Here is a 288,358-nt window from a genome sequence, read left to right as displayed (position 1 = left end):
AATTGTCAACAAATGGAGTAAAAGGAGTAAAGAAGTTACTCTTTTATGTTTTTCCATTATTAGTTTATCCTATGAGCATATAGAAAAGAATTATGATGTTGCCAATGATCTCTCAAAATTTGATATTAAAAGAATTGAGCTAAAAAGGAAGATCATTAATTATCTGGAAAAATACAAGAGTGTTACTTTTAGACTCTTCCCACATGCCATAGAAAAAAATGATAAATTGAAAGATAAAGAGGAATGGGCCCAAGAATTGAATGAATTATTCCGTTTAAGAATGAATAGAGTCATAAATGAGAAAGAAAATGCATGTTGGGTAGGTACTACTAAAGAACTTGTAAAAGTTCAATTATTCTTTCATTCTTTAAGGCAAGGTCTTATTTAAATTGAAAAAGTTTTAGAATATGTTATGAAGAAGTAGCATGAGATTCTACAACTTAATTACCCAAATGACACACTTTTTGACAAGTGGATGGCAAAATTCATTGATGTAAAGTAGTTAGAACATGTTGAAACTAATGATGAAGATTTGGAACAGGATGAATTACAAATTATTGAAACATTAGTAAAAGAAGAAAAGGAAAAAGGTGAGCAACCAATTGTAGTTGTAAGCACACAAATCTAGACTGGCGACTTGGTAGAAGAGAAATTAAATATAATTGTTGTCTTATCAGTTCATGATGATATAAATGGAGAGCCTTGAGTTGAAGTAAGCTTGTAATAAGCAAAGCTAGATATGTCATAATTAATTCCATTTGCTACATCTTCTGAGGATATACAACAATAATAAAGGCAATCACTAGATTTTCATTAGAAAAGAACTAAAATAAAAGGTGTAATAGAAAGCGGTCCCACAAAAGAATATTCATGATGAAAGAAATTCTATTGCATAAAGTTTTATCCCTTATGATAGTAACAATGTAAATATCTTTTTTGTCTTAAGGACAGCTACAAATTTCTCTATGCCTAAAGCTTGTTGCATCTCACACTATATAAGTGAGATCTCAAGGATAGAGAAGAGGTTTGATTCATTGCATAATTTTAGTTTTGCCAAGTTTTATTTTGTCCAATTTTGATGCAAAATTTATGATGTATTTTCTCTACAAGTATCTCAGAATACATTCATGGATCTTGATGCTTGGTATTAAGTTATTTTAAGTTATATTATAGTTGTTATACAAATTTAAAAGGAAATTAATACAAAGATTAACATCCCCATATTTTTTCTTCCTAAATCTTGCCTCCATTTTTATTATCTCATTATCTTGAGATTGCATAAGTAAAGCTTGTTTAACTGAATTCAATTAGGATAAATTATATATAGACTCTAAATCCCAATGGATGAGACACTAATCAATTAGGTTAGTCTTCACATGAAGAAACCATGAATAAGCATCAAGTTTAAACTCAATATCAATTTTACTTTAATGGTTGAAGAATGTCAAAGCTGGTCAACACTTTTTTACATTTAATTTATGAGTCTTAGTTAGCTTCTATTGCATAGAATTACTTATAGATCTAAAGAAGAATTGTGACTAATGTGCTATTAGGGATGTGTATTGTTTTAAAATTTCATGGAATGAATGAAATATTTAATGATGCAAGAGCATCTAGAGGTATAAGGGAAATCCTGTGTCACCCAAAAAATGTACTTAGACTTAGTTTCTATTTCATGCATTTTCATTTTTGGACACCCATTTGGGTCAAATAAAGGTTCCAACTCTCACAGTTCAACTATCAGTGTGCTAGTAAATCTCAAAAAAAATAGGAGTATGTAATTGGGCCATCATTTTGGTAAACTAGAAGGCGTGAATTGGCTAGATGAGTGTAATTATGATTTAGAGCATTTCAGAAAAAGAATCAGGTTAAAAGGCCCCCCGGTTTGAAAGTTATTGCAATTTTTTGGGTTTTGGAGACCTCCTAAGAATGCTTCAAAGTCAGGTTAGGGGCATTAAATGACATCAAAAAGGGCCAAAAAATGGGGGATGAGAAAAGCTGGTCCACAAGACTATAAATCACTTCAAGAGCTTTCTGAAAATGTAAATAATTCATTAATCGGAGCTACGGTTCAAAAGTTATGCCTCCCGAAAGTTCGGTTACCATTTCTAGATTCTTCTAGATTTACGCCGACTTCTAATGTAGCTTCTGGAGCCTTCTATTTGGTTGGTGGGTGCCTACTAGCACTTTCTAGAATGTATTCCTAGTCCTTAACCCTCCAAGGTCTATTTAAGGAGATTCCTGGCATTGTAAAAGGCAGTTCAGAGTGGAGTTTGAGAGGAGGTACTGAAAGGAGAAATTATCTCCACATTTATGCTATTGTAAGCCCTTAGGGCATGTTTTGAAGTTTATTTTCTCTATACTGAATGTACTAGCTTATTTTTTAGTTAAAAAAATTCCCTTTTTTGTTTTTTCCATTTTGTTCTTGGGTTGTGTCCCCATCAAGTGGTATTAGAGCTGGTTTTCCTGAGTGTGTAGACAGAGCGCCGACTGTGAGGCAGTTTGTACCAGGATTGTATGGTTGTGGGTTCGAGTTAGAAGATGCCTCCATGAAGAGAGCATGGTGAAAGGGCTAGAGCTATTAATATTGAGGAGGTTAGAGCCCTCCAAAGGTAGGTACAGGCATTACAACAGGAGCTCCATAGAGGAGCAAATGTTGCCGCAAGTGATGACAGTGAGGATGACAATGAAGAAGAAGAAATGGGACCAGAAGGGGAATTTGATGAGGAAGTTCTAAATCATGTAGAGGAAAGGCTTTTTAGGGCCATTACTAAGCTTGGGAAAAGACCTACAATTGAAGTGGGTGTATTTTCAACAAATCTAAAACCAGATGAGTTGATCGATTGGATCAATGAACTGGAAGAATACTTTGAGTATGAGGATATCAGGAACCTAGATAGGGTTAAGTTTGCAAAGGCCAAAGTGAAAGGCCATGCCAAAATCTGGTGGCAAGAGGTTCAATTGGAAAGAAACAGAAGAGGAAAGGAGAAGATCAAAAGATGGGATTACATGGTGGAAAAATTGAAGAAGCAGTTCATTCCTGTGGACTACGAGCTTGATTTATTTAAGAAGATGCATGGGTTAAAGCAAGTAGGAAGATCAGTCCAAGAATATACAGAGGAATTTTACTGACTCTTGATTAGAGTGGGGCATGCAGAAGCAAATAAGGAGAAGGTTTCTCATTATATCAGTGGGTTGCAAACTAGCATCCAGGAGGAATTAAGTCTAGTAAGAATGACCAGCGTTGAAGAGGCATACCAGTTTTCCCTATGAGTTGAAGAGAAGCTGAATAAAAGGTTTGAAGGAAGACAAAGAGGGTGCGGTCAAGGAGGAAGGGGAAGTAGTAGATCATCTGGAGGCCGCAATGAAACCCAAAAGAAAAATGAAGATGTGGGTACTAGCAGGAACCAGAGGAATGAGGGTTTCGACCGCTCCATTGATCAAGACGTTGGAAATTAGAGAGGAAGAGGTAGAGGATGTGGAAAAGGAAGACGAGGCTTTCGTGGTACCTATTTCCATTGCAATGAAGAAGGTCATCGTGCCTTTGAATGCCCTCAACAACAAAGAAGGATAGATAGGAGAGCTGAGGGCCAAGCTAGGGTTTCTCATGTGGATGAGGATGCACAATAATCACATTCAGAGGATGTAGAAAGAGGAGAGACCTTGGTAAATGAAAGAGTCCTACTAAGTGGTGAGATTGAACCAGGACAACAGAGGAGTTTGTTTAGTACTAGATGCAAGTGTGAGGATAAATGTTGTGACGTGATCATTGATGGTGGTAGCACTGATAACTTGGTATCAGAAGAGATGGTCTCTAAGTTGAAGATCAAGAGGGAGAAAAATCCCTAGCCCTATTAGATTGCTTGGGTAAAAGATGATCATAAGGTCCTAGTAAGTGAACAATGTTTAGTGAAATTCAAAATTGGGAGTTACCATGATGAAGTACTCTGTGATGTTATTCCGATGGATGTTTTCCATCTATTGTTGGGTAGACCATGGCAGTTTGATAGACATGCAGTACATGATGGACATGCAAACACATACTCTCTGACAAAGGATGGAGTTCACCACAAATTGAAGCCCATAAAAAAGGAAGGTGAAAAGGTATGTAGCAGTGCTAGGATTTTTCTTGTTGATGGAAGGAAGTTTTTAGATGGCATGAAACATCAGCATATGTGCTATGCTTTGATTCTTAGGAAAGATAAAGAAGGTAGTAGTGAAATACCACTTGAAGTTTCACATTTACTAGGGGAGTTTGGAGATATTATCTCTGATAATGTTCCAGATGGATTGCCACTAGTAAGACAAATCAGTCATCAGATAGATCTGATTCCAGGAGCTAGTTTTCCTAACAAGGTTGCTCACAGGATGACTCTTACTGAAATAGAGGAGCTAAATAGATAGTTTTAGGAGCTGTTGAGGAAGGGCTTGATTCGAGAGAGCCCGAGTCCATGTGTAGTACCTGTAGTACTTGAACCAAAGAAGGATGGAGAGTGGAGGATGTGTACAGATTCTCGAGCTATAAATACGATAGCCATCAAGTATCGATTTCCTTTGCCAAGCATGGATGATCTTATGGACTGCTTGAGTGGAGCTTAGTACTTCACAAAGATAGATCTCAAGAGTGGCTATCATTAGATATAGATTCGAGAAGGAGATGAGTGGAAAACAGCCTTCAAGACCAAGGAGGGTCTTTATGAGTGGTTAGTCATGCCCTTTGGGTTGACGAATGCCCCAAGAACCTTCATGTGGCTCATGAATGAGGTACTTAAGAAGTTCTTGGGAAAATTTGTTATTGTCTATTTGGATGATATTTTAATTTTCAGCAAGACTTTCGAAGAACATTTACTGCATATCCGTAGTGTCCTTAAAAGGCTAAGGGAAGAGAAACTATTAATTAATCTGAAGAAGTGTATCTTTGCAAAAAGGGAGTTAGTCTATTTGGGGTTTTTTATATCACTCGAAGGTTTCAAAATGGATCCAGAGAAGGTAAAAGCCATCTTGGAATGGCCTACTCCAAGGTCTGCTACTAAGGTAAGATAATTTCATGGTCTGGTTAGTTTTTATAGGAAGTTTATTAAGAATTTCAGTGGCATATGTGCACCCCTAACTGATACAATAAGAGGGGATAGAAAAGAGTTCAAATGGACTGTAGCAGGTGCAAGAAGTTTTGAATTGCTAAAGAAGAAGGTAACAGAACAACTTGTGTTGGCACTTCCAAATTTTAGAAAGGTTTTCTAGGTGGATTGTGATGCCAGTGGTAGTGCTATTGGGGCTGTCTTAAGCCAAGAAGGTAAGTCTATTGCATATTTTAGTGAAAAATTGAATGATGTAAAGAAGAAGTATTCTATTTATGATCAAGAGTTCTATGCAATAGTTCAGGCCTTAAAGAAATGGAGGCATTATTTATTGCCAAAGGAATTTGTTTTGTATACTAATCATTAGGCATTACAGTACCTAAATAGCCAAGGTAAATTGAATGAGAGGCATATGAAGTGGGTAGAGTTCTTGCAGAGTTATACATTTGTGTTGAAGCATAGAAGTGGAAAATCTAATAGGGTTGCAGATGCACTAAGTAGGAGACAGTTGTTGCTTACAGTAATGCAGGTTGAAGTAGTTGGGTTTGATGAACTCAAGAATTTGTACCCCGAGAATATTGATTTTGCTAAAGCATGGAAAGCTTATAAAGAACTTGTTGCTATAGATAGAACCAAGTGGTTAGACTATTTGATTCAGGATGGCATGTTGTTCAAGGGTAGTCAATTGTGCATTCCAAGGAGTTCCATGAGGGAAAATCTGATTAAGGAGAAACATAGTGGAGGGATGGAAAAACATTTTGGTCGAGATGATAAGACCATTTCCATTCTTAGAGAACATTATTTTTGGCCTCAAATTTTACAGGATCTAAAGAAGTTTGTATAGAGTTTCTAGGTTTGTCAAGTTGCCAAGGGGTTTAGTCACAATACTAGCCTATATCAGCCATTTTCTGTTCCATCAAGGCCATGGAAGGACATAAGTATGGATTTTGTTCTTGGATTGCCAAGGACACAAAGGGGTAATGACTCAGTATTCATGGTGGTTGATAGGTTCTCCAAAATGGCACATTTCATTCCATGCCACAAAACTCACGATGTTGTCCATATTGCAGACTTGTTTTTCAAAGAGGTGGTAAGACTACATGGTCTTCCAAGGAGTATAGTTTCTGACAGAGATACTAAATTTGTGGGGTATTTCTAGAGGACATTGTGGAAAAAGTTGAGAACAGACTTGAAATTCAGTTCCACGCATCACCCACAAACTGACAGCCAAACAGAAGTGGTAAATAGAAGTCTAGGCAATTTGCTGAGATGTTTAGTTGGGGATAAGCCCAAGGGATGGGATTTTATTCTACCACAAGTAGAGTTTTCTTACAATAACTCTATAAATAGGAGTACTAGAAAATCACCATTCCAAATTGTATATGGGAATAGCCCAAGGACTGCACCAGAATTGAGGAAGATAGAGCAAGGGGAGATGACAAGTGCTGAAGTGAAAGAATTTGCTGAACATATCAAGTGTCTACATGAGGAGGTTCAGGCACACATAACCAAGATGAATCAAGAGTATAAAGCTAGGGTTTATCAAAGGAGAAGACATAAGGAATTCCAAGTAGGGGATCTAGTCATGGTGCACTTATGAAAAGAAAGATTTCCAACCAGTACTTACAACAAGCTGAAAATGAAGAAATTTGGCCCCTACAAAATTTTGAAGAAACATGACTCAAGAAATGCATATGAGGTGGAACTGCCAGATGGTATTCACATTTCTCCCATTTTCAACATTGCATATTTAACAGAGTATCATGATGATGGTGTAGATGAGGAGCTGGTGTTAGAGCCATGTCTGATTCCTGCTTCTAAGAAGGAGGAGATAGAAGACATTCTAGATCATTGTGTGGGTAGGAGTACCAAAAACAAGCAGTATGAAGAGTATTTGGTCAAATGGAAAGGATGATCGATCGAGGAATCAACTTGGATTTCAGCAGCTGAGGTTTCCCATTTGGGATTTCCTCTACCATTCATAAAGTGACAGGGTCACTTTTCAATCTACCTTGGGTGTCTTATGCAGGAGCATCCAGAGGTATAAGGGAAATCCTATGTCACTCAAAAAATTTACTTAGACTTAGTTTCTATTTCATTTGTTTTCATTTTTGGACACCCATTTGGGTCAAATAAAGGTTCCAACTCTCACAGTTCCACTATCAGTGTGCTAGTAAATCCTGAAAAAATAGAAGTATGTAATTGGGGCATCATTTTGGTAAACTAGAAGGTGTGAATTGGAAAAATGAATGTAATTATGATTTAGAGCATTCCAGAAAAAGAATCAAGTCAAAAGGCCCCACGGTTTGAAAGTTATTGCAATTTTTTGGGTTTTGGAGACCTCCTAAGAATGCTTCAAAGTCAAGTTAGGGGCATTAAATGACCTTGAAAAGGGCCCAAAAATGGGGGATGAGTGAAGCTTTTCCATAGGGCTATAGAGAACTTTGAGAGCTTTTTGGAAATGTAAACAGTTCGTCAATCATAGCTACAGTTCAAAAGTTATGCCTCTCGGAAGTTTGGTTACCGTTTTTGGATTCTTCTAGATTAGTGCCAACTTCTAATGCAGCTTTTGGAGCCTTCTATTTGGTCAGTGGATGCCTACTAGCACCTTCTAGAATTTATTCCTAGTCCTTAACCCTTCGGGGTCTATTTAAGGAGATTCTTGGCATTGCAAAAGGTAGTTCAGAGTGGAGTTTGAGAGGAGGTACTGAAAGGAGAAATTATCTCCACATTTATGCTATTGTAAGCCCTTAGGGCATGTTTTGAAGTTTATTTTCTCTATACTAAATGTAATAGCTTATTTTTTAGTTAATATAATTTCCCTTTTTCTATTGTGTCCATTCTGTTCTTGGGTTGTGTCCCCATCATTTAAGTAGCATCAGATTGTAAATCTTTCATCTCTCAAGTGCACCCACCTTGGTTTTGTAGAGCCAAAAGAGTAGAAAATCTTTCTAATTTTGTTGAAGTTGGGTCTAGATCTAAACTACACATAACTATTTATGGTAATTAACTAATTCTTAGGTTTTTATGATCTTTATTATCTTGGTATTAAGTTTTTTTTTCTTAATAGTGAAAAAACACCAACAAAATGGCAACTCTACTGGGGACTTGTACAACACATGCTTATGTGTGACAATTTTTTGCATTTTCTTTGATTGTGTTAGTATACATTTTATCATATCCCTTATTTTTTTCTCATGGATATAGTGGTCTATTCTAGTGATAAACCTTGAAAATTTAAAAGAAAAGAGAAAACCTAAGTACCACAGGTGTACATTGACATATACAATCCTAACAAGGTGTCTTATCTATCAAGCAAGAGTTGCAGTCCTGGGTTGTGTGTGATTGGTTTCTTTGTATGTGTCAAAATTAATTCATATTTTTCTCATAATATTTTCCCATGAGTCAAAAAGTTATTCTATTATATTTTCCCTAGTGATAGGGTGGTGACTTAGTCAAGGTTTTGAAGCTAGTGCTTATTGGTAAGTAATACCCATAAAATGGTTGACAAGAGGAAAAGTACATGAGCCTATGCAAGAGCCAATTTTGATATACCATTGTATACTATTTCATGCCAAGGTGGTAGGAAGAACCAAAACAAAAAGAAATAAGATATAAATCCCACTTGGAAACCAAGGGGTAATACATTAGTAAACTCTCAATACCAACTAGTTGTAGGAAGATAATTTTCTTCATTAAGCTCTCAATCAGAAACCACAAAGCTCTTAGGAGGAATATTTAGTACCCCATTTTAAGATGAAAAAGCTTATCAAGATAAGAATATGTATCTAATGGGAGATGCATTAAATAGACTAGATGTGATACATGAAATGAATCATAGGTTGGGATATAAGAATTTGATGGAGCATCCTTTTAATCCTAGAGAAATTCCATATAGTGAGACAAAACTTATAAATCTGGATGACCTGTTTGATATAGAGGCCACTTTTGTAGATCCAAAATAGGTACATTCAGAAATAGGAGTTTTGAAGAAGTGGGTTGCAGATGAAGAAGCTAAACATGCTTGTTTAGAGAAAGAAATAAAGTAAGCCACCTTAAATGCCATTATTGAAAGAGATAACTTTCTTAGAAGGATGGTTTCCTTAAAGGAGCAAAATAAAAAGTTAGAAGAAAGGACTTTTTTCCTTCATGCTAATTTCTTTGGGGATATTGGTAGTCTAAGATCTAGGGTTCAAGTATAATAAAATCGCATAAGTCAAAGGCAAGAACCTATCATATCGCAAGTCCAACCTTGCAAGCCTATTTAGACAGACGAAGAAGAAACTAGTGTGAAACCCAAAAATAAAGGGAAAGGTAAGGATGCATGAATCCAAATTAATGAACCTAAAGCTATGTCAAGTAAATCTATAAAACCTCCTATGTCAAAGCTTGATATAGACCTAGAAAAATCTAGAAAGGAGAAAGAGGATCTTGCCAAGGAGCTTGAGAAGATTGAAAATGAAGCTTAGGCAGCAAAAACTAGAAGAAAGATTTAGTTCATCAAGTCCAATTCTGCCTTAGCTTCATGGCCAGATCTGTCCACCCAAGACCTAATTTTTGCACCTACTTGTGGACTAGTAGTCTTTAATCAAAACATATCTCAATCTACCCTACTTTGTCATCTAACACTAGTACTTAGATTCCTAATGTTCAAACAAAGTTGTATCAAAGTGTTATTCATAATCGGGCCAATATAGCAAGCACATCAAATGTTGTTAGTTTTAAGAAGAATCCCATATACCTAGAAAAGTATAGACAAATGTCATTCTTAGGATTCCCTAGTTCTCCGCACCAAATATCATTTGACCTAAGAGACAAAGTTGTAAATTTTTTTAGAAATAATGTTGTTACTAGTGAAGAGAATTTGAGAATTTTCATAGATATTCTAAATGATTTTGAAGTTGAAAATGAGGATTCTCATTCATTGACTGAGGATGCAAGGGATTGGTTTAGAAGACTTCCTAATGATAGCATTAGTTCATGGTGTGATTTAGAAAAATTATTTAAGGAACAATATGGAGATAACACTAATGTTGGTTTTATGTTGAATGACTTCAACAACATCAAAAAGAACCCTAATGAATCTACATTTAATTTCAATGTAAGATTTTAAAAGGGAATGTACAAATTATTCTAGGTTATGAGATTGAATAAAGGTGTCTACCTTAAAACATATTTCAATGCTTTTGATAGAAAAATGGCTTATCAGCTAAGAGATAAAGATCCCAAGACTTTAAGGGATGCTTACAAGGTTGTAGTAAATATTGAAAACAAAATAAAAGCATCTGGTAAGCTAGGAAAGAGAGATGATCCAAAGTTGTTCAATCTCAAGAACAATAAAAATGAAAATTATATTTATCCTATGAATAAGAAGCCTAGGGAAGCCACAATAGGTCTAGTACTAGACTTATTGAAGAATATGAATCCACCAACTTTCTATGCACATAAACCTAATATTAGTGAAAAGGCCCTAATGAATAACAACTATTTTAATAGATAGCTAAGAATGCAGAGTTACCCCTATACCACTCAATGGAAAGATGGTAAACCAATTTCAAATTAGACCAAAAATGTTAAAGAGAAGGGTACCCCTGAACCTCTACAAAGGAGTTCTGGTAATATGAATGATGATGTGCCATGGTGCATCATATGTTAATCACCTCACTCATTGATCTACTATGTGGTTTCTCAATCATTTGCAGAAAATCAAAATTTATAGAATGAGGATGAAGAAGAAGAAGAAAAGGGCCATCATGATGTAAGTTGTAATATGGTTAGCATGTGTGATGACTATTTAGAATCTAGCTTAGAGGAAAATGAAAATGACATTACTATTTAGAGAGAAGTTTACTAGCTACCCCATCATCAAATATTTGTAGATGATGAAAATTATGATGAAGAAAAAGTATGTGTTACATCCTCATCTATCGATCATATAAATTTGATAATGCCTTCTAAAGAAGAGATTGATAGAATTACTACAAAAATTATTTCCCAATTTCATAGTAATTACAACTTGAGTAACACGATAGTTGGTAATGAATCTAGTAAGCCTTTTGATATATTGATGAATGAATTACTCATAATATGAAGGTTGACTACAAGAAAACTAATATGGAGACAACAAAGGTCAAAGATAGTAAGGCTAAGAAATGGGAGCCTAAAAAGAAGGTACAATTTCAAACCAGTGATACACCTAAAGAAATGGTGCAATAGAAGAAGTTAGGATCTGAATTGGCTAAACAAATAATAATGCCTACTATTCAAAAGACTTGCACTCTAGGAATTTTTGTAAAGCCCACTATATTTGAACCTATTGATATGATATCTATGTTATCACAAATAACTATGAAATTACCTTTATCCAAATTGTTCAGAATTTATGACCATAAGAGTAAAGCCTTGTCATGGTTAAATGGAATAGGTAATAATAGAGATACTATTCAACAAAATGTCACACAACTAACCCTAGTGATAGTTGAAGAAAATGGCATTGTCTCCCGAATTCCCCAAATATTTTTAGATGACTTTTCAATAGCTTATTTACAAGATATTCACCCATTTTTTATTACTCTAATTATAAAAGGAAAGGCTTAAAAATTGTACAATGGATGCATGTGCCTTTAACACCATTATTCCTTTCAAAGTCATGGAAGCCTTAGGTCTCAAAGTAGACACCAAACAAGGTAGATGTAGAGTTATGGATGCTAAGGAAGTCCCAATCATAGGTACTATCAATGTAGTGCCATTCAAGTTGGCTACATACCTTGATGCAGAATTGACAATGTTAGTCCTTGTAGTTGATATTCCTCTAGACACTATGTGATGTTTCTCTCTAGAAAATGGAGTGATTCTATGGGAGGTAGCCTAAAATGTGACTTTTCCTATGCAACCTTTCATATAGAAGATAAGGTTGTCAGGGTAGATAAGGAGCCAAGGGTCAATCATATTCTTGGGGAAGAAGTTAATAAGGATTCCTTTTGTTTCTTAGGCACTGTTGTGAATGCATTCAAGGTTGAGCTGATTGTTCAAGAAGTTGAAAAATCCCTACTATAATTACACATAAAATTGAATGCTACATGGACTCCCCAATTCTGTCAACCATGTACTTTGATGGGGCCAGTTCTAAAGAAGTTTAGGTGCAAGAGTAGTCTTTGTTTCTCCTAAAAAGAACACATTTAGATACTCATTCACATTAAAAAAAATTATGGACCAATAATATAGAAAAATATGATGCTCTTCTATTAGGATTGAGAGGTGCAACCCATCATGGAATCAAAATGTTACATGTCATAGGTGATTTTGAATTGGTTAATTCACAAATAAAGGAAACCTATGCCTCTAAGAACAAAAGGTTGAAATAATATAGAAATGTTGTGTGGGATCAAATTAAACTATTCAATTCATTTGGTATTTCTTGGAGGGATAGAAGTCATAATAAGATGGTCAATCTCTTGGAAAATGTAGCTATTAAGCCTAAGGATGTGTGATTTGAAATAATTTCACAGATTAAGGTTCAAAATTGGCCTTCAATACCTAACAATATAGAGCATTGGCAAGTCTTTGAGGATGATAGAGATATTATAAATTTCTTGTTAAGTAAAGAAAAATACCATGGTCAAGAATTAGATTGTAGTGATTTGTTTTGAAACTAGAGATGGTAAGGAAATAATGTTTGGTCAAGTGATCATACAATTGAGGACTAATAAAGTACAACCAACATAGGGTAAAACCTAGAATTAGAGCTCATAAGCCTCGAGAACTGGAACAAATAAACCTAGGTACCTTGGAGGCTCTAAAGAAGGTTTATATTGGTCAAAATTTATCATCTAAAATTAGAAAAACTTTGAGTGCTCTGCTCTGGAGATATAGGCATGTCTTTGTATGGTCATATGATGATCTTAAGGCCTATATAGAAGATTTATTCCAACATGTTATTCCACTAAAAGAAAATGTTAAAACTTTCAGGAAGAAGCAAAGACCAGTGAATCCTAGCTTAGCCCCTAAAATGTAGGAAGAGATAATGAAGCTAAGGGATGGAGGGATAATCAGATCAATTAGGCATTCCACTTGGGTTTCAAACTTGGTGCCTATCAATAAAAAGAATAGAGACATAAGGCTATGTGTATATTTCAATAATTTGAATATTGCTTCCTTGAATGAAAATTATGAGTTACCAAACATGGAAGCTATGTTGCAACAAGTGTCTAGTTCTAAATTGATGTCCATGATGGATGGATTCTTAGGGTATAATCAGTTCCTTGTGAAGGAAAATGAACAATTTAATATGGCTTTGACAACTTCATTGGGTACTTATGTATATATGAGAATACCATTTGGGTTGGTTAATGCAAGTGCAACTTTTCAAAGGGCTATGGATGTAGCCTTCCATGATTATATTGACAAGTTTATGGTAGTATACCAAGATGACCTCATAGCATATTCCAAGAAGCCTAAGGACCATTATAGACATTTAGATAAGATTTTCATCAAAGCCTTGGAATATGGGGTATCTTTAAATCCAAAAACGTGTACATTTGGGGCGATAGAAGGAAAATTATTGTGATATATAGTGTCAAAGGATGATGTGAAAATAGTTCCTAAAAGAGTGGTTGCCATTAACAAGGTCCCTAAGCCAAAAAATGTGAAGGGAATACAATCATTCTTTGGGAAAGTCAATTTTCTAAGAAGGTTTGTTACAAATTTTTCTAAAATTAGCAGACCAATTTCCAAAATGCTCAATAAGGGAGCTATTATTAATTGGAATGGTAAACCTTCAAAAGCTTTTTAGGACATTAATACTGCTATAAAAAATTCTTTAGTCCTTAGGAACCCATATTACACCAAGCCAATGTACATATTTTCTTTTTCATCCTTCCATACTATGGCAGTAGTTTGGTTACAGAAGAATGAGGAAGGATATGAACAACTAATAGCATTCTTTAGCAAGTACCTATAGCTTGTTCAATTGAAATATGAGATTAATGAGATATAGGCTTATGCCTTGGTAAAAGTTGTCAAAGCCTTTAGGTGCTATTTGGTTGCCATTGTCATTTCCTTTCTAACAAGTGTAACTATTAAAGATGTATTTTCCTAGCAAGAGGTGTTAGGTAGAAGGTGTAGATGGAACAAAATCATCCAAGAATTTAATATTGATATCCAAATCACGAAATTGGTGAGAGGTCAAGGGCTAGAAAATCTTATGGCTGAGTCCAACTTGGATGCTAATTAGATAAATGTAGTAGTAGGTCACTTGAGATCAGAATTATGTGATATGGATCAATGTTAATGGTGTGCTAATATCATATATTATTTTCAACACATGGAGGCATTAGGTATATCATTGTTAGGAATAATTTATGGTGTATAAACTTTGAGGGAGTGCTACTAAAATGTGTTGATCAAGAAAAATAAAAAGATATATTGAATGAAATGCATGTTGGAGTCTATGGAGGACATTATATGGCTAAAAACACTTCCAACAAAGTGATGAGAACTAGGTTCTAGTGGCCTTCCCTTTTCAAAGATGCTCAGGTAATTGTTAGGAAATGTGATGCTTGTCAAAGATTTGTAGGTAAGTTAAAATTTTCTAGGAATGTTCCATCAAAACTAGTTGATGTGCAAGTACCATTCTAAGAATGGGGGATGGATTTTATAGGTGAAATTTATCCTAAGTCTAGCACTAGTTATTCATGGTTTCTGGTAGTTACTAACTAATTTACAAAGTGGGTAGAGGCTATTCCAACAAGGAATGCTACTAGAAGGGTTGTGAATAATTTTCTTCTCAATAATATCATTTCAAGATTTATATGCCCTTAGGAGAGTGTGATAGATAATGCAATGTGTTTTAGATTTGAGGAATTCACAAAATTCTATGACAAATATGGTATAACAAGGTCAACATCTTCCCCTTATTATCCCCAAGGGAACAGACAAGCTAAATCCACAAATAAAAACTTTTTAAAAGTCATTAAAAGGACTCTAGAAGATAACAAAAAGGACTAGGATTCCAAATTGCAGTTAGCAGTATGGGTTGATAGAGTAACTATGAAGAAAGCCATAGGTGTAGCAACTTTTGTCATTGTATATGGAATCTAGTCAAGGATGCCTTAGAACAACCTAGTAGGTCTATATAACTACATTCAAATGTATGATGAGGACATTATTAATGATATGCAAGAGAGTTTGGAAGAGTTAGTAGGGTTAGCTAAGAATAGGAGGGAAGCTTCTCTTAGGAATAAAAAATTGCAATTACAAGTCAAAGCACTCTATGATAGAAGAACAATGAGCAAGAAATTTGAAATTGAAAATCTAGTCCTCATGTGGAATGGCAAGATTGAAGATAAGGGAAAGCGTGGGAAGTTTGATCCTATATGGTGAGGTCCATATCTAATTGAAGCCACATGGGGGGAAGACTCTTATATTTTGAAGGATCTATTAGACAATATTCTAGAACTACTAGTTCATGGACAATTTTTGAATAGGTATTTTAACTAAAATAAATTTTTCTCCCATCAACACTAGTCTAGGTTATTTCCTATACATTATATAAATCCTTTGTGTCTTTTTCTATAGAACTTTCATATTTATTGTCTTGTGTGGTCTCTCTCTTAGAGTTGTTAAGAAAATTTTTGGGAAAAGATTGTGGTCTACTTCTCCTATGAATTTTGAGCCCTCATATGAATCTTGCATATTCATCATCCCTATATAGAGCCACCATTGGTCATGTTTTATGATTATACTTCATTGAGAATGTTCCTAATTTTTATGTGTAGCTTAGGGTTTGGTATTTTATAAATTGATTAACTCTAATAAAAACCTAATTAAACAAGATTCATGCCCTAAGAAATTCCTTTAGGTCATATGTTTCCACCTTATAAATTGAGTGGGAAAAATAATTTTTGAAAAATCTTTTTCAAGAACCTTTTAAAGAATTTTCATTTTCGCTTCATAATCTCTAGAAATGATCTTTATCATTAGATCTTTTAAGATCTATGGGGATCATTATGTTGCCACCAAAAATCACAAGAATTTTATAGGTCATGACATGGCAACCTCCCACAAAAGAGAAACATAGTGGGGTCAATACTAAATATGGGTACCATAAATTCTATTAATCATTAATGAGCTGCTTTAACATGATGGGATGACAAAACTGTTAGGCAAAGTAAATGATGTACCACAAAAAGAATGTAATATTATTTTATGATGCCACATATCTATGAAGTCTATGGTGGTCATTATGTGACCACAAAAAATTATCAGAATTTTACTAAACACAACATGGCAAGCCCCCTATGTAATTAGAATGTGGTTGGAACTAGTTAAAAGATGGCACTGTAGAAACCACATGGCATAAAGAGCCTTGCTAGCATGTCATTATGGTATTATGTCATTTATCATGTGGATTCACACTTAGAAAATAATATTTGTTGATAGGTAGCTTCAGATTTCTCCCTAATTGACAATAGGTGCCATGTTATTATAGGAACTTTCACAACCTTTAGTGCATGTAACATGGTAACCAAAGGAAATTTAGATGGACCCATCATAGTTGCAATAAAATAATTGTGAAGTGTGCATTTTTTGATCAAAGTTGCATCAATGATGGTCACTATGTTGCATGTAGGAGTTGCTCCATGTTTATGCATAGTGACATAGTGAGAGTTTGACACGTGTCCAAAAGTGGGTCTAGTAAAAATTTCTAGTGGTGGAAAGAAAGGCTTATGTGGAGAATTTTGATTAGGTTGACTATCAATCTGGCTGATTGAAATTGAGTCATTAACAATCCTATTCCTGGATTGTCAGATTTTTTGAAATCAATGGCTTGTTTTCAAATTTAGAAGGTGATGCCACCTTGTGTTCCTTAAAAACCATTTATGAAAATTAAGGCCCCTCATGCAAAGTAGAATAAGGGATATATTGAAATTTTTTTCCAAATCTTCTCTATGCAAACAAATTTTAGATTCTCAGAAAGCTTAGAGCCTATTGAATGCTTTTCTCATAGTGAATAAAGTGCAAAGGAATTTCTAGTGTCCACCTTATGTTGTAGAATTTTAGTTAAAAAGTAGCAAACAACCAAGTAAATATCTTGATCCATTAGACAGTAAAAAATTCCAATATTTTGCATCATTAGTAAACATGCCTCCAAAGAAGATCTTTTCAAGAAAGGTAGATTATGCAAGTAGAAATATCCATGATGACTTTCTTGAACAACTGCCTAAATCAACAATTAAGTTGCCCCAAGTTAAAAAGTTAATTCCTGTGAACCCTATGCTCAAAATTGTAGATAGCTTGTATGATAAAGGGAATTAGATTAGGTATGCCACCACTTCCAAAATAGGGCTCTATCTTTTTAAGAAGTGGCTTTCAAAAAGAAAACTATTTGCTCCCCATGACAATATCTACAATTTTGATCAGGGAAAACTAGTGGTCCCTAGTGCTTTCATAGATACCAACCTACTCACAACCATTGAAAAAAATTATGACCCTGTAGTTAGGGTAGTAAGAAGAATAGATGGGGAATGCCTGGTAAGAATAAATGCTGAAGAAATTTGAGAAGTTTTTGGTTTGGAACCACTTTTGAATTATCATGAGACCATTGATTTGCTAGGACTAGAAAAGGAATACTTCTCTAAAAGGGATAAGGCTAGACAGGGTGCATTGAGAGCACACTTGGGCTCAATTGGAAACTTTCCATTGGTTACAACATCTACTAAAGATCCTTTTAAAAAGAAATTTTTTGATGTGGACATTATTTTTTATTTTGCATCCTATATAGTAGAAGAGATCCACATAGGATTAGTTGGAATTGCAAAGGGCAAGGTGGAAAAAACTTTTGGCCATTATTCACTATTGATGCACATGTTCTTTTTTAAAGGGGTAATAAATTTTGAAAAGGAGATGGTCCTGAACTGAAAGTATGAAGGAGAGGCTTTTCCAATCCAATTGTGGAGTGTAGACATGACCTAGAATGCAGAGAAGGCCATTTTTGTTAGGTTTTATAGGTATTTTGCTTCTACATTAAGATGCTTCATATTAAGTGACAATTCTAGAATCCCCAAGGCATTGATGGATTTTATCAGGCCTATGGATAATCCTTCTAATTTTAAAGTATCCAACAATTGAGCTAATATCATACCTTACTGTATTTCTACAATTTTTATGGTATATGATTTTTAAGGGCCTCCTCTTGTATTTCTCTACGAAGTACCTTTGAAGGTAGAGATAGCTAAAATGCTATGGCAAATAGGTGGGTTGGAAGAAACTCAGTTGGTTGATAGATCTAGAGGTTCAATTTCCCCATTTGTAGCATGGTTCACCATTTTTATCACTAAGGGTGGTTGGGTATTTTTGTATAAATTTTTGTATTAGTGCAAGATGGTTGTATCTCATTCTCATTTTTGTGATAGTGAGGGATTTGAAAAAATATTGAGAAAGAGCTAAAATTGGTGCAAAAGACCATGAACAATATTTCCTAAAGACATAGTAAGAAATGAGTTCTCTCTACAAGAGCATGAGATCAAGAAGGAAAAGTGGAGGGTTTATTCTAGAGTTTTTGAATTCATTCATTGTTTTGATAAAGAGTATAAGCCCTGTAGATGATGCAAAAATAGAGGCAGACAAATTGAATAAACTCATGATTACCTTCCCTAAAATTATGGAAGTCATGAATGAGAAAAATTTATTCTTTATTAATTCTTTCCCAGAAAAGGCTAGAGAACTCAAGTTATTATTAGATCTTTCTCAAGTGCACCAAAACCCTCTTTCTAATGGCTAGTTTTAGAAATGAAGCCCTAACTTGCACTCCCACTATGAGATTTCCAAAACACCTAGTAAAATACAAGTTAGGATGTTTTATTATAACATTCCTAAAGGATGGGAGATAAAAGTCAAGGATTCTATATTTTCTAGCAAGCCCTAGCCCAAACATCTCTATGTGTTTGGTCTAGGACAAAAGATATTGAGTGCTACAAGAACTTTGGTGATGGATGAATCCAACCTAATGGTAGATATTGAAGCCTAATAGTTCCCTAAATGTTTTCTCATTTCTAATTTTTATTTTCTAGACATCTAATTAGGATTTCTTTCACAAACCCTAGCAAGTAGGCTTAAAAAAGGAATTTATTGTATTTTTGGTTTGGGCATCATCTAAATAGTCTAGAGTTTGCAAGTTTGGAGCCTTTTACTTCTTCCAAAATGGCATCCATATATGTAATTTTTTCAAGGCCCATTGGAGGATTTCCAAACCAAGTCCTAATTACCTTGTTGATAGGGCTAATAGATGCTCCTTTACCTAAAAGGCAATATGACTTTTTAAGAACCTTGGAAATAAAATGGGGCTTACCAAACTTGCCAATTTGAGATGGTTGATAATTAAGGAATTTTTTCATTTCCCCCTATCCTAATAGTTTTAATATCTAAGCATAACCCTAGTTCTAGTAGATTTTGTGCTTTGAAGCCTAGTTGTGCAACTTTGAGCCCTAGGCTATATTTTGGATTAGAAGTGTTTCAAAGGTGTTGACCCCTCTCTTGAATCCATTTTAGAGTGTATGGAAGCATCCTATTAGCCCACCGCTTCCTAGTTATAACAATAGACTATATATTCTAAAAAATGACAATCTGACATTTGAACAAATGTAAATTTTCCAAGATCTATTGGCTTGAAAATCTAAACAAGAAGAAATGAGAAGGGGGCTACAATAAAAACAAGTGCTACAAGATATTAAGGACATTTTTGTTGAAGAATTTAATGTAAAAAATCTTGATAAGAATTCTCCTATAACATCTCAGTTAGTTCATATTATTGAGAAGGTCAATAAAGATTATGTGGATGCAAATGAAAAGATGATGGAGTGGAGTTCCAAATGTTTTTAGAAGAAAGTCATTGAAAAGGTGTCCATTGAGATTACTATAAGCAAAGTACATTTTTCAAGTCTTATCAATATTGTAGAAGATGTTATAAAGAACATTCTTCCTTTGTACAAAATGTTATGTGATGTTGAATTATTTACAAAGGAATATCAAGGTTTTATTAATAGACAATAAGTAGATTTTCAACCATCAATACATTCATTTAACATAGAGACAAGTTCCAGTTTAAATTATTTTAGGAAATTAATAGTTACACAAGTTAGATCAACAGAGCTAGTGTCTAATAATTGAAGAATAAGAACTAAGATTATATCTATTCAGATAATTTTGTTACCTCAGTTAGAGAATATGTAGATAAAGCTTATCACAGCCAAGGAGGTAGCACAAATAGATTGAAATCTCTTAATGATCGAAAGCTTAATTGATCTAGTTGCTACAATCAACAATCAAGATCAAGATTCAATTGTTAGAATTAGTTAGAAATGGCTAGGATCATGGCCTATCCATGATAATCCAACTTCATAAACCATTTTTGGATAAGTATGGTTTGAACCCTGCACCTCAACAACCATAAGTGACAAAAAAAAGGGGGAGATATATATTAGGGAAATATTTCATGATTGGGATATGAATATATAAATTTACATGTATTATTCTTCAAACATTTCTAGAGATAAAGTGTATAAATATCATGTATATATATTGTATATTTTGAACTCTTTATGAAGATCAAGTGATAGTCTAAGGGGGAGCACTATTGTTGATCACTATATTTTTTTGTCTATTAGTGTCAAAAACTTAGTCATTTATTTGGAATCACTTGGTGATCATCACTATGACAAAGCTATTCTACTAAGGCCAAGCAATATGTTTAGAATCATCCATATTTTAGTTAATGTTGAGAAATTATTATTACCAAGAAATTATATGGTGTGTTCCTATTCATGTTGAGGAAGAAAAAGGTTAGTTTATGCCAAGCGAAAATGAGCTATATAGTAAATACCAAGAATTTAGAAGCTAATGCATAACATGAAGAGTTAGTCATGACAGAGCGTTAGAGTGTCCATTCATCGAGTAAACTAGTTTTGATATATTAGTTCAGAATTGCATAGACATTGAGGTAAATAGTTTTTGGCAGACTTTTTATATGTTTTAATGACCAAGGAGTAATTTAAGGAGTTGATTACGCATTATGAATTGGATAATTAATTAGAAAAATGGAAGTTTTAAGCGGCAAAAGGGAGAAATCTAGATCATTGAGCTTGATCTAGAAGCTTCTCCAGTTGGTTATAGAAGGAGGATTTAAACCCTAATTTCAATATGTAGAGTGTATGTGCAAGAAGAAAAGTTTGGATTAAGAGTTTGAAGGTGAAGCAAGGTAGACTGACCAATTATAGAAGTGATGTGTAGAACCAAGTTATATCAGATTAGAGAAGGATCAAACAATAAAATAAAGAGATCTATAATCAATCATTACAGTGCTAATTGAAGGATAAAGTACAGATGTATTTTAGCAGAGTGAATTAGGATAAATCTCTCAAAAAAGTGGTCCTAATGGGCCTCTATAAATATCTTGATATAATGTTTACTTCATTGTAAGTTTTCAATCATTTAACCAAGGTAGACTAAATAAATCTTGTAAGCTCTTCGCAAGGCATAACCTTCATAGGTTAGATCATCTAAAGTGATTAAAATTATAGCCCTGATAGGAAAAGTTTTTTACTACAGTAGTGATGATTTATGGGTCTCATCCCCACCTAGTTTTATCTTCACCTTGGAGGGTTTATGGGAAACCAAATATTTGTGTTATTTTTTGATCATTTAAATTTATGTTTATGGTTGTGATCAGTGGATTAGATCTATTATATAATTACAATATATGTTTATGTAAATTGTGATATTGATGAAATAAGGGTTCATGGCCAAAGATATCAATTTGATAACTATTTATAAGGTTAATTTTGTTATAGATCTTGATTCACCCTCCACCCCCCCACCCCTCTCTCAATATCACATATTGCAAATAATAATAGGAAAGAAAACTTTAAGAGGGGGGTGGTGGGGTGAATCAACTCAAAACTTTAAACACAAAAATAGTCACTATATATCCATCTCACAATTTAACATGTAAATTGAAATAGCTAACTACAAATGTTCATCCATAGCATGAAAAAAATAAAACATGACATGATAAATTTTTTACCCAAAAATACTCTAATGAGAAGATAAAACTAGGGTAGGGATGGCACCCATAAATCTTCACTGTTGCATCTATTAAGTGTATCCAATTAACGTTACCATAAGTTTGACCATAAACTATGATCTACCCTAGGAAAGGTCCACCCTATTAAAGGCTTACAAAGAATGTTTGGTCTCACCTTGTTAAAGGATTTTAACACCCTCCTAAAAGTGCGCCTTGTTGGAGGACTTTAACTTACAATAAAACAAGCACTCGGTTAAGAGATTTACACAAGCCTGTTAGGAGTACTATATTAGGAGACTTTCTCTATATCACTTGTTAGAATGATTCAACACCTTGATCCTTTGGTTAGCAATCTTCTGCTAGATGTTAGATCTTCTCTTTGCTTGTAAGTCCTTGACCCTTCTAATTAGATCTGTCTCATCTATCTTTTCTCTGATTTCCTATATTCTCTCTAACTAATTCTAAAATTCATATCCTTATCACAACCTCCATAGTCACCATGAATGCTCACTCTATTTTTAGCATTCACCTCCTTCTTTCCTTCTTTCTCATTAAAAACTTCTTAGGTTTTCCTCCTTATGTAAACATACACGGACTAGGGTTATTTAGGAATCAATGGCTAAGGTTGATACATATTTTTTCTTAAAACATCCCTCAATTTTATGGGTTGCATGTACTACATAGAGATTCATAATATACCTTTGTATAGATCTTCTACAATCATAAAACAATTGTTAAGTTTTCCCAAAAATGGTTTAAATAAATGTTTGTGCCATCACAAACAAATACGTCCAAAACTATTCACTCGACACTTGAAGTATTTGATACCCTGTGTTGGTATTTTGAAACAACATGGTTTCAAATTACTCCGATGAGAACAAGATACATCTAGGGGTAGCTGCTCCCCATTTGCAACATATCCTTTCAAACACTAGGCCAGTTATAAGGCTAGACCCTTCTTCTAGTTCAGGCTTTGCAAAACCTAGGTGAGTGTACCTATAAATTCTTTATATGGTATAAGTTGTTGAAAATAATTGACAAAGATATGCTGTAGCAAATTGCAACTCTATGAAATCTACAAGCTGAAGTGAGGGTAAAATTTCTTAGCTCTTCAACATTTGAAGGGAAAAACATTTGATTAATGATGTTGATTTCAAAAAAACATGACATGAGCAACATCACATTCTGATCCTATAGTTGATCAGTGCCTTATCTATTGGGAAATCACACAAAACCCTAACACACATCCCTAAAATTCATTGACATATCCCATACATCAAGACTTCCTGATCTATCTATTCACCTTGTGAATCAGACATCTACATCTTTCTAAACCTCATACTCGGCCTATCCCTTCATGAGATCTACAATCCTATGATGAAGAATTAGGAATTTACATTACTCCTTGAGTAATAAGAAAAATAAATCAACATATACAACCAATAGATTGCAACTAAGTTTCATACCCTTTGTTTACAAAATACAAAAGACCACAAACAACATGAATGCGAGACAAGATATTAGAATGAAGATTAACTTGCTACTGCATTTTTATTCATTTCTTTGAAACAAATACAATAAAATTAATGAAAATGAAATATAAAACTACCTAATAGATCAAAACTATTTGTATTCTTATTTCTTGCTATTCATTACAAGAGAAATTTTTGAAGAATGTGGTATCACTGTCGTGAAAACATATCAAGAACTAGAACCCTAGTTTCACAGTGAAAACTTCCAACCATTCCAATGGATGAGAAAGAGAAAGATATAGAAGAAGAATGAAATCTTGGATTTGATCTCAAAATGAGAAGTGTCTACTTGAATCTCCATTCTTTTCTATTGTAAAACCTCTTACATCTTTCTACCCATCAGATCTAATTTGGTTTTCATCATTATTTTGTAACAAACCTGAAATATCTCCTCTTCAATGATGAAAAACCTTATCTTGCCAAAATATTTGAGGTGCATCATAAAATTATGATGATACCTTGATTCAACTAATTTGGATGTGACAAAACTCACCCATAACAGTGGTCATGCTACCTTTTATGTTCATTTAGTTCACCCTTTTACCAGAAATCAAATCTAAATTGCCCCAACAAAATGAAACTAAAAATTGGGTACCTAGGACAAATCCTCACAAAACTGAAACTAGTAACCTTGTGTGTGAAAACAAACTCTAGAAATATAAATTTCACTCTCTCCCAATTTTAGCAATATATAATACTCCTATATGGACTTACTAGAAATGCCCAATATCTTGCTTTCAAAATTATTCTCCTTTCTATGGCTTCAAACAACATCTTTGCAAATATTTAATAATTTCTAAAGTCTCAACTATAGCTCTAAATTCAAATGTATTTAAAACTTTCCTATATGCTCGGAAAGGAGAATAATAGAACATTTTTATTTTTTGAAACTTAATTTTTCCCTCCTTTTCTTCATCTAGGTCAAACCTAGTTGACTAGTTCTTTGTCATGTGTCATCACTAGATTGGCCTATTTCCTGCCTAGTCACCTTAAAACCTCCACCTGGGTGCCATGTGGCATTATCTCATTGGTCTCATGTCCTACCACATCATTGAGCCATGTCATCACAACATGTCACTACCACATCATTGGTCACTATGTTGCTATCCTAGTCAGCATTTTGCCACATCATTATGACATAGTGACCACATGGCACATGTCATTTTTTGCCATGTCAACACCCAGTCAGCATGCCATGTCACTATCTTGTCATCATGCCACCTCAACTTGCCACATCACTACACATCATCTGGTCACCATGTCACATGGTTATCTTCCTTACATATTTCCTTTGGCGACATGGTGATCACCATCCAATCTATTACATGTCACCATCGTATGCCTCATTGAAATCTGACTCAATCCACCTAGCTGCCACATATTACCACTTGTCAATCTACAATTTTTTCTTGGGTTCCATGTCATTTTATTGATTTGTGTGTTCATTCAAAATTTATCTAAGATAGCCCTCTAGCTAGCCAGACCCACCACATGAGCTCTGTCTTTCAAAAGGCCAGTATCCTTGAGCCATTTTAATGAATGAGTGATTTGGGTTTTAAACACATGAAAATTTCTTCTCACAAAGAATGTGGGATATTATTTTCCATTGAATTTCATTCTTCCTATGGGTGTTTTAGGTACCTTGGCATTTTCTACTTGTGCTCACTCCTTGAGCTGCCTAGTGCTCTATATTGTGATACCCTCTACAAGAAGAATATGAAAACAAGTAAGAAGGGTGTGGTGTAATATTGCAAGCCAAACACTTGACCAAACCTTACACCAATCTCCTCCAAGATTTTGATGAATTTACTACTGACACGGATGTCTCCTTTTCTTGCTCTTGCATGGACTACTCAATTGACTTCCACCATTCATACTACTACCATTGCATATTCTGAAAACCACCTCCAATGCCATGGTCACCCTTTCTTCTTCCTGTGTGGAGATCATCTTTCATGCACATTGAATCTCACTTGTGGCTTGCATCTTATTTCATGTCATCTCACCAAACATCTTCCAATGGCTTCTCTTTCTTTGCATGGGGATTCACTTGGAAATCATTAAAATTACTATTTGATCTACCAACAGATTAGGAGAACATGCTAAAAGAAGTAATATTCTTTCTACAAGGTGACGCCAAGCTGTATGAGTTCTTTCTTACATTACAAAGTTCCTTCCTTTTAGTATTCATATTCCCCCCCCCATTATCCAATGATCGATGTAGCCTCTATTGCATGATCTTTCAAACCACCTGATACATTTGGAATTGGATCTTAGCAACAAAATTTGGGGAATGTATAATAAATTGGTGATGCAGGGAAAATTCATGTAGAATATATATGCCTCTACTTATAGTTGTATATTTATGTTTGGGCCCACTTTTTTAATTGGTTTTGTTAATTCATGTATCTTGTCAGTGATTTTACAGCCATTGCTGCCTACCCAATAAACCATATACTTGAGTAGTAAGTCGTCATGCACTTATGTTGGCTTTCAATTGCTTCTTCTTGGAGTTTGTATTTAAATTTTTCTTTGTTTCATGTGGAGTTTCAATTTATATTTTTAAAGAGACATTAATGGAAGGAAAAAAGGAGACCTTAATCTTTTTCTTAGAGAGATCTTGCAAAATTGTAAAAATCAAAAGAGGTCAATGTTGTTATACTCTGGCACTTGAAAAATTTCTTTATATGTACTATCTACTACAAACATTGAGTGAAAAATCATTGTATTAACATTCCTAACCACTACAAACATGTCACTCCAAATGTGTATCAGACACATTGCTAATTCTCCCCCAACATTCAACATCCTTGTTAGGACTAGTTCAAAGGAATTTCAACACATAACAAGCACACTTTCCACCTTTTGAAACAAAATCACCAATAGAGTGCAGAAGTGTTTTAAGTCAAAAATTAGTCTCCTCAAATGAAATTATTTTATCATATCATCAATTTGGACATTTCATATAACCCTACAAATTCCACCTTAAACTGATCCATATTTGAAAAATAATCGGATGCTATAATAGCTTGGTGAAATTAATAAGGCCCCAAGTGGGTCTAGCTAAAAACAATTTTTGCTATTAAACAACTAAAATTTCAAATTTATCTAATAAACACCTAGTACCAATCAAGATTGGATTTTATCATTGAAATGACAATTAAAATCCAACTTACCATTTTCTACAAATTGTAAGATTCAGTCTAAGGGGTTATCTGACTAGCCTTAAAAACTCACCAAAACATCTAACTGCACTAAAAAATTAGACATATTGATTCTTTGTTCCACATTATTGCACCATGTCAAATATTTTCTCATGAAAAATTCTCAATCAAAAGACATTGACTAAAAAATTCCCCAGTCAAAATTGCCTACAAGCAAACAAATTGGAAAACAATAAATTGTGCTTAGATTTGGCTTTGAAAACTAGGCAAACTGACACTTGGGGGCATAAAAAATGGGGCACTGGTTCACTATCATGAGGAGAGTATAAATTTGAGATTTAGGCTCATGAAAAATAATTAGGCATGTATGGCGAGTAGTCAAAGTGGGCTACTCAGAGTTTGTAGACTGGAAACACTATCAAAAAAGTGATTTTTGCAAATAGAATCAGCTTGGGAAAGTGTGTAGACAGATTCATCAAAAATTGAAAATTTGCACACCTAAAGTGTTTTCATGGTAGAACATGATGGTGAAATCCATTCAATCTCACCTATCATAGATTTAGAGATATGACATCACAAACAGGGATACCAACTAATCTACACTTTATCACACCAATAAAACTTCACAAATTATTTTTGGAATCATGTTTGAAAATTGATCAAACTAATTTGACATAAGTTCAAAATTGAAACATAGAAATTCTTTGATCTCTAGAATCCAATGCAAAAGGAATTTTCTCTTTTTAGTCAAATGGCTCAAAGTTATAACAAGTCAACTAAGGCCTCCTAAAATTCTAAACAATTAGCATCAACATGACAACAATAAATGACCAAAATTGAGGGATTCATAACCTAGTAAAAACATGTAGAAAAGATTTGAAATATAAAACATAGTTTCTTTTTTGTGGATACTAAACACTCCCAAAGTGGTGAGTCATGAAACATTATTGGGTGCAAGATATTCAATTGCAAACACAACCTCCTGTCGCTATTTAACACAGGCAAAAATGCAGATGTGGACATTGTTCAAAATGGAACTTCACAAAATGTTTTGCAATAGAAATTTATCTTCATGGGACAAGTGGATATATTGAATGCAAGGTGTTAGAAACATTAAACACCTTTTAGTCCTCAAACAAATAGTCAGGTACACATGCATCAAAAAGTGTTTATAGGGCTTGATTCTTAGGATGTTACTCAAAATCAAGGCTTCAATTTTGAGTCCCAACACCTGGTATGTACTATTTACTTAATTCTAATACTCACTTCTATAGGCTGAACATTCACTATTTACTCGACACCTTAATCACTTTTCATGTATTTTCTGCTTGGCTCATGATTGATTCGACACTATCTTCTCAGCACACACTGGTGCTCGACACTAACTAGTATATTACGTAGCATGTATCTTTTAACAACTTATGTTTTGCATGATTTGATTACTTAACTTGCAATGAAATTCTTTTGAATAATAACTAAGTGTTTTGTCAATGCCTTGTCAAAACCAATCTAAGATCAATAAACTCCATCTTTGACATGAGTGATAAAAATATGGTGTCATGAATATATAGTCTTTATTATGAGCATAATTCAGACAATTTATATCTATGACTCGGCTCTTATAAAAGAATTTAAAAATTCAAAATTCTACAAAATGGATGACTAAGTGTCATACCTTATTTCTCTATAACTCTCCCTAAGTAAATATTTCCTTACTCTCTCTAAATCTAATTCTCCTATTGAGTATATTAATTATACTCTATTTCTACATAATTACTCACACTTACTCAAAACTTCATAAGATCAAAAACTCAAAAACAAATTCACAATCCCCCTTTTTGTACATGTATGTCATTTAGGTGGTACAGTGATAGTGTGTTTATCCAAAAATGATTTATGGATCTCTATTATGAATTTCAACACTACATCCCAATTGTTGCATGCTACCTCTAGAGAATAATATTGAATGTCTAGCTTGGCAGTAAGGTCAACTAAGATATCATGAGTGGAAAGATGAGAATCTTTCTTCATCAAGTTCTTAGTATAGGGTAGTTCCTTGTGCAATACTTCCATGTGTGGAGTCAGCATGGATTGGATGTTGATCAAGGTAGCTTGAATGTTGGCATCTTGTGCTTTTAGCTCCACAAGTCTACCTTATGTGGATAGTAGTTTCTAAAAATGTGCCTGACTTTGACTAGGAGATAGTTTTATGATATTACCTATAATATTTATATCTCCCTCTAGTTGATCAACATCCCTCAGAATCTTCTGTGTGAAAATATTTATATCACAAAACTTGGTGTAAAGAGAGAAAAAGCTCTCCAACACCTTCACACACTCTATCTTAGTTATTAAATCAAACTATCATATTGCGATGACACTACATATCTTTTCAAGTACCTTAGTGTGAAATTTTCTTTCAAACCATTCTAAAAGTTTAGTATTGGAATCTAGGTCTTCATCACTAATATTATCAACAATATTTAATAATTTCTCAATAATTAATTTGTCTTCATTAGTAGCTGGAAGGTTGAAAGAATCAAGAAAGATATATTTGATGTCATGAAGCACTTGCTTCCTCTTATGCTCCCTTCTTAGCATTTCTTGTTGTTTCTTTCCCTATAGAGCTTCCTATAGAATTCTCATCTACTCAATGATTATTGTATTAAGGTCAAACTTTAGTATTTCAATCATCTCATCTAGGCTTACACCTCCATAAGATATTTCATCTAAGTTCCTTTATGTTTCTATACTTGGCCTTAATATCTACTAGGGTGTGGCATGAGTCCTTGACCTCTAAAGAGCTTGAGTACTACTGGTAGGAGTAAGAGAAAATGGTAAGGTAACTAGATTTGGTATGGAAAATTGTTCCTCTGGGGTAGTAGTCACCTCAACTCTTTAGACTTATCATCGTGTCTAACCTCTATCTAATGTCCTTCACCTTGTGTTTGTAAAGTAGGTGTAGGACTTGATTCTTGACCTATTTTAATTTTAGTTTGATCTTTCTCAACTATGGCTAAGTCTTTCTTAGTTGAAATGAGTGGTACTAGAGATAATGCAACTTGTGTTGTAGTAGTAACAATTTGTTGTTTAGTGCTTACACATTATTCTTCTATCTCCTTTACCTCTACATTTGGAGAGGGTACATTAGATGTGTCAATTTGGTTTTCCCTTTTTGATGCCACTAATTCCTTTTCAATTTCATCTATTCTAACCAATATAGGATTTGGGCATAATTGTGCTACCATGGTGGAATCCCTCAATATCTTCTTCAAATCATCATCGATGAAAGGAATGATGTTCTGAGAAACATTATCAAGAACATCCTTTATTTTAATTGAGTCCTATTCATTCACTTGGTCTACACATGGGGGATTATTACTTGGTACTTGTACATCTTACACAAATGTTGTGTTTAAATTTTTGTTCTTCTTCATTTGTGGTCTCTTCTGCTACTACTTCCTTAGTGCCTCCCACTCTACCATCCTTGAGTGATACCTCTTGTGCAGTTTCTATTGTCTCTTGTTCATCTTTTCTAGGGTCTTGCATTTCTTGCTCACCTTTCTCTTTTATAGCAAGATTGGGTAACCTATAAATAGATTTCCAAATATTTGTGTTTTTAGTTACCATATCCCCTATGTTCTTCTTTAAAATATGGAATACTCTATATTTGGGAGTAAATTCACTTTTGTGCAATTCCATAGCCTCATCAATAATTTTCTTGGGAAATTTAGGCATGACTTGGGCTAGAGTTGTTTCTCTATTCTGTCTTTCAATTTGTAATTTGAATTACCATTTCTTCACAATTTGGTCATATAGACTCTTTAGTGGTCACTTGGAAATCTCAATAGGTATTGTTTTAAATGTATCCATCATCTCATATTTTGCTTCCTCTACATTATTCATATCAATCTTTCCTTACTTATCAAATTCAAGATGCATGAATCCAGACAAATAAGCATTACACTTAATATTAACACACAAGTTATCTAAGTCAAAGGAGGGATTGTGGCTTACCACATTAAATTGACTCATACCATCAAACTCTATTTACTCATCATTTGACTTAACTAATGGAATGTATTTTCTCCTCTTGTGTGTCTTCTTTGTAGGTTGGCCTAGCTTTGCTAAGGTAATAGTCATTTTTCCTTTTGGTTTCTAAGCTACCTTAACTTGCTTGGTGTCTACCCTTGTGTTAGACCTGGTAGTAGGTACTTTTCCCTTCTATTGTGAAACTTTCACAAGCTTCTTTGATTTCTCAACTACAAGCTCCTTTTGCTTTCTTTTCTTCTTCTTAGCCACTTTAGGTGCTTCCTTGGCTTTTTCATCCTTGGCACCTTCTACATTAACTTCCACATATTCTCCTTGTTCTTTAGTGAGTACCAATGGGGGTTTCTCTTGTTATTCCTCTTCATCATCTTCTTCTTCTTGTTCCTCATCTCCCTTACCAAATCTTTTTATCATCTTTTTTCACAAGTTTGTTCTTCTTCCTAAGAACAATAGCTATTTTCAAGTCAATCTTAATGCTAGACTTGGTTTCCTAATAGTTCCCAAATGAGGTGGCACTTTTATCAATTTCTTCTACCTATAGAGTTGTGATACTTGCAGAGGCCACATCTATAATTATCTCATATGGCAAGGGCTTAAGCCATTTGACCCTAGGAATAAATTCCTACATATATGTATAATTTGCATCAACTAAGAAGCAAATATCATTATAATGTTTCTCCACTAGTGACATAGGATTCCTTAATCTTTGTTTCATGGATTTCTTAAAATCCTCAAAATAGCTTTTCATTACTGACTCAAAATTATCTCCAAGTTGCTCTATGAATTCTAAAGTCTAAACTGCAATAGATCTATTAGTCTTTGAAGCAACCTTTCCAAAAGTTGGAAATGTGTTTTGCACATAAAAGAATATGCAGACTAGTAGGGATCCAAACTTGCAAGATGCACTCTTTTCTTTTCCTTATGACCTCTAATTTTTTAGATAGTTATTGAAGTTGCAACTTGGCAAGGTCATAGGTGTAATCATTCTTCACTATATTTTCTCCCAAATCCATAGCCATGCAAGAAACATAGTTTAGTCAGCTACACTAAAAGAACTTCTGAGAAATCACTCTCACTACAAAGGAAATTAAAGGATATGTGATTGTGTAAATAAACATCTCTCTCTGGTTCCATACTACTCCTATATTTTTCTTAATCACCTCCTTTGCATCAATAAGCATTCTCTTAGGTTGATCAAGGGTAGGACACCCTAATAATTGGTTAATGATCCTCTTTGTGAGTTTTATCGATCCACTCTCCAACTAGATGAAATTGTTATGAATATGGATAAAAATAATGCTAATCCAGTCTATCTTAAACATTTGAGGAAAATATGGGGCATAGTTCAACCCTTTTCATTCAACTATTTTGTACTCTTCACTCAAGACTCTATTATCACACAATTTTTTGTATGCATCTCTTAGCTCCATGTCACTTACTTCTCCTATCTTTCCTATGTAGCAATAGCTAGCATCTTGAATCATGAGAAAATTCTATGGAATCATTGACAATGCACCAGATATGTCTCCTTTATATTATATTTTAGGTATGGCTTGGAAAGGTGGTTGTCTTACATCATTACTAATTAGCTAAACATTAAAAACTTCCTTTTCTTCCTTCCTAACATTTGTAGAAGAGCTACCTGCCATATTGACTACTTCAGGTTTACAAAAAATAAAACATCGCAGCTTGATAGTAGTTAAATACCTTTCAATCTGATGAATTATGTCAAGTAGTAGTTAAATCTAGATCATAAATTCGAGAATCTCCTTTTCCAATTCTCCTTCATACTCTTTGTGCTCTCTTCAATTATTGATGGATGCAAATGAGTTGATAAATGACTATATAACCCTTGAAATTATACAATAAATGCTTAATGCTTACAAATATATAAGCTTGACTACCATAGGGTTTCCAACTCACTTGGCTTACACATGATTTCCAATATGCTCAACTTATATAGCAGGCTTAGCGAATACTAACATACTTTCATTCCTAATTCCATTCATGCTCGATAATAACTGTGAAACCTTCCATGCTCAGAAACAATATGAAAAACTAACAAAATAATAGATTTCTTCCAAAATCTAACAAATACATTGCATATTAATTCATGCATATATTAACTTTTCATATCTTAGATTTTCAAAACTGATGTATAATATAACATTCGAAATATTAGTCCCACACATACCTTTTGATTACTTAACTATGGGTGATGTGATCACTTTATCCATTGGATGAAGTAACCTCATCTAAGCTTGATGTGTTAAAATCTTCCTTATTCTTCTATGTCTTGTTCATGTACACTTTGACCTTCTCAACATTTACCTTTCCTTTGCCTTTATTATTTCCATTACTCAATGCTTGTGATTTAGTTGGCTAGTATCTACTAAAATGACCAGGCTTAAAACAACTAAAGCATGTAGTCTCATTTAATCATCTATTGAAGTTGCCTCTAAAATGTGTTCTAATGTAATTTTCATGAACATGTCCACATTATTGGCAATAGTGACAACTATACCTTGTGTTGTAATGCTAATCATAAGAATTTTCATTGTGATTTTTCTTCGATGGTTTGTTTAATGTCCACTAGGCCCTAGATCAGCATTCATATGCTTTGTGTCAATAATTCTAGTAATTGTAATAGTAGCCTTGAAATATCTAAGTGCTTAAGGTATTGGTCTTTCATTCATGTGCTTGATGTCCTTGTTTTTTTCACTTGTGATAATGACCCTTGAATTTCTTCTTAGGGTTCTAATTTAAATTGTTGCTCTAGCAAACATTTTTTATATGACCCAGCTCTCCATAGTAATGACAAGTGGGATTGTAGTTCTTACCATTGGTATTTCTATATTTACCACTTTAAGATAATTTTACTTCTTCAGTATGGTCTATCCTAATCCAGCAATATTATTTGAGATCTTGGAGATCTCACTAGTTTCTCAAAGTATTTGATGGCTTCACTAGGTTTTTTGAAACTTTTAGAAAAATCCTTTTCTTCTCTCAGTTCATTCCTTGGTTGTTCATTCTATAACTCAAACTTGTGATCTTAGTGTTCGTTACATTCAATTCATGATTTTCAATCATTAGTTAATTCATTTTGTCTAGGTGTATGTTAGCAACCTTTTTCACATATGATGTCTTCTCCTCAAGTATATTAGTCAATATCCTCTTGTCATCTTCAATCATGGCTTTGTCTTCATTGGATTTATTTTTATTTTCAATCACCTCACATAGTAATACTAATTGGACTTCTTGTTCTATATTAATATTTCTAACCTCTTTAGTTAGAGCATTTTTCTTTTCCACAAGATCTACATTGGCTTCATCAAACTCTCTAGAGTTTCTTCTGCAAATAGTCTAGTGGTATCAACCTCTTTTTATTGCGTGTCATCTTGTTGGATAGCTATCTATTTCCTTCTCTTCAATGAGCACTACAATTCATCTCTTTCTTCCTTCAACTGATGTGGGATGAACTATATTTCAATCTTCTAGTTATCAATAAACTTTTCCATCTTCAAAATCTTTCACTGCTACATTTGCAAAGTCTATCCAATTAAGGTTACAATAAGTTTGACTATAAACTATGATCTACCCTGTGAGAGGTCTACCCTATTAAAGGCTTACAAAGGCTATTGGTCTCACCATGTTAAATGATTTTAACACCCTACTAAAAGTGTTCATTGATAGAGGACTTTAACTTACAATAAAGAAAGTACTCAATTAAGAGATTTAAACAAGCCTGATAGGACTACTCTATTAGGATATTTTCTCTACATCAGATTTTAGAATGATTCAGCACCTTGATACTTTAGTTAGCACTCTATTGCTAGATGTCAAATTTTCTCTTTTCTTGTATGCTCTTGATCCTTTTGAATAGATATTTCTCATATGTCCTTTCTCTACTTTCCTCTATTCTCTTTAAGTAATTTTTCAATTTGTAACCTTATCACAACCTCCATATCCACCATGAATGTTCAATCTATTTTTCACATTTGTCTCCTTTACACATTCTCACTCATTACAAACTTCTTAATATTTGTCTCCTTATGTAAACATAGGTGGAGCATAGTTACACAAGAATCAATAGCTGAGGTTGATCCATATTGCCACTTAAAACGTCCCTCAATTTGATTGGTTTCATGTACTGCATAGGGATTTGTAATATACCTTTGTATACATTTTCTAGAATCATAAAAAAATCATTAAGTCAACCCAAAAATGGTTTACATAGAAGTTTGTGCCATTGCAAACAACTATGTCCAAATCTATTCACTCAACATTTGAAATCTCCATTGCATGACATTTGTTGTTTACTTAATATTGATAGATAGCTTATATAAGGCTTGGCACGCATTATTTGTTGAGCACCTAAATCACTCAACATGTATAGTTTTCTTGTCTCATGAGTGACTTAGCACTAACTATTTTCTCAAAACACACTAGTGCTCAACATTTACTAGGTATGTTACTTGGCATCTATTATTTGGAAACTTATGCTCGGCATGCTTTGATCATTTAGCTTGCACTAAAATTATGCTAAATAATGACTATGTGTTTTTTCACTTCCTTGTCAAAACCAATCTGAGATTAGCATCTCACTTTTCTAATAGACTTCCAACATATTCCATTTATAGGTCAAATCTGTAGATATTCTACCCTACAATCAAAATCAATCAAGGTTCTATACGAGCCAATCTCCTCAAGGATGAACCTCAAGCTTTGATACCACTTGACCCAGGGATGGGTGGAAAATTAGGGCCAAAGGATACAATGATAGAAAATAATAGAGAACAACACTAAGGAGAGAAGAACAACAAATGTTTTTATTGATTCATAAAATAATCCATGAATATGCCCAGCTTTGAGGCCTTCTAGGTTATGGTCAATACAAGGTCAGATATTTATCAAAATGTATCCAAACTAATAAGAATCCGATCAAATATGTATACTCTCACTAGCTAACTTCTAGGATTCTTCTACATGATCCTTATGTCATGCCTCTAAACCTAAACTAGACTCACTACTTATACTTGCCAAAAAGGCTTACAAAAGAATATATATCTTTACATAAGAGAAGGTCAACCTATAGAGATAATGAGTGTTCCATACATTATATAATATTGTTATATTGTATTATTTTATTTTATTATGTAATGTTGCACCTAGATGAAAGTACAACATGTAAGGATTCCCATGGAATATACTTGATGAGTTGTATTGTAACATTGTAATAATATTTGATGTAAATATTTAATATTGGAAAAAAATAATTAGATGTCTAATATTAAATGTGAGGTCAATGGATTAGGTAGAACATGGTTTATTTAATACAACTTTGTGGTTTTCTGGGAGCTTTCTAATATCTAAGAAACCACAAAGGTAGCTGTAGAGACAAGACAAAAGGGAAAAATGTAAAAAGGAAAGTTGAGCAAGACAAGGGTTGATAAGTTAGCCAAGGGGGTGTTTGTGAAGGTTGGAAGCATTAGATGGGATGTATATGTGAAGCTTGGTTGTGGATATAGCTTTAGAGGATTCCATGGTAGTATTGAAATGGTGTTTATCTAAATAATATATAGTAATGGATGCTTTTTGGAGACTAAGTTTTTCCCTCAATGAGAGTTTCTCAGGGTATATCTTGTGCAACATTTTGTGGGTATGTTGTCTATTCTCTTGCATGAAGATTTCAGTTACATATTTTTTTAAGATCTATTATAGGTTATGTGAAAGTTGTTATATTTTTGGTTGCAAGTTTCCTTACTACTAGTATTAGAGGTATGGTTTTCTTTTTGTAACCCTAGATTGAATTCATGGGAATGCATGAGAGGATAAAAGAAAGGGAAAGATATATGGTTTTGTAGGATGTTTATTATACCTTTGAGGATTTTGAGTTGGGATGTTGGAAGATTTTAGGTATGTGAAAATATTGTCAAAACTATTTTTTGGATGTTTCATTTAAATTAGTTTTTTTTTTTTTTTGGGGGGTTGGGGGGGGGCCTAGTGGGGGGCTTGGAAAAATGGCCTATACTGAAAAAATAGACCTCATCATTGGATCCATGTTGGATTTTCCATGAATTATGATATATAATATGCCCTAGTTTGGCCATGTTGATAAAATATTCAAAAGATTTTCAGTTTCGTCTTGTGACGATAGTTAAATTTGTTAGATTGTGGTGACTGATTAGGAAAGTATTCTACACACTTCATAAATAAATTATTTGGTACTATTTGTAGATTCGCCATTCATCGATTTTCCACTAAAGTAATGGCTAATATTCACCAATTTATGGATGACATGCAATAACCCTAAAGTACTTTAATACTTGTATAAAAGGGCTTAGGGTTAGGGTTGTTTTATAGTGGTGATTCAAAATTGGTTCTTGCAGTCGTATTGAGCTATAAGCGATTACAGATTGTAATTAGGTTGTAATCACTAGATTGTAATAATATCAAACTTGATATTTGGTGGATGTAGCCCAAGGATTGGGTGAACCATGTTAAATCTTGGTGCCTTGTGTTCTTTTTTATGTGATCTATTATTTTCTATTATTGGTTATATTTTCATTTAATTGTTATTTTTTCTTTCCGCAATTTAATCCTAACAACTTGTATCAAAGCAAGGTTGTAATTTTTAGTTATCCTCTACAAGAAAGTCTCATGGTTAAGTGGGAGTCTCACGGTTGAGTAGGAGTGATGGCAAATGAGGGTAATCTGAGGGTTGATAGGTTTAATGAGCAATACTTATTTATGGAAGACTATGTTTATTAGAAGGATTTATGGAAGTTGTTGGAAGGCAAAGCCAAGAATCAAGTATCTATGTCAAATGATGAATGGGATCTTTTAGATAGAAAGGCACTTAGGAGCATTCGATTATGTTTGGTACCATTAGTGGCATTTAATATTACAAAAGTGAAGATGATAGAAGAATTGATGCAAACCCTAGTAAAACTATATGAAAAGACCTCCACTTCAAATAATGTATTTCTCATGAAGCATTTATTTAATATGAAAGTGATAGAAGGTGGATCTATTGGAAATAATTTAAATGAGTTTACTACTATTACTAGTTAGTTATCTTCTGTGGGTATCAATTTTGATGAAGAAATTAGGGCTCTCTTGATTTTGTCTTCTTTGCCTAAAAGCTGGAATGGCTTGATAATGCTTGTGAGTAATTCTATTCCTAGATCTAGTACCTTAAAATGTGAACATGTGATCGATGTTTTTTTGAGTGAGGAAACTCATAGGAAAACTTAGGTGGATCTATGTTAGGAAGTGCTTCGAATGCACAAAGCAAGGGTAGAATGACTAAGAGAGGAAGTAATTCTGAAAATTGTGGAAAATCAAGAGGAAATTCAAAGGGAAGGAGGTATCAATTGAGAGGACCAAATGACTACTAGTATTGTGGGAAACCAGGGCACAAAAAGAAAGATTGTTGGAATCGAAAGAAAAATGAAGGAGATAAATTAGATGGAGACAAGGAAGCAAACGTGGTAAGTAAAAAATTTGAAGAGGATGCTTTGCTTCTATCTTTAGAAAGTGTTGATGATTCATGGGTTTTAGATTCTAGTGCTTCTTTTCATACTACACCTCATAGAATTTATTTCATTGATTATGTCCAAGGGGATTTTGGACATGTTTATTTGGTGTATAATGAACCCTATTAGATTGTTGGAAAGGGAAACATTAACTACTACATGAGGTAAGACAAGTTCCAAGGCTGACTAGGAAGGTTTCAAAAGGTTCCCTTATAGTAGCAAAAGGTGTGAAAGTACATACCTTATATCTTTGAATAGGTCATATTGTTCCTTCTACTTTAATTTTTTAAGAGAAAAATGAATGTTTAAGAATAATTGCTACAATTGAGCAGGGAGAACAAATAGTTGCAATAGATTTTGATATAGCATTGTGGCACAATAGACTTGAGCACATGAGTGAGAAAGCTATGAAAGTACTTCATTCAAAGAAAGTTTTACCAGGTCTAAAATGTGTTAATATGATTTTTTATGAAAGCTATGTGTATGGGAAACAAAAGAGAGTGAGTTTTGTAAAGATTGGGAAGGAAAACAAAAGGGATAAATTAGAGCTTGTGCATACTGATGTATGGGGGCCAACTTAGGTATCTTCCCTTGGAGGCTCTCATTATTATGTTACATTTATTGATGATCCAACAAGAAAGGTATGGTTTTATTTTCTTAGATAGAAATATGATGTATTTCAAGATTTTAAGAAAAGGAAATGCTTGGCTGGAAATCAGACTAGTAAGAAATTAAAATGTCTTAGATCTAATAATGGTGGTGAGTATTATAGTCATGAATTTGAAGATTATTGCTCCACTAATGGTATTTGTGGACTTAAAACTATTCCAAGGACTCCATAGGAAAATTGAGTGGCTGAACATATGAATAGGACTATAATGGAGTGCATAAGGAGCATGAGGTTGCATGCTATGTTGCCCTTACACATGTGGGTAGAGGTTGTCAATACTACTATATATTTTATTAATAGAGGTCCCTCTACTCCTTTGGGCTATGGTATTCCAGAGGAAGCATAGACTGGTAAGAAGGTGAGTTATTCTTTTCTGAAAACTTTTGGTTGTGAAGCATTTGCTCACATATATTCTGAAAATAGAACCAAGCTAGAAGCTAAGTCAAAGAAATGTGTATTTGTTGGATATGAAATTAATGATTTTGGTTATAGGCTTTGGGATTTTAAAAATTAGAAAATTGTAAGAAGCTGAGATGTCATATTCAATGAGAAAGTGTTGTACAAAGATCTATTGCAGCAACTTGAGAAGAAAGAACATGATTATGTAGTGCTGAATGATACTCTAAAAGCTAATGTTCTAGCCATTCCTCATGATGTGCAACAACCAAAAAAAAAAAAACCACACACACTAGTGAATGTTAGATGGTCAATAGGGAAAATTAGACCTCCAGCAAGATTGTCTCCCTCTTTGTATTCTATTTTACTTACTGATGCTAGTGAACCTGAAAGTTATGATGAATTGTGATATTGCTATCAGGATTTAACTGTGTGATTTTGAGTCAAACTCATTGACCCATATTTCATGAGTTGTGATTCAACATGAATCCATCTCTCATGAGAATAAATGGAACACTTATCACCCATTTGATCTAGGTGATGCTAATAGGGGTGAAGCACTAAGACTTCCCAAGAGGTCACCCATCCTAGTACTAATCTAGCCTGAGCACGCTTAACTATAGAGCTTCCTCCATGGTCAAACCCAAAGCTTGAAAACCCATTTTAAAAACCTTCACCAAGTGTTGTGCCTTATGAATTGTGGAAATTATCTCCTACTTATCAAGTTATGATGAAGCTATGTAGGTGGATACTAAGATTCAGTGGGAGTCTACAATGAAAGAAGAAATTGACTCTTTGCTGAAAAATAAAACTTGGGATTTATGCAAGTTTCTTGCAAGTAAAAGATCTTTACAAAATAAGTGGGTTTATAGGTTGGAAGAAGAGGAAGGAGGTAAGAAAATATTTAAAGCCATGTTAGTTGTAAAAGAATTTTCACAGAAAAAGGGTATTGATTTTGATGAGATATTTTCTCCTATTCTTAAGATGACTTCTATCCATACTATTTTAAGTCTTGTGGCTACTGAAGATTTGCATTTGGAGCAACTTGATGTTAAAACAAACTTCCTTCATGGTGATTTGGATGAAGAGATATATATGGCTCAGCCACAGGGACGTGTGGTCAAAGGTAAGGAGAACTTAGTATACAAATTGAAGAAAAGTTTATATGGCTTGAAGAAAGCACCTCGGCAATGGTATCTAAAATTTGATATTTTTATGGATGAGCATGGTTATAGTAGGTGTCATCTAGATCATTGTGTCTACTTTAAGAGGCTAGATGATGATAGCTACATTATTTTATGTTTATATGTTGATGATATGTTTGTAGTTGAGTGTAACATGGATCACATTAATGGGCTGAAACACAAATTAGCACATGCATTTTTTATGAAGGATTTGGGGGCAGCAAAATAAATTATTGGTATGAAGATTTACAGATATATGAAGAACAGAGCATTGATACTATGTTAGGCTGATTATGTAGAGAAGGTGTTGCAATGTTTCTCTATGGAGAATGCTAAAGTTGTCAGCACACCTTTACCTGGTCATTTAAAGTTAACTAAGGAGATGTGTCCCAAGACACAAGAAGAGAAGATTAAGATGTCCAAGGTACCCTATGTTTCAGCTATAAGAAACTTGATGTATGCCATGGTATGTACTAGGCTAGATATTACACATGTAGTGGGAGTCGTTAGCAAGTATATGAGTCATCCAGGAATTGAGCATTGGAATGCAGTCAAATGTGTTCTTAAGTATTTAAGAGGAACATCTAATAAGTGTTGACACTTTGGGGACTCTACTACAGATTTACAAGGCTATGTTGACTCAGATTTGGTAGGGGATATTGATACTAGGCAAAGTACTATAGGTTATGTCTTTACTATTGGTGCGGTAGCCATGAGCTAGGTTTCTAGATTATAGAAGATTAATGTTCTATCCACTATAGAGGTAGAGTATGCTGCTGCTATAGAGGTAGCCAAGGAGATGATATGCTTTCAGTACTTCTTGAAAGAATTGGGACATCCTTAGAAGAATAATTATTTGTTCACAGACAGTCAAAGTGTCATTCATCTTGCAAAGAATTCAGTTTTACATTCAAAGACCAAACACATACAATTGTGGTAACATTTCATTCGGTTAGTTTTGGAGGATGGATAGTTAAAGCTAGAGAAAAAATATACAAATGATAATCCAACAGATATGTTGAAAAAGGTAGTAACAAGGGAGAAGTTGAACTCCTCTTTAGTTTCAGTTGGTATTCTAGACTGAACATGAATAAAAGAATAGTAGAGTCCAGGGTGGTTTGATCTAGTCAGAGCCTCATGGAGTAGCAACATAGCTATAGGATTAGTTTTCATGTGGGAGATTGTTATTTAGTGTGGAGCCTAATTAGTCCCGAAGTGGGAGATTGTTAGATTGTGGTGACGAATCAAGAAAGTATTGTACATAGTTCATAAATTCTTTGGGGTTCAAGGCATCACCCCAAAAAAAATTTTTTTGGTACTATTCATAGATTTTCCACTAAAGTAATGGCTAATATTCACCAATTTATGGCTGACATGTAGTAACCCTAAAGTGGTTTAATACTTGTATAAAAGGGCTTAGGGTTAGTGTTGTTTTATAGTGGTGATTTAAAATTGGTTCTTGCAACGATATTGAGCTGTAAGGGATTATAGATTGTAATTAGGTTGTAATCACTAGATTGTAATAATATTGGACTTTTTTGTTGGTGGATGTAGCCCAGAGATTGGGTGAACCATGTTAAATCTTGGTGCCTTGTGTTCTTTTCTATTTGATATATTATTTTCTATTATTGGTTATATTTACATGTAATTGTTATTTTTTCTGTTTGTGGTTTAATCCTAACAAACTTTAATTTGTCAAAATCTTTGTCACCAAAAAATATATTAAAAGTTAGTGAAAATGATAAAAATACTGTCTTGGTAAAATGACCATATCATTATCATAGGATGTTGATTTGTGGACTTCTTATAGTCATTGTAAAGATACTTTAGAGCACTACAACTTTTTGTAGGTTTGAGTCTATCATATTGAAATTTTGTCAAATTTTAAGAGCCGAAAAGTTAGATGTTATTTATTTTTAGCATAGTTTTGGGCATAACTTGCACATATAGAGTTAGATTTTGGACTTTGAGTAGTCAAAAGAAAGCTATTGGAGAGATCTACACATTGGTTTAGATTTTGAGTAGGGTTGTTATAATTTATTTTGTAAAATGTTGGTTTGAATAGTTTAGAACATATATATTGACTATGGTAGCATTGTGAGTTTGTGACATTGTATATTTTAAATATTTTTATAATGATGTCATTGTATACTCAGGATGTATTTATAGATTGGTTTCATGATGATATGGTTATCAGTGTTTGGTTTAAATATGTATGATGACTTGTTAAGTGTCCACATTGTTTAGTGTTTTTAAGTGATCTATACTTCTAGGTTGCATTTATGGATTGGCTATGGGTTTTCTTTGCCAGTTGAACATTCATTATTCATATATATTTAGATTTGTGAGTTGGATTTGGGTTTTCTATGACCGTAGTCACACAAATTTCTAATTTATCTTCATGTATAGGGGATGAGATGACTTAGTTTACACTAAAATAAATCCCAGATCCCTTAGATGTTAACACAAAATATAGACTTCATTGAAAGTATTAATGCTTAGTAAACACACAAGCACTCAATTTATAGTAGTAAATATGGTAACTCGGCAAACATTGAAATAACAACTATAATTTGGAAAATTGTCTATTATTAACCTTACTTAACTTAGTTGAATACAAATAAAAGAAATAACATGAACACAAGTGACACCAAGATTAACATGGAAACCCAATTTGGGAAATACCACCAATTGCAACTAGTTATTGATTTTCACTCTTCTGAAGTGAGCCCTGTTAGGAGCAAACCTTGTTAAAGGTTGAAAAATAAATTGTTAGGTATGACCTTGTTATTATTAACAATTAACTAATGAAGATATGTAATTTTTTTCATTTATGGCAACAAATGATGTACATGCTTGTAGATAACCTCAAAAATAAAGATACTTAGCTTTTGGTACACATAAAATTATCTAAGTATGAAATTTGTTTATGGTAGTGTATTGTTTTGTATGTAACTTTTTACTGACATCATATTATGATTGCTAAAGTTAAATATAGATAGCATACATATTGATGAGTATGTATACAACCTTGAACATCAGTACAGACTGTATGGAAAAGAGATCTTCACATTTTACCAATGAAACAGAATAGTGGAATTAAAGGTAAAGGAATTATTTTTTCTACAAAATAATTACTTGACCATTTAGCGCCAACATCCTAGATGTTTACTCTAAGTTTTAAAAGTATATTATGGTCTTAGCTAATGTAACAACAATTTGTGAAAAAGAATGGTATTTATGCAAAGGACATCTTGAGAACTCAAGTGTATTGTAAGAGAGAAATTATATTGTGATAAATGATATGTGAGCTTTTGTGAAGCAATATGTGGGAAGTTTTGAGAACATAATTTTGTAATCTAGGATTGAGTTTTAATCAAAGATCAGTCAAGAAAGAAGTTACAGTACCTATATACTAGAGGAAAAATTACATGTTTGGGTAGTGAGCTCTTCTTGTAATTGGGTGCATGTTTGGGAAGTGAGCTCTTCTTGCATCTACTTTAATGTAACTCCTAATAGGGAATCTCTATACTGAATTTAGTCATTGAATCCTAATAGGATCCATAATCTAATAAGCAACATATATATTAGTATATTATATAGTGGGTATCATCCCCATCGGGGTTTTCCCTTGGCCAACATTTCCGTAGTTAACAAAATATGGTGGTATGAGTTATCTTTGTACATGGTTACTATTACCTTTTAGCTCTACTTGTTGACTTTCTTATGTATGGTTCAAAGTAATAAATAATATCCACTTGGTAACTAAATTTTTCACATTACTAATTCACCCCCCTTAGTAATTCCTATTTCTAACAATTGGTATCAGAGAACAATTACTTAGAAAAGGCTTTACAAATTTATTAAGATCCTTCTGGATATGGAATAGTTGATGAAGAACCTTGAAGAGGCACTTGAACAAATTGATCTCCTTATTGAAGAAATAGATAAGCTGAGAGATAGATATGAAGACTCCCAAGTATATATCATGATAATTGAAGGACAAGATTGAACATCCCAAATCCAAGCCTGAATCTATTGAATCTAAAACTAGTGATGATGATTATTAAAAATTGAAGACATAATACAAGATCTTGAAGCATGGATTAAAGATTACCAATCTAAAGTTAACTCTAAAGAATGATCCTAGCAAAGTTGAATCTAATTTGAAGACTGAAAATACAAATCTTAGAGCGAGTTTGGCAAAGAAGACTGTAAAGAACTTCATAAGTATGTGAAAGGTGAACTAACTCACTACAAGCAACAACTTGAAAATTTTTATTCTAATAGAGAAAAGCTTGATGATTCAATGTCAATATAGAGACCTACCTATGATAAGACTAATCTTGGTTATCTATTTAACATGTCTGCAAAGAAATTTGAAAAATAGATCAGATCTAAAAGAAAAAGATAGATTTGATGATAAGATTAAATCTAAAGAATCTTCTAATAAACCTAAATAAGTTGGACAAGGAAACTATGAAATTGGATAAACCTAAGAAAGTGGAATCTCCTAAGGAAGCTAGATATGAATTTGAAGGTAAGTGTTTTTCATGTAATGAAATAGGTCATATGAAAAGAGATTGTACAAATAAGTCATTTAATCATGCTATGAATTTTTATTTTCATAATTTTCATGGTATTGGTCATAAAAAAATTCATTGTAGGAAACCTAAATATGATAATGCTAGAAGGAATAGTAGAATGTTTGGAAATACTAGCCCTACAAATAGAAGAAGATCTAATAAGAGGACATAAAGAGAAGGAAGACCTTATGAAGAAAGAAGGTAGATCATGTGTTATAAGTGTAACAAATTTGGACATGTAGCCCAAAATTTTCATCCACCTATTGATTAGCAAAATCCTATAAGTAGAACCCTAGTATATTAGTCATGCAACAACTTTAGACATACAATTAAGTATTGTAGAATGGATAGAAACTTCAGCGATAGAAGGAAAAATGGAAGGAACTTTGGAAATAAAGGGAATAATGGAAGAAATGTCTAAAATGATAGAAGGAACCATGAAAGGAACTCCAAAGCTAAGAAAGAGAATGAGAAACAAATAAATGTAGTCATTGATTTTTGAGAAGAAATCAATAAGGCATTCATAAAAGGATTAGACATCTTAGAAGAAAAGTTAGAAGATGATGAGATGGGAAGATGGAAGTCAATAATGTACTTTGATTCAACTAATTTGAATTAAGCTTCTTTGCAACACCAAAATTTGAAACTTCATTTAAAGATCAGACCATGGGTAGTGAAATTTGGAAAAAGTGTATCAAGATAAGTTTAGACTATAGTTAAGCTCGCTGCAAATTTAGAGCTTATCAAAACTAGTTATGAAGGAATTAAGAGTTACTATTGTAATAGAGAAAGTTAATTCTACAGCAGAAGATGAAAACTATGTTTTTACATAGAATTTCATAGAGTGAAGATTCTTGGAGCATTGTCATGATGAAAGGAAGCTATGGTAAATTTTAGGTAGCATCTAAAGATCGAACAAAGATTTGAAGAAAATATTTGATTTTAGAATATAATTGATAGTTTTTTCATGTTTGCAAAGTACGTAATTAATGCAAGTTTGAATTGAATGAATAAAATACATGACTACCACTTCATTGTGATCACTTTAGAAGAATAAAGCACAACTTGACAAGATGATTTTGAACTAAAATCTATTTTAGAACGAGGTATTTTATTATTTCTACATAAAATTTCTTCGATAAAGTCTATATTTGATAAAACTATGGATATATAAGTAGTTCATAATGTTGGGAATAAGGAGAGACTAAAATTGAAGGTTATTTTTGTGAAACCTATAGAAGGAAACCCTAATTTAGTATTATCTATTAATTTGAACAACACAATGTATATGAAAGACATAGGAAGTTATCTTAATAGCAAGTTTGAAACTATTAGGAGAAAATATATGAACAAGGATATGGAAGTTGTCTTTAACCATGATATGTTATCAAAGCCCTAATTTGAACATTTGAAAGAACTAGACCCATTTAAATATTACTTCTACCAATAATTGCACACTAAAGAAAGGACACAGATCATACTAAATAGAATTCATGATGGAAAATTATGGATGGAAAATAATGTAGTTGACATTTCAACTGACCTTATTCATGAGGTAACTAGTCTTAGCAAACAAGGTAGTGTACCTATATGTGAGAAACTAGTTAATTAGAAGTTTGAGAGCTACACTAAGATAGTTTATAATGGAAAGGCCATGGTGATCAATACCATTAAACAATATGATATGAGATTTATAAGAAAAATCATTGCCTATTCTATATGTGAGAGTTCTACGATTGGTGAATTTTCAACAAGATTCATCTATGCAGATTATAAGATTTGTGTTGAGAAAGAACAAGTTAAACTACATGATTTTATGAGAGTACAACTCCTTGAAAACTTGGAGAAAATCTAGAGGACTAAGAATGGCATGTTTAGATTTTAGTCATTAATAAATCATATATTCTTTGATGTACTTAAGATATTTCCATACTTATCAGTTATAGAGATTATGAGTAGTGAGAGATGTACCATGGAAAATATTATAGATTTATCTAGAACAAACCCAAAAGATAAAATCTTGGATAGTGGAAATTTTGATCATGAAAACATTTTAGAATGGGATGAAACAAAGATTCAAAATTACACCTGTAATTGTAGAAAGATTCAAAAATGATATATTCATTATAGTTGATATAGATTTAACTCATATTCAAGTAGTAGAACCTTAGGAAACATTCCTTGATCCCTTAGGTTATGAGTTAAGTGATGATGTAGCAATTGGATGTATTAATCTATTGTTGAACTTTGAGAAGGACCAAGCTAAGTACATATTTGGGACATATGAAGAAATTACCCAATCAACTTATCAAGCATCTATACAAAAAGCATCTCACAAAAAGTATGAGACAATAATGAAGAAAGCTCTAACTGAGGTTGGTATGATAGAAAGTGAGATACAGGCAGTTAGGAAGATAATAAAATAAGGAATAATGTATGTGCAACCACTATCAGTTGGGCAACCATCTGGTGTGCCTATTATAGAAACATCTTCATAATAAAGCATTCAATATGCTACAGTATCAACTGAACAACCAAGTAATTCAAAGAGAAAATCAAAAAGATTAGTGGAAGTTATGACTACCAAGACTAAACAAGTCAAGCAATAGGCTACTAGACCAAGAAAAAGAGAAATGTCATTGTTGACAATTATGGAATCCAGTGAAGAAGAAGAATAGGAAGCAAAAAAGGTAGAGAAAGTAACTATTTATAAATAGATAGTAGGTAAAGCAAGGCAACCTTATAAACCAAAGATTGAGAAGATCAACTTAGCCATTTAAAATAAAGGGAACTTTGTTTAGATGAAAAAATTCTATGACTTAAATAATAATATTGAGAAAGATCAGATTGACATATCTATTGTGAGATATATGATTGTCTAACAATCTGAAAATTAAGGATATTGAAGGCACCATAAATCAAAAAGTTTATGGAAAACTTATAGAGAAGAAAACACTAGCTCGGGAAGAGGATATAAAAATTTGGAAGTCTATAATAAGGACTATATGCAAGATAGATGATGAGGAAGAAGTCAAGAAATTGTTTAACAATCTGGCACCCTACTTGAGGCACTAGATGAGACCATTTCTACTTATGGTGTATGAGAAGGATAAAATAAGGAGTGAAACAATTGTAGCTATATGTTAGATGATAACAAAGTCAAATTAAGATAGCACCTAAGCAAGCACCTAAAACTTTAGAAGTGTCAGTAAGTGGTGACAATATGCATATTGACTAGACCAATGTTACTATTAACATTTATGACACTAACCCTTTTGAGAGTTTTGAACAACCTAAATCTCAAACAGAGATTATTCAAGATCAACTGAAACTAATTGAAGAGGAAAAGTGGCAAATAGAGGTAGAAAAGAGAAAAATTGAAGAAGCCAAGAAAATTATTATTGAAGAAGAAATGAAAAGAAGAGTTGAGGAAGAAAAGAAAAGGAGAGTTGAGGAAGAAAAGAAGAAAAGAATAGGGGAGGATTAAAAGAAAGAAAATGGAAGAAAAGAAAAGGAAGAAAAAGACAAATAAGAGAGGAAAACTAAGGAGGTAGAAGAGAAGGAACAAAGGGAAGATGAAACTAGCCCATCTAGTTCATCTACTCCACTTTTGCTTACTAGCTTAACAAGTGATGATGATGATCAAACTAACTTGATCTCATATTTGACAAAACTCATTAAGAAGAATAGAAAAGTAAAGAGCTTACAAAGAACCTTAATAGAGATAATTGACAAATTACACAATACTATGGCAATCAAGCATACAAATGTAGATCCTAAATAAAGGGCACAAGTAGTGTTAAAAAATTTTGATGAAGAATTCACAAATTTGTTGAATGTTGCAGAATCTAAGGCCTAGTTTTAACAGTTTTGAAAATGACAAAGAAACCCAACAGATGCATCTAAGGCTAGAAAATTCCTATGACGGATACACTTGACTGTAGTCTTGGGCCAGCTATAATGCTAGATCCTTCTTCTTCCTCAGGCTCTGCAAAACCTAGGTGGGTGGACCTATAAATTCTTTATATGGTACCAATTATCAAAGAATATACTAAATTTAATATAAACTAGATAAAATCATTATTTCTCCTATTAACTCATCTAATAACATAGATCTATAGTAGCAAATTGCAACTCTATGATATTCACAAGCTGAGTGAGGATTAAAATGTTCTAGCTCTTCAACATAAAATGTAAAGATGATTTGAATTTTGATTTGATTTTATGCAGGTGGGGAAAGCAGATGAAAACCAAGTATAGACAAAAAACTAATGATCCTATAGCTGATCAATGCTTGATCCATTGGGAAATTCATGAATCTCCCTCATGCATTTTGGATATCTGATACTTATTCATATATTCAGATATATGATCTATCCATTCACCTTGTAAATAGACATCAATGTTTGATCTAAATCTCATTCTTACCTAATATCCTCCTCAATAAACCTGCAACCCTATTCAAACTCTAAAGCATTTACATAATTCCTTAAATTACAAGCAACAATGAAGCAACATACAACCTTAAGGGACTGCACTTATGATCCAGGCTCTTTGTTCAAAGACCATAAAACATCATAGCTCAACTCAAAAAGGAGACAACATTTAAACTAAAACTAAACACTTGTTGTTCCTTGTATTGATTTCTTTGAAACAATACATAAAACTGCATGAACTTAACTCATAAAAAACTCAATAAACTAGACTACTCAATGAACAAATGTTGTCATACAAGAGAGAAAATGGCAGGAATGATAAACTAATGGGATGAGAAGGGGGTATCATAGCCAAAGCAAAGCTTCATGGTCTGGAACCAGCACATCCTAGATCTTCCATTTAGAGTTTATCAATTCCAAGGCCAGTTCTACTAAATGCCTTCATTCCAGAGAAGCTTTCCAAATTTTCCCACACCTACAATGAATGAAAGAAAGAAATATATAGACTAGATGAATTCCTAGCTATGATTTTAGAATGACATGTGTCCACTTGGAATTCAATCTTTTTCAATTGCAAAACCTCCTTCATCTTTCTACCCCTTTGATCTAATTTTTTTTTAAGCATTACTTGTAACTAATCTGGAAATATCTCTGTTGGAATGATGAAAAATTTTCTACAACCAAAATATCTGATTTTCCTTATGAAGTGCTAGTACAAATTGAGTTTTTATTGAGTGCATCTAATCAAAATTTGACCTGAACTACATTTTTAGTACCCTTTAATCACATTCAGATCATTACCTTATTAGAAATCACAACTAAACTTTGATACCTAAATGTAGTTGCAAATTGGGAACCTAATAAAAAACCTCTTATAGCTCAAATAGACTGCTTCTTGTGTAGAAACTAACTGCATAATCAAAAAAATTGGATTCTCTTGATTCTGGTGATATATAACATCATATATTTAGCCTACCAAAAACCCCTTAAATCTCCATTTCAAAATCGCCCCTTTGGTAGAACACTCAGCTGAGTCTACAACTCTGATTTTGAATTTTGAAAAATTTACAAGTTCTAAAGTTAAAACTTTAGAAAAAACCCACTTAGTTTGCAATGTGCATATGGCATATTTGGAAAAATGATAAAAATTTGATATTTTGAACATTTTCATTTTCCCCTTTATCCTTGCATTTCAGGTCAAATAGGTTTGACCACTCTTTTGCCACATGGTACTCTGTGATTCATTCATTTTTGCATACCGGCCACTAAACTACCACACCATCATTTTAAACATAGTGCCACATTATCATCTAAGCGAGCTCATTGACACATGTTAGCATCCTGCTTACCCACAATATTTAACTAGTGAGCACTTTGGAGATGCGAGCATGTTGTGTCTGTCGAGCTTTTCTAGATCGATGGTGGGCCAAAGTTATTTTCTTTGACAGTCCACTCAACTGGCTTAACCAATAACATATCATTCTTTTACCAACATGCTCTGACAGATTTGACTGTGGCATTTAGAGTTTCTACACCCATAACATCATCATTTCCAACTCGGCATACTTATCATATTCCACCAATGAGCACAGTTTACTTCATCTAACCTTTCTAGCATGGCATGACTTAGCATTCCTTTTAAGTCTTGGTCACACTGTGCCCATTTTCCCACATTATTTAAATGTCAAGCAAGTCCATATTGTGGGTAACTTCTAACCCTGGATCTCATTTAAATCTATAGCAATCAAAAGTCTTCTATGACTGTATACTTAGTTAGCTAGACGAACCTATGAGGCACTTCCTTTGTATTTCAACTCTCTTGACAATTTTCCATGGATGACAAGGTGTTATTTCCCTCTGAGAAAGGCAGCCCCATGATGTCACTCTGTGCCATGCATCATGAAGGGGATTGCCCAGATTGCTTAGAATTCATTCATTTTCATATTGTGAGCAAGTGCCAGCCCTTGATGCTTGCTGAATCAATGATCACAAAATCTAAACTAGAAAGTATTAATATCATTAAAATACCAACCAATGACATCACAAGAAATTCAAAATGTGCACCAGGAATACTGACAACTCTACAAAAGGTCTGACTGCTTCTAACAACTAAGAAATTTAATGATACACTGAGGTTTGAACATCAGTAGGGGCTATGTGCCATCATAGTGCATGCCCGCATTGTTTAAAAGCCTTGCATCTTCTTATTGTGGTCATGCGATGCCTATTGATTTGATCAAGATCAATAGTCACACAAAATCTATGTTACATAGAACCTTTTCTCAATAAAATAATCAAGTCAAAAAGAATGTGGTCAATGATTTTAAAACAAGCTTTTAATAAAACTATGCTCACGTAAGCCCGACCTTAGGGTAAAATGATATACCATTAAAAACATTTTTCTTAAAATATTTTGAGGGTTTTTAAAAACTAGGGTAAAATAAGATAGGGCACTAGGGTTTTTGAGAAATTCTTTGAAGAAGAACCTTGAGAATTTAATAAAATTTCAAAGGCACAGAGACCACGCTATGCATTAGGGTAATCTAAGGGTTTTAAAAATACAAGAAACAAAACCCTAATTTGCACGACACAAAGACTCAAATGACTTTTCAAAAAAAAAATTCTAAATTTCTACATTATGAAAAATCAGAACAACAATATTCATGCAAAGGATATCTTAAAAATTAAAGTGTGATGTAAGGGAGCAATTGTATTATGATAAATGATATGTAAAATTTTATGAAGTGATGTATGTAAAGTTTTGAGAACCTGATTTTATGGTCTGAGATCAAGCTGTGATCAAAGATCAGTCAAGAAAGAAGTTACAACACCTATATACTAGAGGACTAATTACTCTTCTGACCAATGAGCTCTTCTTGCATCTACTATACTGCAACTCCTAACATGGTTGGAATCTCCTAACAGGGATTCAAAGTCTCCTAATAGGGACTCTCTATATTGAATTCACTTATTGAATACTAACAAGGTCCATCCTCTAACAAGGAACACACACACACACACACACACACACACACACACATAATCTAGTAGGTATCATCCCCACTAGGGTTTTCCCTTGGCCATGGTTTTCATAGTTAATAAAATATGGTGTTATGAGTTATCTGTGTGCATGGTTACTATTGTTATTCAAAACTACTTCTTTACTTTCTTATTTATGGTTCAAAGTAATAAATAATATCTAGTTGGCAACTAACGTTTGAAGATTACTGATTCACCCCCTCCCCCCTCTTAGTAATTACTATTTCTAATAGTTAGAGGATTTAATCACCCTATTAGGAGTGGCCTTGTTATATGTCTTTAAAAACTTCAATAGAAATGCCACCTTGTTATAGGATTTACAAATAGTTGTTAAGACAAATTTTTTAAGAGATGTAGAATCACTACTACAATGGTCAAAGAGTAATAGTGAGATGACCTAATTTCTTGTGCAACTAAATTGCTGATTATAGATCTTAATTCTAGCATGTATACTTGATCCTTTTTGATCGAATATATCTATATAGCTCCACAAGGATATTCTTCTTATCCTTCTAAGTCACTTCCTCTAAGCATCTTATATTATTCCATACACTTTTTTTTCACACATCCAATTCTCATCTTGACCTTATACTTATACCCTATGCATTGTCAAGTCAAATTGAATACAACTTAAAAAATTAATATTCATCTCCTCGGTGCACTAGAACCAACAAACAAATCTATTAAATTGAATATGCCAAAACAAAAGAATCCTTTGTTAGCCATGTTGAAAATATAAGATAGGCAAGGTTACTAAGAGGGGAGGGGAAAATCAAGAACCAAATAAAGCTTATTCTTATTTCATCAATTAATCCCTTATGTGTATTATAATCTAATTGCATGCATGCAAAACTAAAAGCATTAAAACATTCATAACACTTTGACACACAATATGGTGACCCAAAAACCTTCCAAGTAGAAAGAAAAATTGGGGTGGGGATGATACCCACGAGCTTTGGTATTGTAGTATAAATTTGTGATATAGGGAGCTCCCCTTAATACCATAAACTAATAATAAAAGAATAAAAACAAGAAAAAATGTGAGAACAAAATATGGACTTCTTATTTGCACCACAAACCCAGAATTATAGAATTTATAAGTATAATATGCTAACCCACATTAGAAACTTTAATAAAATAGTTTGCAAGATAGGCTATGAACTATGAACCAGAGTTATCCTAGACAATGTTTGGGCCTTTCTTAAATAGGCAATTTTATGCCACCTAGGAAGGTTTTAGGTGCCCAAACTTAATACCTAAGACCAACAGACCCTAACAATACACATAAAATTTGCCAAATACATCTTTGACAAATTATTTTAGAAATTTAGTTAGCCCAACTTTCGAAGGCCATAACTCACAAACTATTGCTCTAATTGGCTAGTATAACCACTATATAGAAATGCTAGCTCCTGATCTACAAACTTGAAACCAACCTAGTACCATTGCGTCAAGTTTTTAGATCTCATCTAAGAATGCTAAGGCCTGCAATGGTGAGCCTAAATATTTTTTAGCAAATTTCTCCACAAAAAATCTGCAATAACTTCTCTGATACTAATACTTGAGCAATGAGATTTTCATGGTAGGCTTACAACTTTAAAATGAACCTTCTTGTAGAAAATGAGAATATTCCAAGCTCATATGAAAAACTTACTTAAAAATAGTAAGTTTCCATAAGTAGTAATCACCCTGTCTACTAGTCCTTATTAAAATAGAAAAGACTAAAAATAAAATATTTTTGGCTAATGCAAGATTTCCCTTGCACCCAAGATGCTTCTACATTAGACAGCCAAGGTAATTTGAGAAGTGACCCTATTACGTCTCAAGTGTTTAGAGGAAAATTAAGATGATTAACCTCCTCCTTTGCTAGCCATGATGAATCCTGAACTAGTCTCCCTTTCCATTTGACTAGATATTCCTCATAAGTTTTTTTTTTTGAAGATTTTTTAAAATGTCTATCTAATATCTCCTCAATTTCCTTTGTGGCCAAATTAGCTGCCAAAATGCTCCACTACACTTCTATAACTTCATTTCCATCAACACTTTCATAATACTTTGTCAAATATAAAATATTAAATATTGGTGAAATATTCAATTCAGCAAGAAACTCCACTTCATATGCATTGCCAAAATAATGCCTCTTCACTATCTTCAACTTATTATATGTACCTACTAGAAAATGCTCCTTTCTCAAATGAACCATGACTTCATTTCCAATTTGAAATTTGTTATATCTCCTTTTCACATATGGCTTAGCCTTATACTATGTATTCCTCTTTATGATGTGCTTCCTCACCTCCTCATGGATGTTCTTTAAATGTTCAGCAAAATCTTCTACTTGAGAACTACTTATCTCTCCTTTATCAAACTTCCTCAGTTCAGAAGCATTTTTGGGACTACTCTCATATACAATTTGGAATGTTGATTTACCAGTACTCCTATTAATATAATTAGTATATAAAAATTCCAGTTGTGGTAAAATTATATCCCATCCTTTTGGTTTATCTCCAACCAAGCATCTCAACAAATTTCCCAAACTATGATTCATAACTTCTATTTAGCCATTAGTTGTAGATGATTTGATGAACTAAACTTCAAATCTATCTTCAACTTCTTCTACAATGTATGCTAGAAATACCCAACAAATTTGGTATCTCAATCTAAAACTATACCCTTGGTAGACCATGCAATCTCACCACTTCTTTGAAAAACAACTTTCCTACATGAACAATATCACTAGACTTCTTGCAAGGAATAAAATGCACCATTTTTGAAAACCCATCAACCACCACAAAAATATAATCATGCATGTGTTGTGTCCTCAGTAATCCAAGAATAAAATCCATGCTCATATCTTTCCATGGCTTCCTTGGTACAAGTAATGGCTAATACAACCTTGTATTATAATTCACTCCTTTCACCATCTAAGATACTCTACAACTTTGTACAAACTTCATCACATCTTGTTGCAACTATAGCCAGTAGTAATTTTCTAGCTAGAATGTCTAGCCAATCCTCCACTATACTTCTCCTTGATGAGATTTTGATTCATTGAACTTCTAGGAATGAACAACTAGCTTCCTTTGGGCAACATATTATCCTAGATCTTGAAATTCAACCACTTTTTCCTTTCAAGTGTAATAGGTTCTATACAAGCCTTCCATGCTTCACCAAAATTAGGATCATCTGGATACAATCTATTGAGTTCCTTGAACCCAACCACCTCTATCTGCATTTTTGTCAGCAAAAGTTGTCTTCTACTAAGAGCATCTGCAACTTTGTTAGACTTCCCACTCATATGTTTCAAAACAAATGTAGGTAAAAGCACAAATTTGTGTCACCATTTGTGATATCAAAACGCATTTTGGTCAAATTTTATTTCTATATCAAAACTCAATTTTTTTCAAAAACTAAAAATATTTTTTTATAGATCTTAGATTCAATATCATCATTATATAAATTTTTGAGTGTTTTGATTAGTTATAATATGTTAGAATTTCAAAATATTATAAGTCGATATTTCAACATTTTAGAAGATGCTCACTTGTAAAAGGAAAAAAAATAGTAAATCATACCAAAAAAACAAAAAAAATATTTATCTCTAGAGGAAAGAGTCCTCTTCATGAATATGTAACTTTTTCTCAAGAAGGTGTAGATTTGATTGGGAAGTTTTGATGGGAGGAAAAAATTGTTGGCTTCTGAGAAGGTCGAGCTTGAGTACTTATAAAAAAGAAAATATAGATCAAAAATAATTATTTCTTTTTTTGTGCACTAGATATACATGTCATCTATAAGATATTTTCAAATCAAAACAAAACAAGATGATTTGCATTATTTTTTTTTATGGGAACTACACCTTATATTTTTTATAGTTAAAAGAGGGACTTCAAAATAAAAGAAATGAATAAATTCTTACTCAATTTTTTTTAAAAAAATGATAGGCATAAATTTCATCCAATTCTACACATTTCATTAGTTTACATCATTTTCAAATTCTAAACACAAATACCATTTTTTTTGTCATTAATGTTGAACTGTCGCATTCTGATATCATGTTTCTTCATAAAACCTCAACCCACTTTAAATACCTTTGGTTAAATTTTCCTTGACTATTCAAATATTGAAAACCTTGATGATTGGTATACAAAACAAACTCCTTAGGAAGAAGATAGTGTCTCCACTTCTTCAATGCTTGAACTATAGCATAAAATTCTTGATCATAAATAGAATATTTTATTTTTTCATCATTCAACTTCTCACTAAAATATGCAATAGGTCTACCTACTTGGCTCAAAATAGCTCCTATTGTAGTACCACTAGCATCACAATCTACTTCAAACAGCTTGCTAAAATTAGGAAGTGCTAAAATTGGTTGCTCAATAACTTTCTATTTCAATAGATTGAAACTCTTATTTGCCCCTATAGTTCACTTAAACTCTTTCCTATCCCCTCTCATTGTTTCAATCAAGGGTCCACAAATATTGTTAAAATTTTTTATGAACTTTCTATAAAATGTAGCCAATCCATGAAAAGATCTTACCTCTATCACACTCCTTGGAGTAGGCCATTCAAGGATAGCCATCACTTTCTCTAGGTCCATTTTCAGACCTTCTGTTGAAACTACAAATCCTAGGTACACTAAATATTCCTTTACAAAACTACATTTCTTCGGGTTTATCAGTAACTTTTCTTCACTCAAGTTATCAAACACCTTGAGAATATGAATCAAATTTTCTTCTAGTGTCTTACTAAAGATCAATATATCATCTACGTAAAAAATGACAAACTTACCCAAAAACTCATTTAGTACCTCATCCATGAGCCTCACAAAAGTGCTTGGTGCATTAGTTATCCCAAAAGGCATGACTAACCACTCATATAGTCCTTCCCTTGTCTTGAAAGAAATCTTCCACTCATCACCTTCTTTAATATGAATTTGATGGTACCCAGTCTTTAGATCTATCTTTGTGAAATACTGAGCTCCACTCAAATAGTCCATAATATCATCCATCCTTGGCAATGGAAATCTATACTTTATTGTAATCTTGTTCGGAGTATGAGAATTTTTGCACATCATACATTCTCCATTCTTATTTGATGCTAATACTGCTGGTACAACACATGGACTCAGAGCCTCTTGAATTAACCCCTTCTACAACAACTCATGAACTTGTCTGTTCAACTCTTCACTTTCTACTAGTGTCATCTTTTGTGCTGCCTTGTTTGACAAATTGGCTTCTAGAACCAAATCCATCTGGTGACTGATATTCCTCATTGGGGGCAATCCATCACGTACATTATCCAATACAATATCAAAAAACTCTTCCAACATATCTACAAATTCTATAGGTACCTCCTTTACTTCTTCTTTACTATCATTAGGAATTATAGTAAAACACATATGCTCATGTTTCATACCTTTAAGAAACTCTTTTCCATTCAAAAAATATATTCGAGTAGCACTACATACCTTTTCTTCTTTATCCTTCAATGGCTTCAACTTATGTTTAACTCCATCCTTAGAGTATAGGTATTTGCTTACCCATTGTTTACAACATGCCTATCAAACTGCCATGGCCTCACCAAAACTATCAATATGTGCAACTCTCACCTGACCTTCTATTCTTTGATCTATCCTTCCTTGTCACTAGGTATATTCAAATGCTCTATGCTTTTCTTCTTCGCAGTGAAATCATTTTCCATAGAAGCCTCCTCTTCCAGATCCTTGTCCTTTGCCTCGTCCTCTCTGATCTCTATTGTTCTGATCATGGAAATGATTCAAATTATTTCCCCTTTGGTTTTGAATACTACTTCAAGCCTTATCCTTGTTCTTTTGGTCATCATTACAACCACCATAAGATTGTCCACCAGATCTTCCATCATGACCTCTTCCACTATTCTTATTGTCAAACTTCTTGCTCAGTTTCTCCTCAACTCTTAGGAAAATTGATATGCCTCCTCAATACTATTCATTTGAACTAGACTTAGTTTATCTTAAATGTTGGGCCTTAACCTATTAAGATAATGGGAAACTTTCTCCTTATCAGTTTTTTGCATGGTCAGTTCTAATGATAACCTGGTAGAACTCTTTGGTATACTCTTGAATATATTTTCCTACTTGCTTCAACCCTTGCATCTTCTTCAATAGATCAAGCTCATAATCCATGGGAATGAATCATCACTTTAGTTTATCTTTCATTTTATCATATCTGGTGGTTTTTTCCTTTCCCTTTCTATTTTTCTCCAATTGAACCTCCTACCACCATATCTTTGCATGTCCCTTTAGATTTTCCTTTGCAAACTTGACCCTATTAGGATCATCAATATCTTCATACTCAAAGTACTCCTCTAGTTCATTGATCCAATTGATTAGCTCCTCTAGATTAAGATTTCTTAAAAATGTGGGAAACTCAAACTTAGTTCTTTTTCTAATCTTGGAGATGGCCCTAAAAAGCCTCTCTTCCTCAAGATTTAGAACTATCCTTTCTTCAACATTTTCTTCTACTTCATCATCTTCCTCGCTTTCATCTCTTATGGGAAGATTCATTTTTCTATGTATTTATTCTTCCAATGCTTTCATTTTTCTTTGGAGGGCTTAGAAACCCATAGGAATAACACCTTCAGCTCTTCTACCACACTATCTTCATGTAGGCATTTTCATGCTTCTGCTAAAACCCTAGTGCAAACTACCTTGCAATTGGTGATCTATATACACACTTAGCCCAAACTATAGTCTTGGTGTAAAGTACCTCATAGTCAATGATCTATGCACACACTTAAGAACTCTAGCTTTTATTCCACTTGATGCAAGGAGCTCCCCTTAATACCATAAACTAATAACAAAAACATAGAAACAACAAAAAATGCAAGAACAAAATATGGACTTCTTATTTGCACTACAAATGTAGAATTATAGAATTCATAAGTACAATATGCTAATCCACATGGGCACCTTCAGTACAATAATTTGCAAGATTAGCTACAAACTATCACCCAGAGCTATCCTAGACAATATTTGGGCCTTTCTTAAATAGGCAGTTTTATGTCACCTGGGAAGGTTCTAGATGCTCAAACTTAATACCTAGTGTTGAAAGACCCTAACAATACACATAGAGTTCACCAAATACATCTTTGATAAATTATTTTTAAAATTTCAATAGCCCAACTTCTGAAGGCCATAACTCATGAACTGTTGCTTTGATTGGCTATTATAACCACTTTTCAAAAATGCTAGCTTCTAATTTATAAACTTAGCACCCCACCATCAATTTTTTGGACCTCATTAGGGCACCCTAAGGCCTCCAACAGTGAACCTAAATATTTTTCTAAAAAAATTTCCACAGAAAATCTGCAATAACTTCTCTACTACTAATGCTTGAGCAATGAGATTTTTATGGTAGACTTACAACTTTAAAATGAACCTTCCTATAGAAAATGCGAATATTTTGAGCTCATATGACAAACTTACTAAAAAATAGTAAGTTCCTATAAATATTAACCACCCTATCTACTAGTCCTTATTAAAATAGAAAAGACTAAAAGTAAAATATTTTTGGGTGATGCAAGATTTCCCTTGTACCCAGGATGCTCTTGCATCAAGTTGTCTTGTTAAGGCTTATAATGATAACTTTTGATGATCTACCTCATTAAGAGCAATACGAACTTCTAGGTCCACCTTGCAAAAGGATTTACAAACTATAGAATGAAGTATGTACTCAGTAAAGAGATTTACAAAAAGATTGTTAAGTTTACCTTGTGAAAGTATTTAACTATTCCACTTGTTAGGATGAAATAGTGATTGGTCTCTGATCTACAACTCTCATTCAATAAATGAGATTCCTTTGTAGAGTAATGATCACCTTGCTATGATAGATAAATATTTGCTAGTCCTTATACTGCTTATAGCCTTTTTTTTACTTCATGCTTCTACTCTTTATTAAATAATATATATTTTTTGGATGTGATATAATGCATTACATATATACCAATCCAAGTTACAATTCATCAAAGTTGGCTACAATACAAGTTTCACCAAAATACACAAAGTTGGCCCAACTGCTGGTACTCAAGTTTTGAAGACAAACTCAATGAAGTATTTGTTGGAAAATGAAGATGGGGTAACTGAGAGGGGAGGGGTGAATCAGTTACCACAAAAAAAAATTCAACAGTCCCAAAGATGCCTTAAACTTAGTTGCTGCTGCTACTCGGTAAACACATAAATTACTGCTTAAAACTTGATAGATGTTTAGTTAATTTATTAAGCATTTATTGAAATAAGCGACCATGCAAAAGAAAGTAATCATGAACACAGTAGACACCAGATTTACGTGGAAACCCAATATGGGAAAAACCACCAGCAACTAGTCACCAATTTTCACTCTTCTAAAGTGAGCCCTGTTAGGAGCCAACCCTGTTAAAGGTTACAAAACACACTGTTAGGTGTGACCCTATTAGAGGATTTAATCACCCTGTTAGGAGTGGCCTTGTAAGAGGTCTTTAGAACAATTCAAATGAATTGCCACCCTGTTAAAGGATTTATGGAATGGCTGTTAAACCAACTCTGTTAGGAGATTTTGGAATCATTGTTACAATGGTTAGAAAGCAACAATGAATGATCTGAAAATACATGCAACTTATCTTGCTGAATACAGATCTTAGTTTAGCTCCACAAGATCCTTACTGATTAAATATATCTTTGCAGCTCCAAGATTTCCCTCTGCTCAACTCTGCTTAGGCACACATAAGTCTCTTCCTTGCACTTCCTTGAACTATCCGTATATACTCTCTATTCCACACTTTTTCGCATCTTGAGCACCTCTTTATATACTATACATAATACCAGGTTGGCCCAACCAACTTGACAAAACATATTCCAAAGTCGGCTTGAACTAACAATCAAAACAAAACTCTTCACTGGCCGACGCTGCTCTGTCAATACAGAACAAAAAAAAAACAGCTTCTTGTGTTAACCGGCAGAACTCGGTAAAAACTACAATTACCGGGGAATTTGGTAAACCTGCCACTTCCTTTGGAAACCGACTAGACTCGGTAAAAGCTGTCTTCGACTACCGAGTGAGCTCGGTGAAAACTAAGCTTTTCTTAGCTTACCGTGTGAACTCAGTTAACACTAACCGTCTGCTACAAAATCCTTTGATACCCGAGTGATCTCGGTAAGAACTAAACTTTCCTTAGCTTACCGTGTGACATACAGGAACGCTCGGTATACACTGCAAAAGGCTTTACTGACTGACTGAGCTCGGTAGACTCTGTAAACTATTTTCCTGATCGACAGAACTCGGTAGACTCTGTCTGATAACTGATATGGCATTTGTGTAACATCAAAGACAATACACAATTACTTAATTGTATCCAACAATCTCCCTCTTTGGCATTGATGGCAACACAACATGTCATAGCAGAAATGAAATTTGAAAGCAAGTCTACAGCAACACAACACAATTAACAATTCTCCCTCTAAGATAGAGAACTCTCCCTCTTACAGTAATCTCCCTCTGTGAAGGAATTACATAATCAAATTTCGGAAAGATATGACAGTAAAACTCTCCCTCTTTGACAACACATGCCAAAGACAATCCAATTTCAATGAATTTAATTGTACCTTTAGTACTGATTCATATGCAATATTTCCTTGATTTGCTGCATCAACTGATGATTGTTTAATTTTGTAAGAGCTGATGCATCACTAAAACTTATTTTTACAGAACTTCAGATAGGGGAATGACCCCTAACTTACCTCTGAGATACAAAAATGCATCCTTAGGTAAAGGCTTTGTGAATATGTCAGCAATCTGTTCCTTTGTATGGACATATTCCAATCTGATTTCCTTGTCCTGCACCAATTCTCTGACAAAGTGATACTTGATTGCAATGTGCTTAGTCTTAGAATGCATTACTAGATTCTTAGATATGTTGATTGCACTTGTATTATCACAAAACATGACAACTGGTTCCTTGATTTCCATCTTCATGCCTTGTAGCAATTGCTTGAACCAAACAATATTAGAACAGTTTACTGCTGCAGCAACATACTCTGCCTCTGCTGTTGATTGAGATGTACAATTTTGCTTTTTGCTTGTCCAAGAAACCAACCTCTTTCCAAGAAAGAATGCACCTCCACTTGTGCTTTTTCTGTCGTCAAGGTTTCCTGCCCAATCAGCATCAATAAATACTTTTAAGTCTAGGTTTCCTCCAAATTTATACCATAATCCATAATCTTCAGTTCCTTTCAGATATCTCATTATCCTCTTGATTGCCATCATGTGATTTTCTCTTGGTTTGGCTGAAAATCTTGCCACAATTCCAACTGCAAGAGCAATATCTAGCCTAGTATGAACTACATATTGCAACTTTCCAATCATAGATCTGTACAATGTCTGATCTATTTCCTTTGAATCATCTTCTTTGGTAGGTTTTAGTCCAGTACACATGGGAGTTCCAACTGGTTTACAGTCTTCCATACCAAACTTTTTCAATATCTCTTTGATGTATTTTGCTTGAGTGATGTAGACGCCATTCTTGTTCTGTTGAATTTGAAGTCCAACAAAGAATTTGATTTCACTGAACATTGACATTTCAAATTCCTTGCTCATTTGTTCTGAAAATTCTTTGCAAAGATCATCATTCCCTGTGAAAACAGTATCATCTACAAATATTTCTGCCAGGACAATCTTATTTTCTGGTCCTTCCTTGATATACAAACTACTGTTATCATTTTTTCTTTGAAATCCAATTTGAATAAGATAGCTATGCAATCTTTCATACCATGCTCTAGGGGCTTGTTTCAGACCATACAGTGCCTTGTGCAATTTGCAAACCATGTTCTTTTTATCTGGATCTATAAAACCTTCAGGTTGTTCAATGTAGACCTCTTCATCCAGTATACCATTTAGAAATGTTGACTTGACATCCATCTGATAAACTTTAAATCCTTTGTAAGCAGCATATACTAATAAGGTTCTAACACCTTCCAATCTAGCAATGGGAGCAAAAGTTTCTCCATAATCTATGCCTTCCTCTTGAGAATATCCTTTGCACACTAATCTAGCTTTGTTTCTTGATACTTTACCATTTTCATCCAACTTATTTCTGAAAACCCACTTTGTACCGATTACATTTTTGTCTTTAGGCCTGGGTACAAGAGTCCATGTCTTTTTTTTCTCTATCTACTCTATTTCTTCATTCATTGCTTCAATCCAATTATCATTTTCTAATGCATCTTTGACAGTTCTAGGTTCAAAATCAGCAAGTAAACAAGTACCTTTCAACTTACTTCTTGTGATGGTTCCTTCAGATTTATTTCCAATGATCTGATCTGCTGAATGATGTCTCCTGACATACTTGGCTAGAACAAGTTCTTTTCCTTTTGGATGAATCTTGTTGTTATCTTCTTGCATTTCACCTTCATGCTCGGTTTGGTCTGGCTCGGTATGCACATGCTCGGTTACCTCTGGCTCGGTAATCTCTAACTTGGTAGACGTTGGCTCGGTAGATGTTTCCTGCAACTCGGTTAGTGATGACTCGGTAGAAGAAGGTTTCTAATTCTTAGATGCAGTTGATATTATATCTGATTCACTGAAGATGAATCCTTTGTAATCTTCTGGTTCTCTTCTACTTTCTTCTTTAGTCTTTTCTGCAAACTCATCAACTTTCACATGTATACTTTTTATGACTTTGTGAGTAGATAAGTTCAAGCATCTATATGCTTTACTCTTGCATGAGTATCTAAGAAATATACATTCATCACCTTTTACATCAAATTTACCTTTTCTATATTCTTTCAAGATATAACATTTGCTTCCAAATACTTTTAGATAACTTACATTAGGTTTATAGCCATACCATAATTCATAGGGAGTTTTGAATGAGTCTTTTTTCAACTGTACTCGGTTTAAGGTATGAACTGCTATACTGATAGCCTCCTTCCAGTATTTGATAGCAATATTCTTTTCTATCATCAAGGTTCTTGCACAATCCATGATGGATCTGTTCCTTCTTTCAGCTATGCCATTTTTTTCAGCAGTACCTGGTGCTGAAACCTGTCTTTTGATTCCTCTTTCAATACAAAAGTTATTGAATTCATGTGAAATAAATTCACCACCTCTGTCTAACCTTAGGTATTTCAATCTTTTCCCTATTTCTTTTTCTACTCTTGCCAAATACCATTTGAACTTTTCAAATGCTTCTGATTTGTTCCTTAGGTACATGACGGTCATCATTCTTGAATAATCATCAACAAAAAAAATAAAATATTTTTCACTAGTATAGCTTTCAGTTCCAATAGGTCCACATAAGTCAGTATGCATAATTTCTAATAAATCTTCAGACTAATAATTTTTCCTTTTGAAACTAGACTTACCCATCTTTCCAATTTGACAATTCTTGCATAAACCGACCTCTAGTTTCTTTAAATCAGGAATGCCTCTCACTTTCTTGAATTTTCTTATCTTTACCAATTTTTCAAAATTCACATGACATAACCTTTTATACCATAACCAACTCTCTTCTACTTGAGCAATAAAACATGAATGTTCACCAAGTTCAAGATAGAACAAGTTACCTTTAGTTTGAGTACCAGATCCAATCAGCTTTTCTTTACCGTTCAGCAGTCTTGCTTTGCCTTGGATGAATTCTACTTTGAGTCCATTGTTGAGTAACTATGCCACACTCAACAAATTTTGCTTTAGGCCTTCTACCCAATAAGCATTATCACATACAAGTTCCTGGGTTAGAGTGATTCTTCCTTTTCCTTTGATGCAACAAGGTTCATTGTTTCCAAATCTTACACTGCCACCATCATACTCTTCAAATTGATCAAACTTTGTTTTAGCTCCAGTCATATGATGTGAGCAGCCACTATCAATGATCCATGTATCATTCTTACTTATGTGAGAGATGAGTGCCATTTCTTCATTGTCAAATTCATCTTTTACAACAATGTAAACAATCTCATCCTCTTCTTCATCATTAGAATCATTAGAATCTTTAGCCATAAAACATGATTTCTTACTTTTATCCTTAAATGATTTGAGATCTTTCTTACTGTTCCATTTATTATCTTTCTTTTCATCTTTATCTTTCTTGTTTGGACACCTTGCAGCAATATGACCGACTTCTTCACATGAAAAGCAGACTAGGGGTACTTTACCTTTGTATTTACCTCTTCCTCTTGAATATTTCCTTGCAAGTAGAGCTTCAATTACTTCAAGGTCGCTGTCAAAACTCTGATCTGATTAATCTTCACTCTCTGACTGAGATTCCTTCTTCTTCTTTCCTTTGTCCTTGAGTGAAAGCTTGGCTTCAAATGCAGACTCAATGTTCTTTGCAGCCGGAACATAATTATCAAAATTATCTAGTTCAAATGCTATCAATCTTCCAACTATGGCCTCTAGGTTTATCTTGTGATTGGCCTCACACCTTCTTTCTTTAATGGCTGATACCCTGATGGCATAAACTGGAAGTAGAGTTCTAAGAACTTTACTTATGACTGTCTCTTCACTGATACTTCCTCCAAAAGCTTTGATAGCACTGTCACATGCTTTAATTCTTTCAACATATTTGGCAATGTTTTCATCTTCTTTCATTTTCATCTGATCGAACTATCCTCTTAGACTTTCAGCTTTGGCTCTTCTGACATTGTCATCTCCACCATAGATCTCTTTCAATCTTTCCCACATTTCATAGGTAGTAGTGTAGTCCTTGACATCATCAAACTCTTCATAACTCAAGGCAGATGCAATATCAATCATCATAATGTTATGAGTCTTCTTTATAGAAATGTCATTGACTGATAATGTACCTGATGGTTCTACATATTTCTCATCAAGATATTTTAGACCAGTGTCACCAATGGAAGCTAGATGAAGTCTCATTAATCCCTACCATGCTAAGAAGTTGTTTCGGTTAAGCCTTGGGATTTCCCTCTTGTAAGACATCTTGATCTTTGGCTTAGATCTTTGAAATCTCCTCCTGCAAGCACCAAAAGCTCTGATACCAATTGTTGGAAAATGAAGATGGGGTAACTGAGAGGGGAGGGGTGAATCAGTTACCACAAAAACAAATTCAACAGTCCCAAAGATGCCTTAAACTTAGTTGCTGCTGCTACTCGGTAAACACATAAATTACTGCTTAAAACTTGATAGATGTTTAGTTAATTTATTAAGCATTTACTGAAATAAGCGACCATGCAAAAGAAAGTAATCATGAACATAGTAGAAACCAGATTTATGTGGAAACCCAATATGGAAAAAACCACCAGCAACTAGTCACCAATTTTCACTCTTCTGAAGTGAGCCCTGTTAGGAGCCAACCCTGTTAAAGGTTACAAAACACACTTTTAGGTGTGACCCTGTTAGAGGATTTAATCACCCTGTTAGGAGTGGCCTTGTAAGAGGTCTTTAGAACAATTCAAATGAATTTCCACCCTATTAAAGTATTTATGGAATGGCTATTAAACCAACTCTGTTAGGAGATTTTGGAATCACTGTTACAATGGTTAGAAAGCAATAATGAATGATCTGAAAATACATGCAACATATCTTGCTGAATATAGATCTCAGTTTAGCTCCACAAGATCCTTACTAATTAAATATATCTTTGTAGCTCCAAGATTTCCTTTTGCTCAACTTTGCTTAGGCACACATAAGTATCTTCCTTGCACTTCCTTGCACTATCCGTATATACTCTCTATTCCACACTTTTTCGCATCTTGAGCACCTCTTTATATACTATACATAATACCAGGTCGGCCCAACCAACTTGACAAAACATATTCCAAAGTCGGCTTGAACTAACAATCAAAACAAAACTCTTCACTGGCCGACGCTGCTCTGTCAATACAGAACAAAAAAAAAATTGCTTCCTGTGTTAACCGGCAGAACTTGGTAAAAACTACAATTACCGGGGAATTTGGTAAACCTGCCACTTCCTTTGGAAACTGACTAGACTCGGTAAAAGCTGTCTTCGACTACCGAGTGAGCTCAGTGAAAACTAAGCTTTCCTTAGCTTACCGTACGAACTCGGTTAACACTAACTGTCAGCCACAAAATCCTTTGATACCTGATTGATCTCGGTAAGAACAAAACTTTTCTTAGCTTACCGTGTGACATACAGGAACGCTCGGTATACACTGCAAAAGGCTTTACTGACTGACTAAGCTCGGTAGACTCTGTAAACTATTTTCCTGACCGACAGAACTTGGTAGACTCTGTCTGATAACTGATATGGCATTTGTGTAACATCAAAGACAATACACAATTACTTAATTGTATCCAACAGTATTGATACTTGGAAAAAATTGTCAATGCTCAGCATCATCATGCACTCAATAGATGTAGAAGCTCTATTTATACTAATCACTTTCAAGTAGTCTAAACTTAATTTGCACCAGTGACTTGGTAAACACTAGAAAAATTGACATATAAATTGAATCACTTGGGTGAAACTGCATAGCTCGGTCAACACTATCACTACAAGCTTGGTATAAACTAAATCACTTGGTTCACACTACATAGCCTAGTCAATACTAGATTCATATTACTAAAGCTACAAACTCAATAAACACTATGAAGCTTTGTTTACAATGATAATCATGAGCTTGGTAGATATTTCTCGGTGCAAACTAAATACTATTCCTAGAATTCAGTAGCAATTGTAGAGCTTGGTAGAGCTTGATTTACTTGGTTAACACTATAAATTACAAGATAAGCTCAATAGATGATAGCCATTTGATTAAGTGTGTGTGTCACTAATAAACAAACTTGACTGTAGTGTCAACAATCTCCCACTTTGGCATTAGTGACAAAAACACTTATCAATCAAGACTAATTTTTTTAGAATTTCAAGTTTAAAACAATCTTTAGTCTCTATTCCATGTCTTCAACTTGATAACATACTCTGTTTTTGAAAAATTTAAAAATTTCTTTTATAAGAGATAATTTTTGAATATATGTATATGAATATGTGTAATATTGTGATACTCCTCCATACACATATATACATTTTACTTTACTTTCTATATACATATATATCATGTCTCTTATATTGCATCTTCTCTTCTCATATTTTCCTACTTTATTGTATCATCACATATTCTCCCCCTTTTTGACATAAATTCTAAAGGTGTATGCTACATGGTAATGTCAAAATGTGACAAGAAGTCAGAATGCACCTCTAAAATTAGTGATAATGTCTTGTCCCAATTTACTCGTAACACCTTTCTTGTATGTAATGCAATTTACACTTCTACTAATAACTCCATCATGTGATCAGCTATGGAGACGTTGTTGTCATGGATGAGTGTTTTGGCATGTGCAATGTGTTTGTGCAATGCATCCATGTTTGGAAGATTCATGGCTTGAATGTCTACAAGTGTGGCCCTAATCCTAGCTTCTTACCTTAATAATTCTACTTGCACATTAGTAAAAAATTGGATCTTTATGTAATGATCAGAACCATAGCTCGGGTAAAGTGACAACTCGTGTGCACTTCCCTTCAAATCTTGATCTATCTTGGAGAGATTATCTTTGATTTCCTAAATAAAGATAGATGTATCACATAATTTACTAAATAGAGAATTAACATTATTGGTAAAGGTTTCTGATGAGCTAAAGATGGTAGACAAGTCTACTTGATATATTGCAATTTTCTATGAAACTAGCTCCAGTACTTTTTTTCCAAATTTCTTCTCTACTCTTTGTAACAACTTTTATTGCCCATTCAGATCTTCATTAAATTTTTGAACAACTTCTACTAACTAAACCAAAATAGGTTGTGTACTATCAACCTCAGTACTAAGTACATCTACAAGTATGTTATTTGCATCTTCTAGCACTTGGTTTTCTCTATTTTTCTACACTCTAAGCCTTTGTTTCTTAGCTTTCTTTTGCATAGCTCACTTACTATGTGCATTTGATTAGGATTCAGAGTAGAGATATCCCAATTTGAGATAACTATATCCTCATCAAGATCAATTTCCTCCTCTTTATATTTACCTTTACTAGAAACCTTATTGCTTGGTTGGGGCTTGCTCTCAACTATCTTCATATTAACTACTTGTATACCAAGGCTTCTAACAATAGTGGAAATAGAAGGACTAGCAACAAAGGTAGATATTACATTGATTGTAGAAATATTGTAAGGCCCACACTAATACCCTATTATAGATATTGATGAAATAAATATGATTAGGAGTTAATTAAGTTATGATTGAAATTTTTGTCACTAATAATGATCTATGAGATCCTATTAGAGACTAAAGTAGATTTTGATTATTATAAGTCTAATACCAGTTCAATAGCATTAGGTTGAATAGGTAAGACCACATGAAAATGAGACTCAATATGTTCTAGCTAAGAACTTGGTCACGCGGTTTAAGGTATGATCCACAAGGCAATTAGGAAAGATAAATTAGCATTCACTCTAGTGAGAACAACAATGAATGTAGGTTATAATGACAACAAGACATATGGTTACATTTGGAAATTGGTTTTAAATTATTATGACATAATTATGGAAACATTCTAATAGTCTGAGTAATTAACCATAGAAAACTCACACAAAAACCCCTCATAATGTGATAAAGGGATATTGCTAGGAATGTCACTATGGTTAACTTGATTGGAAGGATACTAGTTAACAAGTCTGCATATTAGTGATTTTCACTTAGGACATATATACTGAGATCCATTTTATATGTTTTAATGATTTAGCAGATATGACTTTAGTGTTTCATGATTATAAGCATGGTCATAGAGTTTAGAACGATAATTTCGTTATGTTAAGAAAGATAAATGTTGATACACATATTTTTATATTGCAATTTTTTGAATATTTTATGGAAATTATTAGATGAAAATTAATGGTATATGTTAATGCAAATTATGTAATATTGAATCATTATGCACTTATTTGTATGTATTTGTATAATACTTCATTGGGCTACTGATGGTTAAGTTGAGCATGCAGGAAAGTTAAACCATGGAAATTATTCAGGGAAACAAGGTTCAAACCTATATGAACATGATAAAGCCAAGGTGAATCTTTAGAAGATTCAAAACCTTATTGTATTGTGTTTATTTCATAATGTGTCTGTGCATGGGTGTAAAAAATAAAAATTAAAGATCATGATTAATTAGAGACATGTCATCGTGATGTGTAAATTATTTTAATGTGTGTGTCATTTGACACTTGTGTTGTTTGTGTGTAAATGACATGTCATATAGGGTCTTAGGCATGAAGTCACTTAACCTAAACTTAATCCCGCTATGAAATTTAGTCAACCCACTTTGGAGAGTGTTAGGAGGAGTCAACATCTTGTTGGAGTTTGAATTCAAACTTGTTAGGAACTTTGGAGAGCCTAAAAGTGATTCCCAAGTTGGTAATAGTATAGGTTGGGGGTACAAATCTAACCATAAGTTGGTCTAGGGGACCTAGGAGACCCTCTAAACTAGTAATTTTCAAGCCAATTCAAAAATTTGAGTGTCACATAACTTCTTTCCTCATCCCATCACTTGGTTAAGTTCCTATTCATATAAAAGTACAAGGGTATAAGAGGGGTAGGTGGGCATGTAAGCGAAGGTCATTTTAGGGAGGTTGTGCCAAACTTAGTGGTTTTTCACCCACTCTCTAGTTGTAAGAGTGTTTCTTTTAGGATCTATGTGTTTGATATGGTGCATGTTGTAAATGTTTGCATATGTGAGTGAGCATGTTGAATCTATTTGCATTTGGTTTTGTTTTCTTGGATTGTGTTTGTGGATTGAATGTTGTGTTGGGTGTGAAGGCTTCACTCACCCTTGGGAGGGAAGAGAATCCTTGGGGTGGAGCGGGGTGAAGCTTCTCTGGAATTTGTATGGAGAAAGTGAAAATAAGAACTGACTAATACAGGCTAATAAAAAAATTAAGGGAATGTGCCAGGGTATCTTGTAAAAGAAAAACTAACATAATATCCAAAAGAAATCATCTTAAGTATAAACCAATATCTAGTAAATAGGTGGTAAAAAAAAATGGGGTCAGTCCCTACACATGGGTTGAACTGACATTTTGAAAGGACATAAACAATAAAATAAAATAAAAAATTGTATACATATAACTCACTAGGCATGACCTACTTGTTTGACAACCAAAAAGGAAGAATTGAGAGAATTCAATATCATAGGGAGATAATGTAAGTTCAAAGGGAAGAGGAAGGGAAGGGGGTCCCACCTTCCCTTCTCCCTCTTGCAAATCTCCATACTCCTTCATGAGCACTACCAAAGTGCTAACAAGTGGGGACAAGGATAGATCATGTCCTTTACATAATTAAACCTCCATGCACTTGAAAATTGCCACCTTAGGAAAGGCTTGGTCAGCTGAAATAAGGGAGGGGATAGGCTACCATATCCTACATGCTAGTTCATAGGGATAAGTAAAGTGCTAAAAGGTTAGGACATGGGTTGAGTGCCAAGGGTAGTAAGGACTCTTTGGCAAAAAGGAGACTAGGCACTAGTTTTTGGGTAGTGCATATTTTTTTGGTTTGGAGTTGACTAATGTCATTTTTCTATGGTGGTTGGTTAGTGAGATAACAATTTTTTTTGTATTAAATTAGAATGTGGGGTAGGGTTTAAAGGGGTGTTGGTAGTGTATGGTTAGGTATCTATGATTAGGACTATATTTTAATTAGGATAATGGGTTGGTAGTTATCAAGATGGTGTAACCCATCTTAATGTTAATCATGTTTTTTTTTCTTAAATTAGTAAAGTAGATAAAATCATATGTGAAGAGAGAGTTTACATTAGTATTAAGGGAGATATAAGCTTATGTAGGAAAATAAGAATTGTGATTGATAAATAATTTTATGTGATTAGTAAATGAGATAATAATAATAATAAAATTAAATAAATTTAAGGGTATGGGATAATTATGTCCAAGATAAATATTTTAGGAATCATCTATGTAATGCTAAGATTTCATATACAAATCTAATATATGAGAGGATGCACTCTATATGGGATACATTGAGTGGTGTACTTGAATTGATATGATCGTCACCATGATTTTGTAGGGCTAAGATATAAACATTTTATGTCCTAGGATTCATGTTGTTAAATGTGTAAAGACCGATATTGGTTAGTCATAGGAAAATTTTGTACATCATAATTATATCGACCTTAGAACATATGTTATAACAATTTGATTCAAACAATTGGTATAGGATGACTTTATATCATTAGAATTTTGTGGGTTGGAAAGAGTGGTTAGGAACAATAGCATTAGGACTTAGAATTTAGAATTTAGTGACATTTAAATTAACAAATTATGTTAAGGAATTGATTTGTATTCAAGTCTTGAAATATTTATTTATGATATTAGTTCATGCAATTAAGAATTAGCAAGTGATAAGGGAGAATTTAATTTAAAATATAGGGAATAAGTATTTTGTGGTAATCAATTATTTCACTGATTTTAAATAACCATCACTTTATAATAGTAGAATGAAGATATATGTTACAAGCAAGATGGGACATCTTATAGGAGAGGAAGATATAGGATTATATAATACTTTTATCAAACAATTAATTATACATTATTAGTAAATATACTAATTTTAAGTAATAATATTAATAATCATAAATAATAATAATAATAATAATATAAATATTATGATAAGTCAAGACATGCAAAAGATTGATTTAATATGTATATTATTTGATGAAAATTAAGCACGTGTTAAATAAAATATTAGGGTTATCTAAGAGTAGCATAATAAAAACTTAGAAACATAAGTAATTTTTAGTAAATTGAAAAGCTAAGTCAAGAGACATCGACTTGGTTAAAGTTAGTAAAGATTAATACTAATAATAATGATAATAATAATAATATGATTAAATTTTTTATTAAAAAAATTAGTGTGTTTTGCCTTGGAATTCTGGGCATGAAAAATACCTAGTGTTACAATACTTTAGAATAATTGGGGGAGGTGAATCAATTAGCCAAGGTCTAGATGTATAAATAAAACTTTTCATAGCTTAGTAAACTAAGAAAACATTTATCTTCATACATGCATCCATAAGATCATGCAATCACTTAAATCTTGTAGGTTAATATTAAATCAACTTGTAGAAACATAATATATTCAACAATATAGTTGACACAATTATCTATATAGAAACCCAATTTGGGAAAACCACCAATAACATGGTACCCTTTTAAAGTGATGCCCTATCAAAGGTCAACCATGCTAAAGGCTACAATACACACTGTTAAGTGTGACCCTATTAAAGGATTTTAATCACCCTATTAGGAGTGAGCCTTGTTATAGGACTTTAGACCATTCACTTGGAATGTGACCTGGCTAAAGGATTTAAAAATGACTATTAGGTCAACCTTAATCCAAAGGATTTACCCTAGACTGATATACTTATTAGGGAGTAACAATAAGGCTTGATCTAATAACAAATTACAACATCATTTTTAGTTTAAAGATCTCTATTTCAGTCCTCCACTCTACTTGGCCTTCACACATTCTAGCTCTAATAGCTTGTTCACCCTTTAAGCATTCCCTTAAGCCTTCTTTCTTAACATGCCAATGCAAATTCTTCTCTTAGGTCACTTGATGATGCAAAACCCTTGACTCCTTGTCTTCCTTAAGTTCTCACACATGAAAACCCTTGATTTTTACCAACCATTCCTATAAATAGAAAATTAAGATCTTTTGTCGCTCATTCTCCATCATCCAATTTAGGGTTAGGATAGATTAGGGAGGATACAATGAATCTACCCCATATCTCATATTTCTTCTAGAAACTTCTCCTTGAATCCACTTTGAGTTTGACTAAAAATGGTTTACCTTGAATTTTGTGTTAGGAGATCATCAATCTTATCTTCCACCCGGTTCACACAATCCAAGAAAATAAAATTCTCAACTCAAATCCATTGAGTTCACAATCTTTCAAATAATGCAGCCACTAGGTATTAACTTGCTTCTAATTTTCAGCACATATTGAGTTTCTCAACATCCTCTGTAAAATTACTCAACACAACCTAAAGTTTACTAGTGCTTGGCATCAACTAAACTTTACTTGACATCCACTATTTTGCTTGGCATACACTGTAGTGACTTTTACTCGATTCCAACTAATTTTCTACTTGACTTGTACTGACTTTTCTTGGCACCTACTATCCACTCAGTCAAGCTTGGAAGACAAACTTTGTTTAACTTGTTCTTCTATACTTTCTTTGTAAAAACAGTAGCTACTATTCCTCCTCTAAAGACTCTGTCTTAGTTCTTAGTCAAAATGCATTATCTTTGGAGCCTAAAGTATGCTCATGTTGTCCAAACTCCATCTCTTTCTAATGTAAAAACTTGTTTAGCTATATATGTATAATGAATCACACATGATTTTTAATCAATCAAAAGAATATCAATAAAAAAAATTAAAATATTAAATCTAATATACCATGACAATTTAGAATACATGAAATTAGTTATAATAGCAACTAGTACCTTTACTTTGAGATTGAAAACCAAATCATAAGCAAGCCCCAATCATTTGGAAACTGATACCCTAATTCCCTATAAATGCCACCTCATATAATTTTTCCTTTAAAGAGTTGAACTATGACATCGTTTGATTGGCTATCAAGTATGACATTGCATTGAGAACTGCAGAGAAAATATTGTGTCCATCATGTAGTGTAGTGTGATTACTCACTTGGTTTGAATTCATTGTTTGAACATGCATCTTTGTATTCAACTATTGTTTGCATGTTCAAAGTTTTGTGTTTACTATGCACAATTAATATGATAACAATTGCACTTATTTTACATGTGGCATTGAAGATAGTTTGGAAGACAAACTTTGTTTAACTTTTTCTTCTATACTTGTTTAACTCAAACTTTCCTCTAGATGCTATTGTTATATCTTTTGATCAAATCCTCTTCATTATTCAAATAAGTGATAACACCCTAAACATATAAGCAATTGTCTTACCAGTAAACAATAGGTTTCACATCATTGACAAAATAATGATTAAAGCATATTTATCATACTTTTATCAATCTTTTCTCAATAATCTCCCTCTTTGGCATTGATGGCAACCCAAACTAATCAACCAATATGACTAGGTTAAAACATCAAGACAAACAAAATCCCAAAACTAATTCCTTGCATTGAAATCTCTCCCTCTATTAGCAATTTCTATCTTCTGTATAGGTTACAAAACTCTTCCTTATAACTTCCTCTTAATTACTTCTTATATCCCCCTCTTACTAGTTAACTATCTTCCTCTTTGACAACAATGCCAAAGACTTGTCATCTTAACATGTAGTTATAACCTTCTTTAGTTTCTCCCTTAGTCACCTTACTTGTGACTAATTTGTAGTTTTAGTTATTTGATTACTTTAGGCAGCTCCTAAAGTGGGATGCACTCCATCAATCTGTAACATACAAAAATAAGCTTGTTTGATGCAGGGCACTCCTTTTGTTACTTATATAGCCTTTGACATTGGTATTACCCCTAGTTTACCTCATAGATACTCATGAGCATCCGTAGGTAATGTTTTTGTGAAGATATTAAAAAATTTCTCTTTTGTGTTAACATAGTCCATCTTCACCTCTTTAGCTTGAACAAATTCTCTCAAGTAATGCTAGTTTATTATAATGTGCTTAGTCTTTGTGTGCATCATAGGATTCTTTGATATATTGATAGCACTTGTATTATCACAATAAAGGGTCATTGGTTCTACAATTTCATCCTTCATACCTTTGAGTAACTATTTTAAAACATTGATATAATTAGCAACTTATTCAACTTTAGTAGTAGATTGTGAGGTGTAGTTTTGTTTCTTGCTAGTCCATGTGACTAGCCTCTTTCCTAAGAAAAATGCTCCTCCACTTGTTCTCTTTCTATCATCAATGTTTCCATCCCAATCAACATCAGTATTGGCTGTTAATTCAAATTTATCATTTTTCTTATAGTATAGACCATACTCCTTTGTTCCTTTTAGATATCTCATTATTCTCTTTATAGCCATCAAATGATTCTACCTGGGATTAGCAAAGAATCTTGCAACTATCCCTGTAGATAATGTAATATCAGGTCTGCTATGTACTACATATTATAATTTTCCAATTATAGACCTATATAATGTTTTATTCACCTCAGTTGAATCATCATTCTCTGACAACTTGTGTCCTATCACCATAGGTGTACTTAATGGATTTGAATCCTCCAATCCAAAAGTTTTCAATATTTCCTTGACATATTTTTAGTGAGTGATGTTTATACCATATTTCATTTGATATACTTGCAAACCCATGAATAATTTGATCTCTTTGAAAATAGACATCTCAAATTCTTACTTCATTTCATTTGCAAAAGCCTTTCATAAAGCATCTTGACCTCCAATTATGATATCATCAACACAAATTTCTAATAACAAAATACCATTTCCTTTTTCTGTCTTCTTGTATAGATTCTTGTTATCATTGGTCCTTTCATATACAATCCTCACAATATAATTATGAAGTCTCTCATACCATGCTCTTGGTGCTTGTGTTAAATGACATAGAGCTTTGTGTAGTCTATATATCATGTTCTTATTGTTAACATCACAAATCTTTCTAGTTGTTCTATGTAGACTTCTTATTCTAATATGCCATTCAGAAATGTATATTTAACATTCATTTGATAAAATCTGAAACCTTTGTATGTAGAATAAGAAAGTAAAGTTCTTACTCCTTCCAATCTAGCAACAGGGGAAAATGTTACTCCATAGTCAATTCCTTCTTCTTATGCATATCCTTTTCAAACTAATCTTGCCTTGTTCCTTGTGACTTCACCAATTTTATCTGGCTTATATCTAAATACCCACTTGGTGCCAATTACATTTTTGTCTTCTGGTCTAGGAACTAAAGTCCATGTTTTATTTTTCTCAATTTGTTCAATCTCTTATTTCATGGTTTTATTCCACTCCACATCTTATAAAGCATCTCTAGATTTAGGTTTCTCTATGCTTACTAAACATGTATCATTTCATAGTTTATTTCTTGTCATTGGTCTAGCATCTTGTTGCCCCACTTTTCACCCTATAACCATTTTGTAAAAGTGGAAAATTTTGTGTCTCAACTAAGCCTAAGTATGTCTATGTCTAGTTTTAATTCCTCTTAGGTGAAAAGAGTCTCCATCAAATTTTTCATCTTTCCCTTCTCCCACATTTCATGGCCGAGTGGTTTTCCTTGATGTTGTGAATTTATGGGTAGCTTGGTACCTAATTCAATGAGGATGTTTAAAACATGCTAAAGTTATTCACAAATCTAGGATTGTATGAGGCTTATCATCTTTTCGATGAAAGAAGGGAACTTACAGAAAATCAAGCATCACCTTCTCCTTGGCAAGTTTTCTATCCATGAAGGTGATTTGCCACAAAGAGAAATAAATGAGGTTCATAGATCGATGTAAGAAGATAATGACCTATATTATGGAAAATCCCTATTTTCACTATAATATTCCACCATGGGAAAAATTCAAGATTCATCATAGTGGTCATAACCATCTTTGGCAGAAAACTCAAAACTAACTTCTCCTCGGCGGGCTTTTGATCCATGAAGTTCATTTTTTGCTAAAGGCAATTGTAAAGGAAAGAAATGAGAAAGTGGGCCCCTTTTTGAACCCAAAGGAAATATTAACTCAAAGGATAAAGTTTAAAGGAAAGCCTACACAAAAAAATGAGAATCACCTTCTCCTCGGTGGGTTTTCAACTCATGAGGATGATTTTTCGCATTCAAGAGAAAATCAAAATTGTAAGTAGATTGGGCCTATAAATTACACACAAAACATCTTAAGATGATAATGGAAACAATCTAACCATTGTAGGAAAGGTATACTGAGCATAATTCAATTAGGTAGATATTTCCTTATGGGGTACTCTATTCACAATTCTCTAAAACTTAATGGAAAATGGAAAAGTAAGTATAAAAGAAAGGAAAGTTACTGTTGGGCAAATAGAAATAGTGAAAAGACACTGAAATATTTTTTTAGAGCTCCTACATTTACTATTTCAACAAATTTATCCTTTAATTCATTTGTGTGGCACAAATCTTGAAGATCAACAGATGAATTGAGACTCCTATATAGATGAAAACAAAACAATGATTCAAACTATTTATTTTTCTTGAACTATTGTTCTATTAAATTGCACAACACTTTCAAATAGTCTGTATATGCAAATTCAATATCCTATTCTTCATCTAGATTTGAAATTTCAATTTACTTCATTCTCAGACATAATGACAACCAGGTTTGTAGATTTTGATGGGCTAAATAGAATCAAGTCTATGTTGCAAAATTTCATGTTTACTTCATTTTGTTTTTATGATATGCAAGATTTCCAAAGAAGGCAAAAGTGTGAGCCAATTCATCCAATGACTAAGAAGCTCTAAGGAAGTAGACTAGTAGAGGTAGTTGGTTTCCTAGTGGTAGTCCAAGCTCTAGAATTGATTTATGAATGCATAAATCACTACAATCCAAATACCAGATAGATTGTGTTGCGTAATCATATAATACTAATCTCCATTGATAGGAAAACTGTGGTGAATTGCCTCCAAGTTCTAGAATGAGAGGAGATTTTGGACTTGATAGTAGGAGGAGCAGTCTCTAAGTTCTCCACAAAGAAGATGGTGTGGAGGAAGGATATTATGAAATCCTAGTTTCAAAAGCCATAGAGCACCAAGAGTAAGGTCTACAAAACACTATTTGCTATTAATCTCAAACCTAAGATTATAGACATTCTGGTTCTCCTACATAGACTAAAAGATGAGGTAGAAACTCTAAATATTGTTGAACAATATCTCTTTTTGGTACAAGTTATTTGTTCAAATACACAATATATTGATTGGGATCATGAGGTAAGTGAAAATATTTCCAATGCTCTCAGTGTTGTGAAGTTCAACAACACTTTCTATATGACTTCCTTTCTTATTTACATTCTAGCATCCCTACAATTATGGTCAGGCCTTCCAGGAAGAGGAAACTTTCCTAATGATGTGAAATGTTATGAGTTCTATCCATGTTTGCAATTGCAAAATAGTTATGTGGAGTATGTAAAAGTTAGTGACATATTCACAATGAGAATTTGTAGGCAACTCCAAGGATGCCCAGAGAGAAGATTGAGTCCAAAGGAAATGGTGGCTATTAGTTAGCTTGGAAGCTACTTTATCTAGTTCTCATCTTTCCTATGTTTGCATCTAGCATCTTTCAATGGATTCTCTTTGAAGTTTCCCAAGTATCTAAGTGACATGATCGTGCTGATAGAGATCATGAGGTAGGTAGTCTAGGTGAATGTGCTAAGTGGAATCTTGAAGAAGAAGGGGTGTGAGTTCCCTATGAAAGTAGGAGCTTTTAGTTGCGAGTCCTAATCTAATGCAAAGAATATGCTCAAAGTGTTCAAGATGAAATAAAAACTAGAGATGTATGAGGTCTTGAGACTTATGTTTAATTTGAATGGATATGCTAGGGAGGTATTGCAGATTGGGAGTGTGATCAAACACATTACCACGATTGAATATTATTGGGTGGATTGTAAAGATGAATTTGAAAGTCAAGATCATGCTTTTTCCAGGCTCACAATGGAGCAAATAAAAACATATAATATCAATCTTAATTTTGCAGGATTGGAGGATGATTGGAAATATGTATAGTAACACATATCTGAGTAAGTTAAGAAACACTCCTATCAATTCAGAGCCTTATGAGGATGTTGAGGAATATTTAGACACTATGATGGCCCAAAATCATCAAAAGAACTAGGAAATGGGTCAACTGGACAACCAAAATAAGTTAGAGTAAAGGCATAGCCACTCAAGCTTCTATAGCAACTACAAATCCCTCTTCCTCCCAGAGTAGTACACTAGGTGTTGTTGGGACTAAAAATTTCATGATTCATTTTTATTCACATTTTAAAATTTTGAGAAATTAAGCCCCATAAATGCCTGTGTACCCAGCTGTGCCTATAAATCCCCTAAGGTGTTTAATGTTTCTAACACCCTACATTCAGCCTATCTAAGCATTCCATGATTATAAACTATCATTCTGAGTCATTTGGCGAAGTCTTGTTTTGAGCAAATGTCAAATCTGCATTTTTCACCAAAGTGTCAAACAATGACAGGAGGCCTTGTTTGCATCTGAATATCTTTAACCCAGAATAGTTTCATGACCTACCACTTTGGGAGCATCTATTGTCTATACCTAAGAACCTATGTTTTAGATTTCAAGTCCTTTAAAATTCGTTTGACTAGGTTTTGAATCCCTCAAATTTGGTAGTTTATTGTTTTCACACATTTGCAAATTGCACTTATTTCTGGGAAGCCCTCTTTCACTTGTAATAACTTTTGACTAGTTGATCAAAATGCTAAAATTCCTTTTGTGTTGCATTCTAGATGTTAGAGACTTTTTATGTTTCAAGTTTGAGCTCTTGACGAATCCATTTGATCAGTTTTCAAACGTGATTCGAAATGGAGTTTCTATCTTTTTACTGATGTCAATATTTGTAGATTGATTGGCACCACTATTTGGGACGTCAGAACTTGAGATCCATGATTGGTAAAGTCAAATGGATTGTACCCTTGTGTTATCTACTAAAAATACTACAAGTGTGTTAGTTTTCAAGCCTTAACAAATCCATCGTCACACTTTATTGGCGTCATTCAATTCGTAGAAAATGATATTTTACTACTGTTCACTCTCTTGCAAATCCAGGTGGCCAACTTTGCACCTTCACCAAATTTGACCCATGATCCGTCATGAGCCCAAATCATATAATCATATTCTCCTCATGAAAATGTACTCATGCCCTAGATTCTAGATCCCCAAGTGCCCATATGTCCAGTTTTCGGCCATTTCCAAATGCACTTTCCAGTTTTCTAACATGTTTATCTGTAGGTGAATTTAAGTTGGCAAATTTAGAGGTCAATATCTTTTGACCCTAATGTTTTCATGCAACGAGATCTGGCAAGCTTGTTGAACATGTCAGAGAGAACATAGATCCTGAGTTTTGGAGCTTAGTTAGATATTTATGCCAGTTTTTAAAGCCATGCAACAAGCCTCTTGACAAAGATTTCACAATGGTGAAAAAATGATTCAAAATGAGTTTTCAGTGTTGATTCAGTGATCATTTCAGTTTCCAATCAGTTCAAGATGGTCAATGAATTTTTTTTAGCCTAACCCACTTTGGGGTCCGGCTGATTTCATCAGACTAATAAAGATTATGTGAAAGTTGAGGATTTTGAGGAAGAAATGATAATGATTTTAACTAATCATGGTGTTCCTCAGAAGCATTGTGATCAATTGAGTTTGGTAATTGTGTGGAATTGGAAACTTTGTAAATGATGAGGGAGTCCAATAGGTGAAGGAGTGTGCTAAATGATGTAAAGAAGGACGTAGTTTTCAAAATGTTTGAAACTTGAATATGATTGGTCCATTAAAGTTCAACACTCAACATCATCATTTGATTTTAAATAGGCAATGGTGTATGACATTATGTAGGAAAATATGACTTGAGGAAGCAGTCATGTCCTTGATAAATTTTATTTTTTATATCAATAATATGCATCTTGTTATTAGTGAGAATGTTTAAAGCATGGAGCAGACCATCACCATAATTTGTGATTAAAAATAATCATGAAACAGGAGCCAAGCATATAGCAAGGAGAACTCACGGCGGGGAAGCTTCTGCCTAGGCACAAGATCTCAACGTTTTTGAAGAGGAGACACATAAGAATGCATTCACGTGCATAGTAGGCTGGGAAGGCTCACGTGTTCAAGCATAGGCAGCCCACATAGATCCAAGAGTAGACATTAAAAGAGCCCACACAAACAAAGTTACAAACTCGCAGACCAAGCAATAAAGCCCCACGCATCATACATTGAAAAATAGAGAAGTCCCCCTGCAGTATAAGAGGACTCGCCAAGACATAAGGGAGAAGCCTATGGAGCTCGAAGGTTTAAGAAATGCTCATGTATGTGATGGAGTTGATGTTGTGAGTTTTTTTTTTTCGCTTTCCAAATTAGAAAGCACAGGTAAATGGCAACAAAAGTCTGCAGGGCCCCCATATTTTTGAGGTAGTGACATCCATATTTTACAAAGTTTCCAAGGATGCAGGGGTTGGCATTGGCAGGGTGCTCACACTGAATGCAGAGGAGCTCCAAGAAATTTTGATCCCCATCTAGGAAGGAGAATGGATAACATTTTGTAGCAGTCTAATGTGACTTTGAAGGGGAGAGCTTTGAAACAAGATCTCACAGCCGGCTAAGAGAAGATGTCAAGCAATAAAATGCAGCTTGGGAAAGATTTAAAAGAAACTTCTTAGGCAGGGAGCATCCACACATCATGCATGAATAGTCAATGTTTTTAGAGGAGGCCACCTAGCAGTAAAGAAGGCCATAGCAACAACAGGGGTACATGTGCCCAAATCTACAGGGGTGAGCCATTTAGATTTATTCAAAGGATGAAAAACACAATCTACACATAAGACATTGGGCACTTTTGTCCCACATACATTCCACGATAGAATTTTGTATTGTTTAAAAGTGCACTAACACAAACTCATTGTAAACAAAGAGACACATCTCTTATGAGACTGCAACCCATGTGTGTGTGGGGCCCACTGTGGCTAGGTGGAAATAACCAAAAAATTTGACTGGATGAGGATATAATTTTAAATGAAGTTGCCCCCGTGATGATGTGGCAGAATCAAAGCAAAGACCATAGGATTGTGCCATGTGGCACATCCTGTAGTGCCTTCTTCACTGCAATATCAAGTTGCGCGGAAGATAAATAATGTGAGAAAGTGGGCAATTACCAAGTGATAGCATGGCCTGAACTGATGGTGAAGTGGCACTGACGTCACAGGTGAATAAGCAATCAGGCAGCTAGTAGAATAGAGCCATGTGGTAGTTCGCATGACGATGGGTCCTAATTGGAAATCAGGAGCAAGTTGAGATAGGAGGTGCTTAGATCATGACACGTGTCATGATATGATGAATGGCACTTCCCTACAAAAATAAGATGCACGTTAGTTAAAAAATGTTGGAAAGCAGGATTTTTCCACGTGTCAGTGGGCCCAGAGTAGATGGTGATGTGGTAGATGAAGAAGAGGTGGATGAATCATGAACTGACATGTGTCACTCAGTCAAACTTAGTTGACCCTAAAATTGGAGGGTGAGGGTAAGATAAAATAATTTTGAAATGTCTTTTTTAAAAATGTTTTATCAAAAAATGGATGATGTGCAACCTTTTTAATATCAAAGGAGTTATAATCTAAAGTTTATACTTTGGAACATTTTAAATTTTTTAAAATTTTAAAATTTCAATGTTGCAAGCCTAAACTTTCTATCAGGGTATTGCTTTTCAAATTGACGTTTAATGAGTTTTTGATCAGCAAAGATAGTGATATTATATATTGCTAGATTCGGCAAAATCTGAACTTTCTGATTCCAAGATTGGTTTTTGCACAGGAATCCATCTGTTTGAGCAATAGGAGGTTTTCTACTAGATACTCAAATTGTAACCGTATTCTGGTAATCAAAGTTTAGAACTAATTTTTAAACATGGTGATGACTTGAATAAGGTTAACGGGCAATAAAAATACAATTTGGGTCAAATTCTAATCAGACTCACTTAGCAAAACCTCAATTTCACCATCATTTTCATGGCAGACAAGATATTTTGGATGAAAAAAGAGTTTTCATTATTGAACAGAGGATATTTTCAAGTTTGTTATAGGTAATGATGAAAACAAAATTTGATCAAATGGGTAGAGAGATGAAAGAGGTGATTTAGATGCAAGGGATTGAATTCCAAGTGGACAAATGTCATCTTTAGATCAAATTCAGGAATTCATCTTGCTCTATATCTTTTTATCTTTCATCCATTGTAAGGGTTCCAGTCTTTGGAGAAAAACTAGTCACTACTAAAATACCAGGTTTTGGATCTAGTTTTGATATGTTCCCATACTGTGATACCACATTTTTCAGCAAATTTCTCATGTGAATAGTAGTAGGATGGTTAATATAGCAAGTTCTGAAATGTTAGGTTTCTCTATGTTTTCATTTCATACATATGGTTGTATTGTTTCAAAGAAATGAATACAAAGAACAACAAGTTTTTATAAGTTTCATCTAGAATTTTGTTTTCTTTCTTAGTAAGCTTTAATGTTTTATGATCTTTGAACAAAGAGCCTAGGTTGTAGTTATAGTCCCTTAAGGTTGTATGTTATTTCATTGTTGCCTATAACTCAAGTAGTTATGTAAATGCTTTAGGGAAATAACAAGGTTGCAAGTTTGCTGATGGGGATATCATGTAAGAATGAGGTTTGGATTGAGCACAGATGTCTATTAACAAATTAAATAGATAGATCAAATATCTAAATATATGTATAATTATTAGATATCCATATGTATGCATTTGATTCATGGATTTGCCCAATGGATTAAGCACTAATCAACTACAGGATCATTAGTTTCTTACTGCTGCATATCTGAGGGTTTGTTAAAATCAACATTATTAATTAAACATTCTTTCCATTTTATGTTGAAGGACTTAAATGTTTAACCCTCACTCAGCTTGTGAATATTGTAGATTTCCATTTAGCTACTGCAGATCTCTGTCATTTCATGAGTTACTAGGAGATATAAGGGTTCCATCTACTTTACATTAGATTTAGTGTATGATTTGATAACTAGTACCATATAAAGAATCTATAGGTATACCTGCCTAGGTTTTGTAGAGCCTAAAGTGCAAAAGAAGTGTAGCCTTATAGTTGGCCTATTATCAGGAATGGCATGTTGAAAATGGGAGTTAGCTGCCCCTAGATATGTCAATTTCTTAGTGGGATAATTGAGAACCCTCCAACATTTTCAAACACCAACAAAATGGCAACTCTGTTGGGGACTGTATTGAATCTATGTGACAGACAAACCTTGAGAATTTGAAAGGAGATTCAATACAGTAGGAGAAGGGCATGAAAAATAAACAACAGTAAGTTCTTTGATGTGTTTTTACAGATTTCTTACTTAAGCTTCATGCACCCCAGTATGTTTTATCCAGTTGCAGTAGTATTCTTCAAGATTGAATGTAGATTGTGTTGTTATTAAGTGTTATTTTCAATCAATTTAGTCAATTGTGGTTTTCAGAATACTACTGTAAGATCAGAGTCAAAACTGTTGAATAAAGGTTTCTCTCTTCTAAATGTTTTAAAGATTTGCAAATTTTACAAGTTGGAATTTCAATTTAGATCTGCCATGTTGTAAATCATTGTTTAAAATCTTTCTCACAATTTGTGAGTGGTGACTCTATCTAAAGGATCTCTAAACCAGTGTAGATTGGTTACCTATAAGTTTTTTTAAGAGTTTTCAATTGAAATAGGCAGATCTAAAAGTTATGTAAAATTTTAAGCAAGAAGAAGAGAGTATATAAGTTTCTGACCAATAAGCTTGGAAGTGCTGTTTAATTTGCTATTATAAGACTTTTTTAATGATAAAAAATGAATCACAGTTGTGATCTCATTTAGTTCTTCTCAAGGAGATGGCGACTCTATAGGGTGTGAAGAATTCAAATCAGCACTAGGCCAATCAATAGATCAGTGGTTTCCTACAACAACACTAAAAGGTATTCTCATTTTCATGTATTTTCTTTTCATGAAAATTGATTGGGAAAAGTATGTTCTCCATCAAGTGAGGTTTTAGCACTAAGAAGAGGAGAATGATTTGATAAGTTTTATACACTTCCTTAGATCAAGTTTCAGTTGGTTGTTTTTAAGTTTGTGAAGTGTGTTTAAAGTTCATGGGTAGAAGGCTATAGATTTTCTATAAATTATAAATCAGAAGTTATTATAGGTGAATGAAGTTAAAAATTTTGAATAATGTAAAGATTCAGTTTACCTAGGATGCAGCTGGTTAGTGAAGTTCCTAGATCCATTTCTACCAAATGGTATATGTCATTAAATTTCAATGGAATTTATGGTTTCCCAAATACTATGCCCTATGATCTCAGAAAGTACTTACCTAAGTTTAGTGGGAACCATGAAAATTCAGCTAGTCATCATGTTCAGTTGTTTAGTGACTTGGTTGGCAATTTTGAAATTGCTCATGAAGATGTTCATATGAAGTTGTTTGTTCAGACTTTGGAAGGGGATGCTAGGGATTGGTTTTCATTTTTACCTACATTTTCAATTTCATCCTAGGATGAATTACTATTAGCCTTCATGACATAGTTCAGGGAAAGTGTAAGCATCTCTGATTATTTTGATAAGTTTTTGAAATTCCAAGTTAGGAATGGTGAGTTAGTTCCTCAATTTAATATCAGATTTGCAAAGGTTTTAAATGAAATTCCTAAAAGTTATAAGCCCGATGATCAAATGTATTAAGGGATAAATAACCTAAGACTTTGCATCAAGCATTCATGGCAGTGATAGAGATTGAGAATAACATAAAATATGGCATAACCCGAAGTCACTTCTCTAGAAATGTTTTCTGGCAAGATGAGGTGCAAAGAACAAATCAATGTCATATAGAATGTTCAATTTTAGATCAGCAAATAAGTACCCCTACTGTTGTAAATAGTTTTGTTGAAGATTCAAAAATAAAAACATGTGAAGATGAAATCTCTTTGTTGCAAAGAAGAAATGATTCCATTCATGCTGAATTGAATGCACATGTTTATGGTATTACAATAGCGAATGATAGAGTTGATTCACTTGATGAGTTATTCATGCAAGATATAAATCTAGTCATTCATTTTTTCATTGATGATTTGCATTGTGTTGAAAACATAATGAATTAGGAAGAGGAAAGGTATTTATCTCAGTATGAGGATGAAGAACCTAGAAGTGATGTATCAAGTGATAAAGATGCATTTTTTGATCTGACATATTGTGAAGAAGCATCATGTGACGACAATGGCAAGACTTGTTGCTCAAGTCAAGAAGAGGATTGTGATAGTACATATGCATTTTCATGTAAATCAGATGTTGATTGGGAAGAAGAAAGTAATAACAGGAGTGAGTATTCTCTTTCTAGTAAAGGTCTGAGTAATGTTCCTAAATCTGAAAGTGAAGTCTCATTTTAGAGCTATACAAGTCAACTAGATGTTGAAAGTAGTGAAGAAGATTTGTCTACACAATATGAAGACAAAGAGGTTATCCATAAAGACAGATTACCTAATTGTGTAGAAGAGTGTCTTGAGGATGAGTGCAATGATGATTAGTATATGATTGATCCTGAGATTAATGCATCAACACCAATTGGTAAATTAAAAGATAATTTACTTGCAAGACATTTGAATCACCTACATGAAGACAATGAAAGTAACTTTGATTTATATTCTACATGCTTCGTTGATTGAGTAGAAAGTGAGTCCATATGTAGTTCTAATTTTTTTGCACATGCTAGAAGTCTCCATGAAAATGAGATGGGTAATGGTTTTAAAGTATATACTAACACTTTATATGATGAGAATCCTGATGATGATCGACCCATTTTTTGTCAAAACATTCAAAGAGGGTCATTGCATGGAGTTATCAATCTTTTGTTTGAAGAGCACAAGGAAAATTTAGATTTAGTTGAGAATGAGTTTAATGATGATACTTCATCCTACTACTGTGAGAAATTAAATTATTCTTCTTCCAAGTATAGTGAAACTGATGATTATGTTGCATTTGATGAGGTAAATGACAAGGTGTTTGATGAAGTTTTTTCTAAAAATTAGTATGCACCTTACAATGAGTTTTATGATGAACTCTTTGATGTGAAGACTAATCTGTTTGTTGATTGTGAAGAACCATTTGAAGATTATGGATTAGTTTCAGATTCTATTATGGATGACATATGTGAGTATCAGTCAGATTGTTCATTTGATTCCTATCCGGTTATGCAAAAGGATACACAATTTGAAGGTATGAGTGGTCTTTTTCCCCATGTTGAATATGATGCATTCATATTCAAAATTGATAGCATGCATGAGTCATTTGTTAGAGAAGGTTTTTAGTTTTAGTCTGATATTTTTGAGCATGCTAATTAGAACTTTCATAATGAGCAAGTGGTTGAAGATGAACATAGTTTTTATTTGCATTGTGAAAGTCAAGGTTTAGATTTAGTTTTGCTAAATGAGTTAATTCAGAATGATAATCTGATTGGTGAGACTAATATGAGTGGTAATTTTAGTTTACCTCATGCAAGTTTAGATGATAGAGGTAAATAATTTTGTTAAAGTTTAGTAGCCCGGGGCCATCGTTTGTACATAATCTTGGTAGTTGTAGTTGTTTCCCTATTTTCAATAAAGCTATTGAGGAGAGTTTTTGAAGTTCAGGAGTGTGGTCTACTTCTCCTAGAGATCTAAAATCTTGTCATGCCTATAGGGGGCATGCATCCCCAGACAGAGTCATTGTTGGGACTAAAAATTGCATGATTCATTTTTAGTCACATTTTAAAATTTTGAGAAATCAAGCCCCATAAATGTTTGTGTACCCGACTGTACCTGTAAAGCCCTTAAGGTGTTTAATGTTTCTAACACCCCGCATTCATCCTATCTAAGCATTCCATGATGATAAACTATCATTCTAAGTCATTTGGCGAAGTCCTATTTTGAGCAAATCTCAAATCTTCATTTTTCACCAATGTCAAATAGTGACAAGAGGCCTTGTTTGCATTTGAATATCTTTAACCTAGAATTGTGTCATGACTTGCCACTTTGGGAACATCTATTGTCCATACTTGAGAACTTATCTTCCAGATTTTGAGTTGTTTTGAATCTATTTGACTAGGTTTTGAATCCCTCAAAGTTGGTAGTTTACTATTTTCACACATTTACAAATTGCACTTATTTTTGGGAAGCCCTGTTTGACTTGTAATAACTTTTGACTAGTTGATCGAAATGCTAAAATTCATTTTGTGTTGCATTGTAGATGCCAGATAATTTTTATGTTTCAAGTTTCAACTCTTGATGAATCCATTTGATCAGTTTTCAAATGCGATTCAAAATGGAGTTTCTATCTTTTTACTGATGCCCGTATTTGTAGATTGATTGGTACCCTTGTTTGGGATGTCATAACTTGAGATCCATGATTGGTCAAGTCAAATGGATTGTACCCTTGTCTTTTCTACTAAAAATACTAAGAGTGTGTCAAATTTCAATCCTTGAAAAATTGGTCTTCACACTTTACCAGGGTCATTCCATTCGCAGAAAATGATATTTTACTACTGTTCACTCTCTTGCAAATCTAGGTGGCCAGATTTTCACATCCACCAAATTTTCCTCGTGATCTGTCATGAGCCCAAATCATATAATCATATTCTCCTCATGAAAATGTACTCATGCCCTAGATTCCAAATCTCCAAGTGCACATATGTCCAATTTTCTAGGCCATTTCTAAATGAACGTTCCAATTTTCTAACATATTTATCTACAGGTGAATTTAAGTTGGCAACTTTGGAGGTCAATATCTTTTGACCCTGATGTTGTCATGCATTGAGATCTGGCAGGCCTGTTGAACATGTTAGAGAGAATAGGGATCCTAAGTTTTGGAGCTTGGTCAGGTGTTTATGTCAGTTTTTAAAGCCATGCAACAAGCCTCCTGATAGAGATTTCCTAGTGGTGCGAAAATGATTCAAAATGAGTTTTCAGCATTGATTCAGTGATCATTTCAGTTTCCAGTCAGTTCAAGATGGTCGATGAATTAGTTTGCTAGATCAATTGTTTGTAAAAAAAAAAAAATTAGCCAGACCTACTTTGGGGTCTGACTGATATCATCAGACTGATATAGATTATGTGTGAGTTGAGGATTTTGAGGAAGAAATGATAACAATTTTAATTAATCATGGTGTTCCTTAGAAGCATTGTGATCAGTTGAGTTTGGTAATTGTGTGGAATTGAACTCTTTGTGAATGATGAGGGAGTCCAATAGGTGAAGGAGTGTACTAAATGATGTAAAGAAGGATGTAGTTTTCAAAATGGTTGAAACTTGAATATGATTGGTCCATTAAAGTTCAACACTCCATGTCATCATTTGATTTTAAATAGGCAATGGGGTATGACATTATGCAGGAAAATATGGCTTAAGGAAGTAGTCATGTCCTTGATAAATGTTATTGTTTTTATTAATAAGATGGATCCTATTATTAGTGAGAATGTTTAAAGCACGGAGCAAACCATCACCATAATTTTTGATTGAAAATAATCATGAAATAGGAGCCGAGCATACAACAGGGATAACTCGCAGCAGGGAAGTTGCTACCTAGGCACAAGATCTCCACATTTTTGAAGAGGAGACACATAAGAATGCATTCACATGCACAGTAGGCTAGGAAGGCTCCTGTGTTTGAGCATAGGCAGCCCACATAGATCCAAGAGCAGACATTAAAAGAGCCCACATAGAAAAAGTTAGTAACTCGCAGACCAAGCAATAAAGCCCCACGCATCATACATTAGAAAATAGAGAAGTTACCCTTGAGTATAAGAGGAGTCGCCAAGACATAAGGGAGAAGCCTATGGAGCTCGAAGGTTTAAGATATTCTCATGTACATGATGGAGTCGATGTTGTGAGTTTTTTTTTTTTAGGCTTGCCAAATTAGAAAACACAGGTAAAAGGCAACAAAAGTTTGTAGGGTTCCCACGTTTTTGAGGTAGTGACATGCATATTTTGCAGAGTTTCCAAGCAGGCAGGGGTCGGCATTGGTAGGGTGCTCACGCCGAATGTAGAGGAGCTCCAAGAAATTTTGATACCCACGCAAGAAGGAGAATGGATCACATTTTGTAGTAGGCTCACGTGACTTTGCAAGGGAAAGCTTTGAAACAAGAGCTCACAGCCAGCTAAGAGAAGATGCCAACCAATAAAATGAATCTTGGGAAAGATTTAAAAGAAATTGCTCACGCAGGGAGCATCCACACATCATGCATGAATAGTCAACATTTTTAGAGGAGGCCTCCCAATAGTAAAGAATCCCATAGCAACAATAGTGGTCTATGTGCCCAAATTTGCAGGGGCGAGCCATTTAGATTCATTCAAATGATGAAAAACATAGTCTGCACATAAGACATTGGGCACTTTTTTCCAACATACATTCCATGATAAGATTTTGTATTGTTTAAAAGTGCACTAACACAAACTCATTATAAACAAAGAGACATGTCTCTTATAAGACTACAGCCCATGTGCGTGTGGGGCCCGCTATGGCCAGGTGGAAATAACCCAAAAATTTGATCGGATGATGATATAATTTTAAATGAAGTTTCCCCTGTGATGATGTGGTGAAATCAAAGGAAGAACCACAGGATTGTACCACGTGGCACATCTTGTGGTGCCCACTTCCTTGCAATATCAAGTTATGCAAAAGATAAATAATGCAAGAAAGTGGGCTATTGCCAAGTGGTAGTAGGGCTCGAACCGGTGGTGAAGTGGCGATGATGTGATGGGTGGATAAGCAATCAGGTGCCTAGTAGAATAGTGCCATGTGGAAACTCGCATGGCGATGGGTCCTAGTTGTTGATCAGGAGCAAGTTGAGACAAGAGGTACTCAGATCATGACACGTGTCATGATCTGACAGATGGTGCTTCCCCACAAAAATAAGATGCACATTAGTTAAAAATGTTAGAAATCAAGATTTTTCCATGTGTCACTGGGCCCAAAGTAGATGGTGACATGGCAAATGAAGCAGAGGTGGACGAATCATGAACTGACATGTATCACTTGGTCAAACTTAGTTGACCCCAAAATTGGAGGGTGAGGGTAAGATAAAATAATTTTAAAATGTCTTTTTAAAAAATGTTTTTCTTAGAAAAGGGATGATGTGCAACCTTTTTAATTTCAAAGGAGTTATAATCTAAAGTTTATACTTTGGAACTTTTTAAATTTTTGAAATTTTTAAAATTTCAAAGTTGCAAGCCTGAACTTTCTACTGGGGGATTGTTTTTCAAATTGAGGTTTAAAAAATTTCTGATAAGCAAAGATAGGGATATTATATATCACTGGAACCAACAAAATCTAAAATTTCCAATTCCAAGGTTAGTTTCTGCATAGGAATCGATCTGTTCGAGCAATAGGAGGTTTTCTACCAAGTACTCAAATTGTAATTGTATTCTGGTAACTAAAGTTTAGAACTAATTTTTAAACATGGTGATGACTTGAATATGGTTAAAGGGCAGTAAAAGTACAATTTGGGTCAAATTCTAATCAGACTCACTCAGTAAAAACTCAATTTAACCATCATTTTCATGGCAAACCAGATATTTTGGATGCAAAAAGAGTTTTCATCATTGAACAGAGGATATTTTCAAGTTTGTTATAGGTAATGATGAAAATGAAATCAAATCAAATGGGTAGAGAGATGAAAGAGGTGATTTAGTTGCAAGAGACTAAATTCCAAGTGGACACATGTCATCTTCAGATAAGATCCGAGAATTCATCTTGGTCTATATGTTTTTATCTTTCATCCATTGTAAGGGTTCCAGTCTTTGGAGAAAAACTAGTCACTACTGAAATACCAGGTTTTGGATCCAGTTTTGATATGTTCCCATACTGTGATACCTCATTTTTCAGCATAATTTTCTCATGTGAATAGCAGTAGGATGGCTATTACAATAAGTTTGTATATGTTCAATTTCTTTGTGTTTTCATTACATGCATATGGTTGTATTGTTTCAAAGAAATTAATACAAAGAACAACACTATTTCATCAGTTTCATCTTGAATCTTGTTTCCTTTCTTAGTAAGCTTCAATGTTTTATGATCTTTGAATAAAGAGCCTAGGTTGTAGTTATAGTCCCTTAAGGTTGTATGTTATTTCATTGTTTCCTATAACTCAAGTAGTTATGTAAATGGTTCAGAGAAATAACAGGGTTGCAAGTTTGTTGATGGGGATATCATGTAAGAATGAGGTTTAGATTGAGCACAAATGTCTATTTACAAGTTAAATAGATAGATCAAATATCTAAATATATGTATAAGTATCAAATATCCATATGTATGCATTTGATTCATGGATTTGCATAATGGATTAGGCACTGATCAGCTACAGGATCATTAGTTTCTTACTACTGCATATATGAGGGTTTGTTGAAATCAACATTATTAATTAAAAATTCTTTCCATTTTATGTTGAAGGAATTATATGTTTAACCCTCACTCAACTTGTGAATATTCTAGATTGGCATTTAGCAACTATAGATCTGTGTCATTTCATGAGTTACTAGGAGATCTAAGGGTTTCATCTGCTTTACATTAGATTCAGTGTATGCTTTGATAACTAGTACCATATAAAGAATCTATAGGTATACCCACCTAGGTTTTTCAGAGCTTCAAGTGCAGAAGGGGTGTAGCCTTATAGTTGGCCTATTGTCTAGAATGGCATGTTGAAAATGGGAGTTAGCTGGCCCTAGATATGTCAATTTCTCAGTGGGATAATTGAAAACACTCCAATATTTTCAAACACCAACAGGTGTAACATTGGCTATCACTCAAGGAATAGCTCAACCTTTTGGAGGAGGTAACCAACCTCCAAAAAAGAGCATTCCCATTGCTAAGATTTGTCATGATGGTTCCCTCCCAGTTATTGGAACCCAAATTGATACTAAGGAGAAGAAGACAAAGGAGCCAAAGGATAGTTAGATTACCTTAGTTCCCTCTCCTCATGTTACACTAGTCCCCTCTCCTCATGTCACCCCAGTTTCCTCACCTCATCATAGCTCATTTCTACAAGTAAATGCTACACTTTTGCAACCAAGTGGCTCCCTAGTGTAGATAGTAGAATTGGGAGATGGAAAGAGCAGTAGCAATGAATCTACTGAATCTGATGAAGCAACAAAGAGAACCTTAGAGGTAGAGGAAGGTTAGAGCTCTTCCAAGCTCATTTCTCAAGCCCTAAAGAATCCCTTCTCTTCAACTATAATGATAATCACTCTAGTCAAGAAGAAGATGTGAACTAAGGTGATATGAACTAATTCCTAGTTAGGGGATACTCTGGAGAGAAAGAGAAAAATGAAGTATGAAAGTGCAACCACCAAGCATACCATATCCCTTGAAATTCATTCTAGATCTACATTAACCAATGTGAAGAAGCATAAAATATTGTCTATACTTGGGCAAGAACCAAAAATAGGGCACCTAACAATGGAGATAGCCAAGCCCAACAAAGAAGGAAGAATTGAAGATATGACTACTGATGATTTTACTTTGCACTCAGTGGACCTTGGAGAGGCCAGACATGACACCAAGGTTGGCTTGTGGAAGTCAACCAATGAAGTAATTGAGGGACAATAGAAAAACCTAAAGTTGTCAAAAGTTAGGATGAAGGATGAGATAGCAGAGTTGAAAAAATTCATTAGACAATTGGTCACTCTATTGGAAACTATCTCTAGAGTATCAGTAACAAAAAATCCTATTACTGCCGAAGTTCAAGTCCTTATATCTCAACTTGGGGATGATAGACACTTTGGTCAAATTTTTAAAGACTAGACTAGGAAGCTCAAATTAGAGGGAGTCTCTATTATAGAATAAATTGGCAATGTTATCTTAAGATTAAAAATAGAGAATGATAACTTCTTAGCAAAAAACATTACTTTGGCTGGAGAAAGAGTGAAGAGTGATGATTGTATTTCTCTTCTGAAGATGATCATTCAAATGAAGGAAAATAAAGTTGTTGAAGAAAAAATCTTGCTAAAGGGAGATGAACCTCTATTTGAATGGCTATAGAGCATGCAGTTCAAGTCATAAATGATCTTATTAGCAGAAAAAAGGACTTAAGGAAACAAAGGATAAAGTGAAGAAGACCCAAGATAGAGGATTTGACCTCATGAGGGGACTACATACATATTCATAGACTAGTGGCCAAGGGAAAGCACTCATTGGGATAAACGTCATGAAGGAGAATTTTTCCAAATTCTTAGATAGTTTGACTAATGTATCTCCTAGTAATTAAAACAAAGTTGTAGAACTCTAGAAACTTAGTGAATTCATACACATGGCCATAGTGGAATTGCCAAATCAATTGAATGTTGTGAAGGAGTTTGCCAAGGAGCATTTTAAGTGGCTCTTGAGATGTACCAACATACAGAGCATGAAGAGCTAATCTCAATCATAGTTGCTGCTAAGGCCTATAGAAAAAAATTAGAAAAGGGGAAGAAGATGAGGTGATTCACATTCCACCCCCTTTTAACTTTCTTATGTAATTATTGCAATACAACAAACTAGTTTCTTGCCATTTGTCATTCTTTAAGGAGATGAACCAATTGAACTTCTATTGTAATAGTCATCTTAGAATCCTATATATATGAAATTGAAAGATTAATAAAAGGTCAAAAAATTGTTGGTGTGAAGTACTTGATGTTGCAGAGATGATTGAATGGTATTTTGTATCAACTATTTTGTGATCCATTTATGTTAGTTGTTAGTTATATGTTTTCTCTTCTATTTGAATTGAAGCAAGGAGAAAATAAGATTCATTCCCCTATTTTAAGGTAGCAAATGGATGTGATAAGTAATTTCATTGCATGTTCAAAGAGGAATCTTTTAAGAATTGTCTCCATTTTAGTTAGTTTCTTATTCAATGTAGTTCAGATTCTAGTTAACTCAATTTAGTATTTGTTGTTATGCTATTTTAAGTCATTAAGCTTTGTGAGTTCATAAGATGTGTGGGTTCATGAACTTAATCAATTCTTCATAAGTATTTTTCTACCCAAATTAGATCTTGTTTGGGTCTAGCTCAATTTTACCTCTTTTGTTCTCAGGTCAAGAACACATCCCCATATTAGTTTTAGGAATAAAATATAATTCATTGCAAACCCACCATAGGGAGTTATACCTATTAATTCAGAGAAAAGCCAGTCTACCTAGAAGTGGCTTTTCAACTACTTGTAATCAAATATTGTTCATAGTTTGGGCATTCAAGAGTCATAAAAAAAAATTAATAAATCTGTTTGCAAATAGATTTTTGGTGACTCTGCTAGGGATATGAATAGTCAGTTGACGAATAAGCCTATATCATGAGGAAAAATGGTACTACCTCATGAGAACATTTTGTAGTGCTCCAACCTAACCTTGGTTTTCAAGATGACAAAGAAGACATAATTTCATCCCTTAATACATTTATTTGGAGACATAGGAGGAATGCTGAACATTATAGGAATATTGGCCAAGTATTGGAAGAGGAAGAAAGAAGAGTCAAAGCTTTAGAAAGAGCTATTCAAAGGAGGGACATCCAAAGAGTATAAATACAATCTAGACATGAAGCTCAAAGACAAAACTAACCTAGCACCCTAGAACAAACAAGGTTCCTTAGAACTACCATGGAATAGGGTGGGAAAGACACTATTTTTTATCAACTTACAAAGCTTGGTTTTCCCATCCTAGACATTACAAAATGAAAAGGTCTAAAGAAAAGCTAAAGTAGACCACCTTCCCCTATCAAGAATCAAAGTGCTTCACATACTATGTGTTATAATTCTTTAGAATAACTGAGAGGGGGGGTGAATTAGTTATTCAAGGTCCAAATGCCCTATTAATACCTTTTTACTACTTTTAATGAATCCATACCCTTTTTATCTGTTCAAACTTAAATCAATCATATAAGCAAGGTATAGTAAATCAACATGCAAAGATAAAACACTCAAGATCAACACATGACATAATGATTTACGTGGAAACCCAATTTGGGAAAAACCACTAGTAACATGCTACTTGATTCTCACTCTTCTGAACTGATGCCCTATTAAAAGCCTACCTTGTTAAAGGGTTAAAACACCCTGTTAAATGTGACCTTGTTAGAGGATTTCACCAAACTGTTAGGAATGGGCCTGGTTAAAGTTCTTTAGAACATTCACTTGGAATGTCACCCTATTAAAGGATTTTTCTAATGGTTGTTAAACCAACCTAAGTCCATAGGATTTAGACTTATAGTTACAATTGCTAGAAAGTAACAATAATGGTCTTTTGATCTGATATAACTTACAACATAATTTGCAGATTTCATATCACACTTTCAGTTCAATCCTTATGCTTGGCTTTAATCTATTTAGCTCTGACTGCTTGTTTTCCTCTCAAGCTTCATCTCCTTGAGTCTTCTCACTCATTCTGCCAATGCAATCATCTTTGTGGTCATCTATACAAATAGAATTTCTTTGCTATCTTCTCCTAGGCACATTCTTCAACATTTCATGCTTTTATGCTTGACCACTATCTCCTTTTCTTCTATCCCCTCTCGCTCTCACTTTCTCTTATTAACTTATGTCTTCTTATATAGAAGTCTGATTTTCCTTTACCACTCAATTCTCCCTCTTCAATTTTAGGGTTTCAAAATTGATTAGGTAGGATACAATGTATCTGCCCCATATCTTGTTTTCTTCTTGAAACTTCGCCAGTTGTATCTTAAAAATGTTCTACATGGTGTTTTGTGCCACCAACTCATCATTCTTATCTTCCTTTTAATTCACAGATTTCTAGATAACAACCTTGTCGGCTTAGATCTAGCGAATCTTTGATTTCCTAAATAATGCAGCAACTCGGCATTATTGAGTTACTGGTGCTCGGCACCTCTGTGTTACTCGACACCTATACCAGCTCGGCAGTTGAACTTGCTCGGCACTTGAACTTACTTGGCACTTGAACTTACTCGACACTTGAACTTACTCGACACTTTGAACTTACTCGGTACTTGAACTTACTTGGCTCTTACTAGCTTGTCTGGCTCCTTCTCTCTAATGAACTTAGTTTGAGCTTTACAAAAGACTTAGTTAAAACCTTAAATCTTTGATATGTTTCAGTGTGCCCATTCTTTGTAGTATGTCATCAAATACATTCTTTCATCAATGGCTTAGCTGATCCTTGTACTTCATTCCAACATCATAACTTCAACCATTCTCTAGATATTTTAGTTACATCTTATTAATTGCCTCCACCTTGACAATCAACTAATTGATAGTATTTGGATCACTAAAGCAATTGTCATCCCTGCAGGTAGCAAGTTTGACATCAATGACAAAACAATGATTGAGGACATTCTTTGCTAGTTCCATATTTTATTCCAACAATCTCCATCAACTTTTCTTATAATTATTTCAATCATTTCCAAAAATCTCACTCTTTGGCATTGATGGAAAACCAAACTGATCAAGTAATCAATTTAGTTACCACCAAGATTGTATACATTGTCTTGTTGTATTTCACTACTGATCTTATATATCTACCTCTTTCATATATATATATCTCCCTCTTTCTTTGCATTGATTAGTTTCCCTGCATATTTCCTCGTTGACATAAATGCCAAAGATGTAGCATTTTTATCATGCAAAATATAAGCTTTGGCTTCTTGTTGTTTTTCTCCCTCTGTCACCATGCTTGTGACTAATTTGGAGTTTTTGTACTTGTTGTCATCCTTTGCATCAACCTATTAATATTTTAATGATTTATTCCTATTGATGCAAGGCAGCTACCTTGTTTCCTTAAACTGCTTGGGTTAGGGGTATGACCCCCACTTGCCTCTAAGATATTCATAGGCATCCTTGGGCAATGGCTTGGTGAAGATATCTATAATTTGTTCCTTTGTGTGAATGTATTCCAACTTCACTTGTTTGTCTTCTACCAATTCTCTGACATAATGATACTTGATTGCGATATGTTTGGTTTTTGCATGCATCACTGGATTTTTGGATATGTTAATAGCACTTGTATTATCACAATACAACATCACCAATTTTGTTACTTCTTCTTTCATTCCATTCAATAGATGTGTGAGCCATACAATGTTTGTACAATTGACTGCAGCTGCCACATATTATGATTCTACAGTGGATTGGGATATACATGTTTGTTTCTTGCTAGTCCAGGTAACCAACCTTTTGCCTAGAAATAATGCACCTCCACTTGTGCTTTTTCTGTCATCAATGTTTCCTCCCCAGTCTGCATCAGTATATGCATTGAGTTTAAATTTTCCATTCTTTTGGTGGTATAGAACAAAATCATTAGTCCCTTTGAGATATCTCATTATTCTTTTTATTGCTATGAGATGATTTTCTTTAGGATTAGCAGAAAACCTAGCCACTATTCCAACTGCTAATGCTATGTCTAGTCTACTATGCACAACATATTGTAGTTTTCCAATCATGGATCTGTACATTGTTTGATTGACTTTAGTTGACTCATCATTTTTGGATAGCTTATTTCCTGTGGCCATTGGTGTGCTTACTAGTTTGGATTCCTCCAATCCAAACATTTTAAGAATTTCTTTGATGTACTTTGATTGTGTAATAAATATTCCATGTTTAAGTTGGTGTACTTGCAATCCAAAAAAAATTTTGATTTCTCCAAACATAGACATTTCAAATTCATGTTTCATTTTGTCAGCAAAGCCTTTTAAAAGTATTTTGTTACCACCAAATACTATGTCATCCACAAAAATTTCAGATACAATAATGTCTTTACCTTCTTCAGCTTTGATGTACATGTTGTTGTTATCATCAGTTCTTTCAAATCCAATTTGCACTAGATACTTGTGAAGTCTCTCATACCATGCTCTAGGTGCTTGTTTCAAACCATAGAGTGCTTTATGTAGCTTACAACACCATATCCCTGTTGTTCTCATCAACAAATCCTTTTGGTTGTTCAATGTAGGCTTCTTCTTCTAGTATACCATTTAAGAAGGCAGATTTTACATCCATCTGATAGACTTTGAAATCTTTGTAGGCAGCATATGCAAGTAAAGTCCTTACTCCTACCATTCTAGCAACAAGAGTGAATGTTTCTCCATAATCTATTCCTTCTTCTTGAGCATAACCCTTGCATACCAATCTGGCTTTATTTCTGGTAACCTCACCATTCTCATCTAGTTTGTTTTTGAATACCCATTTGGTACCAATCACATAGTTTTCAGTTGGTCTGGGAACCAAACTCCAGATTTTTTTTTTCCTTATTTGATTAATTTCTTCTTCCATAGCTTTATACTAGTCATCATCCTGTAATGCACCATATACTGTCTTGGGTTTAGATTTGTTGATCAGACATGATTCATGTCTTAGTCTATTCCTTGTCATTGGTCTTGCATCTTTGTCACCAATTATCTGTTCAGCAGGGTGATGTCTTTTTACATATTTGGATAATCTTGGCTCTATCCTTGTTTCCATGTTTGATCTTTCGAATTTAGGATCACTATGCACTTCATTGTCAGGTTGTTCTTCATTATGTGTACTATCTTCTGAATCAGATTGTGCATTTTCTTCATTTTGTAACTAGGCTTTTGAATGCAACTTGACATTCACTGGTTGTGAATCAGCTGAAACTAACACTTGTTGTTGATTTTCAATTTGATTGTCATCATCCTCATCAGCAGTCATTCCTTCATAAGAATATACAAAGGTTTTGTATTCTTCCATTTTCTTTGGTTCTTCAGTTTGGACTTTTGTGTGCTCATCAAAATTTACATTTGCACTTTCCACAATTTTGTTAGTGTTAACATTCAAATACTTATATGCCTTACTTCTAGTGGAGTAACCAAGAAATACACCTTCATCACTTTTTGCATCAAATTTTCCATTTCTAGTATCCTTCAGGATAAAACATTTGCAACCAAACACTTTGAAATGTTTTACATTGGGTGAGTAACCATACCATAATTCAAAAGGTGTTGTATTTGTACCTTTCTTGACTTGTATTCGGTTTAGTGTATGAATAGCTACACTTACAGCTTCTCTCCAGTATTTTAGAGCAACATTCTTTTTCATCATTAATGTTCTGGCACAGTCAATCACAAATCTGTTTCTTCTCTCAGCAATTCCATTCTGTGGGGGAGTTCTAGGAGCTAACGTTTGTCTTTTGATTCCATTGTCATTAAAGAATAGTCTTGACAATTGAGTGTCAAAACACACAACCATTTTTCACTATACATGCCAAGTACACAATGGATGTTGAGCCAAAATTTCAATAGGATCCGAGCCACAGTTGGTGCCGAGCAAGTCTAAAACTAGTATGTGCTAAGTAATTTAGGGAATGTTTAGATGCCAAGCAATATAGTAAGTAACAAGTGCTGAGTGAACCAAGAAAGTAACAAGTGCCAAGTAAATCAGGAAAGTAATAGATGGCAAGTAATCTAGGAATCAGTTCATGCAAAGCATCAGTAATGTAATGAGTGCTGAGTAACTCAAGATCAACATAAGAGTTTGTGCTTTCATAAACTAAGATGTAAATCATTTTTGGAGCTGACTTATAGAGATTTTGAAGAAGAAAAAGGATAAAAATGAATCATTTGCATTCCCTATGTAATCTACATGCAATCAATTAGAAAAATGGAGAAGGCATGCAACCAATGAGAAAAATCCAAGTAATAAGTAGGTATTTGAGATTCAATGTGGATCGTAGATCCATACCTAATCCTAAGTCTTTGCATTCTTTATAAGGAGGTTGAATATCCATTCCATGTGTGGAAGAGAATAGTGTTAAGGGGAAGTTATAGTGAAATTTTAGAGAGAAAAAGGAAAGACTTAGAGGAACAAAGCAGTAGTTCCATATCCAATTGGTCAGAATAGTACAAGAGTCAAGGAACACATATAGAGATCAAATCAAGCAAGGATTAGAAAAAGAATAGATCCAGTACCTAAACCCAGCAATTTGAGCATGCATTCAATTAGGTCAAATGTTCTAATACTCTCTCACAATTGTATTAGAAGTTGAAATCCTATATTGATAGGTTAGCTTAACAGCTAGGTAGAAGAGCCTTTGGAGAAGGTGATTGAAAATCCTATGTATTAGGTGGGTTTAACAACCTATTGTAAATCCTTTAATATGGTGACAATTCATGTGATTGTTTGTAAATCCTCTAACTAGGTCACTATTGACACAGTGTAAAGCCTTTAACAAGGTAGGCCTTTCACAGGGCAGACCATTAGAAGTGGTTGAACATTGATTGCTATAGTAATTTTTGTGGGTGTTATCCCCGCCCCAATTTTACCTTCTTATTCTTGGAGGATTTTTGGGTTACCAAATCTTTGTGTTTATGAGGGTTTAAAAGGATAAAAATTGGTTACTTCTGATTCACGCCCCCTCTCAAAAGTACTCTTCCCATTTCAATATTCCAAAAATTGGTATTAGAGCTCTAGTTCTCACAAGGAGAAGACTAAAAACTTGGAGAAAAAGGTCAGAAGATGGAAGTCTTCAAACTTGGGAAGATAATTGACAATCAAGTGATTAATGTGCAACTAGCTCAACACAAAATAGAGGAAACTAGAGAGGAACTGAGAAAATCCTTGAGAAGAAGAAAAGAGATAGCCATAGCTGAAAATGACATACACTACAAAGAGATTGAAACCTCACAATTCTTTTCAAATGGAGATTCCAAGGAATTTGATGCAACAATAGCAGAATTAAAGAAGAAAAATAGAGCACAAGTTGAAGAAATCAGATTACTCACACTTGAACACGAATCACAAGCCATAATGCTTTGTGAAGTGACTAAACAAAATAAAAGAGCTATTGAAGATAAGGCCATGATAGAAGATGACAAGAGAAACCTCATGAATAGGTTGGAAGAGAAGACAATTGAATTTGAAAAGGTTTCAAACATATAGTTGGGCACCTTAAGCTAGATGATGAATGTTCATCATGAGCTAAACTTGAAGGACATTGAGATTTCCACCTTGAAGATGCAAAATGAACAATTGTAGAATGAATTGAAGAGAGAAAAGAAAATAGTAGAAAGTTACAACAAATCCAATGAGGCCATCAAGTACTTTGAGAAATTTTTGAAATCACCAAGGGCTAGTAATGATACTTCCGAACTTGGTTAGGTTATATCGACACTAAACAAGGAGAATCATCCAAGGCTACAAAAGAAAGAAGCAACAAAGGAAAGAACACTAAACCTTCTTTTCATTTTTGTGGTAAAAAGAGACATACCTCTAATTTTTGTAGAAGCAAGAATAGTCAAGCCTAGAAATGTAAACTTCTATCACAAATGCAAGAAGCAAGGACATTCAAAACAAGAATGAAGAACCAAGACCATGTGGACACCAAAATTTGAGGGACATTGCTACAATTGCAAAAAGTATGGACATAGAGCATTTGAATGTAGATCAAAACCTATGTGGACACCTAATCAACTTGCAAGAGGAATCAATCATGTGCATCACTACAATTGGGATTATAATACCAGACATAGTTGTCACTATTGCCAAGAGTATGGACACATTCCTGAAAATTGCATAAGGACACATTTCAAGGGAAGCTACATTAGGTGGTTAAATCAAACTACATGTTTTAGTTGCTTGAAGACTAGTCATATCAGCATAAACTATCCTATAAAGTCAAAAGCACCAAAGATTAAAGTAAACAAAGGAAAACAAAATATTGATGTCGAACAAATAAGAGGACAAATGAACAAAACATGGAAGAAGAAAGGTGAATGCAATATATCAAATTGAGAGGTCACTTCACCCAAGAGTGTAGGGCCCATTTGCCGTTGCACCAAAAGCCATGACTGTTAGTGAACATGGAACACCACATAATTAACCACCTATGGGTAGGGGAGCGTGTCGCATCACCCAACAATCTCTCCCTCAACGTGCATACCAGGTGCTTACGCAGGTCAAGAAGGCACCGGGGAGATTTGAACCCATGACCAAGCCAAAACCAGGCTCTGATACCAATTGTAGGGCCCATTTGCCATTGCACCAAAAGCCATGACTGTTAGTGAACATGGAACACCACATAATTAACCACCTGTGGGCAGCAGAGCGCGTCGCATCACCCAACAAAGAGGTCAAGTGATCACATCTCATCCAATTAAGCACAAGAGAAATACATGGGGTTGATACATATAAAGATGTATCATACATCATCCCAAGAAAACATAGAATTACTGCAAAGAAGAGATAAGCATGCAAAAAGATGCCAAGTTCATAGTTAGAAGATGATGCCAAAATACCTTTGGCTACTGAGTGAAACTCCAGTATATGCCGAGTTGAAAATTTTAGTGGATGTTGAGTAAGGGATGTTAGTGGCTGTCGAGTGAACAAAAAGTTCAGTTGATCATGAGTGAAATAAAGATAGTAGATGTCGAGTAGATGAACTTTAGTGGAAACCAAGCTGATAAAATCTTTGGAAGCTGAATGTATAGCTATAATCAAAAGTGCAATAAATGCTAGGTTTTTGAACCTAATAAAGGTGAAAATCATTCATTTTTGAATCATACAAACACAAAGCAAAGTCAAGAAGACTGAAGAGGCAATTCTATAGTGATCAAATAATAATTTGCAGTGATTTCAACCTTGATTCAACTTTGGTTCATTGATTCATTGGTATTCCATTCAAGTGTCGAGCTATGTAGAGTGTAAAAGTTTATTTTATTTTAAACTCTAGTTTGAAAAATAATGGCATCTAGGTCAAGAACTACTAAGGAGAAGGAGAGTCCTAAAATTCAATTAGTCAATAATGAAGTTAAATAGCCAAAGTTTAGGCTCATACCTGAAGTCACTTATAAAAATGATCTTGTTGGTGTCCTATCCATAATTCTTGATAAAGTCATCATGGTTCAAGATGTTTGAAAGTGTTATAATTGTAAAGTTGGAGCCATAGGAGATTTGGACATTTTTAATGCATTTGATAAACTGTGTGAAAATGGAAAACATAAAAATGAATTCTCCATAGTGGAGAAGAAGGGTCTGACCAAAGCCCTAGTTTTCTCTATTATTTTCAAAATAGAATGGATACACATAGTGTTGAGCAGAATCCATGATGGAGCCTTTTGGTTAGAGACAGGGCCAGTAAAGTTTACAAAGAAAACTATATATAGGGTTACTAGTATTCCAACCCTAGATAGGCCAAAGACCCTGAGAAGTGACAAAAAGGAGGCCATAGAGAAGAATATACATGCAAAATGAAATATTAGGGGAATGACAATAGACACCATTACAAAACCCCTACCAGATTTTGATGTGAGAGACATATCTCATAGATTCTATCAATGAAGTAGACTAAATACTGTGCCATGTATTGCAGTTGATGTTGCTTATAAATTGGTAAAGAAAGACCATACATATGATCTTATAGAGCTCATGTTATAGCAGATCAATGAGAATCTTGGAGCTATAAGGAAGTCTAAGGGAGCTCAATGCAAATTTGGCTCAGTTTTGGTTTGTATGTTCTTCTATATCATTAAAGAATTCCCTTCAATAGGCAAGGTGAGATGGGATCCAAATAAGACCATTTTCTAGCAAATAAATGGATTCATTGAATAGATGGGTGAGAATTTTGATGCACAAATGACTAGCTACTTTGAGAACTTCAAGAAGTCCATGAAATGGAGAATGAGGATACTAATCTCACTGGTTGAACAACACAAAAAGGATATTTTTTCTCTTCTGGAAATTGATTATACTTATATAAAACTAGTCATATCTAGAGTGAGATGGCTTAAGCCACTAGGTTATGAACTTGATGTTGACCAAGCCTCAAAAATAATAACAACTCTACTTGTAGAGGAAATTGAAAAGATTGCAAAACATTTTGGAACTTATGACATTGTCAAATCAAGGGTGTTGATAGATCTTAAGACTACCATAGTAGTAAATAAGAAGGACAAATTGATGAGGAAGATCAAGAAGAAATTTGGTGTTGAAGAAGTAGGAATAGCAAAGGAAGAGAAGGCATATGAAGAAGAGGATGACAATAACAATGAAGAAGATAAGCCCTTACAATTGACACAAGGCTTAGGTGAGAATAAAGAGGAAGAATAAGTTGAGGAAGCACCTATCAGAACTAAGGTCACCAAGAGGAAGGCTAAAAATCGACCTACTCCTCTATCCAAAGAAAAGAAAGTGGCAAAACTTGCACCAAAGAAGCCCACTACTAGAGCCAGCACTAGAGCTACAACATAAAAGGCCAAAAAAGAGGTAGAAGAGAACAAGAAAACCACTAAGGAAACTTAGGAGGAGCCAAGAAAAAGAAGAAAATATGTAGCTCAACCTAACTCAGATGAAGAAAAGACAAAGTCAGATAATAGTTAGTTGAAAGTGGTAAGTCATCCACCTAAGTCTACCATAGATAAATTATTTAAAAAGCTTAGGAATGCTAACTTGAAAGATTTGAAGAATTTAGACTTTAATAAGCTCACTAAGGAAGAGAAAAATAAAATAGAGGAATCTGTGTATGCTATGATGGTTGAGTACAAGCACACACCTCTAGAGCTAGATAGCTCAATGCCCAAGGAAATGTACAAAATAGTAGAAGATAAATGGCATCTTTTCTTGAAAATGGAAAAATAAATAAGGGAGTCTACTCTAGCTATAGTGTTGCCTGATTTGACTAAGGGTCAAGTGAGTAATGAATTCAAGAGGCACAATAATAGGTTTACTCAAAAGTATAGAGCATTTAGTATTTTGCAGAATAAAATTGAAGATGTAGTCAGCAAATCCACAAGATTGTGAGAAATAATATACAAGAAAATTGATGATGTGTTTGATGAAGAATACAAGGCAGAAGAAAGTGCCAAGATAATAGGAAAAAAAAGGGGGGAGAAGGAGGAAGATAAGAAGGAAGGAGAGAAGAAGATTGAAGAAGAGAAGAAAGTGGAAGAAGAGAAGAAAGAAGAGAAGAAAGATAAAGAAGAAAATAAAGAGGAGAAAGAGGAAGAAAAGGGTATAGATGAGTAGTAAGAGCAAAGTGTGTAAGACACACAACTATCACCTCCTAGCCCTCCTCATGCCACCATCACACCTGTAGAGATAATCAAAATAAAGGATGGTATTGACTTTTCTAGTCAAAACATATTTCCATTAACTGATGAGGATCTAGCAAAACTCCTTGACCAATTAACAAAAGTAGCTAGATTATGTTCAAACCCAATACTGGTCAGTGTTGAGGAGTTGTATAAGGTAGTAGTAAAATCAAAAGAAGTCAAGGTGCAAACACAAGAACCACTTTTGACCATACAAACTACTAGAATCCTATTCCTTCCTCCACCATCTCTACCAAGAACAATAACAGATGCACTTCAAGTGCCAAGTGCAATAGCAAGGGAAGACAAAGAGAAAATAGAATAGTTAGCTAGCACACCCCCAACCATTGACAGTGAAAAGGAGAAACAAGCTAAAGAGAAGAAAGAGACAAGAGATGAGGAGCAATCTACAATACAAACTTTGGTTGAATTACCAAAAATAGGTGCTCCCACTCAAACTCTTTAGAAGTCGAGCACTAAAACATTGGCATTGCAAATTAGAACACCAGGCTCGAGCTTAGCAAAAGTAACCAAAAAAACTTCATTACAGAATTCCTAAGCTTGATGAAGAAATCACAATACCTTACTATGAATCCAACACTCTCACTGAGGAGAAAATTAATGAAATAAAAAATGCACTGGATAGAAGAAGGTAAGAGGTATTGAGAAAAGAATAAAAATGTAGGCAAGCACTAAATGAGATAAAGGACATATTTATGGATGCCTTCAGCTTGTAGACACCTGATGAGTCAAGGCCAATAGTAGAGCAACTATCTGATATAGCTGACCAGGTATCAAATGAAGACCATGATACAAATGAAAAATTAATGGAATGGTAAGAAAGGAAGTTCCAAGGAAAATTAAATGAGAAAATATCTAGTGATATAGAAATATCACAAGTTGAATTGGCGAAGAAATTAGATAAAGTCAAAATTGTACTTGGGAATATATTCTCCCTGTACAACAAGTTGTGTGATTTTTCCAACTTCACAGAAGAGAATAGCTCGAAAATAATGAGCTTGGAAAGAAATCTAAAGGTTTATAGTATGCAAATCCCCACCAATCTAGCTAAAAATGAGAAGCATTTTACTCAAATGCTTCACACACAAATAGAATTAGTTGTATTAACAATAGAGGAGGCAAATATAAAAGCTAAGTTGATGCAAATTCAGCCCTCTATAACCGCTCACTTGGAGGTACTCCATAAGGAGCAAATGTATGTAGAAATAGTCATCAAGAAAGATTCAAATCTTTCTACCTTAGATGGACTTGTACATCTAGCAACAAAGGTTTCCATCTAGCATAAGTCATTGGACATTGCACTAGAAAACTAGGATGCAACTCTAAAGATACTCTTGGAGGTAAACAACACTTTTTTGGCTAAGCTTGGTATTACTCCATAGAACCCTTTGACATCAGTGTCAAAAGGGGGAGATAAAGTAAAGATGAGACATGTATATATTCAGATACTATGGGAGACCAAATTTTGACAACTTGAATTATTTGATTACATTCTTTCATTTTGAGAATAAAGTGGAAAGTTTGTAAATAGCCAAAAAGGGAGATGTCAAGTAATAAAGTAGAAAGAGGGAGATGCAAAATTTTGAACTTCAGATTAGATACAGCATACAGGGTCAAAAATTAGGACAAAGGACAAAGAGGATCAGACACACTAGCACAAAATTTTAGTTTCCAGAATGGACAAGGCATAATCAACTCAAAGGGAGTCATAAGGTATATTGTTACTCACAATATTTTTAAAATTTTGCATGTACTCAATAAGATTAAGTTCATAAATTCTTAGTTAAGTGTTTTTGACACTCATGTCAAACGGGGAGATTGTTGGTTAAAAGAATAGCCTTGACAATGAGTGTCAACACACTTAACCATTTTTCACTATACATGCCAAGTACACAATGGATGCCAAGCTAGAATTTTAATAGGTGTTGAGCAAGTCTGAATGTAGTGTGTGTCGAGTAATTCAAGAAATGTTAAAATTATGAGCAATATAGTAAGTAACAAGTGTTGAGTGAACCAGGAAAGTAACAAGTGCTAAGTAAACTAGGAAAGTAACAAGTGCCGAGTCAACTAGGAAAGTAATGGATACCAAGTATTCTAGGAATCAATTCATGCAAAGCATCAGTAATGTAGTGAGTACCAACTAACTTAGGATTAGCATAAGAGTTTGTGCTTTCATAAACTAAGATGTAAACCATTTTTGGAGCCAACTTAGAGAGATTTCAAAGAAGAAAAAGGATAAGGATGAATCATTTACATTCCCTATGTAATCTGTATGCAACCAATTAGAAAAATAGAGAAGGCATGCAACCAATGAGAAAAATTGAAGGTATGAGTGGGAATTTGAGATTCAATGTGGATTTTAGATCCATACCTAACCCTAAGTCTTTGCATTCTTTATAAGGAAAAAAAATACCCATTCCATGTGTGGAAGAGAACAATGTTAAGGGGAAATTATAGTTAAATTTCAGAGAGAAAAAGGAAAGACTTAGAGGAATATAGAAAAAATTTCATATCCAATTGGTTAGAACAATACAAAAGTCAAGGAACACATACATAGATTAGATCAAACAAGGATCAAAATGAGAAGAGCAAATCTAGTACCTGAACCTAGAAATTTGAGATTGCATTCAATCAGGTCAAATGTTCTAATACTCTCTCACAATTGTATTAGAAGTTGAAATCCTATATTGATAGGTTGGCTTAACAGCTAGGTAGAAGAACCTTTGGAGAAGGTGACTGAAAATCCTATGTATTAGGTGGGTTTAACAACCTATTCTAAATCGTTTAACTATGTGACACTTCATGTAAGTGTTTGTAAATCCTCTAATCAGGTCACTATTGACATAGTGTAAAGCCTTTAATAGGGTAGGCCTTTCATAGGGTAGACCATTAGAAGTGGTTGAACATTGATTACTACAATAATTTTTGTGGGTGTCATCTCCACCCTAGTTTTATCTTCTTATTCCTGGAGGGTTTCTAGGTTACCAAACCTTTGTGTTATGTTTTGATGCATGCTTTCATTTCATGTTTGTTTTTATGATTACATGCATGTACATTACTTTTAGTTATGTGTTAATGAGGGTTTAAAAGGATAAAAATTGGTTACTTCTAATTCACCCCCCCTCTTAGAAGTACTCTTCCTAGTTGAATATTCCAACAACAAGCTCCTTTTCTTAGACAAATTAAAGATGGTCAAGTAGGCTTAGCTTCTCATCCAAAAATGAAACTCTTATTGACCATTCTAGTGGCAAATATTCCAGCAAGCTAAGGGTTTCTCTTAAGTAGGAGTTTTTTCCAAGACTTAGGAGGAGAAATAAACCTAGACTAGTCCCAAGCTGTCATACATATAGGAAATAAGAAAGTTAAATTGGAACTTGAAGAAAAAGAAAAAATCACTGTGCTAATATTAGATGATCCTAAAGCTCAGATTCTCTATCAAGAGATGGAGTTTGGCAATTACATGTTATTTACTAAAGACATTCTAAATGAGCAAGAAACTGAAGACTCAAAGATAAAAGCCTTAAGTAAAGAGAAAGAGTCATCATCAATATGTAATTAATGTCGATAGGCATTCTAAAATGGCAGAATGGGGGAGTGGGATGGTCTGACTGTGTTAATGTTAACTTTTACTCTTCTAGGTTAAATTTGACAACCATCTACATATAAAAAGTTTAAATCTTATTATAAATAGAATATACATTTAAAAATAATTTAATAAATACCACATAAAATTTACATTTAAATTATAATATTTAGAGGTATAAATCATCAATTTTTTAGGAAATTAAAATAAAAAGCTTAGTTAATAATAAACTAAATAAATGGAGATAAAGGAAATATAAATATTTTTTGATGTAGTAAATTAAATTATAATTATTTTTTAGTGGATATCTATCAACATTTCTTTAGATGGATTTATTTAAGATATCTAGTAGTTTCTGTTTCTTTATTGCTACCTCATCCATAATTCAAAGATAAGAAGTATCAGGTAGAAATCATATACTGAACCTTTGTTCCTGGTAATGCAGAGTCTTGGCAAGTCTTTGAGCATGATAGAAGTTTGTAGTTGTTCCTAAAAAATGAAAAATCTAGTTCTAGACATAAATCCAATAATGATAATCATGAAAACTCTAATGTCAAGAAGAAAAGGGATCAAAATGATGAAGTCCAACTATGAAGTAATATCATTCCCCCATACTTTGTATCTTTAGAAAAACTGTTCAATAGACATGATTCTTACATTAAACAAAAGAGGATAGAAAAAGGTCCTACTACTAGTGAGTATGAAGGGGTGAATATTGGAGATACTCATGATCCCAAAATGATTAATATTGGGAAATGTTTTTCACCTAAAGATAAAGAAGCTACAAAATAAGTCTTCATAGAATATCGAGATGTTTTTGCCTAGATTACAAAAATTTGAAAAGCTATAGAGGTGGGAATATAAACACTAGAAGAAATTTGACAAAAAAATGACCATGTGACAAAAATATTTAGTCACATGACTAAAATTTTTAGTCATGTGACTAAAGTTTATCAAAATCCACTATTTTTTTCTATTCACAATTATAAATGACCAAATAAGTGACTAGTTTGATCATTGGATAAAATTATAACTAAATAATTAGGTAGACAAATAAATATGACTAAATAAATGAACAAATAATTAGTCACCCAAATAAAAATGACTAAATGAATTATTATTAATATTTTATACTAATATTTGATAATATTATTATAATCGCCTAATTTGGTCTAGTAAATGATGTGCCTCTATTCTAAATAATTAAATTAATTTAAATATTAGAATCTATTATGCATTAAATCTATTTTGTATAATTAAAATAATTAAGAAATTTTTAATCATTTCAAATCAAATAGTCATTAATTGTTAATATCTTAAGGTTTCATTAGTATATCCTAAGTTTATTTTATTAGAAGCACCATCACCCCTTTTAATTAAATAATCAATATCTAAAAGAAAAGAAAAGAAAAGAAAATAACACTAGTTTAGTGCATAATTTTGGGAAGCTTCTAAAATATTGAGCACACGGATCACAAACAATTAAATCTCAACCATTGCTTATTATTGCATCTCATCCATTCAATCATTTCTATAATCTATAAAAGGAGGCCTCTACCTCATTTCAAAGGATCTCACATTCATGCTGTTGTTATACTACTAGCTTTACATTTGATTTTCATTGAACATTTTAGAATTTTTTTTATCATTTAAGTTTTTTTATCTTGCATGTTAGCTTCAACAATTTATCATAACTAGGATGGTTGTAATACTTCATAATTTCTAGATCAAACTTACATTTTTCTATTTTTCATCATTTTTACTTGCATACATTTATGAAATTCATCAAGATCTCACAAATCCATTGCATGCTTCCTCTATGAATCTGCTAAATCAAAAAACCAATCAAATAACATAGACCTTTTGCACACTATAAATATGAAGTTGTAGGTCAATTTTAAATTATTAACTTATTTAAACCTTTAAAAGTAATGATGCATAGTAGTATTGGTGTTTAGATTAGTGAACACATATTTATTGATACAATTATAGAATTGTACTATTAGAAATCAATTCAAAAGCAATCACTTCTGTGCTTTTATTGATAAAGTTTAGTAACTTCTAATTTTAAACAAATCAAATCTAACTAAGAATCCTTAGAAAATAAATCAAAGTTAATTTAGCAAATTTCTAATGTGTACATTTTTTTAATAAATTTTCTTTATTTTAGAAATTGTTTGATAATATAATTTTACTTTTGTTATTAAAATTTATTTCAAATTTTATTTAATGAATGTAAATTAGTTTAAATATTTTATTATTGTTATTAATAAATTTTAATTTTTAGTTAATAAACATAACATTAAAATTCAAATGAGATTTCTTTCTATATTATTCTAATTCATTTTTCATCTTAATATTTTTATAGTTAAAAATTTTGTTTGAAAATACTTAATGTGCATTTTTTTATGCATGAACACTTTAAAAACTTAAAATATAATTTTATTTTCGTAAGGGTAACCTATAAATATAAAGAGCAACACTAACTTTATTTATCTCTTTATTCCATTGAATTGGAGTTCTTAACATTGATATGTTTAGCATCTAAGAGGTTCTGAGTAGGGCTTCATTGAAGTTTTGGTGATGATTTTATTTGTACTAGTGGAGTAGATTTATAATATATGATGATTATGATAAGATTAATAATCAATTTCATCCATAATGTGCTAGTTTTTCAGGTCATTTGATAGAGTCATGTGTATGGTTCAATTGAAAAATTGGTCACCATCTAATTAAATAATTTTATAAGATTATATCAAGTGATGTACCCAATAAGACAAACTAAATATCAACAAATTTATCAAAAACTATATTACATATAGAATAAAATAATAAAAATACAATATATGCATTTTTTTCTTGTATAAAATATATATATGTTTGTATACTAAAGATTAAATAATCTAAGAGAAGATAAATAGTTTAGACTAATTATTTTAAATTAATTTAAGACTTCATATTATTATTATTTTTTATATATGTAGTAATTATTAAATATTAGAGAATATACTATTTAATTAAATAGTAAACATGTTTTAAATTATGTAATAATACTAATATTATATTTTAAAATATAATTTAGATTATTAAATAGAATAATACAATTTTTTTTTAAAATCATCAATTAAATACAAAATATAATTATAAAAATGTCTTTAAAATTGAAAATGATCCAAGGGGTACATGCATAGGCTATACATTTTTTTATTTGATAAAAAACTAAGCCTAAAACAACTTCATTTGAAACCTTAAAATATGTAATTAAGCTGAGAGGCTTTCTACAGTGGGAACAATCTTCAATCTAAACATTTTCCATTTTCAAAAAAAATTGATGTTCATTTACATGTTAGAAAAACAAAATAGAAATAGACTAAATATAATTATAATTAAAATTGTGAAAATTACAAAGAGAAATTGGAAGTAAAAATGAGGTAGTTATGGAGTCTGGAACCATTTCCTCATGCCTTTTAGATTTGCATAAATATGCAATGATGAAAATTATGAGATTATGAAAATAAGCACCTCAACAAAGATATCTCTCGACTTATTTTATATACATATAAGCTAGTTAATGCCAATAGGCATTCTAAAATGGTAGAATGGGGGAGTGGGATGGTCTCACCGTGTTAATGTTAACTTTTACTCTTCTAGATTAAATTTGACAAATATCTACATATAAAAAGTTTAAATCTTATTAAAAATAGAATATACTTTTAAAAATAATTTAATAAATACCACATAAAATTTCCATTTAAATTATAATATTTAGAGATATAAATCATCTATTTTTTAAGAAATTAAAATAAAAAGCTTAGTTAGTAAAAAATTAAATAAATGGAGCTAAAGGAAATATAATTTTTTTTTTGATGTAGTAAATTAAATTATAATTATTTTGCAGTGGATATCTATTGACATTTCTTTAGATAGATTTATTTAAGATATCTATACTAGTTACCTTCTCATATTTAATTTCTATTACTTCATCGCAAGTGTCGCTATACTAGATCTCAAGAGCCGCCATGGATTTACCTTATCTATTTTTCTTTGTTACCATAAGTTGGAGTTTGTGTGGCTCAAGTTTGAAAGGTGTGGGGCTTGCTAAATTGGTTTTATGGTCAAGTTAGGTTGTCTTCTTTTCTTTCCTAAATAGATCTTCAATCAATTCACAATAAATTCTATACAATATGATAATGTTTCCATATAGATTTTCCTAAAGGGTCATAGTGTCCTGAAAGATCATCCATCACATTTATCTATAGTTGAATGTTTTTAGAACAATCGAAAGGTTGTAGCTTTCAAGGGATGGCTCATTGGCATTTGATATATTATGAGTTACATACTTTTTAGAAGCTACTTTTCTTCAACATTTTAACTTCAAACCCTAGTTTTAAATAGTTCTAGATTCATGAAAGAAATGGCATATTTTAAAGGCTTGTGCCACTATATCAGTATCTAGAAATGTAATAAAATTTTTCCCTTTCACTTGCCCATGCTGCACAAGGTGGAAAAGTAATTTATGTCTAGGATGTTAGAATTGAACAAACAAAGAAATGAGATTTCTTTTTTACATCAGAGGATAGATTCTTGATGTAAAGGATATGAGAAGGGTGACCAGGATTGTAATTTGACAACTTGCTTCCAGGTATCTCACGAATTTCATCTTCTGAAAGCTTGTTTGACAAAAAAATTATCTCTAAAATTAAGATGCCAGTGAGACTATTGTTGTTTGGCACTTCCATTTATACTTGGTATTTTTCTCCCTCTTCTTCTGAATTTTGAATTACAATTGCATCTTTATTTCTCTCTAATTTTTCTTTGCATAACCCTTGTTTTCCTCCAAATACATACATAAATCAATTACACCAGGAGATAAAGAGCTCCGTCATGAGCATGTTCCTAGGGTGTATTTCCTTTTACAACTTGCTAAGCTCAACTGTATTCAATAAAGGCTTACGAAATGCACTCTCTCTAGAAGAATGATGGGAAATTGCATTCAAATTATCTTTCCCTTGCATTAGAGATGCCTTAGGTCTTCTATGTGCCAGTTATAATTACAATGCCTACCACCAACCTCTGCGACCTAATTTGAGTAGTTTGTGTATTGTTTCCCTTGCTCCTCTTCAAGTGCACACTAAAAAAAGGCTAGATTTGGACCATATTGCTTTCTCTTATTTGCATCATTAATAAGCATGCATGAGGGTACTAAATTGATGCTAGATTTTTGACAATTTCTTCCTTCTTTCTGTTGAATCTCATTTTCTCAAAATTTTACAATAGAAGTTGTGTGTGGACTCCTCAAATACAACCTGCTCCAATCTATTTTTTGTAGAAAGTTGTTTTTGGAGAAGGGTTTGAAGCCTGAGCTCAACCTATGTTCTAATGAGTGGGTCATCACCTTCCTTGTCATTGTCTTCGAAGGAAGTCCCCTATCTTGGTACATGATTTTCTGTAGATGGTTAACTTAATAGATACAATTCCTTTTTAAGATTTATGTGAACCTGAAGTGAAAAATGTTGTTGTAACCTTGATAAAGGATGCCCCCAATACAAAGTATAACATTTCCCACAAGAACTCTTTTGAATTTTTTTTGATAATCATACATTGTTTCAAATCAAATTTACTAACAATAATATTGCACACTGAATCTCCCAAATCATCTAGCACTCTGTTCAAATAATGTTATACAATACTGTAAATGGTGGAAAATTGAGACCACAAATTAGAACTGTGTGATAAATGATTTCATAGTCCACTTTTTGATTTTTAAACACAATACTAATGAATTTCAAAGTCCACTTTCAAACATTGTTTGCAAGGATATTTTTTGAGATATTTACTTTAGAAATTATAAGTGATGTAATATTCAATCTTTGAAATGATATATACAACCTAGAAAGTATTTATAGCTATTGTGTAATTTTAAGTAAATTTTCCATAGGGTATATTTTATTTGAAAGATTACACTATTTTTTATTTTCTAAATTAGACGTTCAATTAACTAAATTGTCTGTCATATTTTATTCTTCAATAAGCAGTAATCATTTTCCAAAATTGTTTAAAATGTAAGAGGTCACCCTATTGCTGCATTTTTTATTTTTCTTACACTAATAACTTAACAATTAAGTTCTATTAAGGAAAGATGATTTATATACTATAGTTTCACAATTACTATGTAATTCACATTCATTCATTAAACATTTTGAGACCAACACATGATTTCATAAATAATTGTAATGAATGAACAATTGAAAACATTGAAGTTCTTAATAAACATAATTGAAACAAATAGTTTACATCATACATAATTTTGTAGCCTTCAACACAACATGCAATAGAGGCTACAAGTCTAAAATAGGGCATTACAGTTTCAAAATTCATCAAATCTAGGACTACTTATGCATTCTAAAGTTCATTCACAAATAGGCAATAGGTTAGGTCACCTTCTCACCTTTAACTACCCCACATAATATTGACTTTGACCCATTATCTATAAGTACTTTGACCTATTCTTTGAATTTCCAAGAACAATCTGCAAAAAATGTTCCAACTCTTAAAATTTAACAAGCAGTATTCCCAAACCTCAAGAAATCTTTTATTTTTAATAAAGAGGATAAATTCATAGCTTCCCTAATGTATTGAAAATATTAATAAAAATAAATATGAACAATGAAACAATGGAAGATTCAGAAACCATGGACTGTGTGGCTCAGGAAAATTTTAATTACACATATATGAAGTAAAATCTGATACCATCTCATATAGATATACTTTGGTGGCACTTCCCTAGAGAGCCCAAACTAAATTATATTTTCATATTCTATTGAGAGAAACACACTAATTCTTTCATTAGTTGTCTCATATAGTAATTACACATTCTTCAACCTCCAAAGTCATACTACATGGGAATTACACAATATTCAACTTTGAAAGTCATATTACACAAAATCTAAGTAATGTGGAAGAGATTGCCCTATAGTTTTTTCTGATTTTGTGCCAAGTAAAGTAAATAACTAATAATTTTTTAGTCCATATATGTTTCTCTTTCCAATTGTTGCACTAAAACTCCATTAGCCCACAAGTAGTTTTAAGACCAAAATGGTGCCCTTGTTCTCCCTCTAATAAGTCTTTTCTTTTACTTTTTTCTAACCGTACCACCAATGTTATTGCTCTTAAGTTTTACCATCACTTGTGATCTCTTGTTGATTACATTGATTACAGTGTCCAAATAAAAAAAATGACATCACATGCTATAGGGAATCACCATACCTTTTTGTGTGGAGAACTATAGCATCAAACTCTACATTTTATCCTTCTCATTTGAAAACAATTACAACCATGTAGAAGGATCAAGGAATTTTCACATTTGATCTCAAATGGAAGGAAATTCAAAGATTGATAATGAACATATTTAGTAAATATGAGAAAGATTATCAGCTTTATCAAAATCCTACAAAAGCTAATGTTGGGAAATGCATGACATTGATTTATTTTCACAAATTCAAAAAACAAGAAATCATTAGTGTTCTTATCAACATTAATAATTTGTAGGAAATAATATTAGAATGTAATCATAATGTCACAAATGCCACTCTTTGTGTGTTAAACACAATTCAATATAATATATTTTTGGACAAGATCATGATATAATCTAATGATAGTGTTTTCCTTTTGCATTTAAAGAAAAGAAAAAAACAAATAAGATTGTTTATAAAGTACTTGAAATTGATGTTACTATCTCAAGTTCTTCCATAAAGGAGATAAAGAAACGTGGAAATTCAATAGTACTATCAAGTAATGTTTTATTTTGGGATGTCAATAACTTCTTTCTATTATGTACTTCAAACATTGTCAAGTGCTTTCACCATCATAATATGTCATTTTTTTTCTACACCTTGAGAAATGAAAGCCTTCAATTTTCTCTCATATCGAACAATAGAAATCAATTCTTTTGCACAAGTTTCTAAAGTAGATGGTCTTATCCAAGACTTCCCAACAAATAAAAAAGCATATTTAGGAAATAAATATCTTCATCTTCAGATATAAGATGATTAACCCATGTTTCTTTTTGTTCCTAGAATTTATTTTTCAAACCTATAACTAGAGAAATTTGGACTTGCTATTTCCCTAGAACCATCTCTTTCATCAATAGAAAAATCTCCATTTTCACCATTGAAGGAAGCTCTTTCCCTTGGGCCAAAGTCTAAGTCACCTTCTAGTTTTACATATTTGAGATGTTCACATCCATCTTGCATGGCCTCTGGCTCAATATCCTAGACTAGGATGCTTCCTCTTAGCTTGTCAAATTCCATGGAGCCAACACTAGGTATGCTTTTTTTTAGTACGATTGTTAATTTATTCCTTTAGTTAATGTCCAATCAAGAGTCACCCTTCTTCTTGGGAGATCCATTTCATTCTCTTTTAAGAGTTAAAATACACAATTTTCTTAGTGCACATGACTTGAGTAATGAAGGATCCATTTTATGATCATTCCATTCCTTGTCTTAGTTGTCAACAATAGTCTATAGTTTTGCATCCTTAACATTGCAGTCATCTATTGGTCTAGCATTCTAATTAACCCAAACCTACTATAGATCTAGAGTTTTTTATGTCTAATTTTATATGCCAAGCAATAATTTTACTGCCCTTGTATTTGATTTAGAGGGTATTTATCAAAAACAACATTGGATTGTACTAGAGTAGAGTGAATATCAATTTTTAGCAAGGTCTCTAAAATGCAACTATCCTCCACATTCCTTATGCACAGATAAAAAACATATGACATTGATAGAATAGATGATGCATTAATCCACATCATCTCCACTACAGACTAATGTAGTTGTTCCAACTAATAAAGAGATTAGCTAGAACATACTAAAGAAATCAACAAACACACCTCTTGATATTACAATGTGGATGTCACTCTGCCACATCAATATTACATTCTAGATGGATGGGTTTAATTTGATTTGGACTTTGAATATTTTTTATGTCATTTGTTTCTTTTTGTTTATGCAGTTGATCATTTTATGTTAAGTGGGTTATCTTGAATGGGATATAGATATAGAAATATGATTGAGAATTCTTTTAAAACCCTAGTTTTTTCCCCAAAATAGTTAGATTTTGAATCCAATAGCTATCATTATTTTTTGTGGATGTGGATGACTATTGGGAAGAGTCCAATTATGATATCAATGTAAGCTGCTTATCACATTTCTATATATATATCTCTCTGAAGCATCATGACTAAGTAAATGTAGCTTTATCATATTTGATATTTGTTATTATTTTATTTATAATGATATGTTATATTTTTTTATTAATTATATTTATTATTATATCTATAATATTAAAATATTGACTTGGGATAAGATTATAATCATAATTTAATAATTTATTTTAATTCTATTCATCATCTTAAAATAGACGATTCATAATCTTATGTTATATTTTACTTATTAATCATATTTTTAATAATAAATTATATTATGTAATATTATTAACAATGTTTTCTTTCTTTATTATAATAATTTGAATAATAATATTTCATAGTGCATTATTATTTATTTGATTAACATGATCATTATTATGATTATTAATATATTTAATTTAATTTTTTGTTTAACTTTGTATTTAGGATCTACTATTATTGAAATATAGCTTTGAAAAGGGGACATTACATTATGATCAAGGATATGAAGTTTATGGTTATGATCAACCATCTTAGAATCCATCAATGTACAGTTTTGGGGCTTATTCTATAATTGGCATTATCAACAGGTGAAGCATAACCATTTCCTACTAGACTTTACTAGTCCATTATTTCCTTTTGTTATAGGTTTTTTAAAGAAATTTATTATAAACATATTATTTAGTTCTTTGTTACATTTATTAATTGGTGCCACTTTCCCTATTACTAGGAATAACTTAATTATAGATCATTGATTAAAATAAAAATTTCTCGTGCCTTATTTTTATCAGATTCCTATTTTTATGTTGTTTGTAGACTAAGGTTCAATAAATTTCAACATCAGGTGTAATCAACACTTTAAGCACCCACTTGAGCATAAGGAAGAGGAAATATTTGATCCTTTGGCACCTCCATATGTTAAAAAGTGAGTATGAGTATTTCAATTGATTGTGTTTCATAGTTTTTAATAGATGTGATTTTTTAATGGGGTTTGATGTTTTTATTTAATGCAAAGGTCTATTTTCTTGACATAAATTGCATAATCATTTGTATCTTTTTCTAAGAAGTTAGCACAAGAAATAATACTTGTGTGTGGCCAAAGTGCTCCAAATTATATTTTATAAGAGTCTATCACTACAATATTTTAGAGAAGTGTAGTTGATATGAAATATAATTTTAAAATGCTTGAACAGAAGAATTTAAATTGTTGACTTGTTATTGATAAAGATTTAGATTTTCTTTTCATAATAACTAAAATTTATATTCTTGAAGAAGAGTATATCATGTTACAGTGACCATGATCATGGTAGATCTAATGTTGGGAAGACAACTTTGTCAAGTTTCTGCATTATTCTTTAAAGGGTACTAGCTCAATGGAAGAGCACCTGCTCTATAAGTAGGAGGATGGTGGTTTAATTCCACCATGCCCTGATATGACTAAATTAATGATTAAATAAACTACCAAATAAACTACCAAATATACCACCCAAAAAATACCAAATATACTACCAAATCAACAACTAAATATACTACGAAATCAACTACCAAATATATTACCAAATCAACCACCAAAATTACCAAATAAACTACCATATAAACTACCAAGTTACAACAATAAATGACTAAATTAATGACATAATCAATGATTCAAATAATTTAGTCATAAATTTGGTTGGAAGATAAATGTTTGGCAATAAACTACCATTGGTCACGTGATCAAAATTAGTCACATATCTATAATCTATAGTAGCTTATTTAGTAATATATTGTTGTTTTTGTACTAGTGAAAACATCAGATTCCACTTAAACTTGATGCAATCCCTTTCAAATAGAAATAGAGGAATTAGAATCCTAAGGTTGCAGATACTATATTTTAGGAAGTTGACAAGATGCTGAAGGAAAAAATCATCTATCCCATCCATCACTCTACCTGGATAACTAATATAGTACCAGTCAAAAAGAAAAATAGAGAAATAAGGATCTGTGTTGATTTCCAAAATTTGAACCAAGCATCACTAAAGGATAATTTTGCTCTCCCCAATATGGAACTTACTACAAATAGTGGCTGGAGCTGAAAAGATGCCCATGCTTGACAGAATCTTAGGTTACAATCAAGTTAAAGTGGAAGAAAAGGATCAGCATAAAACAACGTTCACCACCTCGTGGGGGTACATTTGCATATCATAGAATTCCCTTTCATCTCATTAATGTAGGTGCTACATTTCAAAGGTGTATGAGTAAAACATGTGTTGATCTAAATGACCAGATTATAGTTATATATCTAGATGATCTCACCATGTTTTCAAAAAAGAGAAAAGACCACATAGAGGATTTGAGGAAAGTATTGCAAAGGTTTTAGGAACATGGAATCTCACTTAATCCCAAAAAATCTATTTTTTGTGTGATAGAGGGAAAGCTCCCTAGTCATATATTTTCTCAATAAGGTATTTGATGTTGAATGCATTGAAGCCATTCAAAATTGAGCTTGCCATCAAATAAAACAAGAGTTAAATCGCTCTTTGGGCAGGTGAGTTTTCTTAGAAGGTTTGTATTAGATTCTGCAGAAATCACTAAGTGTATTGTGGACATGATGAAAGGAAATTCAAATTTCAAATGGAATGAGGTGGGAAAACATGCCTTTTAGAATATAAAAACTACTATTGCTAATGCTCCACTATTATGTCACCCAAATTATAAGCAAGATTTCATCATCTACTGTTATGCTTCTAAACACACTTTACCAACAATCCTTATGCAAGATAATAATGAAGGGATACAAGCCCCAATAGCTTTCATGAGCATACCCCTAATAAATCATGAATTGAAATACTCATAAATTGATAAACATGCTTTTTCAGTGGTCAAAGAACTTTAAAAAAATTGATTTTACATCTTGCATTCACATTCTGTCATTTATGTCCCAGATGTAGTAGTAAAAAGTTTGTTAACACAGTAGGATGTAGGATGTAATTTTAGAGGAACATGGATAGCAAAGACACAAGAGTATGATATAGAAATTAAACCTACCAAGCTAGTAAGGTGTAATGGCTTGTGCAAGGTGATTGCAAAAAATAAGATTGCTGAAGAATTAGAAGAATTGGGAGAAAAGCAACTAGTTTTGGTTGTAGGTCTTAATGATCTATGGTTTGAAAATATTACTTATCTGCTAACATATGGAGAATGTCCAGAGGGCCTAATTGTAAGATAAAGGAGGGATCATAAATTGAAAGCAACTAAGTATGTAATGTGGGATGGAAAATTCTTTAAAAAAGCCATAGATGGCACTTTTCTCAAATGTGTAAACAAGCAAAAACAAGAAAAGCTATTGAAAAAATTTCATGATGAAGCTTGTGGGGGGCATTTTTCATCCTCATTCATGGATTTCAAAATATTAAGACAGTGCTATTACTAGCCCAAAATGTTCAAGGATGCCTATTCTTGGGTGGTAAAACGCAAAAAATGTAAGATGTTCATTGAACATCTTCAATTAACCACTCTACCATTAAGACATGTCATCATTGAGGGACCTTTTTAACAATAGGGTATTGATTTCATTGGGTTTAAGCCAAAGCAACTAAGAAAACTACTTCTTAAGTAGTATGTGAATTTATTAAGGAAAATATACTAGTTAGGTTTGGTATTCCCATCAAATTAATGATGGACAACACAGCCTATTTCTCTTTAATTGAGATTACCAATTTTTGATTTGAGAATGGAATCATAGTCAATCATTCATCTGATTATTTCCCACAAGGAAATGGTTAAGCTGAGTCCAATAACAAGAATTTGATAAATATTGTCAAGAAATTGGCGTTAGATAATCAAAAGACTTGGTGCAAGAAAATTCATGAGGCACTATAGGCAGACAGAGTAACACCTAAGAGGGAAATTGGCATATCCCCTTTTGAATTATTCTATGGAACTGAGGCTAATCTCCCATTACCTTTGGAATTTTGTATGAACAAACTTAGAATAGTGATTGAAGATGATATCTATAAAGATGGTTTAGAAAAGAGGATTTTTTACTTAAGAAAGCTTAAAGAGGAAAGAGAAAAAATCATAGATCACATCACACAACACTAGATGTGAGTAAAAAAATTGTTTGATAAGGCAAGACTAGGAAAATTTATGGTAGGAGATTGTGTGTTACTTTGGGATAAGCGAAGTTCTCCAAAGGGTATGCACAAAAAGTTTGATAACTTGTGGAAAAGTCCATTCATAACTCATCAGGTATTTAAGAATAATTCTTTAAAAATTGGCTTATCAGGATGGTGAAGTCCTACCTTTGACCTATAATGGTCAAGATTTGAAGCTTTATGAAATTTCAAACTGAGAACAAGTAACCCTTGTATTGTATTATAGTTATGTTTAGATCCTTTTCATGTTTTCCTAGTTAGTTTTCCTTCATTTCCTTTGCTTCCCTATTTTTCCTTGTTTTAGTTTTGTTGTGTTGCCACCTTTTATTTTTGTGAAACCAAAGATTTTGAGTTCCTTGCTTGGGTATAGTCTACCCAAGTCACTAGTCAGAGCTAGTCTTGCCCCACTTTTCACCTTATAACCATTTTGCAAAAGTAGAAAATTTGTGTCTTGGTTAAGCCTAAGTATGTTTGGGTCTAGTTTTAATTCCTTTTAGGTGAAAAGAGTCTCCATTAGATTTTTTATCTTTCCCTTCTCCCACATTTCATGGTTGTGTGGTTTTCCTTAATGTTGTGAGTTTATGGCTAGCTTAGTACCTAATTCAATGAGGATTATTACAAAATAAAAAAGTTATTCATAAAGCTAGGCTTGTTCATGTCTTATCACATTTTCAATAAAAGAGGGAAGCTTGCAAAAATTGAGCATCGCCTTCTCCTCGGTGGGTTTTCTACCAATGAAGGTCAGTTCCTGTAAAGAGAAACAAATGAGGCTTATCGATTGATGTAAGAAGATAATGAGCTATCTTATGGAAAATCCATATTTTCACTATGATATTCCACCTTGGGAAACATTCAAGATTCATCATAGCACTCAAAATCATCTTAGGTAGAAAACTCAAAACTGACTTCTCCTCGGCATGCTTTTGACCCAGGAAGTCTGATCTCAACCAAAGGCAATTGTAAAGGAAATGAATGAGAAAGTGGGCCCCTTTTTTACTTTCACAATCTTTTTAAGCCTTTATAAAACTAAAGGAAACAATAACTCAAAGGATAAAGTTTGAAGGAAAGCTTGGGCAGAAAAATGAGAATAATCTTCTCCTTAGCGAGTTTTCAATCGATGAGGATGATTTTCTACATTCAAGAGAAAATCAACTTTGTAAGATGATTGGGCCCACTAATTACACAGAAAACATCTTAAGAATATGCTCAAAGTATTTGAGGTGAAATAAAAATTGGAGATGTATGAGGTCTTGAGACCTATGGTTGATTTGAATGGATATGTTAGGGAGGTGTTGCTAATTGGGAGTGTGATCAAATAGATTACCAAGGTTGAAGATTATTATGAAGATTTAAAGATGAATTTGAAAGTCAAGATCATGCTTTCACAAAGCTCATAGTGGAGCAAATAAAAACATATAATATCAATCTTAATGTTGAAGAATTGGAGGATTATGGGCAATATATGTATAGTAATACATATATGACTAAGTTAAGAAACAATCTTATCAATTTGGAGCCTTATGAAGATGCTAAGGAAGAATTAGACACTATGATGGCTTGAATCATCAAAAGAACTGGGAAATGGGTCGAGTGGATAGCCAAAAGAAGATGGAGGACAGGTACAACCACTCAAGCTTCTCTAGCAACTACAACTCCCTCTTCCTTTTATGAAAGTGCTACACTTCTGCAACCAAGTGGCTCCCCAGTGTAGATACTAGATTTGGGAGATGGAAAGAGTAGTACCAGTGAATCTACTAAATTTGATGAGGTAAAGAAGAGAACCTCAAAGGTGGAGAAAGGCCAGATCTCTTCCAAGCTCATTTCTTAGGCCCCGTAGAATCCCTTCTTTTCAACTATGATGACAATCACTCTAGTCAAGAAGAAAGTGTTTAGCATAGACTCACTTGGGATGGCCTCCAAGGTGATAGGAACTAATTTCTAGTTAGAGGATACTCTGGAGAGAAAGAGAAAATGTAAAGATGAAAGCACCCTCATCAATGATACCATATCCCTTGCAATTCATTCTAGATCTACATTAACCAAGATCTAGAAATAGGGCACCTAACAATGGAGATAGCCCTACCCAAGAAAGAAGGAAGAATTGAAGATATGACTATTGATTATTTTACTCTACACTCAGCAGACCTTGGAGAGGTTAAACATGACACCAAAGTTAGCTTGTGGATGTCAACCAATGAAGTAATTGAGGAGATGAATTGATTGACCTTCTATTGTAACTGTCATCTCAAAATCCTATATGTATGAAATTGAAAGATTAATAAAAGGTTGATAAATTTTTGGTGTGAAGTACTTGATGTAGCAGAGTTGATTGAATGGTATTTTGTATCAACTATTTTCTATTCTATTTTTGTTAGTTTTTAGTTATATGTTTTCTCTTCTATCTGAATTGAAGCAAGGAAATAATGGAGTTTCATTCCCCTATTTTGAGGCAGCAAATGGATGTGATAAGTAATGCCATTTCATGTTCAAAAAGGAATATTTTAAGCATTTTCTCCCTTTTAGTTAACTTCTTCTTCATTTTAGTTTAGATTCCAGTTAATTCAGTTTAGTATTAGTTGTTATGCTATTTTAAGTCATTAAGCTTTGTGAGTTCATAGGATGTGTGGGTTCATGAACTTAATCAATTCTTTAGAAGTCTTCTACTACCTAAGTTAGATCCTATTTAGGCATGGCTTAGTTTTACCTCTTATGTTCTTGGGTCAACAACACACCCCCATATTAGTTTTAGGAATAAAACATAATTCATTACAAATCCACCATAGGGATTTGTGCCTATTAATTTATAGAAAAGCCAGTCTATCCAGAAGTGGCTTTTCAACTACTTGTAATCAAATATTGTTCATAGTTTGGACATTCAATAGTCATAATAAAAAGAGAAAAAATCTATTTACCAACAAATCTCTATCTCCAATAATTTGGGCAACAAGGGGATGTATCTTGACATATTTGGACAATCTTGGCTGAGTTTTAGTTTCTTCATTTTGTCTTTCAAATTCAGAGTCATTTTGTACATCTCTTTCATCAAGCTTAACATCTATTTAATGTACATTAATCTTTGAATTATAATGTTCTTCTACTTCATTTTGTAGCTTGGCATCTAAATGTAGCTCATTTCCTAAATGCAACTCGACATTCATAGTATGTGACTCAGTGGTCACTAAAACTTATTGTTCATTTGTAACTTGATTTGCAGCCAATTCTCCAAAAATAATACCATCAATGCAAAAGGGGGAGATTGTTGGCAATGCGTCCAACCAATCAAATAATGTAAGTTATGGTTGTCATTTATGGCAACATATTTGTTTTGCAAATTAGCCCTATTCATTTGCAAAGGAAAATTCTCTAAGTATCAGACAATGTTAAAGTAGCAAGATAGTTTTGATGATAATAGCATATTCCCTTGGAATATTCTCTTGCATAGTTAAATAGAGATGCATGACATCATAATGATGACATGTATTAGTGTGCATGTCTATATAATGAACCAAGTTCGAGTTATGAAGGAATTAGTTATGCAATGATGACATAGTGCAAAATAGAGCATATCAACAAAATGTGTTTAACAACTTGATTTATTATTTTTAATTATTATTTCTTTATGAGCTAACTCTAATAATTTTGTGCGAGTTGAATAATGAAGAATTTAACAGTATGTTTGATATAAGAAAAGAAATTCATTTGCAAATTTAGAAGTGAGATTGATATTGATGATAATAATGTATGATCAGTGATTGTGAAATTGATCTTGTAAAATGAGAGTAACAAGTGAATGTGACATTGTGATGTATGATGCAGATCATTGCTATGCTAGATATGATGTAGATTAGGTTGTGTATGGTCACTCTTGTATGAAGAATTGTCAATCAGAAGATTTTTGAAGTACAACATCTCAAAATTACATTTATACTTATTTTATGAATATCTCATTGTATAGTTGAATGTTAGGGTACTGGGCTCTACTTGTACACATTTGTATATAATCCACCAACTCCTAACAAGGTTAAAGTAGCTCCTAATAGAGTTGAGGCTTCTAACAAGGCTTGGTCTCCTAATAGGGACTGAAGACACTATACATGCTTCATAGACTCCTAACAAGGTCAATATCCTTAACCAAATTCTTTATATAGGGAATCAACTAGTGGGTTTCATCCCCACTGGGGTTTTCCCTTGGCCAAGGTTTCCATAGTTAACAAAATATTGTGTTATAATCTCTCTTTGTGTATGTTTGTTTATACTATTTTATATTACTGGTTTACTTTCATATGCATATGGTAAAGTAATTAATAATATTCAGTTGTGGGCATAAAGATTGAAAATACTAATTCACACCCCCCACCCCCCACCCAAGTATTATCTATTTCTAATGATTGGTATCAAAGCCTAACTATTCAAAAAAGGCTTGATAGCTTGAATAAGATCCCTATGGATATGGAACAATTGAAGAAGAATCTTGAAGAAGAACTTGACCAAATTGATCTTCTTACCAATGAAAGAGATGGCCTTAAGGACAGATACAAGGATGCAAAAGCCTACATTGGTGAATTAAAGGATAAAATAGATGACCTAAAATAGAAAGGATCTAATAATTAGACAAGTGATGATGACACAAAAGAAGAAAGAAAATGATATCCTATAACATGAGTTAAAGATATTTGAACTTAAGCTAAGTCTTAAAAAAATGGTGGAAAAGTTGACTCTGAAATAAAAGCTAAATACACAGATCTAAGATCCTAGTTAAGAAAACTAACATTTGAATTGGAATCTATTAAGTTAGAGTATGTAGAATTAGAAAAATACAAAACCATTGTGAAAGGTAAGTTGGTACAAACCAAGTAGAAACTTGAGAAATTAAATACTAGTAGTGATAAGATTGAAGAACAAATATGTGCACAAAGACCCAGTTATGATAAGACTAGACTTGGATTCTTTCTTGGAAAATCAGCCAAGAAATTTTTTGAGAGAAAAGAACCTGATTCTTCTAAAAGAAATAAGGATCTCAACAATATAGATGATCCACCCAAAGAGAATGTCACTCATTCTGAGAAAGATAAGGAATCTAATCAAGATATGGACAAGAAAAGAAAGGAATCTTTTGCTTGGTGTGATGAACTTGAAGAAACTAAAGCCAATTGCAAAGGTAGGTCTTTCAAACCTATTTCTAAATTTTATTGTCATAATTTTCATGGATATGGTCATTATGTAGTAGATTGTAAGAAACATAAATTTGATGGTGATAATGAAAATATGAAGATGCATAGGAACACTAACCATGCAAGAAATAGAAGAAGAGCTCATAATAATGAAGGTGGATAAAGGAGATAGATTGTTTTCTATAGATGCAACAATCTTGGACACATTAAAAGGAATCCCAAAACACCTAATGATAAGATGAATGAACAAAAAAGATATGTACCTATATGTCAGCTATGTAATAACTTTCGACACATAGTGAAGCTTTGCAGAATGGGTAGAAGATACCTAAAAAGGAATCAGAACTACAGAAGAAACAATAGAAGAAATGATGATAGTTTGAAGAAAGAAATGAAGGAGTAGAAAAATGAATTAAAGGAATCATTTGTAAAGGAAAAGGAACCAAAAAACTCTCACATAGATATAGAAAATGTACCTAACAAGACAATGAAGTCACTTATTGTTTGTAACTCTTCTTTCCAAAATTAAGCATTCTTAGCGGAACAAAGTATCAATTGCTGATAATTGATGCTAGAGGAAGTATCAAAGGTAGCACAATTGACAATATGTAGTATAATTGAAAGAAGTCTATAATGGAGTGCACATTGCCTAATAAGGTTAGGATGAGGACATATAAGAAGATTAAACTCTCTGTTGCACAAAGATAGTATACTGAACTAGTGGCAGACATGCATTTAATGTGTAGTACAAATTGTGAATAATTTAAAGGATGCAAACTGACTTGCATACATCATTTCCTTAGTTTGTGAGTGATATTGAAGCAATATTTTGAGAATTTAAGAGACTTACAATCACACAAAGTCGCCAAAAACCCTAGTTCATGAAATTGAGGTATTTTCCAAATTATTGAGCATAGTCTTTCAAGAATGGAAAAACAAGAAGTTTATAATGTAAGCAATAGGTCTAGGTAAATTTTCAAGACACAACCATTTGTTTCTTTACTTGATGACCCCATTGGAGCATTTTTGTGAGGTCAAAAAATGTTCTTCATGTCAAAGATATCAGAGGATATATTCATTGCAAGATTGAAAGAATAGTTGATTCAAAGATTCATAAAGATTTGGAGAAAATGTGCAATAATGATTTGTCATTAAAACCTGAACATAGATATCTAGAATGTCTTAACCTAGTTAAGCATATTTTCTACATGGATTTTGACAACAACGAATGAACAAGGATAATTCTTAGCAGAGTACATGATGAATTTCTATGGCTAGGAGATTTTATCTTTTGTATTGACAATGACCTAATTCACAAGGTCACAAGTTTGAGTAATCAAGGCAATAACCCAGTAAACATTAAAAATGTGCATAAACTTTGTTGAGGAAAATATCAACACATATTTTTATGGAAGAAACATGAAATTAAACTCGATTCAAGATGATGGAGTGAGACCCATTTCCAAGATTTTGGGATATAAGTATAATCATGGATCCAAGATAGATTCAATCCCTATAGGATTTCTTCATGTAGCTTACTTGTCAGTAAGAGCTAAAGAGTTTAACATGTGTGATATTATCATAACACAATTATTGGATAACAAATCAAGAATAAAGAAATCAAGGAGTGAAATTTTCAGATTTGAATCCCTATTAACACAAATATTTTTCTTTTCTACTAAAAAGTTTCTTAGTATCACAGTTTGGAATGAACATGAGTGTGCAATGCTACTAATCACATGAGCTTATAGGTCAAGACTTGAAGTAGTTAGGGATAGTGACATTGATAGAATAATGAAGTCTTTTCAAAAAGAAATGAAGCAAATTTATATGATCCCTCATGTGCTAGTAGAGAAGTATAGAGATGAAATACGTTTTATGGTTGAGACAGATTTCACATGTATGGAAGTAGTAGTTCCTCTAGTAAAATTCATTGAACCTATGGGATATGAGATGAGCGAGATTTTATTGAAGGATATGCATAGATAATCATTTATTTTGAAGTTGATTCTAACTGTCTCAGATGGGGGACATATACTAAGAAAAAGAGAGCAGTTAAAACTAGTCAAGTAATGACGGACACCAAGAAAAAGGTGGAGAAAGTTATTGATTCTATCTTGAAAGATTATGGAATGGCTAGGAAATGAATACCAATGGCCAATATTGACTTTTGACCCCTACACCCATTGCAGTGGTAGGACCTACTGAAGAGGTAATAGTTGCCTAGTCAAGTGCACAGACTCCCACTATGCCTTATGCAGCAGTTGCACAATAGAAAACTCCAAGAAAATCAACAAAGATAGAAGAAACACTTGCTACAAGAAAGTCTATAAGGATCATAACCCTTCCTAAAAGGAGAGTTAAGTAGGCTACTAGTGGCCCAAGAAAAAAGAGAATAACCTTGTAGACTAGATTGTCTAAATCTAAGGAGGAAACTTATGACAGACCAGTTGAAGTAGTCGATAAAAAAGCCAAGACATTAGGAGGATGAAAAGAACAGAAGCCAAAGGTAGAGAACTTAAACATGAAAATCATTAATGACAATAATTTTTTATAGTTTAATAAATACTATGATTTGTGTAATAATATGGGTAGGAGACAACTAGAAAATGTTGTAGTTAGGAACATGATTTTAAACTATAAGAGATTTGATAGCATAATAGGTCAGATACCCAAACACTTGTATTATAGATTGCTAAATAGGAAGAGTAGAGTTATAGAAGAAGAAAAATAAATAAGAATGAATATGGCGAGAAAGTTATGTTCTATAAATAATGAAGAAGATTTTTTTTTATTCTTTTTGAAAGGTATAGCACCTTTGCTGAGACATAACAAGAGATCCATTCTCCTCATGTGAGGAAATTATGAGGAAGTTAATAAGGAAACTCAAGAGGCTATAGTTTCATACATGACTACTATGCCTAAGGTAAACGTGTAGGCAAAGGAGGAGAGTAAAATGCCTAAAGATAGTACACAGATAAAAGAGGCAAGTTAGATGCACAAAGAAAGTGTGTAGATAGAGGAGGCAAGCCAAACACCTAAGGAGTGTGGACAGACAAAAGAAGCTAGTCCTATAGCAATCAGTCCTTCTCACAGTTCTAAACTAGTAGCTACACCAAGTCCTTCACCACATATCACTATTGGTAGTGAATCTATGCAAATAAATAACACAAAGGTGACAATTGAAAAAATAAAGGATCCCTTCAAGGATTTTAGTACTAGTATTGTTGGAAATATTGTAGATTACAATAGCTCTGATGAAGAAAAGGATTAGGAGCCTATGAAAGATGTATATAAGATTGAGACCTCAAAAGTACCCTTAACATTAGTAGTAGTAACACCATCTACTCAAGTAGCAAAGGTAACAATATTAGTAGTAGAAATTTCCACACCTCCTACCCATGCAGCTATTGTAATATCTTAATGGAAAGAATGCTTCTGAGAGGGGGGTAGGGGTGAATCAGAAGTACTAGCTTTTAACCTATTTTTCACAAATCCTTAATAACATAATATTGAAATGTACATGCATGCATATCAACATTAAGTAATTATGAAAAACACATGTGTATCACCACATAACACTTGAAATTTTGGTAACCTAGAAACCCTCCAGGAATAAGAAGGTAAAACTGGGGTGGGGATGATACCCACAAAATCACTACAGTAATAATATTTAACCACTTCTAATGGTTTTCCCTATTAAAGGCCTGCCCTATTAAAGGCTTTACACTATATCAATAGTAACTTGGTTAAAGGATTTACAAACACTTTACATGAAGTGTTACCCTGTTAAAGGATTTAATCACCTATTTAAAGGATCTACAAAATAGCTGTTAAGCTAACCTATCACCATAGGGTTTCTTTTCTAATACAATTGCTAGAGAGTATTAGGTGTAATAAACCTAATAGCTTACAATCCTTTGATTACAGAATACAGGCACTTGATCTGCTTTCTCTGATCTTGATCCTCTGAGATCTGATATTCTTCACTCTAAAAAATAGTCTTCATTACACACCTTTGTCCATCCACATATACAATGAGATTTAGTATTCCTTATAAAGACATTTGAAGACTTAGGGTTAGATGTGGATCTACGATCCATATTGAATCTATGTTTCTCATTCATTCCTTGCACTTTTATTATTGGTTGCATGCCTTCTCCATTTGTCTTATTGGCTACATGTAGATTGCATACGAAATACAAAAGATTAGATGTAATTATTTTAATTCTTTGAGATTCGTCATATGTCAGCCATGAAAATGGTTTACATATGAATCAGTGAGGTTACAAACTCATTTTTGTATTTTGTGTTACTCAACACTTACTGATTCTAAATGCTCAGCACATGTAACAAACTGGCTTACTCAGCTTCTGTTGCCCTTTTGTATTGCTTGGCATCATCTGTGACTCGACACTCAAATATCACTTGGCACTTGTATCATGCTCAGTGCCTAAATTCATTTAGCACTTGATCTTCACTCGGCACCTAAAGGCTACTCGACACTTGAAGATCACTCAGCACCTATTGGATTTCCTGACTCAGCTCATGTTGTGGCTCGGCATACATAGTGTGCTCAGCTCCAATGTAGAAAATGGTTAAGTGTGATGGCACTCAAATGGAAAGACCATTTTGAGACTAACAGCAGTAGCAACAGTAGTCCAATCTAATGAAGAAAATGAAGTAAATAATCTTATATCTTCTTTAAGTGAAACTCTTGAGAAGAATAAATTAGCCAAGTCAATTTAGAAGAATTTGACTTTGGTTTTGAATAGAATAGAGAAAGTAGTAAGACTTGTTAACACCCATGCAGATATTCAATAGCATGTAGCAATTTTGTGCAAAACTTTTGATGAACACTCATAAATGTGGCTACAATTCAAGCTCAAATAGAGCATGATGGTAAACTCATCAACACTATGTGCATCAATATGAGAAGTGACATAGAAACTTTGAACGTATGTATTAAGACTTTGAGGCAATGTATAGAGGAAGAAAAATAGGCTTATGCTAAGTGCAACTTAGCATACATTAATTTACAAGAATGTGATGATCAGATCAAGGAAAAGTGACTGAGCTTGAGATGGTCATTGACAAGCTTTTGAAATAGAATTAGAAGTTTGACACAGTTGAGCACATAATGCAAATTCTTCATGATAGTATAGGGGAAATTCAATTAGAAAAAGAGAAAACTCTAAAGAGATTCACTATTTTAAGAGAACTCTTATTCCCTCAGATAACATTGCTAGAAAATCAATTGGAAGAATACTTGTCAGCAAAATCTTCATATAACAAGTTTGTGGCTACAAACTTGAATGCAGTAGAATTTTCAACATATTCTTCATGCATGCTTATCAGTGTATCTAATTCACTGAAGGATAGTTGGAAGAAACACTTTGCATAGTTGAAGACAAATTTCAATGATTTCTTTTCCAAGTTTTGACGTGGCTATCAGATTTTTGATAGTCTCTTTTTGATACCTTTGTCATTGATGTCAAAGGGGGAGATATATGGAAAATTGTATTATAAGTAATTATAATTGTAAGGGGGAGCAATAAGTTGTAATAGGAAGCTATAAGGGATGTAATCTCTTTCATAACAGAAATACAATGTTTTTTAACTATGTTATGGATATTTGCTTTTGATTGGTATGACAACATGTTTGAGACTTAGCCAATTTTCCCAAAATGTTTCCATGAATTCCAAAGCGGGAGATTGTTGGAAATATTCCAATTAATCAAATAAGGTAAGTTATGGTTGTCATTTATGGTGACATATTTGTTTTGTAGATTAGCCCTATTCATTTGCAAAGGAAATTTTTCTAAGTATTAGATAGTGTTACAACAACAATGTAGCTTTGATGATAATAGAATATTCCCTTAGAATATTCTTTGGCATAGTTAACTAGAGATGCATGACATCATCATGATGATGTGTACCAGTGTGCATGTCCATACAGTCAACCAAGTTTGAGTTATGAAGGAATTAGTGATGCAGTGATGACATAGAACAGAACAAAGCATATCAGTAGAATGTGTTTAACAACTTGGTTTATTATTTTTAATTATTATTTCCTTATAATATGACTCTAATAATTTTATGTGAGCTAACTACGGAATAATTTAATAGTATGTTTCGTATAAGAATAAAACTTCATTTGTGAAGTTAGAAGTGAGATCAAGATTGATGATAATAATGTATGATCAATGATTGTGAAATTGATTTTGTCAAATGGGAGTAACAAGTAAATGTGACATTGTGATATATGATGCAAATTAGGTTGTGTGTAGTCACTCTTGTATGAAGAATTATCAATCAGAAGATTTTCAAAGTGTAACAAGTATCTTTGAATTGTAGGTATAGTTATTTCCTGAAGATCTCATTATATAGTTGCATGTTAGGGAAGTGGGCTCTATGTGAACACATTTGTATATGATCCACATACTCCTAAAAAGGTTGAAGAAACTCCTAATAAGGTTGAGTCTTCTAACAAGGCCTAGTCTCCTAACAAGGACTTGAGACACTATACATGCTTCATAGACTCCTAACAGGGTCAATATCCATAACTGGATTCTTTATATAGTGAATCATCTAGTGGGTTTCATCCCCACTGAGGTTTTTCCTTGGCTAGGGTTTCCCTAGTTAATAGAATATGGTGTTATGATCTCTCTTTTGTATGGTTGTATATATTGTTTAATATTACTAGTTTACTTTCTTATGCATGTGGTAAAGTAATTGATAATATTTAGTTATGGGTAAAAAGACTAAAAATATTGATTCACTCCTTACTCTCAATATTATCTATTTCTAACCTTTAATTTTAGTCATATATCTTAGCAATCTTGATTTCAAACTCAACATTACATCCCAATTATTCAGTTGTGACACACTCAAGATATTATAGTTAAGTCCTTCAACATAGTTAACATTGTCACATAAAATCTTATCTATGAGTTTGATAGAACCTTTTCCTTTTATCAAACATGGTGCATCATTACCAAATCTTACAGTATTTCTATCATAACAATTTAGGGTAATAAACTTACTTTTGTCTCTAGTCATGCGATGTGAACACCCACTATCAATGATCTATCTATCATTCTTGTTCACACAAGTCACAAGTGTAGTTAGCTCATCTTCATTAGATTCATCCTTCATTGCAACATACACCACTTCATACCAATGTTCATCAAATTCATCTTTTGTTTCCTCTTCAAAAATATAGCAGGAATTTTTTCCTTTGTCTTTGTAGTCCTTGTTGTCTTCATCTCTTCTTCTTGTGTACTTGTCACCACCCATATAGTTCTTCTCTAGACATCTAGCAACAATATGACCAACCTAAATGTAATTGAAACAAATGATAGTATTTTAATTTTGTGGAATCTTCTTGCCAATAGTGCTTCAATTTGTTCTACATCCTCTACATTTGTATCTTTGTCACTACAAACATAGTTTATCTTTTTCTTCTTCTTATTCTTCTATTGAGATTCCTTTACTTTAGCTTTGAAGGAAGATTCAATATTTTTAGGTTTGTAATTATCAAAGTTAGGTAGCTCAAATGTAGTGATTCTACCTACCAAACCTTAAAGTGATAGATTACTCCCTGGTATACATCTCAGTTCTTGAATTGTAAAATCTCTAATAGCATATATAGGAAATAATGTCCTTAAAACTCTACTTAGTACAGTATCATCATCTATTTTACCAGCAACACATCTTATTGCATTAACAACTTCTTTTATCCTTGCAACATATTGAGCAATATTTTATCCTTCTTCCATTCTCGTATCATCAAACTTACCTTTGAGAGTTTTATCTTTTTCTCCTAGAACATTAGTGTCTCCTCCATAGATGGTGGTTAAGGCATCCCACATTTTCTTTGCACTGTTAAGACCTTTGATAACATAAAACTAAACATAACTTAGGGTATATGCAATCTCTAGCATTGCATGTTCATGTTCTCTCTTCTTCATCATGTCCTTAGCAATTGGGGCTCTAGTAGGATCAACATGCTCAGTGGTAATGGTTTATTTTACATGATCTCCAAGTCCTCAAAGGTGTAGCTTCATCAAACTTTATCATGCAAGAAAGTTATCTCTATTGAGCTTGGGTACTTCTCCTTTTGACATCTTGATCTTTGTGCTTCTAGTACCTTCAAACTAGTCCTCTTAAGTAGATGCCTCTAATACCAATTTTTGGAATACCTTAGAATAACTTAGAGGGCTTGGGGGGGGGGGGGGGGGTGAATTAGTTATCCAAGGTCAAGATGTATAAATTAAACTTTTCACAACCTAGTAAACCCATAAAACATTCATCTTCATGTATGCATCCAAATAAATCTTGTAGGTTACTATTAAATAAAATTACAAAAATGTAAGCATGAAACATAATAGATTTAGCAACACACTTGACACAATGATTCGCATGGATACCTTGTAAAAGGCCAACCATATTAAAGGTTATAATACACACTTTTAAATGTGACCCTGTTAAAGGATTTCAATCACCCTGTTAGGAGTGAGCCTTATCAGAGGACTTTAGACTGTTCACTTGGAATTTCACCCAGTTAAAGAATTCAAAAATGACTATTAGGTCAACCTTAATCCAAAGGATTTACCCTATACTAATACAATTATTAGAGTTTAATAGTAAAGCTTGATCTAATAACAACTTACAACTCAATTTGCAGATTATAGATCTTTGTTTTAGTACTCTATTTTACTTGGCCTTCACACATTTCAACTTGAATAGCTTGTTCACCCTTAAAACATTCATACCCTTATTCCTTCTTGCTTAACATGCCAATGTAGACTCTTCTCTTAGGTCGCTTAATGAAGCAAAACCCTTAACTCCTTGTCTTCCTTGGGTTCTCACACTTGACAACCCTTGATTCTAAATAGCCATTCCTATAAATATAAAACTAAGATCTTTTTCTATTCATTCTCCATAATCCAATTTAGGGTTAGGATAAAGCATGTAGGATGGAATAAATTTACCCTATATCTCATATCTTTGAACTAGAAACTTCTCCTTGAATCCTCTTTGAATTTTCGTAAAAATGGTTTACCTTGAATTTTGTAATAGTAGCTCATCAATCTTATCTTCCACTTAGTTTACACAATCCAAGAAAATAAACTTGTAGGTTTAGATCCATTTATTTCATGATATTTCAAATCATGTAGCCACTCAACATTAACTTGCTTTTGATGCATAGCACATACTGAATTGTTCATCATCCTCTGTAAAATTACTCAGCACGAACTAATGTTTACTAGTGCTCAACATCAACTAAACTTTACTCGACATCCACTCTTTTTCTTTTCATATACTAGAGTAGACTTTTATTTGGTACTAACTAATTTTCTACTTGGCTTGTACTCACTTTGGTCAGCACCTACCATCCACTCAGTCAAGCTTGGCACACAAACTTTGTTTAACATGTTCTTCTATATTTTCTTAGTGTAACTAGCCTTTGTAACCTTAAGTAGATTATAGTACATCATCTTATCACTATCTTAACTTATTCTTATACTCCTTTACATAATCATAACTCAACCTTTCCTCTAAGTGCTATTGTTACATCTTTTGATCAAATCCTCTTCATCAATCAAATAAGTGATAGTACTTAAAAAATATAAGTAATTTTCTTACCAAAAAATAGCAAGTTTGACATTAGTGATAAAAAAATAATCAAAGCATATTGATCATACTTGTATCAATCTATTATTAATAATCTCCCTCTTTAATAATCTTCTTTAGTCTATTTTCAACAACTAGTTGTTGAGTAGCTAAATCTAATGAAGGAGGAAGTGCTAACTACTCAGTAGATGAAGTGTTGATCGCTTCAGTCAATGTAGTACTTCACTAAATAGGTGCAAGATTCATTGGATGTATGAAATTATAGTGGTTTCCACAACCAACTTGGTAGAAGCTTTCGTTGAGCTCGATGGCTTTAAAACTTTTCTTGGAGAGTGAGGAAATGAGGACATAACTAGTACTGCAATGTTCTTAGTGTCAGTTTCCTCAATGCTTTAAATCTTAGGGAGGTTCTCCTAGGTATCTTCCTATTCTTGCTCCTCATCATCTTGATTAACATTATCTATTTCTTCTTCATCATCATCTTTATCGCTAACATTAACAACAAAATATCTCTTCTAATGAAAATCATATATATTCTTTAATGTAGTAGTGGCAGTCTTCACCAAATGTTCAATGTCATTAATTAGTATCAAGCAAGTGTTAGATTATAGAGTAAGTTTCTATCCATTTTTTTCATGGACTCTTTTACTTCTTTGTCATTAAGACTCAACATGATTTGCCTTAGAGTCTGTTCATATATATCCTTTATAGTTCTCTTAGCATGTTCCCATCTTGTCTTGATTCTTTCCATCATTTCATTGGGAATTTTCTATGCAAGTTGATTCGTTGAATATTTCCATTTACCTAACTTGGACATAATCATGTCTTCTAATTGTCTCTTCTCTTTTGCAATCCTAGTCTCATATCTTAGTGATTTAAACTTTTCCATGCTAGCTCCAAAATTAGTCTCTTTTATTGTCTCTTGAAATTTAGGTGGAGTCTATTTGAAAATAGCATCCTCTACTTTTTCACCTAAATTTCAATTTCTTTCTAGATGCTCTTTTAGTGAATACTATAATAGATGACTTGGTAGGTCTAGTTATGATAACCTTACCTTTCTTCTTGATTGGCTCTTCTTCTTCTTATTTTGTTTCATCTACCTCATCTTCTACATCATCTTCTTCCACATCATCTCCTTTACCTTTTTTTAATAGGAGAGTAGAACTATCTTGTCTTAGTTCTACTATCCTCTTCTGTCCTTTGTTAATTGCTTGAGGAAACTTTATTTCAAGTTCTAGTCTAGATTTTTTTTCATCATATGTACCAAGATATGTAGCCTTGGGATCCATAGGTTCATTCAATTGTGCCTCAATGATGTCCTTGGTGTCATCAATGTTAACCTCATAGCTTACAGGCTTAACCCACACCACTCTAGGTTTGACTACTTGAATGTATACCTTGTCATAGTGTATTATAAAACAAACATCATTCTTGTTATCTTTTACAAATTTCTTGGGAATTCTAAATCTGTTATTTATCTTTTCCTTAAAAAAATCAAAATAATTATCCATATTACTGACATAGTTATCACTATTTTTGTTATATACTCATTGATCCGGTATAATACTAGTACATATTTTCTCCATATTATTATACCTTTTGAAGGGAAAAACTTTTGCACAAAGAAGAATAAAAAGGTTAAGAGTGAACAAAACTTACACAGGTTATTCTTTGAAGTCCTAATGCTCTCCATGTTTTTTTTGAATTGGTTTAGCATTAGCTTGGCAAGGTCAAAGGACATATTCTTCTTCACCACCTTGAGAGGCAGGTCAACTGCCTCACATGATACACTATTAAGATGACTGGAGCTATATATTTTATGTGCTATCACATAAATTCCAAACTTTAGCTCCATGTTTTCTATACAACTAATCTCCATACCTCTTCCATCCCATTCGGCAAGAGTTTTCCTTTCTAGTTCTACCTAACTTAGGGTTTTGGTAGTATTTTCCTTGGTCAACATTGGGAGCCCTAGGATTTGATGTATCATTTTCTTTGTTATGAGAATAGGTTGTTCCCACCATAGTTTCCCATTGTGTACATAACTAAGGATAAACCTTATCCATTTTGTCTAGAAGTCTCGGGGCATATGTGCAATGTGGGTTAAACCCTTGGTCCCCAAGTGTTGATGCTTTGGTTTCAATGCACCATTCACAAATTTTTTTTCTAGAGTTTCATCCATCTCCAGGGTCCCAATGTCTTGAATTGAACAACAAAAATGTGATTCAATATCATTAATTAGTGGTATCTTTGGTGGAATATATGATTGAGCTCCAGTTGGATCAAGCATTTCCACAATTGTTAGACTTACCTTGAAGTCTTTTGCCTTGCAATAAACTCCTTGAACTAACATATTAGATATTTTCTTGGTGTTTTTCTAGAGGATTGCATGCTCATTATGGTTTATGAAAACATGGAAAACTTCAAAAACAAATTGCACAGATCACTTTGATGAACAAAAATTGCTCTTTGCATATAGCTCTTTGAAAATTGACGGTGACAAATGAATTCAATTTTGATGCATATCATCCTAAAAATAAAACCAATCAATGTGATACATGCTAATCCTTTCAAAATCCATGAAATAAATTTCATTCTTAGACATCTCATGATGCAAAATAAAACTCTTTCCAACACTAGTTTACATTAGTTCACCATCCACATGGTCTAACTTCTATACCCAAGTACATTATTCATAACTTTCAATACTTAAATTCCCTTGAAAAAAATTTGGTTGATGTGTTAAAAATTATTCCTTTTAAAACATATCCAAATCTGAGACCAATCCAATTAACAAATTATAAATTATGTGCTCCGAACCAAGACCCATTTTTTTTTTGTCATAAATCAAGAGCAAAACCAGTAACCCTTCCTAGGGAATCAAATAACTTTCTCAAGATAATTCCAAATAATAAAAAACCAAATTCCAATAAAACTTATATTAATATAGTTTCTAAATCTATAATTCATTAATTCTTACTATGCATAAATAATTCTACAAGCACCGATTGTGTCCTATAATGTCAATGGAGATCCATAAAAACTAGTCTTCATTAAAATGAACATAACTTACACCAATTTGAATGAAAATGACTCAAACCAATTCAAAATAAAAATTAGTTCACATATATTTCCAATTAATATAAGTATATTTAATAATTAATTCAACTATATCTTTACCAAATGTTTCAATTTGACTATATTTGAACATCCTCAAATCTGGAATTTACAACCTTTGACAAACTTAAATAACTTCTTCATTTATACATGAAATAAATCCAAAACAAATCCAAAAGAAATTTTATTGACTAATCTATCTACATATACAAATTTTACATGGTTTCCAATCTTTACATGACCTTACAAGACTTGGAGCCAACACTAAAACTAAAAAACCAATCAAAATAACAACTCAACATTTCACTAAATTTGTTTCAAAATATATCTCTTCCTTTCCATTATTTCTTTGGTTTGACCATACATAGTTTTTTATAGTTTCTTTGGTTGTTTATAACTTCCAAACTACCTTTTAAAAATATCCGTACATTATTTTAATTTTTAAGAAACTTTGATAATATTAATGCACAATATGCACTTTCACATTATAACTTTTGTATAAACCCAACATAGACAACAATTATGACTCAAATGACTATATATCATTAACATATGATATGAATTAAGTAATCTAAACCTCCTTGTTCTCTTGAAATATAGGTGTCTCTATACCATACTGCCAACCTTGAAAAGTTTCCAAGTCCCTTGGAAAAATGGAACCAATAACCTGCAAGAAATTTAGACCAAAAATCTTCATCTTTACCTTTTCCTCTTTATGCCTTTATCACCAACATCTTTTTCTTTGAGGACATAGGACTACCCTCAAAATCACCTTCTCAAATACTCCTATCAATGAAGCATTAATGACTATAACTTCCATGGTGCGTTATCACTCAGAGATCCACCTTTACCATGCTACTTCAAACTCACCAAAACCATGATGCAAGAGCATCCTTGATACAAGGGAAATCTTGCATCACCCAAAAAAAATTTATTTTTAGTCTTTTCCATTTTAACAAGGACTAGCAGATAAGGTGGTTACTATTTATGAGAACTTACTATTTTTAGTGAGTTTTTCATACTAGCTTGGAATGTTCTCATTTTTTATAGGAATGTTCATTTTAGAGTTGAAAGCCTACCATAAAAATCTTATTTCTCAAGAATTAGTTTTCGATAAGTTATTATGGACTTTTGATGGAAACATTTGTAGAAAAATCTCTAGGCTCACTATTGGAGGCCTTAGATTGCCTGAATGAGGTCCAAAAACTCAATAAAAGGGTGGTAGCATAGTCTTGAGCCTATAGATTAGGAGTCGGCATTTTTGAAAAGTGGTTATAATAGCCAATCATAGCAATGGTTAATGAGTTATGGCCTTTAAAAGTTGGGCTACCAAATTTTTTAAAATAATTTGTCAAAGTTGTATTTGGTCGACTCTGTGTGTATTGTTAGGGTCTGTCGGCCCTAGGTATTAAGTTTGAGCATCTAAAACCTTCTTGGGTAGCATAAAATTGGCTATTTAAGAAAGGCCCAAACATTGTCTAGGACAGCTCTAGGGATAGTTCTCAACTTCTCTTGCAAATTATTGTATTTATGAATTATAAAATTCTGAATTTGTGGTGCAAAATAAGAAGTTGATATTTTGTTCTCACATTTTGTGTTGTTTCTATGTCTCTATTATGAGTTTATGGTATTAAGGGAGGTTCCCTACATCAAGTGGTATCAAAGCGAGAGTTCTTAAGTGTGTGGATAGATCACCGATCGCGAGGTAGTTCACACCACGACTGTGGTTTGGGCTAAGAATGTAGATAGATCACCAATTGTGAGGTAGCTTGCACTAGGGTTTCAATGGAGGGTTTTCGATCCCTCCAAAGAAAAACACAAGCATTAGAAGAAAAAAATGTGTAGAGGAATGAATCTTACCATAAGAGATGAAAGTAAGGATGAGGATGAAGTAGAAGAAAATGCCAAAGTAGAGGCAATTCTAAATCTAGAGGAAGAGAGGCTTTTTAGGGCCACCTCCAAGATTGGAAAAAAACCTAAGTTTGAGGTTCCCATATTTTTGTGAAATCGTAACCTTGAGGAGTTGATCGATTGAATCAATGAACTAGAGGGGTACTTTGAGTATGAAGATATTGATGATCTTGATAGGGTCAAGTTTGCAAAGGAAAAAACTAAAGGGACATGTGAAGATCTAGAGGCAGGATGTTCAATTAGAGAAAAATAGAAAGGGAAAGGACAAAATCACTAGATGGGATTCAAAGAAAGATAAAATAAAGCGATAATTCATTCCTATGGATTATGAGCTTGATTTGTTGAAGAAGATGCAACGGTTGAAAAAAGTGGAAAAATCTATTTAAGAGTATACCGAAGAGTTCTACTAAGTTGTCATTAGAACTAGCCATGTAGAGGCTGATAAGGAGAAAGTTGTCTATTATCTTAATAGGTTAAGGCCCAGAATTTAGGATCAGCTAAGTCTGGTTCTAATGAGTAGTATTGAGGAGGCATACTAGATTGCCATAAGAGTTGAGGAGAAACTAAGCAAGAAGTTTGACAATAAGAAACTTTCACAATAAGAACAATGGAAGAGGTCATGGTGGAAGATCTGATGGATGATCTTATGTTGGTTGTAATGATGGTTAAAAGAACAAAGATGAATCTAGAAGTAGCAAGTAGAACTTGAGGGGAAACAATTTCAAGCATTTCCATGATCAGAATAGTATAGATCAAAGAGGAAGACGTAGAGGATAGGGATCTGGAAGAGGAGGTTTTCATGGAAAATGTTTTCAATGTAGAGAAGAAGGGCATAGAACATTTTAATGTACCCATCACCAAGAAAGGACAAATCAAAGAATATAAGGTTAGGAAAGAGTTGCACATGTTGATGAACATGTCAGATCTCCACATTTTGAAGATACTAAAAGAGAAGAAGTCTTAGTTAACTAAAGAGTCTTGTTGAGTGGTGAGAATGAACATGAGCAAAGAAAGAGCTTGTTTTGCACAACGTGCAAATGTGAAGATAAGTGTTGTGATGTGATCATTAATGGTAGAAGTACTAAGAATCTAGTGTCAGAAACCATGGTCACCAAGTTGAAGCTAAAGAAGAAAAAATACACGAGTTCATACCATATTGCTTGGGTGCAAGATGACCATAAGGTAATGGTCAATTAGTAGTGCTTAGTGAAGTTCAAGATTGGAAGCTACCAAGATGAGGTACTATGTGATATCATACCTATGGACATATGTCATATGTTGTTGGGTAGGCCATGTCAATTTGATAGGCATGTTGTACATGATGGGTGAGAAAATACCTACACTTTAACTAAGGATGGAGTGAAACATAAGTTGAAGTCGTTAAAGGATAAAGAAGAAAAGGTATGTAGTGCTACTAGAATATGGTTTGTTAATGGAAAAGAGTTTATTAAAAGTATGAAGCATGAGCATATGTGTTTTTCTATAATTGCTAAAGATAGTAAATAAGAATTAGATGAGGTACTTGCTGAAGTTGCAGATATGTTGAGATTTTTTTTGATATAGTATCATATAATGTACTTGAAGGACTACCCCCAGTGAGGAAGATTAGTCACCAAATGGATTTGGTTCTAGGAGCCAAGTTTTCAAACAAGGTAGCATACAAAATGACACCAATAGAAAGTGAAGAGATGAATAGGAAAGTTCATGAATTATTGTAAAAGGTGTTGATTTGAGAGAGTCAAAGTCCATGTTTCATACCAAAAATATTAGCACCAAAAAAGAATGGAGAATGGAGGATGTGCATAGATTCTTGTACTATTAAAAAGATCACAATAAAGTATAGATTTCCATTGCCAAAGATGGATGATATTATGGATTGTTTGAGTGGAGCTAAGTATTTCACAAAGATAGATCTAAAGAGTGGGTAGCATTAGATCCATATCAGAGAAGGTGATGAGTAGAAGACTGCTTTCAAGTGATTAGTCATGCCTTTTGCGCTAACCAATGCACCAAGCACTTTCATGAGGCTCATGAATGAGGTACAGAAGGAGTTCTTGGGTATGTTTGTCATTTTTTACCTAAATGATATATTGATCTTTAGTTAGACATTGGAGGAGCATTTGATTTATATTTGCAAGGTGTTTGATAAGTTGAGGGAAAAAAAAGTTGCTCATAAACCTGAAGAAGTATAGTTTTGTAAAGAAAGAGTTGGTGTACCAAGGATTAGTAGTCTTAGGAGAAGGTTTGAAAATGGACCCAGAGAAAGTGAAGGCTATCTTTGAATGGCCTACTCCAAGGAATATGACAGAGGTAAGATCATTTCATGGACTAGCTACATTTTACAGAAATTTCATAAGAATTTTTAGCAGTATTTATGGACCCTTGAATGAAACAATGAGAGGTTATAGGAAGGAGTTTAAGTGCACTATATGAACAGATAAGATTTTCAATTTGTTGAAATAGAAAGTTACTAAGTAGCCTATTTTAGCACTTCCTAATTTTACCAAGGTGTTTCAAGTAGACTGTGATGCTAGTGATACTACAATAGGAGCTATTTTGAGCTAGGAAGGTAGACCTATTTCTTATTTTAGTGAGAAGTTGAATGATGGAAAAAGAAACTATTCTAATTGTGATCAAAAAATTTATGCTATAGTTCAAGTATTGAAGAAGTTCAGACACTATCTTCTTCCTAAGGAGTTTGTTTTGTATACTAATCATCAAGCTTTGCAATATTTGAATAGTCAAGGAAAATTGAACCAAAGGCATTTAAAGTGGGATGAGTTTTTGTAGAGTTATACATTTGTTTTGAAACACAAGAGTGGGAAGTCTAACAAAGTTGCAGATGCTCTTAGTAGAAGACAACTTTTGCTGATAGAAATGTAGATAGAGGTGGTTGGACTCAAAGAACTCAGTACATTTTATCTAGATGATTCTAATTTTGGTGAAGCATGGAAGGCTTGTACAAAACCTATTACACTTGATAGGACAAAATGGTTGGATCTCATGATTGAGGATAATATGTTGTTCGAAGGAAGCTAGTTATGCATTCCCAAAAGTTTAATGAGAAGGAATCTTATCAAGGAGAAGCATAGTGGAGGATTGGCTAGACATTTTGGTAGAGATAAACCTGTAGCTTAGGTTGCTAAAAATTACTACTAGCCACAATTGCAATAAGGTGTGATGATTTTTTTACAAAGTTGTAGAGTATGTCTGATGGTGAAAGGAGTGGAGTAGAATACAAGGTTTTTCAGCCATTACATGTACTAGAGAAGCCATGTGAGAATATCATCATGGACTTTGTTCTTAGATTACTAAGGACACAACATGAGCATGATTCTATTTTTGTGTTGGTTGATAGGTTTTCAAAGATGGCACATTTTATTCCTTGCAAGAAGACTAGCGATGTCATTCATGTAGCAGAGTTGTTTTTTAGAGGTGAGATTACATGGTCTGCCATAGAGTATAGTTTCAAATTGAGATACCAATTTTGTTGGGTATTTTTGGTGTAAATTGTGGAAGAATTTTAAGATAGATTTGAAGTTTAGTTCATCACATCATCCACAGACTGATGGATAGATAGAAGTTGTGAATCATAGTTTGGGAAATTTGCTGAGATGCTTGGTTGGAGATAAACCAAAAAGATAAATTTTTCAATAAGAGTACTATTAAATCACCATTCTAGATTATATATGGGAGTTGTCCCATAAATGCTTCTAAACTAAGGTAGTTGGATAAAGGAGAGATAAATAGTGCTAAAGCAAAAGATTTTGCTGAACATTTGAAGAACATCCATGAGGAGGTGATGAAGCACATCATAAAGATGAATACACAGTACAAGGCTAAGGTAGATGAGAAAAGGAGGAATAAAAAATTTCAAATTAGAGATGAATTCATGGTTGATTTGAGAAAGGAGCATTTTCTAGTGGATACATATAATAAGTTGAAGATGAAGAAGTTTTGACCATGCAAGATAGCGAAGAGGCATGATTCTAACAATGTTTATGAAGTGGAGTTGCCTGCTATATTAAATATTTCACTAGTATTTAATATTTTAGATCTAACAAAGTATTATGAAGGAGGTGATTGAGATGAATTTGCAAAAGCATAGTGGAGCATTCTAGTAGGTAGTTTGACTATAGAGGAGATTGAGGAGATACTAGATAGCCATGTTGGAAAATGTACTAAAAATAAAACATATGAGGAATATCTAGTCAAATGGAAAAGGAGACCAGCTAAGGCTTCATCATGGATAGCAAAGGAGGAGGTTAACTATCTTTTTTTTCCTCTAAACACCTAAGATGTGATGAGGTCACTTCTCAAATTACCTTGGATGCTTGATACAGGAGCATCCTAGGTACAAGGACAATCTTGCATCACCCAAAAATATTTTATTTTCAATCTTTTCCATTTTAACAAGGACTAGTAGATAGGGTGGTCACTATTAATGGGAACTTACTATATTTAGTAATTTTTTCATATGATCTTGAAATGTTCTCATTTTCTATAGGAAGGTTCATTTTAGAGTTGTAAGCCTACCATAAAAATCTCATTGTTCAAGCATTAGTATCAGAGAAGTTATTATAGATTTTTGATGGAAAAAAATTGTAGAAAAATCTTCAAGATCACCATTGGAGGCCTTAGAGTGCCTAGATGAGGTCTAAAAACTCTATATAAGGGCACTAGCATGGTTTTGATCCTATAGATCAGAAGCTAACATTTCTAAAAAGTCATTATAATAGCCAATCAGAGTAGCAGTTTGTGAGTTATGGTCTTTGAAAGTTGGGCTACCAAAATTTCTAAAATAATTTGTCAAAGATGTATTTGGCTAACTCTATATGTATTGTCAGGCTCTATCAGCCCTAGGTATTAATTTTCAGCATTTGGAACCTTCCTGGGTGGCATAAAACTATCTATTTACAAAAGGCCCAAACATTGTCTAGGACAACTCTAAGGATAGTTTGCAGCTTGTCTTGCAAATTATTGTATTTATGAATTATGTAATTCTTCATTTGTAGTGCAAATAAGAAGTCCATATTTTTTTTTCTCACATTTTCTATTGTTTCTATGTCTATGTTATGAGTTTACGATATTAAGGGGAGTTCCCTACATCAAAGCAACTCTCCATGTGCCTCACTTAGGAGCCCTTCTCTTTGCCTCTGTCCCTAGTCTCTTGGCATCTACTAGACCTTTCAATGGACTTTGATAGAACTTCAAATCTACCAACACAATAATACAAAATCTTCCTTTTCCAAAAATATGGATGAGTACCTGAAACAAAAAATTCATTAACAAATCAAAACCAAATCTTCAAGGTCCTGGTGTGGATTGCCTCCTTTGGTTATCTACCCACACACTTAAGATCTTCAACCTTTGATACCAATCCGATGCATGGCATCATAAAAATAAATCAATCATTTGGATACATGCTTATCCTTTTAAAATCTATGAAATAATTTTCATTCTTAGACATCTCATGAGGCAAAACAAAACTCTTTCCAACACTAGTTTACAATACTTCACCATTCATGTGGTCTGACTTCTATACCTGGGTACATTATTCATAACTTTCAATCTTAACATTTCTTGAAAATATCTTTGGAGGATGTGTTTAAAATTATCCCTTTTAAAAAATATCCAAATTAGAGACCAATCCAATTAACAAATTACAAATTATGTGCTCTAAACCAAGACCCATATTTTCTGTCATAAATCAGGAGCAAAACTAGTAACCCTACTTAAGGAATCAGATAACTTTCTCAAGATAATTCCAAAACATACCAAACCAATTGGAAATAAAATGAAATTGACATATATTTCCAATTAATATAAGTAGAGTTTCTGATTCATTTAAATGTGGCTTTATGAAATGTTTCAATCTAACTATATTCGAGCATCCTCAAATCTGCAATTTATAACCTTTACCAAAACTTTCATAACTTCTTCATTTATACAATAAATAAAGCCAAACCAAAGTAAAAAGAAATTTTTTTCACTTCTCTATCCACATATAAAAATTTAACATGGTTTCCATGATCTAAATGACCTTACAAGACCTAGAACTAACACTAAAACTAAAACACCAATCAAAATAACAACTCAAAATTTAACCAAATTTATTTCAAAATATATCTCTTCCTTTCCATTATTTATTTGGTTTGACCATACATACATTGTTATAGTTTTTTTGGTTTTTTATAAATTCCAAACCACCTTTTAAACATCTCCTTACATTCTTTTAATCATTATGCAACTTTGACAATATTTATGCACTTTATGCATTTTGACGTTACAACTTTTGTATAAACCCAACATAGATCACAATTATGACTCAAATTACTATATGTCATAAATGGATCATATTAATTCAACATATGACTTAAGTAATCTAAACCTCCTTGTTCTCTTGAAATATAGATGCCTCTGCACCATACTGCCAACCTTGAAAAGTTTCCAAGTCCCTTGGAAACATGGAACCAATAACCCACAAGAAATTTAGACAAAAAATCTTCATCTTTACCTTTTCCTCTTCATTCCTTTATCACCATCATCTTTTCCTTTAAGGACATAGGACTATCCTTAAAATCACCTTCTCAAATGCTCCTATCAGTTGGGCATTAAAGACTATAACTTCCATGGTGACTTATCAGTCAGAGATCCACCTTTACCATGCTACTTGAAACTCAACAAAAACAACTCTCCATGTGCCTCACCTAGGAGTCCTTATCTTTCCTTCTCTCCCTAGTCTCTTGGCATCCACTAGACCTTCCCATGGCCCTTGATAGAACATCCAAATGTGTCAACACAATAACACAACATATTCATTTTGCAGCAAGATGCATGAGAACCTACAACCAAAAACTCATCAACAAATCAAAAACCAAATCTTCAAGGTCCTGGTGTGGATTGCCTCTGTTGGCACTCTACCTGGACACTAAAGATCTTCAACCTATGACACTAATTTGATGCATGGCATCCTACAAATAAACCAATTAGTGGATACATTCTAATCCTTTCAAAATCTATGAAAAAAATTTCTTTCTTAGACATCTAATGAGGTAAAACAAAACTCTTTCAAACACTAGTTTAGAACTTCTATACTCGAGTACATTATTCATAACTTTCAATCCTGACATTTTCTTAGAAATTTCTTTGGATGATGTTTTCAAAATTATCCCTTTTAAAACATATACATATTAGAGACCAATCGAATAAAAAAATTACAATTTATGTGCTCTGAACCAAGACCCATATTTTTTGTCATAAATCAAGAGAAAAACTAGTAGCCCTACTTAGGGAATCAAATAAATTTCTCAAGATATATCTAAAAAACACAAAACCAATTTCTACTCAACCTTATATGAATCTATTTTTTTATTCTTGAATCCATTAATTCTTACAATGCACAAATCACTATACAAGCACCAATTGTATCATGTAACTTCAATGGAGATCAATAAAAACCATTCTTCACTAAAATAAACATAACTTACACAAATATGAATGAAAAGACTCAAACCAATTGAAAATAAAACCTAGTTCACATATATTTCCAATTAATATAAGTAGAGTTTTTTATTCATTCAAATGTGGCTTTACCAAACATTTCACTCTAACTATATTTGGGCATCCTCAAATCTACAATTTATAACCTTTCCAAAAACCTACTTAACTTCTTCATTTATACATGAAATAAATACAAACCAAAGAAAAAAAATATATATTTGCTACTCTATCCACATATACAAATTTTACATGGTTTCCAATATTGACATTCCAGTAATGTTTGTTATTAGTGACATACACATATTCAGATTGTAAATTCATATCAAGCATATTGTATGGTTAACAATGTTAATCAATCATTTTAATTGCTATTGAGTTCTACAATTACTACCAAGTTATTTAGAAATATTTTAGTTTGCACTGAGAAGTTACTACTGTGCTAATAATCAATAGTGTAAATTGAGCATCACAATGTATGTCAAGTTTACTAGTGTAAACTAAGTTGTGCAGTACTTACCAAGTTTTTAGTTGATGTAATGTGAGTCTAGTGTTAACTGAGCTACACAGTGTCAACCAAGTGACTTAGTTTATACTGAGCTCAAAGTGATAGCATTGACTAGGCTATGTAGTGTAAATCAAGTGATTCAGTTTATATGTCAAGTTTCATAGTATTTGCTAAGTCACCAATGCAGACCAAGTCCAAGACTACTTGGAAGTGATCAGTATGGACTGAGCTTCTATGTCTACCAAGTGCATGATGATGTTGAGCATTTAAAGTGGATGTTGAGTATTAGAACTTCACTGAGGCATTCTTCAGAACCTGAGTTTCTACACTTTAGCTGACTTTATAATATTTGTGTAAACTTGTATTCAGGCCAAGTTTATAATTTATAAATTGAATTGGTATATATATAACAATAAGATGAAGTAACAAGTAGAGAAGAGTAGATGAGTGAGTTACAAAAGGCTAGAATGATAGTTCTTTCTTTTGAAACTTGTCTTGTCCATCTTACCAATTTGACTATTTTTGCATAGGCCCATATTATGTTTCCTTAAGCTAGGAATAGCTCTTAATCTTTCTTTTCTACTTATATTTATTAGATTATCAAAGTTCACATGGCATAACCTCTTATGCCATAATAGACTTCATTCTACTTAAGAAATGAAGCATTAACTTTAACTAAGAACTAGGTAGAATAGATTACATTGATCTTGGTTTTATTTCTTGGTATTGAGTACATTGATCATTTTTGGATACTTTATGATATTTTTGTGTTGCATTTGGAGTTGGAATGGATTGATTGGTTATAGGTTTTCATGGATACTTAGAGATGTCATTGATGCTAATTAATCTTGGACTAGAGAAGTATTTATTAGGATAGTTGATGGTTCTATCAGGAAGTCTGAGGGTATCTTGATGAAAATTCTCATTCCCCACTCTTGGTGCACTCAAAAATTTATTACCTTAGAGGTATAGCCAATTGTGCATGGAAGATTCATTTGATAGATTTTTTGGTATTAGTTATCTCCATGTGCATATGTTGTTATGTTGGTTCAGTTTGGTAAATGGTTTTATATTGGACATATTCCTTTGATTAGTAGTAGTTATTCATTAGTTTATGAAAGATTTATGAGTTTAATCTTCTTGTGAGAGGAATACATCCATGATTAGTTATATGGTATGGTTTGAGTATTATTATGGCTTATTGGTTGAGGTTTTATGGAGGAGAGATCATACTTGCATAGTTTACATCTAGATGTTTGTTTAGAAGGAAATGATATAGGCTATGATTTGAATGGTTTCACTCTGGTCTTGGTTATCTTCTTGGATTTCATTTTTACTTACATTGGATTTGATATCGGTTGGAAATTTTGATCACAAGTTTTTTTTCATGTAATCATGTGAGAGATCGCATGGTTATCCCTTTATCTCTTTCCTTTTTTGTTTATGGAGAACTTGAGAGAGAGTTGGAGACTTGTTATGAGAATTTCTCTTACAGGTATTGGTTTATGTGTTGTGGATTTCCTTGATACTACATTGATTCACTTCTTTGAGATGTTGTGAGTGGATTGGTCATAGATTTGACAATATATTTTGTAGTGGGAGCTTCTTTGTGTGTATCTGGTAGGTATTTCTCTTGAGTCTTGTGATTACAGGTTATATATTGGATATGTTGATAATGCAAGATTCACTTCCTATACCTTCGGAGATTTGGATAGTTGGATGGGTTGACACTCGTTGTGGGTGTTATTTAAGCTATGGATTTTGACAATTACAAATACATGCTATTACCTTTGGATCAGGTGTTTGTGCTTGACATTTTAATTTGTACATGATTTTACAATTTTTATGCGATTGGTTGGGTGGCTTTCTCTTTGGATGGCTTCTATCTATGTCTAGTGGTAGTTGCATCATAGGAGGTGGGATCATTCATGTTTGAGATGCTAAATACTTTGAATTTCTTGTAGGTGGCAAGATACAATACATTGTGCAATTTAATCCATGAAGGTAGATGTGAGGGATTATTTCCTTGTTCATTTATGTGGCTACAGATTGACCCTATGCAATATATGCAAGTGGGAGATTTTTGAAATAATGAGTGTTTCTCAAATTACATAATATTGTTATATTGTAATATTTTATTTAATTATGCAACGTTGCACCTAGGAGCACCTAGATGGATGTGCAAGATGTAAGGATTTTCATTCAATATACTTGATCGGTTGTATTATAACATTGTGATAAAATTTGATGTAATTATTTAATATTAAGGAAAATAGTTAAATGTCCAGCAATAAATGTGGGGTCAATGGATTAGGTAGCCTATGGTTTATGTAATACCACTTGGTGGTTTTATGGGAGCTTGCTACTATATAAAAAACCACAAGGCTAGTTGTAGAGACAAGACAAAAGGAAAAAAGACAAAAGGCAAAATAAAGAAAACAAGGCTTGATAGGTTAGCCAAGGAAGCATTTGCAAAGGTTGGAAGCATGTCATGGGATGTGTGGATGCATTCTTATTCATATGTAATGGTTGGTTGTGGCTATAGTTTGAAGGATTCCATGGTTGTATTGTAATGGTGTTTTTATGAATAATACATGGTGATGGATGCTTTTGGAGGCTAGGTTTTTCCCTCAATGAGGTTTTCACAAGGTATGTATTGTGTCACATTTTGTGGGTATGTTGTTTATTTTTTTGCATCTAGATTTCAAATACATATTTGTTCAAATCAATTATGGGTTATGTGGAAACAATACCATTTTTGTTTACAAATTTTCTTATGTGAACTCATAATGATATGCACACATCCCAATGCACAATCCTTACATTAAATTCATGAAAGTCATCTCAAACTAGGAACCAATTGTCATGCCCAAATTTTATAGTGCAAAAGCATAGATTTGTTTTTTTTGTTAATTTATAAAGATAACATTCATATACATATACAAATGTGCACAGTTGGTATGCATCCGATTAGTGGTTAGCAACAAGGAACCATAAATATAATTTCATGATTGCAATCATACTTAGTTGTTAACAATCTAACTTTATAACTAACTATCCATTACATTAAACATATAATTATGCTTATATAACTAGTGAGGAATATCCAAACATGAATCATGTAATGAAATTTTCAACTCTACATATTGTTGTATGAACATGATTATTGACCCCCATGATAGCACTTTATATATACAATTGCATTTTCACATTGTATTCAATTATAATAGTTTATAATAACTGACTATCCTATTCACTTACTACTAATTTGTATGATTAATTTTTACACTCTAATTATTATCTAGATTGTGTATATTTAATACTGGTCTGTCTCATGCACTCAAGTTTAATTACTTGATCTATTTAGGTACTTGACTACAAGTAGTCTTGAATTATTACATTATCTTTCTATCTAATATTACAACCATGGCCAATAGTGAAGATGAATATCCTTGTCATGAGTGTTCTACGATCTACATACCTATGTTACTCATCCATAATAAACCACTACATAAACTAGTTCATTAATCCATTACTAAAAAATAACTATAAATAAATGCATATAAATATATATTATGTTACACATTATAGATACATATAGTCATCCAATATACATTAGACATATTAAGTCCATAAGCTACATATATTCATTCTACACTTCACTAGACTAATGTACCAAACTTGCTTTCCCATTTTATCATGCATGTACAATAGTTATATAATATTTATTACAATTACTATAATGTATGGAAGTGAAATGTCATAGTTAAATCTTCGATTCAAATGTTTATAATTTAAAATCTTATTTATCATTTTGCTCCACTAGAGTTACAAATCTGCTTCAGTCATCTTCATACCCTAATCTACTCCCTAGGGATCTCTTACATTTATAAAATTATATGCATCCCTAGGTTATGTGAATATACATCAAGATGATTAGATATGCATATGTATATTCTCTTATATTAATATAGGTATATACATTGTACTACATAAGTCTTAGGTTACCAAAAAAATCACAATAAGATAATTGCTAACGACTCATTATATGTCATGTCTAATATTAATATCTACAATTAACCACTAAGCATGATGTAATGAAATCTATATATGATATAAATTGATTAAATATTCATTAATAAATATTTTTTATTTAATGTTGGTATTAAACTTTCAATGAACTCCATAGGGATTGTTAAGATTACAGGAGGGTAAGTTAAATGAAGCTATTATATAGTAAATACATACATATTATTTATTTAATATATACAAGCTATTAGCAACCAATATATTTATTTAAGATTACATGGATACTAATAACTATCCCCTTGAATCAATAACTTATCTTCTAAATTTTAATTCAACCCAACTTAAAAAAAACCTATCAAGACTAACATTGCTAATTATCCTCACCAACTTACTTTATTAATCCCCTAAACCTAAATACTTGTGCCAACCCCAACCTATCTCAAGTGCACTATTTTGGAAACATCCCTTAACAATGGCCAAGTCATCCATATGCCAATTGTTGAGTGTGGGATGTGAGGTGATGAGGACTAGTCATCCCATTTTGGATGACTTTTTCTAATGCATGGTGGGGATAAGATGGGAAAGGAGTGGGAACCTATGAATCCCTTTTTCCCTCCAACAAATTACATGTACCCTTTACTAGCCTATCATGTCTCATAGCTCATGTGACAAGCCTACACATGTACCTAGGCTCTATTAGCCAACCTCTCTTCTAATGCAAATTTTTGGCACTACCGTTCCGGCCAAAAATTTGCACTGGCCTTATAGCCTATGCCATGCCTATAGCCTTCGTCCTTTTACCAGCCAATACAATGTACAAAGTACTTGTTAGATTTTTTTAAAGTATATTTTTTTTCTTTAAACGTGTTTAATCGTGCCATATAGAATTTTACACTATATAATTTTTATATTACATTAATTCTATGCACACCATATTATAAATTTTAATATTATATTGAGTAGTAATATTATAATTTTTTAGTTAATAATTTAAAATATGGTATCTAATAATTTAATTAATTTTATAATTGGAAAATTATATTTATTTTATATTTACTTTACATTTATGGGTGAAATCTAATGTGTGGTATATTATATTGACTATTACTACTATATATTGTAGTTTAGATTTTTTAATATGATGTAGAGTTTTTAATTCAATTTATAATTTTAATATTAAAATTTAGTTTAATATTTAATATTTTGTTTAAATGTAATATGAAAAGTTAGTTTTATTTTGTAGGAGCAATCAAATTAATTATATTACTTTTTATTTTATTTTATTTAATATTTATTCTATTTAAAATCAATATTTAAAAGACTATAAAATAAATAATTAAATAGTTAATTAATTTTTTTTATACTTTAAATTTTAGCCTTAGTTTTCCTCACAACTTGTATTCTTATACAAAGTATTTTAAATTAAAAATATTGCATAAATACTAGAATTTTTAAATATAATATTCTCATATATTAAATTTTCTTAAATGAAATGTGAAATAATTAATAATATGTTTATATATTATGATATATAATATTTATCGTCATAAATACTATAAATTAAATATTTTAACATCAATATACAAAACATAGCAAAATATTGCACCTTAAAATCTAAGATATAGTATACATAAATATAAATTATCATTAAAATATAATTGATTTAATTTCACATACAAAGTAAAATACAATTTCTAATACTACATTCAAACAAAAAATATATTAAATCAATTTTTTATAGAGTACTTTAAATTGAATTGAAAAACCTATATCATATTTTAAAATATAAAATGAAAACACATAAACCTAATAATCAATATAATATTAAAATATATAATATGAAAAAAAATTATAACAAATTTTCTTATAAAATATGGAAAAAATATTAATATAATAATAATATACATAATAGAAAAAAGTAAGGCACAATACATAGTAGATTGGCGCGGCTAATTACGTCCAAGACAATGTTTGATAAGGAAAATTATAAGTGCATTAATTTCTTAAAAAATATACATTATGCCAGTGTCTTACGTGCCATAATTTCTAAATAAATATTAAATAAAATAAAATAAAAAGTGGTATAATTAATTTGATTGCTTGTACAAAATAAAACTAACTTTTCATAATACGTTTAAACAAAATATTAAATATTAAACTAAATGTTAATATTAAAATTATAAATTAAATTAAAAAATCTATATTATATTAAAAAATCTAAACAATAATATATAATAGTAATAGTCAATATAATATACCACACATTAGATTTCAATAGATTTTGAGTATGCATAAATGTAGAGTAAATATAAAATAAACATAATTTTTCAATTATAAAATTAATTAAATGATTAGATATCATATTTTAAATTATTAACTAAAAAATTATAATATTACTACTCAATATAATATTAAAATTTATAATATGGTGTACATAGAATTAATGTAATATAAAAATTATATAAAAATATCTGACTAGTACTTTGTACTTTGTATTGGCTGGTAAAAGGACGAAGGCTATAGGCATGGCACAGGCTATAAGGCCGGTGCAAATTTTCAGCCAAATAGCCAGTGCCCAAATTTTAGGCATAGTACCCATCAATCATGGGAGCCCCAAGACCGAGACTTGTCCTAATATTAGGAGGGTCAGCACATTTATGGTACTTATGGGAGTGGTGGCATGAATGGGGAAGGAGGAGGTAGGGTCTACCTTCCCTCTTCCCTTGGGCTTTCTTGGCCTCATAATTTGATGCTTTTATGAGGGTTATACATTCTCTTTTTTTAAATAAATTTTATTTAAAACCCAACTACTACTAATGCCATGGGTCAATCATAACATGAGTATTTTGAAATTTGATTGTTTGATTGCCTAGGATCCTCCTCCAATCATGTGTATACTAGGCATATGCAACTACCACTAGATGTTTATTTGTATCCCTTTTATCCTTCTACCTCCTATGAATCATGTTTGATTTGACTATATATTGGTTTGGTATATAAAATTATTTTGTCTTTACATTTATATTTGGATTTTCGGTTTGAGGTATTATTTTATTGATATTACATATAGAAGAATCTGAGCATATTCTTCTTGAATATTATTTTGGACTGTAATAGGTAGTGTGGCTTATTTGTTCATGCCATATATGTATTCTAAACTTCTATTCGTTAATCTTTACTTTAATTCTCTTATTTTCTTACTTGAGGGGTTGTGGCATGGTGATCAATTATAATGTTGACTTTAATGTTAATACTAATATTCTGATTAATGTATCAAGTTGAATATTCTATTAAAGCAATTGAAATTCATCTGAGACCCAAAACTTGAGAAATCAAATCTACCACTCTTGTGCAAGATAATAAATTGGAGTATGCATTACACTTGAGAAAGATAAACTTATGAAATCAAACTTCATTTCTTCATATCTACCCATGACACTATAAATTAATTTGTACACAATCCCAATTACACTATGGGGACCAATTACAAAATTAAACATGGTTTTGAACACAATTCTCTCCTAACATTTCATAAATGCAATGGACATAATCCCAACATATACTTATGTATTTTCCAATGAACATTGAATACAATTCAATATCTAATTTGGGATGCTTTCTTTCAACATCTCAACTACACCTACAATGTTGTTTCAATACGATTACATACAAACACATACATTGAAACAATGGTATATACGAATCTTTAAAATTCCCTTTACCTCTATAATGCAATCATGTATTGCAAGAATGTAAATGAGATTGAGAATTCTCCATTTTCAAGTACATTGCACAATAACAAGTTCCTTCTTCTCACTGCACCAACATGAGGATCAAATCCAACTTTTCCTATTGAACCTAGTTGGCAGAGTCCGGTGTCACGGTGGCGAATCAGAGGGAGCCACATGTGCCAGATCTTCAGTTCAGCCAGCACAGTCAAGAGGCAAGTCTTTATGATCATTAGATCTACAAGGATCAATGACTATCGCCATATTGCCATGTTGAAGATGTGCGATCTTTACCATAGCGACGTAGCGACAGGTCGCCTTGTGTCAATGGGGCCAGGTCTCACCAGGGTGTGGTCACTGAGGTATTGCCAGGTGTCGGTTGGATAAGACAAGGTTGCAGAGGTGGCGCCAATTATGATAGGCCTGGGGTAAGGACAGCATGGAGTATGATGAGTCTTCATGATCGTCGGATCTAGATCGATCGATGGTTGTCGCCACCTCACTATGGGTAAGTTGCTCAAGGTTTATGTTGGCGACACAGTGCCTTGTTGACACGTGTCTCGCTGGTCCAGTTAGAAAGGATGATCGGTGGCTGGCAGTTAATGTAATCATCACAGTTAATATGAATATCTGCAAGGGTGGTGCGGTTAGTCTGATAACGAAAGGTCGACCACGAAGACTTCCCCAGGTGGCGGAACGAAGAAAGGTAATTGGCTCGCATGACCCAGCTGGCTCGTATAGCCTGTTTGACTTGCTTCAACCTTGTTGATTCATGAACCAGGAAGCAAAGGTGATCAAGGTTATCTTACGATCTGATCTTTGCGATCAATTCTGACCTACCTAAAATGAATGCAAGGCATAGGGAAACACTCCACCATCTCAGCCAATCCATCTACTGTGTCAAGATCATTCATTGGCGCTGCTTCTGTCTACTTGAGGCGTTCCTCCAGTCAAAAATTTGATTTTGTACTTCAGAACCATACTCGAGTGTGATCTTTGATCAGATATTTTGGGGTTCAATGGCAGTAGTTGAAGCAGTTAATACAGAATTATTTCCCTCAGTTATGCCTGAACTATAAAGGCAATTTTGTAATCTTTTCCAAGGGTCGACTCTTTCTGATTTCTCTGATATTGCTCTGCAACTCTTAGAGTAACATTCCCTGTGCCTTTGAACCAAATGATTCTCTGTTTTATCTGTTTCGGCCATTGATGTGTTTGTGCATCCCTTTTGCCTCTCATTGGTGTATTGTCGAGATCTGTAACCTACATATTGTATATGTTTCTTACCTACTGGATAATATATAAGTGAGATTCCTCTTTCCTTGTGTTATTCAGTTGTGCTTCTTGATCTGCATGAGGTTATTAGATCAAAACAAGCCTGTATGTATATATCCTTAGTTTCATTCTGGTTCAATAGTGCATATATGGGCAGAAATGGTCTGAACACTCTATTTTGGTGCATCACCTCCGTAGTTTAGGTAGGGTAGAGTTGTTTTCTGCATCTCCTCCTTCCCCTTTTCCTTCCAGGAGTAGTTAGGTGTGCCTTGATAGTAAGAGGAAGCCAACCTTCTCTGGAGACTCAACCTCGCAGTTCAAGTCCCACAGCTTGGAGGTTGTTTCCATGTTTCACTAGGTTGTCCTCGCGCATAGGCCTTCGACAAGGGTGCAAACCTAAGTGACAACAGTTTTTGGCACACCCGGTGGGACAATCCTATTGAATATTTAAAGTCTACTGGTGTCAAAGAAGGAAGAATTTCAGAGGTTAATGCTGAAGAGGTAGTGTTGGCTTCAGTATTCAAGCCTTCGAGAGGTTGGTCCTTCAAAGTACTTGGCAACTCTGAACATCAACAAACCTGGTTCCAGGCCAAAGTTGCAGTGATTCATGCCAAGAGATGAAACAAGGGCGTCTTCTAGAGGTAAATTTCAATATCAAGAGCTTTCCCTTTCAAATCCTAGAAGAAGGAGGACTAGAATTTCATTATCACTAGTTAGGGGTGAAGAAATAGTTAATATACCTGTAAGGTCCGCCTCTACTCCTCCTACTACTCGAACTTAGCCTAGATTGCCATCAACGCTCATTAATAGAACACTTGTTTATATGGCACAGCCAAGAGTTCATGCTTTTGCCACCTTTAATGGTGGAAGTCCTCTATTGTTAGCCCAAAGACATGATATACCAGTATCTGCACTAAAAAGCATACTCGATTTTACTGGTGAGACTTCTATCTCCCCTTTAGAGCATATCCAAGAAGTAGCAAATGTCTTTAATATTCATGGTATTACAGAGGATGATGTTGCCGTCAAACTTCTAGCCTCATCTTTAAAAGGAAAAGCATTACAGTGGTATAGAGGCTTAGCTCATGGTTCTATAACTAATTGGGATGAACTAGGAGCAGGATTATGTAAACATTTTGGGGATAAGAGTGACCATTTGTCACTATTAGAGTAGCTGACTACAATAAAAAGAGCCCCCCATGATTGTATGACTGATTTTAATTATAGATTCCAAAAGACATGGGATAGAATACCTACTGCAATGAAACCTACCCCTGGTAATGCCTTCTTGCATTACCTTAGAGCTTTTGACAGTGATATTGCCACTACAATCCAAACTATGGGAGGGGATACCTTGCCTAATGTTTATGAGATAGCCATAAAAGCTGAGAACATCCTAATACAAGGAGGAAAATTGGCTCCAAGGCCCCCTATGCCTTTCTCTCCTGATGTTCCTAATCACCAACCATCAATGGCCCCTCTTCCTACAACTTCTACATCACAAACTCTTACTCCAGTCCCTCAAGCTTCTACATCCTCAAATTGGATAGATGAGCTCAAAGAAATGCTCCAAGGTCTAGTGTTGAACACAGATAAAAAAGAGAAGACCCTGGATAAAAAATTGCAAGAGCAGGGGAGGGAGTTGAAGGACCAGGGGAAGAGATTAGAAGATAGTCTCTCTATGATACAAAAAATGAGTAACAAGGTGGTGGCCTTAGAAAGGCAGCAAGCTCAAAGTGGCAAGCCTCCCCAACAGCAATATCAAGCTCCAAGTGGTGGTAGGCTTCCTAATCAGTGGAATAGCTCCTTTGATCAAGGTAGACAAAATAGTCATGCTTCTGTTTCAAGCTCAAATCAAAACAGAGCCATAGTCCCTCAAAATAACTTGGCCCAAGATCAAGATTTCTGCCCTTCTTGCAACTATTCTTATACCTATTGCATGTGCCAGAAGGTAGAATCTTATATGGCCCTAATTGTCTAAGAACCTGCAGCAAAGCAATCATACGAGGAGGATCATCCCAAGGAGGCATCATATATTCAAGGACGTGATGATTTCTCTTTCATGAATCATCAGGATGGGGAGCATTGTAATATAAACCAGGATTTTGTTGCTCATAACACAAGGAGTAGGAAGAGAGCTATGGAACATGCTGCCCCTCTTTCTCCTAAGTAGGCCTCAGCTTTGAGTGCTACACCTCGTATACAAGCAGCAAATGAACAAGCAAGTACTTCACAATAGCAAGAGCAAGATCCAAGAAAGAAAGATGCAGGTGGTCCTTATGTTGCCCCACCTCAACCTCTTATAAGTGCAACTCTCAAAGTTTCTACCAAAGTTCCTAATGCACCTTTCAGTGTGGTAGAGCAAATGAAGAAAACCAATGTGAATATCTCTATGTCCGATGCTGTTGCTAACATACCAATGCAGAAGAGGATGCTGCAGCAAGAATTAGAGAAGATTGAACTCAAGGATCATCCATCTATCATGGAGAATTCCACAAGTCTAGTACAACCAGCAGGGGATGTGGAGACAAATAAAAGGGTTATACCTCCCCCATTCTATGTTTCCCTGATTATAGGAGGTAAATTAGTCCACAATTGCATGATAGATTCAAGGGCTAGTAGCTAAGTAATGCCTAGGTGTGTTGATGATGCTTTAGGGATGAAATATGAGCCCATTGTTAGGGATGTGTTACAACTAGATGGTAGTACTATCAAAACCATATGTATCCTTAGGAATGTAGAGATGGCCCTACATGCATGCCCCGGTTGCACTATGATTCAAGATATATCTGTTGCTGAAGTCAAGCCCTATTTTGCCATCTGTCTTTCAAGAGACTTCATCGCTCAGATTGGTAGATTCATATTTGCTAATTGGTCATATATGTCATTTAAGACCAGATATGGAGCCAATGCCTCAATTAGAGCAGAACCTCAAGCCCTTCATCACACTAAATCTTACACCCCCAACTTCATCAATATGAATTGCCCTATTCTAGAGATGGATGAAAATGACATAGTAAATAAGCCTACCACTTCCATAGGAGGGATTCCTGATTTCTTCTTGGATGAGTGGGCAAATGCATATCAATTTGAACCTATGTCAGAAATTCTTGAGACAAGCCTTAGTACATAATGCATAATAGAGAAAGAGGCTCAAGCTCCTGATCTTCTTGGGACTAATGATGGTATAAACAGAATATGGAGTATGTACTTTGATGGCTCAAGGAATAGAAATGGATTAGGGGCTGGTGTTATGTTGGTCTCTCCTACTCAAATAAGATACTACTTCTCCTTCAAGCTCCAATTCAGTTGCACCAATAATGTGGTCGAGTATGAATCCTTGATTCAAGGTCTCTTACTCACCCCAAAGAGGGGAATCCAAGCCTTGAAAGTGTATGGAGACAGTGACTTGGTAGTGAATCAGGTGAGAGGCCAAAATGTCACTAAAAATGGCCTGCTCAAGTCTTACAAACACAGAGTCTGGGATTTTCTTGAGGGTTTCAATGAATTTAATATTCAGAGCATTCCTAGGAAAGAAAATAAACATGCTGATAGACTTGCAGCAGTGGGTGCAGCTTATGATGTACCAAGGAATCTTGAGGAGGAGAAGAAGCAACAAATTAGGGTGGTAGTGATGCTTTCCATCCCTGACAACAACACTCATTGGCAAGTGTTTGACTCTGATGAGCAAATTGTGAGTTTCTTGCAGAATGAGGTAGAATTCTCAGATAGAAACTAGTCAAGGCTGCAAGATCAGTATGGTGATCAAATCATTCACCTTAGTTCTAACAAGTTTCCCAAGGGTCTCATTACTTTGGAGAGTGTTTTTAATCCTGATGATCAAACAAGAGGCAAAGGAATGAATCTAGCTACAGAAAAGGATGAGTATGCCCCAGTTACAATTGCTGATGGAAAATCTCTGAATATGGGGAAGGTATGTTCTAGAACTAAGCAAGAAAACTTCATTCATTTATGTCAAGAATTTAATGATGTATTTTCTTAGACATATGATGACTTGAAAGGGTTTGACCCTAGTTTGTTTCAACATACCATAGATCTAGTTGATAAGGCCAAACCAATAAGGTAAAAATAGAGGCCAGTGAATCCTAAGATTGAGACCCTAATGAGAAAAGAATTATCCAAGTTGATAGAGGTCAATATAATATTTCCTGTCAAACACTCATCATGGGTAGCTAACCTTGTCCCTGTTAGGAAGAAGAATGGGGAAATCAGATTGTGTGTGGACTTTAGGGATCTTAATCAGGCTTCTCTTAAAGATCACCATCCTCTCCCTTCCATGGAGCAAATTCTATCCAAGGTCAGTGGGTCAAGGAGATTCTCTTTTCTTGATGGATTCTCTGGTTACAACCAAGTGCCGGTTAAAGAATCTGATAGACATAAAACAGCATTTACTACTAAATGGGGCACCTATGCTTACTACAAGATGCCATTTGGACTAACAAATGCAGGTGCCACGTTTCAGAAGGTAATGGAGATGGCCTTCAAAAAATTAATTGATAAGTTTGTCTTAGTATACCTTGATGATATAACTGTATATTGAAAAGATGTAGAAAATCATTTTGATCATCTAAGGTAGGTATTTCTAAGGTGTAGAGAGTTTGGGGTTTCCCTCAACCCAGCCAAGTGTGTCTTTGCTACAAGCCAAGGAAAATTATTGGGACACATTGTGTCTGAGGATGGTCTGACCATTGATCTAGAAAGAACAAAGGAAATACTTGCCCTTCCTCTTCCTAAACACAAGAAGGGGCTGCAAGGTTTCCTTGGTAGAATAAAATTTGTGAAGAGGTTTATCCCTAATCTTGCTACCATGGTGAAACCTCTTACATCAATGCTTAAGAAAGACATGGTTTTCTCATAGACCAAGGAGGGGAAGGAGAGTTTTGAAGAGATCAAGACAGCCATAGCCTCAGCCCCTACTCTCATGAACCCAAGTTTTGAGAAAGATTTCATCCTCTACACTTTAGGTGGTGAGTCAAGTATCTCTGTTGTCTTGACTTAGACAAATGGAAAGGATGAAGAGCAGCCCATAGCTTTCTTTAGTGAGGGGCTCAAAGAATATGAAGATAAGTATAGCTTTGTTGAGAAGCAAGCCCTTGCAGTCATCAAAGCCTTGAAGAAATTCAAGCACCTCTTATCCCACAATAAGATCCATTTGTTGGTGCCCCATGCCAGTGTAAAAGATTTTCTGTTAAGCAAGGATATCAGCGAAAAGAGAGCTGGATGGATCACTAGGGTAATGGAATATGATGTTGATATTCTGATTACCAAGTTAGTAAGAGGGAGAGGATTGTGCAAAGAAATCTTATCAGGTCAAGATTTTGATGAAGAGGCCGCTATGGTATTAACAGAGAAGCAGGAGGAAGGAAATGTTAACGGCCCAAAGAGTTGGATAAATAATATGAAGAGCTTTTTATCAAGGGATGGATACCCTCAGGGATTGGACAGAGCTAAAAGGAGACAATATAGACTGTAGTCCATTCCCTACATTGTGATTGATAGTATCTTATTTAGGAGGGATTTTAATGGGACCTTGTTGAGATGCATTGAAGAGGATCAAACTGAGAGGATGATTAAAGAACTTCATGATGGCCCTGATGGCGGCCACTTCTCTGCAAGAACAACTACCATGAAGATCATGAGGGCTGGTTATTATTGGCCATCTCTGTTCCATGATTGTTATAGGTATGTGAGGAAATGTGAGAAATGTGCTTTATTTTCATGCAAACAAAGGCTTGCAGCTCTCCCCCTTCATCCTATTCAGGTGGATCAGCCCTTTACCTAGTGGGGGTTGGATTTTATAGGCCCTATTAACCCTCCATCTAGTGCAGGTCATAAATGGATTTTGGCTACTACTGATTATTTCACTAGATGGACAGAGGCAGTTGCCTTGAAGGATGCCACAGAACCATCAGTGGTTGAGTTCCTTGATGGGATTGTATCTAGGTTTGGTGCTCCTTCTACTATCATCTCGAATAATGCTAAATCTTTTGTTGGAACCCATATTTGTGAATGGGCAATGAATCACAATATCTACCTAAGCACATCGTCAAATTATTATCCCTAGGGCAATGGTTTGGCTGAGTCTTCCAACAAGAATCTAATCAGAATCATGAAGAGGACAATAGAAGACAATCAGAGTGTCTGGCATAAGAAATTAAGAACTGCTCTGTGGGCTAATAGGATAACGCCAAAGAGATCTATCAAGAATTCACCTTTTGTGCTAGTATATGGTAGGGAGGCTAGACTCCCAATTTCACTGGAATTCCCTTCCTTGGAGTTGGCTCATCAGCTGGAATTGATTGAAGATAGTGTCATGTCAGTAAGAATGGAAGAGTTGATGGAGCTAGAAGAAAAAAGGGATAAAGCTATGAAGACCCTGGAGTTGCATCAGCAGTAGATGAAAAGGAGTTTTGATAAGAATGCAAGGGCCAGAACCTTCAGAGAAGGAGATTTAGTCCTCAAGTGGGACTCATACAGAGTGAAACCAGGAAGACATTCCAAGTTTGATGCATTGTGGAGTGGCCCTTACCTAATTGCCAGTTGCAAATAGGCTAATGCATTCCAACTGAGTAGACCCAATGGTGAAATTCTGCCCATCCCAGTCAAAGGGATTTATCTTAAAGCTTGCTTCTGATGAAGATTGTGAATCCATGTACATAGTTAGTCTAGTTCCTTTTCTGTTATTTCCTTCCTTTCAAGAAGTGTGCATGCACAGGGTTCTCCTTTTGAGTTGCCAGCTTTCGAAGTTTTGACAGTCTTAGGTTGCAAAGGAAGTTTTTTTTTTCTTCAGTTACAGAGGCAAATATAGGGTTTTTTATGTTTTGATTTCCTTGCAAAAGGGTTAGGGCTTTGTAGTTCTCAAATTTGTACCTTTCAGACCCATTTTTGACTCCATAGCCCAATGGATTGTTTACAGGCACTAGTCTTATGCATCGAGCATGCTCATGCCCCCTGTGAGTCGCTAGAATGTCACCACATTTTGTTTGCCCCGCCAAGTTTCAAAATTTGAATGTTACCCTGCCCAACGGTCACCTCCCCAATTACTAATATTTTAATACCCACGAAGATATCAAAATTACCTAAGTTCCGAACCTTATGATATTTTTACGCCTCACAAGTTCTCCGCCATCAGATCAGGGCCGATCAATGGTCATCGCCATCTCACTATGATGAGGATGTGTGAGGGTTACTATAGCGATGTAGCGACAGGGCGCCACGTGTACAGTGGGTCCAGTTTGCAAGGTAGAGGATGGCGTGGGATGAAAATGTTCTGTAGCACCGTAGGTGCTATGTCGCTATCATACATTGGCCCAAAAATTTCCATGGCAACATAGCACCCATCAGAAAAGATGTGCCAACGACGGTGACTTAGCATGTTCGGCGGCAAGGTTTGGTGGGCTAGAGAAGATAGCGGTGAGGTTTCAGGCAAGCGGTTGGGTTAAGACAGGTACTTCATCTACCCAATTGGCAGAGTTCGATGTCACGGCGGCGAATCAGAGGGAGCCACATGTGCCAGATCTTCAGTTTAGCCAGCATAGTTAAGAGGCGAGTCTTTACAATCATCAGATCTGCAAGGATCAATGACTATCGCCATATCGCCATGGTGAAGATGTTCGATCTTTACCATAGCGACGTAACGATAGGTCTCCACGTGTCAGTGGGGCCAAGTCTCGCTAGGGTGCGGTCACTGAGGTATTGCCAGGTGTCGGTTGGATACGACAAGGTTGCAGAGGTGGCACTAATTATGATAGGCCCAAGGTAAGGACAGCATGGAGTGTGATGAGTCTTCATGATCGTTAGATCTAGGCCGATCGATGGTTGTTGCCACCTCGCTATGGGTAAGTCGCTCGGGGTTTATGTTGGCGACATAACACCTTATTGACACATGTTTCACTGGTCTGGTCAGAAAGGATGGTCGGTGGCTGGTGGTTAATGTAATCATCACAGTTAATATGAATATCTGCAAGGGTGGCACGGTTAGTCCAATGATGGAAGGTCGACCATGAAGACTTCCCCAGGTGGCAGAATGAAGAAAGGTAATTGGCTCGCATGACCCAGCTGGCTCGTATAGCCTATTTGACTTGCTTCAACCCTGTTGATTCATGAACCAGGAAGCAAAGGTGATCAAGGTTATCTTAGGATCTGATCTTCACAATCAATTCTGACCTACCTAAAATGAACGCAAGGCATAGGGAAACACTCCACCGTCTCAGCCGATCCATCTACTATGTTAGCATCATTCATTGGCACTGCTTCTGTCTACTCGAGGCGTTCCTTCAGTCAAAAATTTGATTTTTTACTTCAGAACCATACTCAAGTGTGATCTTTGATTAGATATTTTGGGGTTCAATGGAAGTAGTTGAAGCAGTTAATACAGAATCATTTTCCTCAGTTATGCCCAAACTATAAAGGCAATTTTGTAATCTTTTCCAAGGGTTGACTCTTTCTGATTTCTCTGATATTGCTTTGCAACTCTCAGTGTAACATTCCCTATGCCTTTGAACCGAATGATTCTCTGTTTTATCCCTTTCATCCATTGATGTGTTTGTGCATCCCTTTTGCCTCTCATTGGTGTATTGTCAAGATCTGTAACCTGCATATTGTATCTGTTTCTTGCCTACTGGATAATATATAAGTGAGATTCCTCTTTCCTTGTGTTATTCAGTTGTGCTTCTTGATCTGCATGAGGTTATTAGATCAAAACAAGCCTGTATGTATATATCCTTAGTTTCATTCAAGTTCAATAGTGCATATATGGGAAAAAATGGTTTGAACACTCTATTTTGGTGCATCACCTCCGTAGTTTACATAGGGTAGAGTTGTTTTCTGTATCTCCTCCTTCCCCTTTTCCTTTCGAAAGTAGTTAGGTATGCCCTGATAGTAAGAGGAAGCCAGCCTTCTCCGGAGACTCAACCTCACAGTTCAAGTCCCACAGCTTGGAGGTTGTTTCCATGTTTCACTAGGTTGTCCTCACACATAGGCCTTGGACAAGGGTGCAAACCTAAGTGACAACAGAGATATGTTTGATTTATCCAGTTGAACCTAAGAGTGTAGATGAATCCTATAAAAATGATCATTGGATTCAAGAAAAGAAGGAGGAATTGAATCATATTGTAAAGAATGAAACATGGGAATTAGTTCCAAGGCATAAAGACAAGAATGTTAGTGGAACCAAATGCATCTTCAGAATAAGATGAATGAGCAAGGTAAAGTTCTAAGAAATAAGACTAGAATTGTATGCAAAGGATACTCATAGAAAGAATGAATAGAATATGAATGGAAACATGCCCCTATAGCCAAAATTGTAGTAGTAATAAATTTCATGGCTTTTGTAATGAATAAGAAATTCAAAGTGTATCAGATGGTTGTAAAATAAGTCTTCCTGAATGAAGAACTAGAAGAAGAGGTATACATTGAGTAGCTTGAAGGATTCCATTTGACAAAAGAAAATGATATGGTACGTAGACTAAAGAAAGATCTATATGGTTTGAATCAAGCACCTAGAACCTAGTATGAAAGGCTAGACAACTACTTGGAAATTTTTTGATTTACTAAAGGTATGACACATGGTAAATTGTACTTGAAAGAAATCAAGAATGGTTCATTGATAAAAGTAATATTTTTTGATGCCATAATATTTGGAGGTAATGATGAAGAAAGTGATCAATTGTTTGAAGAAGTGAAGAATAAGTTTGAGATGAGTATGATAGTAGAAATGAAGTTTTCTCTAAATTTGTAGATTGTACAAAAAGTGATTACATTTTTGTTTCATGAGTTTAGCATTTCAAAGACTTGTTGAAAATATTTGGCTTGGAAAGTTGTAAGCGCATTGTAAGACTAGTCACAAGTTATCTAGAAAAGGTGAGATGCCTAAAATTAAGTAGAAGAAGTAAAGATCCATGATTGGAGGTTTGCAATTATTAGCATGAATCTGATGGTATTCCTTAGGTAGAGTATGTTAAGCATTGGAGAGTATTGACATGTTGCATTCATGACTATGTTTTTCATTGATGTCAACATAGTAGTAGGTATGTGAAGACTCCTAGAGTAGCAGATACAAATCATACTTGTACTGATAGAGTTTTGATGTCAAAGTGAAGTGCATTTAAGGATATATTTTACCATGTATCCTAATCATGAGGTTAAATGCACAAAGTCCAAGTTGGTGATGTAGGAAAGTTATAAGTTGTTTATAGAGAGTAGTCAAGATAGAGTGCATGGAAAGTAGTTTATGATGATCCTATTATATTTTCTAGCTAAGATATAATCTGGTGATGCATAGTCAGAAAGTAATTGAAGATAGTTTGATGGTGATGCCAAAAAATATGGAAGCCTTAGTATCGCATGTATCAATTTTTGTATATATTGTGAGCCAAAAATGATATTACAATTGTGAATTAATAAATTCTCATATTATAATTAATTGGGGAAGCCTCAAGGCTGTGTCAAGAAATAATTTTGAAGATAGGGTATAAAGGAAAGATGTTTTCTTCATTTTTATATATGTTGTGTAATGCATATTCTATGTGAAGTATGAAAAGGAGCAGAGTGTTTAGTGATTGCTAGTAAGCGATTCAAGGGATTATTAGACGTGAGTGATCTAGTTACTAGATAAAGAGTAGAAGTTTAGTTGAAATAATAGAGATAGAGTAAGAAAGTATAACTAAATTATATTATTTTGCAAGGAATAATACAAAGATCATTTGGATAGTGGGTTCACTGGTCTTTCCCTTGAAGCTATTTGGAGTGTGCATCCATCTTACTTCCACAACTCCGAATAGGGATTAAAAGTTCCCTAATAGGGACTTGTTGGTGTTTTGAAATGTTATGGGTTTTAAATTACCCCAATGAGAACAAGACATATCTAGGGGCAGCTAACTCCCATCCTTAACATGTCCTTTTAGACACTGAGCCAACTATAAGGCTAGAGCCTTCTTCTACTTCAGACTCTGCAAAACCTAGGTGGGTGGACCTCAGATTCACTTGTACGGTACTAGTGCAAAACATAATCCTAATTCTAATAAGTAAATTTTTCCCTTATTTCTCCTATTGACACATGAAATAACCTAGATTTGTAATAGCTAAATGCAAGATATTTCTGAATCTAATAAGAATATTTAGCCCTTATTTCTCCTATTGACTCATGAAATAGCATAGATCTGCAATAGCTAAATGCAAGATAATGAAATTCATAAGTTGAACGAGGGCACCCTAATGTATCTCTTCAACATGAAAGGGAAAAACATTTGATTAATGATGTTGAATTCAACAAAACCCCAAACGTGTAGTAGTATGGATGAATGATCCTATAGTTGATCAGTTCCTTGTCTATTGGGCAATTCCATGAATCAAACACATACATATGGATACCTAAGATGTATTTATATATTTAGATATCTAATCTATCCATTCACCTTGTAAATAGACATCTATCCTCATAAGGATTCTCACTAATTACTGAATATCCTCCTAATGAAACCTACAATACTATCTAGGTAAATAAGTGTTTACTTGGCCCTTTGTTCCAATAGAAAACTTATCTAGACATACAACCTTAAGGGATTGAAAATGAGTTTAATCTCTTTGCTCTTAAACACAAAACATTATAGAAAATAGAGGAAGGAGACAAGAATCAAAATGAAACTAAAGAGATTTCTACTCAATATGTTCATTTCCTTGAAATTATACATTCATATGCCTAAAATTAAAACATAGAAATGCCTAACAAATCAAAACTAGCTATTATATCTTCACTACTATTGCCCATACAAGAGAAATTGTCGAAGAAAATGTGGTGTCACAGTAATGAAAACACATCAAAACTGGAACCATTGGTCACATAGATGTGAGAAATCTCCAAATTGGAACCCCTATGGTATCACAACAATGAGTCTTTATCCTCTCTCAAGGAGGTGGTGGTCTACAAAGTTTTTATCAATGGTGTGGAGAATTTTTAGTGTGCACCCATATCAAAATTAGAAGATCAAAGTCTTGCATCAGCACTTGAGGCATTTTGATTTTCATGTTTCTCTTTCATGAAAGTCAACTTGTTAAAAGTGGTCACCTCTATTCAAAGATTTTCAGCACTAGAAGGAAGAGGTACAAGTTTTACTTTATGATGGAGTCTGATCTCAGATCTAAGATTAGTTTGCCAAATTCTGAAATTTTAGAGACAGTGGCAATAATATTGCTATGCTAAATAAGCTAATCTACAAAAGGATTATCAGTGTTATAAGAATTCAAGTAGGATGTACTCAAGGTTTAAATGCCGAACAATGTTATTGAAGGTTTAAATCAATAATCAGCAAGATGCCTTTTCATTGCAAACTTGATGAATCTTCCTTGCCTAGTGTTTTCCTAGATGTTCTAGTGCCTAATTCAGTCAATTGGCCAGCACCTATAAGATTACAAAGAATTTTCCAAGTTGAAAGATTCATTGAAGAGATGGAAAACGGTAATTATAGAGTTCATGTTATATCTCCTAATGATAATAACGAGTGTGTTGAAAGTCAAGGTAGTAATGAATATAATGAATCTGTAGAGAAAGATATCTTCTTAATGTGAAGAGGTGGATTCAAATGCAAATGAATCAAGTAATTGCAATCAACATAAGGAAGATGAATATGAAAGTGGAAATAAACTTGGTTACAGTAGATATGAAGTTGAAAAATTTTATAAAAGAAGTAAAGGTAGTGATTTCCATGATAAGAATGAATGTTGTAACAATGTCAATTTTCCAGATTGTTATACTAATGATCTTGTTGTTGTAAGTTCTTCATGTTATCTGGATGATAATCACAATCAGGAGAAGATTTGTGAGGCAGTCTTCATGATCCCTAATGAAATTTCAGTTTTGTTGGCTTGTCATTTTGAAAAGCATGTAAGTGTTTCTAAGGATCTTCATATTTTCCCTCATAATACTTTCTCATTCGGTGAAATCAATTCCCTAAAGTTTGATGTGGAAAGAGAGGTAGAATTTGAACAATCTTTGTTAGAATTTGGAGGTGTATATAATAGCACCTCAAATATTTTTGTGCATCATGATTTATTGGATGTGGAGGATGTTAGCGAAGGGAATTTTAATGTTGTTTCAAATTCTTCTCATGTTGGTTAAGCTACAATATGTTCTGATGTTTCTTGTGATGAAGAGGAAAATAGTGAATGGTGTCAATCCAAATATGGATTTTCTTTATGCATTGATAATTCTAGCAGAGATAATTTCAAGATTCATTATAACATTCAATTAGATGAAGAAAATGATTGTGATCAACATAGTTTAGATTAGTACTTTCAAAATGAGTTCTCATATTTGGTAACTAATTAATTGTTTGAGTTTGAAGAGGTTTCAGTGAAAGGTAACTTTGATTTGATGAGTGACATGGTTGCAAGTAGGAAAAAATCAGATTCTACATACTCTTCACATCTGGTTACACAAGGTTAGTTGCAATGTTTTGACATATGCAACTTTTTCAATAGGGTAGCTTATGAATCATTTGTGCTTCCAGTGGAGAGCATGCATTAGTCATATGTGGATGATGATTTTTAGAATGATTTTATTCTACATGAGCATGCTGATTTGTTTTCTCATAGTGAACATGATGTAGAGGTTAATGCTGATGTACAGATGCATTATGAGAATGAAGGAAGTTGTTTAGTTTTGCCAAGTAATTTGTTGCAAGATGCTAATCTAATTGGTGAAACTAATAGAAGAAATGGTAGTTTACATCATGAGAATGTCAATGAGAATTAGATTTATGATAGAGGTAAAAGTTTTTTATTGAAGCTCGATGGCCTTGGGCCATCGTGTGTACATAATAGAAGTAGATTTCTTGCTTTCAATAAAGTTGTTCAAGAGAAGTTTTTTCTATCAAGTGAGTGGTCTTCTTCTTCTAGAGATCTAAATCCTTTCCATACCCACAAGAAACATGCATCCCCATATAGAGCCACTATTGGGACTCAAAATTGCTTTCCTAATTTTGAGTACCATTGAGAAATCAAGCCCTATAAACACTTTAAATGCACATGTACCCAACAATCTATTTTAGGCCTAATAGGTGTTCAATGTTTCTAACACCTTCCATTCAGTTTATCTACTCATCCCATGATGATAAATTTCCATTCTAAGCCATTTTGTGAAGTCCCATTTTGAGCAATGTCCAATTCAGCATTTTTTCTTAAGTGTCAAACATCGAAGGGAGGTTGTGTTTGCAATTGAATATCTCGCACCTAGTAATTTTTCATGACTCACCACTTTAGGAATGTGTAGTGTCCATACCAAAAAACCTATTTTTCATATTTTGAGTCATTTCAAATCCATTTGACTAGGTTTTGAATCCCTCAAAGTTGGTCATTTATTGTTGTCATTCTAATTCAACTTATTCTCAATTCTGGGAGGCCCTATTTGACTTGTTATAACTTTGACCTAGTTTATTGAATTGAGAAAATTCCTTTTTTGTTTTATTTTAAATGTAAAATGATTGCTATGTTTAAATTTTGGGCTTACGATGAATTCTTTTGATTAGTTTTCAAACGTGATTCCAAATGCAATTTATGACTTTTTACTGGTGTCAACAAGTGCAGATTTGTCAGTACCCCTGTTCATGATGTCATAACTTGAAATTCATGAGAGATGAGATAGAATGGATTGTAATAGTTTTTTTTTCCTCTAAAAATACTTCAAGTGTGCCAATTTTCAAGTCTTGACAAATCCAACTGCACACTTTCCTAGGTCCATTCCATTTGCAAAGAATGTTTTTCTGTCAGTGTTTCCAATCGACAAATTTCGAGTAGCCCACTTTGACCACTTTCCATTTGCATCATGTTATTTTTCATGAGCCCTAATGCCATATTTATTTTTTCCTCATGATAGTGATCTAACATCCCAATTTTCAAAGCCAAAATAGAACATGATTTATTTTTTTCTAACATGTTTGCTTGCAGGTAGTTTTGGGAGGGAAAATTTCATAGTCAATATCTTTTGACTAAGAATTCTTCATGAGATGAGATTAGATAGGGTAGGAGTATGCTAGAAAAAGAATCGATGTATAAATTCCCAGTGCCCGATCAAGTGTTTTGGTCAAATTTCAAGGCCAATCAAAGGACCCCTTGATACAAAATTGATAGTGTTCAAAAAGATGTAAAATGAGATTTGAATTCACTTTTAGTGGTCAAATTTGTTTCAAATCAGTGTCAAAAGGTGAATGATTCAGTTTTGATAGCTCATGTGTTTGAAAACAAAATTTTTTATAGCCAGACCCACATTAGGGCTCGACTATTTTCATCAGATTTATTTCACCTCAAGAGGATTAAGGATGTTTTAGAACAAATGATTATAATGACATTGAATTTATAAGGTCTTGATGGATGCATATTTTCATGTGAAGTCAAATGGATATGTGGGGGATATGATGAAGATGTTGAATACTAAATATCTCCAAGTCTTTTCTCATTTGAAGGTGATGAATATGAAGATAATGACATCCAAGTGTTCAAGGATTGGCATAAGAATGTTTACAAGGGTTCATTAAAGATACAATAGTAGTCAGATTAAGCATATGGCACTACCAAAGGGTGATTCTTTTAAGAGTTTCTTACAATATTTTAAGGAGCATTAAGAGTGCGATCAAATGTCTTCTATTTCAACATGCATTGAGTTTGGTTAAATAGTAGTGACAAAAGCTTGTGGGTTAGAGGGCTCATTGGAAGGAAGGAAATTTGGGCTCAATTTTCACTTTAAAATATTATCTTATTATAGACCCCAGCATAGCAGCAGTGTGTCCACCTTCAACTCCCTCAAATTGAGCAACAATGCTAGAAATGTGGAGATGGCCATGTTTAGTCTATAGATATGGAAGCTGTAGGTTATCAAAGAAAGGGAACCCTATTTTTAGAGGTCTACCATATGAATAGCATGGGACATTTTTAATTTTAATTTTTTTAAGAATGCAGCCCACATTATAAAGGAATAGAGGCATCCATGTTATCAGAGGGAGGACACGACATAGAACAAGATACTGCCAGTCAAAGGAAAGTCACTCGTGCATGAAGGGGAGGCCAAATCAAAGCCGAGCCCCAAGTTGTAGGGAGAAGCAATATCCATCACGTGAGCAGCAAGGAGCTGCCAAAAGAAAAGTCAGCAAATGATGAGAGGCAAATGCAAAACTCAAGACAAAAGAACTAGATTTCAAGTTTATAAAAATATTTTAAGTCTACCATTAGGTAGGCTGATTATTTATAAAGAAAATATTGGACATAATATAGAGAACATGAGTACTAAAACTACAAATCACATCACCTATGATTTTGGGAGTGAGGATCGTGTGTAGCTTGACAAACTCCTTTCAGAATTAAAAGATGATAATTGGTAGGAAGAAGGTTTCTAGAGGCATAAGGGAAGAAAATGAGGACACCTTTGTAATGAATAACAACTTTACCAACTGCAGTAAATGAAAAGTTTTTTCTTCTAATCAAGTGCTCATTGGGGTCAATTATTGCAAACAAACTAATGTCAAAGATAAGTTGGATCATTTGTATAGACAAATTTTCATTATTGACATTATGAAGGTTGAAAAGGGAGCCATTTGGAGAGATTCCATGCTATGAAGAAGAATTTGTATGTGAAGAGAAGCAATAGGGAAGATAGCCACTTGAAATTAGGAGAACCAATAGACTAAAAGGCATATCCAAGGCATGGGATTGAAAGAGAAAGCTGCCTTTTGAATCTACCCATGTAGGAAAAGAATAGCAAACACAAGGAAGTAAAAGACGAAATAGCAATCTATGCAAAAGATTAGGCAAGCCCCACAATGTGAGTGAATTGGATCTAGCAAAAGCATAGAATTGAAGTGTCGCAAGGAGAACTGTAAAGGGGTATTAATCCCACATTGCCCATATAAGTGACATTTTAGTTATTTAAATACCAAAGCCCTCAGTAAGGATAATGTCTATAAGACAATGGCCTTTTATAAGAAAGCTATACATGGTGTGGGACCCAACCTGGATGACTAGTTGGCATGAAAACCAATGAATTTTCAAAAAAAGATGCTCATGTGATGATGTGGCAAAGCAAAAGGCAGGGGCACAGGATTGCACCATGTGGTGCATCCTATGGCTAGTGCTTCCTCGCTTCACAAAAGTACTCAATGGATACATAATGTGGGGAAGCACCTGGGCACCATGTGGTAGTGGGCCCAAGCTAGTGGTGATGTGGGTATTTGTGTCAGCATATGATGTGGTGAAATTATGCCAATAATATGGTGCTACGTGGCACAATTTAGGTGCCCGCGTGGACTTAGAGAAGAGTCAAAAAATAATAAAACATTTTTTGTTTTAATATTTTATTGAAATCAATACATTGGTGTTCATTTGAAAAATTAAAGTTACAAATGTAAAACTCTATAGTTTACACTATATAGTTTTTTAATTTTTTCAAATTTGTGCATTTTAATATTCACAACTAAAACTAGGAGCCTGATTTTCAAATGCCTACCAAAAGCTCAATTTTAATTGAAGTATGCACTCCAATATACTGTCAAAATTGGGAAGAGACGAGTTATCTAATTATGAAGTTGGTTTTTGCACATGATGTCACTAGTACATGCTATAGGACAATTTGTCCCTCAGAGTGATTTGCATATTTTATTAGGTGTTTTGAGTTGTTAGTTGCAAAATTGAGTGGAGAAAAGCCTTAAAAATGTTTAGTAACTCTTGTGTCTAATTATTTTGAGTCTTTGTGGTGTTTTGGCTTCAAATTGATTAATTGACATATATCTAGGTTCAGTTATCAATTTTTTGTCTTTTATTGAGATACTTTGCATTTGGAAAGACAAAACAGAAGGGATATGATTAGCAGTTGGTGGGAAAAGGTATAGAGAGGTAATTCAGCTTCTTGGGAAAGAATTTTGAGGGGACACTTTTCATTTTTTGATCAAATTTGAGAATTTATTCCTTGCTATATATTCTTTCTTCTTCTTTTTTGTAAAGGTTGTTCGTTGGTTTTCAATCTTCAACTCTAGGAGCTCTGCTTAGGCTATGAAAGCCACACACCCAACATTTCTTCTTGTATAAACAACAATTGTAGTTTTAATACATATAGTTCTTGTTTGTTAGGTGATATGTGAATTAGTTCTATACATCTTTCATGTATTTTTTTTCAAAGAGAATGAGTAAAGCAAAGCAAAAGGGTTTACATTCATTTTGGATCTTGTCTCCTATTCATGGATTTGTAATCTTTTCTAGTTTGTGAACAAAGAGCATAAACTAGGTTGCATTTTGTTTAAGAATGTATGTGATTGAAGTATCTTGCTAATGGAACAAAGAGCCATGTAATTACTTGATGTTTATCACAAGGTTTGCAGATTTCATGAGGGGATAGGTCAAGTATGAGATTCATTTTGATTCAGATGTCTATTCACAAGGTGAAAGATAGATCATGGATCTTGATGTAAGAGTTATGTCAAAGATTTCCATAAGATGTATGGTTGTAATTCATGTAATTTATCGATAGATAATGCACTGATCAATGGCAAGATCATTCAGTTTTGTTCATCATACCTAGATCTTGCTATTATCTACATATTAAACCATCTTTTCCCTTTTATGTTGAAAGTTATTCAAAGTCTAACCCTCACTTAGCTTACTAGTTTCATGAGTCATTCTATTATCTATTTCATGCTTATTATTTCTTGGTTAAGTATAGCATATTTAAGGGTTTCAACTATTTTTTTGGATCTTGATTATGCTCATTGTACTAGTCACATAATTAGATCTTAAGAGGTTCACCTGGCTAGGTTTTGCAGAGCTTGAAAGTGAAGAGGGAGTGTAGCCTTATAGTTGGCCTAGGTTCTTGGTGAATTGTGTCTATTATTGCAGATAGCTACCCATAGATGCATTCTTGCCTTGCATACTTTTAATATTTAAACTCTGTTAAATCAGAAGCCAAGAAAATAGCAACTCTACTGGAGACTATATTGAATCTGAATGGTAGAAAAACCTTAAGAATTTAAAAGAAGAGATTCGATACAATAGAAGAAGTGCTTAAAAAAGTTGCACTGGTAAGTTCTCTGATTTTCTTCAAATTTCTCACTCCAAATCATGCACCCCAGTGAGGTTTTATCCATTTGTAGTGGTAGCTTTGAGGTTGAGTGTAAATTGTGTTGTTAAGAGTGTTTAATCTTCAATCAATTTAGCTGGATTTTGAATTCAAAAGTGTTGTTGTAAAATTAGAGTCAAGAATCAACATAAATTTGTATCCCCTTTTCCACATTTTTAAATCTACAAAAGTGGTTTGATGGTTTGCATTTCTCCTAAATTAGAAGATCTAGTTCAGATTTGTCAAGTGATAACTTATGTTTTATTTCTCACAAAGTGTGAGTGGCGACTCTCAAATCTCTATACCAATTTGTTCCTAGTTGATTTCATTGCATAATTTGAAAGATTTTCAATTGTATGGGTAGATCTGAAGCTTTTGAAAGTTTCTTGAAAATGAAGTTTAAATTCTTGATAAAATTTTAAAGTGTTGTTTGCAATCTATTGTTATAAGAAAGTGAATTGTAAAAAGTAGATCACAGTAGTGGTTTCTTTATCCTCTCTCAAGGAGGTGGCAGCTCTACAAAGTTTTTATCAATGGGGTGTAAGATTTTTAGTATGCACCTGTGTCAAAATCAGCACATCAAAGTCGTGCATCAACACTTGAGGTATGTTGATTTTCATGTTTCTCTTTCATGAAAGTCAAGCTGTTAAAAGTGGTTGCCTCTATTCAGTGACTTTTAGCACTAGAAGGAAGAGGTAGAAGTTTTACTTTATGATGGAGTCTAATCTAAGATCTAAGATTAGTTTGCCAAATTCTAAAAGTTTAGAGACTATGGCTAACAATATTGCTATTTTAAATAAATTGATCTACAAAAGGATTGTCAGTGTTATAAGAAATTAAGTAGGAAGTACTCAAGGGTTGAATGCCAAACAATGTTATTTCAGGTTTAAATCAGTAATCAGCAAGATGCCTTTTCATTGTATACCTAAGGAATCTTCCTTGCCTAGTGTTTTCCTTGATGTCCTAGTGTTTGATTCAGTCAATTGGTGAGCACCTATAAGATTACAAAGAATTTTACAAGTTGAAAGATTCATTGAAGAGATGGAAAGCGATAATTATAGAGTTCATGTTATATCTCCTAATGATAATAATGAGTGTGTTGAAAGTAAAGGTAGTAATGAATATAATGAATGCATAGAGAAAGATAATTTGTCTTTCGAATGTGAAGAGGTGGATTCAAATGCAAATGAATCAAGTAATTGCAATCAGCATAAGGAAGATGGATATGAAAGTGAAAATAAACTTGGTTACAATAAATATGAAGTTCAAGAATTTTATAACAGCAATAGAGGTATTGATTTCCATGATAAGAATGAATGTTGTAACAATGTCAATTTTTCAAATTGTTATACTAATGATCTTGTTGTTGTAAGTTCTTCCTATTATCTAGATGATAATCACAGTTGGGAGAAGATTTGTGAGGCAGTCTTCTTGATCCCTAATGAAATTTCAGTTTTGTTGGCTCGTGATTTTGAAAAGCATGTAAGTGTTTCTAAGGATCTTCATATTTTCCTTCATAATACTTTCTCATTCAGTGAAATCAATTCCCCAAAGTTTGATGTGGAAAGAGAGGTAGAATTCAGACAATCTTTGTTAGACTTTGGAGGTGTATATAACAGTACCTCAAACATTTTTACACATGACGATTTATTGGATGTGGAGGATGTTAGTGAAGGGAAGTTTAATGTTGTTTCAGATTATTGTCATGTTGGTTATGTTGCAATATGTTTTCATGCTTCATGTGATGAAGAGGAAAATAGTGAATGTTGTCAATCTGAATATGGATTTTCTTTATGTGCTGATAATTCTTGTAGAGATAAGTTCAAGATTCATTCTAACATTCAATTAGATGAAGAAAATGATTGTGATCAGCATAGTTTCGATTAGTACTTTCAGAATGAGTTCTCATATTTGGTAATTAATCAAGTTTTTGAGTTTGAATAGGTTTCAGTAAAAGGTAACTTTGATTTGATGAGTAACATGGTTGCAAGTAGGCAACAATCAAATTCTACATACTCTTCACATTCGGTTACACAAGGTGAGTTGCAATGTTTTGACATATGCAACTTTTTGAATAGGGTAGATTATGAATCATTTGTGTTTTAGGTGGACAACATGCATTAGTCATATGTGGATGATGGTTTTTAGAATGATTCCATTTTACATGACCATGCTGATTTGTTTTCTCATAGTGAGCATGATGTAGAGGTTAATGCTAATGTATATCTACATTATGAGAATGAAGAAAGTTGTTTCATTTTGCAAGTAATCTGTTTCAAGATGCTAATCTAATTGGTGAAACTAATAGAAGAAATGGTAGTTTGCCTCATGAGAATGTCAGTGAGAGTCAGATTTATGACAGAGGTAAAAAAAAAATTTGAAGTTCGGTGGCTTGGGGCCATCATGCGTACATAGTAGAAGTAGATTTCTTGCTTTCAATAAAGTTGTTCAAGATAATTTTTTGTTGTCAAGTGAGGGGTATGCTTCTTCCAAAGATCTAAATCCTTGCCATGCCTACAAGGGACATGTATCCCCAGATAGAGCCACTGTTGGGACTCAAAATTAATTTCAAAATTTTGAGTACCATTGAGAAATAAAGCCTTGTAAATGTTTTTAAATGCACATGTACTTGGTTGTCTATTTTAGGCTTAAGAGGTGATCAATGTTTCTAACACCTTCCATTCAATATATCCACTCATCCCATAATGATAAATTGCTATTTCGAGCCATTTTGTGAAGTCTCATTTTGAGCAATGTCCAATTTTGCATTTTTTCTTAATTGTCAAACAATGACAAGAGTTTGTGTTTGCAATTGAATATCTTGCAACTAGTAATGTTTCAAGACTCGCCGCTTCAGAAATGTTTTGTGTCCATACTAGAAAACCTATGTTTTTAGATTTTGATTCATTTTGCATCTATTTTACTATGTTTTGAGTCCCTCAAAATTGGTCATTTATTGTTGTCATGTTGATGCAACTTATAATGAATTCTGGGAGGCCCTGTTTGACTTGTTATAACTTTGACCTAGTTTACTAAATTGAAAAAATTCAGTTTACATTGCATTTTAGAGGTTAGAAACTTGCTATTTTTTAATTTTGGTATTATGAAAAATCCATTTTATCAATTTTCAAATGTGATTCGAGATGTAATTTTTGACTTTTTAAAGCTATCAAGAAGTGCGGATTTGTTAGTGCCCCTGTTCGTGATGTCATAACTTGAAAGTTGTGATAGGTGAGATTGAATGAATTGTACCACTATGATGTACTCTAAAAATACTTCAAGTGTGCCAATTTTCAAGTCTTGATGAATCCATCTGCACACTTACCTAGGTCCATTCCATTTGCAAAAAATGTTTTTCATTCAGTGTTTCCAGTCTACAAATTCTGAGTAGCCCACTTTGACTGCTTGCCATTTGTGTCATGTTATTTGTCATGAACCCAAATCCTAGATTTATGTTGTTCTCATGACATTGATCCAACGCCCTTATTTTTGTTTCCCTAAGTGTACGTTTATCAAATTTTCAAAGCCAAAACATAACATGATTTATTATTTTTTAACATGTTTTCTTGTAGGTAGTTTTGGGAGGGCAACTTTGATAGTTAATATCTTTTGACTGAGAATTCTTCATGAGACAAGATTTGACAGGGTAGGGGCATATGAGACAAAGAATCAATGTGTAAATTCCTAGAGCCTGATCAAGTGTTTTGGTCAGTTTTTAAGGCCATTCAAAGGACCTCCTAACACAAAATTGACAGTTTGCAAAAAGATGTAAAATGAGCTTCAAATTCACTTTCATTAGTTGAATTTGTTTCAAATCAGTGCTAGAAGGTGAATGAGTTTTTTTTGATAGTTCATGTGTTTGAAAACAAAAAAAAAAATAGCTAGACCCACTTTGGGGCCTGAATATTTTCATCAAATTTATGGCACCTAAAGAGGATTAAGGATGTTTTAAAAGAAATGATTATAATGACATCAATTTTATAAGGTCTTGATGAATGAATATTATCATGTAGAGTCAAAGGGATATGTGAGGGATATGTTGAAGATGTTGAATACTAAGTATCTCTAAGTCTTTCATCGTTTGAAGGTGATGAATATGAAGATAATGACATCCAAGTGTTCAAGGATTGATATAAGAATGTTTAGAGGGGATCATTAAAGATACAATAGTAGTTAGATTAAGGATATGGTGTTACCAAAGGGTGATGCTTTCAAGAATTTCTTACAATATTTAAAGAAGCATTAAGAGTGTGATCAAATGTCTTCTATTTCAACATGCATTGAGTTTGTTTAAATAGCATTGACAAAAGCATGTGGGTTTGTCTCGAGGGCTTATTGGAAGGAAGGCAATTTGGGCTCAATTTCCTCTTTAAAATATTATCTTATTCTAGACCTGGGAGTAGCAGTAGTGTGTCTGCCTTCAACTCCTTCAAGTCAGGCAACAATCCTAGAAATGTGGAGATGGCCATGTTTAGTCTATAGAAATGGAAGCCACAACTTATCAAAGCAAGGGAACCCTATTTTTAGAGGTTTCCATGTGAAGAGCAGAGGATATTTTTAATTTTAATTGTTTTTAGAAGGCAGCCCACATTATAAAGGAATAAAGGCATTGATGTTCATAAGAGGGAGGGTATGACATAGAACAAGATGTTGCCAGTCAAAGGCAAGTTGCTAATGCATGAAGGGGAGACCAGATCAAAGCTAAGCCCCACTTTGTAGGGAGAAGCGATATCCATCACATGAGTAGAAGGGAGCTACCAAAAGCAAAGGTAGCAAATGATGAGAGGCAAATGCAAGACTCAAGACAAAAGAGCTAGATTTCAAGGTTAATAAAAATGATTTTCTTCTACCATTAGGTAGGTAGGTTGTTTATAAAGAAAATATTGGACATAATATAGAGAACATGAGTACTAGAACCACAAATCATGTCACCTATGATTTTGGGAGTGAGCATTCAGTGCAGCTTGAGAAACTCCTTTCAGAATTAAAAGATGATAATTGGTAGGAATAAGGCTTTTGGGAGCATAAGGTTAGAAAATGAGGACACCTTTGTGATGAATAACAACTTTACCAATTGCAATAAATGGAAAGACTCTGCTTCTAATCAAGTGGTCATTGGGGTCAGTGATTTCAAAGGAACTGATGTCAAAGATAAGTTGGATCATTTGTACAAACAAATTTTCATTGTTAACATTGTGAATGTTTAAAAGGGAGCCATTTGGAGGGATTCCATGCTATGAAGAAGAATTTGTGTGTGAAGAGAAGTGGCAGGAAAGACAACCACTTGAAAGCAAGAGAACCCGTACACTGAAAGGTAGATCCAAGGCATGGGATTCAAAGAGAAAGCTACCTTTTGAATCTACTCATGTAGGAAAAGAATAGTAGAAACCAAGAAGTAAAAGAGGAAACAACGGTCTATGCAAAAGAATAGGCAAGCTCCACAATGTGACTGAATTGGATCCAGGAAAAGCACAAAATAGAAGAGTTGCAGGGAGAACTGTAAAGCAGTATTAATCCCACATTTCCCATGTACGAGGCATTTTAGTTCTTTAAATACCAAAGTGATCAATAAGGATAATATCTATAAGATAGTGGTCTTTTATAAGGTAAGCTATACATGGTGTGGAACCTGACCTAGACAGCCAGCTAGCATGGCAACAAAGGAATTTTTAAACAAAGATGCGCATGTGATGATGTCGCAAAGAACAAGGAAAAGGCACAAGATTGCACCACATAGAGCATCTTCTAGTCAATGCTTCCTTGCTTTTTGGAAGTGTTCACCAGATAAGTAATGCATGGAAGCACCCAGGCACCACATGGTAGTGGGCATGGGCCGATGGTGATGTGGATGGTCATGTCAGCATATGATGTGACAAAATTAGGCCAATAATATGGTACCACATGGCACACGTCAGGCACTCGCATGGACTTAGGGAAGAGTCAAAAAATAATAAAACATTTTTTGTTTTAATATATTATTGAAATCAATAAAGTGGCATTCATTTGAAAAATTAAAGTTATAAATGTAGAACTCTATAGTTTATACTATATAGTTTTTAAAAACATTCAAATTTGTGCATTTTAATATGCACAACTAGAATTGGGAGCCTAATTAACAAATGCCTACCAGAAGTTCACTTTTAATCCAGAGTATGCACTTCAATATACTGTTGGAACCAAGAAGAGAAATGCTATCCAATTATGAAGTTGGTTTTTGCATAGGATATCACTGCTACATGCTACAGGAGGTTTTGCCTCTGAGAGTGATTTTCATTTTTTATCAAGTGTTTTAAGTTGTCAGTTGTAGAATTTAGTGGAGAAACACCTTAAACATGTTTAGTGACTCTTGTGTCTAGATATTTTGAGTTTTTGTGGTGTTTTGGCTTCAAATTGATCAATTGGCACATATCTGGGTTCAATTATCAAGTTTTTGTCTTTTACTAAGATACTTTGAATTTGAAAAGAAAAAATAGAAGGGATATGATTAGCAGTTGATAGGAGAAGGTAGAGAGAGGTTATTCAACTTCTTGAGAAAGAATTGTAAGGGGACACTTATCATTTTTTGATCAAATTTGAGAATTGCTTCCTTGCTATATATTATTTCTTCTTCTTTTTTGTAAAGGTTGTTGGTTGGTTTTCAATCTTTAGCTCTAGGAGCTCTACTCAGGCTATGAAAGCCACACACCCAACATTTCTTCTATTATGAACAACAATTGTAGTTTTAATACAGATAGTTCTTGTTTGTTAGGTGATTTGTGAATCAATTCTATACATCTTTCATTTATTTGTTTTCAAAGAGAATGAATAAAGCAAAGAAAAAGGGTTTACATTCATTTTGGATCTTGTCTCTTGTTCATGGATTTGCAATATTTTCTAATTTGTGAACAAAGAGCATAAACTAGGTTGCATTTTTTTTATTAATGTATGTGATTGAAGTTTCTTGATGATGGAACAAAAAGCCATGTAATTGCTTGATGTTTATCACAAGGTTTGCAGATTTCATGAGGCGATAGTTCAAGTATGAGATTCATTTTGATGTAGAAGTCTATTCACAAGCTGAAAGATAGATCATGGATCTTGATGTAGGAGTTATGTCAAAGATTTCCATAAGATGTATGGTTGTAATTCATGTAATTTCCCAATAGATAATGCACTGATCGACAACAAGATCATTAAGTTTTGTTGGTCATATCTAAGTCCTTCTATTATCAGCATATTAAATCATCTTTTCCCTTTTATGTTGAAATTTATTCAAAGTCTAACCCTCACTTAGCTTACCGGTTTCATGAGTCATGCTATTAGCTATTTCATGCTTGTGACTTCTTGATTAAGTATAGAAGATTTAGGGGTTTCATCTATTTTTTTGGATCCTAATTATGCTCATTGCACCGCTCACATAATCATATCTTAAGAGGTTCACCCACCTAGGTTTTGAAGAGCATGAAGTAAAGAGGTAGTGTAGGCTTATAGTTGGCCCAAGTTCTTAGTGAATTGTGTCCATTATTGGAGATAGCTACCCATAAATGCATTCTTGCCTTGCATACTTTGTTTGTTCAAACTCTGTTAAATCAGGAGCCAACAAGACTAATATGTACCAAATGATATTATAGAGTCCTAACAGGTCCATCCTTTAACAAGAAATACTTATATAAGTACAACATCTTATGGGTACCATCCCCACCAAGGTTCTCCCTCTAATTAAGGATTTACCTAGTTAACATATTTGGTGTTATTGTCCATGAGTATATTGTTGTGGTTTTTGATTATAAATTGCTCACATGGTTAAGTTTATTTAAGGTTGATAAATATGATAATAATTGGATAACTAATTCACCCCCCCCCCCCCCCCCCCCCCCAGTTATATTGGTGGACTCTATATTCTAAAAATTGGTATCAGAGCTTCAAGTCCTTGAAGAGAAATCTTAATAGCTTTGGGAGATCTATGGAAAATCTTTTCAAAAGGGATAGTCCTAAATTTGATGTGGTCAACTATGAAAGTTAGAATGATAAGATGAAGATTCATATATTGTATATGGGTCTTGGTTATTGGATTTTGACAAAAAGAAAGAAAAAATTTGTAAAAGAAGAGAAGATTGAAGAATGTAGTAAAGCAAAAAGAGATTTTTCTATGTGTAATATGAAAGCCAAAGAAGCCTTACTATCAACCCTTCTAGAAAATAAATAGAGTCAAGTAAAATATCTAATAACATCTTATTAGGTTAATATGCTAAAATGATGGAAGATGAATATGTAAGAATCTATATTGGTAGAATAATTGAGATTGTTGTAGGAATTAAACCATATGGTGGATCCAAAGAAGAAGATGAGGTAGTATGGAAGATCTTGAAGACCTTGATACCATCATTCAAGAAAGTACCTTAGATGATTGAAATTTTGATACCCTATACCAACAATATTTTTAGAAAAACTTTTATTGGAAGATTATAATTAAAAAAACCAAGTCTAAGATAGTTTGGATAGTTAACAAGAGATGAAATAGCATTTAGTTCTTTAAATGTTTGATGCAGGAGCATCCAGAGGTATAAGGGCAATCCTGTGTAACCCAAAAAAATGTACTTAGACTTAGTTTCTATTTCATGTGTTTTCATTTCTGGATACCCATTTGGGTCAAATAAAGGTTCCAACTCTCACAGTTCCACTATCAATGTTCTAGGATAGAGTATTTGAACACCTTGGGATATGTGTAAATGCCAAAAAATTAGGAGTATGTAATTGATCCATCATTTTGGTGAACTAGGAGGTGTAAATTGGCTAGATGAATGTAATTGTAATTTAGAGCATTCTAGAAAAAAAATCAAGTCAAAAGGCCCCACAGTTTGAAAGTCATCGCAGTTTTTCAAGTTTTGGAGACCTCCTAAGAATGCTTCAAAGTTAGGTTAGGAACATTAAATGACCTTAAAAGGGGTCAAAAAATGGGGTTTGATCAAAGCTAGTTCATAGGGCTATAAAGAGCTTCGAGAGCTTTTCAGAAATGTAAACAGTTCGTCAATCGAAGCTACGGTTCAAAAGTTATGCCTCCCAGAAGTTCGGTTACCATTTTTGGATTCTTCTAGATTTGCACCAACTTCTAATGCAGCTTCTGGAGCCTTCTACTTGTTCGGTGGATGCCTACTAGCACTTTCTATAATGTATTCCTAGTCCTTAACCCTCTGGGGTCTATTTAAAGACATTTCTGGCATTGTAAAAGGCAGTGGGGAGTGGAGTTTGAGAGGAGGTATTGAAAGGAGAAATTATCTCCAGATTTATGTTATGGTAAGCCCTTAGGGCATGTTATGAAGTCTATTTTCTCTGTACTGAATGTACTAGCTTATTTTCACAGTTAATACAATTTCCATTTTTCCTATTGTGTCCATTCTATGCTTGGGTTGTGTCCCCATCAAGTGATATTAGAGCATACTTTTGTCAGTGGTAGCAGAGCGTACCTTCATCAATGTTTGGCCTAATCTGACTAGAAATGCAAGTACACATGGAGATTTTGCTACTAGTAGTAGAACCTGATTTGATGAGGATTAGAAGATTGAAAAAGCTATAGCCCTTTCTGTAAGAAGAGAACCAGCTAGTAAGAATATTTTTTAATGTTGGACTTGTAACGAATTTGGTCAATTTGCATCTAAATTCCCTAAAAGTGAGAAAAAGTATAAGGGAAATTTTAAGCCTAGAACACCTAAAAATTGTTTGTATACAAATTATTAGTGAGTAAATTTTTCCTTCAGTAATAAAGAAATAAATGGACTCAAATGCACAGAATAAAGAACATATAGAACTAACATTTCAATGAGTTATAATTGATTGATAACTCTCCTTTGAATTGAGAGGTACAACTACATCATTGAAATATTCACAATGAATTAAACATTTGGATATACCTTTAACCTAAAGGTACTCAGGCATACTAACACTTGATTATAACCATGGACTAACTATGATTATAAGAATTACAAACCAAAGCAAGAGAATGAATAGATAACCATAAGTGCACTATAGAAGAAACAAGAAGAGTTAAAGATATTATTTATTGTGCAAAGTGAAAATTTATCAACCAACTAACTTATAAATATACTCATACTTGATATAATATCACATCACTATATTCAAGAACGAGAAGGAAAAAATCACATGATTGGTTTCAATTAGAAAAAATAATGTTCAAACCTCAAGGTCCAACACACAAATATTACTTTTATTTAGAGAAAACATGACAAAAAATATATAATATAATCATCTCCCTAGTCATATGATCAAGTTACAAAAAAATAAAATGAAAAACCTACGTTCTGCATTCCCATGTTACATTTAGCAAGTATTCTCCTCCATTGGGAAGCCTTGGGACTTTCTGGGAAAGAAGAAACTTTGACTTGATGTTGAGCTATATATTTATTTCCCATGATGATTCTCTTTTTGGTTATCAAAATTAATTCTTAATAAGGTGGATATTTTTCTTTTTTAACGCTTTGTTGCTCAATAGTTTTACTTCCTAGGATAACCACCTTTAAAATATTAACATCAAAAGCTAATATGGGAAAAGTCGCATGTTACTGAATACTACTTTTATAATGTCACACTCAAACCTAAGATTATATTAATAGATGAAAAATGCTTCAACTCCATCTATAAATGATTAAAAGATCTCAATGTCATGTGCCCTTAATCATGTTTTGGTTACAAAGAAGAATGTAGCTCATCCAACATGATGTAGGAGCATCTAGTGGTGTAAGGACAATCATATATCACCCAAAAATATGCTTAGTGTTAGTTTCTATTTAAAGTTTTTTCATTTATGGATACCCGTTTGGGTCAAATAAAGATTCCAACTCTCATAGTTTCACTATTGGTTTTCTAGGTTAGTGTTTTTGAGCACCTTAGAATATGTGCTAATGTAAAAAAAGGGTTATTTTGTAATTGAACAATTATTATGAAGAATTAGAGGGTGTAAGTTGGAGGGATAATTATATTAGAAATTTAAAACACTCTAGAAAAAAAATTAGGTCAAAAGGCTTTACGGTTTGAAAGTTATTATAGTTTTAAATTTCCTAGAGACCTTCTAAGAGCACTTCAAAGTCATATTTGAGGCACTAAATGACCTTGTATGGGCCCACAAATGGGCAATGAGCAAATCTAATATATAGGGCTATAAAGATCTTTAAGAGCTTTTTGAAAATGTGAATAGTTCATCAATCAGAGTCCTAAATCAAACGTTATGCCTCCCAAAATTTGGACTACCATTTTTAGGTTCTAATTTTACACTGGCCTCTAACATGATTTCTAGAACCTTTTGTTTTGGCAGTGTATTTCAAAAGGCACATTCTAGAATGTATTTCTAACCCTAAACCTAATTGGGGTTTATTTAAGAACATTTCTAGCAATGTAAAGGCAGTTCTTGGTGGAGTTTGAGAGAAGGTGTTGTGAGGAGGATTTCTCTCCAAGATCTGACCATTGTAAGCCCATAGGGCATGTGTTTGAGTCTGTTTTAATGTACTAATTGTAGTAGTGGATTTTACTGATAATAATATTCCCTTTTTTCCTATTGCATTTGTTTTGGTTGTGGCTTGTGTCTTCATCAAGTGGTATCAGAGCAAGTTTTCCTGAGTGTGTAGATAGAGCACTGACTATGAGGCAGTTTGCACCAAGACAATGTGGTTGTGCGGTTGAAATAGGAAGATGACTCCATGAAGGGAGCATGGTGGAATGTCCAAATTTGTTACTCCTAAGGTTAGATACCTCTAGAGAAAAGTCCAAGCATTGTAGGAGGTCCATAGAGGGATGAATGTTGTCATAGGCGATGAAAGTGAGGAAGAAAATGAAGAAGGAAATATTTGGTAGAAGGGGAAGGAGATGAAGAAGTCCTAAACTAGGCAAAGGAGAGGCCTTTTAGGGCCATTTCTAAGCTTGGAAAATGACCTAAAATTGACGTGGGTATGTTTTTGGGAAGTCTAAACCCAAATGAGTTTATCAACTAGATTAATGAACTAGAGAAATATTTTAAGTATGAGGATGATGGGGACCCAAATAGGGTTAAATTTGTGAAGGCAAAAATGAAAGGCCATGCCAAAAACTAGTGGCAAGAGATTTAGTTGGAAAGAAATAGAAGAGGAAAGGAAAAAATCACAAGATGGGATCACATGGTGGACAAACTAAAGAAGCAGTTCATTCTTGTTAATTATGAGCTTGATTTGTTCAAAAAAATACAAGGGTTAAAGCAAGTAGAAAAATCTATCTAGGAATATACAGAGGAATTTTACCAAGTTCTTATTAGGGAAAGGCATGCGAAAGAAAATAAAGAGAAGGTTTCCCATTAGCTAAGTGGGTTAAGACCTAGCATTCAGGAGGAGTTAAGTCTACTTAAGTTGACTAGCATTGAAGAGGCATACCAGATTGCCTTGTAAGTTGAGGAGAAGCTAAACAAAAGGTTTAATGGAAGGAAAAGATGGCATGGTCAAGGAGAAAGGGGTAGTGGCAAGTCATTTGGAGGTCAAAATGAGAACCAGAGGAAAACTAAAGATGTGGGTACTAGCCGAAACCAGAGGAACGATGGTTTTAAATGCTCCCATGATCGAAACTTTAGAGATCAAAGAGGAAGAGGTAGAGGATGTGGACGAGGTTTAGGATGAGAAGGCTTCCATGGTACCAATTTTAATTTTAATGAAGAAGGTCATCATGAATTTGAATTCCCTCAATGCCAAGGAAGGATAGATAGGAGAGCTGGTGGTCAAGCAAGGGTTGCTTATGTGGATGAGGATGGATAGTCATCACATTCAGAGGATGCAGAAAGAGGATAGGTGATAGTAAATGAAAGGATCTTACTAAGTGGTGATATTGAACTTGGACAAAGGAGGAGTTTTTTTTGTACTAGGTGCAAGTGCAAGGGTAAATGTTGTGATGTCATTATTGATGGTCGAAGTACTGCCAAATTGGTGTGAGAAGAGATGGTCTTAGAGCCAAAGCTCAAGAGGGAGAAACACCCCCAACCCTATTGGATTTCTTGGGTGACGGATGATTATAAGGTTGTGGTTAGTGAAGAATTTTTAGTGAAGTTCAAGATTGGGAGTTACCATGATGAGGTTCTTTGTGACATCATTCCAATGGATGTCTACCATTTATTATTGGGAAGGTCATGGTAGCTTGATATGCATGTTCTATAAGATGGTCATGCAAATACTTACTATCTGATAAAGGATGGAGTTTTCCACAAACTAAAGCCCTTGATAAAGGAAGGTGAAAAGGGATGCAGTAGTGCTAGGTATGTCTTGTTGATGGAAGAATTTTTTTGGATTTCATGAAACATTAGCATATGTGTTATGCTTTGATTCCTAGAAAAGATAAGGAAGGTAGTAGTAAAATCCCACTTGAAGTTTCAAGCCTATTAAGTGAGTATGGAGATGTCAACTTTGATAATCTTCTAGAAGGATGGAAATCAGTAAGGAAAATTAGTCATCAAATAGATTTAATCTCTAGAGCTAGTTTTCCTAACAAGGCTACTCATAGGATGACTCCTACTAAAACTTAGGAGCTAAACAAACAAGTTTAGGAGCTATTGAGGAAAGGTTTGATTCAAGAGAGCCTAAGTCCATGTGTAGTATCTATAGTGTTGGCACCAAAGAAGGTTGGAAAGTGGAGAATGTGTATAGACTCTCAAGCTATAAATATAATAACCATCAAGTATCAGTTCCCTTAGCCAAGAATGGATGATCCTATGGACTGTTTGAGTCGAGCTTAGTACTTCATAAAGATAGATCTCAAGAGTGGCTATTACCAAATATAGATACCAGAGGGAGATGAATGGAAGACAACATTCAAGACCAAGGATTGTCTATATGAGTAGATAGTCATGCCCTTTGGACTAACCAACATGCCAAGCACCTTCATATTGCTTATGAATGAGGTACTAAAGAAATTCTTGGAAAATTTTGTTTTTGATTAAGAACAACATATTTTTAAGGGTGCCTAAAACCCTGTGCAAGTCTAAAGATTTTCAATAAGTGCAGAAACAAAAATATAGTAAACAAAAGTAGAACTGGTCAACCCCAAAACAAAGGGTAACCTAGGTGACAAAAAGCCTATCACCAACCAAAAGTAAAGATCCAACAAGGGGGCATAGCCAGATATTTCATGATTTTCCCTTTGATTTAGATTCTCCCTTGCACAATCAATGGTGCATTTCTGAAGGAGGTGTAGATGGTCTTGTATTCTTCCTTTTTACCACCATCCAACCATCCTCCACCTTAGCTACCTCAGCAATCCAATCCCCAAAAGAAATAGAAAAATGAAGACCAAGGGAATTTGAAACACCAAAAATCTTCCTAGAAAAGCCCAAAGCCAATTGGCCTCCCATAGAACCAGGAGGTAGTTATGAACCAGGGGTAGGGGTAGGAAGGTCTTAGCCCCCAACAAGACCAATAGGAACATCTAGTATAGGGGTAGTAGAAGGAACAGGGATAACCTCCTCTAACACTAGCACTAAAAGATCATCAACAAAGGAATCATCCGCAGATACAACTACTGAATCTTGAGGTGCATCCTTGTTCTTAACCACCATATAGTGTTTAGAAGAGGCCCTTGACCACCAAGAAGGTGGTTGCCTTGATTTAGTCTTCTTAGTAGCACAACAAGCAGCAATGTGACCAGTCTTATGATATTTTCTATGGTGAAAAGGGATACCTTCATAATCTAGTATTTAGGTCCAAAAGCCTCTCGAGGAATCCAAAGAAACCTTCTTAAGAAGGCCCTTAGAAATATCCATCTCTACAAGAAATTGACCATATGTCAAATGAAAGATATCTGAAGTGTTTGAGTCCACATATAAAAAATCACCAATGGTAGCCCCAATAGCTTCATAAATTGAATCTAGCTAGAGATGCATCGGCAGATTCAAAATCTAGACCCAGATAGGAACCTTGTTAACGGATTTAGTTTGTGGATCAAAATCCATAGGCCATGGTTTGGCCATAAGAGGATATCTTTCCTCCCATGAAAAACTATTATTGCACAAAATACTCTTCCTATCTTTAATAGAATTAAACTTTACTATGAAAAATCCTTTAGCCAATAGAAAAATGTGAACCTCACTACCTAAAAGTGGCTCCCAATGCTTATAAATCCAAGCATGAAGATTGGAAAGAGAGGACCAAAAACCTCAAAATCTAAAGATAACAGCAAAGGAAGAGAGCTCATCTGTCATACCTAAAATATTATCAACTATTTTAGAGTCCAAGGGTACCCTTATAGGGTTCTAAATAGATACAGGGGAAACTTCAGAGGGATGATAATGCCCAGAATGAGCAGCTTGAGGAGCACCATGAAGACCCACCTTAAATGTAGCCACATCAACATGAGAGGTAGATCTATCCCTAGAAGGCATAGGAGAAGCTGAAGCAAAACTAGAAATAGCAGTAGAAGGCATAACACTCCCAAACCCTATATAGCAACCAACATGTAGCAACCTACAACCACTAGCCATGACACTGAGAGGTAAAGTACCCAAGTGAACTGGATCATGAGCACAAAGGAAACTAACTAGCGACTAGCGATAGAAGCATCCTATAGTCCCAAACAAGTGAAGAGCATGCAAAATGGGCCAGTGGCCATAGCAAAGGCTATGGGAGCTAACCTACAGCCACAGCTAGGGCAGTAGTAGTGACCCTCACAGCTCGGGCAGTGGTAGCAAAAAAAAAACTAGCCCAATTTGAATGACATGTGTTATCTCAAATCACTATTACTTTCTTACCATTGTAGGAGAAAAATATCTTAATTGAGTAGCTCTAACAAGTATTTGAAATAGGGGAGACTTCACAAGGATGATAAGGCCTAGAATGAGCAGCTTGAGGAGCACCATGAAGACCCACCTCAAATGTGGCCACATCGACATAAGAGGTAGATCTACCCCTAAAAGGCATAGGAGAAGCTGACCCAGAACTAGGAACAATAGAAAAAGGCATAGCACTCCCACAACTTGTACAACAACCAACATGCAGCAATCTACAACCAGTGACCATGGCACTAAGAGGCGAAGCACCCAAGTGAATTAGATCATGAGCATGAAGGAAACTGACTAGTGACTAGCGATAAAAGCATCCTACAATCTTAGACTAATGAAGAGCATGAAAAATAGGCCAATGGCCATGAAAAAGGCTACAAAAATTGATCTACAGCCATAGCCAGGTTAGCAGCAGTGACCTTCATGGCTAGGGAAATGGTAGCGAAAAAATCACTAGCCCAATTTGAATGACATGCGTTATCTCAAATTACTGTTACTTTCTTACCGTTGCAGTAGAAAAATCTCTTAATTGTGTAGTTCTAACAAGTCTTTGAATGATATTTTAATTTTCAGCAAGTCTTTGGATGAACATTTATTGCACATTCATAGTGTCCTTGAAAAGTTGAGGGAAGAGAAATTGTTGATTAATTTGAAGAAGTGTAGCTTCATCAAAAAGGAGTTAGTCTATTTGTGGTTTATTGTAGCAGCTGATGGTCTCAAAATGGATCCAGAGAAGGCAAAGGCCATCCTAGAATGGTCTACTCCAAGTTCTGCTATTGAGGTGAGGTCATTCCATGGTCTGGTTAGTTTTTATAGGAGGTTCATTAGAAATTTCAGCAGCATATGTGCACCCCTAACTGAAACAATGAGGGGGGATAGAAAAGAGTTCAAGTGGACTACAAGAGCTATAAGGAGTTTTGAATTGTTGAAGAAGAAGGTGACAGAGCAACCTATGTTGGCACTTCCTGATTTCAATAAAGTGTTCCAGTTGGCATGCAATGCTAGTGGTAGTGCTATTGGGGTTGTATTGAGCCAAGAAGGTAAGCCTATTGCCTACTTTAGTGAAAAATTTAATGATGCAAAGAAGAAGTATTCTATTTATGATTAAGAGTTCTATGCAATAGTTCAAGCCTTAAAGAAATGGAGGCATTATTTATTGCCAAAAGAATTTGTCTTGTATACTAATCACTAGGAATTATAATACCTAAATAGCCAAGGTAAATTGAATCAAAGACATTTGAGATAAGTAGAGTTAATGCAAAGCTATACAATTGTGTTGAAACATAGAAGTGGAAGGTCTAATAGGATAGCAAATGCATTGAGTAGGAGACAGTTGTTGTTGATAGTAATGTAGGTTGAAGTGGTTGAGTTTGATCAACTCAAGAATCTATACCCTAAGGATCCTGATTTTCTTGAAGCATGGAAGGCTTGTAAAGAACCTGTTACTCTAGATAGGACCACATGGCTAGATTATTTGATTTAGGATGGCTAGTTGTTCAAGGGAAGTCAATTATGTATTCCAAGGAGTTCTATAAGGGAGAACTTGATCAAGGAGAAACATAGTGGAGGAATGGCATGATACTTTGGTCGGGCTAAGACTATTTCCATTATTAGAGAACATTATTTTTGGCATCAATTGTCACAGGATGTGAAGAAGTCTGTACAGAGTTGTCAAGTATGTCAAGAAACCAAAGGATTTAGTCACAATACTAGACTCTATCAGCCATTGCCTATTCCATCAAAGCCTTTGGAGGACATAAGTATGGATTTTTTTCTTGGATTGTCAAGGACACAAAGGGGCAATGACTCAGTATTTGTGGTGGTTGATAGGTTCTCCAAGATGGTACATTTCATTCCATGACACAACCATCATGATGCAATACATATTGCAAATTTCTTTTTTTAGAGAAGTGGTGAGACTACATGGTCTTCCAAAGAGTATTGTTTCTGACAGAGATACTAAATTTCTAGGTTATTTCTAGACGTCTTTCTCATAGAAGTTGAGGATAGAATTGAAGTTTAGTTCTACACATCATTTGTAGAATAAAGGACAAATAGAAGTGGTAAATAGAAGTTTGGGCAATTTGTTGAGGTGTTTTGTGGGAGATAAGCCCAAGGGATGGGATTTGAATATACCACAAGAAAAATTTTCTTACAATAATTCTATAAACAATAGTATTGGTAGATCACCATTCCAAATTGTGTATAGGAATAGTCCAAGGACTACACCAGAGCTAATAAAGATGGAGCAAGGGGAGAGGACAAGTGCTGAGGCGAAAGAATTTGTTGAACATGTCAAGAATCTACATGAGGAGGTACATGTACATATTACCAAGATGAAACAACAATATAAGACTAGGGTAGATCAAAAGAGGAGACATAAGGAGTTCCAAGTAGGGCATCTAATTATGGTATAATTGAGGAAGGAACGACTTCCAATGGGTACCTACAACAAGCTGAAGATGAAGAAATTTGGTCCCTACAAAATTTTAAAGAAACATGACTCAGGAAATGTATATGAGGTGGAGTTGCTAGATTGGATTTACATTTCTCCTATCTTCAATATTGCAGACTTAACATAATATCATGATGATGGTGTAAATGAGGGGTTGATACTGGAGCCATGTCCAACTCCTACTTTAGTGAAGGAAGAGATTGAAGAAATTTTGAATAGTCATATAAGCCTGAGTACCAAAAATAGGTAGTATGAAGAATACATAGTGAAGTGGAAAGGATGACCAATAGAAGAGTCAACTTGGATATCCACAATGGAGGTTGCCCATTTGGGCTTCCCTCTACTAGCTATAAAGTGAAAAGGGTCACTTTTCAATCTACCTTGGGTGTCTGATGTAGGAGCATCTAATGGTGTAAGGTAAATCCTGTATCACCCAAAAACATGCTTAGTGTTAGTTTCTATTTAAAGTGTTTTCATTTCTAGATACCTATTTGGGTCAAATAAAGATTCCAACTCTCATAGTTCCACTATTGGTTTTCTAGGTTATAGTTTTTGAGTCTTTGGAATACATGCCAACATATAAAATGGGTTATTTTTTAATTCAACCATAATTATGAAGAGTTGGAGGGTGTAAGTTGGAGGGATGATTATATTTGAAATTTAGAAGACTCCAAAAAAAAATCAGGTCAAAAGCTTTTACGATTTGAAAGTTATTATAGTTTTAGGTTGCCTAGAGACTTCCTAAGAGCACTTCAAAGTCATATATGAGGCACTAAATGACCTCATGTAGGCTCAAAAAATGGGGGATGAGAAAGCTGGTCCATAGGGCTATAGAGTGCTTTGAGAGCTTTCTAGAAATGTAAATAGTTTATCAATTGGAGTCTTAGATCAAAAGTTATGCCTCCTAGAAGTTGGACTACCATTTTTGGATTCTTCTAATTTTACACAAGCTTCTAACGTGATTTCTAGAACCTTCTATTTTGGTGGTGGATGCCAAATGGAATATTATAGAATTTATTCCTAACCCTAAACCTAATTGGGGTTTATTTAAGAACATTTTTAGAAATGTAATGTCAGTTCTTGGTGGAGTTTGAGAGAAGGTACTGTGAGGAGGACTTTTCTCCAAGATCTAACCATTGTAAGCCCATAGAGCTTGTCTTTGAGTCTATTTGCATGTACTAAATATAGTAGCATATTTTACTGATAATAATATTCACTTTTTTTCCTATTGTATTCATTTTGGTTGTGGCTTGTGCCTTCATCACAACAAGTCCATCTCTAGCTTTGTGCAACTGACCGTGTATATCAAAGTATTTGAATATGATATGAATCACATTGCATGATGGTTCAATTGAGAATAGTATTGACTTCAAGTTTATAAGCTCATGTGGCTTCATCACTCTCATCAGAGGGTGATTTCTCCTAATGGATCACATCATAGAAAATTTGTTGGAACTATAGAATTATCTTTTAGAGTGACATTATTGTTTAACCAAAGTTGCCGCACTCATTCCTTTTCTCCCATAAATCTCGAAAACTATAGAACATAATTGACATGAGTCACCATATGGGATCAACTCAACACCTTTAGTGCATATATCCATAGATCCTAAGTGAGAATTTTCTTTTAAATTATGTTCATAGTTTCTAAGGGTATCTACCATGTGAAGTGTTCGATGCCACATCCATGGATTCTATGAATCTCAAAGTATTCCTTATAATAATTTGCAATTGTAAGGATGATAATAGAACTATTAACATATCTTTTGGCTATGAAATTATGTCAAATAGTTCATGTTCTTTGTCCAAGCTTCAATGTATCATGTTTTACTTGGAAATGCCTTCCATATTCAATAATTGTCTTGCGTTTAGTTAAGGATTAGAGGAATGATTCTACTCAATGGTGTAAGGAGTATCCATTTTCTTTTCTTAAATTATCATTAACATTAGAATTTGAAAAGGTGTCCCATGAGTACTTGTGATTTTGGTCAGAATGCCACACTATTTCCTTTGCAACAACTTCCCTTTAATGAAGTTCACTTTATATGTCCCCATTTTTTGGTCTTCCAATGACCCAAAATTTACAATTAGGTCATCTCTGTGAGTTGAGAGAATGGAGCATACATTTTTTTATTCCTTTTCCTTATCATTTTTTCCCATCTTGTACATTCAGACCTCTTTCATTCATGTTGGGATTTCATGTTAAATTAAGTGCATGGTCTCATAGGAAAAGATATATATTTCATCCTCCATATGTGTACAACCCAACATTTGCCTGTCTCTACATTCACACTTTAGGATTGAGTGTCCCTCCTTTGTGGTAGTGATTTCAATTATCACATTAACCACTTCTACACATTCTCCCCACCTTCACATACTAAGCTTAGTAGAGGGAAATTTTCCTAAGTTGAAGAGTATTTGGCTGACATGAGGTTTAAGGAGAAGGCCACATTATTGTATATTCAACCAACATTTGCATCACTCACTAATTTGTATTGGAATTTGTGATACAAGCCTAATGGTAGTGAACTTGAGTGACATGTCAAATTTTTCACTTGCACTATCTATGTTTCATCTATGAAGCCCATCATGATCAACCTTTACCATCCATCCACATGTAAAAACCTAATCACAAATATAGGCTTGATTGTGATTTTTCATTATTTTTCTATGTTTATGCATATCCAATTCCACTGCAGTTGCAGTCATTTTATCTACTTTAATTGTTATTTGGCACCAATTCATCCCTTGGAATATTATGGAATCATATTTTAATCCTATCTACCCCTAATTCTTGCCTATCAAGAAAATCACTGATCATGTGGCCATTCCTCAAATACATGATCTAATTATGCTTATAGTGTATACTAGACTAACTTCATAAAGCAAAAAGTATATTAGATTTATAAATAATAAAATGCAATAACTCAAAAAGTGTCAAATGAGTTTATAGATATCAATTATCAAGACAACAACTACCACAAAAACTACTGTAATGAACTTGGATTGATGTGTTTTTCTCTATCAAGAATGTTATGTATTAAGTTCAAATAATTATTGATATAATACATTTTATTTTTTAAAAGAAAATATATATAATTGTTTTAATCAAATGACTCAGAAGTTGTCATAAATATTATTATTATTACAGAGAAGTCTCGTACAAACATTAAACATATTATTGTTATTATTAGATATATTAATATTGTCAACTTTCAAAGTATTCATTTTACTATTCCAAAATGTTTTACCTAAATCTCATTACTACAAACGTTCTTTTAAATTGTAAACCCTAAAATTACTAGAATATGATGTTAGCATAAAAGTTGCTACATTGATATAATATTAAATAAGCATTGAATTATGGAAAACTAAATTAAACTTGATAGTCACAACTTTTCATTCACATTGTGGATGATATATATATATATATATATATATCATGATTAGGGTTAGGAAAAGAGACATAGGAGATACAAGATATAATACGTTAAGACAAATGAGCAAGGTGCGAGCAGATAGAAGATTTAATAAAGAAGGAGAGATAATAATAACACTCTCTGCGTGCAAATCCATTGCTCGGTGCCTAAACAACATCATTATTACAAAACACAACAAAACCTCCATTTGTGGGTACCACACTGCCATCTATGCAATTAGTACAGCAATTCATGTAACAGCAATTCAGATACATGCATGGTGGATTTCGTGAGCTTGAGGTAATATGTATTAAATAATCTCTTAATTGAATATAACAATTTTTTTCATTCACCGATATGTGAATACATATATTGAATGTAAACAAATCAACTTATGTTATAAAGCAATATAAATATAGGAATTACATATATGTAGACATCCACCATGATAGTTATTTCAAATAATTAAATCATAGATATGTACAAGAATTAATCATTTATTGGTTCCACTGCTTATATCATTCCTTTCATCGAGCAGGATTGACTATTAAGCTCCATTAAAATAACTTGCATAAATATTATGTGTACATTAAATTAAATAGGAATATTATTTGCAATATATATATATATATATATATATGCTATGTTAAATATTTCTATAATGTATACAACAATATTGAAATATCGTTACATTATACAATCTTAAAGATTACCAATAAAGATATATTTTTCTCAACTATAGTCCAGGAAGCTTGCTCTCTTCTGAGTTATGGCATCTTTAGATAGGGAGTGGGTGGAGGGAGAGGTAGAGTAAATTGAAGCACTTGACAGTATCCTCTAGGGAGCCGCTTGTAGCTTTTTTGACGCGTCCTTTGCACCGTCAATCTACTGTCTCCAGATAGTCATAACCCTGAGAGAATAGCTTGCCTGGTGCTATTTAGTGAAACTTTATAAATCAATTGAATTAATTAATCATTTCTCAATCCCTCTATTTATAATAATAATAAGGATCTAAGGCTATTAACTGGAATGACATCCTAAAATTACTAAATTTTGAATGACAGGTTAAAGTTTTAAAAAAGGGTTCATTACAACTACTCATCTCTTGTATACTCAAAGAGAGATTAGGTTTATCTAATTAATTGATTTATCTGTCATGTACCATTCATTGGAAGCACTTTTAATGATACTCAATTGACTAGAATGGAGTTTAAACTTCCCTATTCAAATCCTTGACACTAAAATTGGTGAGCTTTTGAAGTTGAACATGTAAATCTGCACTCACATTTTGAACTGAACTTTGAAAATTGAAATTTACAGATCTCTTGAACCACTGAAATTGCATCTACACCCATAATTCAAACTTGAAAATCATGGACCTCTAAAAGTTTCATTATACTTTAAACCTTGAACCTTTAATAGTGTATTTTTGATGAATCAAAATTCTAAACTTCGACTATATGACCCATCTCAAACTATTATTTATGCATTAAACCTCTAAACTAGAAAATTTTGAACTTTCAACTTGAACCTTTGAACATTTTAGTTCATGTTCGACGTCAACATGAGCATAGGATACTAGTTCTACATACTTCAAACTTTACAAAGGCATCATTAGTATAAAAACCAACCAAAGATTCATTTATGGGGTTGATTCTGAAGTTTGAAAATCAAGTGTTGAAAGCATGCTTACAGTTGCCTCTAACTAGGGATGTGAGTCACAAGGGACATGAATAATCCAACAATATTTGGTAAAAGACCAGTGTTTATCCATTAAGAAACAAATTTGTAGGGTAGAAAACAATGAGGATCTTCTTGTAGAGAGGGGAAGAGCAGGGGAACACCAAAACAGCTAAACTACCAGCGAGCAAAACAAATGACTAGCTACACTAAACACCACCAAAAACTTAGAGAGAAATAAGATTTATAGATACATAAGGGTGAGGAGAACTCACTATAGGATTAAAGCTAATGAAAACATACATGAATTCATTCATTGGCTATGAGAAGACAAATCCTTTTCAGAATAATAAGTTACATTGGCAAGGCATAACCCAACACCACTTCCATTTGGAAAACTCTCCATCTTGGTAACTCATACTGGTCAAGTGTAGGAACCTTATCAACCAATCAGTACACCCAAAGAGACACATATTATCATAAAATTATGAGATTTCTTGAGCCTTCTATAGAGAACTTTCAAATCCCTTCTCAACAACCCATTGAAACAAAACTTGTTCAAAATTTTCCAAAGCTGGAATTATATAATTTTCAATGTATAAACTCTTGGGATCAACAAAAGTAAGAGGCCTTTCAAAATTGAAAATATCCTCAAAATAGAAGCGAACCTCTCCAATCATAGAGTCAATCTTGGCCAAGATAAATTCATCATCCTTTACTATTGCTAAGTCTAAAAATTCTTTATCTAAAATACAAAAATTATAAGAGCTTATACTTGGAGTTTCCATAATAGAAATTCCTTCTTCGATGGCTGAGAGAAAGTGAGATAGGACTTCTTCACCATGAGGAAATATGTTTTCTAAAACCTTCAATTGTCCTTGAGACTATATTATTCTAGAGACTTGGAGCTCTCCCTATTATATCGATGTTTTAGCATTCTCTATTCCAAGAAGGAATAAATAATCCTTTCGACCCAAACGTGATTCCTAAGCTTGGAAAAGAGGGTTTTATCTAATAGTGATGTCCTCATGAAACCTCGTTGGTGGGTTTTATGCATTGAGCTCACTTTGAATCACCTTATCCTCCATGTTATAAATAGATAATACTAAGAGAGGGTGAATCAGTATTCTACAAACTTTTTTCCATACTTAAATATTGTTATTTACTTTATAACTTACATATGAAAGTAAACCAACAATTTTGAACAGTAAATATAACCATACACATAGAACTCAAAACACCATTATTCATTAACTAGGGAAACCCCAGCCAAGGGAAAACCTTGGTGGAGATGATACCCACAAGATGTTTCACTAAACAATAGGATCATATTAAAGATATTAACCATGTTAGGAGTATATGAAGTACATATAGTGTCTTGCATCCTTGTTAGAGGACTAGGCCTTATTAGAAGCCTCAACCCTCTTAGGAGTTGCTTCAACCCTATTAGAAGTTGATAGATCAACTACAATGTATGCAAGAAGAGCCCACTACCCTAACATTCAATTATACAATTCAATTCTTCATAAGAGTAGGTATACATACAATATTTTCTTACTATTGTAATTTTCACTTCCTCTCATCATACATCAAATCTTACATTACATAAGGCTTGCATATCTTTCAAGATCTCTATCAAATACTTCACATCACATACAACTTCTCATCCAACACATTTATCACACACTTATCTTCACAAGATAAGATCTTTACTTATACCTTACACATTCATAATTCACTACTTAGTAGGCCTTAATGCTTGACATAATATAAAATTAATTATAGATAAATATCCACATAGTTGGCTCATCCTAAACTTTGTTCTGCACTAGTTAATACCCATATTGGTATTTCAATCACAACTCACATCATATTATTAGTACACATCTATGCACTAGTATATGTCATCATGACATTGTCATAGAACTTTCCTCAACTATGTATAAGCTAAGTCTTAATGAGTCCTCCATACACATCGTATATGTCTCTATGTTGCTGCTAACTATCTAACACTTAGAAAATTTTCTATCTCTAAATACATAAATGAAATATTGAATATATGTTACCATAAATGACAACTCTAAAAACATCTATTGGACCATATTGCCAACATTCCATCCCTTTAAATTTAGTTTTTATTTCACTTGTTCATATATCAATTGGTTTGAGAATGCCTCCTTTACCTAAGCATTTGAGAGGTTCTCCCTTTTGGAAATCCTTATTATCATGAATGAGTGTGATTGCCTCTAATTTCTGAATATTGTTCAATTGGGATCTAGTTTTAGGTTAGAAATCAATATTTGAGCCTCTCAAGCACCTCATAGGGCTGTACAAGTCATCTTCTTCCTCTAGCATTTCAGGCTGTGACCATTTCTCTGGAGATGGTGGGTAATGAAATAAAAAGGTTTCATATTCTACCTCTCCATGAACTTGAAAGATGCCTTTAATTTCTTCCTCATGAGTCTTTCCTTTGTCAAGCTCATCGGGCATACTTTTTTTTATCAACATCACTGACTAGAATTGCATTAGAGGCTTCAAAAGAACAAGGTTTAAATATTGGATAAGAGGTAGTCATTAGTAAACTTGTATTCAACTTATTTTCATTAAGCTCTTCCTCTATAGGAGGCACATTTAGATAATTCTTCAAATCATTTGATTAGGAAATATGTTCCTTATTATTCTCAATGTGTGAACAAAAACACCTCATGTCATATCAAAATAGTTATTTTCTTTGGGTGTGACTTTTTGAGATCCTTCATCATCATACTTGACATGTAGGTGATATGCTCCAATTGCATCATGAGGATTGTCTTCAATCAATGGAGACATTAGCAAATTCTCTACACTAAAAACTGATGTAATTTGATAAATAGGGATAGGTGATGATGATTTTGTTGTTTTGAGGACACACCTTTTTAATTTATGTTTTACCTCTAGATGATACTGGTGTTCATAGAGACAAATTCCTTTCTTCAAAGGTTTGTCACATTTTACTCCACTAGTGATCATATCATCATCCAATAGTGTACCATGAACCAAAGGTTCTCTATTGTAAAATTTATCTCTTCTTGTCTCATAAAAACCATCCACTGAGGACTTAAAGTTATCACTTGTAAGCTTATCTTTTGATTTCAAATCCAAACCTAAGACTTTTGTGATATCATTTTGTTGAAACCAACTCAATAACAACAAATAATCCTCAATTGTAATAGCTTCTTGCTTATAAATTTCAAAGTCACATGCCTTACTCCTTTTGATATAAAATCTAACCTCTAAATATGATGCCACAATAAAAATAGACAAGAAGATATCTTGGCTAGGTTGGTCAACTTGTTGAATCTTTGTCAAATTTTGGTTGAATCTATCGACAAATTTTTGTATCTCTTCATCTTCTCCTTTCTAAATCTTGAAGAGTTTCTATAATAGGAAACCCACATCAATTGTTGGTTTAAATCTCATAAGGAATATATTTTCTAGTACACTCCTACCAGTGGTGCACCCATCTTCCAAATGCTGAAACCAAACAACAACATCACTAACAAGGAATATAAAAAATGGGAAAACATACACATCTTCCTCTAAAAAAACAAGAATCCCATAGGCTGTATTGAATGCTTGAATATTGGGTGTTAGGATCTTGGTCACCTCCTTCGGTATACTCAGAAAAGTATACTTTTGATCTAGAAGGCATGGTTGTGAAATGAGGAAAACCAAAAGGATCAAAATGCACCTTCCATAATTGAGTTTCCATCGAGGCCATATTTATACTGAATTTATTTTACCAAATAGATCAGAGTCACCAACCCCCATCCTTGGGGAGGTACCTTCCGATATCCAAGGAAAGAAAAGCACTAGAAATTCACTTTCATTCCCCAATAGAGTCACCAAAAATTTGTTGAATGGATTTATCCTTCACTAATAATGGAAAAAAAATTGACTTTTAAATAGACAGAAAGAAGAATAAATAAAACTAGCAGTTGGATGGTTTATCAACGATTGATAACTCTCCTCTAAATTAAGAGGTGCAACTCCCTCATTGAAAGATTTGTAATAAATTAAATATCTAGATATACATTTAACCTTAAGGTACTAATGCATACTAATAGTCACTTACAACCATGGATTGAGTGTGATTATCAGATTTATAAACCAAAGAAAGAGAATGAATAGATAACCATAAGATCATCTATTCGACCGTCTACACTATAGAAGAAACAAGGAGACTTAAACGTTTACATTCTACAAATTACAAATTAATCAGCCAACTGGCTTATGAATAAACTCATACTTGACATGATATCACAGGTGTTTATTCAAGAATGAGAAAGAAACAATCACATGAATGGTTTTAATTAGAAAAATTAATGTTCAAACCTCAAGGTCCAATAAAAAAATGTTCCTTTTATTTCAAGAAAACATGACAAAAAAATTATAAAATCATCATGTCCCTTCTCATATGATCAAGTTAGAGAAAAATAAAAAAGAAAAACCCACCCTCTACATTCCACTGTTATATTTAGAAAGTATTCTCCTCCCTTGGGAAGCCTCGGGACTTGCTAGAAAAGAAGAAATTTTGATTTGATGTTCAACTGCATATTTATTTCCCTCGATGAGTCTCTTTTCATTTATCAAAATTGATTCTTGAGAAGGTGATTATTTTCTCTTTTAACACTTTGTTTCACAATAGTTTTAATTCCTAGGACAACCACCTTTAAAATATGAACATCAAAAGCTAATATGGGAAAAGCTACATGTTATGAATACTACTTTTATAATGTCTCAACCAAACCCAAGATTATATTAAGGGATGAAATATGTTCAATATCCATGTGTAAATGATTAAAAGATCTCGATACCACATTCTCTTAATCATGTTTTAGTTACTAGGTAGATTGTAAGTCAACCAACAAGTGCATCTCTAGATTTGTGCAACTTACCATGCATATCAAAGTATTTTAATATGATTTGAATCACAATGCACTATTGTTAATTTATAAATATTACTAACTTCAAGTTGATAAGCTCATGTGGCTTCATCACTTCCATTAGAGGGTAATTTCTTCTAACTGGTCACACCATAGCATATATATAGGATGTATAGAACTAGCTTTCTGAGTGACATTATTGTTTAACCAAAGCCATCTCACTCATTCCTTTTCTCCCATGAACCTAGCAAACTAGAGAACATATCTGATACAAGTCACCATCTAGGATCAACTTGATACCTTTAGTTCATATATCCTTATATTCTAAGAGAGGACTTGTTTTAGATTATGTTAATAGTTTCTATGAGTAGTTGTCATGTGAAGTGGTTGATTCCACATACATGGATTTTGTAAGTCCTGAACTATTCCTTATAATAACTTGCAACTAAAAGGATGATAATACAACAATTAAAATCTCTTTTAGCCATGACATTGTGCCAAACAATTCATGTGATTTTTCTAGGCTTCCATGTATCATGTTCTACATGGAGATGTCTTCCATATTCAAAAAATATCTTTTTTTAGCTATAGATAAGAGGAATGATTCTACTCAATGGTGTGAGGAGTATCCATTTTATTTTCCTAAATGCTCATTAACAATATCATTTGATAAGGTGTTGCATGAGTCCTTGTGATTTTGGTCATGATGCCACATTGTTTTCTTTGCAGTAACTTCCCTATAATGAATTTCACTTTATATTTTCTCATTTTTGGTTTATCTCTATGAGTTGGGAGAATGGAGCATACATTATGTATCCCTTTTCCTTACATGTTTTCACATCTTGTACATTAAGAGCTCTTTGATTTATATCAGGTTGTGATGTTACATTAACGACATGATCTCATGGGAAAAGTTATATATTTCATCATCCATATGTGTACACCCTAACATTTATACTCCTCTACATTCATAATTTAGGATTGAGTGTACCTCCTTTGTGGTATTGATTTCAATTATCACATTAACCACTTGCACATGTTCTCTCCACCTTCACATACTTAGCTTGGTAGATGGTGACTTTCCTAATTACAAGTGTATTTGGGTGGCACAAGGTTTAAGGGGAACTTGGCATTATTGTATATTCCATTTGAATTTACATTACTCATCAATTTGTATTAGAATTGGTGACATGTACCCAATGATAGTGAACTTGAATGACATGCAAATAGTTTACTTGTATTGTTTGTGTTTTCATCTACAAAGCCCATTGTGATCAACCTTTACCATCCATCCACATGTAAAAACCCGATCACAAATATAGGCTTGATGGTACATTATCATAATTTTTCTATGTTTATGCATATCTAATTCTACTATAATTAAAATATTTTTATCTTATTTACCAATCATTTGGCATCAAGTCATCCCTTGGAAGATTATGGGATCAGATTTTGATCCTCTCTGCCCCACATTTTTGCCTATCAAGAAAATCATTGATCATGTGGTCATTCCTCAAATATGTTATCTAATGATGCTGATAGTCTATACTGGGCTTTCTTGATGAAGCAAAGAGTATTTTGGCTTTGTAAATAATGAAATGAAATAAATTTATCGAGACAAAAGTTGCCACACAAACCACTCATCTCTTGTATACTCAAAGAGAGATCAGGTTGATCTGATTAATTTATCGCTTCATCATATACCATTCATTGGATACACTTTTAATGATACTCAAATGACTAGAATGGAATTTAAACATCTATATTCAAATATTTGACATTGAAATTAGTAAGATTTTGAAGTTGAACATGTAAATCTACACTCAGATTTTGAACTAAACTTTGAAAACTAAAATTTGCATTTCTCTTGAACCACTGAAACTGCATCTATACCCATAATTCAAACTTGGAAATGGTGGACCTCTAAAAATGGATTCAAAACTTGAACCTTTAATAGTGTTATTTTGATGAATAAAAATTCTAAACCTGGACTATATGACCCCTGTTGAACAAATATTTCTGCATTAAACCTCTAAGCTAGCAAATTTTGAACTTTGAACTTGAACTTTTTAGGTTCAAGTTTGAGCTCAACATGGGCATAGGACACTACTTATGCATAGTTCAAACTTTAAAAAGGTGTCATTAGTAATAAAACCAACCAAAGATTTATTTATGTTAGAGTTTTAGGTGACTCTACAACACCCCTAGAATCAAATAAAAAACCAAGATAACTTCCACAAGAGATTGGCAAGACAATTACATGAAGATGCAAGAATGCTATTATTGATAATGGACTTGATTGACATCCAATGGATTGATTTGAAATGTACATAATAGGCCTCCTTATATAGTAGAGGTAATAAAAGACAATGATAACGAGAGTGTAAGCTATCACCCACACAAGGTGAAATCACATATCCACAAAAGATGGATCATCCTCCATTATCCAATGAAGTATGTGTGATGATGAGGATGATAATGTGATATGTGTGCTAAAGGTGGAATGAGATAACAACTATGAACACCTAGAGTGGAATTTGTTAGTTTGTGGTGACTAATCAAGAAAGTATTGTATAAAATGGCTTAGAGTTAGGTGTTTTCATAAGTTGTGATGCAAAATTGATTCTTGTGGCAATATTGAGCTATACAATATTATGGATTGTAATTAGGTTGTAATCATTGTATCATATTAATATTGGACTTTATATTTGGTAGACATAGCCCAGGGATTGGGTGAACCATGTTAAATCTTTGTGTCTTGTGTTCTTTTCTATGTGATCTATTATTTTTTGTTATTGGTTATATTTGCATGTAATTGTTATTTCTATCCATGGTTTAATCCTAACAAGTGGTATCAAAGTGAGGTTTTTTTTTTCAGTTATCCTCTGTAGGAAAGCCTCACAATTGAGTGGGAGCAATGGTAGGCAAGGGTATGCTAAGGGTTGATAAGTTTTATGGGAAGAACTTTCAATTATGGAAGATGAAAATGGAAGACTATCTTTATCAGAAGGATTTATAGAAGTCGTTTCAAGGAAAAACCAAGAATCAAGTATCTATGTCAAATGATGACTAGGATCTTTTATACACAAAGGCACTTAGAAGCATTTAATTACACTTGGCACCATAAGTGGCATTTAATATTACAAAAGTGAAGATGATAGAAGAATTCATGCAAACCATAGAGAAACAATATGAAAATCCCTCCACTTCAAATAAGGTATTTCTCATGAAGCATTTATTTAATATGAAAATGGAAAAAGGTGGATCTGTTGTAGATCATTTAAATGAGTTTAATACTATTACTAGTCAATTATGTTCTGTCAGTATCAATTTTGATGAAGAAATTAGGGCTCACTTGATTTTGTGTTATTTACGTAAAAGCTGGAAGGGCTTTGTAATGGTTGTGAGTAATTTTGTTCATGGATCTGGTACCCTAAAATATGATGATGTGATCACTGTTATTTTGATTGAGGAAACTCATAGGAAATTTTTAGGTGGATCTACATTTTGAAGTTCTTTGAATGCACAATTTTGAGGTAGAATGATTGAAAGAGTAAGTAATTCCAAAAATCATGGGAAATCAAGAGGAAAGTCAAAGGGAAGGAGGTCTCAATCAAGAGGACCAAATGATTGCTAGTACAGTGGGAAACTAGGCCATAAAAATAAAGATTTTTGGACTCAAAAAAAAAATGAAGGAGATAAACCTAATCGAAACGAGGAGGCCAATGTGACAAGTAAAAAATGCAAAGAGGATGCTTTGCTTCTATCTTTAGAAAGTGTTGATGATTCATGGGTTTTAGATTTTGGTGCTTCATTTCATGCTACACCTCATAGAGGTTATTTCATTGATTATGTCCAAGGGGATTTTGGGTATGTTTATTTCAGGGATAATGAACCTTGTCAGATTGTTGGAAAAGAAAAAGTTAAGATTAAATTATAGAATCAAAATCAATGGCTACTACATGGGGTAAGACATGTTCCAAGGCTGAGTAGTAATTTGATTTTAGCAAGGTAACTCTGTGATAAGGGTTGTGTAGTTACTTTTAATGATAAAAATTGGAAGGTTTCAAAAGGTTCCCTTGTAGTGGCAAAAGATGTGAAAGTAGGCACCTTATATCTTTTTTCGGGTCATATTGTTCCTTCTACTTTAATTGTTTTAGAGAAAAATGAATGTTCAAGAACAATTGCTATAGTTGAGCAGGGAGAACATATAACGGCTATAGATTCATATACAGTCTTGTGGCACAATAGACTTGGGTATATGAGTGAGAAAAGTATGAAAGTACTTCATTCAAAGAAAGTTATACTAGGTCTAAAATGTGTTATTATGGATTTTTGTGAAAGTTGTGTGTATGGAAAATAAAAGAGACTAAGTTTTGTGAAGACTGGGAAGGAAAATAAAAAGGAGAAATTAGAGCTTGTGCATACCGATGTATGGGGACCAGCTCAGGTATCTTCCCTTGGTGGCTCTCATTATTATGTTACATTTATTGATGATGCAACTAAGAAAGTATGGGTTTATTTCCCTAGATATAAATCTAATGTATTTCAAACTTTTAAGAAATGGAAATGCTTGGTTGAAAATTAGACTAGTAAGAAATTGAAATGTCTTACATCTGATAATGGTGGTGAGTATTGTAGTCATTAATTTGAAGATTATTGCTCCACTAATGTTATTCATAGATATAAAACTATTTCGAGGACTCCATAGGAAAATGGAGTGGTTGAATGTATCAACAAGACTATAATGGAGTGTGCAAGGAGCATGAGGTTTCATGTTGGGTTTCCATTACACATGTGGGAAGAGACTATCAATACTATTGTATATTTAATTAATAGAGGTCCCTCTACTCCTTTGTGTTGTGGTATTGCATGGACTGGTAAAAAGGTGAGTTATTCTTTTCTCAAAACCTTCTATTGTGAAGCATTTTCTCACATAGATTCTAAAAATAAAACCAAGCTAGAATCTAAGTCAAAGAAATATGTATTTTTTGGATATGGCATTAATGAATTTCATTATAGGCTTTGGGATTTTGAAAATCATAAAATTGTAAGATGCAAGGATGTCATATTCAATGAGAAAGTGTTGTACAAAGATCTATTGCAGCAACATGAGAAGAAAGAAGATGATTATGTAGTATTGGATGATAGTCCAAAAGATGATGTTCCAACCATTCCTCATGATGTGCAACAACTGCAACAACAAATACCACATACACTAGTGAATGTTAGATGGTTAAAAAGGTAAATTAGACCTCTAGAAATATTTCCTCCCTATTTTTATTCTGTTTTACTAATAGATGCTGGTGAACCTGAATGTTATGATGAAGTTGTGCACATGGATACTAAGATTCAGTGGGATTCTACAATGAAAGATGAAATGGACTCTTTGCTGAAAACTAAGACATGAGATTTATGCAAGTTTCTTGCAAGTAAAATGACTTTAGAAAATTAGTGGGTTTACAAGTTAAAAGAAGAGGATGGAGATACGAAAATATTTAAAGCTAGGTTAGTTGTAAAAGGATTTGCATAGAAAAAAGGCATTGATTTTGATGAGATATTCTCTCCTCTTATTAAAATGACTTCTATATTTATTTTTTTAAGTATTGTGGCTACTAACTATTTTCATGTAGAGTATCTTGATATTAAAACAACCTTCTTTCATGGTAATTTGGATGAAGAGATATATATGGCTCAGCCATAGGGATTTGCAGTCAAAGGTAAGGAGAACTTAGTGTGCAAATTGAAGAAAAGTTTATGTGGCTTGAAGCAAGCACCTCAGTAATGGTATCTAAAATTTGATAGTTTTATGCATGAGCATAGATATAGAAAATTTCATTCTAATCATTGTGTTTACCTTAAGAGGTTGGATGATGATAGCTACATTATTTATTTTTATATGTTGATGATATGCTTTTAGCTAGGTCTAACATGGATCACATTAAGGGGTTGAAACACCAATTAGCACATGCATTTGCTATCAAAGATTTTGGGGAAGAAAAAGAAATCCTTGGTATGAAGATTTGTAGAGATAGGAAGAATAGAAAATTGATGTTATCTCAGGTTGATTATGTTGAGAAGGTGTTGCAATTTTTCTCTATGGAGAATGCTAAAGTTTTCGACACTTCTTTACCTAGACATTTGAAGTTGACTAAGGAGATGTTTCCTGAGACACAAGAAGAGGAGAAGAAGATGTCAAAGGTACCCTATGCTTCAGTTGTAGAAATCTTGATGTATGCTATGGTTTTTACAAAGCCAAATATTGCACATGTAGTTGGAGTCATTAACATGTATATGAGTCATCTAGGAACTGAGCATTGGAATGCAGTAAAATGGATTCTCGAATATTTGAGAGGAATATGAAATGTCCCTTTTCTGATTTTGTATGATATTTCCAATCTTTAATTAGATCTTTAAGATCAAACAACTAATATCACAAAGATCCTCCAAATTTCTCAAGAAACCCCAAATCGGGTATGCCAGAAATGGTGCCAAAAGCTTCACAGCTTCACCTATTATTAATAAATCTGAAAATGGCCATTTTTACAGATTTTTAAGTAGCATAACAGCCTAAAAAATGAAATTTATAGATCTATATAGCCTTTACACAACAGCTCACAAATGTAGGACAAAAACTATGCTCATCGGGCTCCCGAAATTAACACAAAAATGCCCGAAAACAGCACAAAAACACTAATAAACTATCTTAGAAGTTTAATCATGTCCCAATACATATATTCAGCTCTATTTTAACAACTTAAATTCTAAAATACAGCAGCAACCAAAACTGATATGAAATGCTCAACTAAAAACACCAAACTCATGCAAAAAACACACCCAAAAACCCACAAATCTACACTGTTCAGCACAAAGGCAAACTCTGTATGAGCATGCACATGGAATGGCTTCAAAATCCCTTCCTTAGCCTTCTTGGAAACCTACAAACTCCCGTTCTTGGGTCTCCCTGGAAACCTGCAAACTCCCGTTCTTGGGTCTCCTTCTCCACAGGTTTGGCAGCCTCTGAAGAATAACAAAGAATGAGCAAAAATCAAGTTCTCCTCCCAGCCCAAAATGCCTCCAAACCCCTTAAAAGAGGGCATAACTGTAACTCACATCCAAGAGAGGTTAATGAAACATATTTTAATAATAATTTTCATTTATTAGTCCAACAGTTTCCAAAGATTAACACCCTTTTTCCGAAACTTCACTTTCTTGGGCCTGCCTACCTTAGCAAAGATTATTATTTTTTAATTATTTGAAAAGGGGACATGACAAGTCCTCCCCTCCCAAAAATTTCTTGTCCTCAAGCAATGGTTGAACAATAAACCAATCAATCCACCTCGATCCCAAATATAGTCATGAACTATACTACTACCAATTAACACAGGCTCCTGCAATATCCTCTGCAATATGACCAAGAGGAATCCATAATCAAACTGACAATTATAGCTCAACCAAACTCCGAAATCACCACTACCACAATCAAAAACCCATGAGGCACAAACTCTTAGAACATCAGAACACAAGCAAAGTGGACAAATCAAACTACCAACACAGTAAATACCATCAACGCATACCACTGGCCTATACGGAATGCACAATCCAACTCTGCAACAATGGTGAATGCTCTCGAATGAAACTGTACCAAGTATGGAGAATCCACACACTGTACAACTCCTGCAGTCAACACAACTTTGCAAATGACTGGCCACTATATCATAACCATAACTACCATGCACCCCTGATGGTGAAAAGCCATCACAAGATAAATAGCAAGAATTGGAACCCAAACCAAATCATCCTGCCATCAACTCCTCAACACAAGGATCAAATGCTAACTGATGTACATACCTTGCAATATAATGTTGATAAAAAAAATCAACCTTAGTCAACAACTCACCATGAACAAGTGATACAACCCACTGTGACTGATCACCAGCTAAGTCAAGAGATGTCATAGCCAAAGGAGTAGAATCAATAACAACACCCACTGAAGCATCACTCTGAAACTCCTGCTCTAAGTCATGTATTATCAAGCTATCAACTGTAGAACCTATCGCCATGTCATGCCCATCACAACTCTCATCTTGAGGCATCAAATTGTCCCATAATTGATGATAAGCACTAGGAACCAAAGTACATCTCTGTATCATTATCTCATCAACATGGTCATCAAAGGTAAATTGATGAGCATACCTCACAGTGTAATGTCGATAGAATGCACCAATCTCAGTCAGTGGCTTAGACTATAATCCAGATGAAACTAACTGCAATTGATCATTAACCATGTTGGAACTAACTACTACCTCTGAAGATATCACCAAGGGAGTAGTGTTACTAGTAGGAACCATGCCAACTGCCGACTCACCAACATCACACATGATCTTTGATAAATCTCTAGTCTCTGTGTCATCAATACTAGAGGCCACCACCATGTCAGGCATACAACAATCTGCTACAACACCCAACTCAACTGAACCTAACTCTAGTGGGAATGAACCTGATATTCCAATGTTAGTATCAAGAATGGATGCATCCCCATCTCCACTGTCTCTGACAATCTCGGCCATGGACATCCTCAGATCACCAAACACCACTGCTTGTGACTGTATAGAATTAGGTGAAGACTATAGTCACTCTAACTCCATGGTCACCTTAGCCAAATGAAATTGTGACTCCTTGAAAGCCAACTGTGTACTCTCAAGAATCTCAGAAGTCACCACAAGCTGCTCAGTAAGCTCACTCACCTCATCTTCCTTGGCCAACAATGCATCATATGCTATACTGCCCCACTTCATAAGATAATCTCTGTCAGCTACCAACTGCATATAATCCTGTCTTAGAATCTGGATAGCTGCCCATAAAGAGTGGAACTCTGTCAAGGAAAGGTAACTGCCTCCCTGCTCATCACTAGTAGGAGAACCCCATCCATAAACTGCTAACAACTTACGAGCAGCATCAAAATGCTGGCAAGTGATAGAAATGTCTCGGTCACTAACTCTCAACTGATTAGACACATGATGGCGCTGGCTTGACTATCTCCTACAAACCTCCTTTGATGCACTATCTAAAGGAGTATCCTTAAAGTTACTAGTCTCTAGAGTATTACCATCCATATCCAGTGAATCAAATCTAAAACTCATATCAACATACAGAGTATCAAAAACATTAGCATTGCTGTCCAACTCCTCTATACCCAAGAAAACTAAGTCTTCAAAACTGCCCACTGCATCCTCCTGGATGTCATCAATGCCAATATGATCCAGAGACTCATCTACACACACTACCAAATATAAAATATCATCAACACATTCTAGCAAGTATGGTTGACTGGATATATGAACAAAGCCCAACAGCAGTGTATAAAAACTAATACCAACATCGGATAAGCTCCTGGCATAAGAAAAGACAACACCATGCAATCTGCTAATCAAATCCATGATAGCACCCAAACAATCACTGCTACCAAAAAGTGTTAAAGATTTCCAGTCAATTGAATCCCAAATGCCAATATAACAATCTTGAGTCCATATCTGTAAACTATAATTAGCTGGTAACTCAAGAAAAATCTTCAATTGAGTAATATGACCAATACCAACTAATTTCACATACCTGTCATGATGAGATAATGTAGTCACATTACTGTCTTCACTCACCTTCAGCTGGCGGGATAAATCATGTGAAGTACTACTAGCCTCAACCTCATGTGATGAAACATCTAACTATGCCTGGTACTCTCTCTTAGAAAAGTCTTGAATGCTCAATGTCTGCTCATCTCTACCAAGTATCTCACCATCATGCACAACAACATCCTTGTAATCATCATCCTTGAGGTCAAATCTATCTATCACTCTTTGACTAAAATCATCAAATGTAGTTACCTGATCATGACCTTGAGTAGTCATTCCATGATACCACCAATCATAGGCTGCATCTTCCAAGTGTAGACTTGCAATTTGAACAACATCACTCTCCTTCATGGGGTTAAGTGTGAAGAAGGTTTGTAATTTTTGTAGCCATGCTCTAGCTGAAATTTTATTTGTTCCATCAAAAGTAGGTGCTATAAACTTGCATATTTTATTTTTGAGCTCTCTTCCACTTATGTCATGCTCCCTTTTGTACTCTTTCTTAGGCATCAAAGTGTTCATCATATACACATATTCTCTAAAAGAAATTGAACTATGAAAGTCATCATCTAAGCCATTGTAAGTAGCTCTTAATGTAATCAAGTTACCTGTAACCTCTTTCACAGGATTAATGGCTGGATTTGGTACTGGTGGCTCATCTGCAGGCAAGAAAATAGTTTTGGTTGATTTAGATGGTGTGGATTTCAAATTTCTTGGCTCCTCTAAAGTGCTCCCTTTCTCATTAATAGATGCAACTCCTTGTAGTTTTTCTATAAATATTCGCAAAGCCTCTCTAGTTTCTGCCAAACTATCCACTGTTTGCTTCTGAGTATTTTGGATGTCTTGGAAGAATTTCTTTGCCATCTCATCTGGATCAGCCATAATTTTCCCTTCCTTGGATTTTGTACTTTTAATTTCTACTGGAGGTTTGATCAAAATTTCTTTATTCTTTTCTCGCTGCAAATATCTTTTTTCTCTTTCACTTAGTTGCATGCAACCATAAATTTTGACATGCAGCTGATTAGAAGCAACATGCAACCACCAAATTCACCAAGAACTAACATGAAAATGATTAGAAGTAGAATGCAACCATAAATTTTGACATCCAACTGATTGGAATCAGCATGCAACCACAAATTATGACATGCAAGATCTGGGTAGTTGTCAAAATTGACATGCAAGATCTGGGTAGTTGTCAAAACTGACATGCAAGATCTGGGTAGTTGTCAAAACTGACATAAAAAATTCTACAACCACCAAATTCACCAAGAACTAACATGCAAATGATTAGAAGTAGCATGAAACCATAAATTTTGACATGCAGCTGATTAGAAGCAACATGCAATCATAAATTATGACATGCAAGATTTGGGTAGTTCTCAAAACTGAAATGCAAGATCTGGGTAGTTGTCAAAACTGACATACAACTTCTACATACCCTCAGGCTAGCAAGATCATGGCTCTGATACCATTGAAATGTCCCTTTTATTATTTTTTATGATATTTCCAATCTTTAATTAGATCTTTAAGATCAAACAACTAATATCTCAAAGATCCTCCAAATTTCTCAAGAAACCCCAAATCGGGTATGCCAGAAATGGTGCCAAAAGCTTCACAGCTTCACCTATTATTAATAAATCTGAAAATGGCTATTTTTACAGATTTTTTAGTAGCATAACATCCTAAAAAATGAAATTTCTAGATCTATATAGCCTTTACACAACAGCTCACAAATGTAGGACAAAAACTATGCTCATCGGGCTCCCGAAATTAACACAAAAATACCCGAAAACAGCACAAAAACACTAATAAACTATCTTAGAAGTTTAATCATGTCCCAATACATATATTCAGCTCTATTTTAACAACTTAAAGTCTGAAATAAAGCAGCAACCAAAACTGATATGAAATGCTCAACTAAAAACACCAAACTCATGCAAAAAACACACCCAAAAACCCACAAATCTACATTGTTCAGCACAAAGGCAAACTCTGTATGAGCATGCACATGGAATGGCTTCAAAATCCCTTCCTTAGCCTTCCTGGAAACCTACAAACTCCCGTTCTTGGGTCTCCCTAGAAACTTGCAAACTCCCGTTCTTGGGTCTCCTTCTCCACAGGTTTGGCAGCCTCTGAAGAATAACAAAGAATGAGCAAAAATCAAGTTCTCCTCCCAGCCCAAAATGCCTCCAAACCCCTTAAAAGAGGGCATAACTATAACTCACATCCAAGAGAGGTTAATGAAACATATTTTAATAATAATTTTCATTTATTAGTCCAACGGTTTCCAAAGATTAACCCCCTTTTTCTGAAACTTCACTTTCTTGGGCATGCCTGCCTTAGCAAAGATTATTATTTTTTAATTATTTGAAAAGGGGACATGACAGAATATCTAATAAGTGTTTACACTTTGGGGGCTCTACTACTAAGTTATAAGACTATGTTGACTCAAATTTGGTAGGGGATCTTGATACTAGGTAGAGTACTATAGGTTATGTCTTTATTATTGGATAGTTAAAGTTGGACAAGATACATATAGATGAGAATCTAGTAGATATATTTACCAAGGTAATGACAAGGGAGAAGCTAAACTCCTCTTTATCTTTAGTTGATCATCTAGACTAAATAGGAATCAAAGAACAACAATGTCTAGGGTGGTTTGATCTAGTGGGAACCCCATCTGGTAGTGGTATTGCTTCAACGTCAGTCTCCAAGAGAGAGATTTTTGTCTATTATAGAGTCTGATCAGTCCCCGAGTGAAAGATTATTATTTTGTGGTGACTAATCAAGAAAGTATTGTGCATACTTCATAAATTTTTGGGCTATGGCTGACATCATGGCTAACATATAGATGACATGTTGTAACCCTAAAGTGGCATAAAATTAATTCTATAAAAGGGCTTAGGGTTAGTTGTTTTCATAAGTTGTGATCCAAAATTGATTCATGTAGTAGTATTGAGCTGTAAGGGATTATGGATTGTAATTAGGTTGTAATCACTAGATTGTAATAATATTGGACTTGTTGTTTGGTGGACATAGCCTAGGGATTGGGTGAACCACGTTACATCTTGGTATCTTGTGTTCTTTTCTGTGTGATCTACTATTTTCTGTTATTGGTAATATTTGCATGTAATTATTATTTCTATTCATGGTTTAATCCTAAAAAAATTCTCCTACACCATGTGTTTAATTGAAGTGGAAACTCCTAAGTGTCTCAATGACAAACTACTATGTAGTGTATTATCCTAAGTAAGCTTTGGTAAGTATAATTAGTTAATATTTAATTACACCAACAACCCCCCTTAAGTGTAACTTAGGGGAATGCACTTAAACTCACAATGTAAGATGGGTCCCAACTACTAGGCCATTTTAGGTACCCATGTACAATATTCAAGGGAATATATCAAATGTAATCTCTCATAAAGTGGAGAAAGAGAGAAAACCTCATGGGAAAAACCCTCCTCCAAAAAGAGAGCTAAAAAGAAGATGCATGGATGGATGGAGTACTCAAGACCCCCCAGAAATTGTATATATCATTTATATACAAAGAATGATCACCCCAAAGGAAGGAAATAAGGAGACATGATATCTCCCCCATAATGAAGAAGCTCCAATATAGATCAATAGTATGTGCAACAAAATATAATCCAATGCATACAAGAAACATGTCTCCCCTTAGGAAGAGATAAATACATCAAAAGATGAAGAAGCCACTCCATGTAAAAAGTGAGAAAGGAGGAAGAAGGTCTCCATGTATGCATCTTTGTAGATTGAATAGGTTTCGTCAAGCTCAAAGATTCTATCACACCATCAAGCTAACCTACAAGATGTGAAAAATATAGTGAACATGAAGATTTAGGAAATCCAATCTCCATAGAAGGTGAAGAAGTATCTTGAAGAGAAACCTCCTCAGATCTATTAACTAAATCTGCATTATGAGACTCATCTAAAAGAGTGTCTAGGAATTCATCCCACACTATAATATCTGAAGCATAAAGATCATCCTACTGAATAGTAGAGCTCATTTCTAAAGAAGCAGGAGGTGGATGAGTAGGAATTTTAATGCTTGTCTCAAGAACAAAATGATTGAAGTGTCCAATGTTCTCCTCACATGAATTATTCTCCCTTAATAAAGGGTTAGGTACATCATGAATAGCATCATCATTGTCAACAAAATAAGTAAAAGAATAAAAGCATGGTGTGTGATCAACAACTCCGATAGCTATGACATCTCTAGTCTCCATGCCCTTAATATAGACACAATTAGGAGTGAACTCAATAGTTTTACCTTGTGCTCCATGAGTAATTTGGTAAAAGGAAAGGAGATTAGCGATCAAAGATGGTACACAAAGAACATTATTAAATGTACCCTCTCCCATAGGAATAGAACATTTCCCACAAACCTTCATGTATGTATTATTACCCATTAACATAGGTGGAGAAGTACAAGGCTTAGTAGAAGAAAATATATCGATAGAAGATGCCATATAATGGGATGCACCTAAATCAAGAAGCCATTTACCTTGCTCAGGATGTGTGAAAGAAATGAGTACTTATCCCTTGCCTCTAGATGATGATGTAGATGTAGTAGATACTTGATATTGAGAATAAGGAGAAGACACTAATAAGGGCAATTGGATATTGTTATTTTGAAGAATGTGAGTGAGCTCATGAATCTTCTTATGGAAACATTTATGCTCATCATGTCCTAACTTTTTGCAATAAGCACATTTATCTATCTTTCTTCTAGGTGTTTTGTCTCTTGAAGAGAACTTGAATTCAATACTATGTTGTGAAGGAGAGTTGTCACCTTTATCATGTTGCTTAGGATCCTTGTGTTATTTTTTTCTCTTTCCTTTGGGGGCATTTGGAGAGGAGTCATTTGCAACCAACACTTGATGATTTTAAGGGTTCAATTGACCCATGTCTACTAACTTTTCTTATTCCCTTGTGAGATGAGCTACAAATTCATCAAGAGAAGAAATTTTTTATGCACTACCAAGAGGATCAATAGTAGCATAGAATGTGGAAAAAAAGATTGAATATTTAGGTTCTAGGTTGGAAAGAATAGATAATACCAATTGCTCATCATCTTTAGTAATACCACACTTAGAAAGCTCCAATCTAATGGAATTGAACTTAGAGAAAAAGTCTTGAATATTGTCAAAATCACATGGACTTAGACCTATAAGCTCATTCTCCAATTTGAATTATCTTATTCTATCAAGTTACCAAAAATTCCTTCCAATGTTGTCCAGGAATCATGAGGATGTGTGTAGGATGTAATATGATATAGAAAATCATTCAAGATAGTAGATCTAAGAGAGCCAAGTTCTTTATCCTTTCTATCAAATCATTTCCTTCTTTCTACAACACTTGTAGCTACTTCTAGACCCTATCCAAGAATCATTCTATGAACTCATCAACTAATTAGAAACTACTAGTTTCCATTCATGATAGTTATATGGAGTGAGTAATGGAACTTTTAAAAAATTCATAGTGAAATCAAATGGTGACTGAAATCAATTGATAGCTCCTTCAAATTACTGACTAAATTAAGAAAATTTCAATCCAAGTATTCTCCAAGTCTAAATATAGCCAAAAATAACCTATTTTTGAAAATGATATGTCCACTCCAAATGACTAAAATCTGATTATAGATCTGGAAAGTAGAGAAAAAATCATGGACTTTCAAAAAAAATAACACATGAAAATGTTACCTAATGTGCCCAAATAGAGACTTGAAAGATGTAGAAAATAGGATTTGCAATTTTTAGAAAAAAATCAGAGGTAGAGATCCCAAATCACCTACACCACTATGTAGATTGTGAAATTCTACCCAAAAATTAAAAAAAATTCTCAGAAAATGGAGTCCGTATGAGGGAGATATTATTGTTTGAAGATCGCCTCTTAAATTATTTTTTCTTATTCATCGCTGTTGCACCTTCAAAAATCAAATGGCTTTAGATTTGGACAAAACAAAATCAATTTAAGGGTTTTTGGACCTCCTCTATATGATGCCAACCTTTGATTTGCACTAGCAAGCTCCAAATTTTACCTACAATAGAAGGTCACAAAATAGGATTCTTGAAATCTTCTCCAAATTGTGATGTCCAAATTGCCAACTGTTGTACCAATAGTGACTCAAGCCAAGATTTCACTTCTTGAGAAGAAGTCTTCATACCATGAGAGCTATGATACCATGTTAGATTTTTAGGTGACTCTACAAAACCCCTAGGAATCTAATGAAAAAGTTCAAAGTGGAAGTGATGATGAGATAGTATTTGTATTCATTAAGGAAGATGATCTTGACATAGAAATTAGAAAAGAAAAATCTCTAGTTTCCCAAGTTGCAAAGAAGTCTAATTGGATAATAGATAGTGGATGTTCACATCATATGACTAGTGATATCAATATGTTTATTAAATTAAAGAATCATGATGGAGGTATTGTTAGAGGTTGTAATAATGAAGCCTAACACATCATAGGGATAAGATCCATTACTTTAGATGGAAAGACTAACACTGATGATGCCTACTTTCTTAATGAATTAAAGCATAACTTGTTCAGTGTTGGACAATTGGTAGATAAGGCTTATTTGTTTCAACTCACAAAGAAGACTTGCATTATCAAAGAAAAAAATGGCAAGCTTATTGGAAATAAAGTAAGTTCAAAAGGTAATGTATTTCAGTTGAATCCTACTAAAATAACATGTTTGGTTGCTAAAGTGGATAACAGTTGGGTATGGCATAAGAGGTTTCGTCATATAAATTCTGATAACATTGTGAAGGTTAGTAGTAAATTTGCAGTTAGAGATATTTCTAGGATAACAAAGCTTACTAATATTATTTGCAAAGAATGTATCTTGGCTAAGAAGAAAAAGGTATCTTTTCCTAGCAAGAATTGTACTATTGTAGAGAAGCTAGAGATTGTTCACACTAATTTGAGTGGTCTCTCAAGGACAAGAGGATTATATGGAGAAAGGTACTTAATGATTTTTGTTGATGGTTTTACTAGAATGATGCGGGTAACATTCCTTAAAGAAAGTATTAAGAATTTGAGAAGTTTAAGATATTTCATAATAGAGTTGAGAATTAATCTAGTGTTAACATAAAATATTTGAGATCTAATAGAGGAGGAGATTTTATCACTATAGAGTTTAACATGTTTTTTTGAAGAGAATGGAATCAAGTGATAGTTATCTTCACCCAAGACACCTGAGCAGAATAAGGTTGTTGAAAGAAGATATAGATCATTAGAAGAGGAAGCAAGAGAAATTATATTTGAGAGTAATGCATCAAAGACATTTTGGAGAGAAGTGCTCAATAGAATAGTATATCCTATGAATAGGGTGCATATTAGAAAATGAATTAATAAGACTCCTTATAAATTATGGTTTCGTCATTCTTTCTCAATAGAGTATTTTAGAATCTTTGGAAGAAAGTGTTACATAAAGAGAGATGATGATATTGGTAAGTTTGATCCAAGAAGTGATGAAAGTATATTTCTTAGTTATTCATTAAAGCGTAAAGCTTGTAGATGTCTTAACCATAGAACTAAGACTATAATTGAATAAAAAAAAGCAAAATTTGATGAAATGTTTCGAGTTAAGTAAGAGATTATGGATTACAATTATGATGAAGAAGAAGATAATACTAGAAAGGTAAGAAAAAATATAGAAGTTCTCTTTGAGACTAACAATTATCTGTAGAATGATGTGAAAGTTTTTAAGCAAAGAGGAGAAAGATCTTAACCAAGAGACCAAATAAGAGTTAAGCTAGAAACTCCTACCTCTAACAAGAACCTAGCAAAGAATCACCCTCTAGAGGAGATAATTGGAAGTAAAGACAAAAAAGTGATGAAAAGAAATAGAGTTAATGAAGAGTTGTGTTTGATTTCTCAAGTTAAACCTAAGAATGCAGATGAAGCTTGTAAATAGTATCATTGGGTTCAAGAAATGAAGAAAGAATTAGATTGAATTGTGAAGAATGAAACATGGGAATTAGTTGCAAGACCGAAAGACAAGAATGCTATTGAAACCAAATGGGTATTTAAAAACAAGATGAATGAGAAAGGGAAAGTTATAAGGAACAAGGCTAGACTTATGTGTAAAGGATATTCATAGCAAGAAGGAATAGATTATGAGGAAACATATAAAAATGGAAGTAGTAAGAATGTTCTTAGCTTATTCAACAAACAAGAAATTCAAAGTGTATCAGATGGATATAATATTAGCCTTTCTAAATAGATAACTTGAAGAAGAGGTATATATTGAGTAGCTTGAAGGTTTCCCTCTGATAGAAGAAAAAGATATGGTATGTAAACTAAAGAAAGTTCTATATGGTTTGAAACAAGCACCAAGAACCTGGTATGCAAGGTTGGACAATTATTTGGAAAAGCTTGGATTTTCTAAAGGTGTGAAAAATAGTAACTTGTAATTGAACGAAATAGAGAATGGTTTGTTGATAATAGTATTTTTTTTGATGAGATAGTATTTGGAGGTAATGATGAAGCAAGTGATAATTTTGTTGAAGAAATGAAGAATGAGTTTGATATCAACATGATAGGAGAAATGAAGTTTTTACTAGGTTTGTAGATTGTGAAAACTAGTGATGGAACTTTTATTTCATAAGCTAAGTATATGAAAGACTTGTTGAAGAGGTTTGGCTTTGAAAGTTGTAAATCTATTAGTATACTAATGATAACTAGTCATAAGTTGTCTAGATATGATGAGACACCTACTGTAATTAAGAAGATTAAGTACAAATCCATGATTAGAGGTTTCTAATAACTTAATCACACTAGACCATATATAGAAAATGTAGTTAGGATTATAGCTATGTTTCAAGTTGATCCTAAGGAGTATCAATATGCAGCAGTAAAAAGGATATTACGATATTTGAAGTGGACATTTGATTATGGAATATAGTACAATAGATTGAGTGATTTCACTCTATGTGAATATACAAATGTGGATTGGGTAGGCAATATGGATTTAAAAAAATGCACTAGTGGTGGCGTACTCTTTCCTCGAGGAAGATTGATTTCTTGGTTGAGTAAAAAAAAAAGATTATATCTTGTATAGTACAACTAAGGTAGAATATGTGGCAACAATGAATAATTATAATCAAGTAAGGTGGATGAAGCAGATGCTAGAAGACATTAGGATAGAATTTTTAGAACATGTTATCATATATCATGATAACACAAGTACAAAGTGTATGTCTAAGAATCATGTATTGCATTCTAGGACTAAGCATATATCTATTACGTATCATGTCCTAAGAGAGAAGGTGGCATAAAAAGAGATTAGATTGGAGTATGTCAGTACTAAAGATCAGATTGTAGATATCTTATGAAGCCTTTACCATAAGATACATTTGAGTACTTGAGAGGTATGCTTGGGGTTATGCTCCTACCTACTTCAAAGTAGATGATGCAAAGATTGCATTAGCCTAATGGTACAAAGAACTATCATTTGACTGGAGTAAATGTTGATGCTTCCTATCTGGTAGAGTATTTATGATGAATGGCGTCATTAAGGACTCTTGGTATTTGGTATTGAACAATGTTTTTGAATACTTGAGTTAGTTAAAGTCTTTGAGCAACATTTTTCATAATGAGGTATTTGTCATTGATGTCAATGGGGGAGAAGAGTGCACAAAAAATATCTCCTAAATATGTATGGGGGAGAGATGGTTTATTAAGAGATTTAGAAATATTCATGAAGATTAGAACAAGTAGTTTTCTAAAGGATTTTTAGATTTAATTGATGAGGAGGATTTGAAAAGCTGAGAACATCATTAGAATATTGTTTGATATTCTTAGAACTTATATGTTTTCCATATATGTTTCCATCAATGCCAAAGGGGGAGATTGTTAGTATGAATGTTGATAGTATTCCTTTAGTATTGACATGTTGCATTCATGATTATGTTTTTCATTGATATCATCATAGTCGTAAGTCTATAAGACTGGTAGATTAGTAGACATAGATCAGACCTATATGGAAATACTTTTTATGTAAAATTGGAGCACATCTAAGGATATTTTGTACCTTGTGTTATCATGAATTTTGATGGTATTCCTTTTGGGGAGTATACTAAGCATTGGAGAGTATTGATATGTTACATTCATGATCATGTTTGTCATTGATGTCAACATAGCAATAAGTCTATGAAGACATAGAGTGGTAGAAAGAGATCTTAGTTGTACTAAAAATGTTTTGATTTTCTAATGATACATGTTCATTGAAATGTCCTATAATGTGTCCTAATGTTAGGGTTCAATGTATAATATCTAAGTTGAAGGTGTACACAAGATATGCCTGATTTAGTGAGAGTAGTACAGAGATATAGTACCTAAGAAGTGGCTTCTAATGTTTGTATTATATCTTCTAATAGAAATATAATCTAGAGATGTTCAGTAAGCCAATGACATAAGATAGTCTAATGATGATGTCAGCAAATGTGCATGCCCTATTGTTGCATGTGTGAGAAGTTGTATAGATTGTGAGTCAAAAATACTATTGTAATTATGAATTAATTAATTATCTTATTATAATTAATTGAGAAAGTCTCAAGGCTGACTCAAGGAATTATTTTGACGATAAGGCATAAAGGAAAGAAGTTTTCTTTGTTCATAAAATGCATTAAGTGTGTGTTCTATGGAAAGTGTGAAATGGAGTGGAGTGTTTGGTGATTGTGAGTAAGTGATCCAAGAGATTATTGGATGAGAGATTTGTGATTTGGTTACTAGTTCACAAGGAGTAGAAGTCTCATTTATAGGATACAAAAAGAGGAAGGAAGTAAAATTTAATTATATTATTTTGCAAGGAATAATATAGAGATTATTTGGATAGTGGGTCTATTGGTCTTTCCCTTGAAGTTGTTTGGAGAATGGGTGCATCTACCTTTGAAAACTCCTAATAAGATTAGAATCTCTTAACATGGATTCAAAGTCTCCTAACAGGGATTGATATGTACTAAACGTTGTTATAGACTCTTAATAGGGTTCATCCTCTAATAAGGAATATTTATATTAGTAAATCATCTTGTGGATACCATCCCCACCAAGGTTTTCTATATGATCAAGGGTTTCCCTAGTTAACGTGCCGAGTGTTATTGTCCATGAGTGTCTTGTTGTGGTTTCTAATTATATTGCTCACATGGCTAAGTTTATTTAAGATTATTAATTGTGATAATAATTGGATAATTGATTCAGTCTCCCCCAGCCTCAGTTATATTAGTAGGCTATATATTCTAACAAGTGGTGTTAGAGCATTAGTTCCTTGACAAAAAAGCTTAACAACTTTGGAACATTAGTGGTGAGTCATTTTAGAAAGGATAGTCCTAAGTCTAATGGAGGAAATTATGATAACTAGAAGATGGAGCTTTCTTGGTGAGACATCAAAAATGTGTAAAGAACTAAGCTATGAGTTTCCAGATCTAGAATCCTTTTGTTGCATACAAAAGAATAGAAGCACAAGTAGAGACAAATTCAAATCCAAACAACACATGAAGATCAAAGAAGGTGTTGATCTACTTATGAAAAGGGAGCTAGAAGGTATTGAATTTTTTTTTTGTTGGATATGTGAAGAGTTTGGTCATTTTTTGTCTAGATGTCCTAAGAAAGTAAGAGAATCTAGAAAGAGTTCTCTTTTTGGTGAAGATGAAGAAATTAAAGAAATTATGGAGATATTATTGAATTATTGTGATGATAAAAATAATGGTCTTGAAATAGTTAAGAAAGATGAAGTAATATAAGAGATCGCTTTGGTTACTATTATTGATCCAAGGGCTAACTATCAGAATGTGGAAGTTATCATTAAGACTAACAATGATCTAAAGAATGATGTGCAACTTTATGAGAAATGAGGAGAAATATCTAAACCAAAAGAAGAGATAAGAGTTGAATTAGAAACTCCTGCCTCTAATAGGAACTTGATAAAGAATCATCCTCTAGAGTAGATAATTAGAAGAAAAGACAAAGGAGTGATGACAAGAAATAGAGTTAATGAAGAAATACATTTGATTTCTCAAGTTGAACCTAAGAGTCTAGGTGAAGCTTGTAAAGATGATGACTGGATTCAAGCAATGAAGGAAGAATTAGATTAGATTATGAAGAAAGAAACATGGGAATTAGTTCCTATACCTAAAGACAAAAATGTTATTGGAACCAAATGGGTATTTAGAAACAAGATGAATGAGCAAGGCAAAGTTGTAAGGAACAAGGTTATACTTGTGCGTAAAGGATATTCATAGAAAGAAGGAATAGACAATGAGGAAACATACCCCACTATAGCATAGATATAATGGAAGTAGTAAGAATGTTCTTGGCTTATGCAGTGAAAATAAATTCAAAGTGTATTAGACAGATGTAAAATCAGCCTTCTTAAATGGAGAAGTTGAAGAAGAGGTATACATTGAGAAACCTAAAGGTTTCCCTCTAACAAAAGAAAAAGTTATGGTATGAAGACTAAAGGAAGCTCCATATGGTCTAAAGAAAGCATCTAGAACCTAGTATCCAAGGTTGGATATTTATTTGGAAAAACTTGGATTTGCTAAAGGTATGATAGATAGTAACTTGTATTTGAAAGAAATTGAGAATGGTTTGTTGATAATAGTAATATTTTTGTATGACATAATATTTGGAGGTAATGATGAAGCAAGTAATAAGCTTGCTAAAGAAATAAAGAATGAGTTCTAGGTGAGCGTACCAGGAGAAATAAAGTTTTTCTAGGGTTACAAATTGTGAAGAATAGTGATGAAATTTTTATTTCAAAAGCTAAGTACTTCAAAGATTTGTTGAATAGATTTTGATTTGAAAGTTCCAAGCCCGTTGGTACACCTATGAGAATTGGTCACAAATTATCTAGCAAGGATGAGACACTTATAGTTGAGAAGGAGAAGTACAAATCCATAATTAGAGGTTTGCAATATTTTATTCACACCAAACTAGATATAACAAATGCAATTGGAATTGTAGCTATATTTCAAACTGATCCTATGGAGTATCATTATGCAATAGTAAAGAGGATATTGTGGTATTTGAAAGGGACACCTAATTGTGGAATATGGTATGATAGATATTTTACTCTATGTATATGCTAATGTGGATTGGGTAGGTAGTATGGATGACAGAAAGAGAATTAGTGGTGAAGCATTTTTTTGGAGGAAGATTGGTTTCTTGGCTAAGCAAGAAACAATATTGTATTTCACAAAGAAAAACTGAGGCAAAGTCTGCAGTAACAACAAATAACTGTAATCAAGTAATGTTGATGAAAAAGATGTTGAAAGATATTGGAATTGATTTTATAGAACCTGTTATCATATACTATGATAACACAAGTACAGTAAGTATGTCTAAAAATCATGTGTTGCATTCTAAGACTAAGCATATATCTGTTAAGTATCATGTCTTCAAAGAGAAGGAATTTAAAAAAGAGATTACACAGGAATATGTGAGTTCTAAAGATCAGATTGTAGATATCTTTATGAGTCCCTTAATTAAAGAGACATTTGAGTAATTGAGAGGTATGCTTGGGGTTATGCCCCTTCATACTTCTAAGTAGATGATGCAGAGAGTGGATTAGTCCAGTGGCACAAAGCACTATTGTTAAACTAGATTGAATGTTGATGCTTCCTATATGGGGGTGTATATGTGATGAGTTGAGTCATTGAGGACTCTTGGTATTTGGTATTTGGTATTTGGTATTTGGTATCAAATAGTGTCTTTGAACACTTGAGATGGTTATAAATAGAAGCAGTAAATTGAGATAATGAGGCCTTTTTCATTGATGTCAATGAGGGAGAAGAGTGCATGAAAAACATCTCCTAAGTATGTATGGGGGAGAGCTACTTTATTAGGGATATTTAGAAATATTCATGAAGATTCAAAAAAAAAAAGTTTTCTAGAGGTTTTTAGATCTGATTGATGAAGAGGATTTGAAAAGATGAGAACAACAACAACAACAACAAAGTACTATTTGGTATTCTTGGAACTTAGATGTTTTTACCCTATGTTGACATTAATGCCAAAGGGGAGATTGTTGGCATGAATTTTGATGATATTACTTTGGGGTAAGTATCCTACGCATTGGAGACAATTGACATGTTACATTCATGACTATATTTGTCATTGATGTCAACATAGCAGTAAGTTTGTGAAGATGTACAGAATAGAAGACAAAGATCTTTGTTTTATGAATAATATTTTGACTGTTTGGTGGTGCACATTCAATGACATCTTCTATGTTGTGTCTTGATGTTAAGGTTCAATATGTAGTATCTAAGTCAAAGATTTACGAAAGATATGCCTAATTGACAAAGATAAAGTACCTGAGAAGCATTTTGTGATGTTTGTGTTATATCTTCTAACAAAGATATGATCTAGAGATGCATAATTAGCTACTAACATTAGATAGTATGATGATGACATCAATGAATGCATAAGCCCTAGTGTTGCATGTGTGAGAAGTTGAATAGACTCTGAGATGATAATGTCATTGTAATTATTAATTAATTAATTATCTTATAAAAATTAATTGGGAAAGCATCAAGTCTGACTCAAGGAATTATTCTGAAGACACAGTATAAAGAAAAGATTTTTTCCTTGTTTGTAAATGTATTAAGTGTATGTTATATGAAAAATGCAAAAAGGAGACAAGTCTTTGGTAAATGCAAGTAAGCAATCCAAGGGATTATTGGATGAGAGATTTGTGATTTGGTTACAATATCAGAAGGAAAAGAAGTCTAGTTGGTAGGATAGAGAAAGAGGAAGGAAGTAAAATTAAATTATATTATTTTTTGAGGAAAAATATAGAGATGATTTGGATACTGGGTTCATTGGTCTTTCCCTTGAAGCTGTTTGGACAGTGGGTCCATCTGCCCTCCACAACTCCTAATAAGGATTCAAAGTCTCCTAATAGGGACTAATATGTAAGAATATTGTTATAAATTGCTAATAGATTCTATCCTTTAAAAAGGAATATTTATATTAGTACATCATCTTGTGGGTACCATACCCACTGAAGTTTTCCCTTTGATCAAGGGTTTCCCTAGTTAGCATATATAGTGTTATTGTGCATGAGTATCTTGTTGTGGTTTCTAATTATATTGCTCAAATGGTTAAATTTATTTAATATTGATAATTGTGATAATAATTGGATAACTAATTCACCCCACCCCCCTAGTTATATTGGCGGACTATATATTTTAACATATTGTGTCCAGATGATGAGGTTAATTGCATAGAGTCTAAGTCAACTATGTACAAAAGTAGTAATTTGTTTAGAGAGAATAGTGTCAAGACAAAGTGCATGGAAAGTAGTTTTTGATTATCCTATTATATCTTATAGGTAAGATATAATCTAGTGATGCATAGTCAACCAGTGATCAAAGATAGTCTAATGATGATGTTAGCAAGTGCACAAGTCCTAGTCTTACATGTGTAAAGTTTGGTATATACTATGAGCTAACCTTACTATTTTAATTGTAAATTAATTAATTAACTTATTATAATTAATTGTGAAAGCCTCGAGGCTGAATCAAGGATCTATTTTGAAGATAGGGTATAAAGGAAATATTTTTTCCTTATTTGTATATGTGTTGTGTAATGTATGTTATATGAAAAGTGTGAAAAGGAGCTGAGTGTTTGGTGAATGTAAGTACACGATCTGAGGGATTATTGGATGCAAGATTTGTGATTTAGTTACAAGATCAAAAGGATCAAAAGTCCATTTGACTAGATAGAGAAAGACATAGAAAGTATAATTCAATTTTATAATTCTGCAAGGAATAATATAGAGATCATTTGGACATTGGATTCATCAGTCTTTCCATTGAAGCTATTTAGATAGTCGGCCCATCTACCTTCCACAACTCCTAATAAGGTTGGCACAACTCCTAATAGGGTTGGAATCTCTTAATAGGGATTCAAAGTCTCCTAACTAGACCTGATATGTACTGAATCTTGTTATAGGCTCCTAATAGGGTCCATCCTCTAGAAAGGAATATTTATATTAGTATATCATCTTTTTGGTACCATCCCCACCGGGGTTTTCCCTTTGATCAAGGGTTTCCCTAGTTAACATGTATAGTGTTATTGTGCATGAGTAGCTTGTTATAGTTTTTTATTATATTTCTTGCATGGTTAAGTTTATTTAAGGTTGATAATTGTGATAATAATTGCATAACTGATTCACCCTCCCTCCTCTTAGTTATATTAGTCAATTATATATTTTAAGAATAATATCTAACTTGCACCAAACCAGATATAGAAAATGCAGTTGGGATTGTACCTAGATTTTAAGATGATCCTAAGGAGTACCATTATGGAAAAATAAAAAGGATATACAGATAATTGAAGGGGACATCTAATTATGGAATATGGTATAACAGATTGGGTGATCTCACTCTATGTGCATATACTAGTGTGGATTGGGTAGGCAGTATGGTTGAAAGAAAGATCACTACTTGTGGAGCATTCTTTCTTGGAGGAAGATTGGTTTCTTGGTAAAGAAAGAAACAAGATTGTATCGTGTAGAGCATAGTTGAAGAAGAGTATATAGTGGTAGAAAATAATTGTAGTCAAGTGATGTTGATGAAGCAAATGCTAAAAGAAATTGGGATAGAATTTTTAGAGATGGTTATCATATACTGTGATAACACAAGCACAATGAGTATGTCTAAGAATCTTTTATTGCATTCTAAGACTATGCATATATCCATCAAGTATAATGTTTTAGAGAGAAAGTATAACAAATGAAGATTAGATTGGTCTATGTGAGTACTAAAGATCAGATTGCAAATATCTTTACAAAACCCTTTGCTAAAGATACATATGAGTACTTGAGATATATACTTGGGGTTATACCCTTGCATACTTTAGAAGAGATGATGTAGAGATTGCATCAATCCAGTGGTACAAAGTACTATTGTTAGACTAGACAAAATGTTGATTCTTCCCGTATGGAGGAGTATGTGTGGTGAGATGAGTCATTTAGGACTCTTGGTATTTGTTATTGAACACTTGAGCTGGTTAAAGTTTTTGAGTAGTAATTGAGATATTGAGGTCTTTGTCATTCATGTCAATGGGGGAGAAGAGTACATGAAAAACATCTCTTAAGTGTGTATAGGGGAGAGGAGTGTAAAATCTCTAGTTTATTAGGTAGATGTAGAAAGATTCATGAATATCTCTATGGGGGAGATATACAACATGAAGATACAAAATAAGTAGTATTCTAGAGGATTTGATTAAAGAATAGGATATGAAAAGATGAAAATAATAGTAGCACTAGAAGTAGAGTATTGTTTGGTATTGTTGGAACTTCGATATTTTTCATCTATGTTTCCATCAATGCCAAAGGGGGAGATTTTTATCATGAATGCTGATGATATTCCTTTGGGAGAGTATCCTAAGCATTGGAAAATATTGACATGTTACATCTGTGAAGAATGACAGAGTAGTAGATATAGATCATAGTTGTGTGGACAAGGTTTTTATTGTCTAGTGATGTGCAGTTAAGGGCATGGTGTACTTTATGTCTTGATCAAGAGGTTAAATGCACAAAGTCTAAGTTAAAGATGTATGAAAGCTTTAAGTGATTTTCATAGAGAATTATAGTGATAGAATGCATGGAAAGCAGTTTCTAATGATCCTAACATATCTTCTAGGAGAGATATAATATGGTGATGCACAGTCAGCCAGTGATAGAAGATAACTTGATGGTGATGTCAGCAAGTACACAGCATCTAAAGTCATACGTGTGAATTTTTGTATATATTTTGAGATGACAGTGCTATTGTTATTACAAATTATTTAATTATCTTATTATAATTAATTAGAAAACCCTCAAGGTCAATGCTAGGAGTTATTTTGAAGATATGATATGAAGGAAAGATTTTTTCCTTGTTTGTAAGTTTGTGTGTTTTATGAAGTGATCAAGGAAGTGTGAAAAAGAGAAGAGTATTTGGCAAATGTAACTAAGCAGTCCAAGGGATTATTGGATGTGAAGTTCATAATTTGGTATTGAGATTAGGAGCTGAAGTCTAGTTGATAGGACAGATAAAAAGGAAGGAGTCGTATAGTACAATACTATCATTCTACAAGGAATAATACAAAGAAGGGATAATATTGAGGTCATTTGGACAGTGGTTTGATTGGTCTTTCCCTTGAAGTTGTTTGGGTAGTGGGTTCATTTGCCTTCCACAACTACTAACAAGGTTGGATTTTCCCAACAAAGATTCAAATTCTCCAAATACGAGCTAATATGTATTGAATTTTTTTATAGCCTCCTAAAAGGGTCCATCCTCTAACAAGGAATATTTATATTAGTACATCATCTTGTGGGTACCATCCCCACCATAGTTTTCCATTTGATCAAGGGTTTCTCTAGTTAACATATCTGGTGTTGTTGTTCATGAGTATCTTGTTTAGGTCTCTAATTATATTATTCTCTTGGTTAAGTTGATTAAAAATGATAATTATGATAATAGTTGGATAACTGATTCACCCCCTATATTGGTGGAATATATATTCTAACAAAAAGGCTAGTTAATATGATCATAAACCTTGGAAAAATCAATTTTGAGAAAAATAGATAGTTTCTTAGACTTGCAAGCTCATTCCATCTCTTCTCAAACCATGATAATATTATGAAGCATGTATCTAGAGTTGGTAAAACCAACCTTCTCTAGGCATACAATTAGAGCTAAGAGATGTTGAATCTTGAGAGCTAACGTGTTAGCTATGATTTTATAGGAGGTATTCAGCAAAGTGATTAGCCACCAATTGTTGATATCCTTAGGGTCTCCAAATTTAGGTATGAGTTTGATGTTTCCCTTGTTGATAATGTTTCCTAAATATTTAGGGTAAAAATCTTCAAGTTAAACTTTATGTAGGTTGAGCCCAATGAAATCCCAAAAAGCCTTGTAGAATTCACATGGGAAACTAGCTGACCCAAGAGCCTTACCATCTACCATGGAGAAGATAAATTCTTTGAGGTCACTGATGGTGATCCTTTTCTCATAAAAAGAATGTTTCTCAATCACAAGCCAATTTTGAGTAACAACGGTGTATTTCTCTAAAGCTTGGTCCCTATCACTTGGATTTCCCTACACTATGAATACCTTCTCATAGTGTCAAAAAAAAACTTGAAGAATGTCAGGTTGCTTAGAAAAAAATTCTTGGCCTTGATTAGTTTTATCTCCACCAAGGTATGGGGAGATCTAATGGCCTAAAAGAACTCCTTAAAATTTTAGTCTCTAGCTTCAAGTTAGTGGAGCCAAGCCTTAATCTTAGCACCCCTTGTGGTATAATTGTCAGCAATTTACTTATGATGGAAAATATTATCAAGCTAAATTTGTAGGTGTAAATTAAATGGATTCATGGCCAAGGCCTTAGAATAAACACAAAGATCCTTGGTAGTAGTGTCATAGGAACATTTATGGTACTTGGAAAGTTGTCTACCATAGATGCAAAGAAATCTTGTCATATGGGAGATGTCATCATTGCACTATTGAATCCATCTAGAGTGAGTGTGTAACTAAGGTTCCAAATTTTAGATATAGAAAATATGAGCCATAGAAAGTTCATGACTAAGAAGAAATGTGTTAAGAAAAACTTGCATCTTGGAAGGATGTTGTTGAGTTTTTTTCCAAATAATAGTAAATAAAATGGAATAGTTGTCTGACAAAGTCACATCAAGTAGAGTAATGATAAGTAATTCACTTTCCTCATAAAAAGAAAAACAATATTGGAAAGTTATCATAGCATAATCAAGCTACTTGAAAATCTTTCCAGAACTGACTCCAAAATATGAATAAATATGCCAAACCCCACCATTCTAATGTTGGTAAGCTTTGGAAACAAAATTTTGACCCAATTTATTGTGCATGTAGTACCAAGCCTCTCTTTCACCAACTCTCAATTGAATGGGTAAAATCCTATCTTTCTTAGAAGTCATCTCTACCATATTAAAATCCACACAAATGACCCAAGTTGTTGGTTAAAGATGGTCTTCCATCCAACTCTATAGATATTATCCTTTAACAATATTATTGGGAGAATAAACATCAACTACACCAAAAGAATGATTATTAAAGCACCAAAAATCCACACAATTATTTGCATGGGGTCATAATCATGAGAAATAATTGAAGAAATCAAATGAGGGGAGAGAAAAGTAACAAAAACACCTCAACTAGTTTCATGTCAGGGAGATAAAACTCTGATGTCTATCCTAATAACATGGCAAACAATAGTAAGAAAAAATCCTTAAACTTTGACCTCCTAGAGTCACAACATATCTAGGATTTCAAGTTGTCATCTAGTATCACAAACATAGTATTTGCAAGGGAATTTTGAAAGACCTTGCACATTCTAAGAGAGAAAATTCATGATAAAAACTCTTGCATTTCATCCTTGTCCCCTAGAGAGGAGAAACTACCATGCAAGAAAGAACTAGTTATGAAGCTAGGGGAAGTATATACACAAAAGGTAATTGTCCACTTCTTAGAGTTGCCATCTGGGTCTTATCCATGACCATCTAGGTTGTGGGACCTTCAAAAAGGTTGAGAAATAATCATGGAGGTTGTCTATAGAGTGTAGACCCAAGTGAACCAAGAAACACTGATAATCACCACCATCCCTTGTCTAACAAGGTTTGAAATAGGTGGTAGTCAAAGAGGCACCACTAGTGTAAATGACACAATAATGAAAAACATTGAGAACATGCTCCATTAAGGGATAGGGTAAGGAGTGTTGGAAAGTAAAGTCCATTAAGAGTAAATCAATTATGCAATTAAAAACATATCTCAATGTCCTCATTAAATCTAAAACATAGATGCAACAACCATAAAAAGATAACCATACATAATAAAACCATATTTATGAAATAAGGGAAACCCTCAATCAGAGGGAAAACCCTAGTGGGGATGGTACCCACAAAATGATGTACTAATATAAGAGTTCCTTGTTAGAGGATAGATACTATTAGGTGTCAATGAAATAGAATCGCTATATATGATTCAATCCTAGAATATTTTGACTATGTTAGGAGTTGTACCAACCCTATTAGGAGGTGTACCAACCCTGTTAGGAGTTGAAAGGAGGACAACTAAATTCATTGTCCAAATAGCCTTTATACTATTCCTTTTGAATAATCTAATGTGATACAACAACTATCTAATCAATAACTTGTCTTGCCAAATACAATTACTTTTGATCTCATCATACCTCAACTGCAACAAATTTTTCTATGATCCAAACAATATTCACATTCAAGCTCACATAGCCAATAATAATAAAACAAACAACACACTACCACAAGAAAATAATATTTCCTTTATACCAAGTCCTAAAACAAATTATTGAGTTAACTATAAGGCTTTCACAATTTTCAATTATAATATAGGATCATTGTAAGATATTACAATACACATTACACTAAAGTGCATATGTTAAGTCAAATTACAGACTGCCCCCCATAGTAGCACTCCATTTTTGAGAAAGATACATTCCATAGTGTGGAGGTATATCCACTACAAGGACATACATGGTTAACTCTACTTTAGGATATGCAGCTAATTTGAATGGTAAAGCATTTATGGTACCTATGACTGGGACTTCCCTAGCATCCACTCCTCTACATCTACACTATTTGGTGTCCACTTTCAACCCTAAGGCTTCCATTACTTTGAAAAGCATTATGGTGTTAGAAGCTCCTGAGTCTATCATTAAAAATTTTAGGGTCTTCCCTTTTATGATTAGAATGAGGAAAAATGGGTCAATATCTTCTATAATTGTCACTGAGGAATCATCTAAAAACATTTGGGGAATCTAGGATATGATACCACTATCCTCTACTACTAATGGCATTTTTTGGGTAATAGTTTGTCCCACAATACTATTATTGTTTCCTATCCCTCCCAACCATGATAAATAATTTCTTTTATGCTCTTCAATTCTAAGAAATTTAGAAAAAGGTACTTTTATAGTTATTTGAGACAACATGGATATCATATCAACAGGTTCAACAATAGGCAGTTTTACCAGAATATCTAGAGTTGAAGTCTTTAGAATAGCAGGCACCATTATTTTCTTGATAGTATTAGGTCCTAATTTCTTTGGTTGCACAACTTCTTTCGTTGTTTCATTTTTTTTGAAATTGAACCTTCTATTTTGGTTCCCACTTATTAACATTGTTGTCTTTGATCTTAGGCACATCTATATTGACATTCTTATTTTCATCATTCATCTTATGGGTGATATCTTTGATGAATACACTAGATGGCTTTCTTGCATCATTATTTACTATTCTATTTCTCAAATTGTAGTTACTATTTACTTGGGAAATCATTTCTATTATAATTCTGTCAATCTCCTCTTTGGAGGGCATTTTTAAGCTTGTGTGACCTACATCAAAAGATGTAACACATACCTTATTTTCATCATAACGTTCATCATCTAAAAACACTTGCTGATGATGTAAATGATAAGCAATTCTTTGACTAGTAATATCATTTTCAGGTTCTTCAGAGTTAGAATCTATAAAAACATCACACATGCTTAACATATTGCAACTTATATCATCATGGCTTTTCTTTTCATTTTATTCTTCAAGTTGCACACCTTGATCTAAGGAAAATGATTGAGCAAAAACACAATAATAGAAGAATGAGGTGATTAACATACAATGCACCATGGTACATCATCATTCATATTTATAGTGTTCCTTCGCAGGGGATCCGGGGTACCCTTATCCTTCACATTTTGTGTCTAGTTGGGGACTAGCTTACCATCTTTCCATTGGGTGGTGTAAGGGTAATTTTTCATTCTAGGTTTCCTATTGAAAATATTGTCATTCATAAGGGTTTTCTCAACAACATTTGGCTTATTGAAACTAGTGGGGTTCATCTTCTTTAGTAATTCCAAAACCTAGCCTATAGTAGGTTCTTCTAGCTTCTTTCCTATAGGAGTTTTATCACCCTCCCCTTTGTTATTTTTCTTGGGATTAAAAATATTTGGATCATCCCTCCTACCTAGTTTTCTAGATGCCTTCCTATTATTCTCTATATTTACTACAACTTTATAGGTGTCTCTTAAAGTTTTGGGATCCTTATCCCTCAATTGATAAGCCATTTTTCTATCAAAAGCATTGAAATATGTTGCGAGAAAAACATCCTCCTTCAACCTCATAACTTGAAACAGTCTGTACATATCTTTTTAGAATCTTAAAATTGAAGTCAAATGTAGACTCATTTGGGTTTTTCTTGATGTTATTGAGTTCATTCAACATGAACCCAATATTGGTATTATCTCCATACTTCTCTTTAAATAGTTTCTCCAAGTCACTCCATGAGGTGATACTATCATCATGTAGCCTTCTGAACCAATCCCTCACATCCTCAGTTAGTGAATGAACAAACAATTTCATTACCATATCTTCATGTTCAATTTCATAGTCATTTAACATATCAATGAAAATTCTCAAATGTTCTTCACCAGTAAAAGCATTATTCCTAGAAAATTTAACCACTTTGTCTCTTAAATCAAATGATATGGGATGTGGAGCACCAAGGATACTAGCAAATGATATTTCTCTATACTTTTCCAAGTATACAAGTGTCTTTTGCAAACCAGGAACATTTGAGGTACTCACTATGTTAGCTTAGTTTAGAGGAACTACATTTTGAGTTTGTTGATTTTGGACAAAGGGGACTTGGGTGCTAATGGTGGATGATGAGGCAGAGGTAGATTGGGGTATTCCCTGAGTTGAGATTATTGGACCACTAGCCAATGTAGGAGTTATAGATGGGATAGACAAATTTTCCATGAAGCCAATGCAAAATTAGATTTTATGAATTGGATTTTTCTCCTAGTTTCCATAGCTTGAGTTTCATTCTTAATCTTCTCAAGTTCTTTTGCAAGATCTTCCTTCTCCTTTCTAGCTTTTTCTAGGCCTAGATCTAATTTTGACATGGGATAATTTATAAATTTTCTTGGTAGAGCTTGAGGTTCATTTATTTGGATTTTTATGGCTTTACCTTTCCCTTTATCTATTGCTTTTATAGTGGGTTCTACAAGGTCTACTTGAACAGGTTTATAGGTTTGGACTTGGCTAATAACAAGCCCTTGTCTTTGGCTTAAGAGCTTTTCTTGTGCTTGAACCTTAGATTTCAAAGTATCTACATCTCCAAAAACATCAGTATGGAGAGTCATAGTTTTTTCTTCTAAATTAATATTTTGCTCCATCAAGGTAGCCATCCTTCTCAGCAGATCATCCCTTTCTATTATGGCATCCAAGGTGGTTTGCTCCTTCTCTTTTTCAAGATGAATGCATTTAGCTTCTTCCTTAGCAACCCATTTCTTCAGAACTCCTATCTTAGATTTCACTTCTTTAGGGTCTATAGAAGTAGCCTTTGAATTAGTAGGATCATACAGATCTATAAGATTAAGCTCCATGTACAAGGGTGCTATTGGATTAAAAGGATCGTCAAATTAACTCCTAAATCCTAGCCTATAGTTCATATCTGCTATGAGATCTGGCCTTGGTGAAGGCTTTCGTATTGGTGTCATATCTTTATCTTGATATGTTCTTTCATCTAGTATTAGGGTACTAAAAATGCCCCCTAAGAGTCTTGTGCTTTCGGATTCAAAACTGAGTGAAGAAGACTCTCTCCCTGATACTGCTTGATACTGGGAATTGATGGATACACTACCTCTAGTTTTCCAAGTGGGATTTGGACCTATCCTTTTCCTATTTTGGTTCTTCCTACCACCTTGGGGTGAATCAGTATATGTTGGTACATCACGATTAGCTCTGATGTAAGCTCTTGTGTTCTTTCTCTTGTAAGCCATATTCACCTTTTGTTAAAAAAAAAAGCAATACCTTCAAAACCTTGACTAAGTCGCCTCCCTATTTTTTGGAAAATACACAATGACAATTATTCCTAACTCCAAGGAAAAACACACAAATAAAAAAAGAAATATCTGACATGGATAGATCAATCACTGAGATTATAAGACTGCAACTCTTGCTTGTTAGATAAGACACTTGGAAAGACTGGATACATTAGTGTGTCACTATGGTATTTGGGATTTTCTTTAAATTCTCAAGGTTTTTCAATACAATATTCCCTTATAATCATGGGAAAAACTTAGATAACTTGACACACATGTATACAACAAAACCAAAGAAACTGTAGTACTTTTCATAGGTGTGTTGGGCAATTCCCCAATAGAGTCACCATTTTGTTGGTGTTTTGAAAAACTACTAAGAAACAAAATGCTCAATACAAAAATGACATCACTCACACAATCTAAGGACTAGCCAATTCCTATTAACAATTATATGTGCAAACCATTTGGACCCAACTTCAACAAAACCAAGGGTGGTTTTCTACTCTATAGGCTCTGCAAAACTAGGGTAGGTATACCTAGGGATGATTCAAGAGTGGGAAACACTATATGAGGATTATTTTAGTTTGATTATGATTCTCATCTCAAATATTCAAATACATGCATAATTCATGACAATTGGATAAATACATCCCATATAACAAATCTGGCCAAAACTCTTCTATAGATCTGCACGTGTTCCCAACAATAGTGGCTAACTGAAGCTAAAACATTCCATGCAAACAAGTACTGACCAACTTTGAAGATCTATAGGAAATAAAAGTAAAATTGATCATAATTCTGCATTTGAAAACCATTTATGACATATTTCTCTTTTAGCTAAATCAATTTGACCAGTGCCTAATCCATTAGGGCTCAAAGTCTACTACAAATCCTTAGATTTAATTTATTGCCTTACAAAAAATATTATCAGCAATTCTTATCAGAATTCATCATTTAAAAATCCTTCTTACTACTCTAGCAACCTTATCAAATTCATCAAAGCTTTTACTTAATCCATTGAACTAACAACAGTAATGAATAGATATACAACCTAACTTGATTGAATTTAATTGCATAAGTCTTTACTCACACAACATCAAGATAACCAAGTAATCAAAAGGAGAAAAAATTCAAAAAGAACTAATATGGGGATAGCTCATAATTTGTATTCATCTTCTTTGAAAATTGTATACATTTATAGTTAATTAAGAATGAACTTAGGAACAAACAAAGAGATTATTCTATATTCATATATTCTTAGGAACTAATAGAGAAAATATATCATAAACTTGCTCCAAACATTGGACCAAAAATAGACTAAGTATCACTTAAGATTTTTTTTGAATCGAACCTTTTTCTAGCCCTAGAATCTCACTTATATAGTGTGAGATGTAACAAGCTTTATGCTAAGAGAAAGTGATAGGTGTCCTTTAAAAGAAATATTTACATATACCTATCACAAGATGACAAAATGTCAATAACAGAAAGATTGGTACACTGAAAATCCTTTTGTGGGTCCATTTCTATTATTCCCTTTGGGGAGATAAAAACACTATGATCATATTCCTTTATTGTTTTGGTTCCTTGGGTTAGGTGGCCATCAAATGTGATAGTGATGAGTCACCTCCTGCCACCTAAGGATCCTCTTTTTCTTTATCATTAGTGGCAGAGGTGGCTTCTACTTTTGTGCCCTCTTCTTTATCATCATTCCATCTCATCATATCCTTCTGTCCATTCTGTAGACATAAATTCTTCCTTCCACTTATTATAGGTATTGTCTTCCGGCCAGTCAAAATTTAGAATTTCTCTTTGTACAGTTACTAAAGAATTTACATTTTCCTCTATATCAACAAAATCTTTTTTATGGAGTTATAGAATATTTGTACTTTTACCAACTCCTCATTTGTCATTTCCCATAACAAATGGCTTGTTTCATTTATAACCTTATTCATTCTTTCATAGAAGACTTCATCTAGCTCCCTCTTCCATTCATCCTTTTCCTTTATTTTATCAATTATCTTTAGAGCACAAGGGAGTAAATCAATTTTTTCTGCAAAATACTTGAAAAAAGAAATAGTTAATCTTCTATAGAAAGAATCTTGCTTATCATCAAAACCCTACAACTTATTTAGTAAATCAAAAATTCCTTCTATCTGATGATATGTTAGCTGAATAATAGAATAATAGATATACACATAGTAGTGATATTTAAATTTCTCTCTTTCCACTTCTGTACAATGGGTCTGAATATAGCTTCATTTTTCTTCAATTCATCCCTAATAGCTGAAATCCTTAACAATTGATCAAAAAATTTAGGCCATTCTATCTTGTCTATTAAATACATGATACCTTGCCTCAATTTTTCTTCATATTGATTATTAAGTTCTACATGCATTGCATATAACTTATTTTTCTCCTCTTCAAAATCCTTTGTGGTATAGAACTGAGGCCTTTCTGGAGTATCAGGTATCTCAATAATTAGTGTTGATTTAAAAGGCTCAATAGGTGGCCGTGGGGGGTATGCAATCCTGGGTTTACTAGTCTCTCCTATTTTTATTTTCCCAAGAATATTCTCCATTTGAGTTACTTTATTTTCTAATGATTGTATTTGCATACCCCTCTCCTCATATTCTTTCAAAACTTCTTCAAACCTAGCATTGAGTTGGGAAAATTTATCTTCCTCTTGGCCAGACACCATGCTACAAAATTTTAGCATCTCTAATACCATCCCAATTATTTGTTTACTACTTATCTCACTAGCCTTGAACACTGTCAATGCACCAGTATGCTCTGTAGTCAAAATCTCATGCATTCTGGTATTGTCCCTTTTTTCCATAGACCATATAATAAGGGCTTGGTGGTCATCACTAAATTTGACTCCTCTATGAGCTTGTAGTATTTCTTCAACAGTCCTCAATTGAACATCCCTCTATTTCCTTACTAAATCAAAAATAATGGCATTTTCTATATCCCACTCTAGCAGAAGGAGGACTCCTAACTGTCTAACTATTTTCCTCCCAACTTCAAGAGTAAATTGAGCAAAATCATTCAAAATTTTAGATTTCACCTCTTCCTTAATATCTAAATCAGGTTTTTCTGGTTGTGCTGCTTTTATCCTCTCATAGGTTTTCTCAAAATTTCCCATGTTTAATCTCCACAAAAATTGAGCAAAAGCCCTAGACTTTACAAAATTCTAATCATTAATAAACCTTTTAGAATCTTGGGCAACTATCAGATCAATTTCCTTACCTTAGTAATCAGCAATGGTTAAGTCCAAGGAAGGTGTAGCAGGTTTTTATGGCTCTCCAATCTCCAAGTCTATAGAAATAACAATTACATCCCCTTCTCCACCCATTTTTCTAAGTTGCTCCCTTAAAGATGCTTCATCATCGATGTGGATTGGGGACTGCCTTGGGGATTATTGTTCTACCTGAGAAGAAGAAGATCCCTATTCTAATTTCTACCTTTTTGGAGAGCTGGCTGCAAATGGACTTCCTAGTCTTGGCCTCTGATGAAGGGGTACCTATTGCACTTTTTGAAACATTAAATAACTTGTCCTTCTCTTCAAATTATACTGGCTAGGAGCTACCAAATTTCTATCGCTTATCCTTCTTTGTACCTTTGCAGCCTTATCTAGATGTGTCTTAGCATATATGGCTTTCTTCTCATTCATGTTTTGGATTCTTATAGAAAAATTATTCATTAATGCTTGCATTTTACCTCCCCAACATTTCTTATCTTTCAATGGGTCATATTGGGGGCCAAGCATTAATGAATTTTAAAGTCTTGCTGAATACTATCAATTCTTTTCTCAATTCCTATTCTTGCAAAGTGAATATATTTTTGATTATATCCTGTAGATAATAAACTTGTTGTACCATGTGAGAAGCTTTCACCCTCTCTCTTAAGAGGTCATAGAATCCTTTAGGATTAATAAATCTAGCATGAGATTATACAATCTTATATCTATCTAAACACAAATTAAGGTGCTTCCACCCTTTCCTGACAAAAACAAAATCATGCACTACAGTAATAATTGGAAAGAAGGTACCCTTCTTAGACAATTCCCTCTCATCTATAGTGCCTATCTACCACAGGAGATCAGCTATCCCTATCTTCAGGGGCACATGGAAAGGTAGAACATGAGGCTTTCCCAAAATCCATATGCTCTTATTACTATTGAGACATTGTAAGGGATTATATCCCCCCAGTTATGACTAACCAATAGTCCTTGTGCATGGTCCTTAGGTCTGACTAATTCTAACAACGCTTCTGGAATTTTGGGGCTGTCCCCTTTCAAAAGAAGCCTAAGATTTGATGCAAACTATCTATCAAATCTCACATAACTGGCATTTATAGCTTCTATAGTCATATCTAGACTCCATAGCTACACTGGATTCCTATCCCCATCCATGGTTGTTTCTAGCTCCATACCCTTGGAGAAGAAGGTAAATCCCTTGTACAAGAATACATGCATGAGCAATGAATACCAACAAAATGGTTTGTCCACTTTTCCTTGTGCTATCCCCACTAGGCCATTACTAATTTCTTTTGCAAGGAAAGTAGCAAAATCCAAGATAGTGTTCATCCCAAATTGAAGAGTTTGAGCCATGATAAGGACAATAGAGCCTAGGATTTGATCAACTTCATCCATCCCAAAAATATTACAAAGAGACAAATATAATGCTTGAGCTCTAAGGTTGAAATGCCTTCTTAGCAATGGCTTTGGGGTACTAGTTGTAATCACAGGCAAGGTGCCAATTTTAATAGCATGCTCCTACAATGACCTTGTTCTTAGGTAAATCCTTTGTGCATCATACCTTGCTTAAAGGTCGTCCATATCAATAGTTTCATGGACAACATGGTTAGGATTGAGGTTGAAAACCTCACTAATTAATTTAGGGAAAACCCTAAAGAGATTTGCTCCAACATCGTTCTTTACCCACCCTCTAATCAGATCATATTTCTTTTCCAAATCCATCAATAAATCATTATCAAAGAAAATTGTGGGGACTGATAATTTACCAATGTCAAACTCTCATACATTGCTCATAGGAGTGTCCATTTTTCGCTCTGAAAACCATTTCTTAAACAACTCCAAACCCCCATTGGAAACCCTGGCATCTCTTACCCAATTTTCTCTATCATAAAAACCTTTTTCTACGGCTACTCTCAAGTGTTTTGGAATGAGTTCCCTCCCCTTAGTTATTTCATGTTTCGATAAGGGGAATTGTCCAAGAAAATCATTGTGCATAGAACATTTCAAATAATTTGTTCGTCCAATGAATTCTTTTTGGGGAGGCATTTTGAATAAAACCCTAGAAATTTTGTAACAATAGACACTTGAATTTCTTAAAGAGTCATAGAGTACTTACCTGCTAGAATTTGCACTTCTACATTGTGTGATTCCTTCTAAAATTTTACTAGATCGTTAGCCAAAAAAAATTATGCCTTGGCTCTGAGAATTTTGTATGCCCTAATGTTCTTTCTGCACTTTGGTGATTCATTAATGGTGAGATCGTGAGTTCTTTTCATACAATGAAATTGCATGAATGAAATTTGAATCATATTTACTCTCAGTAACCATTACCTCCAAATTCCAACCAAATTTGAATCCTATCTGTAGATTTTCACTATATTGGATGGCATTGATTTAAAATGAAACAAGCTTCATGGCTTTAAAAACAAGGCTCTGTGTCACAATACTGCTTGCCCACATTTCTTAAATTTCTTGCACCTTAGAATTATAGGGAACCGTCGCTCATTGATCAAGACAAGATCAACGATCAGATCAATTAACATTTGAAAAAAATCAAGTAAGCTATGTTAACCAATAGGAAACCTTTATATGAGTTAGTGCCTTCTAAAAACTTCCATGCCAGTGGGTCCCATATCTTCTTCTAAGTGGGCAAGTGCTTGACGTCACTCTTTCCATGTGTCAAGCTAGTGCATTCCTACTTTTCTTATCTGACAAGCATCTTCAAATTGTGAGCTTGGACCAGTCATCGATCTTTGAAAGATCAACAGTGGTAATGCTAGAAATATGTAAACCTTACAAGATGAGAGAAGTGATGTTACCATGGACACATGTCTACATGGTGCATTCTCACTTTGTTTAAACTTCCCTAAAGTTCTTTATGCAGGAAAGCATCCTTCATTGATCAAGATAGAATCAACAGTTTGAAAATTTTCTGCACTTTATGGTCAATCATCCACTTGGACCAATGAAATGACCCTTCTCAACCCCCATGCTCTAGCCCACCTGACTATTGCATTAATTTTTGAGGTTTTCATGCCCATAGCATAAGTACTTCCAACTAAGCACAAGTGGTAGACCACCTGGTGTAACTCAGCATTCTTTCATAATTTGGTCCCACTATGACACGCGTCACAAAGACACATACCCACATTCCTTATTTGACTAGCAGCTTCATAATGCGAGATTGCACTAACCCTCAATCTTTGAAAGATCTACGACTGATGAGCCTTCACTTCCATCTGGAAAAAAAACTTCTTTAGTAGCACATCTGGCAGTACATGTCAGCGATCACTTTATAGTGTGTCACACTACAACATATAGTTAAAATTTCTCAACCCATCTTGCCACATGGCCAAGAATTGCTTGCCCGCATTATTTATCTTTCTTGCAACTTCAAAATGTGGGCATGTGCTAGCCTTTGATCTTTGACATATCAATGGTTATAGAATCAAGCATTTTAAATACCACATTGGCTATAGTGATGAATAAATTATCTCCATCCATTCAGACTCATCTAACATTTGCCATGGAAGACATCTCATCATCATCTTTGAGAATAGTGGATCCATCTTGTCAGACTGTGCCACTTGTCCCATTTTTGTTTCCCTGCATTATTTAATTCACGAGCATCTCCTTCTTGCAAGAAAGCGCTAGCCCTTGATTCAAATGAAATCAATGGTTGATGCTTCTTGGTGATAAAGGCATATCTCTGTTAGTAAGTCAACCAATGATATCATAGGAAATCTAGAATGTGCACAAAAAGTACTGACAAACCTACAAAAGTTCTGACTAGCTCTGACAACCACGAACCTTTTTTGGCACACTATGGCTGAAATATCAGCAGGGGCTACATGTCAAAAAAGTGCTTGCTCACAATATTTAAAGACCCCATAGCTCCATATTACGAGCAAGCCTCAACCCTTGATGTTAAAAGGATCTATGATGCTTGAAAGATATTGCAACTTAGACCTTTTTTCAAATAAAAATAATGCAATTTAGGCAAACTTTATAAAGTTTATCAAAAGATTAATAAAGGCATCTTTGCGCAGATAAATCTTTAGGATAAAAATGTCCTGCCAAAATTTATTTGAAACAATACTTTCTTAATTTCTCAAAGGCTAGGGCCAAACAAGGCAAGGCACAAGGTTATTTGGTGAATTTTTTTACTAGGGTTTTTTGACCAAATTTCAAATTACTTAGAGTGCACATTTAGGGTTTTTCACTACTGAATACAGCAAAACAAGGGTGGTGAAAAACCAAGCCAACTGTGGCTCTATCTAGAGACAATGAATAAGCAAGATTCATATGAGGGCTTAGAATTCCTAGGAGAAGCAGACCACATGCTTGACCTTAAAAACTATGAAAAATTAGAGAGAGAAAAAATGCAAGACGAAAAAATATAAAGGGACTATACAAAAGACAAAAATATTATACAGAATGCACAAGGAAGCTTAGACTACTATTCATGGAGAAAATATAATTTTTCAAGAAAAATACCTCTTCAAGAACTGTCCATGAACTGGCAGTTCAACAATATTGTTTTATAGATCTTTGAGAATATAAGAATCCTCACCCCAATTATTTTCAATCAAATAAGGGCCTAACTAGATAGGATCAAATTTGTCATGTTTTCCTTTATATTCTATCCTAGAATTCCACATAAGGACCAAATCTCCACTTTCAAATTTCTCTCTCATTGTCCTCTTATCATAGAGTGCTTTAACCTATAATTGCAACTTTCGGTTTCTGATTGATGCTTCTTTCCTACTCTTAGTTAGCCCAACTAGTTCATCCAATCTTTATTACATATCATCAATGATATCCTCATCATACATTTGAATGTAGTTATAAAAACCTACCAGGTTCTTCTAAGGCATTCTTGCTTGAATTCCATACACCATATCAAATGGAGCTACACCAATGGCTTTCTTCATAGTTACCCTATCAGCCCATATTGCTAACTATAACTTGGAATCCCATGCTTTCTTGTTATCATCCAAGGTTCGCTTAATAACTTTTAATAGGCTCTTATTTGTGGATTTAGCTTGTCCATTTCCTTTTGGATGACAAGGAGAAGATAATTATCTTGTTATTCCATATTTATCACAAAATTTGATGAATTCCTCAGACCTGAAGCACATCGCATTGTATATTACAATTATTTGAGGACAACCAAATCTAGACATAATATTATTTAGTAGGAAATTATTGACAACTTTACTTGTTGCATTTCTTGTGGGGATAGCCTCTACCTATTTTTAAAGTAATCAATAGCCACTAGAATCCAAGAATAGCTAGTGCTAGACTTGGGGAAAATCTCTCCTATGAAATCCATACCCCATTGTTGAAAGGGTGCTTGGACCTCCACTGGCTTCAATGGAGTATTACCTAAGAACTTTAGTTTTCCAGAAAACCTCTAATAAGGGTCACATTTCCTAATCATAATTTGAGTATCCTTGAAAAGAGAGGTCCACTAAACTCTAGCTCTCATCACATTATGTGCAATGGTCTTGGCCATATAGTGTCCTCGAAAAACTCTAGCATGCATTTCATTTAAGATTTCTTTTGCCTTTTCTTGATCAATACACTTCAGCAATACCCCATCAAAATTTCTCCACCATAAACTACCTTGGACCATTATGTATCCAATGGCTTGTAATTTAGTACTCTTCTTTTCATTTCTAGTCAAATGGGGAGGAGCTTCCATGTGTTGCAGGTAATATATAACATTAGTGTACCAATAACAATGATCCATGTCACATAAGTTAGATCTGAGGTCATCAACTACCTCATTTATCTAATTGGCATCTAAATTAGATTCAGCCATGAGTTTAGCCAAACCTTGACCTCTTACTAACTTAGTTATCTGTATTTCAATATTGAATTCTTGGATCTTGTTGATCCATCTACACCTTCCTCCTGACACTTCTTGCTGAGAAAATATGTCTTTGACAATAGCACTAGGCACAAATGCAATGACAGTAGCACCTACTAAGTAGCATCAGGAAGCTTTTATAGCCTTTACTAAAGCATATGCCTATTTTTCATTTATGTCATATTTCAACTTAGTAGGCTATAGTGACTTACTGAAAAAATAAATGGTTTGTTCATATCCTTCTTCAATCTTTTGCAAAAAGACTGCGGCTACAGTGTGAAAGGATGCAAAAGAAAAAATATGCATAGGCTTTGTATAATTTGGGGTTCTGAGGACTGGGGCATTTTCTTTTGCAGTTTTAATATCCTAGAATGCTTGTGAAGGCTCACCATTCCAATCTATAGTAGCTCCCTTTGTGAGCATCTTTGAGATAGGTCTACTAATTTAAGCAAAATTGGTAACAAACCTTCTAAGAAAATTAACTTGGCCAAAGAAGGGAATTCCTTTTACATTCTTTGGCTTGGGGACTTTATCAATAGCTACTACTCTCTTAGGATCTATTTTCACCCCGTCTTTAGACACTATATGTCCTAGTAATCTACCTTTTGTCACCCCAAATGTACATTTCTTTGGGTTCAAGGATACTCCATATTCCAGACCTTTGATAAAAAAATTCTCCAAATGCTTGCAGTGATCCTCAGCCTTCTTGGAATAGGTTGTAAGATCATCCAGGTATACAACCATAAATTTTTTGATTTAATCATGAAATGCCACATCCATAGCTCTTTGGAAAGTAGCTCCTACATTAATCAAGCCAAATGGCATCCTTACATATAGATAGGTCCCCCATGGGGTTGTGAAGGCTATCTTAAATTGTTCATTTTCCTTTACCAAAACTTGATTGTACCCTAAGAAACCATCCATCATGGACATTAATTTAGAACCAGTTACTTGTTGCAACATGGCTTCCATATTTGGTAATCCATAATTATCCTTCAAGGATGCAATGTTCAAATTCTTGAAATCCACACATAATCATATGTCTCAATTTTTCTTTCTGACAGGTACCAAATTTGAAACCTAGGTGGAATGTCTAATTGGTTTGATTATCCCTCCATCCCTTAAGTTCATCAATTCTTCTTCCATTTTGGGAGCTAGGGTAGGGTTTATTGGTCTTTGTTTCTGTTTGAAAGGTTTTACAGTATCCTTTAGTGGTATGACATGTTGGAAAAAATCTTCCCTATAAGCCTTAAGGTCATCATATGACCATGTAAAAACATGTCTATACTTCCTAAGCAAGTCAATTAATGGTTTTTTGATTTTAGCAGGAAGATTTTGGCCAATATAAGCCTTTTTCAAAGCTTCATCAATACCAAGGTTTATCTCTTCTAATTCCTGAGGCTTAGGGTCCTTAACTCCTAGTTTGACTCTATCCTAGTTATCAAAAATACTTTCCAAGACCACTAACACCTTCAGCACCTTGTTGGTTTTCAACTGCATAATCTCTTGGCCAAAAATGGTTTTTTTACCATCTATGGTTTCAATTAAATCATTGCAATCCATTTCTTGACCCTAGTATCCATCTTCATTTAACAAAAAAATTATAATTTCTTTGTCATCTTCAAAGACTTGCCAATTTTCAATGTTATCAGGTATAGAAGGTCTATTTTGTACCTCAATCTGAGAGATCTATTAGGATAAGCCACAGACAGAAATAAAAAACTACATGCAAATATAACCAATAACAGAAAATAATAGAACACACAGGAATGAACACAAGGCACCAAGATTTAACGTGGTTCACCCAATCCCTGGGCTACGTCCACCAAATAGCAAGTTTGATCTTATTACAATCTAGTGATTACAACCTGATTACAATCCGTAATCCCTTACAGCTCAATACTGCCGCAAGAACATATTTCGTATCACCACATATGAAAAATACCCAACCCTAAGCCCTTTTTATACAAGTATTAAACCGCTTTAGGGTTATAACATGTCGGCCATATGTCGGCCATAATATGTCGGCTACCATGTAGTATGTATAGTACTTTCCTGATCAGTCACCATAATCTAACAATCTCCCACTTGGGGACTGATCAGGCTCCACACTAAACAACAATCTCCCACTTGGAGACTGATCCTGTAGCAATACAACTACTACATGGGGCTCCCACTAGATCAAACCACCCTGGACTCTGTTGTTCTTTTATTCTCATTTAGTCTAAAAGACCAACTGAAGCTGAAGAGGAGTTCAGCTTCTCCCTTGTTACAACCTTTGTCAACATATCTGCTGGATTTTCATTGGTATGTATCTTCTCCAACTTTAACTGTCCATCCTCCAAAATTGACTGAATGAAATGGTACCGCAATTGTATGTGTTTGGTCTTAGAATGCAGAGCTGAATTCTTAGCAAGATGAATGGCACTCTGACTATCTGTGAACAAATAATTATCCTTCTGAGGATGTCCCAATTCTTCCAAGAAGAACTGAAGCCATATCATCTCTTTGGCTGCCTCTGTAGCAGTAACATACTCTGCCTCTGTAGTGGAGAGAGCATTAATCTTCTATAGCCTAGAAACCCAGCTCACGACTGCCCCACCAACAGTAAAGACATAACCTATAGCACTCTGCCTGGTATCAATATCCCCAGCCAAATCTGAGTCAACATAGCCCTATAAATCAATAGTAGAGCCCCCAAAGTGTAAACACTTATTGGATGTTCCTCTCAAATATTTGAGAATCCACTTGACAGCATTCCAATGCTCAAATCCTGGATGACTCATATACCTGCTAACGACTCCCACTGTATGTGCAATATCTGTCCTAGTGCATACCATAGCATACATCAAACTTCCTACAGCTGAAGCATAGAGTACCTTGGACATCTTATCCTCCTCTTCCTGTGTCTTGGGACACATCTCCTTAGTCAATTTCAAATGACCCGGTAAAGGTGTGCTGACAGCTTTAGCATTCTCCATAGAGAAACGTTGCAACACCTTCTCAACATAATCAGCTTGAGATAGCATCAATGTTTTGTTCTTCCTATCTCTACAAATCTTCATACCAAGGATTTTTTTTGCGGCCCCCAAATCCTTCATAGCAAATGCATGTGCTAATTGGCATTTCAGCCCCTTAATATGATCCATGTTAGACCCAACTATAAGCATATCATCAACATATAAAAATAAAATAATGTAGCTATCATCATCTGACCTCTTAAAATAAACACAGTAATCTGAATGACACCTATTATATCCATGCTCATGCATAAAACTATCAAATTTCAGATACCATTGCCGAGGTGCTTGCTTCAAGCCATATAAACTTTTCTTCAATTTGCACACTAAGTTCTCCTTACCTTTGACCTCAAAACCCTGTGGCTGAGCCATATATATTTCTTCATCCAAATCACCATGAAGAAAGGCTGTTTTAAGATCCATCTGCTCTAAATGCAAATCTTCAGTAGCCACAAGACTTAAAACAGTATGAATAGAAGTCATTTTAACAACAGGAGAAAATATCTCATCAAAATCAATTCTCTTTTTCTGTCCAAATCCTTTTACAACTAACTTGGTCTTAAATCATTTCTTACCTCCTTCCTCTTCTTTCAACCTATAAACCCATTTATTCTATAAAGCCTTTTTACCTGCAGGCAACTTGCACAAATCCCATGTCTTATTTTTCAGCAAAGAGTCCATTTCATCTTTCATTGCAGACTCCCACTGAATCTTAGTATCCACCTGCACAGCTTCATCATAACTTTTAGGTTCACCAGCATCAGTAAGTAAAATAGAATACAAAGAGGGAGAAAACCTTTGTGGAGGTCTAATTGGCCTTGTTGACCGTCTAACATTCACTGGTGTGTGTGGTATTTGTTGTTGCAGTTGTTGCACATCATGAGGAATGGCTGGAACATCAGCTTTTGGAGTATCATCCAGCACTACATAATCATCTTCTTTCTTCTCATGTTGCTGCAACAGATCTTTGTACAACACTTTTTCATTGAATATGACATCTCGACTTCTTATAATTTTATGATTTTCAAAATCCCAAAGCCTATAGCCAAATTCATTAATGCCATATCCAACAAAAACACATTTCTTTGATTTAGCTTCTAGCTTGGTTCTATTTTTAGAGTCTATATGAACAAAAGCTTCACAACCGAAGGTCTTGAGAAAAGAATAACTCACCTTCTTACCAGTCCATGCTTCCTCTAGAATACCATAGCCCAAAGGAGTAGAGGGACCTCTATTAATCAAATATACTGCAGTATTGATAGCCTTTGCCCACATGTGTAAGGGCAACCTAGCATGCAACCTCATGCTCCTTACGCGCTCCATTATAGTCCTGTTCATGCGTTCAGCCACTCCATTTTCTTGTGGAGTCCTTGGAACAGTTTTTTGTCTACAAATACCATTAGTGGAGCAATAATCTTAAAATTCATGACTGCAATACTCACCACCATTATCACATCTGAGACATTTTAATTTCTTACCAATCTCATTTTCAACCAAGCATTTCCATTTCTTAAAAGTTTGAAATACATCAGATTTCTGTCTAAGGAAATAAACCCATACTTTTCTAGTTGCATCATCAATAAATGTAACATAATAATGAGAGCCACCAAGGGAAGATACCTGAGCCGGTCCCCATACATCTGTATGCCCAAGCTCTAATTTCTCCTTTTTGTTTTCCTTCCCTGTCTTTACAAAACTCACTCTCTTTTGTTTTCCATACACACAACTTTCACATAAATCCATATTCACACATTTTAGACCTGGTAAAACTTTCCTTGAATGAAGTACTTTCATACCTTTCTCACTCATGTGCCCAAGTCTATTGTGCCACAATGCTGTATCAGAATCTACAGTAGCTATTTGTTCTCCCTGCTCAACTGCAGTAATTGTTCTTGAATATTCATTTTTCTCTGAAACAATCAAAGTAGAAGGAACAATATGACCTGTACAAAGATATAAGGTGCCTACTTTCACACCTTTTGCTACTACAAGGGAACCTTTTGAAACCTTCCAATTTTTATCTTTAAAAGTAACTCAGCTTTGGAACATGTCTTACCTCATGTAGTAGCCAATGATTCTCATTCTGCAACTTAATCTTAATTTTTCCCTTTCCAACAATCTGACAGGGTTCATTATCCCCCAAATAAACAAGCCCAAAATTCCCTTGGACATAATAAATAAAATAACCTCTATGAGGTGTAGCATGAAAAGAAGCACCAGAATCTAAAACCCATGAATCATCAACACTCTCTAAAGACAGAAGCAAAGCATCCTCTTCAGATTTGTTACTTACCACATTTGCCTCTTTGTCTCCATCTGATTTATCTCCTTCATTTTTCTTTCGAGTCCAGAAATCTTTCTTTTTGTGCCCTGGTTTTCCATAGTACCAGAAATCATTTGGTCCTCTCGATTGAGACCTCCTCCCCTTTGACTTTCCTCTTGATTTCCCACGATTTCCAGAGTTACTTCCTCTTTCAGTCGTTCTGCCCCTACTTTGTGCATTTAAAGCACTTCCTAATGCAGATCCACCTGAGGATTTTCTACAAGTTTCCTCACTTAAAATAACACCGATCACATCATCATATTTTAGGGTACTAGATCCAGGAACAGAATTACTCACCGCCATTACCAAGCCATTCCAACTTTCAGGCAAAGAACACAAAATCAAGAGAGCCCTAATTTCTTCATCAAAATTGATACCCACAGAAGATAATTGACTAGTAATAGTATTAAACTCATTTAAATGATTTGCAACAGGTCCACCTTCTGCCATTTTCATATTAAATAAATGCTTCATGAGAAATACCTTATTTGAAGCGGAGGGCTTTTCATATAGTGTCGCTAGGGTTTTCATCAAACCTTCTGTCGTCTTTGCTTTTGTAATATTAAATGCCACCGATGGTGCCAAGCATAACCGAATGCTTCTGAGTGCCTTTCTATTCAAAAGATCCCATTCAGCCTCTGACATAGTTCCTTGATTCTTGGCTTTTCCTTCCAATGGCTTCCATAAATCCTTCTGATATAAATAGTCTTCCATTTGCATCTTCCATAACTGGAAGTTCTGCCCATTAAACCTGTCAACCCTCAACTTAACCTCATCTGCCATTGCTCCCACTCAACTGTGAGACTCCCACTTAACCGTGAGACTTTCCTACAGAGGCTAACTGAAAGACAACCTTGCTCTGATACCACTTGTTAGGATAAACCACGGACAGAAATAAAAACTACATGCAAATATAACCAATAACAGAAAATAATAGAACACACAGGAATGAACACAAGGCACCAAGATTTAATGTGGTTCACCCAATCCCTGGGCTACGTCCATCAAACAGCAAGTCCGATCTTATTACAATCTAGTGATTACAACCTGATTACAATCTATAATCCCTTACAGCTCAAAACCGCCGCAAGAACCAATTTCGTATCACCACATATGAAAAATACCCAACCCTAAGCCCTTTTTATACAAGTATTAAACCGCTTTAGGGTTATAACATGTCGGCCATATGTCGGCCATAATATGTCAGCTACCATGTAGTATGTACAGTACTTTCCTGATCAGTCACCATAATCTAACAATCTCCCACTTGAGGACTGATCAGGCTCCACACTAAACAACAAGATAGAGCAAATTATATCTCCTTATGTTTTATTACTACATTTTCTAATAAATATGCCATTATATTTTTGGTCCTATCTCTCCATGAGATAAAAAATGCATCAAAAGATTCTATCTGATCCAAAATTGTATTTCTATATTGTTTCAATCTCCTATTCTTGGACACATAGCTTTCTTTTATCTGGGAGATAACTAGTTCAGAATCCCCTATGACATGAAATTTCTTGATTCCATGATGTGTAGCATCTTTCAATCCTAGCAACAAGGCTTCATACTCTGCTATATTATTTGTGCAAGAAAACTTTAAAGTGAGTGAGTATCTGAAAATATTTTTCTGAGGAGAAAAAAAAACTACCCTTGCCCTTGCACCTTCTTTAGAACTGGCCCCATCAAAAAACATTGTCCATAATATTGGTGAGTTTGTACAAAATTCAACTTCATGTTCAATTACAACAAGCAAATTCTCAACTTCTTGAAGAATCAATTCAACTCTGAATGCATTTACACCGATATCTAAGAAACAAGTGGCATCTTTGTCAATTTCTTCCTCTAAAATGTGACTGACCCTTGGCTCTCTATTTACCTTGACAGCTTTACCCCCATTGTGAAAAGTAGCATAGGTTAAGTCACATTGTAGACTACCCCCCATAGTAGCACTCAATTTTTGAGAAAGCAAAATGCCATAGTGTGGAGGTATATCCACTACAACGACATACATGGTTAACTCTACTTCAGGATATGTAGCTAATTTGAATGGTAAAGCATTTATGGTACCTACAACTGAGACTTCCCTAGCATCCATTCCTCTACATCTACCATGATTGGTGTCCACTTTCAACCCTAAGGCTTCTATTACTTTGAAAAGCATTATGATGTTAGAAGCTCCTGAGTCTATCATTAAATTTTTTAGGGTCTTCCCTTTTATAATCAAAGGAAAAATGGGTCAATATGTTTTATAAATTCCACTGAGGAATCATCTAAGAACATTTGGGGAATTTGGCATATGATACCACTATCCTCTACTACTTATGGGGTTTGTTGGAAAATAGTTTGTTCTACAATAGTATTATTGTTTCCTATCCCTCCCAACCATGATAAAGCCTTGCTTTTATGCTCTTCAATTCTAAGAAGATCAGACAAAGGTACTTTTACAGTTATTTGGGACAACATGGATATCATATCAATAGGTTCAACAATAGTAGGTTTTACAAAACTACCTAGAGTTGTAGTCTTTAGAATAGTAGACACCACTGGTTGCTTGATAGTATTAGGTCCTGATTTCTTTGGTTGCAAAATTGCTTTTGTTGTTTCATTTGTTTGAAATTGAACCTTCTTTTTTGGTTCCCACTTCTTAACCTTGTTGTCTTTGATCTTAGGCACATCTATATTGACTTTCTTATTTTCATCATTCATCTTATGGGTGATATCTTTGATGAATACACTGGATGGCTTTCCTACATTATTATTTACTATTCTATTTCTCAAATTATAGTTACTATGGACTTGGGAAATCATTTCTGCTATAATTCTGTCAATCTCCTCTTTGGAGGGCATTCTTAAGCTTGTGTGACCTACATCAAAAGATGTAACACATACCTTATTTTCATCATAACCTTCATCATCCGAAAGAACTTGCTGATGATGTAAATGATAAGAAATTCTAATATCATTTTCAGGTTCTTCAAAGTCAAAATCTATAAAATCATCACACATGCTTAACATATTGCAACTTATATCATCATGGATTTTCTCTTCATTTTCTTCTTCAAGTTGCACACCTTGATCTGAGGCAAATGATTGAGCAACAACACAATAATTAGAAGAATGAGGTGATTGACATACAATGCACCATGGTACATCATCATTCATATTTATAGTGTTCCTTTGCAGGGGATCTGGGGTACCCTTATCCTTCACATTTTTTGTCTGGTTGGGGACTAGCTTACCATCTTTCCACTAATTGGTGTAAGGGTAATTTTGCATTCTAGTTTGCCTATTGAAATTGTTGTTATTCATAGGGGTTTTCTCAACAACATTTGGCTTATTGAAACTAGTGGGATTCATCTTCTTTAGTAATTCCAAAACTTGGCCTATAGTAGGTTCTTCTGGCTTCTTTCCTATAGGAGTTTTATCACCCTCCCTTTTGTTATTTTTCTTGGGATTAAAAAGCTTTGGATCATCCCTTCTACCTATTTTTCCAGATGCCTTCCTATTATTCTCTATGTTTACAACAACTTTATAGGCATTCCTTAAAGTTTTGGGATCCTTATCCCCCAATTGATAAGCCATTTTGCTATCAAAAGCATTGAAATATGTTGTGAGGCAAACATCCTCATTCAACCTCATAACTTGAAACAGTCTATACATATCTTTCTAGAATCTTAAATTGAAGTCAAATGTGGACTCATTTGGGTTTTTCTTGATGTTATTGAATTCATTCAACTCAACCCAGCATTGGTATTATCTCCATACTGCTCTTTAAATAATTTCTCCAAGTCACTCCATGAGGTGATACTATCATCAGGTAGCCTTCTCAACCAATCCCTCGCATCCTCAATTAGTGAATGCACAAACAATTTCATTACCATATCTTCATGTTCAACTCCATAATCATTTAACATATCAATGAAAATTCTTAAATGTTCTTCACTAGTAACAGCATTATTCCTAGAAAATTTAACCACATTGTCCCTTAAATCAAACGATCTAGGATGTGTAGCACCAAGGATACCAGTAAATGATATTTGTCTATGCTTTTCTAGGTATAAAAGTTTCTTCTAAAAACCAGGAACATTTGAGGTATGTGCTATGTTAGCCAGGTTTAGAGGAACTAAATTTTGAGTTTGTTGATGTTGGAAAAAGAGGACTTGGGTGCTAATTGTGGCTGATGAGGTAGGGGTAGATTTGGATATTCCTTGATTTGAGATTATTCGACCACTAGCTAGTGTAGGAGTTACAGATGGGATAGAAAAATTTGGCCATGAAGCCAATGTAGAATTAGATTTTATGAATTGGATTTTTCTCCTAATTTTCATGGCTTGAGCTTCAGATCTTCCTTCTCCTTTCTAGCTATTTCTAGGTCTAGATCTAATTTTGACATGGGATGGTTTATATATTTGCTTGCTAGAGATTGAGGCTCATTTATTTGGATTCCTATGGCTTTGCCTTTCCCTTTATGTGTAGCTTTTATAGTGGGTTCTTCAGGGTCTACTTGAACAAGTTTATAGGTTTGGATTTGGCTAATAACAGGCTCTTGTCTTTGGCTTAAGATCATTTCTTGTTCTTGAATCTTAGATCTCAAAGTATCTACATCTCCAAAAAATCAGTATGGAGAGTCATAGTTTTTTCTTCTAACTTTTTATTCTGCTCCTTTAAGATAGCCATCCTTCTCAGTGATGCAGAGCCACACCTTGGAAAGCTCAGGAGGAATAATCACTCAACTGAGTTACTTCAAGGGGCATGTACATCACCCAAGATTGAACTGCCGCCAAACTCAATAGTCTATTATCTATATCCTTTCTAATAATTTGATTGCATGAGTTGATAGATACAGGATTTAACACTAGACATTCATAAAAAATGGTTCTTCAAGAAACGCCATGTTGACACCAGGATATATATAAAAATTTGAATCTTCATATTCTCTGCTATGAAACACAGAAGAACACCACAAGAAAACTGAAATTTGTTTCCAATGAAAATCCGTACCAACCCTCAAACCACTAAAACTTTCACAATAAAACCAAAACGCATTCTTTTCTCCCCAAAGTCGAATCTTCCAAAACTGAAAAAAAACACACTAAAACTGCAACTTTCTATCTTACTCAAATTCGAATGAATCTCTTACATAGCCGAATGGCTTATTTAAAACTGACTCTCCTTTTCTAATAAAAGAATGAGAAACATTTTTTCATCTTCTACCCCAAGAAAAGGATAAGAATCCAAAAACCACCTACTACCTATTATTGGAATCTAACAATCATGCAGTAGGCCACATGTTTTTTTCCCGACTTCTATCCAAGAAAAGGATAAGAATCCGAAACTGCCTACTACCTATTATTGGAATCTGACAATCATTAAAACTCTTCTAATTTAAAGAATCTACACCTGGTCCTAGGTGGCTATATCTGGAGAGCTCATCAAATTGCTACTCTAGGTATGCCACCACATGTAGGACGTTTATTGAAAACATTAAATTTAAAATACACAAAACATAAACATTTCTTATTCTATTTTCTGTTCTACTACTACAGCATACTCCCCTGTAGAAAGAATCTCAAGTCCACTTGAGATGAGGTGTTGTAGTGATAAACTATGCTTGTTGCTTTTTTCCTCGTCCATCTGAATATCTTTTGTTGTAGGGATGTTCTTCCATATTACTGGATACTGAATATATTGTCTCCTTGGAGTCTTTTTAGAACTATCTGCAAAAATAAATGTTAGAAAAGAAAAACCTTTCTTCATCTTTAGTTTAATCTTATATTCATCTTCCAATTGCAATCCTGCATTTTCTTGTCTTTGACTCCCTTGGATTTGTCTTTCCTTCATCTTAATCTTTGGTTTGTCTCTGTTTCGTAACATAAAAACTATTTTGCTGCTGATCATTCATTTCCAGTAACAACTTTATCCCATGTAAGATTTTTACTACTACATACATTTGTGATTCCACCAAATACACTTTCCAATTAAATTGCTCTTTGTTGTCCTCACAAACATACCACATCTTCGTACATAGAGAATATGCCAAAAATTGATCCCGACCCTTAACCAGCTTTTCTATAGTCTCTTCTTTTGGAACCAAATTAGATTTCTCAATCTGAGTTTCTTCAACCTTGTCATAAACACAATCAGAATTTGTTACCTTCTCATAAACCCATTCAATCTCAGCTTCTATTTTCATAACCTCATTAGATATCTCTTCTTTAAAAACTTCATCATTCTGAGTCTCTATACTACTGCCATTCCTTTTCCATTCTTCCGTGATGGTTGCAAAATCTTCCCATAAATCAGATTCTTCTTTAGAACTTACTGTTTTAGCTTTATCTTCATGCCATTCCTCTTGACATTTCACTACACTATGTGATTTTAGGGCTTCATCATTTGTCTCCAATCTTTCTTTCATATGAGTACTTTCCAGCATTGTACTCTTCTTTGTTTTCAAAGGACACATTATTGTTCCAACCATAACTTTATCACATTGAAATCCCATAGGACTTTCCTCTTTATTCTTCTTATCAACATTTACTTGCTGCACTCCTTCTTTCTATATTTTATCTTCTCTCAACTTAGCTTCATTCTCTTCACGTTTCCTTCTCAAACTTTTTATTTCCTCTTCTATCTTGTTTACCTCTTCTCTTTGTTTTCTCATTTCTTTTTCCTCTCTTTTCTTCTTTTCTATCACTTCCACCTTTAAGTTTGAAGACTCCATCTCTAAATTTTCTTCCTCAGTCTAATTTTCAGCATCCTTCTATAATTTATCTTTGAGTATAGGAACTAGTGTAAATAGTGGATACGTCTTCCCTTTTTCCTCTTTTAAGAATTCTTTCTTACCTATCATCATAACTTTGGCTTCTATGGCTTTTGATTCTTCTTGACTTGGCTCAACTAAAGGTATCAGTTCAATGACCTTTCCATTCTTTGTAATGGTACATGTATTCTTCACTCCATCATGATGTGCCTTGAGATCATATTGCCAGGGTCTGCCGAAAAGTAAATGGCATGCATCCATATTAACAATATCAAATAATAATCTGTCCTTATAGGCTCCAATCTGAAATCCCACCCAAGCTTGCTCTTCTAATATAGTATGCTGCCCTTTATTTAACCAAGATATTATGTAAGGAAATGGGTGTTGTATTCTTGGTAGCATCAAATTTTCCACCATTTCAAGAGACATAAAATTTTCTGTACAACCAAAGTCTACTAGTACCTTACAAACTTTTCCCCCAGATTTATAGGTAGTTCTAAAAATGGACTTCCTTTGTGGAGGTTCTTCTTTGACAGGCCTTTGCAACAATGTTCTTCTCATCATAAGTGCTTCCCCCTTTTCTAGATGACCATAACCTTCTGAATCTTCTTGTGTCAAATGTATTCTTCCTTCGCCATGAGTACTAGAGCTTGCTTTTTTTGGACATTTGTGTGCCATATGACCTTCCTGATTACAGTTGTAGCATCTTATTGGTCCATTCATCCTTCCTGGTGATCTTCCTCTGAAATTTGGCCTTCTACCTATGAAAATTTCTCTAAAATTATCAAAATTATTAACTTCATTATGCATCTCCATTTGTGGCTGAAAATTTGGACTCCTTCCTGCAAATATACCTCTTCCTCTGAGTGGTTGTCTTCCTTTGCCTCTGTTATTATTTTCTTGTCTCCTTTTGATTTTCTTTTCCACCTTCAAAGCTAGCTGATAGCATTTAGCAACGGTGTTTGGACTCAGCAACTGCAACTCTTCTTGTATGTTCATCCTCAAACCATTTAGGTATCTTGCTACCTTGATACTCTCAAGTTCTGCAAATTTTGACCTTAGACTTAACTTCTGAAACTCTTCTGTATAAGTACAGACATCCATATCCCTTTGTCTGAGATTCTACCTCTTCTTATGCAACTGTACCTCATAGTCTTCAGGGAGATACATCTCTCTTATCATTGACACCATCTTCTTCCACAAATAGATCTTTCTATTATCTTCCTTTACCCTTTCTTCTTGCACAAAATTCCACCATGTAAGGGTTGCTCCCTTCATTCTGGACTTGGCCAATTTAACTTGCTGTGATTCTAAAACTTTCTCACATTCAAAATGATTCTCTAAGGCTTCAATCCATTCCAACACTAATTCAGCGTTCATCTTTCCTGTAAACATAGGTAAATCAACGGGTTTTCCTCCCAAAGCCTTTAAAGCTTTAAAAAATGGCCTCTCGTTCTCAGCTATTCTATCTTCTTCACTATTGGGTACATCTTCCTCTTCTTCCATTTCTTCTTTCATTTCTTTCTTCTCAACTACACTCTGCATATATTCCAACTTACTGGCTAGTTCTGCCACTATCCCCTTCAACTCTCTATTCTCGTTCTGGAGAAGTTCTTCTTGCTCCTCGACCTTCTTTGCTAACTCTGCATTGGTCACCATCTTGCTTGACCCTACTAAAGAATCTTGATCAGGGGCGTTCAACATATAACTTCATAATCTGCAACTCTCAAGCTTTGATACCAAAAATGATGCAGAGCCACACCTTGGAAAGCTCAGGAGGAATAATCACTCAACTGAGTTACTTCAAGGGGCACGTACATCACCCAATATTGAACTGCTGCCAAATTCAATAGTCTATTATCTATATCCTTTCTAATAATTTGATTGCATGAATTGATAGATACTGGATTTAACACTAGACATTCATAAAAAATGGTTCTTCAAGAAACGCCATGTTGACACCAGGATATATATAAAAATTTTAATCTTCGTATTCTCTGCTGCAAAACACAAAAGAACACCACAAGAAAACTGAAATTTTTTTCCAATGAAAATCCGTACCAACCCTCAAACCACTGAACCTTTCACAATAAAACCAAAACACATTCTTTTCTCCCCAAAGTCGAATCTTCCAAAACTGAAAAAAAAAACACTAAAACTACAACTTTCTATCTTACTCAAATTCGAATGAATCTCTTACATAGCCGAATGGCTTATTTAAAATTGACTCTCCTTTTCTAATAAAAGGATGAGAAATTTTTTTTCGTCTTCTACCCCAAGAAAAGGATAAGAATCTGAAAACCGCCTACTACCTATTATTGGAATCTGACAATCATGCAGTAGGCCACATGTTTTTTTTCCGTCTTCTATCCAAGAAAAGGATAAGAATATGAAACTACCTACTACCTATTATTGGAATCTGATAATCATTAAAACTATTCTAATTTAAAGAATCTACACCCGGTCCTAGGTGGCTATATCTGGAGAGCTCATCAAATTGCTACTCTAGGTATGCCACCACATGTAGGATGTTTATTGAAAACATTAAATTTAAAATACACAAAACATAAACATTTCTTACTCTATTTTCCGTTCTACTACTACAGCACTCAGCATAGCATCCCTTTCTATTATGGCATCCAAGGTGGCAGACTCCTCTTTTTCAAGATGAATGTGTTTAGCTTCTTCCTCAGGAACCCATTTCTTTAGAACTCCTATCTTTGATTGCACTTCTTTAGCATTTCCAAAAGTAGCCTCTGAATCAGAAGGATCATCCAGATCTATAAGATTGAGCTCCATGTACGGGGGTGCTCTCGAATTAAAAGGATCATCAAATGAACTCCTAAGTCCTAGCCTACAGTTCATATCTGCTATGAGATCTAGCCTTGCTGAAGCATTTCGTACTGGTGTGATAAATTTATCTTGATATTTTATTTCATCTTATAATAGGGTACTAAAAATTCCTCCTAAGAGTCTTGTGTTTTCGAAGTCAGAATTGAGTGAAGAATACTCTCTCCCTGATACTAGTTGATACTAGGAATTGATGGATACACTACCTTTGGGTTTCCAGGTGGGATTTAGATCTATCCTTTTCTTATTTTGGTTCTTCCTACGACCTTGGGGTAAATTAGTATACATTGTTACATGAGGATTGTCTCTCATGTAAGCTCTTGTGTTCTTTCTCTTGTCAGCTATATTCACCCTTTGTTATAAAAAAAGCACTACCTTCAAAACCTTGACTGGGTCACCACCCTATTTTTGGGAAAATACACAATGATAATTATTCCTAACTCCAAGGAAAAAATACACAAATAGAAAAAGAAAAATCTAACACAAATAGACCAATCACTGAGATTATAACACTACAACTCTTTCTTGTTAGATAAAACACTTGGAAATATTGAATACGTCAGTGTGTCACTATGGTATTTGGGATTTTCTTTAAATTCTAAAGGTTTGTCACTAAAATATCCCCTTATAACCATAGGAAAAACTTAGATAACCTGACACACATGTACACAAAAAAACCAAAGAAACGGTAGTACTTTTCACAGGTGTGTTGGACAACTCCCTAGCATAGTCACCATTTTGTTGGTGTTTTGAAAAAATACTAAGCAACAAAATGCTCAGTTCCAAAATAACGTCACTCACACAATCTAAGGACTAGCCAATTCCTATTAACAATTATATGTGCAAACCATTTGGACCCAACTTCAACAAAACCAAGGGTGGTTTTCTACTCTTTAGGCTCTGCAAAACCAGGGTGGGTATACCAAGGGATGATTCAAGATTTGGAAACACTGTATGAGGATTATTTTAGTTTCATTCTGATTCGTATCTCAAATCCTCATATACATGCATAATTCATGACAATTGGATAAACACATCCCATATAACAAATTTGGCCAAAAATCTTCTATAGATCTGCACGTGTTCTCAACAATAGTAGCTAACTGAAGATAAAACATTCCATGCAAACAAGTACTAACCAACTTTGAAGATCTATAGGAAATAAAAGTAAAATTGATTATAATTATGCATTTGAAAACCATTTATGACATACTTCTGTTCCAGTTGAATCAATTCGACCAGTGCCTAATCCATTAGGGCTCAAAGTCTACTACAAATCCTTAGATCTAATTTGTAGCCTTACAACAAATATTATCAGAAATTCTTATTAGAATTCATCATTCAAAAATCCTTCTTACTACTTTTACAACCTTATAAAATTCATCAAAGCTTTTACTTAATCCATTGAACTAATAGCAGTGATAAATAGATATACATCCTAACTAGATTGCATTCAATTGCACAAGCCTTTACTCATACAACATCAAGCTAACCAAGTAATCAAGAGGAGAAAAAATTTAGAAATAACTGATATGGGGATAACTTATAATTTTTATTCATTTTCTTTGAAAATTGTATACATTTATAGTAAACTCAGAATGACCTTAGGAAGAAACATAGAGATCATTCTATATTCATGTATTCTTAGGAACTAACAGAGAAAATACATCATAAACTTGCTCCAAACATTGGACCAACAACATTCTAAGTATCACTTATGCTTTTTTTTTAAATCGGACCTTTCTCTAGCCCTAGAATCTCACTTATATAGTGTGAGATGCAACAAGCTTCAGGCTAAGAGAAAGTGACAGGTGTGCTTTACAAGAAATATTTACATGTACACCTATCACAAAATGACAAAATGTGAATAACAGAAAGTTTGGTACACTAAAAATCCTTTTGTGGGTCCATTTCTATTATTCCCTTTGGGGATACAAAAACACTATGATGGGATTCCTTTAGTGTTCTAGTTCCTCGAGATAGGTGGCCATAAAATGTGATAGTGATGAGTCACCTCCTACCACTTGAGGATCCTCTTTGTCTTTATCATCAGTGGTAGAGGTGGCTTCTACTTTTGTGCCCTGTTCTTTATCATCATTCTCCACCTCATCATATCCTTCTATCTATTTTGTAGACATAAGCTCTTCCTTCCACTTATTATAGGTAGTGTTCTCTGGCAAGTCAAAATTTAGAATTTCTCTTTGTACAATTACTAAAGAATTTCTCTAAAGTCTTACTGAATACTATCCATTTTTCTTTCCTCAATTCCTATTCTTGCAAAGCGAAAACATTTTTGATTATATCCTTTGGATAATAAACTTGTTGTACCATGATAGAAGCTTTCATCCTCTCTCTTAATAGGTCATAGAATCCTTCGAGATCAATAAATCTGGCATGAGATTCTACCATGTTATATCTATCTAAAAACAAATTAAGGTGATTCCACCCTTTCCTGACAAAAGCAAAATCATGCACTATAGTAACAATTTGAAAGAAGGTACGATGTAGTGCCTACCCCTAAGTCAAATTTCAATCATCCTTGCCAAACTCTTTTAGGCCAATTTTATGTTTGATGATTAGTATTATTATTTTAGAGATTATCAGATCTTGTTTTACACTCAGTTTATTATATGATGAGATTACTTGGTACTCTGTATTTCATACATGTATGATGATTATTCAATGTTTTCAGTTATCGATGATGATTAGTTAGATGGTTTGTTATCACATGTGCTTTCTTATGGATACTTACCCCATACTGCATGTATATATGAGCAATGTTAGTATGCTAATAGAAACCAAATTTAAATAAAGCTTCTACAAACTAAACAAAATTCATAAACTTCAAGATAGACGAAGATGAGCTCTCAATTGAGAATATGAGCCATTAATGGGCTCTCTCAATGAGAAGCTCTCTTTTTGAGTAGCTTTGTCTAAATAGATAGGATGTATGCTCAAGCTTATGCTTCAAAAAGGGCTTCAAATGGAGTTGGAATTTGGGTGTGAGTGTATGGTTTTGATGTAAAATGGCTTCTCAAAATGGCATTATGACTTTACTTCATGGATTGTGTTAAAATGGCTTGGGAGAGGATTCCTTAAATAGGCAAAGGGCTTGAGGGATCAAGGGCTAGGATGCAAGGATGGGAAAAAGCTCATGGAGGGCTCAGATTGCATGAGAGGAGAGCACATGGATTGTGCTTTCTTACAGCCAATCAAGGAGTGACACATGTCACATGGTGAGAGGATGGAGGAAAGGGGAAGGATGAGTCAACAAAGGAGGCTCAAGGGATAAAATCTTCATAAAGACCCTCATGATGACTTGTAAGAGCAATAAAAGGGTTTGTAAGAGTCATTTATGACCTAGTGGACTTCATAAAGTTTTATGGTTGAGATATTTTGAGGGTGATGAGAGCAATTTTGACTTGGACTTGATTAGAAAGGTTTTAAGCTTGTTTAGGCTTGTGCAAATGATTAGATGATGGATTAGGATGGTTTAGGATTAGCTTAGGGATAGGCAAGTGGATGGCATTTAATGAGGGTGGGTGAAGGAGGAGATATTTGTTAACTTTGGCTTGGGTTAGTAAGTTTTAACCCATGTTTAGGGAATGTGACAAGGTTAGGAGGGGATTAGGATTAGGTTTAAAGACATCTTCTAGAAGAGTCTAGATTTTGGATGAGGATAAAGACTTTCTAGAATACTCTAGAATTTCCTAGGATGAGGATAAATTAGATTTTTAGGAAATAAATAAAGTTTTATTTATTTCAAGGGTTTGGGTTGAGGAGATATTTATTAAAACTTTTTTAATAAACATGAGGATTAATATTTAATCTTAATTAAATATTTTGAGTTGGGATTAGGGGTAGGAAATGATGGGATTAGCCTTTAATCAAAATTAAAGAAGGATTAGAAGATTTTGGAGGAGGTTAGTGGTCTTAAGGAAATTGGCCAAGTTTTGGGCAAAAAATAAATTTTTTATTTATTTTGGGTTTTTTGGTCAATTTATTAATTAAATAATTAATAAATAAGGAAATAATGTTTAAATAAGATTTAAACATTTTTGGGAGGGATTCCTTAATTAAATATTTTTAATTAAGATAAAGGGATTTAATGGCATAAAAATTAATTAATTAATTAATTAATAAATGATGATGTCATCAGGACTTTTTCAGAAAATAAAAATACTTTATTTTCTAAAGGTTTTTAGGTGTCTAAATTTTGCCCCTCTTTGATGTGATGCCGCAAGTGGCATGGCATCAAAGATAAGAAAATAAGATGCCCAAGGCTAGAGCAGAAGAGGAGAGAATGGACTGTGAGATGCCCCCTCAAGAAGGTAGCGAGGAGAGAAAGAGAGGCTCGATGGCTTCTTGAAAAGTACAAGAATCCAAGATGAGCAAGGAGACTCAGATTGGCAAAGAGAAGGGGTTGAACTAGCTCAAACTCTCACTATGGGAGAATGATAAAGGGAGAATCAGAGGCACAAGAGGAAGCAAGCTTAAGATCTCAGGGATTGTAGAGGATGAAGGAGCGGAGCACTATAAAAGGAATCCAGGATGGGGAGATAGATGAGGGGATTAAAAAAGCTGATGCAACAGGATTTCAAAGAGTTAGATTAGTGGAAGATGGGTTTCAGAGATCCCTAGGACTAGGATTGTGGATCTCAAAAGATGAGGCTTGGTGGATTGATTTGGATTGGTGGATCCCTAAGACTAGGATTGTGGATCCCTAAAGCTAAGAGTGATGAGTGATTCAAAGAGATACTAATGCATAAGCTGGGGTAGGAGAGATGGATGCTAGATATGGATGGGGGATAATGGAGATGAAGGAAAACCATTGAAGCTTTTTGAGCGGGGGGATACTTCAAAGAGAAGTACCACCATGTAGTTGAGCACTAGATTTGCTATAGGACTATTGGTTAATTGCCAAGGTTACCAAGAACATCAAGGCCTTTTTACCAACCGTCCAGAGGACTGATAAACTAACTCAAAAAAAATACGCAAGGATTGCCCCAGCATCACACATGAATCCTAGAGGAAGCAGCGTGAAAATGACACTGGAGAACACACAAGCAGAAAAGAAAAACAAATGAAAGACCTGATCAAGACCTTACGCTCTAATTGCCCCATTCGTAGCATACCATGATATGGAAGATCATGGCAACCTTGAGGAGGGAACAAGGAGATTGCTTGGAAAAGATACTTCAAGACCCAAAAGGGAAGATCCCAAATCAAAAGAAAGTGAAAATCCAAAAGAGAGCCATTTGCCAATGAGATGGGTAGGAAAAGGTACTAACGGACCAAGATCAGACATGAGGAAAGCTATATCCTGCAAGGACCTATCAGAGAGCACCGAAGCTGGTGGATTTGGACGAGTGATGCGTCTGGAAAGCTGAACTAAGAAAGATAACACTTTGGTGACAGGAAATCTAGCTAAAGGATGCATTGGAATAGCTAACCAAGATGTGTGATGGGTGCAAGATGCTGATCAAGGACGAACTGACATGAATGTTGGATAGATACAATGGTACTAAGCTAAAGAGGATGTACAAGCTGATGGACCAAGATATGTTACAAATGTACAAGTTTGTTCATGTTTTGGTTTTTGTGAGATGGAAATGTTTGTGAAGGATGGGATGTCTATAATAGGTGATAGGTGGATAGGTAGATGGTTTGCGAAAAGATTAAGTGAAAATGGGGTTTTGTGTGTGCACGTGATAGTATACAAGCTAGGATACAAGATTATTTATAGGCTGGAATATGGTACAAACCTTGGACAAGATTCAGATAGACAAGGTATGGTACAAGATTTACAAGATATAATACAAGCTTTGGTACAAGATTTACAAGCTGTACAGGAGGTATTTACAAGCTTCATCAGATTTTGGATATTTGGTTGGAACACCAAGGGAACAAGCAAGTGTGTCTTATGGGATGGTGGGTAAATGGATGAGAGATAGGATAGTGATAGATAATGGATTAGTCTTTAGTACACAAGGCGCCTGAATTACCAGGTTTTCACCAAGGTACCTATCCAAGGTGCTTGAATTGCCAAGTTTTCACCATTGGACGCTTATTTCTCTTTACTATTTTTTTCTTTTGTATTTTTCAAAAGCCTGGTATACCAAGGAGCTTCAAGCATAGAACTTCTTGAGATGAATGATGTTAGTAGGATCATTCAAGAGTTCTCCTTCTGGTGTAGATAGCTGATAAGCTCCAGAGCCAAAGGAAGCAGTGACAACATAAGGACCAAGCCATGTAGGTTCAAACTTTCCTTTCTTTTCTCGATCTACTTGGACTTTCATGTTTTCTTTGAGGACCATGTCACCTGGCTGAAAGTGTTGTGGAAGCACCTTCTTGTTGAAATTTCTTTTGAGATGAGTTTGATAGACTGTGAGATGATCATAGGCTTGTTGCCACTTCTCGTCTAAGAGATCTAGCTGGGTGAGTCGAGCTACTCTATATTCTTCATCTGATATTTTCCCTTGCAAAGATATGCGCAAGGAGGGAAGTTCAACCTCTATAGGTAGTACTGCTTTGGCACCATAGACTAGGGAGTATGGAGTTGTGCCTGTGGATGTACGGAAGGAAGTTTGATAGGCCCATAGGGCTAGATTTATTTGTAGTTGCCAATCACGGCCGGAATCATTGACAACTTTCTTTAGAATTTTGAGGAGGGTTTTGTTAGTTGCCTCTGCCTGGCCGTTACCTTGTGGGAAATATGGGCTAGAAAAGCGGTGATGGATGCGGAGGGAAGTGCATAATTATTCCATGTTGAGATTTTCAAAGTTACCTCCGTGGTCGGTGAAGATGGTGGATGGGATGCCGAAGCGGCAAACAATGTGGTACAAGATGAACTTGGAGACCTGAACTCCTGTAGCTGAGACTAGGGGGACTGCTTCCACCCATTTAGTGAAATAGTCTGTAGCTATTATTATCCATTTATGTCCATCAGATGAGAGGGGTGTGATAGTTCCAACTAGATCAAGGCCCCAACAAGCGAAAGGCCAAGGTGGTGCAATAGGCTGTAGATCCTGTGCCGAAGCGTGCACAAGATTTGCATGCTGCTGACATGGGAGACACTTTCTGACAAAGTCACAGGAGTCTTCTTCAATGGTAGGCCAATAGTAGCCTGCTCTAATGATTTGTCATGCTAGGATAATACCACTCGTGTGGGCACCACAAAGTCCAGAGTGTACTTCCTTTAACACCATCGCAGCCTCATTTTGATCTAAACATCGAGCGAGACTATCGTGATAACCCCGACGATATAGGGTATTGGCTATGATAACATAGCGGGATGTTTTTCGGATGAGGTTCTGGCATTGGGTACGTGTGAGGTGAGGGGATATGATACCATCGTTAAGGTAAGCATGAATCTCATGGTACCAAGGGGATTGGGGACCAACCAAGATACAAACACGGTTTGAATCCTCATTCACATAGGCGGGTGTGAGGAGCTACTCCACTAAAAACTCATACTGTCTAGCTGCTTGGGGAATTTCAAAGAGCGAGCCTATAGTAGCCATAGCATCTGTTGCTTTGTTCTGTATTCGAGGCACTTGTGTAAACTGAAGCTTTGTAAAATGTTGGGTTAGCTGATCAACTAGCTCTTTGTAGGGTAATATCTTTTCATCTTTGGTTTGATATTCATTTAGGGCTTGATTGATGATGAGCTGAGAATCGCCAAAGATTTGTAGCTCAACAATGTTCCATTCTGCAGCTATCTTTAATCCTGTTATGAGGGCCTCATATTCAGCTATATTGTTGGTGCTAGTGAATTGTAGCTTGAAGGCTTTTTGAATGTAATCTCCTTGAGGTGTGACCAACAATATTCCTGCCCCTGATCCATGAGATGTGTATGAGCCATCAAAATAAAGTTTCCATGGGGGTTGTTCTTCAATTAGACAGATATGCTCATCTGGAAATTCTGTGATCAATGGATAAGCATCAATTAGAGGTGCATCAGCTAGGTGATCTGCTATAGCTTGCCCTTTGATTGCCTTTCTATCCACATACTGGATCTCAAATTCACTAAGGAGCATAACCCATTTGGCCAAACGGCCTGTAAATGTTGTTCTAGAGAGCATATACTTGAGAGGGTCAATCTTGGAGACTAGTTGGATGGTATGACTTAGCATTTAATGGCGAAGCTTTTGAGTTGAGAAAACAACTACCAAACAAGCTTTTTCCATAGGAGTGTAATTGAGTTCATAACCAACTAGGGTTCTACTGATGTAGTAGATGGCTCTTTCTCTGTTGTAGTCATCAAGCTATGCTAGAAGTGCCCCTAGAGCAGTAGGTGTTGCTGATATGTACAAAATCAGGGGACGACCAGGAATTGGTGGAACCAAGATAGGGGGATTGATGAGATACTGCTTGAGATGGTCGAAGTTGCACTGCCATAAAGGATCCCACTTGAATTTCTCATCCTTCTTCAGTAAATGTGAAAATGGTGTACACTTATCTGCAAGCTGGGAGATGAAGCGCCGAACAGATTGGAGCTTTCCTTGAAGAGAGCGAAGCTGTCGCAGTGTCTGGGGAGGAGGCATGTCTAAGATAGCCTTGACCTTCTTGGGGTCGATCTCTATACCTCGTTTAGAAACTATGAAGCCTAGAAGCTTGCCAGATGTGACCCCAAAGACACATTTCTTGGGATTCAGCATGAGATGATATTTGGCTAACCTATCAAAGACTTTCTCCAGGTCAGCAAGATGATCCATGAAGGTATGAGACTTGACCAAGATATCATCCACATAATCCTCCAAAATGCTATGGATGAGATCATGAAAAATGGCTATCATAGCTCTTTGATAGGTAGCCCCAGCATTCTTTAGGCCAAAAGGCATCATGTTGTAGCAAAAGGTTCCCCAAGGGGTAGTGAATGTTGTCTTATGCTGATCCTCTTCTGCAATCTTGATTTGATTATACCCAGAAAATCCATCCATGAGGGACTAAATTTCATGTCCAGCTGTAAGATCTACAATCATATCTATGTTGGGCAAGGGAAAATCATCTTTTGGACAAGCTTTGTTAAGATCTCTAAAATTAGTGCAGATTCTGATGTCACCGGAAGGTTTAGTGACAGGGACCATGTTGGAGATCCACTCTGAGTAGTCAATAGGTTGGATAACCTTAGCAGCTAACATTCTTTCTAATTCAGCTTTGACCAATAATGCCACCTTGGGGTGCATTTTTCTAAGCTTTTGTCTGACGGGCTTGATCTTTGGATCAACTGCAAGATGATGCACTACAAGCTTTAGATCAAGTCCTGGCATGTCCTGATATGACCACGCAAATCGGCCAATGTTCTCTCTTAAGACCTCAAAGAGGAGGTCAACTTGGTCTTGTGATAGGGATGCAGTAATGTGAACAAGTCTGGGGATCTCTGATGAACCAATGTTGACTTCTTGAGTATCCTCAATTAGAATAGAAGACACCTCTGGTCAATTATCTTGAGGAGGCAATGCTAAATCCTCATGTTCTTCTTGTGGCTCTGGATTTTCTTGCTGAGGGGTTCTCTTCGTTGCCTTAGCTAGTCTTAGATTCACCTTAGTTCCAATTTTGGGTGTATCGGAACTAGGGTGGGGATTTTCTCCAAAATACCCCTTGGGATCTAGCTTGTAGATATAGGCAGAATCTGGCCTTATTTTCTTGTGAGGAGTTTTAGCTCCCATGAATCTTAGAAGTGCCTTCTCTGATGTGAACTCATCGATGTGTATGACACTTGGTTGGTCCCAATCTATGAGTTGTGGATGGGCGAGTGGTAGGTCAATGAGGTGGATGGATAGTTCTTGGAGAATAGAGTCTCCAAGGGAGATTTGGTCTAGGATATCATCATAGGCTCTCTTTTCAACTTCCTTAGGAATGTCTTCGATTTCGACAAGGTTGCGGTGAATGTTTAAAAAAGCCAAAGCAAAGACCTGACTTTGATTCCCACTTATGTGTGTCGATGGGGCACTGCATGCCTCTTTCTTCTGGTCCTAGACCACCACCTTGACAGTTCCATTTGTCAGTGATGAGCTTATGTTCTTGGAGATACTTTTGGCTGAAGTGATCAAGGTGTGCTTGATTTCTTTGAGGTGCATCCTTATGTAACCATTTGTTGATATCTGGAGTGAGCTCCTCATGAAGAGGGATTTTTGAGGATACAAAGGTTGTTGGGCCAAACTGTTTGTATCGAGGAGGTGGAATCTCCTTAGCTTTGTGATATGTCGGTCATCCATGGGCATGTGGATCAAGTGGGAGTGCCTCGACAGAAAATGCATCTGACAGACTATACTCTCCACAACCTTTGTTATTGATCTTCACAGTAGACAGGGTAGAGGCGAGGATGGTTTCTGGGTCATTATAAGTGTGGGATGAGATGGCGATGGATGTGCCGATATCAATTCCAGGGCAATGGTTTGTATATGAAGCTTCAATTGCATTGCAATAAGCAAAGGGTTCTGGATCGGCATGGATGGTTACCTCAATGCCCTGATGCAAAAATTTGACGCACTGATGGTACGTGGATGGAATGGCTTTCATGGCATGAATCCATGGGCGACCGAGGAGGATGTTAAATGGTAGGTTTAGATCAATAACATGGCAGAGTGTCTCTTGGATGACTGGCCCAACCTTGATTGGTAGCAAAATAGTTCCTTCTGTGGTTCTTTCCAAGTTGTCATAAGCTTTGATGGTGATAACCTCACTGATGATATCTGCCTCAGTATACCCAGCTTGTTTTATGAATTTTAGGGTGCAAATATTCAAGGCTGATCCATTATCTATCATTACTCTTTTCACAGCAAAGTTGGATACCATGATGGCTATGCAAAGTGGAAGGATGTGATCTGGCTCAACCATGGGTATGTCGGTGGGTTTGAACGATAGGGTACATGAGGATGAGAGGTGTCCAACAAGATTACAAAAATAAGTAGCATTGATATCAGAAGGGACATGGGATTCTATGAGAGCACTGTCAAGGATGTTCTTGTACATAGGACTAGTGCTAAGAAGATCTAAAATGGAGATTTTGGCTGGCATGTTCCCAAGGTGTTCCAAGATATTGTACTGGCTTTTTGATGGAGCTGATGGTGTTGGTGTAATAGGTGGGCCTGCGATGTTAAATCGCGCTCTTCGAGTGGTGACTGCACACTCATTGTTTGGTCCTTGGATATTGATAACATTGATGGAAGGCTCTTTCTCAGATATACAACCTATAAGGCTACCATAGTCTATATAGGATGAAGTGTGGTCATTGTTCTTCCCATGCTATTGGTTTGGTTGACAGTTGTTAGTGTTGTTGTTGTTGGTTTGGATAGGTGCTTTTCCAAGATTTTGGTTGTGGTGTGGAGGAAAAGCATTTTGATAGATCTGTAAGCCTGCATTGGGAGAGGTTTGGGCACCAACAGTGATTTCCTTCCGATCAATGAGGTCCTGCACATAGTCTTTCAGTTTCATGCATCTGAGGGTAGTGTGACCTTTTACCCTATGAAATTTGCAGTACTCATTATCTTTGTACCATGCAGCTTTGGATTTGCTTGGGTCAATTTGCTGGGTAGGAGGAAATTTGATGAGGTTTTCTTTGACTAATTTCTCAAAAATGACATCCAATGGCTCACCAAGGGGTGTATAGTTTCTAGGTGTAGGTTGGAATCTAGGCTCTTGTCCTGCAGCTACATTGATGGCATTAGCTTGATTGCTAGACCCTTGGAAGTTGGGTCTTGGATTGTGGTTTTGATAGCTTTGGTTATTCTATTGTTGGTAGTTGATAGCTTGTTGATTTTTTGGTTGATATGGTGGGTTGGACTGGTTGTGAGAAGGACCAACAATATTCACATGTCTGGTGTCAGTGACGCCATCTGTTGCAACATGCTTGTTTTTGTTCCAATACCTAGACTTGTCATTGGAATGTGATTGATTTTCGTTGGCTTCCTTGTAAAGCTTGACCACACCATCTTTAATGAGTCCTTGCTCAAGGATCATTCCTTTCTCTTTGATATCTTTGTAGGTTTGCAAACAGTTCATGGTCATGTGGTGAGCCAAGCTAGGATGGGCATTATCAATAAACATTTTCACCACATGGCATTCTGGCAAGGTGCAGGATATGCGGGTGGTAAGGGTTTGCCATCTTTGCAGGTATTCGGCAAGGCTTTCTCCACCTTTTTGCTTGGTGTGGACAAGATCAACTATTGATAGCTCTGTTTCAACAAGATGGGCATATTGGGCTACAAATGCCTCAGATAATTCAGCAAAGTTTTTAATTGTGCCATAGGGGATTCTATAAAACCATTCAAGAGCTGGTCCAGCTAAGCTTTTGGGAAAAAGGCGCAAGAGGAAGACATCATTGTATGCTACGTCCTGGCAATGCATGTAAAATTCTTTGATATGTGTGACAGGGTCTCCTTTTCCTCTGAATTTGTCAAATTTGGGTACCTCAAGGTGTTTGGGAAATGGTGTCATGGTAATGGTTCTGTCAAATGGGTAAGGACACACATTCTCAAACTTGAATGTCTTCGGATCATTCCCTTCTTGGATGGCTTTCAGAGCTATCTTCATTTGCTCCCATTCTGAATTGATAGGTGATGGTTGGGGTGCCCCCAATGTAGGAGTGCCTTGAGGTAGGTATGTGCTAGATGGGGCCACTAAATATGGATGGCTATGAGGGATTTGCTGATAGGGATTGTACATTGTTTGGGCAGCTGCATGGTGGATGACAGGTTGCTGAGGCGGAGGTGGCGCATATTGTTGCATGTGCTGCGAGGCTTGCTGTTGATATGGGATTTGAGGTTGGGATTGAGGAACATAAGCTGGCTGTGGGATAAATAGATTTCTTTGTGGAGGTAAGGTATAAGATGGTTGAGAGGCTTGGGGAAAGGATCGGGGGGCTTGTGGGGTTTGACCAATATATGTGGGTTGTGCCCCCATTTGGGATGGTATCTGCAAATAATTGGTGGTTGGCTGGGGTGGTGGATTACCTCCTAGAAGTGGCATTGAAAAGTAGTTGGTAATTGGAGGTAATGGATTAGTTGGTGGTGGAGGTGGTGGGAATTGAAAGCTTGGGAATGGAACTGATGGGGTTTGATAGCTTTGTGGTTGGATTTGGAAGCTTGGTAGAGTGGTGGCAGGGGTTGGGGTCACTTGGGAGTTTGGTATAAAATTGGTAGTAGCTTGTGGGATTTGATAGCTTTGTGGAGTGAGGGTAGTAGCTTGTAGATTTGTGGCTAATGGTATTGAGCTCCCAAGACCTAATGGAAATGATGGGATTGTGCTTTGGGCTGCAGTGAACAAGTTGGGGGTGATGAAAGGTTGATTACTTGGTCCCATGGGTGGCATCCCTATTGTATATTGCTGAGGTTGGCCAAAGATGCTAGCACTGATTTGTAAGATGGGTGGATTTGGAAGGCTGGGTTGGGGAGCAGCAGCAACAATAGTGAAGGGGGTGAACGGTGAGTTGTTTTGGGTAAAGGGGGTTTGGAGCGGAGAGGTATGAACCAAGCATGGAGTGGTGGTGGATGGGTTGGCTTGCGGCATGGAGATTTCAACTTGGGTGGATGATGGTATGTTTGGGTCTGTTGGATCATATGGATTGGCTGGAGGCTCTTCTTTTGGCATATATTAAGGATAATTTGGATCATAAGAGCCTATGGGTGCTGGTAGCTGCCCAAACAATGGGTGAGATGGACCTGATAATGGAGGGGGTCTTCCAAAGTCAAAGGTTCCTACATTTTCCCTTCAAAAATTAGCCATGATTGTCTCTTTGTTCTTGTCTATAATGGCATTTACCAATACTGCATTTCCTGGTTGGTTCATGAAAGCTTCAATGTCAGTACATGATGGCATAGCTTTCTCTAGGCTGAAGGATGGCTGAGTGCCCAAGGGGGGTGAGGTTGTTCGATCCAAATGATAGGGCTCCATTGTTTCTTTCTTCTTGGCTAAGCGAGTGACGGGTGGCATGAAAAATGCTCCTAGGTATGAGATGCAATAATGCTGATGGATGCAAAAGGGGGAAGGCTTCTCTATGCAAATGATTTCCTAAGTTAAGGCAAAGCTATATGAAAAAACCTAAGGAGGATTGGGTTGGAGATTCTAACTTCAAAGATATGTTGCCAAAGCACGAAAGGTCTGCTTTTCTATGTGCAAGCTTGGTGGTGATTGTGTCAACTTAAGGATAGACTGATGATCCTTTAGGAAGAACACGAGATTGACCACTTGTGGATCCCAACCTTTAGCTCAAGGTGATGAGGGATAACAAGTGACAAAGCTGGATTACCCTAGACAAAGCTCTGTCAAAGGGATAACCTTGGTGAGATTGATGGATTTGGCAGATTTTAGGAGTGGCAAACTTTTGGCAAAAGTGACAACAATTTTGAAGGCTTGGATGTGAGGTTTTGATTGCTGGCTAGATGGTTTGATTCTAAATGAGATGGATGAGCTAATAATGCTTAAGGGGATAACCTAAGATGGTTGGTTTTTCTACAAAGATGACTCTAAAGTGAAGCTAATCCAAGAAGATGTGGAGAAACAAGGGTGTCTAATAATAGAAATCATGCCTAGTTGGTAAGGCATAAGCAGGATTAACTTGTGGATGTTGGCTAAATTTGATGGTGTGCTCTAACCAGGCCTCTTGAAGTGCTTCATCGGTAGCTTTGTCCTCTGCTTTATGGAGTTTGGCAATTCGTGGGCTTGGTGTTATTTCTTTTCTCTTGGCTGAAAGTTCTTGGTATGCTAGAGATGGTTTGAGATTAACTTTGTGGAACTTCTGTTTGGGTTTGGGTTGCTCTGACATCAATTTCTGAATCTGCTTGGCTTTGAGAGATCTTGGTTGTTTTGCTTCAACTCATTCAACTTCTGGAATAGGCAGTGACTACGCTAAGTATGCCCTAAGCTAGGATTGACCAAGTTTGGCAAACATTCATTCAACAAATAAAAGATCAAGCAATAGATAGAAACAACCAGATAGAAGTTTTTGATTCTCAAAAAGTGATACTTGCACCAAGGAGTGTGTATGTTCTACAAATGTTTCGATTAGTCACCTCAAACACATTAACATCCTAGATGGTTGTCTATAATGTTGACAGTTGGTTTAGCTAAGGAGTCCTCGATATACCCAAGGTACGTGAGGCCCAAATCCATAGATGAGACCAAAAAGATGTCACACAGCCGAAAGGAGCGGTAACCCACTTCTTCTCTTTCACTTCTCAAGGGTATAAAGTTCCTTTAGGCTTAGCCTGAGTGACAAAATCTTGATCCGAAGAGAGGTGTCTTTCGTTTCACGTCCCAATTCTTATACTCCGCCAGAACGCTGGAGTTGAGGTCGTCCAAGGGGTGATGAAATCCCCAAGCAGGCCTCCTAAAAAGAAACAAGGATTTGGATCCTAATCTTATGCACCCAAGATGGCCTTGAAAGATGACAAGGGGAGAGAAGACTTGGATGACCTTGGGCTAAAAAACACGCTTGTTCTTTTACCAACTGACTCTTATGTGTGCTAATCTAGACTTTGCAAGCACTCATGTTTAAGAGACAATGCTCAATTCCAACTTGAAATGCCAACAAAAGTAAATCGATCGAAGAATGCAAACAATAAGAAGAGTTAGGGTCAACAAAAGCAAACTCACGCACCCAGAGGCCCTCCACGTCAAGTATCGATTAATTTTCTTTAAGGCATTCAAGATTGAGTGTGAGTTTGTTTTAAGCTCAAAACAAAAGTGTGTGAGATTCAATTTCAAGCGCGTGCCCGGAGGCTCTCCACGTCAGTTGTTGTTCAATTTTAGTGCCCAAACTTGAAGTGTGATCGATTTAATCTAGAGTTTTGATCATTTAAGAATTTTGATAAAGTTAAAGCAAACATTCAAAGACCAAGTGAGTGAGTTAGATTGTGGAACATTTAACACCTTTTTCAAGTAGACCCATCCCCATAAATGGCGCTGAGATTGCAACCAATGGTTAATATTTGATGGGTGATTACAAAAGAGGTGAGTCCAAGGAACTACTCAAATTGATTTTTGCAAATTTGTATTTTAACTTAACAAGGTTTCTTAAATGTCCAAAAATCAAACTTTACCTAGATTGCATGTGGAAAAGAGATTTGTTTTGTTCAATTTTTAGAAGCTCCAAATGAAGTGTTTGATATTGCAATGGTTAATTGATCCTTAGAATTCAAGATTGGATTTTTTGTTTTAATCATACATTCAAGGAAAATTTGATTTTAATCCATGGCATTCAAGAGTGATTTTAGCAACATGCATTCAAAGAAAAGTGGTTAAATATTCAAGTGTTTTCTTTTGAGCATTCAAGATTGAGATTTTGTGTGTTGTTTTAAGAACTTTGAAGTGCTTTGTTTTAACCTTAGATCATTCAAGATTGTTTTGGACTCAAAAGTGAAAATGACTCTTTGGACTTTGGTTTTCATTCAAGATTTTGTGTTCTAGTTTGCATATTTTAAGCCCAAAAATGATATTCCTAGATTGTTTTGATGCATGAAAATCCTAAGAAACATTCAAGATTTTGCAATAAGACATTTGTTTGGAACAAATAACAAAGCTTTTAGGACAATTTTTGGCAACCATTTAGGACTCTTAGTTTTCATGAGATTTTTTAAAAGAACTTTAGTGTGCACTTAGTGTTGATTTTGAACCTTTTGAAATGGAAACTTGAAGTTCTTTTTAAATTCCCAAAAATGAAGTGTTCCTAATTTTGCATGAATACATCTAAAACATTGATGTTGCAAGGATGCAAATGATTAGATTGGTTTAGTTTCACTTGTTAAAAGATTTTTTCTTTCTTTCAAATTTTTAATTTTTCAATGGATTCAAGTATGATTTGGCGGTTCATTTTAAGCACTAAAAAGAAGTGTGTATGATTTTGCTTCCTTAAAAAAAAATGGCCAAGATCTCCCACAAGAAGAAAAAGAAGAAGTAGATGGAATAAGAAGAATATAGACAAGAAGAGGAAGAAGAATTTCAAGTTCTTTGTCCACCTATAAGCTTGAAAAATCTGCAAACACTATGAGATAGATTATGAGTTCCTTTGTCTTCTTCATGCTCATGTGGACCTACAAAACCAATTTATACAATCCTACCAATCACAAAAACAAGAAAAATTAGCCAAAATCAGCAAATAACATACAAAACTTGACTAAAAAAGCTAATGAAGATGACCCATGTGGGGTCCCACCGGGCGTGCCAAAATGTATATGAGCAATGTTAGTATGCTAATAGAAACCAAATTTAAATAAAGCTTCTACAAACTAAACAAAATTCATAAACTTCAAGATAGACTAAGATGAGCTCTCAATTGAGAATATGAGCCATTAATGGTCTCTCTCAATGAGAAGCTCTCTTGTTGAGTAGCTTTGTCTAAATAGATAGGATGTATGCTCAAGCTTATGCTTCAAAAAGGGCTTCAAATGGAGTTGGAATTTGGGTGTGAGTGTATGGTTTTGATGTAAAATGGCTTCTCAAAATGACATTATGACTTTACTTCATGGATTGTGTTAAAATGGCTTGGGAGAGGATTCCTTAAATAGGCAAAGGGCTTGAGGGATCAAGGGCTAGGATGCAAGGATGGGAAAAAGCTCATGGAGGGCTCAGATTGCATGAGAGGAGAGCACATGGATTGCGCTTTCTTATAGCCAATCAAGGAGTGACACATGTCACATGGTGAGAGGATGGAGGAAAGGGGAAGGATGAGTCAACAAAGGAGGCTCAAGGGATAAAATCTTCATAAAGACCATCATGATGACTTGTAAGAGCAATAAAAGGGTTTGTAAGAGTCATTTATGACCTAGTGGACTTCATAAAGTTTTATGGTTGAGATATTTTGAGGGTGATGAGAGCAATTTCGACTTGGACTTGATTGGAAGGTTTTAAGCTTGTTTAGGCTTGTGCAAATGATTAGATGATGGATTAGGATGGTTTAGGATTAGCTTAGGGATAGGCAAGTGGATGGCATTTAATGAGGGTGGGTGAAGGAGGAGATATTTGTTAACTTTGGCTTGGGTTAGTAAGTTTTAACCCATGTTTAGGGAATGTGACAAGGTTAGGAGGGGATTAGGATTAGGTTTAAAGACATCTTCTAGAAGAGTCTAGATTTTGGATGAGGATAAAGACTTTCTAGAATAGTCTAGAATTTCCTAGGATGAGGATAAATTAGATTTTTAGGAAATAAATAAAGTTTTATTTATTTCAAGGGTTTGGGTTGAGGAGATATTTATTAAAACTTTTTTTAATAAACATGAGGATTAATATTTAATCTTAATTAAATATTTTGAGTTGGGATTAGGGGTAGGAAATGATGGGATTAGCCTTTAATCAAAATTAAAGAAGGATTAGAAGATTTTGGAGGAGGTTAGTGGTCTTAAGGAAATTGGCCAAGTTTTGGGCAAAAAATAAATTTTTTTATTTATTTTAGAATTTTTGGTCAATTTATTAATTAAATAATTAATAAATAAGGAAATAATGTTTAAATAAGATTTAAACATTTTTGGGAGGGATTCCTTAATTAAATATTTTTAATTAAGATAAAGGGATTTAATGGCATAAAAATTAATGAATTAATTAAATAATTAATTAATTAATAAATGATGATGTCATCAGGACTTTTTCAGAAAATAAAAATACTTTATTTTTTAAAGGTTTTTAGGTGTCTACAGCATGTGTATGGTGCACGTGTTTGTTTTCTTTATGTATGGTGTTTCTGATGTGGTTAAGGAAGGGAGTCGTAGTCACCTGCTAGTTGAGATCTACACGATGCACCACTTCCTGCCATTGTCCATTTAGCTTAGAATATTGTATTTGTACATGCGTGGATTTTATGCAGGTTGTAGGTACCGGGTATTGACTTCCCTGAATTGCCAGGATGAGCGTACCCTATCGCATTATCTCAATGGTAAGAGAGGGGAGATAAACTCTTAAGTCCAAATCCTAAATCCTTTAGCCAATTGTCCTAATTGATAATTAGGACAAGTATCAGAGTTAAGTACCCTGTGACTACATCAAATGATGTAATTTCGTGATTATAACCCTTTTTGTTTGATTTAGTATGTATTTTTTTTCTATGATGGGTTTTTGTATGTTGCCTTATGAGTCCTTGATGTTTTTTCTATTAATTAAGTCTAATTAAAAAGATTAATTAATGATTTAATTTAAAGGAGAATTAATATGATATCTTCAATATTTAATTAATTGAGAAATTAATTAAATAAAAGAATTAAAATTGGAGATAAAAGTTCAAAGATAAATTTAGAACATGATAATATTAATTTAATTTAATAATAATATATTTAGAGTTCATTTTTAAATAAATGCTAAATACTATTGTTATTTAAATTAATTAAATATTTTATCAATTAAGTTTCTAAAATAAATTAAAAGTTGAAAGATATTAAATTATTAAAGTTTCTAGATTGCATGATGTGAGTTTGAGTTGAAAATAAAAGAAATTAATTAAAAAGATTAAATAAGTGAAAATAATAAAGTTATTGTAATTTCATAAAGTGCGCATGGGATTAAAAGTAATAAAGATTAAAAATAGAAGTCAAGTGGAATATTAAATAAAGTTATTTAATAATTTATTTAATATGCATTAAAAAGATAAGCAAAGATTAATACAAGTTAATTTTAGAGTTAACCTAGCTGAGCAAGGAGTCCTCTCAGGTGAACGCACAATTAGTGCCCCAATTGGAGGAGAAAACTTCTTATCACAACTTTGGGGGTTCATTTTTGAGGGCACATAAATTTGGGAAAGAATTTGGGGGAGACAGGATTTTTGGGAAAAACTTTTATAAGCAAATTTCAGAAGGAGTATTTTAGGAAAGATTTTCAGAGGAAAGATATTGAAGAAGAGCGAATTCTCTCACAATTTTCTGGGATTTCATATTAGCATCAGGATTAGGTAGGGTCTTGTGATCACTGATTAATTACACATTTTTCTTGCTTCTTGTCTTCTTCGTGCCTATAGATTCTCTGTGATGAAAGTTTAAACATTCAAGTATTGAAAATTAACAGATGCTTGTTAATTAATCTTTTGTATACGTAGGGATTAGAAAAGAGATCAGAAAAAAATCCCGAGCTTCTAAATCAAAGAACATAGGATTTAATCAGAAAAGGGTAGAATCTAAGAATGAAATTCTAAATTTGGAGAATTGATAATGTGTTCTCCATCAGATTATAGATGAAATCAATTTCTTTTTAAAATAATAATAATAATAAATGAAACAAAACAAATAGATTTATATTCAAGAAATTGTTTTATAATTTTAAAATATTTATAAATTTTATAAACTAAGTGAATCATTTTTCTTAAAATGAAATTGTTTCTAACATATAATATAGTGTTATTAAAAAGGAAAAAAGTAAAAAAATAAAAATAAAAAATATATATTAATATGGGGGGGGGGGTTATGACCCACACCCCCACCCATCTGTACATTGTCGTGTGTCACAGTATATACTGCTATGGCAGCAGTACTGCTGCGACAGCAGGTACTGCTGATGCAGCAGTACCCTACGACAGCAGGCTACGAGTATTCCATACTGCCGTAGCGATTAATAAATCGCTCTTTGTTATGTTTTAATAAAAACAAACTTAGTCTATGCCATTTTGAAATTCATTTTTTTAATGGTGGATAATTTTAATATTATAATTTGTAATTAATTTTAATATTTTTTTAAAAAATTAAATTAAACTTATGATATTATTTAATATTAACTTCATTATCAAATTTCATTAATATTTTATAATCTATTATACTAATAATAAATGTAATATTTTTAAATAAAATATTAATATAGTTGTAAGTTATGATTAAATTTACTAAAAGACTTAAATTATAATGATTAATTAAATGTTAATCACCTAGTTATTTTATAAATAACTAATAATTAGTCTTATTAAATTTGATTTAATTGACTTTAAATATAACTGGGATAAATTTATATGTTATTTAAAAAGAAGAATGGGTTAATTGAAAGGGTGAACTACGAGACTTATTTACTTGGAACATACATTTAAATGGAAACTGGAACCTTACCTTTAATTCAACTATATGCTTTCAAGTCAAATTTAGACTTTGAACTGTACTATTTAGTTTGTACTATCTATGCTT

The 288,358-nt window shown here is 34.1% G+C and overlaps 1 pseudogene; it reads right to left on the bottom strand.

Moving 5' to 3' along the window:
- Positions 1–115,474: 115,474 nt before the first annotated feature.
- LOC149554403 (uncharacterized) lies at positions 115,475–246,324 on the bottom strand (annotated as a pseudogene).
- Positions 246,325–288,358: the final 42,034 nt, after the last annotated feature.

This window comes from Cupressus sempervirens, chromosome 5 (genome assembly GCF_028749045.1).
Source record: "Cupressus sempervirens isolate cs-2001-9-10 chromosome 5, ASM2874904v1, whole genome shotgun sequence".
NCBI lineage: Eukaryota > Viridiplantae > Streptophyta > Pinopsida > Cupressales > Cupressaceae > Cupressus > Cupressus sempervirens.
This window is presented reverse-complemented; position numbering and strand designations above follow the sequence as displayed.